This window comes from Cryptomeria japonica, chromosome 10 (genome assembly GCF_030272615.1).
Source record: "Cryptomeria japonica chromosome 10, Sugi_1.0, whole genome shotgun sequence".
In the NCBI taxonomy this organism is placed as follows: Eukaryota; Viridiplantae; Streptophyta; class Pinopsida; order Cupressales; family Cupressaceae; genus Cryptomeria; species Cryptomeria japonica.
Genome location: NC_081414.1, coordinates 90,418,113 through 90,706,470, shown reverse-complemented (window position 1 = coordinate 90,706,470; position 288,358 = coordinate 90,418,113). Strand labels below are relative to the sequence as shown.

At 35.9% G+C, this 288,358-nt stretch overlaps 2 protein-coding genes across 2 annotated transcripts; one reads left to right on the top strand and one right to left on the bottom strand.

Moving 5' to 3' along the window:
* The first annotated feature begins 51,539 nt into the window (after positions 1-51,539).
* On the top strand, positions 51,540-52,232 carry LOC131858781 (uncharacterized). The gene has a single exon (XM_059212231.1). It carries the CDS (start codon positions 51,540-51,542, stop codon positions 52,230-52,232), a length of 693 nt encoding a protein of 230 aa, XP_059068214.1.
* Positions 52,233-106,584: 54,352 nt separating this feature from the next.
* LOC131031542 (uncharacterized) lies at positions 106,585-109,746 on the bottom strand. The gene is made up of 10 exons (XM_057962679.2): positions 109,199-109,746; positions 108,911-109,097; positions 108,380-108,513; positions 108,195-108,307; positions 108,023-108,110; positions 107,802-107,933; positions 107,349-107,504; positions 107,113-107,192; positions 106,967-107,016; positions 106,585-106,883 (listed from the first exon to the last, which is right to left on the bottom strand). Exons 1-10 carry the CDS (start codon positions 109,589-109,591, stop codon positions 106,759-106,761), a joined length of 1,458 nt encoding a protein of 485 aa, XP_057818662.2. The 5' UTR covers positions 109,592-109,746; the 3' UTR covers positions 106,585-106,758.
* Between the last annotated feature and the right edge of the window lie 178,612 nt (positions 109,747-288,358).

Genomic DNA, 288,358 nt, shown 5'->3' with positions numbered 1-288,358 from the left:
CATTGCAGCCTTCTAGATCATTAAACTCTGAGTCGGTCAATGCAGATGTTATTTCAATCATTGCTTGAATATGTTCTTGCTTTGCCTTTATCTCTTCCATAGTCAATGGATAGGTGCTCGATGTAACAAAATCATTCTCCAGATAGTATACAACATATTCTCCTACTCCTGATAGATGTAGCTTCATTCTTTTCTGCCATGTAGAGAAACTTGACTTGTTCAACTTTGTTGCATCCCTCTTATACATCTTTGGATATTTAACTCAAGTGCCTTTAAACTTTTATTGTGGAGTCCAAAGCTCTGATACCAATTGATAGTTCTAATACTTAATATAAGTATAGATCCAATATCCAACAAGATGAGAGGGGAGGGGTGAATCATACAACCTTAATCTTCCATAAAAACATCAGATTCAACCTTGGTAACATATATTTTAGTAATATAACCAAAACTATTAAACATGCAAACTCAAAAGCATATAAACATCATAAACCTCATAACACCAGATTTAACGTGGAAACCCAAATAGGGAAAAACCACTGTGGGATTTCAAACCCACTAAGAAATATACTCTTCTAGAGTATGCTCGGTTAAAAGAAAATCCCGTTAAAGATTACAAACACATTGCTAGATGTGACACGGTTAAGGGATTTCCCTCAGATCTGTTAGGATCTTCACCTTGTTAGAAGTGACCTTGTTAAAGGATTTCAAACACTCAATCATAATATCACCTTGCTAGAGGGTTTTACAAATAAGACTGTTAAGTCCACATGGTTAAGAGATTTTCTTTCACTTTCACAAAATAACAATAATAAAATCTATCTACAACTTCACATCTAAAATGCTAAAGCAGATTCTTATTTGTTCAATACAATCTAGACATAGAACTAATCTTGTCCATCTGCTGGGCTTCTATACTCTGTTATTCAAACAGGTCTTCAAGCTTCTATGCTTTGTAATCACTATGTAGCATCCGTGTGCATACACTTGCCCACATACATTGTTTATCAACAGTTCCCTATTTATAAACAATAACTAACCACTTAATCTCCTTGATCACATTTCCCATGATCAATCATAGCCATCGGATCTTCAATCTTGTCCAGGTTCAATGCATCTTTCGATCTGAAAATGTTTTACCCTACCTTGGAACTTGCATACATTTCTTATAACTTATGCCAGGGTATTGCGGTTCAATCTGCGTTGTAGATCTTCATGTCGACTTTGCATTGCCTTAGATTCTTAACAAACTTCATGCACGACATACCAATCATTTAATCAGTTCCATCTCATCAGCTTCCTTCATTAAATAATGCATGTAACCATTTAATGCATTCTGTTATAGCTCGGTTACAACTCAGCAAATACTAAACTTTACTCGGTAGACATTCCGCCTTCATTAACCGATAGTGATAACCTTAGGGTTTACCAATTAGGTTCCTTAGGGTTTACCAACTAGGTTCTTTGCTTGATAACATAGTATAGTATTAACCTTTACAATTTACAACATATGTATGATGTTAAAACAATCTAAACATCATGATGTCATCATTGTCTGACTTGGTAATAGTTGCCCATTGAATACCTTATTCATCATAATATTTCCTGTGTCTTTTACCGACATCTTTATATTCTTCAAATCATACTTCTCAAGATATGGCAACATCATACTAAATTAGAAAATCAATTTCTTGTCATCAATGACAAAATAATAATATCATGACAGTAAACATCCTTAATCAGTTATATCCATAATCATCAACAACCTTCTCAATATCCTTATTCAAATGTCAACAATCTTTCATTGTCTGTTATAATGCTATATTGCCATAGAGGTTCCTTAAGGAGATCAATCCAGATCATGCAGCAAGAGTAACACAACAGAAGCTACAACATGAAATGTAGAAAATGCCAACAATGTTCGGTATACATAGAGGCTTACAGGCCTAGAATAACATACATTCCAGTTTACAATCCATCCAGACCTCAAGAAGTGTTTTGATTACAAATCAAGAACTTAAATCATCATATATCTTCTATATCTCCTAAGGATTAAATACAACAATATATATCATATCCGGGTCTGCCACAAAGAATTACATTCTCCAAGATAAGAAAATGAAATGTGTAAAATAGGTCAGACCCAAAACATGAACATCTCCTCCATAAAAGACAAGAATGAAATGTAGACCACCAAGGATGGTAAGCCAAAGGCTCATGAACATCGAATGAAGTTCCAATTAGATCTGCAAGCCAAAAAATCACTCCACAACAAGAGAAATCTATAACTAACCGTTAAGCTAAAAAACCGTTCTAGGAACCAAGAAATCGACAGTCCGGAAGTGACAACTTGCTAGAAAAGGATCCAAATGGACTAGAGAAATCTAGAATAAGGAACGAGAACAAGTTTAGAAGCCACAAATCTTATCTGCAATGAAAAATAAACAGCTACCAGAGAAAGACGGAAGAAACACAAAGGTTGCAACAAAAAACTGAACTAAAACAAATATTTTTGGTTGATGCAAGATTTATCATCAATTGGGATGCTCCTACATCATGTATGTAGGAGAAATTTCACCTTTTGTGGTCTTATCTTGTTGTTACATTCCACCTTCAGTGGGTGATCCACCTCTTGAGGAATATTTAATTATTTCTCCTACCTAATCCTACCTACCCCTACCTACCCTTGTATCTCATTGAGCCACATGTCATTCTTGTGTGCTCCCATAGCCATGGCTTTATAAGCACGCTCATTGACATTGTATGTAACGAACAATTCAAATTCAATCAACTTAGTCAGTTGGATATTTTGCATCATTGATAGGAATACAATTTACTCTTGTCACATATTTTGTTCTCTCTTGTTTGTGCTATCAATTGGACTATAGATCCTGGAGAATTATCACACTTTTCCTCTATTGTATTCCATAGAGTGAATATATTCATGAGTTGTCAAAGAAGCATCAAGTATTTGGCATCCTTTAATACCCATTGTAATTTGAAGAGATGAGATGATGTAGGACATGTTTTAATTGATTGACCAATACCTTAGAGAAGATCTTATAGGTGGTGTTACAAAGGCTAATAGGCCTATAGTCCTATATAGAAGAAGCTTTATAATTTTTAGAAATAAGGACTATAAAGGTGGAATTTAACTTATCATGCAGCCTTCTAGATCTGACAAAGTTCCTCACAACATTAAGGAGATTGTCTATAATAATTTCTTATAAATATTAAAAGAAATCTAGAGAAAAACCATATAGCCCTGGAGTTTTGGAGACTGCAAAGGAGAAAACAATAATTATTGCCTCTTCTAGGGAGGTAGGTTTTTGTAGTTTCCTTATATCATCATATTTCAAATAATGGGAAATAATCCAAAGATCATCAAGATAAGAAAAATCTAGAGTAGAGTCACCTAAAGTTTCTTTGGAAAAAGAAACAACATATCAAGCTATATCATCTTCTTCTGTTAGGACATTTTTATTTTTAGAAGATAAGCTTCATTACAAGATTTCTTTTTCTATGTTTCATAGTGGATTGGTGAATATTTTTTTGTATTGTGATATCTTTCTATAGACCATTGAATTCTAGAATTTCGTTTCCACTAGACTTCTTCAAGTTTAGAGAGTCACAACCATTCATCTCTAAAATATCTCTCTTTAGCATAAATTTTTGGATTAGTGCTTTTTGCTACCATATTATCTTGGATGTTTTGAGGATACATTTAAAGAATTCTCTTCTTTTTTTTCATAAAAAATATTTCCAAAAGATATTCTATTCCATATTTTTACTCTTTCTTGACATTATTAATTTGTTTAGACAGACAAAATATAGGGGTTCCAATGCATGGGATACTCCACCACTCTTTAACAAATTTTCTGAAATTTGGATGGAAAACCCACATTATCTCATATTTGAATGGGAAAATGACCTTTTGGAACTCTGTTAGTCCAATTCAAAAGAATAACATTATGGTCCAAACCAATTCTAGGAATACTAGTCAAGGCAATAGATGGTAGGATATTCTAGCCAATAGAGATTAATAATTTGTCAAGATTTATCTAAATATGATTATTTACTTGTCTTCTATTGCACTAGATAAACTACAAATCTTGAAGATCATTGTCCATTAGACTAACTAGTACTAGAAATGAAGTTAGCAATCCACCATATTATTAGAAAAGTTTTCAGCCAAACCTCATGATGTCTTTGAGGGAAATATAGGGGTTTTAAAATCCCTGCCAAGAATCCATTTATCCAAATGTCTACCATTCATTAAATTTAAAAAGCATTCCCATAGGTTTTTTTTTCTAGTAGGCCTTGAGTTAGGAGTATAAATGTTAACAAGATTCCATTTAATTGAGTTTTTGAGATCCTCCAAAATAATAATTAGACTATTTTTGGAGTTGCAATCTTTGACCCCTTTAACTCTAGTGGGGTTCCATATTATAGTTATACTCCCTAAAGCCCCTTCAACAGAGCTAACAAAAACTTTAGCCCCTCACCATATATTTTATAGGATCTAGACAAAGGTAGAATCTATAATCTTAACTTCTTGGATAAGGATTATGTCTAATGTTTGATGGACACAATACAATTCCTAATAAGATGTTTTTTAAAAGAAATATTAAGTCCTCTAATATTCCAAGAAACAATCTTCATAAATGCTAGGACAAAATACATCAACAAGACTTTTGTTGATAAAAAAAGTGTAGACCCCTTAACAAAATCTTTTAATTCTTCTATTTCTTGACCCAAAAGGATTTCTAGGGTTTGTTGTTAACTTGAGGCAATGTAATGGGCTCATGTGTATCTCTATGAGTGTCTACCTTGCTTATTATATCCTCCTACATCTACTTTTTTCTTCTTTTTTGATTTTCTAATTACTTGAGTCTGTTCTTCATCTTTATTTACATCCATTTGCTTCAAAATAGGGGAAGGCATAGCCTTAGCACTAAACCCTAGAAGTGATAGTGAATCTTCAAAATCCTTACTACCTTGAGATTTAGTAGCTCTAGTCGATTGATTTGGAACATTGTTTTATAAGTTTCAAGGCTAGAAATTTGTACTGAGAGTGGAAAATAGCAAAGGAACTAGTATTACCTATTTCTATTTCTTCGGACCATCCAAAGACTGGATAACATTTTTCTTAGCTTCTTCAAAAATAGGGCTTAGATTGATAATAAAATCAACCTTTGATGAGACATTTTATTCTCTTGATAGAATTGAAGTAGTTTGGTTTTGTAGAGTCTTTACCTCAATATCCTATTGTACCTTTCTCTCTAAGATTACATTGTTTCCTTCTTCTAACTATTGTGTTTTAATACTATTGTATGCTATTCATCTATTTGTAAGAGATTCATTTACTACCATAACAAGATTAGCACTATTAGTCCTTCAAATAATTGAGAGGAAGAGATTTATCTAATCCTTTATTAGAGCTAACATTGCTAGGATTTGAATTAGTAGTCTTTTGAATCTCTAATATCTCTTCCATTTTTCCTTTTGAATTTGAAGTCTTTTTTTTTCTCTTCCTTTTCATTTTTAAGGAATTTTTTGTAGGAACCACTTAGGAGACCATGTCAATGGCATAATTGATATTAAGCCATATCATTTTTTTATTCAATCAATTGATTCTATATTCCAAAAAGATATTATAGATTGATGGAGGATAAAAATGAGTTGACAACAACATTTACACAAATTTTAGTAAAACCCAAATGAGATTTCTATTATGTGATTTTATCCACAATTAACAGGTTATCAAAGGAGTTTGCAATACAATAAAAAATTTGATGACTCCAAAATCCTAAAGGAAAATCTTGGAGGGAAATCTATGTTAGTAAAATAAACCCTGGGTTTGTAGAAGGGTCAAAGATTGACTTCTGCTTAGATAAGGAGAGAATTCTTAAACCATTTATATAAAGCCCAAGGGCCCCTTTTTAAAACCTTGATGAGGTCATCTTTAGTCACGAAACTAAATAAAAATAAGCAATTAGCCATAGTAATGACATAGACACTTCCTTTCAATTTGTAAGCATCATTAGTGCATTTCCTAATTTGATCAATGTTAGGTCTATAAGCAAGGAATATACCAACAAGGGATAAATCCAAACATGCCATAGCATAATGTAGCAAATCATTTCGAATCAACACATCCAATCCTTTATCTAATTTGGACACCTTGAGGGCCTTTTTTGGTGGTTGAACATACTTCATAGGAGAAGATCTAAAGACAACCAATTTCTCTACATAAGAGGAAGGGTCTTCTTCACTGAAAAAGGAATATAGGTCAAAGGGTGGGGATGCAATGTTGTTGTCCTTTTTCTCACCACCCTTATCTTTATAGGATTAAGAGAAATTGACCCTCGAAGACATCCCAACATTGCTAACTTTCATCCAATGGTCCTGATGGGGCCCCCCATCTGTGAAGAACATTGACAACAAACCCTAGAATATTCAAGAATTTGAAAATTACAGTGTGCTCTATTCTTTTATATTATTGTTTATACTAGCCATTGATGTTACTTAAATGTCTTATAATTAATATTGTAAATACTATTAGATATAAAATATGTTAATAATAAATATATTTAATAATATATAATTATAATATTTAATAATATTATATAATCTATATAAAGTATATTAAGATGTTTTTAAAGTGTTTATTTTTAATCAAATCTCCAATATATATAAGTATAATAGTTGATTCATCTCTCACATATAGATTAGATATCTATATTATTTATATATTTATAATTAATTTATCTATACTACTTAAGATATATATACTATAGTAGTATTTAAGATATCTATACTAGTTATATTTTAGTTAGACAAATTATTTGATAAGTACAATAATATTAACTGCATCTTTATAATATCCTTCAAGAATGGCGAGTGCGAGGGGGAGTGGATGTAGGGGTGGAACTAGGGTTCCCGAGGAAGCTGCTGAGGACGTGAAAGATGGTGAAGACGATGGTGTCTTCGGGCCTCGCTTTCGTTTGGCCCACTCCTACGCTTCTTGTCGTTTGTTGGGTAGTTGGGAAAGCGAATGTGGGAGCGGTTGCAGAGGTGGAGACTGGTTTGTTGGAGAAGTTGTAGGTGCTTTGGAGGTCGGTTTTAGGGGTATCACAAGCTTTGGGTATCTTCCTCTGAGCGATAGGTGTGATAGTTGGGCTATGCTCTGTCCTGGCTGCTATCTATCGTTGGTCTTTAGCGGGAGGATCCTCTGCAGAGGGGTCGTTAGCTTGCAGACCCTTGATTCTCCTTGGCTTTAGTGCCCTCCTTGCTCTTGCTAGTCGGTATGTTGTCCATTCTTCCTGGTTGGATTTGGTGCCTTTTCTGGTACGGGAGGAGTTGAGGTGGGTGTGTGGGCTTCGGTGTCGGCTGTTGCTACAGAGGTTTGACTCTTTTGGGATCTGCACTTCTGCTTTGTGGGCCTGCATTTCTTTAGTGCCTCGGGTGAGTAATGTGGTGGCGATGTGGGGTTGTGGGCTGCTTTGGTCTCTACCAAGCCCTGTTTGCTGCACTCCTCTTCTCTCGTGTGAGTGTAAGGGGGGAGTATAGGATCCAGGTGGAGCGGTTGTCTGTTGGCTTCTCCTTGGGTTCTTGGGTTTCTCTTTATCCTTAGGTTGTGTTTTGTTTGGTTATCCTCAACTCTTGGTGGGGGTGTTGCTGCTGCAGGGGTGCCCTATTATGGGGGTTTTCATCTTTTTGTTCTACTCAACCTATCTTATACAGTGTTGGCAATATGATGGAATTGATTATGTGGTGCATTGATGTTTTGTCATTGATATCAACACTAGCTATTATGGTTGGTTACCAACACCAGCAGATAGACTTTAGCTATCGGTAGAAGAACTTGTGTTATTGGCAGAAGGGACTATCATTTGATGCTATTGACATGATTCATGTTTAGTTTGATGCTTATGGAGTATGTTTTGGTCAGCTTGTTTTGACTTGGTGATTGGATGCTATCATACATTCTGTAAACCCTTACCAACATGGTTTAAGGTTTTACCGAAGATATTTTGACATAATGCTTAAGTGGTGTTGGTGTGACTTTTAGATGGAATTCAGGATGCAGGAGATGATCTTTGTTTGTGCTTCAGCTGATTGGAGACGTTGCATTGGCATGGCGAATCTATTTGGGTCTTGTACCTATCTAGGTTATGGACTGGTATCATGTTACGTGTTCTCTACACATTACTAGGATAATTTGTGGATTGAATAATGTTGTTTTGGTCTTAAGCCAACATGGCATATCATTGTAATATGGGTTTATGTAATGATCTTATTGTAATATCTTTTAGGTGGCCGACCTAATTGGTTTAGGCCTTAGGGTTTGTATAAATAAGAGGTAGAAACTCTTTGTAGAGTATCATGGTTATTGGAAGAGGTCATGGTCAAGGAATTTAATGTGCAAATATTGTAATATCATTCAGGCATAGGAGTTGGTCGATCATTGGTGATCGAACTAGATTTGTAATAGGATTTAGTCCTCTGGCATTGAGCTTAACCGGGACTATAATCAGGCATGGTAGATGCTATCTCTGGTAGTTCATTCTTTTGGATTGTTGTCCAAACTTCTTGAGGTGGTTTTAACCTCTGTAGTCAATGAGACTCTTTTGTAATGAGTAGTACACTCTAGGTTGTTGGCCTCCCTACATGTGTAGACCCCTCATTGTATCACATACTTTCTACAGAAGTATTATCTGACTGTGGGTAGGCTTCCCACCATGGTTTTACCTTTCCAAGTTTTCCACGTACAAATCATGGTATTATGTGGTATGGTTGCATTGTGTTGATTGTCTTGTTCATTGTTAAGTTTTAATGCTTACTGGTATCTGTTTCTACTATTCTGGTATTTAAGTTTATGTGCTCCGGTTTAAGGTTATTAAGTGGTTGGATTTGTATAATCTGTTAACAACTGATTCACCCCCCCCTCTCAGTTGTTCACTGATTATCCTAACATAAAGGTTGTTCATTCTTCTACTGAGGGGAAGAGCGGTGGGCTGACTATTGAAGGATGAAACCTTTCAGGGGCCTTGGTTGACTTGTTGGGGGCTTTGGATGCCTTGTTTATCTAGGCTCGGTGGTTGATTTTTACTTTCTCCTATAAAGGTTGATATTTTGGTCAAGCTTATCTACTTGGAGTTGGACTAGTTCAGGCCTCTTCCTCAACATATATTTCTAGGAGCCTTCTTAAAACCCAGTTGTCCAGCAAAGCACTGGTGTCCCATATCTAGGTTGCTGGACTTTGGTTCGTGGTATGAAGCTTTGGCCTCTCGGATGATGGTTTCCATCTCTTCAACCCCTATTGAGGTGGGTCCCTATCCTATTGAGGTGGAAAGGTGCTTTGTTGTTAGAGGTTTGATTATCAGATGCTTTGAGGTTGTTGGCTTCATCCTAGTGGTTTTGGGAGCCACTTCAAAACCCAAAGCGAAGGTTATGGGAGCCTTTCAAAATCCCCATGTTTTTGATATGTTCTTAATGTTTATCTTGTGTCATCTTGTCTCGTTGGATGCTAACAGTTTTCAAGGGCTTGTTTTTTGTTAAGGTTTGGGCTTTAGCTACTTGGCGATTTTGTCATAGGTTAAGGGAGCCTTGTTGAGGGTGCCTATTAAACCCTCGTCCCTTTCTTTTATGTGTTATAGTTTGAGACTGTAGCTTTGTGGTGCTGGCAGCCTGATTCGTAATGACATTTTTTTTATTGTTTGGCTGGCACTATTTGTTTGTGGTTGTGTTGGTGTTTGGCTGGTGTTAGTCTAGTTAGTTGTGTTTGGGCTGTTGATTTTCCTTGTTTCTATCCTTTGGCAGCGTAGTGCTGTGGGTTCCAGATCCTGGTAAAATCTACAAATTTTGGGTTCATTCAAAACATGTTGTATGGGGTTTCAGGTCCCCTCAAAACCTTCTTTATCCTTAATAAAAAACAACATCTTTATAATTTGTGTTAATATGTATATGTATATGTATATGAATATCCATGTATGTATGTATCAGCTTATATGTATAATTTTGTATAAAAAATATTTAAAATAAAATATAAAAATATTAATTAATTATATTTAAATATATTTTTTCTTCTTTAACTATGGGCTTTACTTGTTTCATATACTAAAATATTAAATTATTTATTTATTATAAGATAATTCAATTCTAATATCACATTTAAATTTTATTTATTTTGATCATTTATTAGCCATTATATTCTTTAAAATAAATTGTTAAAATAAAATATTATTTTTCTTAGCTATTTTACATTATAATTGCCTATTTTTTTCAACATAATTTTATTAGAAAACGACAAAAGTAGCTCTTTGGAAATATAAATTATGGATTTTTCTTGAAAATGTTTATTTTACTCAGCTACATAACCATCAAATCATTTATATGTCACTCACATAAGTTTAGTGGAAAATTATAAAGTTAAGAAACTTTTGAGGATCCAAATTTTCCTACTCTCCTCTAAAATGGAATAAAAACATAAATTATATTTCCTTACCTACCTAACATAATCATTTAATCACTTGCTATCCATGTGGAATATTTTTAGTGCGAAATTATAGAAACAAATCCTAAAATTCTTAACCGTCTTATGTAACCATTGGATTACAAGATAGGCAAATCTATGATAATTACTTTTTTGTAATAGAAGTAATAAATGTAATAAGATAAGTATCTAAGATTTTTTTTTTTTTTAACTATTATAACCTTTTCATGGTAATAATAAGACTAGTTGTTTGAATTAGTTGATTATTAGTCTATTAATAAAGCTTTATGAAAGTAAAATCATAAGATTGAAGTTAGAAATAGAAATAGTGAATGTGATTTGAATTAACATGAAAATTATATATATTGTAGGTAAAAATTATACCTATCTAGTTTTGATTTTAAGAAATGAGGTTGTAATAAAAATAGTATGATATATTATAATATTATCTAATTCTATTCGACTAGTGAGATAACTCTAACCTAACTAAAATAAATAATTTTAATACTATACTAACTAATTTTAATACTATGCTATGAGTCTATTCAAAATTCTTGATAGATTGGAAAGAATTCAAAAAAAAAAATTGTGGACAGTGACTAAAATTAGGAATAGGTTGCATCTTGTGGCCTGGAAACAAGTTTGCCTTCCCAAGTCCATGGGGGTGTTGGACATTAGAAATATGAGAGATTTCAATGAAGCTTTGATGGCCAAGAAATTGTAGAGATGTCATAAAGAGAATAATGAATGGATTGACATTTTCAAACATAAATACCACATCCAGGGTATCCAAAACACGTTGGAATCTTATGACCTTCCCAGCTCTGTCTCTGATTTATGGAGCAATTTATTTGGTTCCACCAATATTATCTTGCATGGTTGTATATGGGTTTTGGGGAAAGGAACTAAAATCAGATTTTGGGAGGACTAGTGGACTGGTGATGGCCCCCTTTCGGATTTTGTTTGGGCTCCTCCTTTCAAAGAATTATGTCTCGGAAAAATTGGCTCCTGGGTGGCTAATTATATTAGAGATGGAGCCTGGTTAGATCTCAAATCTATGGATGATGCTTTGATACCTTCGCAACCTTGGTTAAACTATATTCATATCCCTCGCTCTCATGTCGAGGATGAAGTGTTCTAGAATTTCTCCTCTTCAAGGAAATTCATGGTTGTTGATGCCTACAAGTTCATCTCTAGAAGTTTCTCTCCCTCCCCCTTCTGGGCTGGTATTTGGAATAAGCTTTTGACTCTAAAAATTAACATCATTTTTTGGCTTTTCATGCAGAGTAAGATTTCTACCATTGAGAACCTTTGCAAAACATGCCTTCCTATTACTAACAGATGCTTCCTATGCAAAGAAGTGGTGGAAAATGTTGGACACCTATTGCTTTACTAATTTTTTGCCATGGATATTTGGAGTTTCTTCCTTGATATCTATCTAACACTAATTGGATCTTCCCCGACTCTGTTCAAAGGCTGTGGTTTGAATGGAAGTGCCCCTTTGACAATCAGGCTTTGGGAGTCCTCTGGAATATGTCTCTTCCTCATATTGCTTGGAGTATTTGGAAAGAGAGAAACAATAGAGTTTTTAGAGATTTAGAATCTCATGTGCTTGTTGTGGCTATTGGAATTAGAAATTATATCAAGGAGAATTTTCTTCACTACTGCCCTAGTAGAAGGAATGACCATCCCCTACCTACTCTCCAGGATGAGTGAGATATTATCAAATGGTGGCAAATTGGCTGGAATATCTCCATTTCTATGCACAAAATTAAACAGTGTAGACATAATGTTCTATGACATCCCCCCTATGGGATGGATCAAAATCAATATGGATGATGTGGCTAAAGGGAATCCTGGGCCGACTGTGTGTGGGGGAGTTGCTAGGAATCATATGGGTCTACTGGTTTCTGTAGTGGCACTCCCTCTGGGCACCTAGTCCAACCACTTTGCGGAGGCTAGCACTGCCCATTTAGGGATACACATGGCTAAAAGGGAAGGATATAGAAAGGTCTGTTTGGAAACTGACTCACTTAACATTATCAATTGTTTGAATGGGCGCACAGATCCTAGATGGAATATTTCCAACTTGATCAAAGACTATTGCGATTGACTAAAGAGTTCGATGAATTCAAAATCTCTCACCTATTTCCGAAAGGCAATAAAGCGGCAGATTTATTGGCCAATATAGCAGTGGGATACGTGGTGGCAAAATGGTGGAGCAATTGGGACTTATTCCCAAAAAAATTGTGCAACCTGGCATATGATGATACCATCCACTTGCACTAATTAATGAAGGAAAATCATGATTTGATTAATTTGTTTGGGAAATGGTTTCCTTTCGATTTCCCTATTTGAAGATCTAGAAACTTCCCTTGTGCCTGGATTTTTTGTCTTCTTGTGTGGTCCCTGTCCTACTTTTGTTTGGAGACTTGTCTTGTGTGGCCCATTTCATGCTTCTGTTTGGTGACCTAGACCATTATGGGTGGGGACAAGAATAGGCAAGAACAACACACTTCTGATAAATGGAAGAAAAATAAGGAGGTGTGGTAGGAAATTGTAGATGGGGGAATGGTTACCTTCTTGGAAAGACTCCATGGCCCCTCTCCTCTACTCATGGAAACGTTTGTCAATGGGTGGAAGAAAGGGGTTTTGATGGCTTATGATGCTGAATTTCAGGTCAATGAAACCCTGGTGGCTATGGTTACGGGTTTAGATATGCATGGCAGATGGTTTTAGAGAGACAAAAAAATAGGGGAGGAATACATGGCAAGATCTTTTGATAAAGATAAGGAGCATCTAAGAGTTAATAAAATGGCAGATGGTGGCTACAATACAAAGGATCTAATGGCTCACTAGGCAGATACGGTTGAATTCATTATGAGGTACATTACACTCGATGGCAGATATGCCAGTATCTTTTCTTATCATTTTACCATCTCAAATCACTTCAGGCATGGCAAAGTTATTTCGATTCCTTTCTATCTAGTTTCTTCTTTGGAGAATCGTCTAGAAAAATATGCTAAGAATCCGAATAATCCGGTCCTCCATGAAGGGCTTATTGTGCTCATTATGGAGTATGCCAAAACCCATGAATTTGTGCCCTCTCTCTCTAAGAAAAGCTAAATCCCTATTACTAATGTTCAAGATGTCTATGATACAGATTTGGAGATGGAGGATAGCGGGAGCACCAAACCTCTTATTGACCCTGATTACAAGCTGGTTGAAGAGGGTGAGATGTTGGTCACTCCTGGAACCCATAGCAACAACAACCCCCCCAGATGGGCTGCAAGTAAATATAAATCGACCAAAAAGATGGTCTCTCAAATTAAGCCTTATTCCAAAAAGAAGAAGTTGGTTTCTAAAGACTATGGTCCCAAGACCTTGGACTAGGAAATCAAATTGGGCATTCCTCTTGTCCTAAAGGAGAAGCAGGCGACTCAGCCTAAAGATGTGGATAGTGGCTTACAAAAGGAAACTACTCTGATGAATCTGGTGATGGAAGCGACTAGAAGCCATGAGAATTGCTGGAAGTGGGTGGGGAAAGAGATTGATACCCTCAAAGAGGGGATTAAGGAGATAATTGATATCTTCACTAATTCACCTGAGCCTAACAAAATGAAGAAGATCGTGATCATGAACCAGAAGCTTTCCCATGATGTGGAGGTTATGAAATGTAATCATGAGCAAAGAATTGAGAAGGTTGTGCAGTCTATGGAGGAGATCAAGAAAAACCTTAATAATCTGGTTGACATAAGAAAGGAGGCCATGAGAAATAGTATGGAGGGGCTGGAAAAGATCAATGCCATGGTCGCGGAGTACAGATCCAATCCTATTGATAGTGATTATCCTGGTGACAGTAACAGAAAGAAAGATCTAGGCGGCGTAGACTTTGTTGTGGGTGGCAATAAAACTAAGGGCCCTAGTTCCAGGACTAAAAGTGGAGTAGCAATAAGGGTACCTCTAGGTTCATTATGGAGGACTTGGAGGAAATCAACAAGATTAGCATCCAGAAGAACAAGGAGGCGGTGCACTCGCTTAATTGAGTGTTTGTTTGTGCTTTGTTTTGTTGCCTATTATTTCTTTTTGCTTTTGAGCTCGGTCTGGGGTGTTCCCCTGTTTTGCTGTTGGTTTTTTTTTGGTTGGCTGATGGCCAGTTTCAGTAAAACTCTTGGTTTCGGGTTCATGTAAAACTCGTTTATCTTTATCAAAAACTAAAATATTGCTATTTTAAATATTATATTAATTTTATTAACAATTTTTTTAATTATTAAATTTCATGAGGATAACTCTAACCTAACTAAATAATGTTATTAATTTATATTTTTTGCAATATATATATTTTAAAAATTTTAAAAGATATAAATTAAATTTAATCCTTAAAATTTATTTAATATATTATTATAATTAGGTTTATAATTCAATGAGAGATGGGATTATGGTTAAGTTAGGGTTATATTTAAAAGTGGTGTTAGGTTAGGTTTAAGTTAAATCTTGAGTTGATTGTTATGTTAAGGTTCAATTAGAGATATGGCTAGACTTTTTTAAGCTTAGTAGGGTTGGTGTAGTATAGATAAACATGAAAATTCTTATATTATTATATTTTAATTATTATATTATTTTTAATTAGAATACATATTAAATTATTATTATATTTTATTAATATATTAATAACATATTATATTTTTATTATATTAATAATATTATTTTATCATAAATTATTTATATTATAAATTACATGAGGATAATCCTAACCTAACTAGAATAAATTTTTTTAATATTATAATAATGAAAGTATTGTTATTCTAAATATTATAATATTTTTATTATTATATTAATAATATAATTTTATTATCAAATATTTATATAATTAAATTACATGACCATAACACTATTTAATTAAATTTAATATATTATTATATTATATTGATTTTAATCTAATGAAAAATTACAAGATATATAAGACATAAATATAGAGAGTACTTTAGTGAAAAATTAAACTATATTAATTTAAATCTTGTGAATGTTCCATTCCTAGGATAGTGAGTGGTTAATTTCGAGAGAAAATTTAGATAGTGGATTTGTGAAATCCATCCATAAGATCCAATTTTTTTAAGACAATTAATTATTTGCTTAAAGAGAAGACAATATTTATTTTACCTACCCTTGTTAACCATTGGATCACTTGTTTGCGAGGGTACATAATTTTAGTGGAAAATTGTAGAAACAAATCTTGGAAAATCTTAACTACCCTATAAAACCATTGGATGAGGAGATGTGCAAGTCATTGAAAATTTATACTTTTGGTCAGCTTTAAAAATAAAATAATATTCATTTTACCTATCCTTGTTAACCATTGCATCAGTTGTTTTCTACAGGACATAAATTTAGTGGGAAATTATATAAATAATTTTTTTGAAAATCTTAAATACCCTAAACAATTATTTGAAAATAACGTGCCTTAAAAATAAAACAATTATTCTCTTACCTACCCTTCTTAACTATTGGACAACTTGTTACAAACCATCATTTTCCCTACCTACCCACTATCTACTTTGAGTAATTTTCACTTACTTGTTCCATTTATAAGTTTCTCCAGTATATCCTGCTCTATCTCATAGGCTTCACTTGTTCGAAGGCCATTGTGGTTGTGAAGGCCATTGGAAATCCAAACTTAATGTGATGACAGGTAATGAAAGGCCTTGCAATGCAGGTGGACTTGACAGGGGTTAAAATGAGGCGGGAGACAATGTTAAATTTGGATCCCCAAATGGCTCCAAACTTTAGAATGTCCCCTGCGTCATGGTAACCTCCAGTCAGGTCCACTTGCATTGCAAGGCCTTCCATTATCACTCATCACTCATTTGCAGAAGAAGAAAAAGGAAAACGAAAAATAGGAAGCAAGAACAGGACACCAGAGTCTCTTCTCCACCCAATGCGTTTATTGTCAGGGAACTTCCCAGAGCGCAGACCTTCAAAGAAAAGAATGGTTTCTCTATACTTATGCAAACCAACAGGCCAAGCTCATTGATGAGCCAAATAGGGTTATTGTTGATCGTTGTGTAGTTTTCCTCTAATGTAGGGTTTCAGAGTCTTATTCCTGATTTTATTGTATGTGATGAGCTTCACTTTACGAAATACTGTTTCGTTCAATTATTCTTGATTTTGAAAGAGAAGAAGAACTTGAGTGAACCTTCGATTTATTTATTCTGCACCGTAATAGAGGAGGTTTTTAATATATCAAATACACTCATCTATTGATGAAGATATTTAAGAGAGGAAATACACTCATCTATTGATGAAGATATTTAAGAGAGGAGAACAATATGCATTATAATGATAAAGATTAGTAGTTGTGATATTGATCTCATTGAAAAAAGAATGAAATAGGTTTGTTCTACAACGAATTTTGAATTTCATTTTGGGAGCAGTAAAATGCATTTCTGATACCTCTAAATGATTTTTTTTTTTTTAAACTAGAGCTTTAAATTGGAATTTTCTATAAAAGAGAATGTTTTGATCTTTTGAAATACATTCCCAACCTTCGTTCAAGTTTAATTAAAAGTGAAACATTTCCGAAAACATCATGTTACATGAGATAATATTTATTATGGACAAAATTGTCATTTTGTGATTCATAAATATTTCATCCTCTATCTACTAAAGGGGATGCTAAATTTTGCCAATACTTTTGCATGAGCAACTGTGCAAATGAATCAATATAAATGACATATGTGAGCTCATTGAATAAATGGGGAAATACATAAATGTCAAAGATGCTGTATGTTATTTATAGAAACGTTATTATTAAACGATATAGTTTTCAAAAGCTGTGACAGGTTACATTTAAATGATCGCTGTTAGTGAGTATTGGGTAGGAGCCTGAAAACGTGACTGGTGGCTAGTTTTTTATTTTTTATTTTTAAATGATATAATGTTAATTTGTTAAGCTCGACATCAATGGCCATTCCCCATGCAATAGACAGGCTTGTTAATTTAATTTGTTAATTTGTTTCTTAATTAGAACTTTAAATTTGATTTTTCTCTAAGAGAGATTGTTTTGATCTTTTCACATCCATTTCCAGCCTTCATTGGTGTTTAATTAAAAGTGAAATGTTTCTGAAAACATTATGTTACATGAGATATCTTGTACCTCATTTAAAATTTTAGATTTATTGTGGTATATAGTTTATGGTGCATTCTAATGGTGGTGTTGCCATTCATAACATATTTTCAACCCCAACCTCTTATAGAAGTTAGAAGATGACAATAACTAACTCTTTGTGAATCTTTTTCCAAAAACCTTAACTTTAAGACAAGTCTTTAATTAAATGCGAGTTATGGATTCTAAAAGGCAAATCCCTTGTTGAAGGCATGGAAACCTCTTCATCAAATTCGAATTGTGGGCAACTCCACATCTAATTAAGGATGAGAAGATATCAGTTGATTTGTTTCTTCCATAAATTTTGTATCTAATCCGCATACAAGAGGCCAAGGAGGAGAATAAATCCTTTATGCAAACCCTACCTTTCTAGTGCATGTGGAAACCCTTATAGTCTTCACTGACTCAACTCCTTATGACTCCAAGGTTGAACACAATGACAAGAGAGGAAAGCAAAGGCTGCCTTGTGCACACTAAATTGCAAGCTTCCAATCAAAGATCCAATTGCTATTCTATTCATACTAAGCAAGAAAGTTATTTCCATATGTGTATTACTCATCTTTCTCCCCATCCATAGAAACCTACTTCTTCCCACTTCTCCATTGTATTGCATGTCTATGCTTGTGTTTAAATATGCGAATATGGTTTCTATATGGAATGGGTATTTTGCACTTTTAAAAAACGAATAGATGTGAATGCAATATCCAGGTATGACAATTTTTGGTTCATTTTGTGGAATACGAATTTAATTCCTCTAACTTCATTTTCGTTCAATATTTTGTGAGTCTTGTAGATAATCATAGGGAAACATATTCTCAATTTTACAATACCATGACTATTACATATTTATATTATTTTTTATTTATAAACAAATGTTATGGCTAATCCTTGGAATTGATTCTTTATAGTCGATGCCTTTATTAGTCCATAATAGCTATAATAAGAATCTCTCATTCCAAAAGCATTTTTACTTTTAATTGGCAAGTTTTTGTGTCTCCTAATGACTACATTTAATATATTACAAGTTTATAATTTAAAATGTTGCAGCCTCTAATATTATTCTTAGACTATTAGTTTCATCTTTAATGGGTTGGTTCAAATGATTTACACCTTCCTTCATAGACCGCGATCATTTTCAAGCTCTATTCCATAATAATTTTGAATATATGGTGGGCATCTAGTTGAGATTTAAATGAAAATCAAAGAAGACACTAGAAGTCTTATTGGATCCAATGAGCTAGACATTTAGGCACTACAAAATATTATTTTCTATTGTTTTGGTTTCATTTGAGTAATTGTCTAACTACTCGACTACACATTTGAAGGAGTATTGAACCTTGTTAAAATTGACATCTAACGAGGATCATTGAGGATGTTGAAGAATTATATATATTATTTCTCATGATAATTTGGAATCATTAGAGAAAGAAATGAAAAATTCAAGCTAAGGTTAGAAGTCTAAGCTTATGCATGACAAGGATGGTTTCAGATGGATTTTATAGTTAACGATGGCTTATATAACATTTCTTATTGCTCTACAACCTAAACAATATATTGTTGTGGTATATTATAGCTTATTTGAGAATTCAATATATGGCCCAAATAATATTTTAAATGTTGGTTATTCCCCTTCTTTAAGGGATTTCCTGCGGTATATCTCGTCTCATTTTATGTTGAGTTTTTATGTTTTAATAGTATTGGTAGCATACTTGGATATCGCTTATGTCTTCATGCTATGATTGTATCAGATATTTTCTCCAACTACTTCCTTATGCTTGCCATAGTAGGTGGGAATAAATTTGATTCTTGTGCCTACCCTTGAGAATGATGACATGAGAAGTTTACAATAATTTAGAATGATCATGAGGTTATGGTAAATGATCATTTTTTAGAATCGCCCTTGAATAATACGAGGAATCAATATCTTGAGTAATATTGTTATCTATTATTTTGCTTCTTTTTATAGGTTTAACCATTCTCCAACAATAAACTCTTTGTAGGTTAAGATCACAACCACTATTTGACCAAACTGGGACATAGAAAGCTAAATTTCTTGCAAAATCTTCATGGTCAACACCTTTAGCAATTGAATATTTATTTTTATTTTTTCAAATGATATGAAGTAGTGACTTTTTAGATTGTTTTTTTTTTTTTATATTATAATAATAGGATAAGAAAAATTATAAGAAAAATCAAGCAATAATTTGTGAGCTTTTCATGTAGCTTATATTAACTAATTTCTAATAGGTAACAAAAATGATACCTGGGATGCTGGTACCAATATTGCCAATGGTTTTTTTGTCACCTCTGACAAAACTGGGGACGTTGAGGGCCCCAATAATAAGATTCCCTTTGTGGAATGCAACAAGAAATGGGCCTCTCTTTTTTCCTCAAAGCTTAAAGGCAAGGCCATTTCGTTGGTACTGCATAAGGTTGACCGGGACTCTGGTGCTTGCTCCATCACCATTTTGGATTGTATTGTTGATCAGAATATGGCTCATATGCATCTGGTCTTGGTTGGAAAATTTATAGGCCCACGTCCTAATATTGAGGCTGTCCGTTCCTGGGTGGTGAGGAAATGGAAAGGTAAAGGTCAAACTGATGTTGTGGCTATGGCTGGTGGCTTCTTCTCCTTTTCTTTCTCTTCTGAAGAAGATTTTCGATCTATTCTGGCGGGAGGTCCCTAGATTCTAGGAAAAGCTTTAATGGGCCTCAACAAATGGGAACCAGGGTTCAATCCCAAAGACTGGGAATGCAATGAAGCCCCTATCTAGGTCAGACTGCCATGTTTACCCATGGAATTCTATAGAGAAGAAATTTTTGCAAGTATTGCTGCCTACTTAGGGGATCTGATCTCTATCGACCCAATGACTACAACAAAAAGACAACTAGTCTTTGCCAGACTATGTCTTAACATCAAACAATCCTCTAACCTACCTTATAAGGTAGATCTCCTCTCTAATCTTGACAGATGGGTGCAAAAAGTTGAGTAGGAATCCTTCCCCTTTGCATGTTTCCATTGCAAAAAATTTGGTCACTCGGCTAGACAGTGCCCATCTAAGCCTAAGAAGGAATGGAGAAAAAGGAATGAGTCGCCCCTAAAAAAGGTGGATGCCTAGCTGCAGTGCCTCCCTCGACTATTTCGGACTCAGTTCTGGTTGTCTCTTGTCCTGAGCTAGTCTTTTCTATTGACCTTGCTTGGACATCTCCGACCTTGGGGAGATTGTTGGTGTTCCCTCTTCCTCTGATGGGATTTCCTCAACCTCCCCTGGTTCTGCCCAGGATATTACCATTCAGTTGATTGTTGATATGGATAACTCTCTTGATTTTAATGCCTAGACCAACCCCTTGCAAGATCCTCCTCCTGAAGACGCTGCTCCTTTTATTGAGGTCAAGCCCAAAAACAGAAGAAGGAACTCCCCTATTGGCCAAATTACCGTGTCTCCTGGGGGGTTCCTAACCAAAAATAGACAAAGAGTGGATTGTGGATTGGATTCAAAGGGGGCGGGGAGATCTTCTAATGCAGTTAACAGAGAAAGATAGAGTCAGGTTGCCATTGCTGATGGAGCTTAGAGAACTTTACCAGAAATGGTGATGGGATCCCCCCCTCATGCTAAATAAAGGTCATCTCTTGAAATATAAGGGGATTAAACCACCCCCATAAGCATGACCTACTTTCTAATATGGTCAGAGATTACAAGCCTGATATTTGTCTTGTCCAAGAAACGAAAATGTCTGGTAGTAAAGTGGAAACACTCAAATTGGCAATTTTTGGAGATTGTGGTGTTCACTATGTGGATGTTGATGGTGCTTCTGGTTGTATCGCCACCCTTTGGAATCCAAAACTAGTTTGTGGTAAGGTGGTCCTCTCTTCTCCCAATCACATTTCCACTAGATTCTTTAATCTTATGGATGGATCCTCCTGGATCATTTCCAACATCTATGCTCCTAATGGGAGATCAGCTAGGAAATCTCTATGGTCTTCCATTTGCCTTGCTAGATCTCTCTTCCCCAATGAGAAATGGATATTTCTAGGTGATTCCAATACCCCTCTTTCTAATATGGAAAAATCTGGTGATTTGCCAATTTCTATTGATAGTAGATGAGACTTGGTTGGCATGATCAACTCATTGAGCCTTTTAGATCTTGATCTCATTGGGGCTAAATTCACTTGGTCCAATGGACACAGTGGGGAGGATCTTATTCAGGTCAAGCTTGTCAGGGGCCTTATTTCTCCAGATTGGCTTCAGTTGGCTTTCTGTAAACTCAACGCCTTAGCCTGTGTTGGATCAGATCACTTTCCCATTTGCCTCTCAGTGTCTCTATTGTTTGGCAGAAAGGTGAACCCCTTCAAATTTGAAAAAATGTGGCTCATGGCCCCGAAAATCCAAGATAAAATTTTGGAGTCGTGGAGTATTAATATCCAGGGAACAACAATGTTTAGAATAGTCAACAAGCTTTCCAATGTTAAGTCTAATATCCAATGCTAGAATAAATCCACTTTTGGCAACATCTTCAAAGCTAAAGAGAAGCCCAAACTGGAACTTGCAGAGGTTCAAGAGCATATCCAAGCTTATGGGTTTGATATTGATGTTTCGAATAAAGAAATTGATAGTTTGACCAAATTGCATGACATTATCTCCAAAGAAGAAGAATATTGGAAGTAGAGATCTAGAGCCTTATGGCTCAAAAGTGGTGACAAAAACAGTAAGTTCTTTCATATGACAACTTTTAAGAACAGGGCTACCAACAGAACAAACAAAATTCAGATTGGACAGAGATGGGTTGATAAGCATGATGAGATCTTTTAGGAAGCCATCAATGTTTTCTCGAATCTCCTTTCTGTGGAAGATCACCTGGATCCTTCAGCTTAGTTTGAAATCTTGCAGGAAATTCAATACATCATCTCTAGGGACATTAATTTGGAGCTTACCAGAATCCCCTCCCATGAAGAAGTTCGCAATGTTGTTGTCTCTTTTGAAGGTAACAAGGGCCCTGGACTTGATGGCTTCCCTCTTTTTTTTTCTCTCAAAACATTTGGCATATTATCTTCTCTGATGTGGTCGCTGCTGCTCAAGATTTTTTTGGATCCCGCTCTCTCTTGAAGGAGCTGAATTGGTTCTCACCCCTAAAAAACCCGACGCCTACTCTTCTCAGGATATTAGACCTATTAGCCTTTGCAACTCTATTTATTAAATTTTCACCAAGGTTCTTGTGCACAAACTTAAGCTTTTAATACCCTCTTTAATATCTAAGCATAAAAATGGGTTTGTGCCCATGAGGTAGATCCTGGATTCTGCTATTGTGGTTCATGAGAACATCCACTCCCTTTCTATTAACAAAAAACTGGGTTTTCTCTTGAAACTTAGCCTAGTGAAAGCTTTTGATAGATTTAATTGGTATTTTGTTCTCAAAATCCTCAGGGCCTTTGGATTTGGAGATATCTTCATCCAGATTATTGAGCAATTTATTTCCACCCCTAAATTCTTTGTGTTGATTAATAGATCTGCCTTCGGTTTTTTCTCTGGGCCTAGGGGCATTCGATAAGGGGATCTTCTATCCCCTTTAATTTTCATTCTCATGAGCAAGGCTCTTAGCAGAATAATTCAAAGGGAGGTCAAAAAGGGCAGTATTATGGGACATTGGCTCTCCTCTCAAGCCCCCACTTGCTCTCATCAACAATTTGTCGATGACACTCTCTTGATGGGCGAAGGTTGAATCAAAGAAGCCAAAAATTTATAAACAACTCTGAATATATATGAACATTGTTCGGGGCAAAAAATTAGCCTAGCTAAAAGCTCCATCTTCTTCTTTAACACCCCTGAGCACAAGAAAGCTAAAATTGCCTTGATTATTGGATGCAAAATTGGAACCTTGCCTGATTCCTATTTGGGCCTTCCCCTCTGCCAGGGCCCGAAACTTGACTCTTTTTGGGTGAATCTTATAGACAAATTCCAGAACAAACTGGCTGGATGGCAAGGCACCTTGATAAGCCAAGCGGACAAGCTCCAACTGCTCAAAGTCTCTCCTTAGAGCCTTCTAGTTTATGATATGAGTGTTTTGAAAATCCCAGCCAAAATTGAGGATAAATTGGAAAGAATTCAAAAAAAAAGGGACAAAAATTGAATCAAAAAATAGATTACACCTTGTGGCCTGGAATCAAGTCATCTTGCCCAAACTCATGGGAGGCCTGGATATTCAGAATTTCTGAGACTTTAATAAAGCTCTAATGTCTAAGCAGTTATGGAGATGTCTTAAGGAGACTAACGAATGGACTGATATATTCAAACTTAAGTACCACATCCCTAATATTCAAAACACTTTGGAAACTTATGAGCTCCCCAAAGGGTATTCAGATTTCTGGAGCAATTTCTTTGGCTCCTCCAAAGTTATCTTGCATGGTTGCAGATGGATGCTACGTAATGGTACCCAAATCAGGTTTTGGGATGACTAGTGGATCAGTCAGGACCCTCTATCGGACTCTGTTTGGGCTACCCCTACAAAGAATTATGCCTCACAAAAATTAGTGCCTGGGTGGCTGATTACATTACAAATGGAGAATGGTTGGACCTCTCTTCTATTGATATTGAACTGAGACCTATGCAACCTTGGTTAAATTGCATCCACATCCCCCACTCTCAAGGGGTGGATGAAGTGTTCTCGAATTTCTCCTCTTTTGGGAAGTTAAAAGTTGCTGATGCTTATAAGTTCACCTCTAGATCCTTCTCCCCTCTATTGGACAGGTATCTGGAACAAGCTCCTAATTCCTAAAATTAAAATATTTTTTTTATTGTTTATGCGGAGGAAGATCTATACCATCGATAATCTTTGCAGAAGAGGTATTCCTCTCTCTAATAGATGTTTTCTCTATAAAGAGGCAGAGGAAAATACTGGCCATCTTCTGCTGCTTTGCGCCTATACCAAAGATATCTAGAATCACTTCCTTAACATTTGGAATATTGCCTAGGTCTTCCCTATTTCTTCTGAGTGAATATTTTTTGAATAGAAATTCCCTTCTGATAATCAAACCTTAGATGTTCTTTGGAATCTTTCTCTTCCTCATATTGCCTGGGTTATCTAGATAGAAAAAATTAATAGAGTTTTTAGGGACTTGGATACTCCTCCTTCTATTGTGGCTTTTAGAATACACAATTCTATCAAAGAGAACTTTCTCCATGCTTGCCCCAACAGAAAGAATGACTCCCCCATTCCTACCCTCCAGGAGGATTGGGATACTATCAATCGTTGGTAAATTGATTGGAACATTACCAACCTTGTCCACAAAACAAAGCAGTGCACACAAATTGGTGTTTGGCATCCTCCCCCTATGGGTTGGATCAAAATCAATGTGGACGGGACGGCTAAAGGAAATCTTGGGTCAACCGGATGCGGGGGAGTGGCTAGGAATCACTCTGGTTTGCTGGTTTTCATAGTGGTGCTCCCCCTGGGCACCCAGACTAACCGTTACGCGGAAGCTAGTGCTAACCACATTCGGCTACACATGGCTAAAAAAGTGGGGTTTACTAAAGTTTGGCTGGAGTTCGACTTGCTAAACACTATCAACTACTTGAGTGGTCGCATGGATCTTAGCTAGACGATTGCCAGCCTGATCAAGGATTGCCAAAATATAATTAATGATCTGACAAATTTAAAAATATCGCACATATACCGGGAAGGAAATAAGGCAGCGGATCTACTGGCCAATCTAGCAGTGGAATATGTGGCAACCAACTGGTGGAGTAGCAAGGATTCTTTCCTCAAAAAATAGTGAGATTTGTCACGCAATGATTACTGCATCATCAATGATCCCTCTTCATGACATGACTGAGTTGATAGCAAAACAACTCTTTCTGGTTTTCCCTAAACAAAAATCTAGAAACCTCCTCGGCGACTGGTTTTCCTATCTCATTGTGTGGTTTTTTTGCTACTATTTTGATATCCTTTGGGCATGCTTCATTTTCTACGACTGGTTGGTGATAGCGACCTCCTATTATCTGGCGACTAGGAACATAATGGGAGGGTTTAAGAATAGAGAACAACCCTCTATTTACGAGAAGTGGAAAAAGAATAAAGATGTCTTGCATGAATTTGTTGATGGTGGTCTCATCCCCTACCTGGATAGGCTTGATGGCCCCTCTCCTCTAATTACGGAGGCCTTTGTTAACAGATGGAAAAAAGGGAGTCTTGGGGCTTATGGTGTTGAATATCAGATTAATCAAACTCTGGTGGGGATGGTCACTGGTCTGGCTATGATTGGAAGAAGGTTTTACAGGGAGAGAAAAACTAGGGAGGAGGACTTATCAAGCTTCTTTGACAAAGACAAGGAGCACTCCAGAGTCACCAGGATGGCCGATGGCGGCTACAATAGGAAAGACCTCATGGCCCCATGGGCTGATATGGCTAAGTTTATAATGAGATATATCACCCTTGATGGCAGGTATGCAAGCCTCTTCTCCTACCATTTCACTATTTTAAATCATTTCCGCCATGGTAAAATTATCTTTGTTCCCTACTATCTTCCCTCCTCCCTTGAGAATAGCCTACAAAAGCACCTAGAAACCCTATCAACGCTGTTCTTCATGAAGGACTTATCATCCTCATCATGGAACATGCCAAATCCCTTGAAATTTGCCCCTGGATGCACCGAGTTTGGTCTGCAAACAGATATCCAAGAGGTCTCTGACATGGAGATGGACAAGGATGATAGTGGGGTTCCTGTTGATGACCCTAAATATGAACCTGCAGATGAAAAGGAAAATATGGTCACTCCTGAGATGGTCAACAACAAGAACCCTCCCAGATGGGTAGCTAGTAAATACAAAACCAACAACAAGCTGATCTCCAAGGCCAAACCCCTCACCAAAAAGAAAAAGCTAGTGGCGAAGGATCACAGCCCGAAGATTACGGACCAAGGGATTAAACTGGACATCCCTATCAATGTCTAGAAAGATAAACATTGGAAAGATGGTATTCTGATGAATCTTGTCATGGAAGCCACCAGAATCTAGGAGCACGAGTGGGAGTGGGTTGAGCGTGAAATCGACTCCCTCAAGACAAGGGTAAATAAATTATTGACATTTTCATTGCTTCTCCTGAACCCAGCAAGCTAGAAAAACTCATGATCATGACTCAAAAACTCTTGCAGAATGTTGAGATAATAAAATGTAACAATGAATAGAGAATATATAAGGTGGAACAATCCATGGCTGAGATTAAGAAAAATCTCAAGAATCTGGTCGACATTAGTAAAGAAGCCATGAACAACAACAATAAGGGGCTTGAAAAGATTAACGAGATGGTTGTTGATTATAGATCCTTCTACAGTGACCCAGTGAAAGAACTTGAAGGAGATAATGTGGTTGCTAGAGACAGCAAAACCACTGGACCCAGTTCGAGAACCAGGAGTAGAAGCAACAACAAGGGTACCTCCAGATTCATCATGGAAGAACTTGAGGAAATCAACAGGTTTTCCATCCAAAAGAACAAGGATCTGGTGCTCTCGCTCCACTGATATTTTTTTGCTTTAGGTTGTTTTTTTGCATGTTTTGTCTTTATTTTTGTTCGGGGTTGATCCCTTATTTTGTTGTTTTTTCTTACCGGATTGGCTATTGGCTGGCTGTTGTAAAAATTTAGGTTTTGGGTCCTTGTAAAACCCGTTTATCCTTATCGAAAATAATAATTTGTAGAAATTCATGTTAGTAAAAGAGAAATGACAAATTTTATGGCCCTATTCAATGATACCAACAATATTTATACAATGTATAGTAATTTCTAACTACCTATAACATGGATAACTAACTAAACTAGTGGCAAAACTAAACATTGCAATATTGGGTTATGCTAGCATTCCATCCTTATTATGTTGTTCTTCTGAATGTACACCCCTAAAACATCAAATTTCACCTTTCCAAGGGACCCTAGGCTCTTAAGATTTACATCACACAAACAAAACATGTTGATTGCACATAATAGATACATAGTCTTGACAAGACATTTCTTTGATGAAATAAATATTGAATTAGGTGGAGCGCCATCTGCTTTGTCTTTTAACCCTTAAAAGGGTGTAGCATTGAGCTGGAATACTATCTCTTTGAATTCTTGAATCATAGATTCCCAAATTATTAGACAATAATCCAAACTAAGTTGAAATTCATAGATTATCAATGGAGCATTATTTTATTACATTGTTTAAATAGCTAGTTATTGTAGTTCTATTGCAAGTGATTGGTTATTACAATTATAGCCCACTAGATATATCAATAGTATTTTCTCTATTTGAAATATCTGTGTTTCATCAATGAATAAAAAATAAAACATTTTATCTTTCAAGGTGGTATTGGAGCCACTTATTCCTTATAACTGATTATGATCCCTACCATTTACCACCTTCGTTAAACTATTTCTAATGAATAAAACCAACCATTTTTCATGCATGTAGTTATGAACATCAATATTAAATAAAAATCAAGTTAAACTTGAACCTTCCCGAGCTTTCCCTAGTAGAAATTGTATGGTTACCTAATAGTGAATATTTTGTGTGAGTCTTGTTATCACCTAGAAATGCACCCTAACTATGTTACAGACTTATCTTTTCTAGTGAAACATGCAAACAATCCTAAGGTTGTGGGTATCATTCAAATTTGGAGTGAATCTCCTAAATATTGGAGTGAAAATATATATGATATATATTATCATTTTACCATCTTAAATCACTTCAGGCATGGCAAAGTTATTTCGATTCCTTTCTATCTAGTTTCTTCTTTGGAGAATAGTATAGAAAAATATGCTAAGAATCCGAATAATCTGGTCCTCCATGAAGGGCTTATTGTGCTCATTATGGAGTATGCCAAAGCCCATGAATTTGTGCCCTCTCTCTCTAAGAAAAGATAAATCCCTATTACTAATCTTCAAGATGTCTGTGATACGGATTTGGAGATGGAGGATAGCAGGAGCACCAAACCTCTTATTGACCCTAATTACAAGCTGGTTGAAGAGGGTGAGATGTTGGTCACTCCTGGAACCCATAGCAGCAACAACCCCCATAGATGGGCTGCAAGTAAATATAAATCGACCAGAAAGATGGTCTCTCAAACTGAGCCTTATTCCAAAAAGAAGAAGTTGGTTTCTAAAGACTATGGTCCCAAGACCTTGGACCAGGAAATCAAATTGGGCATTCCTCTTCATGTCCTCAAGGAGAAGCAGGGGACTCGGCCTAAAGATGTGGATAGTGGCTTACAGAAGGAAACTACTCTGATGAATTTGGTGATGGAAGCGACTAGAAGCCATGAGAATTGCTAGAAGTGGGTGGGGAAGGAGATTGATACCCTCAAAGAGGGGATTAAGGAGATAATTGATATCTTCACTGATTCCCCTAAGCCTAACAAAATGAAGAAGATCTTGATCATGAACTAGAAGCTTTCCCATGATGTGGAGGTTATGAAATGTAATCATGAGAAAAGAATTTTGAAGGTTGAGCAGTCTATGGAGGAGATCAAGAACAACCTTAATAATCTGGTTGACATAAGCATGGAGGCCATGAGAAATAGTATGGAGGGGCTGGAAAAGATCAATGCCATGGTGGCAGAGTACAAATCCAATCCTATTGACAGCGATTATCCTGGTGACAGTAACAGAAAGAAAGATCTAGGCGGCGAAGACTCTGTTGTGGGTGGCAATAAAACTAAGGGCCCTAGTTCCAGGACCAAAAGTGGAGTAGCAATAAGGGTACCTCCAGGTTCATTATGGAGGACTTGGAGGAAATCAACAAGATTAGCATCTAGAAGAACAAGGAGGTGGTGCACTTGCTTAATTGAGTGTTTGTTTGTGCTTTGTCTTGTTGCCTATTATTTCTTTTTGCTTTTGAGCTCGATCTGGGGTGTTCCCCTGTTTTGTTGTTGGTTTCTGTTTGGTTGGCTGATGGCCAGTTTCAGTAAAACTCTTGGTTTCGCGTTCATGTAAAACTCATTTATCTTTATCAAAAACTAAAATATTGTTATTTTAAATATTATATTAATTTTATTAAATTTTATTAATAATGTTATTTTATTAACAATTTTTTTAATTATTAAATTTCATGAGGATAACTCTAACCTAACTAAATAATGTTATTAATTTATATTTTTTGCAATATATATATTTTAAAAATTTTAAAAGATATAAATTAAATTTAATCCTTAAAATTTATTTAATATATTATTATAATTAGGTTTATAATTCAATGAGAGATGGGATTATGGTTAAGTTAGGGTTATATTTAAAAGTGGTGTTAGGTTAGGTTTAAGTTAAATCTTGAGTTGATTGTTATGTTAAGGTTCAATTAGAGCTATGGCTAGACTTTTTTTAGCTTAGTAGGGTTGGTGTAGTATAGATAAACATGAAAATTCTTATATTATTATATTTTAATTATTATATTATTTTTAATTAGAATACATATTAAATTATTATTATATTTTATTAATATATTAATAACATATTATATTTTTATTATATTAATAATATTATTTTATCATAAATTATTTATATTATAAATTACATGAGGATAATCCTAACCTAACTAGAATAAATTTTTTTAATATTATAATAATGAAAGTATTGTTATTCTAAATATTCTAATATTTTATTATTATATTAATAATATAATTTTATTATCAAACATTTATATAATTAAATTACATGACCATAACACTATTTAATTAAATTTAATATATTATTATATTATATTGATTTTAATCTAATGAAAAATTACAAGATATATAAGACATAAATATAGAGAGTACTTTAGTGAAAAATTAAACTATATTAATTTAAATCTTGTGAATGTTCCATTCCTAGGATAGTGAGTGGTTAATTTCGAGAGAAAATTTAGATAGTGGATTTGTGAAATCCATCCATAAGATCCAATTTTTTTAAGACAATTAATTATTTGCTTAAAGAGAAGACAATATTTATTTTACCTACCCTTGTTAACCATTGGATCACTTGTTTGCGAGGGTACATAATTTTAGTGGAAAATTGTAGAAACAAATCTTGGAAAATCTTAACTACCCTATAAAACCATTGGATGAGGAGATGTGCAAGTCATTGAAAATTTATACCTTTGGTCAGCTTTAAAAATAAAATAATATTCATTTTACCTATCCTTGTTAACCATTGCATCAGTTGTTTTCTACAGGACATAAATTTAGTGGGAAATTATATAAATAATTTTTTTGAAAATCTTAAATACCCTAAACAATTATTTGAAAATAACGTGCCTTAAAAATAAAACAATTATTCTCTTACCTACCCTTCTTAACTATTGGACAACTTGTTACAAACCATCATTTTCCCTACCTACCCACTATCTACTTTGAGTAATTTTCACTTACTTGTTCCATTTATAAGTTTCTCCAGTATAGCCTGCTCTATCTCATAGGCTTCACTTGTTCGAAGGCCATTGTGGTTGTGAAGGCCATTGGAAATCCAAACTTAATGTGATGACAGGTAATGAAAGGCCTTGCAATGCAGGTGGACTTGACAGGGGTTAAAATGAGGCGGGAGACAATGTTAAATTTGGATCCCCAAATGGCTCCAAACTTTAGAATGTCCCCTGCGTCATGGTAACCTCCAGTCAGGTCCACTTGCATTGCAAGGCCTTCCATTATCACTCATCACTCATTTGCAGAAGAAGAAAAAGGAAAACGAAAAATAGGAAGCAAGAACAGGACACCAGAGTCTCTTCTCCACCCAATGCGTTTATTGTCAGGGAACTTCCCAGAGCGCAGACCTTCAAAGAAAAGAATGGTTTCTCTATACTTATGCAAACCAACAGGCCAAGCTCATTGATGAGCCAAATAGGGTTATTGTTGATCGTTGTGTAGTTTTCCTCTAATGTAGGGTTTCAGAGTCTTATTCCTGATTTTATTGTATGTGATGAGCTTCACTTTACGAAATACTGTTTCGTTCAATTATTCTTGATTTTGAAAGAGAAGAAGAACTTGAGTGAACCTTCGATTTATTTATTCTGCACCGTAATAGAGGAGGTTTTTAATATATCAAATACACTCATCTATTGATGAAGATATTTAAGAGAGGAAATACACTCATCTATTGATGAAGATATTTAAGAGAGGAGAACAATATGCATTATAATGATAAAGATTAGTAGTTGTGATATTGATCTCATTGAAAAAAGAATGAAATAAGTATGTTCTACAACGAATTTTGAATTTCATTTTGGGAGCAGTAAAATGTATTTATGATACCTCTAAATGATTTTTTTTTTTTTAAACTAGAGCTTTAAATTGGAATTTTCTATAAAAGAGAATGTTTTGATCTTTTGACATCCATTTCCAACCTTCCTTCGAGTTTAATTAAAAGTGAAACATTTCCGAAAACATCATGTTACATGAGATAATATTTATTATGGACAAAATTGTCATTTTGTGATTCATAAATATTTCATCCTCTATCTACTAAAGGGGATGCTAAATTTTGCCAATACTTTTGCATGAGCAACTGTGCAAATGAATCAGTATAAATGAGATATGTGAGCTCATTGAATAAATGGGGAAATACCTAAATGTCAAAGGTGCTGTATGTTATTTATAGAAACGTTATTATTAAACGATATAGTTTTCAAAAGCTGTGACAGTTTACATTTAAATGATCGCTGTTAGTGAGTATTGGGTAGGAGCCTGAAAACGTGACTGGTGGCTAGTTTTTTATTTTTTATTTTTCAATGATATAATGTTAATTTGTTAAGCTCGACATCAATGGCCATTCCCCATGCAATAGACAGGCTTGTTAATTTAATTTGTTAATTTGTTTTTTAATTCGAACTTTAAATTTGATTTTTCTCTAAGAGAGATTGTTTTGATCTTTTCACATCCATTTCCAGCCTTCATTGGTGTTTAATTAAAAGTGAAATGTTTCTGAAAATATTATGTTACATGAGATATCTTGTACCTCATTTAAAATTTTAGATTTATTGTGGTATATAGTTTATGGTGCATTCTAATGGTGGTGTTGCCATTCATAACATATTTTCAACCCCAACCTCTTATAGAAGTTAGAGGATGACAATAACTAACTCTTTGTGAATCTTTTTCCAAAAACCTTAACATTAGGACAAGTCTTTAATTAAATGCGAGTTATGGATTCTAAAAGGCAAATCCCTTGTTGAAGGCATGGAAACCTCTTCATCAAATTCGAATTGTGGGCAACTCCACATCTAATTAAGGATGAGAAGATATCAGTTGATTTGTTTCTTCCATAAATTTTGTATCTAATCCGCATACAAGAGGCCAAGGAGGAGAATAAATCCTTTATGCAAACCCTACCTTTCTAGTGCATGTGGAAACCCTTATAGTCTTCACTGACTCAACTCCTTATGACTCTAAGGTTGAACACGATGACAAGAGAGGAAAGCAAAGGCTTCCTTGTGCACACTAAATTGCAAGCTTCCAATCAAAGATCCAATTGCTATTCTATTCATACTAAGCAAGAAAGTTATTTCCATATGTGTATTACTCATCTTTCTCCCCATCCATAGAAACCTACTTCTTCCCACTTCTCCATTGTATTGCATGTCCATGCTTGTGTTTAAATATGCGAATATGGTTTCTATATGGAATGGGTATTTAGCACTTTTAAAAAACGAATAGATGTGAATGCAATATCCAGGTATGACAATTTTTGGTTCATTTTGTGGAATACGAATTTAATTCCTCTAACTTCATTTTCGTTCAATATTTTGTGAGTCTTGTAGATAATCATAGGGAAACATATTCTCAATTTTACAATATCATGACTATTACATATTTATATTATTTTTGATTTATAAACAAATGTTATGGCTAATCCTTGGAATTGATCCTTTATAGTTGATGCCTTTATTAGTCCATAATAGCTATAATAAGAATCTCTCATTCCAAAAGCATTTTTACTTTTAATTGGCAAGTTTTTGTGTCTCCTAATGACTACATTTAATATATTACAAGTTTACAATTTAAAATGTTGCAGCCTCTAATATTATTCTTAGACTATTAGTTTCATCTTTAATGGGCTGGTTCAAATGATTTACACCTTCCTTCATAGGCCATGATCATTTTCAAGCTCTATTCCATAATAATTTTGAATATATGGTGGGCATCTAGTTGAGCTTTAAATGAAAATCAAAGAAGACACTAGAAGTCTTATTGGATCCAATGAGTTAGACATTTAGGCACTACAAAATATTTTTTAATTATTGTTTTGGTTTCATTTGAGTAATTGTCCAGCTACTCGACTACACATTTCAAGAAGTATTGAACCTTGTTAAAATTGACATCTAATGAGGATCATTGAGGATGTTGAAGAATTATATATATTATTTCTCATGATCATTTGGAATCATTAGAGAAAGAAATGAAAAATTCAAGCTAAGGTTAGAAGTGTAAGCTTATGCTTGAGAAGGATGGTTTGAGATGGAGTTTATAGTTAACGATGGCTTATATAACATTTCTTATTCCTCTACAACCTAAACAATATATTGTTGTGGTATATTATGGCTTATTTGAGAATTCAATATATGGCCCAAATAATATTTTAAATGTTGGTTATTCCCCTTCTTTAAGGGATTTCCTAGGGTATATGTTTTAATAGTATTGGTAGCATACTTGGATATCCCTTATGTCTTCATGCTATGATTGTATCTGATATTTTCTCCAACTACTTCCTTATCCTTGCCATAGTAGATGGGAATAAATTTGATTCTTGTGCCTACCCTTGAGAATGATGACATGAGAAGTTTACAATAATTTAGAATGATCATGAGGTTATGGTAAATGATTATTTTTTAGAATCACCCTTGAATAATACGAGGAATCAATATCTTGAGTAATATTGTTATCTATTATTTTGCTTCTTTTTATAGGTTTAACCATTCTCCAACAATAAACTCTTTGTAGGTTAAGATCACAACCACTTTTTGACCAAACTAGGACATAGAAATCTATATTTCTTGCAAAATCTTCATTGTCAACACCTTTAGCAATTGAATATTTATTTTTATTTTTTCAAATGATATGAAATAGTGATTTTTTAGATTGTTTTTTTTGTATATTATAGTAATAGGATAAGAAAAATTATAAGAAAAATTAAGCATTAATTTGTGAGCTTTTCATGTAACTTATATTAAATAATTTCTAATAGGTAACAAGAATGATACTTGGGATGGTGGTACCAATACTGCCAATGGTTTTTTTGTCACCTCCGACAAAACTGGGGACGTTGAGGGCCCCAATAATAAGATTCCCTTTGTGGAATGCAACAAGAAATGGGCCTCTCTTTTTTCCTCAAAGCTTAAAGGCAACGCCATTTCGTCGGTACCGCATAAGGTTGACTGGGACTCTGGTGCTTGCTCCATCACCATTTTGGATTGTATTGTTGATCAGAATATGGCTCATATGCATCTGGTCTTGGTTGGAAAATATATAGGCCCGCGTCCTAATATTGAGGTTCTCAATTCTTGGGTGGTGAGGAAATGGAAAGGTAAAGGTCAAACCGATGTTGTGGCTATGGCTGGTGGCTTTTTCTCCTTTTCTTTCTCTTCTGAAGAATATTTTTGATCTATTCTAGTGAGAGGTTCCTAGATTCTAGGAAAAGCTTCATTGGGCCTCAAAAAATGGGAACCAGGGTTCAATCCCAAAGACTGGGAATGCAATGAAGCCCCTATCTAGGTCAGACTGCCATGTTCACCCATGGAATTCTGGGGAGAAGAAATTTTTGTAGGTATTTCCGCCTGCTTCGGGGATCTGATCTCTATCGACCAAATGACTACAACAAAAAGACAACTAGTCTATGACAAACTGTGTGTTAACATCAAACAATCCTCTAACCTACCTTATAAGGTAGATCTCCTCTCTAATCTCGACAGATGGGTGCAAAAAGTTGAGAACGAATCCATCCCCTTTGCGGGTTTCCACTACAAAAAACTTGGTCACTGGGCTAGACAGTGCCCGTCTAAGCGTAAGAAGGAATGGAGAAAAAGGAATGAGTCACCCCTGGAAAAGGTGGATGCCCTAGCTGCAGTGCCTCCCTCGACTATTTCGGACTCAGTTCTGGTTGTCTCTTGTCCTGAGCCAGTCTTTCCAACTGACCTTGACCTGGACATCTCGGACCCTGGGGAGATTGTTGGGGTTCCCTCTTCCTCTGATGGGGTTTCCCCAACCTCCCCTGGTTCTGCCCAAGATATTCCCATTCAGTTGACTGTTGATATGGACAACTCTCTTGAGTTGAATGCAGAGACTAACCCCTTGCAAAATCCTCCTCCTAAAGACCCTACTCCTTTTATTGAGGTCAAGCCCAAAAACAGAAGAAGGAACTCCCCTATTGGCCAAATTACCGTGTCTCCTGGGGGGGGCTAACCATAAATAGACAAAGAGCGGATTGTGGATCGGATTCAAAGCGGGTGGGGAGACCTTCTAATGCAGTTAAAAGAGAAAGACAGAGTCGGGTTGCCATTGCTGTTGGAGCCCAGAGAACTTTACCAGAAATGGGGATGGGATCCACCCCTCATGCTAAATAAAGGTTATCTCTTGAAATATAAGGGGATTAAACCACCCCCATAAGCATGACCTACTTTCTAATTTGGTCAGAGATTACAAGCCTAATATTTGTCTTGTCCAAGAAATGAAAATGTCTGGTAGTAAAGTGGAAACACTCAAACTAGTGATTTTTGGAGATTGTGGTGTTCACTATGTGGATGTTGATGGTGCTTCTGGTGGTATTGCCACCCTTTGGAATCCAAGACTACTTTGTGGTAAGGTGGTCCTCTCTTCTCCCAATTACATTGCCACTAGATTCTTTAATCTTAAGGATGGATCCTCTTGGATCATTTCCAACATCTATGCTCCTAATGGGAGATTAGCTAGGAAATCTCTATGGTCTTCCATTTGCCTTTCTAGATCTCTCTTACCCAATGAGAAATGGATCCTTCTAGGTGATTCCAATACTCCTCTTTCTAATCTGGAAAAATCTGGTGATTTGCCGATTTCTATTGATAGTAGATAAGACTTGGTTGGCATGATCAACTCGTTGAGCCTTTTAGCTCTTGATCTCATTAGGGCTAAATTCACTTGGTCCAATGGACACAGTGGGGAGGATCTTATTCAGGTCAAGCTTGTCAGGAGCCTTATTTCTCCAGATTGGCTTCGGTTGGCTTTCTGCAAACTCAATGCCCTAGCCTGTGTTGGATCAGATCACTTTCCCATTTTCCTGTCAGTCTCTCTGTTGTCTGGCAGAAAGGCGTACCGCTTCAGATTTGAAAAAATGTGGCTCATGGCCCCGAAAATCCAAGATAAAATTTTGGAATTGTGGAGTATTAATATCCAAGGAACGACTATGTTTAGAATAGTCAACAAGCTTTCCAATGTTAAGTCTAATATCCAACACTGGAATAAATCCACTTTTGGCAACATCTTCAAAGCTAAAGAGAAGCCCAAACTAGAACTTGTGGAGGTTCAAGAGCATATCCAAGCTTATGGGTTTGATATTGATGTTTCGAATAATGAAATTGATATTTTGACCAAATTGCATGACATTATCTCCAAAGAAGAAGAATATTGGAAGCAAAGATCTAGAGCCTTATGGATCAAAAGCGGTGACAAAAAACTAAGTTCTTTCATATGATGACTCTTAAGAACAGGGCTACCAATAGAATAAACAAAATTCAGATTGGACAGAGATGGGTTGATAAGCATGATGAGATCTTTTAGGAAGACATCAATTTTTTCTCCAATCTCCTTTCTGTGGAAGATCACCTGGATCCTTCAGCTCAGTTTGAAATCTTGCAAGAAATTCCCTACATCATCTCGAGGGACATGAACTTGGAGCTTACGAGAATCCCCTCCCCTGAAGAAGTTCGCAATGTTGTTTTCTCTTTTGAAGGTAACAAGGGCCCTGGACTTGATGGCTTCCCTCTTTTTTTTTTTTCTTTCAAACCTTTTGGCATATTATCTTCTCTGATGTGGTCGCTGCTGCTCAAGATTTTTTTGGATCCTGCTCTCTCCTGAAGGAGGTGAATTGGTTCTCATCCCTAAAAAACCCGACGCCTGCTCTTCTCAGGATTTTAGACCTATTAGCCTTTAAAACTCTATTTATTAAATTTTCACCAAGATTCTTGTGCACAAGCTTAAGCTTTTAATTCCCTCTTTAATCTCTAAGCATAAAAATGGGTTTGTGCCCAGGAGGCAGATCCTGGATTCTGCTATTGTGGTTCATGAGAACATCCACTCCCTTTGTATTGATAAAAAACTGGGTTTTCTCCTGAAACTTAACCTAGTGAAAGCTTTTGATAGATTTAATTGGTATTTTCTTCTCAAAATCCTCAGGGCCTTTGGCTTCGGAGATATCTTCATCTAGATTATGGAGCAATTTGTTTCCACCCCTAAATTCTCTGTGTTGATTAATAGATCTGCCTTCGATTTTTTCTCTGGGCCTAGGGGCATTCGACAAGGGGATCCTCTATCCCGTTTAATTTTCATTCTCATGAGCGAGGCTTTTAGCAGAATAATTCAGAGGGAGGTCAAAAAGGGCAATATTATGGGACATTGGCTCTCCTCTCAGGCCCCCACTTGCTCTCATCAACAATTTGTCGATGACACTCTGTTGATGGGGGGAGGTTCAATCAAAGAAGCCAAAAATTTGAAAACAACTCTGAATATATATGAACATTGTTCGAGGCAAAAATTTAGCCTAGCTAAAAGCTCCATCTTCTTCATGAACACCCCCGAGCACAAGAAAGATAAAATTGCCTTGATTATTGGTTGCAAAATTGGAACCTTGCCTGATTCCTATCTGGGCCTTCCCCTCTGCCAGGGCCCGGAACCTGACTCTTTTTGGGTGAATCTTATAGACAAATTCCAGAACAAACTGGTTGGATGGAAAGGCACCTTGATAAGCCAAGCGGGCAAGCTCCAATTGCTCAAAGCCTCTCCTCGGAGCCTTCTAGTGTATGATATGAGTCTTTTCAAAATCCGAGCCAAAATTGTAGATAAATTGGAAAGAATTCAAAAAAAAAAGGACAGGAATTGAATCGAAAAATAGATTACACCTTGTGGCCTGGAATCAAGTCATCTTGCCCAAACTCATGGGAGCCTGGATATCCGGAATTTGAGAGACTTTAACAAAGCTCTTATGTATAAGCAGTTATGGAGATGTCTTAAGGAGACTAATGAATGGACTGATATATTCAAACTTAAGTACCACATCCCTGATATCCAAAACACTCTGGAAACTTATGAGCTCCCCAGCGGGGTTTCAGATTTCTAGAGCAATTTCTTTGGCTCCTCCAAAGTTATCTTGCATGGTTGCAGATGGATGCTACATAATGGTACCCAAATCAGGTTTTGGGATGACTAGTGGATCAGTCAGGTCCCTCTATCGGACTCTGTTTGGGCTACCCCTACAAAGAATTATGCCTCACAAAAAGTGGCACCTAGGTGGCTGATTACATTAGAAATGGAGAATGGTTGGACCTCTCTTCTATTGATATTGAACTGAGACCTATGCAACCTTGGTTAAATTGCATCCACATCCCCCACTCTCAAGGGGTGGATTAAGTGTTCTGGAATTTCTCCTCTTTTTGGAAGTTCAAAGTTGTTGATGCCTATAAGTTCACCTCTACATCCTTCTCCCCCCTATTCGACAGGTATCTGGAACAAGCTCCTAATTCCTAAAATTAACATATTCTTTTGATTGTTTATGTAGAGGAAGATCTATACCATCGATAATACTGGCCATCTTCTGCTGCATTGCGCCTATACCAAAGATATCTAGAATCACTTCCTTAACATTTGGAATATTGCCTAGGTCTTCCCTATTTCTACTCAGCGAATATGGTTTGAATTGAAATTCCCTTTTGATAATCAAACCTTAGATGTTCTTTGGAATCTTTCTCTTCCTCATATTGCATGGGGCATCTGGATAGAAAAAATTAATAGAGTTTTTAGGGACTTGGATTCTCCTCCTTCTATTGTGGCTGTTAGAATACACAATTCTATCAAAGAGAACTTTCGCCACACCTGCCCCAATAGAAAGAATGACTATCCCATTCCTACCCTCCAGGAGGATTGGGATACTATCAGTCGGTGGTAAATTGATTGTAACATTACCAACGTTGTCCACAAAACAAAGAAGTGCACACAAATTGTTGTTTTGCATCCTCCCCCTATGGGTTGGATCAAAATCAATGTGGATGGGGTGGCTAAAGGAAATCCTGGGTTGGCCGGATGCGGGGGAGTGGCTAGGAATCACTCTAGTTTGCTAGTTTCCGCAGTGGCGCTCCCCCTAGGCACCCAGACTAACCATTACGCGGAAGCCAGTGCTGCCCACATTGGGCCACACATGGCTAAAAAAGTGGGGTTTACTAAAGTTTGGCTGGAGTTTGACTTGCTAAACACTGTCAACTACTTGAGTGGTCGCACGGATCCTAGCTGGACGATTGCCAGCCTGATCAAGGATTGCCAAAATATAATTAATGATCTGACAGATTTAAAAATATCGCACATATCCTGGGAAGGAAATAAGGCAGCGGATCTACTAGCCAATCTAGCAGTGGAATACGTGGCAACCAACAGGTGGAGTAGCAGGGATTCTTTCCCCAATAATCAGTGAGATCTGGCACGCAACGATTACTGCATCATCAATGATCCCTCATCATGACATGACTGAGTTGATAGGAAATCAACTCTTTCTGGTTTTCCCTAATCAAAAATCGAGAAACCTCCTCGACGACTGGTTTTCCTATCTCATTGTGTTGCTTTTCTGCTACTGTTTTGATATCCTTTGGGCGTGGCTCATTTTCTACGACTGGTTGGTGATAGTGACCTCCTATTATCTGGCAACTAGGGGCATAATGGGAGGGGATAAGAATAGGCAACAACCCTCTATTTGCGAGAAGTGGAAAAAGAATAAAGATGTCTTACAGGAAGTTGTTGATGGTGGTCTCGTCCCCTACCTGGATAGGCTTGATGGCCCCTCTCCTCTAATTACGGAGGCCTTTGTTAACGGATGGAAAAAAGGGAGTCTTGGGACTTATGGTGTTGAATATCAGATTAATCAAACTCTCATGGGGACGGTCACTGGTCTGGCTACGATTGGAAGAAGGTTTTACAAGGATAGAAAAACTGGGGAGGAGGACTTATCGAGCTTCTTTGACAAAGACAAGGAGCACTCCAGAGTCACCAAGATGGTCGATGGCAGCTACAATAGGAAAGACCTCATGGCCCCATGGGCTGATATGGCTGAGTTTATAATGAGATATATCACCCTTGATGGCAGGTATGAAAGCCTCTTCTCCTACCATTTCACTATTTAAAATCATTTCCCCCATGGTAAAGTTATCTTTGTTCCCTACTATCTTCCCTCCTCCCTTGAGAATAGCCTATAAAAGCACCTAGAAACCCTATCAATGATGTTCTTCATGAAGGACTTATCGTCCTTATCATGGAACACGCCAAATCCCTTGAAATTTGCCACTGGATGCATTGAGTTTGGTCCGCAGATGGATGTCCAAGAGGTCTCTGACTTGGAGATGGACCAAGATGATAGTGGGGTTCTTGTTGATGACCCTGAATATGAACCTGCAGATGAAAAGGAAAATATGGTCACTCCTGAGATGGTCAACAACAAGAACCCTCCCAGATGGTTAGCTAGTAAATACAAAACCAACAACAAGCTGATCTCCAAGGCCGAACCCCTCACCAAAAAGAAAAAGCTAGTGGCGAAGGATCACAGCCCAAAGATTACGGACCAAGGGATTAAACTGGACATCCCTAGAAAGATAAACATTGGAAAGATGGTATTATGATGAATCTTGTCATGGAAGCCACCAAAATCTAGGAGCACGACTGGGAGTGGGTTGAGTGCGAAATCGACTCCCTCAAGACAAGGGTAAATAAATTATTGACATTTTCACTGCTTCCCCTGAACCCAGCAAGCTGGAAAAGCTCATGATCATGACTCAAAAATTCTCACAGAATGTTGAGATAATAAAATGTAACAATCAACAGAGAATTGATAAGGTGGAACAATCCATGGCTGAGATTAAGAAAAATCTTAAGAATCTGGTCGACATTAGTAAAGAAGCCACGAACAACAACATTGAGGGGCTTGAAAAGATTAACGAGATGGTTGTTGATTGTAGATCCTTCCATAGTGACCCAGTGAAAGAACTTGAAGGAGATAATGTGACTGCTAGAGACAACAAAACCACTGGACCCAGTTCGAGAACCAGGAGTAGAAGCAACAAAAAGGGTACCTCCAGATTCATCATGGAAGAACTTGAGGAAATCAACAGGTTTTCCATCCAAAAATACAAGGATCTGGAGCTCTCGCTCAACTGAGATTTTTTTTGCTTTAGCTTGTTTGTCTGCATTTTTTGTCTTTATTTTTGTTCGGGGTTGATCCCCTATTTTGTTGTTGTTTCTTGTCGGATTGGCTGTTGGCTGGCTGTTGTAAAAATTTAGGTTTCGAGTCCTTGTTAATCCCGTTTATCCTTAATGAAAACAATAATTTGGAAAAATTCATGTTAGTAAAAGAGAAATGACAAATTTTATGGTCCTATTGAATGATACCAACAATATTTATACAGTGTATAGTAATTTCTAACTACGTATAACATGGATAACTAACTAAACCAGTGACAAAACTAAACAACGCAATATTGGGTTATGCTAGCATTCCATCCTTATTATGTTGTTCTTGTTAATGTACACCCCTAAAACATCAAATTTCACCTTTCCAAGGGACCCTAGGCTCTTAAGATTTACATCACACAAACAAAACATGTTGATTGCACATAATAGATACATTGTCTTGACAAGACATTTCTTTGATGAAATAAATCTTGAATTAGGTGGAGTGCCATCTGCTTGTCTTTTAACCCTTAAAAGGGTGTAGCATTGAGTTAGAATACAATCTCTTTGAATTCTTGAATCATAGATTCCCAAATTATTAGACAATAATCCAAACTAAGTTGAAATTCATAGATTATCAATGGAGCATTATTTTATTACATTGTTTAAATAGCTGGTTATTGTAGTTCTATTGCAAGTGATTGATTATTACAATTATAGCCCATGATATATATCAATAGTATTTTCTCTATTTGAAATATTTGTGTTTCATCAATGAATAAAAAATCAAACATTTTATGTTTCAAGGTGGTATTGGAGCCACTTATCCCTTATAACTGATTATGATCCCTACCATTTACCACCTTCGTTAAACTATTTCTAATGAATAAAACCAATCATTTTTCATGCATGTAGATATGAACATCAATATTAAATAAAAATCAAGTTAAACTTGAACCTTCCCGAGCTTTCCCTAGTAGACATTGTATGGTTACCTAATAGTGGTTATTTTGTGTGAGTCTTGTTATCACATAGAAATGCACACTAACTATGTTACATACATATCTTTCCTAGTGAAACATGCAAACAATCCTAAGGTTGTGGGTATCATTCAAATTTGGAGTGAAAATATATATGATATATATTATCATTTTACCATCTTAAATCACTTTAGGCACGGCAAAGTTATTTCGATTCCTTTCTATATAGTTTCTTCTTTGGAGAATAGTATAGAAAAATATGCTGAGAATCCGAATAATCCGGTCCTCCATGAAGGGCTTATTGTGCTCATTATGGAGTATGCCAAAGCCCATGAATTTGTGCCCTCTCTCGCTAAGAAAAGCTAAATCCCTATTACTAATGTTCAAGATGTTTGTGATACGGATTTTGAGATGGAGGATAGCGGGAGCACCAAACCTCTTATTGACCCTGATTACAAGCCGGTTGAAGAGGGTGAGATGTTGGTCACTCCTGGAACCCATAGCAGCAATAACCCCCCCTGAAGGGCTGCAAGTAAATATAAATCGACTAGAAAGTTGGTCTCTCAAACTGAGCCTTATTCCAAAAAGAAGAAATTGGTTTCTAAAGACTATGGTCCCAAGACCTTGGACCAGGAAATCAAATTGGGCATTCCTCTTCATGTCCTGAAGGAGAAGCAGGGGACTCGGCCTAAAGATGTGGATAGTGGCTTACAGAAGTAAAGTACTCTGATGAATTTGGTGATGGAAGCGACTAGAAGCCATGAGAACTACTGGAAGTGGGTGGGGAAGGAGATTGATACCCTCAAAGAGGGGATTAAGGAGATAATTGATATCTTCACTGATTCGCCTGAGCCTAACAAAATGAAGAAGATCAAAGTCATGAACTAGAAGCTTTACCATGGTGTGGAGGTTATGAAATGTAATCATGAGCAAAGAATTGAGAAGGTTGAGCAGTCTATGGAGGAGATCAAGAACAACCTTAATGATTTGGTTGACATAAGCAAGGAGGCCATGAGAAATAGTATGGAGGGGCTGGAAAAGATCAATGCCATGGTGGTGGAGTACAGATCCAATCCTATTGACAGTGATTATCCTGGTGACAGTAACAGAAAGAAAGATCTAGGCGGCGAAGACTCTGTTGTGGGTGGCAATAAAACTAAGGGCCCTAGTTCCAAGACCAGAAGCAGGAGTAGCAATAAGGGTACCTCCAGGTTCATTATGGAGGACTTGAAGGAAATCAACAAGATTAGCATCCAGAAGAACAAGGAGGTGGTGCACTCGCTTAATTGAGTGTTTTTCTGTGCTTTGTTTTGTTGCCTATTATTTCTTTTTGCTTTTGAGCTCGGTCTGCGGTGTTCCCCTGTTTTGCTATTGGTTTCTGTTTGGTTGGCTGATGGCCAGTTTCAGTAAAACTCTTGGTTTCGGGTTCATGTAAAACTCGTTTATCTTTATCAAAAACTAAAATATTGTTATTTTAAATATTATATTAATTTTATTAAATTTTATTAATAATGTTATTTTATTAACAATTTTTTTAATTATTAAATTTCACGAGGATAACTCTAACCTAACTAAATAATGTTATTAATTTATCTTTTTTGCAATATATATATTTTAAAAATTTTACAAGATATAAATTAAATTTAATCCTTAAAATTTATTTAATATATTATTATAATTAAGTTTATAATTCAATGAGAGATGGGATTATGGTTAAGTTAGGGTTATATTTAAAAGTGGTGTTAGGTTAGGTTTAAGTTAAATCTTGAGTTGATTGTTATGTTAAGGTTCAATTAGAGATATGGCTAGACTTTTTAAGCTTAGTAGGGTTGGTGTAGTATAGATAAACATGAAAATTCTTATATTATTATATTATTTTTAATTAGAATACATATTAAATTATTATTATATTTTATTAACATATTCATAACATATTATTTTTTTATTATATTAATAATATTATTTTATCATAAATTATTTATATTATAAATTACATGAGGATAATCCTAACCTAACTAGAATAATTTTTTTAATATTATAATAATGAAAGTATTGTTATTCTAAATATTATAATATTTTTATTATTATATTAATAATGTAATTTTATTATCAAATATTTATATAGTTAAATTACATGACCATAACACTATTTAATTAAATTTAATATATTATTAATTATTATTATTATTATATTATATTGATTTTAATCTAATGAAAAATTACAAGATATATAAGACATAAATATAGAGAGTACTTTAGTGAAAAATAAAACTATATTAATTTAAATCTTGTCAATGTTCCATTCCTAGGATAGTGAGTGGTTAATTTCAAGAGAAAATTTAGATAGTGGATTTGTGAAATCCATCCATAAGATCCAATTTTTTTAAGACAATTAATTATTTGCTTAAAGAGAAGACAATATTTATTTTACCTACCCTTGTTAACCATTGGATCACTTGTTTGCGAGGGTACATAATTTTAGTGGAAAATTGTAGAAACAAATCTTGGAAAATCTTAACTACCCTATAAAACCATTCGATGAGGAGATGTGCAAGTCATTGAAAATTTATACTTTTGGTTCGCTTTAAAAATAAAATAATATTCATTTTACCTATCCTTGTTAACCATTGCATCACTTGTTTTCTACAGGACATAAATTTAGTGGGAAATTATATAAATAAGTTTTTTGAAAATCTTAAATACCCTAAACAATTATTTGAAAATAATGTGCCTTAAAAATAAAACAATTATTCTCTTACCTACCCTTCTTAACTATTGGACAACTTGTTAGAAACCATCATTTTCCCTACCTACCCACTATCTTCTACTTTGAGTAATTTTCACTTACTTGTTCCATTTATAAGTTTCTCCAGTATATCCTGCTCTATCTCATAGGCTTCACTTGTTCGAAGGCCATTGTGGTTGTGAAGGCCATTGGAAATCCAAACTTAATGTGATGACAGGTAATGAAAGGCCTTGCAATGCAGGTGGACTTGACAGGGGTTAAAATGAGGCAGGAGACAATGTTAAATTTGGATCCCCAAATGGCTCCAAACTTAACACTGTCCCCTGCGTCATGGTATCCTCCAGTCAGGTCCACTTGCATTGCAAGGCCTTCCATTATCACTCATCACTCATTTGCAGAAGAAGAAAAAAGAAAACGAAAAATAGGAAGCAAGAACAGGACACCAGAGTCTCTTCTCCACCCAATGCGTTTATTGGCAGGGAACTTCCCAGAGCGCAGGCCTTCAAAGAAAAGAATGGCTTCTCTATACTTATGCAAACCAACAGGCCAAGCTCATTGATGAGCCAAATAGGGTTATTGTTGATCGTTGTGTAGTTTCAGAGTCTTATTCCTGATTTTATTGTATGTGATGAGCTTCACTTTACGAAATACTGTTTCAAAGTGAACAAGTTTATCGTTCAATTATTCTTGATTTTGAAAGAGAAGAAGAACTGGAGTGAACCTTCGATTTATTTATTCTGCACCGTAATAGAGGAGGTTTTTAATATATCAAATACACTCATCTATTGATGAAGATATATCATCAAATACACTCATCTATTGATGAAGATATTTAAGAGAGGAGAACAATATGCATTATAATGATAAAGATTAGTAGTTGTGATATTGATCTCATTGAAAAAAGAATGAAATAAGTTTGTTCTACAACGAATTTTGAATTTCATTTTGGGAGCAGTAAAATGTATTTCTGATACCTCTAAATGATTTTTTTTTTTTTAAACTAGAGCTTTAAATTGGAATTTTCTATAAAAGAGAATGTTTTGATCTTTTGACATCCATTTCCAACCTTCCTTCGAGTTTAATTAAAAGTGAAACATTTCCGAAAACATCATGTTACATGAGATAATATTTATTATGGACAAAATTGTCATTTTGTGATTCATAAATATTTCATCCTCTATCTACTAAAGGGGATGCTAAATTTTGCCAATACTTTTGCATGAGCAACTGTGCAAATGAATCAGCATAAATGAGATATGTGAGCTCATTGAATAAATGGGGAAATACCTAAATGTCAAAGGTGCTGTATGTTATTTATAGAAACGTTATTATTAAACGATATAGTTTTCAAAAGCTGTGACAGGTTACATTTAAATGATCGCTGTTAGTGAGTATTGGGTAGGAGCCTGAAAACGTGACTGGTGGCTAGTTTTTTATTTTTTATTTTTCAATGATATAATGTTAATTTGTTAAGCTCGACATCAATGGCCATTCCCCATGCAATAGACAGGCTTGTTAATTTAATTTGTTAATTTGTTTTTTAATTAGAACTTTAAATTTGATTTTTCTCTAAGAGAGATTGTTTTGATCTTTTCACATCCATTTCCAGCCTTCATTGGTGTTTAATTAAAAGTGAAATGTTTCTGAAAACATTATGTTACATGAGATATCTTGTACCTCATTTAAAATTTTAGATTTATTGTGGTATATAGTTTATGGTGCATTCTAATGGTGGTGTTGCCATTCATAACATATTTTCAACCCCAACCTCTTATAGAAGTTAGAGGATGACAATAACTAACTCTTTGTGAATCTTTTTCCAAAAACCTTAACATTAGGACAAGTCTTTAATTAAATGCGAGTTATGGATTCTAAAAGGCAAATCCCTTGTTGAAGGCATGGAAACCTCTTCATCAAATTCGAATTGTGGGCAACTCCACATCTAATTAAGGATGAGAAGATATCAGTTGATTTGTTTCTTCCATAAATTTTGTATCTAATCCGCATACAAGAGGCCAAGGAGGAGAATAAATCCTTTATGCAAACCCTACCTTTCTAGTGCGTGTGGAAACCCTTATAGTCTTCACTGACTCAACTCCTTATGACTCCAAGGTTGAACACGATGACAAGAGAGGAAAGCAAAGGCTTCCTTGTGCACACTAAATTGCAAGCTTCCAATCAAAGATCCAATTGCTATTCTATTCATACTAAGCAAGAAAGTTATTTCCATATGTGTATTACTCATCTTTCTCCCCATCCATAGAAACCTACTTCTTCCCACTTCTCCATTGTATTGCATGTCCATGCTTGTGTTTAAATATGCGAATATGGTTTCTATATGGAATGGGTATTTAGCACTTTTAAAAAACGAATAGATGTGAATGCAATATCCAGGTATGACAATTTTTGGTTCATTTTGTGGAATACGAATTTAATTCCTCTAACTTCATTTTCGTTCAATATTTTGTGAGTCTTGTAGATAATCATAGGGAAACATATTCTCAATTTTACAATATCATGACTATTACATATTTATATTATTTTTGATTTATAAACAAATGTTATGGCTAATCCTTGGAATTGATCCTTTATAGTTGATGCCTTTATTAGTCCATAATAGCTATAATAAGAATCTCTCATTCCAAAAGCATTTTTACTTTTAATTGGCAAGTTTTTGTGTCTCCTAATGACTACATTTAATATATTACAAGTTTATAATTTAAAATGTTGCAGCCTCTAATATTATTCTTAGACTATTAGTTTCATCTTTAATGGGCTGGTTCAAATGATTTACACCTTCCTTCATAGGCCATGATCATTTTCAAGCTCTATTCCATAATAATTTTGAATATATGGTGGGCATCTAGTTGAGCTTTAAATGAAAATCAAAGAAGACACTAGAAGTCTTATTGGATCCAATGAGTTAGACATTTAGGCACTACAAAATATTTTTTAATTATTGTTTTGGTTTCATTTGAGTAATTGTCCAGCTACTCGACTACACATTTCAAGAAGTATTGAACCTTGTTAAAATTGACATCTAATGAGGATCATTGAGGATGTTGAAGAATTATATATATTATTTCTCATGATCATTTGGAATCATTAGAGAAAGAAATGAAAAATTCAAGCTAAGGTTAGAAGTCTAAGCTTATGCTTGAGAAGGATGGTTTGAGATGGAGTTTATAGTTAACGATGGCTTATATAACATTTCTTATTCCTCTACAACCCAAACAATATATTGTTGTGGTATATTATGGCTTATTTGAGAATTCAATATATGGCCCAAATAATATTTTAAATGTTGGTTATTCCCCTTCTTTAAGGGATTTCCTAGGGTATATGTTTTAATAGTATTGGTAGCATACTTGAATATCCCTTATGTCTTCATGCTATGATTGTATCTGATATTTTCTCCAACTACTTCCTTATCCTTGCCATAGTAGGTGGGAATAAATTTGATTCTTGTGCCTACCCTTGAGAATGATGACATGAGAAGTTTACAATAATTTAGAATGATCATGAGGTTATGGTAAATGATTATTTTTTAGAATCACCCTTGAATAATACGAGGAATCAATATCTTGAGTAATATTGTTATCTATTATTTTGCTTCTTTTTATACGTTTAACCATTCTCCAACAATAAACTCTTTGTAGGTTAAGATCACAACCACTTTTTGACCAAACTGGGACATAGAAAGCTATATTTCTTGCAAAATCTTCATTATCAACACCTTTAGCAATTGAATATTTATTTTTATTTTTTCAAATGATATGAAATAGTGATTTTTTAGATTGTTTCTTTTGTATATTATAGTAATAGGATAAGAAAAATTATAAGAAAAATTAAGCATTAATTTGTGAGCTTTTCATGTAACTTATATTAAATAATTTCTAATAGGTAACAAGAATGATACTTGGGATGGTGGTACCAATACTGCCAATGGTTTTTTTGTCACCTCCGACAAAACTAGGGACGTTGAGGGCCCCAATAATAAGATTCCCTTTGTGGAATGCAACAAGAAATGGGCCTCTCTTTTTTCCTCAAAGCTTAAAGGCAACGCCATTTCGTCGGTACCGCATAAGGTTGACTGGGACTCTGGTGCTTGCTCCATCACCATTTTGGATTGTATTGTTGATCAGAATATGGCTCATATGCATCTGGTCTTGGTTGGAAAATTTATAGGCCCGCGTCCTAATATTGAGGTTCTCAATTCTTGGGTGGTGAGGAAATGGAAAGGTAAAGGTCAAACCGATGTTGTGGCTATGGCTGGTGGCTTTTTCTCCTTTTCTTTCTCTTCTGAAGAATATTTTTGATCTATTCTGGCGAGAGGTTCCTAGATTCTAGGAAAAGCTTCATTGGGCCTCAAAAAATGGGAACCAGGGTTCAATCCCAAAGACTGGGAATGCAATGAAGCCCCTATCTAGGTCAGACTGCCATGTTCACCCATGGAATTCTGGGGAGAAGAAATTTTTGTAGGTATTGCCGCCTGCTTCGGGGATCTGATCTCTATCGACCAAATGACTACAACAAAAAGACAACTAGTCTATGACAGACTGTGTGTTAACATCAAAAAATCCTCTAACCTACCTTATAAGGTAGATCTCCTCTCTAATCTCGACAGATGGGTGCAAAAAGTTGAGAACGAATCCATCTCCTTTGCGTGTTTCCACTACAAAAAACTTGGTCACTGGGCTAGACAGTGCCCGTCTAAGCGTAAGAAGGAATGGAGAAATAGGAATGAGTCACCCCTGGAAAAGGTGGATGCCCTAGCTGCAGTGCCTCCCTCGACTATTTCGGACTCAGTTCTGGTTGTCTCTTGTCCTGAGCCAGTCTTTCCAACTGACCTTGACCTAGACATCTCGGACCCTGGGGAGATTGTTGGGGTTCCCTCTTCCTCTGATGGGGTTTCCCCAACCTCCCCTGGTTCTGCCCAGGATATTCCCATTCAGTTGACTGTTGATATGGATAACTCTCTTGAGTTGAATGCAGAGACTAACCCCTTGCAAAATCCTCCTCCTAAAGACCCCGCTCCTTTTATTGAGGTCAAGCCCAAAAACAGAAGAAGGAACTCCCCTATTGGCCAAATTACCGTGTCTCCTGGGGGGTTCCTAACCATAAATAGACAAAGAGAGGATTGTGGATCGGATTCAAAGCGGGTGGGGAGACCTTCTAATGCAGTTAACAGAGAAAGACAGAGTCGGGTTGCCATTGCTGTTGGAGCCCAGAGAACTTTACCAGAAATGGGGATGGGATCCACCCCTCATGCTAAATAAAGGTTATCTCTTGAAATATAAGGGGATTAAACCACCGCCATAAGCATGACCTACTTTCTAATTTGGTCAGAGATTACAAGCCTAATATTTGTCTTGTCCAAGAAATGAAAATGTCTGGTAGTAAAGTGGAAACACTCAAACTAGTGATTTTTGGAGATTGTGGTGTTCACTATGTTGATGTTGATGGTGCTTCTGGTGGTATTGCCACCCTTTGGAATCCAAGACTGCTTTGTGGTAAGGTGGTCCTCTCTTCTCCCAATTACATTGCCACTAGATTCTTTAATCTTAAGGATGGATCCTCCTGGATCATTTCCAACATCTATGCTCCTAATGGGAGATTAGCTAGGAAATCTCTATGGTCTTCCATTTGCCTTTCTAGATCTCTCTTACCCAATGAGAAATGGATCCTTCTAGGTGATTCCAATACTCCTCTTTCTAATCTGGAAAAATCTGGTGATTTGCCAATTTCTATTGATAGTAGATAAGACTTGGTTGGCATGATCAACTCATTGAGCCTTTTAGCTCTTGATCTCATTAGGGCTAAATTCACTTGGTCCAATGGACACAGTGGGGAGGATCTTATTCAGGTCAAGCTTGTCAGGGGCCTTATTTCTCCAGATTGGCTTCGGTTGGCTTTCTGCAAACTCAATGCCCTAGCCTGTGTTGGATCAGATCACTTTCCCATTTTCCTGTCAGTCTCTCCGTTGTTTGGCAGAAAGGCGTACCGCTTCAGATTTGAAAAAATGTGGCTCATGGCCCCGAAAATCCAAGATAAAATTTTGGAATCGTGGAGTATTAATAACCAGGGAACGACTATGTTTAGAATAGTCAACAAGCTTTCCAATGTTAAGTCTAATATCCAACACTGGAATAAATCCACTTTTGGCAACATCTTCAAAGCTAAAGAGAAGCCCAAACTAGAACTTGTGGAGGTTCAAGAGCATATCCAAGCTTATGGGTTTGAAATTGATGTTTCGAATAATGAAATTGATATTTTGACCAAATTGCATGACATTATCTCCAAAGAAGAAGAATATTGGAAGCAAAGATCTAGAGCCTTATGGATCAAAAGCGGTGAGAAAAACACTAAGTTCTTTCATATGATGACTCTTAAGAACAGGGCTACCAATAGAATAAACAAAATTCAGATTGGACAGAGATGGGTTGATAAGCATGATGAGATCTTTTAGGAAGACATCAATTTTTTCTCCAATCTCCTTTCTGTGGAAGATCACCTGGATCCTTCAGCTCAGTTTGAAATCTTGCAAGAAATTCCCTACATCATATCTAGGGACATGAACTTGGAGCTTACGAGAATCCCCTCCCCTGAAGAAGTTCGCAATGTTGTTTTCTCTTTTGAAGGTAACAAGGGCCCTGGACTTGATGGCTTCCCTCTTTTTTTTTTTCTTTCAAACCTTTTGGCATATTATCTTCTCTGATGTGGTCGCTGCTGCTCAAGATTTTTTTGGATCCTGCTCTCTCCTGAAGGAGGTGAATTGGTTCTCATCCCTAAAAAACCCGACGCCTGCTCTTCTCAGGATTTTAGACCTATTAGCCTTTAAAACTCTATTTATTAAATTTTCACCAAGATTCTTGTGCATAAGCTTAAGCTTTTAATTCCCTCTTTAATCTCTAAGCATAAAAATGGGTTTCTGCCCAGGAGGCAGATCCTGGATTCTGCTATTGTGGTTCATGAGAACATCCACTCCCTTTGTATTGATAAAAAACTGGGTTTTCTCCTGAAACTTAACGTAGTGAAAGCTTTTGATAGATTTAATTTGTATTTTCTTCTCAAAATCCTCAGGGCCTTTGGCTTCGGAGATATCTTCATCCAGATTATGGAGCAATTTGTTTCCACCCCTAAATTCTCTGTGTTGATTAATAGATCTACCTTCGATTTTTTCTCTGGGCCTAGGGGCATTCGACAAGGGGATCCTCTATCCCGTTTAATTTTCATTCTCATGAGCAAGGCTTTTAGCAGAATAATTCAGAGGGAGGTCAAAAAGGGCAATATTATGGGACATTGGCTCTCCTCTCAGGCCCCCACTTGCTCTCATCAACAATTTGTCGATGACACTCTGTTGATGGGGGGAGGTTCAATCAAAGAAGCCAAAAATTTGAAAACAACTCTGAATATATATGAACATTGTTCGAGGCAAAAAATTAGCCTAGCTAAAAGCTCCATCTTCTTCTTTAACACCCCCGAGCACAAGAAAGATAAAATTGCCTTGATTATTGGTTGCAAAATTGGAACCTTGCCTGATTCCTATCTGGGCCTTCCCCTCTGCCAGGGCCCGAAACCTGACTCTTTTTGGGTGAATCTTATAGACAAATTCCAGAACAAACTAGTTGGATGGAAAGGCACCTTGATAAGCCAAGCGGGCAAGCTCCAACTACTCAAAGCCTCTCCTCGGTGCCTTCTAGTGTATGATATGAGTCTTTTCAAAATCCCAGCCAAAATTGCAGATAAATTGGAAAGAATTCAAAAAAAAAAGGACAGGAATTGAATCGAAAAATAGATTACACCTTGTGGCCTGGAATCAAGTCATCTTGCCAAAACTCATGGGAGCCTGGATATCCGGAATTTGAGAGACTTTAACAAAGCTCTTATGTATAAGCAGTTATGGAGATGTCTTAAGGAGACTAATGAATGGACTGATATATTCAAACTTAAGTACCACATCCCTGATATCCAAAACACTCTGGAAACTTATGAGCTCCCCAACGGGGTTTCAGATTTCTGGAGCAATTTCTTTGGCTCCTCCAAAGTTATCTTGCATGGTTGCAGATGGATGCTACGTAATGGTACCCAAATCAGGTTTTGGGATGACTAGTGGATCAGTCAGGACCCTCTATCGGACTCTGTTTGGGCTACCCCTACAAAGAATTATGCCTCACAAAAATTGGCACCTGGGTGGCTGATTACATTAGAAATGGAGAATGGTTGGACCTCTCTTCTATTGATATTGAACTGAGACCTATGCAACCTTGGTTAAATTGCATCCACATCCCCCACTCTCAAGGGGTGGATTAAGTGTTCTGGAATTTCTCCTCTTTTTGGAAGTTCAAAGTTGTTGATGCCTATAAGTTCACCTCTAGATCCTTCTCCCCCCTTTTCGACAGGTATCTGGAACAAGCTCCTAATTCCTAAAATTAACATATTCTTTTGATTGTTTATGCAGAGGAAGATCTATACCATCGATAATATTTGCAGCAGAGGTATTCCTCCCTCTAACAGATGTTTTCTCTATAAAGAGGCAGAGGAAAATACTGGCCATCTTCTGCTGCATTGCGCCTATACCAAAGATATCTAGAATCACTTCCTTAACATTTGGAATATTGCCTAGGTCTTCCCTATTTCTACTCAGTGAATATGGTTTGAATTGAAATTCCCTTCTGATAATCAAACCTTAGATGTTCTTTGGAATCTTTCTCTTCCTCATATTGCATGGGGCATCTGGATAGAAAAAAGTAATAGAGTTTTTAGGGACTTGGATTCTCCTCCTTCTATTGTGGCTGTTAGAATACACAATTCTATCAAAGAGAACTTTCTCCACACCTGCCCCAATAGAAAGAATGAATCTCCCATTCCTACCCTCCAGGAGGATTGGGATACTATCAATCGGTGGTAAATTGAATGTAGCATTACCAACGTTGTCCACAAAACAAAGAAGTGCACACAAATTGTTGTTTTGCATCCTCCCCCTATGGGTTGGATCAAAATCAAAGTGGATGGGGTGGCTAAAGGAAATCCTGGGTTGGCCGGATGCGGGGGAGTGGCTAGGAATCACTCTGGTTTGCTGGTTTCCGTAGTGGCGCTCCCCCTAGGCACCCAGACTAACCATTACGCGGAAGCCAGTGCTGCCCACATTGGGCCACACATGGCTAAAAAAGTGGGGTTTACTAAAGTTTGGCTGGAGTTTGACTTGCTAAACACTGTCAACTACTTGAGTGGTCGCACGGATCCTAGCTGGACGATTGCCAGCCTGATCAAGGATTGCCAAAATATAATTAATGATCTGACAGATTTAAAAATATCGCACATATATTGGGAAGGAAATAAGGCAGCGGATCTACTAGCCAATCTAGCAGTGGAATACGTGGCAACCAACTGGTGGAGTAGCAGGGATTCTTTCCCCAATAATCAGTGAGATCTGGCACGCAACGATTACTGCATCATCAATGATCCCTCATCATGACATGACTGAGTTGATAGGAAAACAACTCTTTCTGGTTTTCCCTAATCAAAAATCGAGAAACCTCCTCGACGACTGGTTTTCCTATCTCATTGTGTTTCTTTTCTGCTACTGTTTTGATATCCTTTGGGCGTGGCTCATTTTCTACGACTGGTTGGTGATAGTGGCCTCCTATTATCTGGCGACTAGGGGCATAATGGGAGGGGATAAGAATAGGCAACAACCCTCTATTTGCGAGAAGTGGAAAAAGAATAAAGATGTCTTGCAGGAAGTTGTTGATGGTGGTCTCGTCCCCTACCTGGATAGGCTTGATGGCCCCTCTCCTCTAATTACGGAGGCCTTTGTTAACGGATGGGAAAAAGGGAGTCTTGGGGCTTATGTGTTCAATATCAGATTAATCAAGCTCTCATGGGGACGGTCACTGGTCTGGCTACGATTGGAAGAAGGTTTTACAAGGACAGAAAAACTGGGGAGGAGGACTTATCGAGCTTCTTTGACAAAGACAAGGAGCACTCCAGAGTCACCAAGATGGTCGATGGCAGCTACAATAGGAAAGACCTCATGGCCCCATGGGCTGATATGGCTGAGTTTATAATGAGATATATCACCCTTGATGGCAGGTATGAAAGCCTCTTCTCCTACCATTTCACTATTTAAAATCATTTCCCCCATGGTAAAGTTATCTTTGTTCCCTACTATCTTCCCTCCTCCCTTGAGAATAGCCTATAAAAGCACCTAGAAACCCTATCAATGATGTTCTTCATGAAGGACTTATCGTCCTTATCATGGAACACGCCAAATCCCTTGAAATTTGCCCCTGGAATCATTGAGTTTGGTCTGCAGACGGATGTCCAAGAGGTCTCTGACTTGGAGATGGACCAAGATGATAGTGGGGTTCCTGTTGATGACCCTGAATATGAACCTGCAGATGAAAAGGAAAAGATGGTCACTCCTGAGATGGTCAACAACAAGAACCCTCCCAGATGGGTAGCTAGTAAATACAAAACCAACAACAAGCTGATCTCCAAGGCCGAACCCCTCACCAAAAAGAAAAAGCTAGTGGCGAAGGATCACAGCCCAAAGATTACGGACCAAGGGATTAAACTGGACATCCCTATCAATGTCTAGAAAGATAAACATTGGAAAGATGGTATTATGATGAATCTTGTCATGGAAGCCACCAAAATCTAGGAGCACGACTGGGAGTGGGTTGAGTGCGAAATCGACTCCCTCAAGACAAGGGTAAATAAATTATTGACATTTTCACTGCTTCCCCTGAACCCAGCAAGCTAGAAAAGCTCATGATCATGACTCAAAAATTCTCACAGAATGTTGAGATAATAAAATGTAACAATGAACAGAGAATTGATAAGGTGGAACAATCCATGGCTGAGATTAAGAAAAATCTTAAGCATCTGGTCAACATTAGTAAAGAAGCCACGAACAACAACATTGAGGGGCTTGAAAAGATTAACGAGATGGTTGTTGATTGTAGATCCTTCCATAGTGACCCAGTGAAAGAACTTGAAGGAGATAATGTGACTGCTAGAGACAACAAAACCACTGGACCCAGTTCGAGAACCAGGAGCAGAAGCAACAAAAAGGGTACCTCCAGATTCATCATGGAAGAACTTGAGGAAATCAACAGGTTTTCCATCCAAAAATACAAGGATCTGGAGCTCTCGCTCAACTGAGATTTTTTTTGCTTTAGCTTGTTTGTCTGCATTTTTTGTCTTTATTTTTGTTCGGGGTTGATCCCCTATTTTGTTGTTGTTTCTTGCCGGATTGGCTGTTGGCTGGCTGTTGTAAAAATTTAGGTTTCGGGTCCTTGTAAAACCCGTTTATCCTTAATGAAAACAATAATTTGGAAAAATTCACGTTAGTAAAAGAGAAATGACAAATTTTATGGTCCTATTGAATGATACCAACAATATTTATACAGTGTATAGTAATTTCTAACTACCTATAACATGGATAACTAACTAAACCAGTGGCAAAACTAAACAACGCAATATTGGGTTATGCTAGCATTCCATCCTTATTATGTTGTTCTTGTTAATGTACACCCCTAAAACATCAAATTTCACCTTTCCAAGGGACCCTAGGCTCTTAAGATTTACATCACACAAACAAAACATGTTGATTGCACATAATAGATACATTGTCTTGACAAGACATTTCTTTGATGAAATAAATCTTGAATTAGGTGGAGTGCCATCTGCTTGTCGTTTAACCCTTAAAAGGGTGTAGCATTGAGTTAGAATACAATCTCTTTGAATTCTTGAATCATAGATTCCCAAATTATTAGACAATAATCCAAACTAAGTTGAAATTCATAGATTATCAATGGAGCATTATTTTATTACATTGTTTAAATAGCTGGTTATTGTAGTTCTATTGCAAGTGATTGATTATTACAATTATAGCCCATGATATATATCAATAGTATTTTCTCTATTTGAAATATTTGTGTTTCATCAATGAATAAAAAATCAAACATTTTATGTTTCAAGGTGGTATTGGAGCCACTTATCCCTTATAACTGATTATGATCCCTACCATTTACCACCTTCGTTAAACTATTTCTAATGAATAAAACCAATCATTTTTCATGCATGTAGATATGAACATCAATATTAAATAAAAATCAAGTTAAACTTGAACCTTCCCGAGCTTTCCCTAGTAGACATTGTATGGTTACCTAATAGTGGATATTTTGTGTGAGTCTTGTTATCACGTAGAAATGCACCCTAACTATGTTACAGACATATCTTTCCTAGTGAAACATGCAAACAATCCTAAGGTTGTGGGTATCATTCAAATTTGGAGTGAAAATATATATGATATATATTATCATTTTACCATCTTAAATCACTTTAGGCACGGCAAAGTTATTTCGATTCCTTTCTATATAGTTTCTTCTTTGGAGAATAGTATAGAAAAATATGCTGAGAATCCGAATAATCCGGTCCTCCATGAAGGGCTTATTGTGCTCATTATGGAGTATGCCAAAGCCCATGAATTTGTGCCCTCTCTCGCTAAGAAAAGCTAAATCCCTATTACTAATGTTCAAGATGTTTGTGATACGGATTTCGAGATGGAGGATAGCGGGAGCACCAAACCTCTTATTGACCCTGATTACAAGCCGGTTGAAGAGGGTGAGATGTTGGTCACTCCTGGAACCCATAGCAGCAATAACCCCCCCTGAAGGGCTGCAAGTAAGTATAAATCGACTAGAAAGTTGGTCTCTCAAACTGAGCCTTATTCCAAAAAGAAGAAATTGGTTTCTAAAGACTATGGTCCCAAGACCTTGGACCAGGAAATCAAATTGGGCATTCCTCTTCATGTCCTGAAGGAGAAGCAGGGGACTCGGCCTAAAGATGTGGATAGTGGCTTACAGAAGTAAAGTACTCTGATGAATTTGGTGATGGAAGCGACTAGAAGCCATGAGAACTACTGGAAGTGGGTGGGGAAGGAGATTGATACCCTCAAAGAGGGGATTAAGGAGATAATTGATATCTTCACTGATTCGCCTGAGCCTAACAAAATGAAGAAGATCAAAGTCATGAACTAGAAGCTTTACCATGGTGTGGAGGTTATGAAATGTAATCATGAGCAAAGAATTGAGAAGGTTGAGCAGTCTATGGAGGAGATCAAGAACAACCTTAATGATTTGGTTGACATAAGCAAGGAGGCCATGAGAAATAGTATGGAGGGGCTGGAAAAGATCAATGCCATGGTGGTGGAGTACAGATCCAATCCTATTGACAGTGATTATCCTGGTGATAGTAACAGAAAGAAAGATCTAGGCGGCGAAGACTCTGTTGTGGGTGGCAATAAAACTAAGGGCCCTAGTTCCAAGACCAGAAGTAGGAGTAGCAATAAGGGTACCTCCAGGTTCATTATGGAGGACTTGAAGGAAATCAACAAGATTAGCATCCAAAAGAACAAGGAGGTGGTGCACTCGCTTAATTGAGTGTTTTTCTGTGCTTTGTTTTGTTGCCTATTATTTCTTTTTGCTTTTGAGCTTGGTCTGCGGTGTTCCCCTGTTTTGCTATTGGTTTCTGTTTGGTTGGCTGATGGCCAGTTTCAGTAAAACTCTTGGTTTCGGGTTCATGTAAAACTCGTTTATCTTTATCAAAAACTAAAATATTGTTATTTTAAATATTATATTAATTTTATTAAATTTTATTAATAATGTTATTTTATTAACAATTTTTTTAATTATTAAATTTCACGAGGATAACTCTAACCTAACTAAATAATGTTATTAATTTATCTTTTTTGCAATATATATATTTTAAAAATTTTACAAGATATAAATTAAGTTTAATCCTTAAAATTTATTTAATATATTATTATAATTAAGTTTATAATTCAATGAGAGATGGGATTATGGTTAAGTTAGGGTTATATTTAAAAGTGGTGTTAGGTTAGGTTTAAGTTAAATCTTGAGTTGATTGTTATGTTAAGGTTCAATTAGAGATATGGCTAGACTTTTTAAGCTTAGTAGGGTTGGTGTAGTATAGATAAACATGAAAATTCTTATATTATTATATTATTTTTAATTAGAATACATATTAAATTATTATTATATTTTATTAACATATTCATAACATATTATTTTTTTATTATATTAATAATATTATTTTATCATAAATTATTTATATTATAAATTACATGAGGATAATCCTAACCTAACTAGAATAATTTTTTTAATATTATAATAATGAAAGTATTGTTATTCTAAATATTATAATATTTTTATTATTATATTAATAATGTAATTTTATTATCAAATATTTATATAGTTAAATTACATGACCATAACACTATTTAATTAAATTTAATATATTATTAATTATTATTATTATTATATTATATTGATTTTAATCTAATGAAAAATTACAAGATATATAAGACATAAATATAGAGAGTACTTTAGTGAAAAATAAAACTATATTAATTTAAATCTTGTCAATGTTCCATTCCTAGGATAGTGAGTGGTTAATTTCAAGAGAAAATTTAGATAGTGGATTTGTGAAATCCATCCATAAGATCCAATTTTTTTAAGACAATTAATTATTTGCTTAAAGAGAAGACAATATTTATTTTACCTACCCTTGTTAACCATTGGATCACTTGTTTGCGAGGGTACATAATTTTAGTGGAAAATTGTAGAAACAAATCTTGGAAAATCTTAACTACCCTATAAAACCATTGGATGAGGAGATGTGCAAGTCATTGAAAATTTATACTTTTGGTTCGCTTTAAAAATAAAATAATATTCATTTTACCTATCCTTGTTAACCATTGCATCACTTGTTTTCTACAGGACATAAATTTAGTGGGAAATTATATAAATAATTTTTTTGAAAATCTTAAATACCCTAAACAATTATTTGAAAATAATGTGCCTTAAAAATAAAACAATTATTCTCTTACCTACCCTTCTTAACTATTGGACAACTTGTTAGAAACCATCATTTTCCCTACCTACCCACTATCTTCTACTTTGAGTAATTTTCACTTACTTGTTCCATTTATAAGTTTCTCCAGTATATCCTGCTCTATCTCATAGGCTTCACTTGTTCGAAGGCCATTGTGGTTGTGAAGGCCATTGGAAATCCAAACTTAATGTGATGACAGGTAATGAAAGGCCTTGCAATGCAGGTGGACTTGACAGGGGTTAAAATGAGGCAGGAGACAATGTTAAATTTGGATCCCCAAATGGCTCCAAACTTAACACTGTCCCCTGCGTCATGGTAACCTCCAGTCAGGTCCACTTGCATTGCAAGGCCTTCCATTATCACTCATCACTCATTTGCAGAAGAAGAAAAAAGAAAACGAAAAATAGGAAGCAAGAACAGTACACCAGAGTCTCTTCTCCACCCAATGCGTTTATTGGCAGGGAACTTCCCAGAGCGCAGGCCTTCAAAGAAAAGAATGGCTTCTCTATACTTATGCAAACCAACAGGCCAAGCTCATTGATGAGCCAAATAGGGTTATTGTTGATCGTTGTGTAGTTTCAGAGTCTTATTCCTGATTTTATTGTATGTGATGAGCTTCACTTTACGAAATACTGTTTCAAAGTGAACAAGTTTATCGTTCAATTATTCTTGATTTTGAAAGAGAAGAAGAACTGGAGTGAACCTTCGATTTATTTATTCTGCACCGTAATAGAGGAGGTTTTTAATATATCAAATACACTCATCTATTGATGAAGATATTTAAGAGAGGAGAACAATATGCATTATAATGATAAAGATTAGTAGTTGTGATATTGATCTCATTGAAAAAAGAATGAAATAAGTTTGTTCTACAACGAATTTTGAATTTCATTTTGGGAGCAGTAAAATGTATTTCTGATACCTCTAAATGATTTTTTTTTTTTTAAACTAGAGCTTTAAATTGGAATTTTCTATAAAAGAGAATGTTTTGATCTTTTGACATCCATTTCCAACCTTCCTTCGAGTTTAATTAAAAGTGAAACATTTCCGAAAACATCATGTTACATGAGATAATATTTATTATGGACAAAATTGTCATTTTGTGATTCATAAATATTTCATCCTCTATCTACTAAAGGGGATGCTAAATTTTGCCAATACTTTTGCATGAGCAACTGTGCAAATGAATCAGTATAAATGAGATATGTGAGCTCATTGAATAAATGGGGAAATACCTAAATGTCAAAGGTGCTGTATGTTATTTATAGAAACGTTATTATTAAACGATATAGTTTTCAAAAGCTGTGACAGGTTACATTTAAATGATCGCTGTTAGTGAGTATTGGGTAGGAGCCTGAAAACGTGACTGGTGGCTAGTTTTTTATTTTTTATTTTTCAATGATATAATGTTAATTTGTTAAGCTCGACATCAATGGCCATTCCCCATGCAATAGACAGGCTTGTTAATTTAATTTGTTAATTTGTTTTTTAATTAGAACTTTAAATTTGATTTTTCTCTAAGAGAGATTGTTTTGATCTTTTCACATCCATTTCCAGCCTTCATTGGTGTTTAATTAAAAGTGAAATGTTTCTGAAAACATTATGTTACATGAGATATCTTGTACCTCATTTAAAATTTTAGATTTATTGTGGTATATAGTTTATGGTGCATTCTAATGGTGGTGTTGCCATTCATAACATATTTTCAACCCCAACCTCTTATAGAAGTTAGAGGATGACAATAACTAACTCTTTGTGAATCTTTTTCCAAAAACCTTAACATTAGGACAAGTCTTTAATTAAATGCGAGTTATGGATTCTAAAAGGCAAATCCCTTGTTGAAGGCATGGAAACCTCTTCATCAAATTCGAATTGTGGGCAACTCCACATCTAATTAAGGATGAGAAGATATCAGTTGATTTGTTTCTTCCATAAATTTTGTATCTAATCCGCATACAAGAGGCCAAGGAGGAGAATAAATCCTTTATGCAAACCCTACCTTTCTAGTGCATGTGGAAACCCTTATAGTCTTCACTGACTCAACTCCTTATGACTCCAAGGTTGAACACGATGACAAGAGAGGAAAGCAAAGGCTTCCTTGTGCACACTAAATTGCAAGCTTCCAATCAAAGATCCAATTGCTATTCTATTCATACTAAGCAAGAAAGTTATTTCCATATGTGTATTACTCATCTTTCTCCCCATCCATAGAAACCTACTTCTTCCCACTTCTCCATTGTATTGCATGTCCATGCTTGTGTTTAAATATGCGAATATGGTTTCTATATGGAATGGGTATTTAGCACTTTTAAAAAACGAATAGATGTGAATGCAATATCCAGGTATGACAATTTTTGGTTCATTTTGTGGAATACGAATTTAATTCCTCTAACTTCATTTTCGTTCAATATTTTGTGAGTCTTGTAGATAATCATAGGGAAACATATTCTCAATTTTACAATATCATGACTATTACATATTTATATTATTTTTGATTTATAAACAAATGTTATGGCTAATCCTTGGAATTGATCCTTTATAGTTGATGCCTTTATTAGTCCATAATAGCTATAATAAGAATCTCTCATTCCAAAAGCATTTTTACTTTTAATTGGCAAGTTTTTGTGTCTCCTAATGACTACATTTAATATATTACAAGTTTATAATTTAAAATGTTGCAGCCTCTAATATTATTCTTAGACTATTAGTTTCATCTTTAATGGGCTGGTTCAAATGATTTACACCTTCCTTCATAGGCCATGATCATTTTCAAGCTCTATTCCATAGTAATTTTGAATATATGGTGGGCATCTAGTTGAGCTTTAAATGAAAATCAAAGAAGACACTAGAAGTCTTATTGGATCCAATGAGTTAGACATTTAGGCACTACAAAATATTTTTTAATTATTGTTTTGGTTTCATTTGAGTAATTGTCCAGCTACTCAACTACACATTTCAAGAAGTATTGAACCTTGTTAAAATTGACATCTAATGAGGATCATTGAGGATGTTGAAGAATTATATATATTATTTCTCATGATCATTTGGAATCATTAGAGAAAGAAATGAAAAATTCAAGCTAAGGTTAGAAGTCTAAGCTTATGCTTGAGAAGGATGGTTTGAGATGGAGTTTATAGTTAACGATGGCTTATATAACATTTCTTATTCCTCTACAACCCAAACAATATATTGTTGTGGTATATTATGGCTTATTTGAGAATTCAATATATGGCCCAAATAATATTTTAAATGTTGGTTATTCCCCTTCTTTAAGGGATTTCCTAGGGTATATGTTTTAATAGTATTGGTAGCATACTTGGATATCCCTTATGTCTTCATGCTATGATTGTATCTGATATTTTCTCCAACTACTTCCTTATCCTTGCCATAGTAGGTGGGAATAAATTTGATTCTTGTGCCTACCCTTGAGAATGATGACATGAGAAGTTTACAATAATTTAGAATGATCATGAGGTTATGGTAAATGATTATTTTTTAGAATCACCCTTGAATAATACGAGGAATCAATATCTTGAGTAATATTGTTATCTATTATTTTGCTTCTTTTTATACGTTTAACCATTCTCCAACAATAAACTCTTTGTAGGTTAAGATCACAACCACTTTTTGACCAAACTGGGACATAGAAAGCTATATTTCTTGCAAAATATTCATTATCAACACCTTTAGCAATTGAATATTTATTTTTATTTTTTCAAATGATATGAAATAGTGATTTTTTAGATTGTTTCTTTTGTATATTATAGTAATAGGATAAGAAAAATTATAAGAAAAATTAAGCATTAATTTGTGAGCTTTTCATGTAACTTATATTAAATAATTTCTAATAGGTAACAAGAATGATACTTGGGATGGTGGTACCAATACTGCCAATGGTTTTTTTGTCACCTCCGACAAAACTAGGGACGTTGAGGGCCCCAATAATAAGATTCCCTTTGTGGAATGCAACAAGAAATGGGCCTCTCTTTTTTCCTCAAAGCTTAAAGGCAACGCCATTTCGTCGGTACCGCATAAGGTTGACTGGGACTCTGGTGCTTGCTCCATCACCATTTTGGATTGTATTGTTGATCAGAATATGGCTCATATGCATCTGGTCTTGGTTGGAAAATTTATAGGCCCGCGTCCTAATATTGAGGTTCTCAATTCTTGGGTGGTGAGGAAATGGAAAGGTAAAGGTCAAACCGATGTTGTGGCTATGGCTGGTGGCTTTTTCTCCTTTTCTTTCTCTTCTGAAGAATATTTTTGATCTATTCTGGTGAGAGGTTCCTAGATTCTAGGAAAAGCTTCATTGGGCCTCAAAAAATGGGAACCAGGGTTCAATCCCAAAGACTGGGAATGCAATGAAGCCCCTATCTAGGTCAGACTGCCATGTTCACCCATGGAATTCTGGGGAGAAGAAATTTTTGTAGGTATTGCCGCCTGCTTCGGGGATCTGATCTATATCGACCAAATGACTACAACAAAAAGACAACTAGTCTATGACAGACTGTGTGTTAACATCAAACAATCCTCTAACCTACCTTATAAGGTAGATCTCCTCTCTAATCTCGACAGATGGGTGCAAAAAGTTGAGAACGAATCCATCTCCTTTGCGTGTTTCCACTACAAAAAACTTGGTCACTGGGCTAGACAGTGCCCGTCTAAGCGTAAGAAGGAATGGAGAAATAGGAATGAGTCACCCCTGGAAAAGGTGGATGCCCTAGCTGCAGTGCCTCCCTCGACTATTTCGGACTCAGTTCTGGTTGTCTCTTGTCCTGAGCCAGTCTTTCCAACTGACCTTGACCTGGACATCTCGGACCCTGGGGAGATTGTTGGGGTTCCCTCTTCCTCTGATGGGGTTTCCCCAACCTCCCCTGGTTCTGCCCAGGATATTCCCATTCAGTTGACTGTTGATATGGATAACTCTCTTGAGTTGAATGCAGAGACTAACCCCTTGCAAAATCCTCCTCCTAAAGACCCCGCTCCTTTTATTGAGGTCAAGCCCAAAAACAGAAGAAGGAACTCCCCTATTGGCCAAATTACCGTGTCTCCTGGGGGGTTCCTAACCATAAATAGACAAAGAGCGGATTGTGGATCGGATTCAAAGCGGGTGGGGAGACCTTCTAATGCAGTTAACAGAGAAAGACAGAGTCGGGTTGCCATTGCTGTTGGAGCCCAGAGAACTTTACCAGAAATGGGGATGGGATCCACCCCTCATGCTAAATAAAGGTTATCTCTTGAAATATAAGGGGATTAAACCACCGCCATAAGCATGACCTACTTTCTAATTTGGTCAGAGATTACAAGCCTAATATTTGTCTTGTCCAAGAAATGAAAATGTCTGGTAGTAAAGTGGAAACACTCAAACTAGTGATTTTTGGAGATTGTGGTGTTCACTATGTTGATGTTGATGGTGCTTCTGGTGGTATTGCCACCCTTTGGAATCCAAGACTGCTTTGTGGTAAGGTGGTCCTCTCTTCTCCCAATTACATTGCCACTAGATTCTTTAATCTTAAGGATGGATCCTCCTGGATCATTTCCAACATCTATGCTCCTAATGGGAGATTAGCTAGGAAATCTCTATGGTCTTCCATTTGCCTTTCTAGATCTCTCTTACCCAATGAGAAATGGATCCTTCTAGGTGATTCCAATACTCCTCTTTCTAATCTGGAAAAATCTGGTGATTTGCCAATTTCTATTGATAGTAGATAAGACTTGGTTGGCATGATCAACTCATTGAGCCTTTTAGCTCTTGATCTCATTAGGGCTAAATTCACTTGGTCCAATGGACACAGTGGGGAGGATCTTATTCAGGTCAAGCTTGTCAGGGGCCTTATTTCTCCAGATTGGCTTCGGTTGGCTTTCTGCAAACTCAATGCCCTAGCCTGTGTTGGATCAGATCACTTTCCCATTTTCCTGTCAGTCTCTCCGTTGTTTGGCAGAAAGGCGTACCGCTTCAGATTTTAAAAAATGTGGCTCATGGCCCCGAAAATCCAAGATAAAATTTTGGAATCGTGGAGTATTAATAACCAGGGAACGACTATGTTTAGAATAGTCAACAAGCTTTCCAATGTTAAGTCTAATATCCAACACTGGAATAAATCCACTTTTGGCAACATCTTCAAAGCTAAAGAGAAGCCCAAACTAGAACTTGTGGAGGTTCAAGAGCATATCCAAGCTTATGGGTTTGAAATTGATGTTTCGAATAATGAAATTGATATTTTGACCAAATTGCATGACATTATCTCCAAAGAAGAAGAATATTGGAAGCAAAGATCTAGAGCCTTATGGATCAAAAGCGGTGACAAAAACACTAAGTTCTTTCATATGATGACTCTTAAGAACAGGGCTACCAATAGAATAAACAAAATTCAGATTGGACAGAGATGGGTTGATAAGCATGATGAGATCTTTTAGGAAGACATCAATTTTTTCTCCAATCTCCTTTCTGTGGAAGATCACCTGGATCCTTTAGCTCAGTTTGAAATCTTGCAAGAAATTCCCTACATCATATCTAGGGACATGAACTTGGAGCTTACGAGAATCCCCTCCCCTGAAGAATTTCGCAATGTTGTTTTCTCTTTTGAAGGTAACAAGGGCCCTGGACTTGATGGCTTCCCTCTTTTTTTTTTTCTTTCAAACCTTTTGGCATATTATGTTCTCTGATGTGGTCGCTGCTGCTCAAGATTTTTTTGGATCCTGCTCTCTCCTGAAGGAGGTGAATTGGTTCTCATCCCTAAAAAACCCGACGCCTGCTCTTCTCAGGATTTTAGACCTATTAGCCTTTAAAACTCTATTTATTAAATTTTCACCAAGATTCTTGTGCACAAGCTTAAGCTTTTAATTCCCTCTTTAATCTCTAAGCATAAAAATGGGTTTCTGCCCAGGAGGCAGATCCTGGATTCTGCTATTGTGGTTCATGAGAACATCCACTCCCTTTGTATTGATAAAAAACTGGGTTTTCTCCTGAAACTTAACGTAGTGAAAGCTTTTGATAGATTTAATTTGTATTTTCTTCTCAAAATCCTCAGGGCCTTTGGCTTCGGAGATATCTTCATCCAGATTATGGAGCAATTTGTTTCCACCCCTAAATTCTCTGTGTTGATTAATAGATCTGCCTTCGATTTTTTCTCTGGGCCTAGGGGCATTCGACAAGGGGATCCTCTATCCCATTTAATTTTCATTCTCATGAGCAAGGCTTTTAGTAGAATAATTCAGAGGGAGGTCAAAAAGGGCAATATTATGGGACATTGGCTCTCCTCTCAGGCCCCCACTTGCTCTCATCAACAATTTGTCGATGACACTCTGTTGATGGGGGGAGGTTCAATCAAAGAATCCAAAAATTTGAAAACAACTCTGAATATATATGAACATTGTTCGAGGCAAAAAATTAGCCTAGCTAAAAGCTCCATCTTCTTCTTTAACACCCCCGAGCACAAGAAAGATAAAATTGCCTTGATTATTGGTTGCAAAATTGGAACCTTGCCTGATTCCTATCTGGGCCTTCCCCTCTGCCAGGGCCCGAAACCTGACTCTTTTTGGGTGAATCTTATAGACAAATTCCAGAACAAACTGGTTGGATGGAAAGGCACCTTGATAAGCCAAGCGGGCAAGCTCCAACTACTCAAAGCCTCTCCTCGGTGCCTTCTAGTGTATGATATGAGTCTTTTCAAAATCCCAGCCAAAATTGCAGATAAATTGGAAAGAATTCAAAAAAAAAAGGACAGGAATTGAATCGAAAAATAGATTACACCTTGTGGCCTGGAATCAAGTCATCTTGCCAAAACTCATGGGAGCCTGGATATCCGGAATTTGAGAGACTTTAACAAAGCTCTTATGTATAAGCAGTTATGGAGATGTCTTAAGGAGACTAATGAATGGACTGATATATTCAAACTTAAGTACCACATCCCTGATATCCAAAACACTCTGGAAACTTATGAGCTCCCCAACGGGGTTTCAGATTTCTGGAGCAATTTCTTTGGCTCCTCCAAAGTTATCTTGCATGGTTGCAGATGGATGCTACGTAATGGTACCCAAATCAGGTTTTGGGATGACTAGTGGATCAGTCAGGACCCTCTATCGGACTCTGTTTGGGCTACCCCTACAAAGAATTATGCCTCACAAAAATTGGCACCTGGGTGGCTGATTACATTAGAAATGGAGAATGGTTGGACCTCTCTTCTATTGATATTGAACTGAGACCTATGCAACCTTGGTTAAATTGCATCCACATCCCCCACTCTCAAGGGGTGGATTAAGTGTTCTGGAACTTCTCCTCTTTTTGGAAGTTCAAAGTTGTTGATGCCTATAAGTTCTCCTCTAGATCCTTCTCCCCCCTTTTCGACAGGTATCTGGAACAAGCTCCTAATTCCTAAAATTAACATATTCTTTTGATTGTTTATGCAGAGGAAGATCTATACCATCGATAATATTTGCAGCAGAGGTATTCCTCCCTCTAACAGATGTTTTCTCTATAAAGAGGCAGAGGAAAATACTGGCCATCTTCTGCTGCATTGCGCCTATACCAAAGATATCTAGAATCACTTCCTTAACATTTGGAATATTGCCTAGGTCTTCCCTATTTCTACTCAGTGAATATGGTTTGAATTGAAATTCCCTTCTGATAATCAAACCTTAGATGTTCTTTGGAATCTTTCTCTTCCTCATATTGCATGGGGCATCTGGATAGAAAAAAGTAATAGAGTTTTTAGGGACTTGGATTCTCCTCCTTCTATTGTGGCTGTTAGAATACACAATTCTATCAAAGAGAACTTTCTCCACACCTGCCCCAATAGAAAGAATGAATCTCCCATTCCTACCCTCCAGGAGGATTGGGATACTATCAATCGGTGGTAAATTGAATGTAGCATTACCAACGTTGTCCACAAAACAAAGAAGTGCACACAAATTGTTGTTTTGCATCCTCCCCCTATGGGTTGGATCAAAATCAAAGTGGATGGGGTGGCTAAAGGAAATCCTGGGTTGGCCGGATGCGGGGGAGTGGCTAGGAATCACTCTGGTTTGCTGGTTTCCGCAGTGGCGCTCCCCCTAGGCACCCAGACTAACCATTACGCGGAAGCCAGTGCTGCCCACATTGGGCCACACATGGCTAAAAAAGTGGGGTTTACTAAAGTTTGGCTGGAGTTTGACTTGCTAAACACTGTCAACTACTTGAGTGGTCGCACGGATCCTAGCTGGACGATTGCCAGCCTGATCAAGGATTGCCAAAATATAATTAATGATCTGACAGATTTAAAAATATCGCACATATATTGGGAAGGAAATAAGGCAGCGGATCTACTAGCCAATCTAGCAGTGGAATACGTGGCAACCAACTGGTGGAGTAGCAGGGATTCTTTCCCCAATAATCAGTGAGATCTGGCACGCAACGATTACTGCATCATCAATGATCCCTCATCATGACATGACTGAGTTGATAGGAAAACAACTCTTTCTGGTTTTCCCTAATCAAAAATCGAGAAACCTCCTCGACGACTGGTTTTCCTATCTCATTGTGTTTCTTTTCTGCTACTGTTTTGATATCCTTTGGGCGTGGCTCATTTTCTACGACTGGTTGGTGATAGTGGCCTCCTATTATCTGGCGACTAGGGGCATAATGGGAGGGGATAAGAATAGGCAACAACCCTCTATTTGCGAGAAGTGGAAAAAGAATAAAGATGTCTTGCAGGAAGTTGTTGATGGTGGTCTCATCCCCTACCTGGATAGGCTTGATGGCCCCTCTCCTCTAATTACGGAGGCCTTTGTTAACGGATGGGAAAAAGGGAGTCTTGGGGCTTATGTGTTCAATATCAGATTAATCAAGCTCTCATGGGGACGGTCACTGGTCTGGCTACGATTGGAAGAAGGTTTTACAAGGACAGAAAAACTGGGGAGGAGGACTTATCGAGCTTCTTTGACAAAGACAAGGAGCACTCCAGAGTCACCAAGATGGTCGATGGCAGCTACAATAGGAAAGACCTCATGGCCCCATGGGCTGATATGGCTGAGTTTATAATGAGATATATCACCCTTGATGGCAGGTATGAAAGCCTCTTCTCCTACCATTTCACTATTTAAAATCATTTCCCCCATGGTAAAGTTATCTTTGTTCCCTACTATCTTCCCTCCTCCCTTGAGAATAGCCTATAAAAGCACCTAGAAACCCTATCAATGATGTTCTTCATGAAGGACTTATCGTCCTTATCATGGAACACGCCAAATCCCTTGAAATTTTCCCCTGGAATCATTGAGTTTGGTCTGCAGACGGATGTCCAAGAGGTCTCTGACTTGGAGATGGACCAAGATGATAGTGGGGTTCCTGTTGATGACCCTGAATATGAACCTGCAGATGAAAAGGAAAAGATGGTCACTCCTGAGATGGTCAACAACAAGAACCCTCCCAGATGGGTAGCTAGTAAATACAAAACCAACAACAAGCTGATCTCCAAGGCCGAACCCCTCACCAAAAAGAAAAAGCTAGTGGCGAAGGATCACAGCCCAAAGATTACGGACCAAGGGATTAAACTGGACATCCCTATCAATGTCTAGAAAGATAAACATTGGAAAGATGGTATTATGATGAATCTTGTCATGGAAGCCACCAAAATCTAGGAGCACGACTGGGAGTGGGTTGAGTGCGAAATCGACTCCCTCAAGACAAGGGTAAATAAATTATTGACATTTTCACTGCTTCCCCTGAACCCAGCAAGCTAGAAAAGCTCATGATCATGACTCAAAAATTCTCACAGAATGTTGAGATAATAAAATGTAACAATGAACAGAGAATTGATAAGGTGGAACAATCCATGGCTGAGATTAAGAAAAATCTTAAGCATCTGGTCAACATTAGTAAAGAAGCCACGAACAACAACATTGAGGGGCTTGAAAAGATTAACGAGATGGTTGTTGATTGTAGATCCTTCCATAGTGACCCAGTGAAAGAACTTGAAGGAGATAATGTGACTGCTAGAGACAACAAAACCACTGGACCCAGTTCGAGAACCAGGAGCAGAAGCAACAAAAAGGGTACCTCCAGATTCATCATGGAAGAACTTGAGGAAATCAACAGGTTTTCCATCCAAAAATACAAGGATCTGGAGCTCTCGCTCAACTGAGATTTTTTTTGCTTTAGCTTGTTTGTCTGCATTTTTTGTCTTTATTTTTGTTCGGGGTTGATCCCCTATTTTGTTGTTGTTTCTTGCCGGATTGGCTGTTGGCTGGCTGTTGTAAAAATTTAGGTTTCGGGTCCTTGTAAAACCCGTTTATCCTTAATGAAAACAATAATTTGGAAAAATTCACGTTAGTAAAAGAGAAATGACAAATTTTATGGTCCTATTGAATGATACCAACAATATTTATACAGTGTATATTAATTTCTAACTACCTATAACATGGATAACTAACTAAACCAGTGGCAAAACTAAACAACGCAATATTGGGTTATGCTAGCATTCCATCCTTATTATGTTGTTCTTGTTAATGTACACCCCTAAAACATCAAATTTCACCTTTCCAAGGGACCCTAGGCTCTTAAGATTTACATCACACAAACAAAACATGTTGATTGCACATAATAGATACATTGTCTTGACAAGACATTTCTTTGATGAAATAAATCTTGAATTAGGTGGAGTGTCATCTGCTTGTCTTTTAACCCTTAAAAGGGTGTAGCATTGAGTTAGAATACAATCTCTTTGAATTCTTGAATCATAGATTCCCAAATTATTAGACAATAATCCAAACTAAGTTGAAATTCATAGATTATCAATGGAGCATTATTTTATTACATTGTTTAAATAGCTGGTTATTGTAGTTCTATTGCAAGTGATTGATTATTACAATTATAGCCCATGATATATATCAATAGTATTTTCTCTATTTGAAATATTTGTGTTTCATCAATGAATAAAAAATCAAACATTTTATGTTTCAAGGTGGTATTGGAGCCACTTATCCCTTATAACTGATTATGATCCCTACCATTTACCACCTTCGTTAAACTATTTCTAATGAATAAAACCAATCATTTTTCATGCATGTAGATATGAACATCAATATTAAATAAAAATCAAGTTAAACTTGAACCTTCCCGAGCTTTCCCTAGTAGACATTGTATGGTTACCTAATAGTGGATATTTTGTGTGAGTCTTGTTATCACGTAGAAATGCACCCTAACTATGTTACAGACATATCTTTCCTAGTGAAACATGCAAACAATCCTAAGGTTGTGGGTATCATTCAAATTTGGAGTGAAAATATATATGATATATATTATCATTTTACCATCTTAAATCACTTTAGGCACGGCAAAGTTATTTCGATTCCTTTCTATATAGTTTCTTCTTTGGAGAATAGTATAGAAAAATATGCTGAGAATCCGAATAATCCGGTCCTCCATGAAGGGCTTATTGTGCTCATTATGGAGTATGCCAAAGCCCATGAATTTGTGCCCTCTCTCGCTAAGAAAAGCTAAATCCCTATTACTAATGTTCAAGATGTTTGTGATACGGATTTCGAGATGGAGGATAGCGGGAGCACCAAACCTCTTATTGACCCTGATTACAAGCCGGTTGAAGAGGGTGAGATGTTGGTCACTCCTGGAACCCATAGCAGCAATAACCCCCCCTGAAGGGCTGCAAGTAAGTATAAATCGACTAGAAAGTTGGTCTCTCAAACTGAGCCTTATTCCAAAAAGAAGAAATTGGTTTCTAAAGACTATGGTCCCAAGACCTTGGACCAGGAAATCAAATTGGGCATTCCTCTTCATGTCCTGAAGGAGAAGCAGGGGACTCGGCCTAAAGATGTGGATAGTGGCTTACAGAAGTAAAGTACTCTGATGAATTTGGTGATGGAAGCGACTAGAAGCCATGAGAACTACTGGAAGTGGGTGGGGAAGGAGATTGATACCCTCAAAGAGGGGATTAAGGAGATAATTGATATCTTCACTGATTCGCCTGAGCCTAACAAAATGAAGAAGATCAAAGTCATGAACTAGAAGCTTTACCATGGTGTGGAGGTTATGAAATGTAATCATGAGCAAAGAATTGAGAAGGTTGAGCAGTCTATGGAGGAGATCAAGAACAACCTTAATGATTTGGTTGACATAAGCAAGGAGGCCATGAGAAATAGTATGGAGGGGCTGGAAAAGATCAATGCCATGGTGGTGGAGTACAGATCCAATCCTATTGACAGTGATTATCCTGGTGATAGTAACAGAAAGAAAGATCTAGGCGGCGAAGACTCTGTTGTGGGTGGCAATAAAACTAAGGGCCCTAGTTCCAAGACCAGAAGTAGGAGTAGCAATAAGGGTACCTCCAGGTTCATTATGGAGGACTTGAAGGAAATCAACAAGATTAGCATCCAAAAGAACAAGGAGGTGGTGCACTCGCTTAATTGAGTGTTTTTCTGTGCTTTGTTTTGTTGCCTATTATTTCTTTTTGCTTTTGAGCTTGGTCTGCGGTGTTCCCCTGTTTTGCTATTGGTTTCTGTTTGGTTGGCTGATGGCCAGTTTCAGTAAAACTCTTGGTTTCGGGTTCATGTAAAACTCGTTTATCTTTATCAAAAACTAAAATATTGTTATTTTAAATATTATATTAATTTTATTAAATTTTATTAATAATGTTATTTTATTAACAATTTTTTTAATTATTAAATTTCACGAGGATAACTCTAACCTAACTAAATAATGTTATTAATTTATCTTTTTTGCAATATATATATTTTAAAAATTTTACAAGATATAAATTAAGTTTAATCCTTAAAATTTATTTAATATATTATTATAATTAAGTTTATAATTCAATGAGAGATGGGATTATGGTTAAGTTAGGGTTATATTTAAAAGTGGTGTTAGGTTAGGTTTAAGTTAAATCTTGAGTTGATTGTTATGTTAAGGTTCAATTAGAGATATGGCTAGACTTTTTAAGCTTAGTAGGGTTGGTGTAGTATAGATAAACATGAAAATTCTTATATTATTATATTATTTTTAATTAGAATACATATTAAATTATTATTATATTTTATTAACATATTCATAACATATTATTTTTTTATTATATTAATAATATTATTTTATCATAAATTATTTATATTATAAATTACATGAGGATAATCCTAACCTAACTAGAATAATTTTTTTAATATTATAATAATGAAAGTATTGTTATTCTAAATATTATAATATTTTTATTATTATATTAATAATGTAATTTTATTATCAAATATTTATATAGTTAAATTACATGACCATAACACTATTTAATTAAATTTAATATATTATTAATTATTATTATTATTATATTATATTGATTTTAATCTAATGAAAAATTACAAGATATATAAGACATAAATATAGAGAGTACTTTAGTGAAAAATAAAACTATATTAATTTAAATCTTGTCAATGTTCCATTCCTAGGATAGTGAGTGGTTAATTTCAAGAGAAAATTTAGATAGTGGATTTGTGAAATCCATCCATAAGATCCAATTTTTTTAAGACAATTAATTATTTGCTTAAAGAGAAGACAATATTTATTTTACCTACCCTTGTTAACCATTGGATCACTTGTTTGCGAGGGTACATAATTTTAGTGGAAAATTGTAGAAACAAATCTTGGAAAATCTTAACTACCCTATAAAACCATTGGATGAGGAGATGTGCAAGTCATTGAAAATTTATACTTTTGGTTCGCTTTAAAAATAAAATAATATTCATTTTACCTATCCTTGTTAACCATTGCATCACTTGTTTTCTACAGGACATAAATTTAGTGGGAAATTATATAAATAATTTTTTTGAAAATCTTAAATACCCTAAACAATTATTTGAAAATAATGTGCCTTAAAAATAAAACAATTATTCTCTTACCTACCCTTCTTAACTATTGGACAACTTGTTAGAAACCATCATTTTCCCTACCTACCCACTATCTTCTACTTTGAGTAATTTTCACTTACTTGTTCCATTTATAAGTTTCTCCAGTATATCCTGCTCTATCTCATAGGCTTCACTTGTTCGAAGGCCATTGTGGTTGTGAAGGCCATTGGAAATCCAAACTTAATGTGATGACAGGTAATGAAAGGCCTTGCAATGCAGGTGGACTTGACAGGGGTTAAAATGAGGCAGGAGACAATGTTAAATTTGGATCCCCAAATGGCTCCAAACTTAACACTGTCCCCTGCGTCATGGTAACCTCCAGTCAGGTCCACTTGCATTGCAAGGCCTTCCATTATCACTCATCACTCATTTGCAGAAGAAGAAAAAAGAAAACGAAAAATAGGAAGCAAGAACAGTACACCAGAGTCTCTTCTCCACCCAATGCGTTTATTGGCAGGGAACTTCCCAGAGCGCAGGCCTTCAAAGAAAAGAATGGCTTCTCTATACTTATGCAAACCAACAGGCCAAGCTCATTGATGAGCCAAATAGGGTTATTGTTGATCGTTGTGTAGTTTCAGAGTCTTATTCCTGATTTTATTGTATGTGATGAGCTTCACTTTACGAAATACTGTTTCAAAGTGAACAAGTTTATCGTTCAATTATTCTTGATTTTGAAAGAGAAGAAGAACTGGAGTGAACCTTCGATTTATTTATTCTGCACCGTAATAGAGGAGGTTTTTAATATATCAAATACACTCATCTATTGATGAAGATATATCATCAAATACACTCATCTATTGATGAAGATATTTAAGAGAGGAGAACAATATGCATTATAATGATAAAGATTAGTAGTTGTGATATTGATCTCATTGAAAAAAGAATGAAATAAGTTTGTTCTACAACGAATTTTGAATTTCATTTTGGGAGCAGTAAAATGTATTTCTGATACCTCTAAATGATTTTTTTTTTTTTAAACTAGAGCTTTAAATTGGAATTTTCTATAAAAGAGAATGTTTTGATCTTTTGACATCCATTTCCAACCTTCCTTCGAGTTTAATTAAAAGTGAAACATTTCCGAAAACATCATGTTACATGAGATAATATTTATTATGGACAAAATTGTCATTTTGTGATTCATAAATATTTCATCCTCTATCTACTAAAGGGGATGCTAAATTTTGCCAATACTTTTGCATGAGCAACTGTGCAAATGAATCAGTATAAATGAGATATGTGAGCTCATTGAATAAATGGGGAAATACCTAAATGTCAAAGGTGCTGTATGTTATTTATAGAAACGTTATTATTAAACGATATAGTTTTCAAAAGCTGTGACAGGTTACATTTAAATGATCGCTGTTAGTGAGTATTGGGTAGGAGCCTGAAAACGTGACTGGTGGCTAGTTTTTTATTTTTTATTTTTCAATGATATAATGTTAATTTGTTAAGCTCGACATCAATGGCCATTCCCCATGCAATAGACAGGCTTGTTAATTTAATTTGTTAATTTGTTTTTTAATTAGAACTTTAAATTTGATTTTTCTCTAAGAGAGATTGTTTTGATCTTTTCACATCCATTTCCAGCCTTCATTGGTGTTTAATTAAAAGTGAAATGTTTCTGAAAACATTATGTTACATGAGATATCTTGTACCTCATTTAAAATTTTAGATTTATTGTGGTATATAGTTTATGGTGCATTCTAATGGTGGTGTTGCCATTCATAACATATTTTCAACCCCAACCTCTTATAGAAGTTAGAGGATGACAATAACTAACTCTTTGTGAATCTTTTTCCAAAAACCTTAACATTAGGACAAGTCTTTAATTAAATGCGAGTTATGGATTCTAAAAGGCAAATCCCTTGTTGAAGGCATGGAAACCTCTTCATCAAATTCGAATTGTGGGCAACTCCACATCTAATTAAGGATGAGAAGATATCAGTTGATTTGTTTCTTCCATAAATTTTGTATCTAATCCGCATACAAGAGGCCAAGGAGGAGAATAAATCCTTTATGCAAACCCTACCTTTCTAGTGCATGTGGAAACCCTTATAATCTTCACTGACTCAACTCCTTATGACTCCAAGGTTGAACACGATGACAAGAGAGGAAAGCAAAGGCTTCCTTGTGCACACTAAATTGCAAGCTTCCAATCAAAGATCCAATTGCTATTCTATTCATACTAAGCAAGAAAGTTATTTCCATATGTGTATTACTCATCTTTCTCCCCATCCATAGAAACCTACTTCTTCCCACTTCTCCATTGTATTGCATGTCCATGCTTGTGTTTAAATATGCGAATATGGTTTCTATATGGAATGGGTATTTAGCACTTTTAAAAAACGAATAGATGTGAATGCAATATCCAGGTATGACAATTTTTGGTTCATTTTGTGGAATACAAATTTAATTCCTCTAACTTCATTTTCGTTCAATATTTTGTGAGTCTTGTAGATAATCATAGGGAAACATATTCTCAATTTTACAATATCATGACTATTACATATTTTTATTATTTTTGATTTATAAACAAATGTTATGGCTAATCCTTGGAATTGATCCTTTATAGTTGATGCCTTTATTAGTCCATAATAGCTATAATAAGAATCTCTCATTCCAAAAGCATTTTTACTTTTAATTGGCAAGTTTTTGTGTCTCCTAATGACTACATTTAATATATTACAAGTTTATAATTTAAAATGTTGCAGCCTCTAATATTATTCTTAGACTATTAGTTCCATCTTTAATGGGCTGGTTCAAATGATTTACACCTTCCTTCATAGGCCATGATCATTTTCAAGCTCTATTCCATAATAATTTTGAATATATGGTGGGCATCTAGTTGAGCTTTAAATGAAAATCAAAGAAGACACTAGAAGTCTTATTGGATCCAATGAGTTAGACATTTAGGCACTACAAAATATTTTTTAATTATTGTTTTGGTTTCATTTGAGTAATTGTCCAGCTACTCGACTACACATTTCAAGAAGTATTGAACCTTGTTAAAATTGACATCTAATGAGGATCATTGAGGATGTTGAAGAATTATATATATTATTTCTCATGACCATTTGGAATCATTAGAGAAAGAAATGAAAAATTCAAGCTAAGGTTAGAAGTCTAAGCTTATGCTTGAGAAGGATGGTTTGAGATGGAGTTTATAGTTAACGATGGCTTATATAACATTTCTTATTCCTCTACAACCTAAACAATATATTGTTGTGGTATATTATGGCTTATTTGAGAATTCAATATATGGCCCAAATAATATTTTAAATGTTGGTTATTCCCCTTCTTTAAGGGATTTCCTAGGGTATATGTTTTAATAGTATTGGTAGCATACTTGGATATCCCTTATGTCTTCATGCTATGATTGTATCTGATATTTTCTCCAACTACTTCCTTATCCTTGCCATAGTAGATGGGAATAAATTTGATTCTTGTGCCTACCCTTGAGAATGATGACATGAGAAGTTTACAATAATTTAGAATGATCATGAGGTTATGGTAAATGATTATTTTTTTAGAATCACCCTTGAATAATACGAGGAATCAATATCTTGAGTAATATTGTTATCTATTATTTTGCTTCTTTTTATAGGTTTAACCATTCTCCAACAATAAACTCTTTGTAGGTTAAGATCACAACCACTTTTTGACCAAACTAGGACATAGAAATCTATATTTCTTGCAAAATCTTCATTGTCAACACCTTTAGCAATTGAATATTTATTTTTATTTTTTCAAATGATATGAAATAGTGATTTTTTAGATTGTTTTTTTTTTATATTATAGTAATAGGATAAGAAAAATTATAAGAAAAATTAAGCATTAATTTGTGAGCTTTTCATGTAACTTATATTAAATAATTTCTAATAGGTAACAAGAATGATACTTGGGATGGTGGTACCAATACTGCCAATGGTTTTTTTGTCACCTCCGACAAAACTAGGGACGTTGAGGGCCCCAATAATAAGATTCCCTTTGTGGAATGCAACAAGAAATGGGCCTCTCTTTTTTCCTCAAAGCTTAAAGGCAACGTCATTTCGTCGGTACCACATAAGGTTGACTGGGACTCTGGTGCTTGCTCCATCACCATTTTGGATTGTATTGTTGATCAGAATATGGCTCATATGCATCTGGTCTTGGTTGGAAAATTTATAGGCCCGCGTCCTAATATTGAGGTTCTCAATTCTTGGGTGGTGAGGAAATGGAAAGGTAAAGGTCAAACCGATGTTGTGGCTATGGCTGGTGGCTTTTTCTCCTTTTCTTTCTCTTCTGAAGAATATTTTTGATCTATTCTGGCAAGAGGTTCCTAGATTCTAGGAAAAGCTTCATTGGGCCTCAAAAAATGGGAACCAGGGTTCAATCCCAAAGACTGGGAATGCAATGAAGCCCCTATCTAGGTCAGACTGCCATGTTCACCCATGGAATTCTGGGGAGAAGAAATTTTTGTAGGTATTGCCGCCTGCTTCGGGGATCTGATCTCTATCGACCAAATGACTACAACAAAAAGACAACTAGTCTATGACAGACTGTGTGTTAACATCAAACAATCCTCTAACCTACCTTATAAGGTAGATCTCCTCTCTAATCTCGACAGATGGGTGCAAAAAGTTGAGAACGAATCCATCTCCTTTGCGTGTTTCCACTACAAAAAACTTGGTCACTGGGCTAGACAGTGCCCGTCTAAGCGTAAGAAGGAATGGAGAAAAAGGAATGAGTCGCCCCTGGAAAAGGTGGATGCCCTAGCTGCAGTGCCTCCCTCGACTATTTCGGACTTAGTTCTGGTTGTCTCTTGTCCTGAGCTAGTCTTTCCAACTGACCTTGACCTGGACATCTCGGACCCTGGGGAGATTGTTGGGGTTCCCTCTTCCTCTGATGGGGTTTCCCCAACCTCCCCTGGTTCTGCCCAAGATATTCCCATTCAGTTGACTGTTGATATGGATAACTCTCTTGAGTTGAATGCAGAGACTAACCCCTTGCAAAATCCTCCTCCTAAAGACCCCGCTCCTTTTATTGAGGTCAAGCGAAAAACAGAAGAAGGAACTCCCCTATTGGCCAAATTACCGTGTCTCCTGGGGGGTTCCTAACCATAAATAGACAAAGAGCGGATTGTGGATCGGATTCAAAGCGGGTGGGGAGACCTTCTAATGCAGTTAACAGAGAAAGACAGAGTCGGGTTGCCATTGCTGTTGGAGCCCAGAGAACTTTACCAGAAATGGGGATGGGATCCACCCCTCATGCTAAATAAAGGTTATCTCTTGAAATATAAGGGGATTAAAACACCCCCATAAGCATGACCTACTTTCTAATTTGGTCAGAGATTACAAGCCTAATATTTGTCTTGTCCAAGAAATGAAAATGTCTGGTAGTAAAGTGGAAACACTCAAACTAGTGATTTTTGGAGATTGTGGTGTTCACTATGTTGATGTTGATGGTGCTTCTGGTGGTATTGCCACCCTTTGGAATCCAAGACTGCTTTGTGGTAAGGTGGTCCTCTCTTCTCCCAATTACATTGCCACTAGATTCTTTAATCTTAAGGATGGATCCTCCTGGATCATTTCCAACATCTATGCTCCTAATGGGAGATTAGCTAGGAAATCTCTATGGTCTTCCATTTGCCTTTCTAGATCTCTCTTACCCAATGAGAAATGGATCCTTCTAGGTGATTCCAATACTCCTCTTTCTAATCTGGAAAAATCTGGTGATTTGCCAATTTCTATTGATAGTAGATAAGACTTGGTTGGCATGATCAACTCATTGAGCCTTTTAGCTCTTGATCTCACTAGGGCTAAATTGACTTGGTCCAATGGACACAGTGGGGAGGATCTTATTCAGGTCAAGCTTGTCAGGGGCCTTATTTCTCCAGATTGGCTTCGGTTGGCTTTCTGCAAACCCAATGCCCTAGCCTGTGTTGGATCAGATCACTTTCCCATTTTCCTGTCAGTCTCTCCGTTGTTTGGCAGAAAGGCGTACTGCTTCAGATTTGAAAAAATGTGGCTCATGGCCCCGAAAATCCAAGATAAAATTTTGGAATCGTGGAGTATTAATATCCAGGGAATGACTATGTTTAGAATAGTCAACAAGCTTTCCAATGTTAAGTCTAATATCCAACACTGGAATAAATCCACTTTTGGCAACATCTTCAAAGCTAAAGAGAAGCCCAAACTAGAACTTGCGGAGGTTCAAGAGCATATCCAAGCTTATGGGTTTGATATTGATGTTTCGAATAAAGAAATTGATATTTTGACCAAATTGCATGACATTATCTCCAAAGAAGAAGAATATTGGAAGCAAAGATCTAGAGCCTTATGGATCAAAAGCGGTGACAAAAACACTAAGTTCTTTCATATGACGACTCTTAAGAACAGGGCTACCAATAGAATAAACAAAATTCAGATTGGACAGAGATGGGTTGATAAGCATGATGAGATCTTTTAGGAAGCCATCAATTTTTTCTCCAATCTCCTTTCTGTGGAAGATCCCCTGGATCCTTCAGCTCAGTTTGAAATCTTGCAGGAAATTCCCTACATCATCTCTAGGGACATGAACTTGGAGCTTACCAAAATCCCCTCCCCTGAAGAAGTTCACAATGTTGTTTTCTCTTTTGAAGGTAACAAGGGCCCTAGATTATACCTTGTGGCCTGGAATCAAGTCATCTTGCCCAAACTCATGGGAGCCTGGATATCCAGAATTTGAGAGACTTTAACAAAGCTCTTATGTCTAAGCAGTTATGGAGATGTCTTAAGGAGACTAATGAATGGACTGATATATTCAAACTTAAGTACCACATCCCTGATATCCAAAACACTCTGGAAACTTATGAGCTCCCCAACGGGGTTTCAGATTTCTGGAGCAATTTCTTTGGCTCCTCCAAAGTTATCTTGCATGGTTGTAGATGGATGCTACGTAATGGTACCCGAATCAGGTTTTGGGATGACTAGTGGATCAGTCAGGACCCTCTATCGGACTCTGTTTGGGCTACCCCTACAAAGAATTATGCCTCACAAAAATTGACAACTAGTCTATGACAGACTATGTGTTAACGTCAAACAATCCTCTAACCTACCTTATAAGGTAGATCTCCTCTCTAATCTCGACAGATGGGTGCAAAAAGTTGAGAACGAATCCATCACCTTTGCGTGTTTCCACTGCAAAAAACTTGGTCACTGGGCTAGACAGTGCCCATCTAAGCGTAAGAAGGAATGGAGAAAAAGGAATGAGTCGCCTCTGGAAAAGGTGGATGCCCTTGCTGCAGTGCCTCCCTCGACTATTTCGGACTCAGTTCTGGTTGTCTCTTGTCCTGAGCCAGTCTTTCCTACTGACCTTGACTTGGAAATCTCGGACCCTGGGGAGATTGTTGGGGTTCCCTCTTCCTCTGATGGGGTTTCCCCTACCTCCCTTGGCTCTGCCCAAGATATTCCCATTCAGTTGACTGTTGATATGGATAACTCTCTTGAGTTGAATGCCTAGACTAACCCCTTGCAAACTCCTCCTCCTCAAGACCCCGCTCCTTTTATTGAGGTCAAGCCCAAAAACAGAAGAAGGAACTCCCCTATTGGCCAAATTACCGTGTCTCCTGGGGGGTTCCTAACCATAAATAGACAAAGAGAAGATTGTGGATCGGATTCAAAGTGGGTGGGGAGACCTTCTAATGCAGTTAACAGAGAAAGACAGAGTCGGGTTGCCATTGCTGATGGAGCCCAGAGAACTTTACCAGAAATGGGGATGGGATCAACCCCTCATGCTAAATAAAGGCTATCTCTTGAAATATAAGGGGATTAAACCACCCCCATAAGCATGACCTACTTTCTAATTTGGTCAGAGATTACAAGCCTGATATTTGTCTTGTCCAAGAAATGAAAATGTCTGGTAGTAAAGTGGAAACACTCAAACTGGTGATTTTTGGAGATTGTGGTGTTCACTATGTGGATGTTGATGGTGCTTCTGGTGGTATTTCCACCCTTTGGAATCCAAGAATGCTTTGTGGTAAGGTGGTCCTCTCTTCTCCCAATTACATTGCCACTAGATTCTTTAATCTTAAGGATGGATCCTCCTGGATCATTTCCAACATCTATGCTCCTAATGGGAGATCAGCTAGGAAATCTCTATGGTCTTCCATTTGCCTTTCTAGATCTCTCTTACCCAATGAGAAATGGATCCTTCTAGGTGATTCCAATACCCCTCTTTCTAATCTGCAAAAATCTAGTGATTTGCCAATTTCTATTGATAGTAGATAAGACTTGGTTGGCATGATCAACTCATTGAGCCTTTTAGCTCTTGATCTCATTAGGGCTAAATTCACTTGGTCCAATGGACATAGTGGGGAGGATCTTATTCAAGTCAAGCTTGTCAGGGGCCTTATTTCTCCAGATTGGCTTCAGTTGGCTTTCTGCAAACTCAATGTCCTAGCTTGTGTTCGATCAGATCACTTTCCCATTTGCCTGTCAGTTTCTCCGTTGTCTGGCAAAAAGGCGTACCCCTTCTGATTTGAAAAAATGTGGCTCATGGCCTCGAAAATCCAAGATAAAATTTTGGAATCGTGGAGTACTAATATCCAGGGAACGACTATGTTTAGAATAGTCAACAAGCTTTCCAATGTTAATTCTAATATCCAACTGTGGAATAAATCCACTTTTGGCAACATCTTCAAAGCTAAAGAGAAGCCCAAACTAGAACTTGTGGAGTTTCAAGAGCATATCCAAGCTTATGGGTTTGATATTGATGTTTCGAATAATGAAATTGATATTTTGACCAAATTGCATGACATTATCTCGAAAGAAGAAGAATATTGGAAGCAAAGATCTAAAGCCTTATGGATCAAAAGCGGTGACAAAAACACTAAGTTCTTTCATATGATGACTCTTAAGAACAGGGCTACCAACAGAATAAACAAAATTCAAATTGGACAGAGATGGGTTGATAAGCATGATGAGATCTTTTAGGAAGACATCAATTTTTTCTCCAATCTCCTTTCTGTGGAAGATCACCTGGATCCTTCAGCTCAGTTTGAAATCTTGCAAGAAATTCCCTACATCATCTCTAGGGACATGAACTTGGAGCTTACCAGAATCCCCTCCCCTGAAGAAGTTCACAATGTTGTTTTCTCTTTTGAAGGTAACAAGGGCCCTGGACTTGATGGCTTCCCTCTTTTTTTTTTCTTTCAAACCTTTTGGCATATTATCTTCTCTGATGTGGTCGCTGCTGCTCAATATTTTTTTGGATCCTGCTCTCTCCTGAAGGAGGTGAATTGGTTCTCATCCCTAAAAAACCCGACGCCTGCTCTTCTCAGGATTCAAGGGCTATTGCGTGATGGGACAAGAGACTGGATATGACAATGTAAAGCAGGAACATGGCATGAGGGACATGTCAAGAGGTGTTTGAAACCATGTTTAAATTTTGCGTCCTTATGTCAGATCAAGATCAAAGAATGAAAAAGAGTGTATGGATAGTGATAAGATATGGATAGGATAAGCAAGACCAAGAATGGATAAGGGACATGGATTGAAGGTTGAGATTGGCTAAGGGACAGTGGCAGAAAGTTGCAATAAGCCAGGGAATATGGATGAAAGGTTGTAATAAGCAAATGGGTAAATGACCAAAAGCTATGATAGACTAAAAGCTGCAAACAAGATGCATGATGCTCATGATGATCCTCAGCCTTGTCAAGATCAAATGTGGAAAGGGAAAATGAACATGAGGGATGATAGGACAAGGAAGGGTAATGACATGGTATGATAGGATAATGAAGGGCAATAGGATATGAAGGAGGAAAACTGCCCCCAAGTGTGATTGTGCAAGAAGTTCATAAATTACGCATGATGCCTGTTTGCCAGGTTTTCATCACGGTACTTGCCCAAGGCGCCTGTTTGCCAGGTTTTCACCAGTGGACGAATTATTTTTGCTTTACTTATTTTTTTCTTGTCTTTTTTTTTTTTTTCACTTTTTTTGAGCTTTTTGATTTTTTTGAGTTTTTCAATAGAAGATGGACACATGATAGGGGATGGAAGAAGGACTCAAGCGTCTTTTTGTTTGGATAGTAGCCTTGAAAGAAAAAAAAAAAATGGACCATGACCTTTGAAAGTATGCTCAAAGACGTTGGTAGGACAAGGACATGGAAAACGAGATGAAACTAAGGCAAGGATTTATGCAAATGATTGGACCAAAGGGATCGAAGGATGGAAAATATGCATTGGATAATGGATAGGGTATTGGAAGAATTGGGCTTGAGTGGATGGAAATGTTGGCAAGATCGACATTGGCGCACACCTTGAGGGGTGATGGACTGATGGAGGAAAGACGTATTTTGGATATTGAGATTTGGATGGAGGAATAGCTTGGGATTTTGGGACATAAGGGCCCAAAATGGATGATGAAGGTGATGAAGGAATAGATTTGAGAGGTTTGGATGGAGGAATAGCAATTTTGGATGCCAATTTTGATGTTTCTTTAGGCTTTTGTGCTTCAAGAAGCCGCTTAGGGATCCACATGGTTTTTGATTTTTCATGCTTTTGTGGTTCCTTGGAGTGCATTGCTTGCACAAGGGATTTAGGAACCCATATATATTTTGACTTTGCTTTATTTTGCTCAGTGGGCCTTTGTGGCCTTTTGGATATTTCCTTTTCTTTATAGATCATATTGCTCTTTCTTTTGACATGTCGATTATATTGGACATGTTGATCCTTGAATACATGTGGATTGCTAGACTTATGACTTTTATACTTGGCATCCAAATTGCTTGGAAGAGGGAATGAATTTCGATGTGGATGGGAATGATATGGAGGCCTGTGGGATGGATGGAAGGTTCTCCAAGATGTGTGCCTTTGCTGATGTTGCATAGGAGATGGAGGGATATAGGGACCTAGAATGGATGGAAGCGATGATGGGGAAGGTGGACATTTGGATTTTGACTTTGAAGGGATACCAACGCCTTGAGTGTGAGCTCTGTAGCCATGACCATTAGTATACTCTTTGATATGAAGGGGTTCTTTCTTGTGAAGGTCTACCCCTTTGTCTTTATGAATATCTTGACTTGTAGGAGACTCTTTTCTTTGGGAAGAAGACACGAGTTCATTATGAGGTGGATGTGATATGAGAGAAATAATGAGATCTTGAAGTGGATTGGATTGCACCAAAGTGGAAGAACCCATTATGCATGTCGAGGGTTCATGAACATCTTGCACTGACACGTTAGAATCATGAGAGGTATCAGGATCATGAGGGGGATTAGGATTATGTGGTGGACATGGTTCAATGACAAGCTCTTCAAGAGATGAAATGGGAGAAATAATGGGATCATCAAAAGAAATGAGACCTTGGAGTGTATATGGAGCATTAAGACAAGGAGATGGAGGAACAAAAGGATCTTGTGGAAGATGTGAAGGAAGAATTTGATCTTGACAAGGAGGAAGATCATTGGAATCCTCTTTAAAGGTGCTTTGCACTAGACTTTCAATGGGATCATCGGAAAGGATGGAAGGGATATCTGGAATGTCAATGGGATCTGAAAAGACATTTTGTTCATGAAATGGAAGGGGATCATTTGGGATTGGATGGACTAGAATATCTTGATCTTGCTCAGGGAATGGAGTGTCAATGGGACTTTGGATAGGATGGACAAGAATAGGGGAATCATTGTGAGTGTCTGGGGAAATGGGATCCTGGTCAACAATTGGATGGGATGATAAGGTTTCAGGATCTTGATCTTGATCTGTTTCAACACGCGTTTCTCCATGCTCTAAATTATCCTCTTGACATGGGGTTGGACTTTGGATATGCATGGAGGATTCTGACAAGGAATCAATGTTTTGGCATGAAGGAAATGCACTTTGAACATTTGTGATGGATTCTGGCAAGGAATCAATGCTTGAACATGAGGAAGAGGGACTTCGAATGGGGTCCTCTAAAATAGGTAATGGCAATAAAGTGCATTGTGGCATTGGGTCTTGTATTTCTGAAACATGACAAGGATGTGCATCATGAATTGGATTATCTTGGCAATCAATTATGGATAGCTCTTGGATAATTGCATCCTTGGGTGCATTGTTTGATGAGGACAATATAGAAGGTTCTTGGGAAACTTCTAGAGGTGTAGGGATAGATGCCACTGGAGAGTCAATTTGTTTGTGAGGGGATGAGGCATTGCTAGACATAATTGTATTATCTTGATCTTCCTCAAAGAATTCACTTGGTCGTTTCCTTAAGATCATTGCAATAAAGCCACCTTTCTTTCGAGGTTTTGACATAGTTGTATTTGGAATTTGAACTTGTTTGGAAAGGAGTTGGTCTTGGTCTGATGTCATGTTTTGATGTTGAACTAGATGTTGATCAAATTGGTTTGACATGTTCAAAATTCAGCTTGGTGCATGTTGCAAGCTTTGTTTTTGAATGTTTGGTTGTGGTTGTTGACATTGATATGTTGATTGAACTTGTCGATATTCCACCATTGGTTGAACTATTTGTTGACATTGTATAGTTGGTTGGACATATTGTTGAAATTGAACCATTGGTTGCGTTTGTTGAATATGTTGGAGTTGTTGAACAATTGGTTGTATTGGTTGAAAATCTGATTGATAGTAAACACCTTCTTGTTCTTGTTGTGAAGGCACATAATGTTGTTGTCTCTTTTCTTGAAATTGTTTCATCATCTCTATTTGTGAGAGGAGAGCGGGTATGTCTGATCGTTCAAGAAGAGATCTTACATCAATTGGCTCAATATTTGGATTTCGACCTGGAAATTTTCGAAACACTTTAGACATTTGTGATCTATTCTTCGCAATGTTTTTCACTCTTTGTTCCAAAATCTCTTGTTCTTGAGCTAGTTTCTCCTCTAGTTTTTGTATTTGGAGACTTGTTTCATCATAAAAAGTTTGATCAATGTTGCTTTGTTGTTGGGTTGGATAGAATTGTGATTGCATTGTCGGTTGATATGTCAAACTTTGTTGCATCATTGGTGCTTGGAATCTTGTTTCAATAGACATGTCACTATGCAAATGCAATATTTTTGGAATTTTTCAAGGATAATATATGATATGCAACTAAATGCGAACTAAATGAATGAGAATGCAATCTATGTTTTTGGTTGTTTTTGAAGATTTTGACAAACTTTTGAAATGCAAATCTAAGGGAGGGACCCTTAGGAAATTGGAATGATATCTAGACCTCAAAGGACAAAAGGACTTAGGTGACAAAAGGACAAATGACAAAGTCTCCCCTATATGCTTGGATACTAAGCTAGGTTTGACCAAATGATATTGATGACAAAAGGACAAAAGATTTGATAAGGTCTAAACTTCTTAACAATGACTTAGGGTTTATCAAAGATTTGGATTACTCAAGTATGACAAGACCTAGCTTTGACACTATATGCGAAAGGACAATTAATATGCAAGTGACCTTAATATGATATGATAATGACTTAAGATTAATGAAGAGACTTAGGGTATGCAAAGTATGACAACGGTATGACTTTAATGCAAGAGGACACATGCAAATGGATGACCCTTATGGATATGCAAAATAATATGACTTAGGTGGAACCTAACCTTGGTACTTGACAAATGACTTTGCAAAATGCAACCTAGGATGAACCTAAATGTAAGTGACATGCATGTTGAGACAAGATTTTGAACAATATTGGATAACCATGGTTTAGGAAGATGATCTTTGAATCTTGTTGAATGTTTGTTGGATGAATGTCTCCTGTGTTTAATCTTATATTATATCAATGTGTTTGTTCTTGAAATGGGATTCAACTTTTGACAATCAAAGAATACAAGATATTGCAACTTAGACTCAAGACAATCATGCTCATTTCCACATTCCTTATGGTAGGCAAAGACATTAGGTACTTGAGAGGTAGACTCATTATGAGATTCAAGGAGAATACATAGATGCTTGACCCCACGGGCTCCCCTCCACGGCACTCACTTCTCAGGGCAGCCAAGCATCAGTCCCCATGGAATCTCCCCATGGAAAACTTAGTATCTCTTCCAAGTATCCGAATTTGTCCTTCTCAAGCAACTAGAAGGGTTTTTTGGCCTCTAAAAACAAGGTGTTTAGTAAGGATTTCTGTTAAGCATTACTCCTTGATGTCATGCAAGCGTGATTGAGACATTAAGCCCATCAAGATACCAAACAAATGTAGTCGCACAAGCACGATTTAGACCAAAAGGCCCTACTTAGATGTTGATATGAGAAAGAGTCCAAGGGTCATCACTTCCCAAGTAACTGCAATTCCCACGTAACACTTCCTTCAAAGCTTTCGCTCATCGGGCATTTTTTTATAGTGAGTTAGAATGCCAAGGAATTCTAGCCGTACTCACTTTGGGTCATTCCCTTCTCACGATTATCACTTGCTTGCAAAAGCAAAGTGGTCGGGAAGGCAGGCCCTCTAAAGGAGACACACAATCAACAACACAAGCATGGTATCGAAGATCTGGATTTCTGATCACCCTATGAAGGATGAGAGCATACTCTCCTACTCCAATGTCATACTTAACAATCAAAGAAAGCAAATGTTCATTCCCACCTATTTATAAATCACTAAGTGCCTAATTAAAAATCTCAAACACACAATTTGGTTGTTTCTCCAAGGCAACCTGCAAAACCCAAGCTAGAGGTTTGATTTGTTGTCTTTGACCATCAAATCTGCACAAAACATGTTAGTAATTTGATTTGTAGTCTTTTTCATGCATACGCCAAGATCCTGCACAAATAATTAGTACCAAAATCCAAAGCACAGAAAACAGAATGCAAAAACATCAAAAATTTCAAGTAAACACTGCATTTTTCACCTCTGTTCTGGACTTTACACAAGCGCAAGATGCATGACACAGGCGCAAGATGTATGACACAAGTACGGAATGTCACCTACACAAGCGCAAGATGCATGACACAAGCACAAGATGTCTGACACAAGCGCGGAAGTGTCCAGAATACCCTGCACGGCGCTGTTTTTGGGTTTTTGTCTGCAAAATCAACATGAAAGCACTCCAAATCACAGTTAAAGGGTTAGAAGGTTAGTATTTCACGTCGGGTTCACCAATTAATGTAGCATAGGAAATAGGAATCATCAAAGCAATATATAAAAAGACATATTATTCATTATTAGCTCAATCACAAACACACATTGCAATGATCTAATCCTAAGCACACTCAATAGAGATATGAAAACAAAGCATTCAAAATGAAAGATTATGCAAACCAAATGCAGAATTGAATGCTCCTTCCATGCGGCTCCATTGTTCTTCTTTCCTCTTCAATGGACTTGTGGATCTCACCTACAAGTGCACACACAATTGAAAGCAAGATTGACTTTGACACAAGAATACTCGAAGTGTAAATTCAATAGTCTGATTAAGGATTCAGATTAGCTTTGATTGAAAATCATCCAATTTATAGAAGAATTGGATAAATGACAAGATTAGCATGATGCAATTCAAATGGAAATTGCAAATCAATATGACAAATTAAGACAAATTATGCACTTTCCATGCACAATTTGATTGATTGATAATTGATGACAAATTATGACACATTCTATGTCAAAATTGATTGATTATCAATTATGACAATTTATGACAAATTGAAATGTCATTCCCATAGAATTAGGAGAGAAATAGGAGGAATTTGAAATTAGGAAATTAAGAAAATTAGAAAATTGAAATTGATGACAATTAGGAATTAGAAATTGATGGAAAAATAGGAAATTAGGAACTAGAAGAAATTAGGTAAATTAATTAACAATTTGTCATTTATTAATTAATTTACAAGAGGAAGAATAATTAGCCAATTAAATAAAGATTTAATTGTAATGAGAAGACTTAGGATTAATAAATAATTTAGTAATCCTAGAGGAAGAAATGACAAATTAGGTTAAATGAATAAATCATAAACCCCTAGAGGACGAATTAGAAATGCAAAAATGACAATTAGGTCTTGATTGAAGATAATTAATGTCATGATTTTGAATTGATAAATGACCAATGCGATAAACGATTTGATTGAGAAAATGCGCCAATTGATGAGGAACAATGACAAATTGATCCAAATTGACATAATTGAGATAGACAACAATTGATAGCGAAATGATCGCAAAATGACAAGATCGACAAGAGGACAAGAATCGATGACAAATAGATTGCAAAATGACAAGATTGAAAATGACCACGATCGATGACAAATCGATCGTTAAATGACAAAATTAAACATGACAACGATTGATGACAAATCGATCGTAAAACGACAAGATTGATAAACCGATCGCCAGATGACAAGATTGAAAAGAGGACAAAGCCCTAATTAGGATTGACGATGTCCAAAATGATAAGATTGATGATAAGATTGATAAGAGAGCCACGATTGATGACAAATTGATCGCAAGATTGACAGGAGGACAAAACCCTAATTAGGATTGACGATGTCCAAAATGATGACAAATTAGCATGCACATTGATGCAACAGGATAAAATCGATCAAAATCATGATTAGATAGTGTTGTTGACAAGACCAAATTTGAAAGCGAGATGACTGAAGAATGCAGAAGAATGACTCGATGCTTGCAAATGATAAAGATCAAGTGCGAATCATAGGAGAAATGTTAATGCGACGCAAAAACCTAAAATGAGGCAATGCGCAAATGTTAAAGTATGACCTCGCAAGCGTTTGACCATTTTTAGGTGTCTACAGTTCCTGCTAAAGTTTTTGAGAGGACGCAGAAAACCAAAACCAGCTCACCGGAGCCAGAGGATACTGAACCAGAAATTCAACCAAAGAAGACCAGACAATCAAGCAAGAAGGAAAAGTCTATCGGTAATGTTCCTGCAACTTCAGCACCAGTAAATATAGATATTTCCTCTTATAAGCCACTGACACATTGTCAGAGGACTCTAAAGAATATAAAGAGGAAAGTGATTGATGATTTAAAAGAATATTTTGATGATTTTACTGATAGTGAGAAAGAAGAAGTAGAACAAGAAATCATTAAATATTTATGTGTTAATGACTGGTTGCCATCAGAGATTAGATCGGTTACGTCAGATTCTTTGTATACCTCTTTAGATAATAAGTGGCGCATTGCCATTGAAAAAGAAGAGGAGACTAGGGAGAAATTTTTTGCACAATAGTTTCCTGATGCTTCTAATTCAGAATTATTTGAAATAATGGATAAGAACAAAGACCTTTTCTTCATGAGAAGGAGATGACTCAGACTACTAGAAGGTAAAACTTCTGAAGTGGAGAAGGATACTCATTTACATGCTAAAGTTGTTGTCAGGTTACATCAAGTATTTGAGGCCAATAAGAAGGTCGAACAAGAACCAGACCCTATCATCAGGCAAATCGGATGAAGCATTTGATAGTGAAGGGGAAAGAGTGACAAAGAAAAATGATCCCATTGATGTGGATGCATTAGATGTTGAGGATGTCACTCTGGACACAGAGAAAGAGAAATAGGATAAAGAAAAAGCAGAGAAAGAAGAACGGGACAAAGAAAAAGTAGAAATAGAGAAACAGGACAAGGAAAAGGCTGAGAAAGCAGAGAAAGAGCAAGCAGAAAAAGAAAAGAAAGAGGAAGACAAGAGAAAAGAGGAAGAGAAAAAGAAAGAGGAAGAGGTAGAGAAGAAGAAAGAGGAAGAGAAGAAGAAAGAGGAGGAGAAAAGAAAAGAGGAAGAGAAAAAGAAAGATGAAGAGAAAAGGAAAGAAGAGGAGAAGAGAAAAGAAGAGGAGAAGAGAAAAGAAGAAGAGAAGAGGAAAGAAGAAGAAAAGAAGAAGGATGAAGAGAAGAAAAAGTGGGAAGAGGAAAAGGAGAAGGAAGAAGAGAAGAAGAAGGAAGAACTGAAGAAGCAACAAGAAGAAGAGAAAAAGAAGAAAGAAGAGGATAAGAAAAGAACAGAAAAGGAGAAGGAAGCAGAGAAAAACAAACAAGCGGAGACTCCTAAGGCAACCGATAGTCAGACCAAACTGGTTGACACCACCAGCCCTATTGACCTTCAATCAACAGATGAGTCTGAGCTGTTGTGAGGTATCAAACTGGCACAGGAAATACTAGAAGAGTTACGGAGGAAAAGGGAAAGGGATGCCATACAAACTGCGGTTGACACCCTTACCAGTCTGATTCCTGGTACCAACCTCCCCAGTATCGATTCCTCTCTGTCCAAGCTTAAACTTTTGTGTACCGTTATGGAGGACGAGGTACAATGCTTGGAAGATGTTGCTGAACCAAATGCAAAGAAGAAGCATGAAAAGGCACTCAATGTTGCCTTATTCAATAAATTGAATGAGCTCTGGTCACAACTTCTAAAACAACAGAAGGATATCAGTGTTGCTATGGATGAGGGTAAGTTACTGTTAAGTAAAATCTGCCAACCCCATCTATTTTGTGATGATGTTCTCAAACAGAAAGATAAACTCCAATCAGAGTTACGGGAATATATAAGCAACTTCAAGATGCCTTATGATTCCTTCACTACATATGGGCAAACCATTCATCATTATCAGCTTCAGACTATCAAGGTGGAATCAGAAATCTGCAACCAGACTAGAGATTTGTAGGAGCTTCAACTGCTCTTATTGCCAAGACTGCAGATTCTTCAGAAATGTTTTCTCAATCTGGAAGATATCACAGTAACTCAAGAGATGAGTACCATTGATGCCATGGAAGAACTATTATTCCAGATGTAGACTGAAAGTGAGGTTGCTACCTTGTTACTTGAGTCATGGGCATTGGCCATGAAAACTTTTATGCAGGATTTAAATCTATTTTTGATAAGTTTCATTCCTTATTGTCATAAACATTTATTCTATTTTTATATATATAAGGAAATAGGGGTTATTATGCATTACTTTGTCATTGTTGGCAAAGGGGGAATAGCATACAAGTAAAATTTTGGTGAATATTACCATTTTATGTATACTTTCATGTTACCACTTTGGAGGAGTAGTGTACATTGTAATTTCTACAAAAGGGATATGTATATGCTTAGGGGGAGTAATTTTGATTATGGCAATTTTTTGTTGTAAAACACTTGGATGTCAAAATTTTCCTAAGTGTTGCCATCAATGCCAAAGGGGGAGATTATTGGCATTTTGATGATGTTTTGATTGTCATTGATGGACACACTTTCTTGATGATGGACACGCACTTTATTAATGTATGAGTTATGACTCAATCGGTAATTGTTCCAAACGGTATTGTGCATTATTCAATGTATAGTCTTTAGACTATTGGTATTCTGTAGAAGATGTTTACCGATCACAGATTGACTGAAGAGCTCAAGCAGTATGAAGACCCCAAGCGGTTTGAGGATTGCAAGTGGTACGAAAGAACAAAGCTATAGTTAACATTTTTCATTCTTCATTTTTGACAACTGGTAATTGGTATATTGTATTGACCGGTATTATTTTGTGATGAGCTACCAACTGGTATTACTCTATGATGAGTTACCAACTGGTATTTTTGTAATGTGTGATGATTTATCATCCACCAACACTTTGGTGGTGATTTTGTGTCGTGTTAACAAACGTGTCCAGATGCACTAAACCTAGGAACTTGTAATCTAATCCTATTGGACCGACATGAAATCAAATTCCTATATAAGGACATCATTTCTAGGGTTTGTATGTATGATAGAGATGTGTGTGATAGAAGAGGTTATGTGTGATCATTGTAGATCAGATTAGGTCCGTGTGAAGAGTTAGAGTGTGGAGATATTGAAGACTGAAGTAATGCTAAAATGCATTAACATTGAGCTATCAAGGATCTAATTAAGCAAACTGTGCTATTAGCTAGATCACTCACTTGTTGATTACTCACATCCTTGACAAGTCTGAAACCCTTAACCGGGTAGGCCCAGCAAAGCCTTTGTAAATCCTCTAACAAGGTGGTTCACAACTGTGGATCTGAAATCCTCTCACAAGGTAGTCTTTAATAGGACTTATCTCCTAACAAAGATCTAGATTCCTAACAGGATCTGTTCTGGTGAAGAACATTGTATGACCTTAACCGGTCTGGTTTCTATTTTACAGATAGTTACTTGTGAGTTTCTGCTCATCATGGTTTTTCCCATTTGAGTTTCCATGTCAAATATCTTGTGTTATTGTGATTGTGCTCTTGTGAGTGAATGCTTTGTTTGCTATTTGGTTTGCATTTATCTTAACCGGTTTATTAGTGAAACTGTTGTACCGGTTATCTGCTAAACTGTTTAAGAGTTTGTTTATAGTATTTTTTGGTATACTAATTCAGCCCCCCCCCTCTTAGTATTCATCATACATACTGGATTAAAGGAGAATGTGGATGAGGGATAATATGGAGATATGGAAGGGAAATAAGATGGATTTCCCTTGTCGAAGGTAGGGGAAGGATAAAATATATGGTATAGATTGGGATTGGGTGTAATGTGTTGAGATGGGATGGATGAAGGTTTGATAGGCGAGTGGCAGATTATGGGATTAACTTGGTAGGCAGGCTCATGAATTTCCATGAGCATCTTCTCATACCAAGCTTTGAAATTTTGGGTATTCATGTTGAGAGTAAAGGATTAGATTAGAATTGGATGAATATGTTTTTGAGGGGAAAGATTATGAAGATGATGTTAAATGAAGATGAGGATTAGGAATTGGCTTCAAATGATGGTGGATTATATTCTATTTGATTTGGATTGGCTTTTGATTGATTTGATTGGATTCTTCCTTGGATTAGGACTTGATTGGATTGGATGATTGATTGATTGCATTGGATTGAATTGGATAAAATTGGATTGGTCGTTGGATTAGGACTTGATTGGATTTGGATTGGATTTTATTTGGATTGGTCCTTGGATTAGGACTTGATTGGATTTGGATTTGATTTGATTTGGATTGGTCCTTTGATTAGGACTTGATTGGAATTGACGATGAATTGGATTAAAGGATTGGATGATTGCTTGATGGAGGATTGGATAACCGGATTAGGAAGATGGATGGATTTGATTGATTGGAATTTCGGAGATTTGACTAGATTAGAGGGAGAATGATTATGGAAGAACATATATATAAAAGGAAGAATAAAGGTGGAGGCTACCCAAAGTCAGATGAATGATTTGGACAAAAATATTGGTTGAGGAAGGATGATTATTTGAATGGATGAAAGTGGGTTGGGGATTCGAGAATTTGTTGGATAGATAGAAATGGATTAAATATTTGATGATGGCAAGATGGAATTCAGAAAGAGGGATGATTGATTGGTTGTGGGGGATGGACTTGGCAAGAGATATCATGTAAAGAAAACACAATGGTCAAAAGAAGTTAGACTCAAAAGACACTCATGCTCCTTCACAATATATCGTATGGCAAGTAAGGACAATAGTCAATGGATCACAATTGGTTTCCCAGCTACGCTTACCCAGAGCGGACACTTAGATGCTTGACCCCACTAGCTCTCCTCCATGGCACTCACTTCTTTGGGGCAGCCAAGCATCAATTCCGATGAAAACTCCTCATGGAGAACTTTGTGTCTCTACTAAGGGCCGTAAAAAATATGGGCGGCTTCAGAGGTCCGACCTCTTGCACCAAGGACTAGAAGGTTTTTGGCCACTATGCACAAGGTGTTTAATATGGCTTCCCATTAGGATCTACCCTTCGCAGTTGTGCAAGCGCAATTGAGGCATATATCCCAATGAAGCACCAATAACTTAGTAGTCACGCAAGCGTGATTGAGATCTCTAGGATCCTACTAAGCACCCAATGTGAGAGTGAACTCTCATATAGCCCCAACCATTGATTCTTTCAATCTTAATGGCCTATTCATTATAGTGAGTTGGGAACCCCAGGTGCGGGTGTACTCACTTGGGTAGTTCCCCTCTCACTGGCTCAAAGAACAACTCGGGAGGATAGGTTCGCTAAGGGTAAACATGCGACACACATGAAAAGCTTGGAGGGTCTGGATTTTTGATCATCTAGATAGACAAGAGCATACTCTCCTACCTTTAAGCTTTTCACAAACACAAAAGACAATGGTTTATTTACCCCCTAATTATATCTAGGTGCCTAGTTAAAAAAAAAAGACACAATGTTTGATTGAACCTCCTAGGCAACCTGCAAAACAATTGGATTAGTAGTTTTTGTATTTCTTAGGTCTTGGACAGTCGAAGAAGCTGCAACACTCATAAAAAAAATATCAATAGCTACTAGCCTGCACAAAAAGCACACACGCTAAAATGCAGTCAGTCGCGCTGAAGCGCCTGTGTACGCGTTGTAGTGGGCCGAAATCTAAACAAATAAAAGGAAATGAACACAAATTGAATTAATGATTTATACCTGTCTGTCACGTTGTTCAGGATCGATCACGCTAAAGTGCCTGCGTACGCGCTAAAGCGCCTGCGTACGCATTGAAATGCTTTCACTCATGCTGAAACATATGCACTTGCGCTAAAGACACAAAAACTTTCAAATTCAAAGAAGTTAGCGGTTAGATTTTTAAATTCAAAAAAATTCAAATTTCTTACATAGGGCAAGATTCCAAAAACAATCACGTTGATACAGTTTCTCACGCGCTAAAACATGGGCGTACGCACTGAAACACGTGCGCCTACATTGAAAAGACCAGAAAAGGTTAGCAGAATTCAAAATGGAAGCGGTAAATTAATTTAAATTTAGGTTGCCCGCGCTAGTGCGCCTATGCTCGCGCTGATGCGCCTACGCACACGCTAAAAGGTCTTTCCATTGTGTTGAACCCGAGTCGTTTGCGCTAATTTGCAAGTGGTCACACGGTTTCAATACCTGCGACTTGTACACTCACAAAAACTCACAAAAATGTTAGATTTAGGGACGTGGGTCCCACCAGGTGTGCCAAAATGAAGAGGATAAAAACTAGCAAGGTGATTTTAGATGGTTAGTATTCAAATGAAGCATTCAAACACATAAAACATAAAGAATAACAATTTATACCTTGCTATTTTACCTCTCCTTTAGGTTGAGCTTGATGAAGTGGATGATGAGGATGTGCCCTTGATGCTCCACTTGATGTGTTGCCTGCTTGATTTGGATGTGGATTGGTCTCCTTTGCTCAACAAGATTAATGGATTGATATTTGGATTGGATTGTGATAGAGAGATGAGGATTAAGACTAGAAGAGGATTGGATAGAGGATCATGAAGACATTATGATGGCTATGAAGAATATAATTTGGATCAAGGAGAAAAGAGTAGCATGACAATGCATGAGAAGTTGATCATTTGTGAGGAGAATAGGCTCCAATTTATAGATTGGAGAAGCCCAGTGGAGGGCCAAGATTGATTTGATCATGATGGGTTGAGACTCATTTTAGATAGAAGGCATGGATCAAGGGTGCCTTGGGAAAATAAATAGGAATATAAAATTCCTTGGGAAAAGGGGTGGGGAAGAAATTTGAATTTCAAACATGAGGAATTAAAAATTCCAAAATAAGGATGCATTGAGGGATTCAAAGAAATTTGAATTTATTTAAGAGACTCAATGTTGATGTGACATGAGTGGGAATTAAAAATTGAGGGATAATGATAATCATGATTATGAAAGATTCTAGAAGGATTAATTAGACTAAGTGGGATTAAGAAAAGTGATTAGTAGGAATCACATGACTAGGTTAATTAATTATAATTAATTAACTGAGTGGGTTTAGAGGAAATAATTATTGGAGGGGACTTTAGAATAATAGGGGAATAATTAATTTATTTGATAAATTAATTATTGGAAAATAGTGATAGAATTAATTAAATTAGATTTAATTGATTCTGAGAGGAACAACGAGAACACAATTAAATTAATTAATTATGTTGATAGGCTTAAATTAATTAAATTTTAATTTTAGGTGTCTATAGATTGGTTGTATTGGTTTATGATCTGATGTTGAGCGGTAATTATTGTGACATGTATGCATGTTTTATGAGAAGAGTTTCAAAGTGTTTTTGGTGCGTTGAGATAACAGTTTTTATCTAGGAAATGAGAAAGTATATTGCATGTAATGCAAACTGCGTGATGAGTTACTGAGTTCGAGGAAGCGGTGATCAAGGAGCGGTCGAGGCTATCTTGAATATATGAAGAGATTATTATGTAATCCAATGGTCATACTTGAAACGACTTGTTTGTAATCTCTATTAGAATTAGCTTTTTATTGTGTTATCTACCTGATGATTTGTTTATAAGGTCGATGAGTTATTTTGTTGAAATGTTAGAAAAAGTTGTAGTTGTGTGTGGTTGCCGAACCAGATGATGTATTTGTAGTTTGTGTAAAGGAAGATAGGAGCATGAAAAGGATTTGAACAATCAAGTGTAGTGCTATTCAAACAGATCAGCAAATCCCTCTTGTTTTCTAACAATTACAGTAGTAAAATCCCCTAACCGGGTAAGCTCTAACAAGTTTAGTGTAATTCAAATCCTCTAACAAGGTGGTCCATTAGCTTGGATTTCAAATCCTGTACTGAGGTTACTCCTCACAGGGTATTGCTTCTAATAGGGCATTATAGTCAATCCCTTAACCAGGTGGTCCCTAATAGGATCTATTCTTAATAGGACTTTTGTAAAGCTTTAATAGGCTTGGCTCCTAACAGGGCGAACTTCAGAAGAGTTCAAAATAGTTGTGGGTATTCATCCCCACCGTGGTTTTTCCCATTTGGGTTTCCACGTCAAAAATATTGTGTCAAGTGGTGAATTATTTTGTGGTTATGTTTTCTATGGTTGAATTTCTTAACTGCTTAATCCACTTTGATAAGTTATGATAACCGATAGCAATCTGAAATGAGGTTTTACTTATGTCAGTAAAGTATTTGGATGTTTGTGAGTTTCAAGTTGTTTATTGTTAATCTGTTATAACAATCAACCGGTTTAACTTGGTAGTGATATTGCATTTGTAGTTCAATGGTTTAACTTGCGAGTTTAAAGTTTACTTTGAGAGATTGATTCTGAGATTGGTGATAGTTTATATCAGTTTTTCTATCTACTGATTCATCCCCCCTCTCAATAGTTAATCGGATCCTTATTCTTTCATCATACCATCAGAATATTGTCTTTTGATTTTATGTCTCTCACAATAATCTTCAAACTCATTTGATGTGAACTTTGCACCCCAATCTGATCTTAGACATTTCAGCTTGCATCCACTTTCCTTCTCAACCATCTTCTGAAAAATCTTGAATCTTTCAAAGGCTTGTGATTTGTCCTGTAGGAAAGTGACCCATGTCATTGTTAAAAAATCATCAATAAGGAGAATGAAGTATCTTTCACCGGCTAGAGCTTGTGTTCTGGTCGGTCCACATAGATCAGTATGCACAAGTTCACGTGGCCTTGAAGTGTTATGCTCTTTAGTCTTGAAGTTAACCTTAGTCTTCTTTCCTCTTACACATTCATCACAAAATGTGCTTACCGATTTGATGATTGGTGGTATATGTCTGACCGAGCCCTTTTTGCTTACTTCAACCGAATTATCAAAATTTATGTGGCCTAATCTCCTGTGCCACAACAAGCTCTCATCCACTTGTCCCATCATGCATTGGGACTCAAAGCATTCCTTCATATTGTACACATTTCCATCTATCCTTTTTCCTTCTGCTACAATTTGAATGGTACTCTCTTCTATTATCTGGCAACTGGTAGAGTCAAAAGTGAATTTGTATCCTTTGTCACACATTTTACTCACACTAAGTAAGTTATGCTTTAAACCTTCCACATAATATATCATGTGCCTTCAATTTCCCATCAATATTCAGAGTACTTTTTCCTTTTATCTTGATGAAAGAATTGTCTCCAAATCTTACTGAACCTCCATTCCAATCTTCAAGCTTAATAAATTTCTTTTGGTCTTCGGTCATGTGATTGGAACATCCACTGTCTACAACCCATAAGTTTCTTCTTTCTGCATGCAGGGCAGTCTGCTCAATCAGACTCGATTCTTCTTTATTCTTGTCCTTCTCAACCCAAACCGGGTTGGCTTCTCTCTTCTTGCCTGCTGCAATTTCTTCCTTCGATTTTGTTACCGATTTTTTATCCGGTACTAACTTCTCTTTCTTGGTTGTCCTAAGTTTGCAATGTTTTGAAATGTGCCCAAACTTTTGACAATTATAACACTTCACATTGACATTAAATGAGGAATTTGAATACCTATTGTAGGATAGCGATAGACTTTTCCTACATTCATAACACCTATGACCTAAATCATTACACTGATAACACACAATATTCATCTCCAGGAGTGCAGAAAAATAATTTCTACTTTAAAAAATAATAGGGGGCTTATTCATCAGTCTACAATCAGCAATTCTATGTCCAAACTTATTGCATCGGTAGCAGTAACCATGGAATTTGGGTACATAGCAGTCTTGTTGCTTTGAACAAACAAACCTTTATCACACCAAATGTCTTCCTCTCATGTCGTTAACTCCGTTGAATCCTTCATTATCTACCTTGGGCTTACCTTTATGATTTGCATACCAGTTCAATGTGTGACCCTTCTAGTACTGAGAATTCAGGTTCATGGGATGATTTCTTGTAGCTTCAACATAGGTCTTTTTTCTAGTATCTTTGCTGACTATAAAGGTTTGTTTCTCTTTACTTTCACTTGAGGAAGTGAACAGTATCTCCTTACCGGATGTGTCTTTGTTGTTTGAAATTTTTCCTTCATCAAATCCTATACCACCGGTATCTTTTGAATGCTTCTATTTACTCAACATCTTGTCTAAGGCTTAAGTGTTGCCCTCATACTTGCTTCTCATCTTCAATTCATCTTTGCACTTTTCAACCTCCTTTCTGATCCTTACAATCTCTTCTTCTAGCTTCTGATGCTCCTTCTCCTTCTCTCATGCATCAGAGCATGTGACCTCATATATCCTTTTAGTTTCTTTCAACTAGAGTTTCAGATCAGATATTGTCTTCTTGGATTTCTCCAGGCATTTCTCTAGTTGTTCTTGTTCCTTTGCAGTGGCATGCTTAACCTTCTTGAGTTCTCTTCTTGTTTTATTTTACTCCTCAAGTGAACTTATGATTTCACCTTCCAATTCCACTTCAACTTCAATGTCTTTATCCTCCTCATCTTCATCAACCAGTTCATCTAGTGCCATAAAGGGATTAACTTCTTTTTCATCCTCATGGCAGTCATCTTCTGATGCACTTTCTTCATCTGTGGTGTCATCCTCAATGGTATATAGGTTGTTCTGCATCCAGTAGTTTCTTTCTTATCGATAGACTTTCTTTTCTTTGTTCTTTCCCAAGGGTTTGCTAGTGCTTTGTAATTCTTCTCCACCATTTCCACCATAGGGACATTTTTCTACAAAGTGTCCTATTTTACCACAACTAAAACATTTGAGAGCCAGTTTTCCTTTATACTTACTGGATCCTCTTTTAAGCTTCCTCACAAAGTTTTCCACCTCTATATCTGAGTCTTCACCGGATTCACCATGAGCAATTTTTTCCTTGCCCTTTTTGATGGAGTTGAAAGTGGCCTCTTTCTTTGAAGTTTCTTCAATGGTTGTCCTCATCTAATAAGTAGTTAGGGAGCCAAATAACTCATCCATTGAAATTTTTTTCAGATCCTTGGCTTCCTCTATAGGAGAGACCTTTGTATCATACTTAGATGTGAGTGATCTAAGTACCTTTTTGACAATAACTTCATCAGCTATTTCCTCTCCAAGTCCTCGGATGGTGTTCACAGTTTCATCTACTCTCTAAAGATAATCTGCAATCTTTTCTTCATCTTTCATCTTCAAGCCTTCAAGATGACCTCTTAGTGTTTGCAACTTGGTCTCCTTAACCTTGTCATCTCCTTAAAATAATCTATGTAGTTTATCCCAAGTCTCCTTGGCAGATGAGCAGTGCATAACCTTGACAAACTCATTATCAGATAACCCACTAAGAGTAGCATGTTTAGCCTTTGCATTATTTTCATACTGCTTCTTAGCATCCGGATCTATAGGAGGAACACTAGGGATAGTATACCCATTCTTTACAGACATCCAAACATCAAAACCTAGAGAGGACATATATGATTTCATTCTTCTACTCCAAAAGGCATAGTTGGTTCCATCAAATATTGGGGCTTTATAGGAGGAGAACTCATTTCTAGTCATTGTGTTCTTAGACCAGAATCTACCCAAGCTAGAGAAAGCTTTGACCAATGGGGATCCTAAATATCTAATACCAATTGTAGAGCACAAGATATCACTGACAGGGGGGTGAATCAGTGATTATAAACAATTTTCAACTATGTGTGTGCAACCACTAAAGTGATGAAAACACTAGTAATCAATCACACACAAAAATTGCATCAGTACACAACACCGGATATACGATGAAAATCCAATGTGGGAAAAACCTTGGTGAGAAATGCTGTTGGAATCTACTGCTCCAATCCAACCTCACAATAAAACATAGTTTTCCAAAGTTTAGGGCACCAACCTAAGGAGAACCAACCCCCAAAGATTTATGGGCACCAACCCAATGGAGCACCAACCCTTAATCTATTTTGAGCACCAACTCAAGAAGCACCAACTGAGTGAAATACAATAAGATAAATGTTATACAATAATCTGCACCTTGTTACACAGATTTTGTAGCACCTCTACTCAGTTCTCACTATTGGTTTATCTCTTCTCTGTCTCATAGTTTCTTTAACTACCAGTTATCTATTCACTCTCTCTAACCCCTTACCGATCAGCCTCTGCCTTTCCTGATTTCCTTCGATTCTCACTTTACATTCATTCACTCTCTAATGCCTTCCTACCAGTTCAAACACTACTGGTTCGCTTGAATGTTAACTCTACGATAGTCCACCAGTCACTCTGTCTCTTACCAGTTAAATCCCTCTTATCGGTTAAACCTTTCCTGGCGGTTCTGATTCAAATACTTAGTCGCTTGAATATTTTGATCTCACTCAATCTATTCACCTCTTTGATTGCTCAAACACACTCTTCTCCGTCTACTGGCATCCATCACTTTGATCTTATGTCTGCATATTTATATTCGAGATTTCTTGCCAAAACTGAAAAATAAAACCTTGCATCCTAGGGTTTTCTTCACCAATCCAATCCGTATAAAATCTAATCGACTCTCTTCTCCAAGATTGATAACCTGCAACAAAAAAAAACTGCACTACCAAATCTTTTCTTCCAATATAATTTTACTATTTTTAGCAAACACCGGCCCTGCTTTTGTCAATCGCATTAAATGGTCTACCAACTTCCTTCTCCAGGTCGACAAGATGATGAGATGTCCTGCTTCGATCAAGATGTCAAAGACTCAAATCTTTGTCCTTTGAATTTCTTTGACCCGCAATCCTCTGCAACTCCTCCATGATTTCTACGGTCGATATTTAATGCAGACTTAGTCGACAACCACCTCATCGACGCACTCTTCACCACTGCATGTTAGCCACCTGGATCCTATTTGTCATCTTTGTCGCCATCCATCTCAGTTGACTATGTCAGTTCAGAATCAGTCACCAACCAAAAACACCCTATCGGTATACACCCTATACTATTGATCTTCTTTCCCTACCGGTTATGTAATAATCGGATGACCTTTATATCAACTCTTCATTGATTTGTTGGTTAGGTCAAGCTAACTTTGATTGTTCTTGGTTCTTTGTTCACACTCTATATGAATCGGAAATCATTCACTCTATTAGTTTGTCTTTTGTTTGTTTATACATGCTCACCGGTGGACCTGTTTACCGGTTGATACTACACCTACCTGCATAACAGTTGACAATACAAACATGCTAATTATGCTATGTCGGTTGACATAACCAATCTTACCTTTAGTTTTCTCTCTTCTTTCTTATGCTTGCTTACTAGTGAACATCCATACTGGTAACATCTCCTACTTGCATCTTGCATACACCTTGCATACCGGTAGCCATCCATACCGGGATATGTTATACATACCTTTTGACATCAATTAGAACACAATGCCAACAAACCCTAGCTTAGTTGTTTCCTCCTCCTCCACTCTCCATTATGTTGATACTATATCACTTTGATATAAATGTAAATCACATGACTCTTCAAACACTAACTGTTAACAAGTGAAATAATGTTAGGAATAGGCTTGATACACATTGCATGACATGGATTAATTTAACTATGTAAAATAAATATTTACTTGTGGTGCATCTTAGGTGATGTTTTCAGCCCCTTTACATATTTATTTATGCCCTCTTGTAAAGTTGTATGTAATTTGAGTGATATACTTTACATATGGATTGCACACGAGAAAAATATTTAATGCTAGGAAACTTAGTATCAAAAATAAATGTGGATTTAATGGTCTCAAGGCACATGGTTTTATCTTGCCACTTGATTGTATTTGTGTGAGCCTGAGTCTATAAAAGAAAAAAAATGTTTTATGGTTGAGGATGACTATTAGAGGTTTTGGCTTTAATTGTCATAATATTGAGATTTTTTCTAAGTGCATATGTGATGCATGACATTGGATGTGAGGATACATGGTTGGACCCATAGAGAATGCATTGGAAAAGCTTGATGCTTCAAAATTACTCATGAATACTTTATAAGTGTATTATAATATATTTATTACTAACCAATACATTGAGTTTGGATTCTTTTGGAGGCTTGGTTAGTTTAGATTCTTGATTTTGTGGAATATCTTCCATTCAAGAATTACAAAATCTCATCAATCTATAAATATAATTGAGATCTCAAGTAGCAATTGGCCTCCAATTCTATTCCATCAATTAATTGGAAATTTTTTTCTTAAAAGTGTTATTTAAGATTTTGTGATTGATATTTCACTAGGTTGCCTTGAGCTACTACAACAAGCAAAAACAACTTGTTTAGGTGTACATGATGTGTACGACTTTGAAGTTCAATCAATAGAAACAACATTAAATGAATTCCATGCAACTTGTGAAGTTTTTTTGTTTTTTTACAATAAATACACATAAATACCCATTGATAAATGATATGGATGTGATAGCACTCCTTACATGAAAATTATATCTTAAAACTAAATAACTAATATGTAATAAAAAAAATTTCAAAACTATGTATCACAGACACAAAATGGTAATTAGTCTTCAAGGGTGCACTACATACGTTGATTGTTTACATTAACTACAAGGTTATAAGGTGTCATATTGCATATACTCTTACATTCACCATATAGAATTGTGGAATGATACCATAAACGAATTGGACTCTTTTGAATGTCTAGATGTTTGGCTCCCTTTATAAACTAAATTTGTAATCATTAATCCATTTTCGGATGATCATTATCTCTTTTAGTCTTTGTTCTTTCAGCCAGACTGGATGTTCACTAGCACTTAGATATACAACATCTTCGCAATGCGTTCCTGCATGACATTCAATTCTTATAAGATAAACTATTTCTACTTAGATATGGTATGTAAAAAGATAATATTCTGAACCAATTTACCTTCTTCGGTGACGAGGGCTACAATGCTTTCAGATATATTGAACAAGACACTGAAATTCCATTCACAAACATGCTCAGACAATTTAATTAATAACAAGATTTACAAAAATTAATGGGTATGAAATTTCAGAAGAATATTCACTCACCCTCCACTGCTATATGGATCTCTTAACCCGTTCGAGAAAATAATATTGCTTCCAAAATCTTTCAACACTCTTTTTATGTCCTGCATGTTAATTATAACCTGGCCCCATCTTAATAATAATAAAAAAAATCCCAAACCAAATTGCTATCTATTTGACGGAAGATAACAATTGTCTAAGATATAACTTGAATGTAAGATTTTTCGACAAAATTTGACAGTAGATTAAAATTTACATACGTGTCCTCCAAATTGAGTTGTTGCCCAGTGTTGGCGTGGCAAGACTCCGTATTGAAGGTAGCAATCCCTGGCGTAGGACTTGATGTCAAATAGGGAGGGCCGTAACATTGTCGTTCCAGGAGGATTGCTTATTGGAAACACCATTTCAGTACAACTCTGGGGATTAAGGAAAACTGTTAAAAAGGGGCAGTCTAATTACGATTTATAAGTTTAGATTTGTTTAGGTGTTTTATTTTAAGAGCCTATGTTTTTTTAATGTATGTTTGTCAAAAAAACACACTCACTTTTTCAAATAGATCCACCTCTATAAACAAATATGATTTCAGATAGCACCTAAACAAATCAAAAACTAGAATACCTTATTCACATCCAAAAATTAATCAATAATCATATGTAAAAATAATGATGCCCAATTTCATTTCATTGTATTGAGGGGGGAAAATTGACAGGGACCTGCCACTCCCATCCAGAATTACTGTGGATCGTCAAATTGAAACAGTCGACTTCGTTTACGTAATTTGCTGCAGCGGCTATTCTGCTAACAGTGTCTTTATCTCCCGGTAGGCTATTCATGGCGTTGCATATCTGCAGCGATCCCAGTTTCCACAGTACAACCAAGTTAAGGAAGCAATAAAATCAGTATGGCATTGAGAAGGTTTAGGTAGCGTATTTACTCCTTCGACTTGTGCGAAATCGTACTGTGCTGCGCCATCATACATTAATTCAAGCACATCGTAGAAGGCTTCCTTATCTGTAATATTTCTGTGGTAGTAATTCCCGGTCAAAGAGATTTTAATTACAAGTATGCTTACTATAAGTAATGAAGAGTACGTTAATGTTACTTACTCGCAAGTGTTGAATAGTTTGCTTAGGTTTAGCAAGCCTTGAGGGCTAGACGCAATTTTGTCCATCATGGCCCACGATTCATTAATTCTTCTGTAGCAAATCTCGCTTACATTCTGTGCAAACTTTCAAACGTCAAATTTACTGATAATGAAGGGAGATTAAGGTGAAAGAGATGAATAACATACTCTGAAATCTTTGGTGACAACACTGCCGTAACCAAAAGTGGGAGTTATGTCGTCGAAGTAAAGGATAGGAGCAGAAGATGCGAGGGCCCCAATTGTTAGGTGTGGATACTTGAGCCGAAACCATGCAGCAAGCACTGCAACAATACCATTTTGAATGATTTAATTCCAGACGTATTGGTTCCCCCCAGCTTGAATATGTAACAAAGTTTGATATTTCATAAAACAAACTGGGAGACGCCCAAAACTATTCTCCCATATTTGTACGTTTGGGTGAAAATCTGGCCCTAAATTGCATTTAGTGGAGGTCATCCAGTTAGATCAGATTCCTAATTTAAAAGCTCTTGTGGCCTACATAGAGGTAAATTTACAATTTCATAATGAGGCACCTAACTTCAAAGCTCCTATGAAAATATTGGTTCAATTAAAAATAACTGAGAGCAGAATTTTAGAAATAAAAATAAAACAGTTATTGGAACAACAGTTTAACATATAAGTAGAATATTGATTCTATGAGAAAGAAATCCTACTTACTCCCACCATAGGATCCACCAAAAACTACAACTGGACAATTCTCAGCGGTTAATGTTTTCTTCAAATCTACAATTATGGTTGCATAATCAGCTAAGGCCTGTGCGGATGTGAAATAACCCATTGTGCTCGAATTTGCATACGCCTTGTCCCTTCCCCCGAATGGCATTGATGTCCCATAATAACGGTGCTACATACCTCACTAAAATAAGCCCTCTTAAAACATACTTATTTATCAAAGCAAAAAGTACTGTAACACGCACAGAAAATGTAATGAAATTGTAAAATTACCTCTATGTAGACCACAAGAGCTTTGAAATTAGGAGCCTGATCTACCAGGATGCCCACGCCCAAGTCGGATGTAATGTCTCCTTCCGCACCCAACCATATAAATATGGGAGAATTGTTTTGAGCGCCCCCCCAGTTTGACTTCTTCATGAAATATCGCTGGGGAAAGGTTTGATAGCTCTCTGGTGTGTACCCAAAATGATCCAGAATTTGGGTATAGTTGTATGCCTGGTATGATCCAGAATTTGAAACATAGGATCTCGTTAATTCCTCCAGGGAAGTACCCCGCTGTCGGTTCTTCCTGAGCATTCCAGTGTGCCCACCAATTCCCAAAGCACAGCCTCCTTCCAAAATGCTACCCATCACAAGTAGAATTGTACACAGCTGAAATTCCATTTGTATGCCTCTGCACAACAGAATTCGAGTCGGCAAATCTTACACGACTCTTTTAAAATGTCCCTCCATTCGTATTCCCCTGCTATCCTCCTTACACGACTATTCTTCTAACATTATTGGGCCTTACACGGCTCATGAAGATGGAAGTTCAGAGACGACTAGTCTTTGACGACTTTTTTTTCAATCACATATTATTCTAGACATTATCTGGTTTAATGATTTTCTTATCATTTTATAATTAGATATAAAACAAAGCTGTCATATTCTGACGTTCTTAAAAGTCCAACAATTTCCTGTTACTCGCTGGTATGACAGGGATTTTATTATACTTGGTACAGTTTCTAAATAAAATCAATCTTTCAATTAAATGAATGTATTTTGTTATTGGAGAAAAATTTTAATAATATTTTGAAAAATAGTAATATGTATTATTTTTCTCACATTTTATTGGTCTATATTGACTTGAAGGAATAATTTAAGGTCTTTTTGGATCTATTTTTTACTCATTTTAATTATTTTCTTGTAAAAAGGTATTTTTTATTATTTTCGTGTTTAATAAAATCTAATTTTATGTAATAAATGTGTCTTTCAATGTTACATTTATTAATAATCTTGATGTCATTGAAATGACAGAATTTTAGTGAGATGGAGATATTTAACAAACATGTAACAAATTCAAAATTATTAAGAATTCACACTACCTTTTCAACTTTAATTTTTATGATCCTTATTGAGATCATTGAAATGACATAATTTTATTGAGATGGAGACATTCAACAAACACATGAGTAACAAATTCAAATTCATTAAAAATTCTTAACTATTTTTTCAAATTTATTTTTTATGATTCTTATAAATACATCTCCTTAATTTATAGTAACATTAAAAATTTACAAGTCATTAAGAACAACTTCTGTGCACTCCAGGATACTTTTGCCAAACGAATGGCGGAGGAAAATTTGAATGTGCAGCAAGCGGGAAAGCGCAGTGATGAAGGAAGCATAGGGAATGTCTTTGGGGAAGAGGATGCATACGGAAAACATGATGGGGATGGTAATGAGTCCTGGGATGGCGGTACTCTACGCTTTCCAATGTGCCACAATGATGATTTGTCTGGTCGTATCGATAGCTCACGTGTTTCTGAGGGTCCTAGTGTTTTTGTCAGTCGTCTGAACTCTTCTTCTGCATCTGACTGCAATAAGAAATAGTCATCTTTGTTTGGTTCTCGTCCAAAAGGTAAGTCAGTTTCTCCGGTTTCTCACAGCGCAAATCTTATTTCTGGTTTGTTTTCCATTTCCATTCCTAACTGTATTGTGGACAAAAACCTGGCCGATATGGCATCTGTCTTGGTGGATAAGTTTGTGGGGTCTAGGCCTAATACAGAAACTATTCGTGCCTAGGTTATTCGAAAAATGGAAAGGAAAGAGCCAAATTGCAGTTACTGCGATGGCAAATGGTTTTTTTCTTTCTCCTTTAACTTTGATGAGGATTTAAAATCAGTCTTAGTAGGAGGTCCATGGATGTTGGGTAAATCCTCTTTATCTCTGAAGAAGTGGGAACCAGGTTTCAATCCAAAGAACTGGTACTTCAATGAGGCCCCCATTTGGGTTCGCTTATCGGGTCTCCCTTTGGAATATTGGGATGCGGAAACCTTTTGTGGGTTGGCTGCTTGTTTTGGTGAGTTTCTATCTCTGGACCCAATGACGATATCCAAATGAAGACTAGTCTGTGCTCTCATTTGTGTGAATATTAAACATTTGGTAGAGCTTCCCCAGGAAATCACTTTCAACTCGAAGCTTGGGAAATGGTTACAAAAAGTGGAATATGAATCAATTCCTTTTTCTTCCTCCCATTGTAAGAAGGTTGGTCATTGGGCTAGGGACTGCCCTGTCAAGCTACAAACTAAAACATTTTGAAGTAAAAAGTCACCTGAGTCGGCTCCTTCAGTGGATACGCCCCCTGTGCCTGAGTTGTTGAGTTCGCAGCTTCAAGAGGCGGCCGCTCCTGGTATTCAAAGCCAGAAATCTCAGATTTAGCAAGGGGAGATGATGGTTAAAGATTTGAAGGTTGTTCCTTCTGGGGTCCCTCTCTTAGAATGTCCTTTTCTAGAGGAGATTTCTTGGCCTTCGGAGGAGAATAAGATGATTGTGGGATCCCCTGCTCCCATTATATCTACGTAGACAAATTTGAATTTGATTATGGACATGGGTCATCTTAGGAAAAGATGGGTCAATTGAATTCTTCCTCTGTTGAAGCTTCATGCCCAAACTCCCCTTCGGATATTGGCCCAAGGGCTAAGGATCCTAATCCTTTTATTGAAGTTAGATCTAAGAATCGACATCGTAGCTCTCCCCCTTCAAATGTTGGGGCAGTGTCAGGGTTTGTTGGTGTTAAGACTAGGAATAAGCATAGAGAAGATTGTAGCTCAGAATCAAGAGGGGTAGGAAGACCCCAAACCTCTTCAGTAGAGATAAAAAAAGTAAAGCAGATATTACTAATGGATCATAGAGGACTCTTAAGGACATGGGGATTGGCTCCCCTGACCATTCTAAATGAAGATTGTTTCATGGAATATAAGGGGGCTAAATCACCCCCATAAGCATGATCTCCTATCAAACCTGATTCGAGATCATAGACTGGGAGTTTGCCTTATTCAAGAAATAAAATTGATTTCCGAAAAACTTTTTGTAGCGTCCTAAAATTGCGACACTTGCAATTTTGACTGCATTTCGGTCTTCACGATGGCGACACAACACGCAACTTGAATGGAGACCCTAAAACCTAATTACGACACTGAAAACTGCATTTTTCAAGCACCCTGGCCTGAACCTCCTTTGCACCCTGCTGTCCCGGGAGGTGGGACCAGAGCGCCCAGCGCCCTGGTCCTTCAGGACCAGGGCGCCCAACGCCCTGGTCCCCAGGACCATGGCGCCCAGCGCCCTGGTCCCTGGGTCCTATTTTGGGCCCGGTCTCCTAAGGGGTCTCGGGTCTTTTTGTTTGCAATTTGGAAATTAACTTTCCTGGTCGGCCTAAGGTCGAGAAAATCAGTCTATCAGCCCTAAATGACAAGTATATAAACTACATTTTTCTCTCTCATTTGGCATGAAGAGGATATGTGTACAAAGCGTGGAAACTATACTCAAGCATTCAAGCATTCAAGCATTCCTTCAAGCAATTGATCATTTCAAGTCTCCATTCAAGGCTAAGTGTTGCATTCAAGTCAAGGATTCAACCATTGAAGAGGAGATCACATACTACATGCTACAACATACAACATACAACATCTATACCTTCGCACATAAGGATACAAACATCCTTAGAACAAGGTATTAGTACTTGTTTTACATACATTTACATTTACAACACTTGCTCATTTCTTGGTTAATTCCAAAACCGGGGTTTGACCTAAAGGCGAACCCCTAATCCCTAACCCCCCAATCATCTTCGCTTTTCTGTGTGTAGGTTGTAGGTATGCAGCTGAAATTGAAGATCTGGAATCCTCGCGAAGAGATGAACAGATCCCCCTTCGTTTCGCGGATTTTTCGGAGGACCGTGGCGCCGGGCGCCATTGTCCCGACAACTTTTGCTCAAATTTGCAGGACAGTGCCGTATCGACATTTCACTCCTAATTCCAGGTCTGTAACTTCATACTGTATTCCTATCTCAGTTTATAAGCGAATCTTCATCACTTTCTATGCATGCTTAGCTTAATTCTTCTATCAACATTCTTTACAAAAGAGGGTAGCCTTGCTTTCTTAACCCTTGAAACACATTTAGCATCCAATCTTGCATTGCGTGGGATTGGATCTTGTGGGTTTCAACCCCTCTTTTGAATGTAAAGTCTCTCCCCTAAGTGAAAACCATCAACCCTAGTGAACCTCCCTTCTCTCTCCTCGGAGTTGGAAGAGGGGAGGGCAACTAGGGTTCGATCGCGATTTTCCGCTTTACATTTTGGTGAACCCGACGTGAACATCCTTTCTGATTATTCATAGTCAGATCTGAAAATTGGATTCCTTGATTACATTTCCATGTTTGATCTTTGGCAAAATTTTAGAGGTGATTGCATAAAAACCCTAAAATTTCTTTTTGAAAATTAAGCTTGCGAAATGTTTAATTGTTAATGCTTGTTTCAGATCTGCCCTTCTATTACAAATTATCAATTTAGATTTGTGCTTTAATTTTGAAAATTAAGTGGTTAAGTGTCAAAACCCTAATTTTTGAAACCCTCTTGATTCAACCTTTGTCCGACAATTTCACTGATCAAAACATCTCCAAATCAGCTGTAACTTTGGATTCCGCAATAAAATCACAATATCTTTCATCCCTGAAAATTTGGAAAAAAGTTGCGAGGACTGTGTGCACTCCGAGTGCCATCGTCCCCGACATTTTTTCCGAAATTTCGGGAGCGAGATCTTACTATATTTTCCTGCTAAAATCCAGGATTTTGGCTGATTTTATCAATTATAACACTTTCAAAATTACAGTCAAAGTTGGTCTAGGGATTGCTTGGATTAATGCTTCTAATCATTCAAAAATCATTGAAATTGAAATTTTGTGTCAAAATTGTGTTCTTACTGTCCTAAATCTGAAAAGTGTGTTTGCATTCATTAAAAATTTCAGTGCTTTATTCAAATTCTTGCAATTTGTGACTTTTGAAATTAAATGCCTAATTACAACAACTTTAATTTCCGCTTTCAAAATTGAATTTTGCGTGAAATTGAGTCAATTTTCAAATTTCAAAACTTGCATTGCTCTTGGCATTCCCTCTAAAATCATAAAATTCAAAATTTCAGTTTCCCTCTCTTTTTCAAAATTCAAATTTTTGCATTTTTCGACAATCTTGGTAGGGTTCAATTTCGAGATTGCAACTTTAATTTGGCCTATCTACAGAACGTAAAATCACTCAATTTTTTCAGATTAGCTCTAAAATCATCATACCTTTCATCCCTGCAAATTTCGAAAAAAGTTGCAAGGACCGTGTTGCACTCCGAGCGCCACGGTCCCGGACATTTTTTCCGAAATTTCGGGAGACTGTCATGATTGCATTTAACAGCTTAAATCCAGAAGATTGCTGATTTTAATGAAAATTGCTACCTCTAAATTCAAAATATTCTCTCTCTTTCTAGTGCATGAGTTTGACAACAATAAGCCCTACTTACGCTATTCCCGTTAGACGAAGCCGTAGAATTAAGTCTTTCCGAGGTTTAACTACTGAGGAGATGGAACCTAATTTGAATAGCCTTTTTAACGAGGACATGGGTAATTCCTCTAATCCTCCTAATGATGAAGAAGCTCTCCATGAGGTTTCTGTAGAACAACTTTCGAAATTGGATAACCAATTTGACGATTTTCACCAATGGATGTCTCATGAGTATCCTGATAGTCAAGCTCTTCCTTTAATTGAGGGTCTAAAATGTATGCTTCAAAGTGATAAGAATGGAATTGATATTTTGCGTGGTATTTCACACATTGTGAATTCGAATGTGATGCCTATGAAGAGTTGTGCCGAATCTTTAGGTTATACACAACCTCCTACACAAGTCAATCATTCTATTCCTTTGATGACTTCTATTGCTAGCGTACCTACCTTTACATCAAACATAATGGCTACTTCTACAGAAGACATTCCTCCTGTGATCACCAGTCATGGGGGCAATCCTTCCTCTTCAATTAACCCTCTTCCTTCATTCAATCCGATTTCTTCATTCGTCCCTTCAATGAGTGTTCCTATTACATCTCCACAAATGAACATGACGCAAGGGGGCAATTCATTCAACCATTCCATTCCTCCTTGTAGTGTTCCTCCTGTCCAATCATCTCCTATGACTAATTATCATAGAGTCCCACCACCTTACTCTTTACCTTCTTTCAATAACATAACACCTCCATCACAATCCAACACGTCTAATATGAACTCTTCGACTGAAGTGACCATTAATAATCTTGCACAAACTGTCTCTTCTTTACAGCAACAAATTGCCTCTATGAATCAATCTAAGTTTAGTGTGCCCACATTTGATGTTGCGAGCCCACTTTCTCTTGACATTGTTCGAGCTATCCCTCCTAAACATGTTGAAATCCCGCATTTGGAGCTTTATAATGGTAAAGGTGATCCTCTAACACATGTTAAGACTTTTCAAACAATATATACTGATTTTGCTTATGACCAAAGGTTGCTTGCAAAATTGTTCACTAGAACATTAAGAGACAAAGCCCTACAATGGTATTGCTTGTTGCCTTCTTATTCTATTACTTCTTTCGAACAACTTGCAAATGCTTTCATTCAACAATTTCAAAACAATATAAGTCCTAAAGTTACTTTGATTGATTTAATGCATTGTAAACAAGGTGTTAAAGAAAAAGTGATTGATTTCATTGGTAGATATAAGCATTTGTATGCTCAAATTTCTTTTCCAATGCCTAACAATGATATTCAAAGAATCTTTATTTCTAATTTACAAAAAGATATTCGAGACAAACTTCTGTTTTCTGAGTTTACTTCTTTCCAACAGTTGTGTGCAACTCTTCACAATTATCAACTGACTGTGAGTCAAATGGAACAATCACATCCTATGGCTCCGAGTGATAAGGGTGATAGCAGTCAACAACCATTTGGGAAGTTTAAACCGAACAGAGATTCCATCAAATTCAATGAAAACATCATCAACAATAATGTGAATGCAGCATCAGGTGTGCCTCCTATTTCTAAATTTTTCAAGAAAGAAAGAAAGTTTACTCCTTTGAATGAATCATTGCATAGTATTATGAATAAGTTATTGGAACAAAATGTGCTTACCCTTCCTCCTATAAGACAAATTGATCCTGCAAAGATTACTTCACCTTATTTTGATAACAAATCTTTTTGTCACTTTCATCGTCAGCCTGGGCATGATACTGAAAAATGTTTTTCTTTAAAGGGTAAAATTCAAGATTTGATTGATAATAATACTATTTTTGTTTCTGGAGTGAATGATAAAGGCAATACATCTGTAGCTCCTCCTAACCAAAATCTTCAGATTTTCACTGATCCATTACCTTCTCATACCTCTAATGCAATTGAGGCTAATGATTCTTCTCTCTCATCTGATGGTCTTGTGTCTATGACTCCGAATGTGATTAACTTTGTAGAGCAGCAAGAAAACCCTAAAGAACCTTCCATCACATTTGATTCCAGTGAAACCATTAGGGCACCTGATGGTCCTTTATACATAGTTGCAAAAGTCAAGAATACACCTTGTCGTGGAGTGCTTATTGATCCTTCGTGCATGGTTAATGTTATTACTGAAGAATTTCTTTTTACTTTGCAATTGAATCAAGTGATTTATGACAAAACAGATGTGATTGTGAAACTATTTGATGCATTTTCTTCTCCTGCAATTGGTTCTATTACATTGCCTATTGAGGTCCATAACAAATCTCTTGATGTGAACTTTTCTATTATTCCTTCATCCGAACAATTTCGTGTGAAGCTTGGCTATCCTTGGCTATCTTCCATGAAAGCTATTGCTTCTCCTATACATAAGTGTTTGAAATTTCCCCATAATGGTGAAGTTGTTACTGTCAATCATAGTCTCTTTAAACCAGCTGAAAGAACTTCTAGTGTTCCTATTGATTACTTTTGGCCTAAACAATTCCAATCTCTTCCTCCGCGAAGTGATCATCTTTTCAAATCTTATCAAAAGTGGAAAACAGATATGATCCTATCTCTAAGTGAACCTAGAACACCTAAACTTGATATTCCTATCATTCTTGAGAAGGAAGTTCTTCCTTTGAAAGATAAAACTAATGTCTTTCCTCAAGAAGATTCCCAACCCATCCCTATGGATGTGACTATGTCTATGCCTAATAAACCTTCTAAAAGTAGACCTATCCCTCGTCATGATGGACTTGGTCTCCTTCCTAAACCGAATATTCCTCCCTTATATGGACAGTTCCTCCTCCTTCTTTTTATAGAGAGAAGAGACCTTCTTCTTCTCCTATTATCCAGCCTAAGAGACCACAACCTAAACACCCAAGTGATAAGGATGAGAACATTCCTCCTCCTCAATCTTCTCCACTTCCTACTAAGACTAGACGAAATCGTTCGGCACGTGAACGCCGGCGAAAGCGTCATCTTAGAGCTCAAACTTTGCAATCTCCAAAAACACCTTCAACAAACATTATTCCATTTTCTCCTCAGCCGGACATTGAGCCTAAATCTCCTAAACATAAGATGCATGATGGTCTTGATCCTGTGCGAGTTAAAGATCCTATTTTTATAAATCTTGATGATGATATAGATGAAAATGTTATTCATGATGCAAATGTTACTCCTCTTACTTCTGATAGTGAATATGAACTTGTTGATATTGATAACCATTTATCTAATGAATTTTCTAAAGCACTTATCCTAGCTCCTAGACAAGAACAACGTGGCTTGGAACATGAACATAGCCCTTGTTTGGATCTTGTGATAGCTCCATCTGCTGTGTTGGATGTTCCTCCTCTAGCGTGTTCCCTGCCTTCCCGAAACATTGATCAGCCAGATCGGGGGGTAGATGACGTGCTAGACTAGTTACATTAGCATAGCAGATTCTCTCCCCCTCTCTTTTGTTACTTCTTCTATATGTTATTCTCATTCTTCTATTTGTTGTCCTTAGTGTTGTCTACTTGAAGACGATGCAAAGCATTGAGATCTCTCAATCTCTCTCATGTTGACTCAAAAGACATATGTGTTCCCTTCTTCTAGGTGACCTTCCTTGATTGGGGAATGAAGAAAAATTATGCATACATACATATGATATATATACATGAATTATCATACAGCATACTGACCCCGAGGAAAGTGAGGTCACCTCGTGCTTTGTGTTTTGTGTCTATTATCCTTGGGTTTATCTCACACTTGGGGGCTAAATCCTTGCGATAACGTGCTCCTTTCTCATTTCTTATATGTATCACTACGTTAAAACAATCACCCCCGGTGAGGCGTGTGCGATCGCTTTAACGTAGGGGGGCATACATCCCGTCCATATCTTTTCAAGATACTTGAAAATTTCTTGACAAATCTAGCCTTGCCTTGAAAATTTCTTGATATCTTTCTTGCATGACTCATAGTGAGGGAACCTTACTACTGACAGTCATGGTTCTCCCTCGTGATCTTCCCTTTTACTTTGTCAATCGAAGTCGTAAGATCCTTAGTCCACTGGGGGCTTGGTGTGTCTTGCCTCCTTGATGTGGTGAAAGTCTTTCAATGTTGTTTCCTTGTACTTTACCGGAAGTATGAGCATACATACTCCCGCTAAAGTGGGGGCTAAATGTAGTGTCCTAAAATTGCGACACTTGCAATTTTGACTGCATTTCGGTCTTCACGATGGCGACGCAACACGCAACCTGAATGGAGACCCTAAAACCTGATTACGACACTGAAAACTGCATTTTTCAAGCACCCTGGCCTGAACCTCCTTTGCACCCTGCTGTCCCGGGAGGTGGGACCAGAGCGCCCAGCGCCCTGGTCCCTGGGTCCTATTTTGGGCCCGGTCTCCTAAGGGGTCTCGGGTCTTTTTGTTTGCAATTTGGAAATTAACTTTCCTGGTCGGCCTAAGGTCGGGAAAATCAGTCTATCAGCCCTAAATGACAAGTATATAAACTACATTTTTCTCTCTCATTTGGCATGAAGAGGATATGTGTACAAAGCGTGGAAACTATACTCAAGCATTCAAGCATTCAAGCATTCCTTCAAGCAATTGATCATTTCAAGTCTCCATTCAAGGCTAAGTGTTGCATTCAAGTCAAGGATTCAACCATTGAAGAGGAGATCACATACTACATGCTACAACATACAACATACAACATCTATACCTTCGCACATAAGGATACAAACATCCTTAGAACAAGGTATTAGTACTTGTTTTACATACATTTACATTTACAGCACTTGCTCATTTCTTGGTTAATTCCAAAACCGGGGTTTGACCTAAAGGCAAACCCCTAATCCCTAACCCCCCAATCATCTTCGCTTTTCTGTGTGTAGGTTGCAGGTACACGGCTGAAATTGAAGATCTAGAATCCTTGTGCAGAGACGAACAGATCCCCCTTCGTTTCACGGATTTTTCGGAGGACCGTGGCGCCGGGCGCCATCGTCCTGACAACTTTTGCTCAAATTTGCAGGACAGCGTCGTATCGACATTTCACTGCTAATTCCAGGTCCGCAACTTCATACTGTATTCCTATCTCAGTTTATAAGCGAATCTTCGTCACTTTCTATGCATGCTTAGCTTAATTCTTCTATCAACATTCTTTACAAAAGAGGGTAGCCTTGCTTTCTTAACCCTTGAAACACATTTAGCATCCAATCTTGCATTGGGTGGGATTGGATCTTGTGGGTTTCAACCCCTCTTTTGAATGTAAAGTCTCTCCCCTAAGTGAAAACCATCAACCCTAGTGAACCTCCCTTCTCTCTCCTCGGAGTTGGAAGAGGGGAGGGCAACTAGGGTTCGATCGCGATTTTCCACTTTACACTTTTAAAGATGAAACTGGTTGTCTTTAAGGATTGCGGTGTTCATTGTGTTGATGTGAATGGTGTGTCTGGAGGAACTACTAATTTTTGGAATCCAAGGGTTATTCAAGGGTTGGTAGTTGTTTCCAGTCCGAATCATATTACTACTAGAATCACTAATCTTCTGGATGGTCATCTTGTATCATTTCCAATATCTATGCTCCTAATAGTATAAATGCCAGGAAGAATCTTCAGAATTTTTTGTTTAGATCAAGTCAACTTTTCTGTAATGAGAAATGGATTTTGATAGGTGATTTTAATTGCCTTATTTCAAATCTGGAAAACAAAAGTGGGGTTCTAATTTCTGAAGATAAAAAGCAAGATCTTTTAGATCTTATTAATGCTTTGGGTTTGCTAGATTTGGAGCTAAGTGGATCTAAGTTCACGTGGTCCAATAGGCATAGTGGATCAGATCTTATTTAAGTTAGACTTGACAAGGGTCTCATTTCCCCTGATTGGCTGATGGATTTTTCTTGTAATTTATCTTCATTATACAGGATTGGATCTATTCACTTCCCAATTGTGTTGAGTATATCTTCCCTTAGTAGGATAAAGGCTTTTCCATTTAGATTTGAAAAAATATGGACCCATAATCCTGATTTTATTGATAAGATTGTGGAATGGTGGGATATTGAGGTCCATGAATTTGATATGTATAGAGTGGCCAAGAAATTGTCTAATGTTAAAGCTAATGTCCAGAAGTGGAATAAGTCCTCATTTGGCAACATCTTCTAGCTAAAAGATTGTTTCAAAAGGGAGCTTGATGATATTCAACTTCAAATTCTATCCCAAGGGTTTTGCCCTAATATTATGGACAAACAAGTGGAGCTCCTTTCCAAATTGCATGATATCATTTCTAAAGAGGAGGAGTTTTAGAAACAAAGATCCAAAGACATTTGGTTGAAAAATGGTGAAAAAAATACTAAATATTTCCATTTAATGACTCTTAAGCATAGAGCTACAAATAGAATAAAGAGGATCTTTGTTAATAACCATTGGATTGACAAGCAGGAGGAGATGAGCTCTGAAGTTGTTCGATACTTTTTTGATCTTTTGTCTGTTGACGATCCTCTTGACTTGGTGGCTCAGGAAGAGATCCTTAATGAAATTTAGGCTTGTATATCTCAAGACATGAATTATGAGTTGTCTAGAATCCCCTATTCCTATGAGGTTAGGAAAGAGGTTTCTTCCTTTGAGGGGAATAAAGTTTTGGGTCCTGATGGGTTTCCTATGTTCTTCTTCTAGCTTTTCTAGTCTATTGTGGGCGAAGATGTTGTGAATGCCGCTCAGGAATTCTATGGGTCTCGGTCCCTTCTTAAAGAGATAAATGCTACTTTCATTGTGTTGATTCCTACAAAACCTAATGCTTGTTGTTTTCAGGAAGTCAGGCCTATCAGTTTATGCAATTCTATTTATAAGATCTTTTCTAAAATTTTGGTTCTTAGACTAAAAGAGTTTCTTCCCCTTTTGATCTCAAAGCAATAGAATGGTTTTGTTTTAGGGTGACAAATTTTGGATTCCATTGTTTCAGTTCATGAAAATATCCATTCCCTTTCTGTGAATAAAAAACTAGGTTTTTTTTTCCTGAAATTTGATCTATTAAAGGCCTATAATAGGGTGGACTAGAGTTTTATGATTAGGATGCTTCATGTTTTTGGTTTTGGTGACCGTTTTATTCAACTGATTAATCAATGCATCTCTACTCCTAAATTTTTGGTTCTAATTAATGGATCTTCTTCTGGTTTCTTTTTGGCCTCCAGAGGTCTTAGTCAGAGGGATCCCATCTCATCATTTTTGTTCATCATTATGGGAGAATCTCTTAGCAAGATCATTTATAGGAAAGTCCAAACTGGTAGGCTTAAAGGTCTTCAACCTTCTTCAGAATCTCAAATATGTTCACACCAATAGTTTGTTGATGATACTTTGCTTATGGGAGAAAGCTCCATCTCGGAGGTTAAATCCTTGAAGCGACTTCTTTCTCTTTATGAAAAAGGTTTTGGTCAGAGGATTAGTCTCCCCAAAAGTTCTATCTTCTTCTTGAACACCCCTAATCATAGATAAATTAAGATTTCTAAGATGTCAGGCTGTAAGATGGCCTCCTTCCCGAATACTTATTTGGGGCTCCCTCTCTACATGGGTCCTGCTCCTGATGTTTTTTGGTCTAATTTGATTGATCATTTCCATAACAAACTTGTGATTTGGAAGGGTTCTTTGCTAAGCCAAGCTAGTAAGATCGAATTGATTAAAGCCTTATTGCACAATCTCCCAGTTTATGCCATGAGTCTCTTTAAAATCCTTGCCAAATTTGTTGACCTCAAGGATAAAATCGCCTTCATCTTGTTGCATGGGATCAAGTCTTCCTTCCGAAGAAGCTTGGTGGTCTTTCCATTAGATATATTCATGATTTCAATTTGGCTTTGCTAGCCAAATAGTTGTGGAGAGTGCTTAAGGAGTCTAATGAATGGACTTCTATCATCCACAATAAGTACCTTCATCCTGCCCATTCTCCTCAAGATATTCTTGAAGGTCTCTACCTACCCCAGAATACTTTAGAAGCCTTTGGTCAAACATTCTTAATACCAGATCCCTAATCTTTAAAGGATTGATGTGGTGCCTTGGTAATGGTTGGAATATTCAATTTTGGGAAGATTGGTGGGTTGGAAACTATCCTTTAAAAGACTATAGTTGGGTGGCTCTTATGATGGACAAGTGTAAAGATCAAATTGGCCACTGGGTTGCTGATTATATTTGGAATGGTAGATGGATCAACTTCTCTACCTTGGATCCATTGTTCCTCCCTCTCCAGAAATGGATCTTGAATGTTCACATTCCTTCCTTTCCTATTGAGGATTCCTTGGTTTGGGTGGCTCTCCCTCTGGAGGTTTCTCTATCTCCCAGGCGTTTTCTTTGCTTTCTAGAACCTTTGCATCGACCCCTTTTCTGGTCTTGTCTCTGGAACAAATTCTTAATCCCTAAAATTAACATTTTCTTTTCAATATTTATGTAGAATAAAGTGATCTTCATTGATAATCTGTGTAGAAGAGGGATGTCCTTGCCTAACCAATGCTTTCTTTGTAAGGAAGCGGTTGAAGATGCTTCTCACTTGTTACTGCATTACTCCTATGTCTAGGAGATTTGGGCTCACTTCTTTGATCTCTGGGGTGTTAGTTGGTGTTTCCCCTTGAACTTGTTGGATTGTTTGTCTCAATGGTCTTGCCCCTCAGATAACCAATCTCTTATGTTTTTAAGGAATTTTATGCTTCGTCATGTTGCCTGGAGAATTTGGAAGGAAAGGAATAACCGCATATTTAGAGACAAAGATTCTCTGACTGTGGTGGTTGCTCAACGTATTCAAACCTTTATTTAGGATAATCTCATTACTTCCTTCCCTTCCCATAAAGCTTGATCCTACCACCTAATACTCCAATTTGGACTAGGACGTTATCAATAGATGGCACATTGATTGAGATATTTCAAGACCTACTATGAAAACAAAGTGCATTAGAACCAAGATTGCTTGGATTTCTCCCTGAGGATGGATCAAGATTAATGTTGATGGGGCAGCAAAAGGAAATCCTAGTTTGGCAGGGGGAATTGCTCGTTATTACAATGGTAGGCTTGTCTCGGAAGTGGCACTCCGAAAAACCATTATGTTGAGGCAAATGCAGCCTACAATGGGCTTAAAATGGCTATCCATGGAGGATTCCAGAAAGTCTGGTTGGAAAGTGATTCGCTAAATATAATCAACTATTTGACTAAAAAGACTAACCCTAGTTGGACGATTAATCATTTAATCTAGGAGTGTTTCGATATGATTGCCAAATTTGAGGCAATTTAAATTTTGCACATTTTGAGGGAGGGTAGTAGGCCTACAGACCATGTGGCAAATCTCAACGTAGCTAGAGATGATAAAAAGTGGTGGTGGGAAGGGGAATCCATTCCATTTCATTTGTGTGAACTGGCGAGTGAGGACATCAAAAATCTCTCTCTGATAGAGCATTAATTATGACAGCTTTTTACATGTGTAAAGCTATTCATAGAAAGAAGCGGCGGCAACCTTCCATATTTTTCCTATGGGTCTCGTTTGTTATCATCTATCTGAAGCCTGGTTTTAGTTTTACTAGAAAAATTTACAGAGGCATCAATCTTATGGGGGGAGACAAGAATAGAATGGAGTTGTCATCGTGTGAGCTTTGGGAGAAAAATGAAGAGATCTGGAAGGAAGTCGTGGATGGGGGTATGGAACCATTTGTTAGAATACTCTATGGCCAGAACCACAAGCTCACAGATTTGTTTGTTAGAAAATGGAATAATGGGGTTCTATGCATGTATGGGACAGAGTTTAGGGTTGATGAACCCTTCATTGCTGAGATTACTGGGGTTAGCATGGAGGGTAAAAAATTCTACAGGGAGAGGAAAAATTCAGAAGAAGCCCTCTAAATTTTCTACGACAAAAAGAGTGAAAGAAGCATAGTCAAGAAGAACCCGGATGGACGCTACAATCGAAAGGATCTTCTAAAGCTTTGGGTGGACATGGAAAAATTTATTATGAGGTACATAACCCTCGATGGCTGCTATGCTAGTATTTTTTCCTATCATTTCACTATTCTGAATCACTTTAGGCATGATAAAAGAATTTCAATTATGTCTTATTTGCTGTCATCTCTCGAGCATTCCATTCATAAGCATTTTTAGAAAGAGGAAAACCTGGTTCTGCACGAGGGGTTAATCCTCTTAATTATGGAGTATGCTAACAATCATGAGGTTAAAGCCTCCCCTGTTTTGAGAAACCCTAAATCCTTAGCAAGCCAGGAGGTGCATGATGTTTCTGACATAGAGTTTGGTGAGGTGGAGGGCAGAATTTCTATGGAATGGAATGACATCCATGTTTCAAATGATTTAGAATATAAGCCCTCAGAGGATGAGGGTCCCTCGCAGAAACCCACACCCGAAACATCTAATAGCAGGAAAAATCCACCTAGATGGGCTGCGAAAAAAGTTGAAATCCCTTGTTTCTCATCCCCAAAACTTGGGTCTGCAAAATTTGAAAAAGTAGAAGATTGGAAAAGAGGTGGAGATTCAAGGAAAAGGGGAAAATAAAATTAAACTTTATATTCCCCTTAATGTGGACTCCAATGATGAAATGGATGTTGACAAGCTCCTGGGCAATTCTTTTCCTACTCAGGAGTAATGCTTCCAATAGGTTTTTCATGAAATTAATTTCCTAAAATAAGGGATCAAGGATATTGTTGACTCTTTCACTAAGAATCTGGCACCCGATAAAACTGATAAACTCCTGAAGTTGTCCCAAAAAATTGTGGAGGATATTAGGGTCATGAAGACAAAGCACGAGGCTAGGATTGACAGGCTAGATAATGAAATCCATTATTTAAAGTGTAAACTCAAGGGCTTGGTGGAAGTAAGTAAGGTGGCAATGTATAATAGTGTCGAAGGCCTCAAAAGAGTGAACGAGGAAATCGTCTTGTAGAAAGCTCATATGACCAGATCCAACATATCCTTAGACATTAACCTGGACAAGAAAAACCAAGATGTGCAGGCATCTACAAGGCCCTCTACCAGGATTAGGAGCAAAAAATAGGAAAGAGGTAGTTTGAGGTTCATCATGGAAGAACTCTAGGAGATCAATAACAAAGCAATCCAGAAGAATGTTGAGCTTGTGAAAGCTCTTACTTAGTTGTTTTTAGCTAGTGTTTTTTGTTTCTAGTTTGTTTTTTGTGGTTTGACTCTCTAGGGTGTGTCCCATGTTTTTGTTGTTGTTTAGCAGCTGGTTAACTCTATTTACTTTTTGGATGGATTTTGAATTCGGGTCCCTGTAAAACCCATTTATCTTAATCAAAAAAAAAAATACAATTTTTTTTTTTAAAAATTTAAAAGATAAATTTAGAGTTGACATGTGAAATATGAAAAATTACTAGTTTACATCATCTTCAAATTCTTAATCATCTAGTTGCTATAAGTGTTAGAAGGTGAAATTTTGGTTGAAAATCTATATTTTAATGTCCCATTTTGGCCAAAAAGTGGGATACACTATTGTGGGGTCAGCTCAAGGCCAAGTAAGAAGCATGCAGATAGTGTCTAAGGTTTTTGTGAAGGATTTCAAGGAATGACATATGAGAAATATAAAAAGGTTGATTGTATCTATATAGCATCATGCAAGCAATGTGAGCATGGAAAACTAGGTATAAGATGGGCATAATGATGATAAAGGGAAATCTTAAGTATGGGTATCACTAGCATGCTAAAAGGTTGTGATATTTGGACTCTTAGTATGATAGTTAAAGTTATTGCATAGATTTTAAAATCATGTCACGCCATTGGAGTAGGTTGGGGAAAGATAAAGCTATGGTGTGGAGGCATTTGAGATTAATGACATGAAGATGCAAGGCCTATCATATGAAAGATAATTAAGTAGAATTTAAGCTACTATCATGTAAAGTGAGAGGTTGGGGAGGAGGTCTAAAGACCCATTTTCTAATATTCGCATACTTGTTATTAGTAGAGAGGCAAAAAAATGGGTTGAATGATCCTTAAAAATTAGTAAGGTAATGGACACTAAAATGAGTGCATGAAAATAAGTTTAAGATTATGAACATGTAATTGTTGACCACATATAACCATTAGAGTCATCCTACCATAATTATTTCCCTAAAATAATACTATCATCATATAGTGTAATAAAGTGCAAAGTATAATCATAAATATATATTATATATTGTATATTTTATCACACTTTTAAAGAAAAGAGAGAAAATCACTCAAGGCTCAAGAGTAACTTATCATTATGTATATAAATGAAACTAAACATTGGAAAATAAGTGGCTACATTGCTTATTAACAAGTAGGGTGAGAGTATACAAGAGAGAACAATAAATAATCACAAACTCTATAAAAGATGAAATATTAATCACATGATAGAATAACATAACTAGCTAGAGAACATACCCCTCCATATCTAGAATAGGAAATGACGAAATAACCACTTGATATGAAGTAACTAATCACATCAAAACCAATGTGGTGTGTGTGCCTCCTATCAAGAGGTAAGGCCCTATGGGGATCCATAAGGAATGATCACAAAATATACCCTCATTAAAAGAAATGGGTGGGTGAGGTTAAAATAATACTTAACCAAAAGAAAGATATAACAATGAGATGCAATGAAGGGTATGTGTAAACTATAATTAGATATGTAATACATGAGGTATAATTAGAAAATTCAAATTTTGAAATTCTAATAGATAAGCTATAAACACTTGGAACCCTATGAGGCACATAAGAAACTTAAGTTCACCAACAATGTAATCAAATAAAATACTTCTTTACAAAAAGCTTCAAAGATAAATTAATTATTTGTCATTAATATTAAATATCCTAGCAATAAGAGCTAGGAATGATAAACATTCAAAAATTATAATTTTAAAATGCAAGTACTTAGCTTTATGCTTGATGAGAATATACCTTTACTAGATATCAAAAATTCATTTGTGAATGATGTAAAACAAATAGGGTTGTTAGCTTTATGCATCAAAATATATTCATAACTTTTAGTTTTTTATTTGGGTCTTTTTGGCAACTACAATATTGACCCTATAATTATAACCTAGACCAAAATTATTTTGATCTCTACTAAAATTTCATAAAGTCATTTTTAGCTTTCCTTAACTTTCTTAGTTTGATCTTTCCATAAATACTTAAGCTATGTATTTGGGGGTTTGCACATGACAAGGATAGTTGACTCTATTCTCTCCAACCTTCGTTAAGGGACAACAAGAAATCATGCCTAACTCCCAAGGATAATTATTCGATATCATTAGATGGATCTTTTAAGATTGATGATGTGTGCTAGGAGGATTTTAATTTAAGTATCTACTATATATATAAATGAATTAGGATTTTAATTTGCGTACAACACCCTAGAATGGAATTCAATTAATTTATACTTCATAGTAGCTCCCAATGGTCTCTTAGAGGGAAAATAGTTAGACCCTTTTTTTTACTTTTCTTTTAGAACTAAGAGATCATTTCTACAAATGTATAATTTATCTAGAGCACTTTCATAATTAATAATGTTACTCGAGATAGAAAATAGATAATCTATGTCAAATCCGTTAAAAGCAAAAGAAATCTAGAAATGTGTGAAATAGAAACAAATATATTATTAAATTGATTATTTAAATACCATCTATATACACTAATTATTAAACTAGAAACAAATATATTAAAATATATATTTGCAATTTAAAAATCATCTTTATACACTTGTTATTACACTAGAAGAAAAATAATTTACAATTTTCATTGTTACAAAAATGTGTTCACTGCAAGGTCACATTTATTGCCATACAAATGTGGCTATGATATTTTATCAACTCATTTTTTTTTAATATGTGTAATATTTTTTTTATCAATGATAATTTCGACATTTCGGAGAAGGGACCCAATTACTACCCATATTCCAATTACCATTCATTAAATTTCACTAATTAAAAGTCCACTTAAAAATCATCTAGTGGACAAATGTCTTCCCTCGCAAGCTAAACTGGTTTGTGCATAACATAGGTTTTGAAGAGGGAAAATAGACAGAACTCCAGATTAAGGCTCGCTGACTTCAATGGAAGGAAGATTGCAAATGGACTCTACTTTTGCAACATGTCACAGAGAGCACACGAAGTATTTGCCGTGCAACTACAAAGTCTTCTTAGCAGTGGATGAGTGGGAGAGACCCTTCACGGAGCACATTACAGACGTTTTTCTGGGACAAGTATTCCAAATTCAATCATACCAGATCAAGAGGAGCATTAAGAAGGTGATTGGTGAAGAAATTTTGTTTCCTCAAGCAAGACGGGCCATCTTCCCTTCACAACTTATATCTATTTTCTTTTCAAATGATTTTGACTTGCTCCAATCCCTTTCAATGCTTGAGTTAATTTCTACCAAAGTTGTCAAGCATGAATTTCTACCTGGTAATAAACTTCTCCTTGCAACTCAAAGATATGACTTGTGGGAGGGTAATGCCCACATTGAAGGTATTTTCCCGCGGCATTTCCTCCTTTCCAGACATGTCTTTGTGTCAATTTATGACAACATTAAACATACGTTGGAGATGCAGAACTTTTCTTATATCCAAAGTGCTATGGATAGACACTGTAGGGAAATACAGCAGGAATTGGTTACTTTGGTTAAGAAAAAGTCGAATGCCCTATTAATCTTGTTGAATGTTGAACCTCTCAAGGTGAATCCACCCCTGCAACCGGTAGTGCCGGATTTGAATGTCGCCTTAGGGCTTGTGCTATCGCAAGGCTCCAATGAAACTGTAGGGTCAGCTCAAATTCCACCCATAATCGACAGGGGCATGGTGCAAGAACATCAAGATGAAAATGTCCAGCCGATGGATGGGTAAAGCAAAGGGTGAATTCGATACCTATTTTGATAAGCATAATTATGGACGTCGGATGGCTCTCCATTTTCAAAACTATTGAGGATGGCCAGGTTACGAAATTATAAGCCTACGTGCAATATTAACTATCCCAGGTAACAAGTGTTGGTCAATTCGTTTATTTCCACCAATTCAACTGAACCAGTAGTAGAGACATTTTGTTATCCAACTGGGTTGAACCGGTAATGGAGGCTCCTTTTGAACCGATTAATACGACAAGCATTTTGGTATTAAGGTTATGGTATGATACATCCGGCAACCGGATGTAGCAGCTTTACTTCGTCTCTTCCTTTATTTCCACTGGTACAACAGAACTGGCAGTAGAGACATTTTGTTAACCAGCTGAGTAATACTTGTAATGGAGGCTCTTTAAACCAATTAATACGAAAGGAATACCTGTATTAAAAATTTCTGATATAATACAACCGGCAACCTGTTGTGGTAGCTTTACTATGTTCCGGTAACCGGAATCTTGCTCACCAAGTTTTCATGATATCCGGTTGTGGGGGTGGTTTTTTAAAGTTTCTTCTAGATTTGTCTTGTCCCGCTACTCTCAACTTTGGCCTCAATGAGGTTTGTACTATGGGCAGACCCTTTTTCCCTTTGGATCTTTGGGGGGTCCCTTCTTATAGCCTCGACTTCTCTTTCATTGTATCTGAGCAAGGACATAGGGTTATCTTCCTGATTCTTTCCCTACTGAACTCTTGAATCAGATGTCTTATTAATATATCAATGGCTTGCCACTCTTGCTTTAAAAAAAAAAACATTTCCTTGGTATACCCAATAGCTGGAAAAAAAAAGTTAGAAATTAGATCAATGGTGCTTTTTTTTTTGGTAACAATAATGCACAATTATTAGGCATTTGTGTGTAAGTATTGGATAAATTGTGCAAATTTTATGGTGGTCAAAGTGAATGATTAACGGGACAGTAGAAAATATTTATGGGGCATCAACTTGAAATGACCACTTTTTGGCCCTCACATGCATAACGAATCCCACAACTTTCATCATATCTACCTAAAAGCCAAAACAATAGCTATAAGCACTTAAATTGCATAGAAAAACAACAAAAACCTATCAAAATCCAATGCACCATTTCTAAACTTAAGATACACAAAATTAACTATAATGACTATTGATATCCTTTCTCTGTTCATCAAAATGTAATTTATTTTTCTAAATGATCACTTATGATGCTTCTCTGCCTACTTTTTCTAGATGCTCACTTATTTTGCTTTTCTGCCTACTTTACAGCATGCCAGTACCAAAGATGCTTTTTTGCCTTACTTGGCTTAAGCGTAGCAAAATGTCCAAAACGTTGTCATGTCACTTGTACGCATTCTGAGTAATCTGTTTTAAGTCATATCTTATTCAAGTTATCTTACTTGCTTCCCTAGTTCACCAGCTCCGTAAGAGAATAATGGGTACCACTTCCTGCTGTTGCTCATTATCTTCTTCCCAAGAAGATTATCAAAATATTATCAGTAATATGGTTGTTACATTATTCAATTAATTTCTTGCATTGATCAGTTCTTAAAAGATGCAAGCCTTAATTTGATCGCCCATACTTAAATTCAGTATTGTCCTACAGATTTGCATCAATAGTAAATCATTGAAAGCAGGAAAGAAAAGTTGACAAGACGGATAAGGTGGATTCTTCCATCAAGTCCGGTGCTGTTTTACTGAACAAGTTATTGATGCGATATAACGGACATCTATCCAAAGTATTCAAGCAAATTTTTCTTTTAAGTTAGTTGATGCAACTCTTTTACTTAATATTGAACGTTTGATCCACACATTTAAAGTATTATCAGTACGAAGGTATTAACGTGGAAACAATTTTTTGTCATAGGGGATAACAGTTCAACTCTGAAACTACCTCTCAATGTTTTTGTCTGCAGAGAGATTTTAAGCGAAAGCTCAACTATGAAACCCACAGATAAAGCAGCACAGATACAATGTGACTAGATCAAACACCCATCATAGACCTTATATATCATGATTAGCTCAAGCAAATATCACATATACATAATATGAAAATTTATCTTTGTATCTCACAACAAATAAGACGAATGTGAGTGCATCCCATACTACACCATGCGTCCCATCGTTTTACCAATCTATCACTATCTATCATATCAAGAAAGCATCACATATTTCATTTATCACTGACATGGTATTGGTGATAGTTGGTTAAAACCACTCCTATATCATATACATAGTTAGCTTCTAGGATCCTTCACCTCCATGCTACTAGTTAAAGATAATTATTAAGATATCCAATAGATAGCATTTTAGTGCATTCAACTACCAACACTTTTATTGGATTTAGTTCTAACATGTATGATCATCTTATAGCTAAGTATACATAATTGAGATATTCCAAATATTTACAAACATGAGACATATTGATTGTGTTACATACCAATTAAACTAATCCATAAACTTATACACATGGTCCTTTAAGTCTTGTTGTCAATTATCAATACATAAATAACACATTATACTCACGTGATATTGCCTCTATCTAAGTTCACATATACATAAATAAATACCAACTCATAAAGTAACTCATTCCAATCATGTATTAATTGTTACTTAAAAAAAGGTCATTTAATATATTAAAATTAAGCCCACATTAATAAATATTAAATAGTATTTTAGTTATGAGTATATAAAATTTCTTCATATTATCAACATTAAGGTTATCATATATCGATCTATTGGATTGATATAAAGGTAAAAAAATATTCAATGTCAAGTAATATTTACTATAATTAATCTCCCATAGTTCATTAAGATAGTTCTATGAACTGTTTCCTAAAATCAACAAAATTCTAGGTATATATTTAGAGTAAGTAGATCATCCATACATAGTAGAGTTATTTAGACCATCAAGCTAACCTATACATTCACCAAGTTATAGTGTTTTACACACAAAGATTTGATTATTTTAGTTTGAAAGAGTCTAAGGCATTATGATACATCCACATTAGAGACAAACCATGAAAGAAATGACTTTGAAAGTTCATCAAAGATTGGAGTAGAATTTTGAAAATCCAAACACAACCAAACCCCATATTAGATAAGATTGATGAGGATGGATTTCCTTTTGTCAACTCCTACCTATACAATAGGGATATATTGATTTTAGAAGGTGATTTAATAGTTATCTCGTGCTAGTTTTAACCTTATACTAAAGAATATTGAAGATGGAAGTTTAATCAAGTTTAGGAACACCCCAAATCTTTAAAAATAAATTTAAACCCCTCTCCTATAGATTCGTTTCATGGGGTTATAGTTCTCTAAAGGATTTCCTATATATCCACTTATAAATCGAACCAAATTTGATTTAGTTATTTTAACCTTAATCTCTCAAGCATCAAACACATAGATTTCCTCCACCTAGACTTTATAACCACTCAAAACTAATTATCACGCAAGTGAAATAAAAAGAATTCTTTAGAAGAAAAACCGTAGATATCCTTAAAGAAAAATAGTATAACATGACGCCGTTTACCAATACATATTCCAAAACAAAGCAATAGCTCATAGAGTTCCATTTATTATTATCGAATAACCCAACAATATGCCTTTTAATAACTTTCATCTGCAAATGATGCTTAACAATAGGAAAGGGAACCCAACTAAGTTCACAACATAGAAAACAAATACTAAAGAGTTTCCACCCAAAGACAACAACATCTCTAGTTTAGACGTCTCCACCATTATGATTTGACTCTAATAAATTGTTTCAATGCATTAAGATGGTAATTAAAAGAACAAGGTTCTTTGACTACTTCTACGTACAACAATCCTAATATCAACCATTAGTATACTTAGCTAAGTATTAAAGTATCACCCATATTAAATTGCATACTTTATTGCATACTTTAGACAATAGTTTGTCATAAGGACAAATTGTTTAAGTTAATTTCATACATGGAAACCCCCTTCAATCAATAAATAGAAGGAATATAATTTTCCAACAAAATAGAAAGTTAAATTTAATTACCAATATAATACTCCTATTTTTCATGTAAATTAAGGTTTTAAGTTGCTCGCAGGAGTAACCATTTATAAATATTTGCTAAAATTCGAAGTGACTTAAGCTTCTGGAAATATCATTCTTCTTGCTTCCAGAATTTTCTTTCTCCTAAGTTTTTGACATATCTCTTTGTAGTGTAAGGGTTCCATCTTTGGGACTTGTCTGCATGGTGATTTTGTGTTTGCAGGTGTTGGATAAGCAGAGACAATGGATTAGAATTTTCTTGCTCCTCTCAACAAGAAGGCAGATGGCATTTTCAAGTGCAATTAAAGAAAAAAGAACGAAGGAGGTGTTAAATGAATCTCATTTCGTTATTTCTAGAGCAGTACAAAAAATACTGGGTGAAGAATTTATCAGAACTATTCTTAAACATTCTGTGTGCCACCAATATGTGAAAAATTTGTGTCCATTCAAGTTATTGCACACCAATTCAATGTTGCTCTTTTTTTAAAACTCTCCCATGTCATATTTTCATGTGCCTATATTATACCGACTTTCAAGTTGTTCTTAACAATACCCTAAAATATTTCATATACATTTTATGACTACATATTATGAGAGGATGATTAATTGTATTTGCAATTACATGCTCTATGTACAATCAAACATCCTCTCTAAAGTAGTAACACATAATCCTAAAAACTACATGAAATATTTTAAATATTATTAAAAATCTAAAGAGTTAGTACATCATCAACACATAAAAAAGAAGATATGAATAAAAAAATATTGAAAAAGTGATTTTTTTAAAATCATATGAGAATAGTCACTTGATATACAATGATGTGAACGTATGGAACTTTATAATATATTATTAGAAAGTTTATTTTACAAACAAAATATTTTCACACTCTATAATTATAGTATGAGATGTTTGTGAATTTGACTATATGAGTTTTTCATCAAATCCAATGAAATCTATAAACATCTTATTCTAAGACTTACTAACATATACATCTTTAATAAATCTATATAAAATACACCAACAAATAGCCTTTTCACCTAAAAACCAACCATCATAACTTAAATATTGGTTCACATAAGAAGACCATTAAAAGGTTGCTTTAAGACATTTTTGTAATAAAAATTTATGATATCTACAACACTATCTATACAAACACTCTTGCCTACAAATATAAATATGTATGTGAGATCCTTATTGTGTATCTACTCAAAATGATATTTATAGTACGAAAGAAAAATATACATGGATTTGTGTTGTTAAGAGTGTTTTGTGATGTTTAAAAATATGACATATTGACAAATTCATTTAAGATTCAAATTTCCATTGAATTCTTGATTTTACCCAGTTAAAAATCTTTAGAAATAAAAAAACTTTAAAGATTCAAGTAACCACTAAGACATACTTATAAACATCTCATACTAAGATATACTAATATTTATAGAAAACTAAATCACCTCTAAGATTTAAATAAATTAATTAAAAAAAAATTACTGACTTTATCCTTAAAAAAATAATTTGATCCGTAACAGGTATTACATTTCAGCTACTCAGCAGTGTACCACTAACTTAAGACAATACAGGGTCTCTCCCCTCCAATATAGACGCTTTTTTGACTGGAGCTATGAACCAGTGGGGTCACAAAGGAGGACCCCATCCCCATGGTGAACAAGTTGAGGCATTAATGCATCCAATGTAAGTCTCATGCAACTTATCATTCCATCATATCCAAATTACTCCTTATAACTCCCATCTCCTTATCTCTCCACAATACTCCTTCTAACTCACATCTCCTTATCTCTCCACAATACTCCTTATATCTCCCTTCTCCTTATCTCTCCATACGCCTTATATCTCCCTCTCCTTATCTCTCCACACACCACCTTATCACTCCATATCAACTGCTTATCCCTCCACTAGAACACCTTATCACTCCATCTAGTAGTAGGTTCGCACAGGACGTGGTAGGGGCAGCTGCACCAAGGAAGAATCACACCGCACCAATAGTCACGGGGTCTTGGACAGCTTAGAAGACATCACCGAAGGCACCAGTGAGCATACAGGGGAAGCATCGATCGCAGGGGGGAGGAGGCAGAACGGCTATCCAAGCACGCACCAAGGCACGAACAGTGGGAAACTAGCATGGGGGGCATCGCTTGGGTAGAGATTCGAACCTATGACCCACTATCAATAGTGGGATGCAACTTGTCGTTGCACTGCGGGGATAACCCCGACTTTATCCTTAAAATTATTCAAAAGAAAGGAATTGAGAAATTTTCGTGTAAGTTGCCAAAAAAAAAAGCCAAAACATAGAATTTGATCAACTTTAAAAAAATACACTTTAGTAGTCCACTCTCTTCATCCAAAAGTTTTATAATAGTTATTTATATAATATTACTGCTCCATATTAAATTTTATTATTTTATTTCTCTTACTTATTATATTATTGTAATTTCAATGTGTTTTAAAAAGTATGTTCATTAATAAAATATAAGGGTTTCAAGGTAAGGTGAGATGGGCGTTGGGCTGGGTCGCGGGATACCTCTAGAGTAAATAAATAAATAAATAAAATAAAATATAAGGGCTTTTGTATATTATCTTGTAAGAGTTGAATTATGTTTTTTAAAGTGTAAATTTGTAATGTATATTTATTTTTTCATTTGATCTATTCGTCTAAAAAAATTTAAATTAATTTATACATTTCATCTAAATATTGTTTTTAAGATTTATTTTATTTATATTACCATTAAATGTTCACTAATGAGATCAATTAGATAAAGTGAAGAAAGGAAGTTTAACATAAACTTGTTAGGAATTAGTGTTTGCATGGATGTTTAAATTAGCATTATCAATTTGTAATAAATAGGTTGTTGAGAAACAACTTAATATTATTCTATGTGTAATTGTATATGTATGAGTTGTTAAGAAAACTCACAAAGAAATTTAAAAGTGAAAATAAGAGGGAGAGAATAAATGTGGTTGAACAAAACCCACCTATATTTAGTGTGAGAAGATAGTGGAATCATTATAGGAGTTAGAATAATCACCTATATATTTGCAATATCTTTTTCAACGAGGTGGTGGTGTGGAATAGAAAAAAAATATTATTGTATATAAAATTTATATTCTTCTATAAACTCTATCCAAATTTCTCTATAAAACTTGAACCTAATGACCACGATTATGTCATAACCCTCTTTTCAGACTTCGATAAAACTTGCTAATAAATTATTATTATTATTATTATTATTATTATTATTATTATTATTATTATTATTATTATTATTATTATTTTGATAAAAGTGGGTAAACCACTAAATTATATTAATATTTTTTTATTTTTTTTACAAGGTGTTTGGTTCAAAGAGCACTGAAGGGAAAGAACAAGTAAGAAAACCCTTAAGTATTTCTCAAAATACACAAGCCTATCTACCCATTACAAGGGGCCCCTAGGCACAGTCCACCAAAACCCTCCCCAATTACATAATAACTTCATTAGATATAAAGGAAGCTTCCATACGAGGCATACAAGAGAAAATTGTCATTGTGAAACATTAGGAAGAACAACATCCATCCAAAAAACTAAAGGATCAGCCAAAAAAAATTGAGCTCAAGCACCCCTGTCTATAAAGCACATTTCTCCAATCCACTGATTAATATGACACCAAGAACAAGAAGAGAAATCACTATAGGAGAACCTGCCAAGATAAACATCGTGAGAAAACACAAAATAATCCAAAGAAGAAGAAGGAGAGGATGTTGTAGACCCAGAGGAACCAAAATGAGGCCAAGCCAAAGAATAGCCCACAGGACAAGCCAAGAAAATAGTAGAAAGATGATAAACCATCTCATATACCAAACCATCTGCAATTTCCAAGATCTCGAAGACAACCACCAACTCCCAAATCTTACCAATACCTTTTGAATAAAATAGAACATCTTAACTCATAAGAAGAGTCGCTAGAGTAAAGTGAAAAACATGAGAAGAGAACAGGCATAGCTTGAATATAAGTCAATCCAAAAGAGTTATCATCATGAATGCGACCAAGGCAAGGAATGATACCACACAGAATGAGCAAAACCCAACATACCAAAATATGATAAGCAAGTCTACTTGCAAGAGGAGTGATCATAGCATGATCGATCATTATAACACAATCATGAAAGAAGAAAGCAAGCTAGGATAATGAAGGCTACCCAACAATGATTAACCAAAACCATCCTACAGAAGCTCATCCCCAAATAAATACCAAATCGAAATTAATCTGCAGATGAAATGATAAGACTATGCCAACTCATAGTAGCCATTATTACACAATCATGCAAATAGACGGTAAACTGGGAAAGCTACCAAACAATGATTAACTCAAACCCTCCTACACACACTCACCTTAGCATGAATACCAAATCGAAATAACCAACTTGCAGATCAAATGATAAGAATATGCCAATTCAAAATAGCGAACAAGCAAGGAAACAAGTAATGACCAGTTTAAGCCCGAGTATCTACACTATAATTAGCCAATATCAATCAGTAAAGAAAAATGGTTTTTGCTAACATGCAATGAGATTTAGGAAGCATCATTCCAAAACAACTAACTCAATGACTCAACCAGCCAAGCAAGGGTTAACTGACATAAACAAGTGACAATCCAATTCTATAGATAGGGTACAAACCAAATGGATGTAGCACCAAAACCTCCTTGCTCCATGAGGAAATACTTGTCGAGTACGCCATCAACAAAAATGTTGTCATAAGGCCAGACAACACCCTCCCTAATGCTATACACAAAATAAAATCCACACCCAGCAAGGAGTGTGATGAAGGCCACAGATCACAATCAATCAATCTTAATAAAGGATACTAATGCAAGAAGCGAGAATATCCCGAGGGGGGACTTCAAGATACTCAACACTTTCAACAACAGCCATGTTAGCCAAATAATCTGCAATAACATTTATTTCCCTATAATGGTGAGATATAGTAAAGGTAGACAAACACTTCAATTGTGCAAGAATTCGATCTAACAATTACTGTAAATGCCAGGAAACACGCTTCTTAGTAGAGACTGACTAAAAGACCAACATTGAATCCCCTTCAATGATAATATCCTTGATGCCCAAAGAGATGGCAAGATCAAGACCAAAAGATAATGCCTGAAATTCAGCAGAATTGTTAGAGTCGACTCCAATAAATTCACCCACAGCTTTAACAATCATAGCATTATGATTGAAGAGGACCAACCCAATCCCTGACTTGCCCGGATTACCCTTAGAAGCCCCATAAAAATTTAGTTTAAATGAGAATTGGGGGGGAGGAATCCATTTAGCTAGCCTACATTTGGCAAGAGAGGATAATCCAAATGCTAAAGCCCCATGAGATGGAATGACTCGAAGTGAACTCCATTTCCAAGTTACCCAATTGTCCCAATAAGAAAAGGACCTAAAATGATCCAATTTTTTGTAAGTGTAAGAAAGCACCACCTCAAAAATGGAGGATTGAATCTTGTCAAACACATCCCTTAATGAAGTTGATGTATGCTTAAAAATCTTAGGGTTCCTTTCCAGCCAGATGTTCCAAATGACAATATAAGGAGCCATAACCCGAAGAGAAGAATAAAAAGAAGATGAGTACAAAAAAGGCCAAGCCAAGAAATGAGACAATAAATTAGGACCAATGGCATAAGACCAACCAAGCATACCAAACAACCAATACCAACAATCCAGAGAAAACGAACAATGCAAAAACACATGATCCATGGATTCCATGCAGTAACCACAAAACACACAAGGAAAAACCGCAGTAATCCCAAGCCTGTCCAATCTCATCCCAGTGAGAACTCTATCTTGTACAACAATCCAAGCAAAAGAACTAGCTTTAGAAAGACAAGCCAAGTGCCAGAAGAGCTGAGAAGGCCAAGGGGAGGAAGAAGAGGAATGAGACAAGGACTTATATCCCTCCTTAATTGAATAAGAACCTGATGCACTCTTAGTCCAAACCAAAACATCATCCCTATCTTGAAACACAATAGATCTTTTCTCAACCTCTATTTCAAAAGAAACTCTGAGGTCATTAATAATGGGCAGGAAATCAATAGACTTCCATCGAGACACTGGGTAAGGACCCGAGGTATCAATGTCAACATAATCAACAAAAAATGCCCCTCAAAGACCAGAAAGGATATCAAACAAAGGAGACCAATCCCGAATGGAAGATAATGCAGCATGACCATTCCAAACTTCACCCCAAAAATGAGCCTTCTTCCCATTGTGAACAACCCAAGAAAGATGTGGAAGGATAACCGATCTACAACTAACAACAAAATTCCAAAAAGATGATCCTTTTGGGAGAGATGAGGCTATGAAAATCCTTTCTCTAGGAATCCCCCTCATATACTTAGCAAACATAATGGTAGCCCATTTACTCGAAGGATCCATATATAGTTTCCAGATGAGTTTAGCCCCCAAGGATTTATTCTGGGAAACTAAATCTTTGATACCCGCACCCCCAATTCCTTAGGAAGACAAACTTTATCCCAAGCTAAGAGGGGAAGCTTCTTTTTACCCCCAATGTTATCATTCCAAAGAAAGGATCTTAAAGACACCTTAAGATCCTGAACAACCTTGGAGGGATTTTTCAAAATAGACATCAAATAAGTAGGAATGACATTAAGAACTAACTTAATCAAAAGAATATTACCAACTAAAGTGAGCCATTTATGATTCCAGGAAGAAATTCTAGAAGATATTGCATGGACCACTTTATCCCAAAAAAAAGCCTTATCCAAACCAACAAAAAAAGGAATGCCTAAGTACTTACAAGGGAAGGAACCCACTTGAAAACCCCAGTGAGTTAGTCATTTCTTAACCAGAAGGGAAACGTTTAGAAAAAACACCTTTGATTTCAGACTATTAACTTTCTGTCCAGAAAAGGAAGAGTAATCATCAATGGTCTTTTTGATAACTCTAGCTTTTGCCAAAGAGGCTGAATCATAAATAAGAGTATCATCCACAAAAAGACAATGGGATTGCAAAGAAGGATATCCATCTATTTTAATACCATTCCACAAACCTGAGGATCTAGAATCAGAAATGGCTCTACTTAAAGCCTCAGCCAGAAGTATAAACAAAAAAGGGGAAAGAGGATCCCCTTGTCTAACCCCACGAGAGGAAGAAAAAACCCAGTAGGAGAACCATTAATCAAAACTAAAAAATGAGCAGAAGAAATGCATGAAAAGACCCATTTAATCCGACTATGAGCAAACCCAAAGCAATTTAGAACAGAGACTAGAGACTTCCAGTCAACCCGATCATAAGCTTTAAGCATGTAGTGTTTGAGAATCATAGTCAGAATCTTCTGATGTGAAATGGAATGCAGAATCTCATGAGCTACAATCGCACCCTCCGAAGTTTCCCTACCAGGAACAAAGCCACCCTGATCAAATGATACAATCCTAGGAAGGAGCTTAGCCAACCTAACCGAAATTGCCTTAGTTATGATTTTATATAAAGTATTGCAAAGAGTAATAGGATGAAAATCAGAAAAGGATCTAGGATTATCTACCTTAGGAATAATGGCAATAAGAGTAGTGTTGAGTTCTTTCAAAATAGTTATATTCTGCCTAGACTCTTCCAGGCTAATAAGACATCATTCCCCACAAAGTCCCAACACTTCTGAAAAAATAAAGTCATAAACCCATCCAGACCCGGAGCCTTTTCCAGATGCATGGAAAAGACCACTTCCCTTAATTCATCAATAGTAAAAGGAGCCATAAGCATCCTATTATCATCTTTACTAACAATTGGGGGGATTGAATTAACAAAGTTATTATCTAAGGAGATAGACTCATCCGAAAGCAGAGACTTAAAAAACTTCACAGCTTCAGAAGAAATATCATCCTCATCTGACAGACACCTCCCATTAGAATCATGAATACAAGATATTCTATTTTGCTGCCTCCTAAGTTTAGTTGAAGAGTGAAAAAATTTGGTATTCCTATCACCCTCTGATAACCAAAGATCCCTAGATTTCTGCCTCCAATAAGATTCTTCCCTAGCCAGGACTTCCTCCAATTGGGCTTTCAAATATTTAAGCCTATCAAAGGACAAAGGAGTCATACCCGAAACCAAAGTAACCTCATTAATCTTCTCTAATTCCTCCTGAATCCTATCCTTTTCCCCAAAAATATTCTTAAAATGTAAAGAATTCCAGATTATAATCTTACCTTTTAGAAAAGCCAGTTTCTTAACTATCTGAAACATCCTCGATCCATTAACATGTGGAGTAGACAGCCACCACCATTTTAATAGAGGCAAAAATGATTGGTCCCTAAACCAGAATGACTTGAATTTGAAAGGAAGCTTCCTAGGAGCCCTATCCTCAAGAATAGAAAATAAGATAGGAAAATGATCCAAACTAGTAAAAGACAGGACTGAGGAAAAGAAGTCCTGACCAGAATTATACCAATTTTCAGACACCAAAAACCGATCCAACCTTTCAGCAATTTGATAGAAATCGTTTCTCATATTAGTCTAGGTGAAAGGGCCATTTTGAGTTTTACAATCAACTAAATTCAAATTTCTCATAAAGTGACAAAAATCATCAATGATATGCTTATTTGGAATGATCCCCCCAACTTTCTCTTCAAGACAAGAAATTGCATTAAAGTCACCCCCAAGAATCATAAAGGCACCCAACAAAGGGGAAGCAATCAAAGATAAATTCTCCCACAATTTCCTTTTTTCCACCACACTAATAGGACCATAAATATTAAAAAGCAAGAATTTAATATTAGAAAGCCTACTCTTTACTAGTCCAAGCATCCAATTGGGTGAAGAGGCAATCAAAGAGAGATCCACACTAGAATCCTTCCAAAGAAAAGAAAGCCCACCCGAAGCCCCTAAATAGGAAGAAATGCAAAATTTCCAAGGCTTCAAAGAGGAAAACAACAGCTCTATAGAGGACAAATTTAACTTGGTTTATTGCACCATCACAATATCACACTTCATTAAGTCCAACTGGGACTTAATCAAGAGTCTTTTGTTAGGGGCATTTAAGCCCCTAACATTCCAAGATATGATCTCCATTGGTCCAGAGGGGAGGCACTGGCTCCCCTCTTTTCACAATAAGAAGTTTGAGAGACCTTTCTCTTAGAAAAATCCTTCTGAAGACTCCTTTTAGATGCCAAGGCTCTTGTAACTGGCGGACGAAAAGTCTTCTTTGTCCTCTTCTTTTTGGAAGAATCCAAAGGAGAAAGAAGAGTTGATTGGATACCAACATCAATTTTCGGCTGTGTCTTAACATGTTTAGGCTTACGGCCCCTCTTTGTAGGAATGTTAAAAGGAGAGACAGGAGAGAGTGGTGACTGAATCAAAGGTAATCCACCATTAGAACCTAGAGGTGCAGATCCAACAGGGGCCTTATCCTAACCTTGATCCAAAACCTCAAACCCAATAGAATTTCCAGGAACCTCAAGAACAGAAGGAATCATAGCCCTCTCTGGATTGAGTACTTCAAAAGGGTTATTAGTAGGGAAAGCATATAAATCATTATCCAGCTTACCTAAATCAACTACAATCAAGGTTATTACTTTGTCTGTCAGCTCAGAATTAATAATAATGTTATTACTATTAACAATATTTTGCACTTGGGCAATGAGGTGATCATCAGAGGCAATAAGAGGACTGTCAACATCCTGAAGAGGCTCAAATCTGCTAGTCTTATTAACTAGATTAGCAACAGGTTTACCTTTATCAAGACCCACAGATTTTGAAGACATATTAACAGCAGCATTAGACAACGAATTAACATTATCCACACAAATGCCCTTAGCAACAGGTTTACCTTTATCAAGACCCACAGATTTCGAAGACATATTAACAACATCATTAGACAATGAATTAACATTATCCACACAAATGCCCTTATCAAGACCCAAAGACTTTATAGGAATAGAACAATTAGCTAAATCTGAGTTAACCCCAACCGAAACACTCTTGTCCAAAGGAGGAATAAAATATTGAATATTAGAGTCCTTTAAAACAAGTTGCATTTTATTCCAAGAAAAAGACTCAGGATCTCTCTCAATAGAAGACTCAAGTGTTCTAGAGGAAAACTTAATCTTTTTCATACTAAAGAACAAAGTTGAATCCATAGCTACTGAGGAACGAGCAAAATCCAAAGAATCCCTAACAAGGGTTTGCCGCCAAATACCAGCAGAAGACCTAATGTTGCAAGTTCGAGGAGGGGAAATATTCGCAGCAACTAGCACGCAAATTTGAACCAAAAAGAAACCATCCTCAAATATAGAGTGAGAAAGTAAAAACTTGCCAAAAGAATCCTTGATTTTCCTAAAATATTAGACTCAATAAATTCAAAAGGTAGCTAAGGAAGTTTAAACCAGGAAGGAACCTGTTTGTTGGAGACCAAAGAAGGCTCGAAAAAAAGTTTCCAAATCTCTACATCAATTTTTTCCCCAACTAGAAAAACGGAACCCGTAAAGCCTTATCTCTAGGTTCAAATGAATCAAACACAACAATGAAAGAACTTGCAAATAAAACTTGAAAGTACGAGGTGCCATACCAGTGCGAATGAATCTTGCATTGTAATTTTGAAAGAGGAATGGTGTCACCCCAAACCTGAATTATAATGGCAAGTGCCTGGAGATCACATGCCTTCTTACCAAAAGAATTATCAAAGACATCAATCGAGGGTATCAAAAGCCACACAGACTATGACTTCAAAGAATCCTTCTCAAGATTAGCCAGAGGATGGGTGTTACCTATAGCACCACCTGAGATATCCTTCAGAGAAGAAGAATTAGGGCACACCACTAAATATACCTCACCCAACGCCTGCTTCACAGAGGCAACCCTAGTTCCCTCGTTTTCCATCTCATTTAAGCGAGGCCTTGCCTTATTTACATCTTTGGAAGCCCAAAAATTTACAACCCCTAAGCCTTATTCCCAGCCTTATGCCCACCATTCTGCCGAAAAAACCTACGGAAATAACCAGAAACTAGGAGAAAGTCTCGCCATTGATTATTTACTCGATGCAAACCCTCGCTACCATATCGAGCACCCTGCTGAGGAACATTGGAAGAAAACCCCTATGGAACGGCCATATCAACCTACTAACCTCCACGGAAAACCCATTGAGGCATGTGGCCCATTTGTCGGCCAAAAGGATCCATAGGTGGAAGCGAATCAGCAATCGCCTTGTCTCCCCAACCAAATTTTGGGATGCCCCCCTTCATAGAAAAAAATTGCACATGATGATTTGGTTTATCATTATTATTATTATTATTATTATTATTATTATTATTATTATTAATATTATTATTATTATTATTATTATTATTATTATTATTATTATTATTATTATTATTATTATTATTATTATTACTTTTATGAGTTAGAAATGATAAACTAAATAAGGTCAAACTTTTAAATAAAAATGAGTAATAAGTGGTGACTCACATGTGAGGTCATAATTTATTTGAAAATTGCTTATTTTCTCAATATACTAATTGAGCACATGGTGCGGGAGCAATAAGAAGATACTAGAAAAGAAATTTTAAATTCAAAATATTAAGGAATAAATATTATATTTAGCAAATATATGACATGGGAGTTACAAAATTATTATATGACAAGAATAATTCTATTCATGGCATTTTTATGACAAAGGAGTTACAAAATGCATTTTTATAAAATGGAGGAGAATTCAAATTTGAATTTTGAATGCATAGTCAAATGTAACCCCCACTATGACAACAATCATTTTTGCATGAAATTAATTTAGAAATTATTTATTTTCTCAATATGCTATTTAATTAATTTAGAAATTCTTTATTTTCTCAATATGCTATTTAGCACATGTTGTAGGAGGAAATGAGAAGGTTCTAGAAGAGAATTTCAAATTCAATTTTCGCATGTAACCCCCACTATGACAATTAATCATTTTGCATGAAATTATTTTGGGAAAAGAATATGGAAATCAATTAATATATTTTGTAGTGGGAAAATGACTATCTTTCCTATTTATTGAATACTAGATGTTCGAAAAATGGGAGTTGATTGTTTTATGTGATTAAGCAATCTTTTGAATTCTCAAGAAAGTTTTTTTTTCAAATCATGTTAGATGTAGGAGGAATTTTGTAGACATTTTCCATTGTGTGAGATAGGTTTTTTAGGGGTTTTGGAGAAGATCTTGCCAGGTTGCAAGATGAGGATTGAAGAAGGTTAGTTGGGAGAACAAGGGGCGATTCATCAACAAGATTTTGGTTCATCTTGCAGATCCAGGTTCCCTTTTTCCATACTTGTATATTTTTCTTCCAAAAATGAGTTTTTTATTAGCATGCATATTGTTTTTCTTTGAAAAATTAGGTAGTTTAAAGGAGAAAATTTTTGATATTGTTTAATTTGGGAAGAGGGGAAAGATTTTTATTTGCATAATATAGAGTTTTTGCATTCTTTTGTTTTCAGATTTTGATAAGGAAATATATATGCATGTACCATCTTATTTAAAATTTTGATAGAAGGATGTAAAGACGTCAATCTAGGATCTAACCCTAAACTACTCTTTATTCATAAATAAACTTAAATTTCAAACATTAAGCATATTTTATACAAGATATAAGAAAACATCGAATATGGATATAAAAACATTCATAGATATATCATTATAATGCAAATGAACAATACAATTTTCTCACTTAGAAGTCCTTATTTCGTACTTAGGCTTCCAAATTGCCTTAAAAATATACAAGAAGATGCATCCATCGATCTTTAATCTGAGTCTCTTCCTTCAGTTCTTTGAACGCAAACGAGAACAAGAATCAAGGGCTTTTTCTGCCCAACCTTGAAGCTTACGCTTCCCCGGAATTCTTGGTCATTCAAGAATACCCGACCTTGCATGAATTGTTTTAACCAAATAATTTGAAAGCAAGAGGGAATCTGGTGCATGCCTAGATAATATATGCATTTTCATTTTTCTACTTCATTCTAAGAAACAAGCATTTGCTATTATACTAGGATGTGGTAGAGAGCATAAAATAAGGAATTTCCATCATTTTCTATGGATAATTCAAATAATAACTCGGCCGAGTATAATGCCATGCACAACAAAATAATAGCTGGAAAAAGCAACTATTCTCCCTAAAAACATCCACATTCGGCACCCGTCCCGAAAGGTAATTTTCTAACTCAAGCTTAACCCTAGCTTGGTTCCCTCAAACACAAGTATAATTGAAAAATACAATCTTTCTTTCAAACAAAAATAGAAATATCACTTCCCTACTATCATTATTTTGTCTAGTGTATCTAATTGACGAATAATCTTTCATACTTTGGAAAATGGTAAAATTTTATAAGCAATAGTTTCATAATCAATCTTTCAGCTAAATAAGATACACGCAAAAGAAGGTGTTATACATGTATGAATTTAATCTCATATATAACCAAAAAGTACGCAAACACATTCTTAAATAGAATTAGAACTAATTATTTTGGACAAAATACGTTATTAACAATTAGTTGACATCTTTTTCTCTATATACTTTTCTTCTATTCTAAAATGACTTACAATGCATTCCAAATAAGATAATGATATATGAAACAAATTTGGATAATCATACCTAATATCTAAAGCTTCTAATTCTATACATTCTTATACCAAATAATAACAAATAACAACCATAAACAAAGGAATTCTGACCTCTTGTAAACTTGGTCCGGTTTGTACGACCTTGACGTTCTTTCGTCAAATAGTTCCTCGCCTTGTTCACCAGTCTCTCTCAAAACTATTCCTATCAAATCTATCGCTATTTCTCTCTTTGATATTATCAAAGTATCTTCTCCTCTCTTCTATTCTATTCTCCTCTTCTACTCTATCCTTCTCTTCTTGATTCTCTCGCCCTTCCTTGCTAGCGAAGAAAAGATGATCCTTTCTTCTATCTTCTCCCTCTATTTATCTAATTTTTCGCAAGATTACTCCTTTATTAAGGGCTCGGTGATTGCAATGGTTTAGAAATATTTTACCGTCATCTCCTCTTACTCTTCCACATCTAAGAGAGATGGCATCCTTTGTTATATTTCTGCTATTATTGTGCAAGATTAACACCACGATAGAAGTATATCTCCACGTGATCTCCATGATATGACTTCATCCCTAAGTTATCTGTTGCTTCTATTCTTCCTTGATCGTGATTACAGCAGTTCTTATCGGTCGAATAGGGAGGTTGGAAGATGTAATAAACACTTATGTGTTTGTGTTTCACAGTTTCCTTTCTATATCTGCCAGGTCTACGCCACATTGAAGCTCACTTTGCTTGGTTTATGTCACCACTACGGTTCTTTCTCTTGCTGCGTGGAATGGAGAAGTAAACTGGGGTTTCAAACATGTGCAATGGCAATTTTATCGCTCCATGCATGGCCATGTTCCCTATTTTTGCTGCTCTAAGTTCACTAAACTGTTTGCATGCTATTTACTTCACGTTAGAACTCAATATTCTGCATTAAAACCTCTATCTTCTACATGTTAGCTAATATTTTCCTACATTTTAGTCTTATGCCATATATATCGACTCATATTAGTCGTTATTTTAACTCCATGTTGTTTGGCCATATGAATTTGTTGACTACAGTCTAAGCGGCCACCTTTTGGTCATGCGACATAGTCGTTTTTTCCTCAAACTAAATCCACCACCTTTTATTAAGTCATCATTGAACATGCAACTTTATGTCATATTTAACTTAGAAATATTTAAAGTTTATAATATATGTTCCTAATTTAATATATATATTAATATTCATAATATGTTTTATGTAATCATTTTTATAGCATATGACCATTTCCGTAGTGATTAAATTTACAATTTCACCTAAATATATATATATGTAATCGATAAATTTCAAGTTTCCTACCATCTATATAACAATGACTAATCAATTTATAAACTAGGTCATATAATTCAATTTATTCAACGACTAATTAATCATACTAAAATATTCAATATAAATCATGAACTATATTCACTTTTGAATATACAAGTTTATAATCTATTCCTAATTCGTACGACTAATATGTAATTCCGAAAACCAAACATAATCGATAATTTCACACAAAGCAAATGAAATCATGGAATTGCAATATAATTCAATCATTAATAAATTTTTCATCCTATATAGTCGAATTTAACATAAAATTCTCATTCATAAATCCAAAGATAAATGTATATGCAAATGTGGTGTGTGTGTGAGATCCCCTTTTCCATCGAAGTCATTTAGTTAAAAACAAGTCTACCTGATTCGTGTTCTCACCTTTGACCTCATTCACCTGATCCTACATTACTTGCACTCGAAATTTTATCAGTATTGACAAACCCAAAAGAATATTAAATGTCGAATTTCATATCAATTGCAGGAGTAAAAATGCATACAATATTTTCTCACAACTGGATTATGAATGATTAAATCTATTTTAATTTCAATGCATACATCAAAATCACATTAAATATTTAAAATGCACTTTATTAAAATACGATTCGTGACAAAGGAATATGTGTGCATGTGTGAATAGATGTGCATATCTTACTTTTTTTATCAATAAACTAGTAGTTTTCTTTTTAAAACAAAATGTGCAAATGAATGTGAATATTAATTAATTTCACATCTTCCTTTATAAACCCTTCTATTTATTTAATCTCTTTATTTTCTAATTTCTTATAGAGAAAATAAAATAAAGAATTCATTATAAAATATTAGTGCCAAAAATAATCAATTTATAGAAAAACAAATTGAGGTTAAATGTAGTTTTAAAATATAGTTAGTTTTAAAAAACAAATTGATAAGGGATGGGTTAAACATGTTAGGATTCCCACAGATACTGAGAGGGGTGGGTGAATCGGTATCTAACCGATTAATAGATTTTCTTGACTTAAAACATGTAGAGCATATTAATACAGTGTACCGGTAAACAGAAAGTAATGCAATAAATAGAGATAAAAACAACCACATGAAAAACACACCATAACACAAGGATTTAATGAGGAAACCTGGTGTGGGGAAAACCTCGGTGGGATTTGTGACCCACAATATTCACTTACTAACCAATAAGAGAATATTACTGCTACAAGAGGGGCCTGCACATGCAGGAAGGCCAATTGCCTAGAGCTCACTGCTCAAATACAAAATAGGAAGTCTCACTGACTTACAAAATGGATCATATAAATCCAATGTCTTGTACTGCTTCAAAGTAGCATCTATAATGCCAGATCCAGTACCGGTTTCTGCTCTGCTTCTTACATAAACCCTTAACCTATAATTCGCATAATAGGTCTACCTTATTTCGCCTAATTACATTCTTCTTCCTTACACAAAATGTTCTACAATGATCTCTCTTATATAAGAGTCATTTTAATACTTGCCAAGTTGACTTACAATGATTTTACAAAAAATAATAAACAAAATATATTACAACAAAAATCATGTCGGCCTTTGTGCCGGTATGCTTCCTTTCACTACCGGTGCCGGTGATCTGAGTGCCGGTGTAGAGTCTGATCTTGCTAGTGCCGGTGGAATGCCTTGCCGGTGTCACAGGATTGTAAGGTTGCCATCAATGAAAAAACCTTCAATCACCTACAATGTCTCATTGGATTGTGCATATGCCAACAATCTCCCCCGTTGGCATTGATGGCAACACTAATGAAAAATTTTCAAAAGTGTATCCAAAACTCGTAATCCAAAAATTGTTTCCAAAAATGTGTACCAAAAATATATGAGCTCCCCCTGAGTAGATAAGTCTTTTGCAGATTATTTTCTCATACTACTACTCCCCCTTTGGCATCAATGACAAAGGTTGTCAAGGTGTCAATAGAGTTGTAGTTTTTTTGTCTCAACCTTGTAACTGGGTGGTTACAATTTGAAAAAGATCCGCCAAAACCAAATTTATGCTTTCCATAAAATTCTTACTGTCTTTTATTGTTGCCTCTGATCTTTGAACTGTACTGGTGAGGTGCTGCATATGCTCTGCCAATGTTTTATGTCCTTTTACTAATTCCTCAGATATTTCCTTCCTCAAGAATGCTAGATAGTCCAGTCTTGGATTGAGTCTTAGTCTCATATTTTTAGCCTTGTTTATTATTCTCTCCTTTTCTCTCTCTAGCTTCAGTAACTCTTCCTAAAAATCTGTTATCTTTTGCTCTAAAACTGATAATGTATCAGGTGAATTAACAAAATTGTCAGCAAGTTTATTTATTTCTTCTTGTACCTTGCTCATTTTCTTATCTATGTCAACTGTTAAAAATTTTGTCTTGCAAGTATCTTTGTATAGAGTTTTAAATTCCTTCAATGAGTTGCATAGTTCCAGTAGAAGTGTGTCAAATTCCCTAGTACACTTCTTTATTTGATCCTCAAAGAATTTTTGTTTTTCAATTTCCAACCTGTCTTTGAATGCCTGTTCCTTTATTTGTTCAACTGTCACTGTGTTGTCAGTAATATACTTCGACAAAGTGTCAAGTTGACTCAAAGAATCCTTATTATCTATGTTGCATTTTAGAGCTATCATCTTCAAAATTGGGATTGTGTCATCTATAGCTTTATAAGCTTGTGAACTGCAATCAGTTATTTTCTTCAAAGAATCTAAAAGAACTTTAGTTACATTGGTTGATTTGTAATCTGCTGAGGAGGAACCAACATTCTGAATTCCATCGGTGGAGGAAGTGACCATGCTTGTAGTGACCTCTGGTAGGTCAGTCTGTGTTTCCATTTCCTTAAGGAAGGGTTTTTGTTTCACTCCTGTTACCGATGGCACTGTTTCCACATGAACTTATTCCTATTCTGGAGCCTATTGCTTTGCTTGTCTCTCTATCTGTTGATATGTTTCAGTCTCTATCGGAGTCTCTGTCCGTTTCCCTGTGCTATCGTCTTCAACTTTTCCTTCAGTGTTATCAATGTTGTCAGTTGTCGGTGGCTCACTAGTCATGTCAGTATTACTGGTTGTGTCTTTATCTACCACAATGTTGACCTTTTCAGTATCAACATCAACTGTGTATAGTATCTCTGAATTAGGATTAGTATCCTCTTGTGATACATACATATTGTCATCTGTCGGTTGGTCTTCTGTTGTTGTTACCAATGAAGTAATCAGAGGTGGTGGGGATAAGTTATCTTTTATTTTGATACTAGGAGGTCCACCAACCTTTCCTTTACCCTTATATTTGTCCTTTTGATAGACTTTCATAGGCTTGGGGTTCATGTACTCTTCCTACTTTTCCTTTTCCACAAGGAATATATCCCATCCATTTTCTGTTTCTTTTGTTACCTCATTTACTCTTCCTACCATTAGTGCAATATGTCGGTGTGCAGTAGAGAATACTGACCAATTGGCCTTTGCAATTAGATCATCTATTTCTTTTGGAGAGTTCACTGGGTAGATAGTAAGTAATTTTTCAATTTTGATTTTCTTGTCAAGTTCTACAACAGATTGTCTTCTTGCTTCCAGTCTCTTGAATAATTCATCTGGTAGTTCATCTACAACTTGCATCAAAAACTTCTTATAGATATCCAAGTGTAAAATGACACTTTTTTCAACTTGCTCTTTCTCATCTGCTGATAGCGTATCATATAATTTTTCTATGTTCTTGAGTTTTCCTTCTTCTGTGATTTCATCCAACAGTCTATCAATCGGAGAAATATTTTGTTGAGTCCTTTTGTTCTTAGGTGTTAGCTTTTTCTTTGGGGTTGTCTTCTTTACCGGAGACCTCACTGCCTGTTGTTTTTGTCTAGTTCTTCTAGGCAAGGGTGTGGATACCAGTGAAGGTTGTCTTTTCCTTACGACTCTTTTAAATTCAACTGGCTTGTCACTCTCTGAAGAAGTTGCTACCGGTGATAGGTGAGTTTCTGGTTGTTGTGCCTATAACTCATCTTCAGTGATACCGGTTTGTTTTAGTACATCTTCTTTTATAGCCTTAGCCTACCTTAAACCTCTCCTCACTGTTGCTTCAACTTTCTTTACTCTCTTCTAAGATTGAATTTGGCTTTCAATGGTCTCAGCACTACCAAATACTTCTTCCTTACGTTCATTTGGTGCTTCCAGAAGGGCTTTAGCATATGTTTCAATGATGTGGTCATCAGTCTCATAGCCCATTTCAATAACCCAAATTGTTCTTGGGATAACTGCTTCCATCCAGATCTCATCCTTTTTAATCACAAAACATATATCATATTTGTATTTGTTTACAATTTCCTATGACAGTCTGACTCTTTTGTTCATTCTGGCCTTTAGTGCTTGAAAATACTCATCAATATTCTTTTGTTTGTTTTCACCCATGTTGTTGAACAAGTCTAATAATTGTTTCCCTACCGGTATGTCAAATCCAAGGTTCTTGATATCTATATCGGGCACCTATTTGGTTATGTGTAGCATTAAGCATACAAGTAAGTTTCAAAATCTATGTGTTCCTTTCTTATCCTTCTTGATCTTCCCTAAATTGTCAATCAATTCATACTTTAACCATTCACATACATCAATTTTTACATTATCCTTAACCATATCATGTGCACTTTTTATGCATAAACTGGAAACTGAGTTAAGTCGGTTTGCATGTGTTGCTTTGTAACCTAAAATCATGCTAACAAATCTCACATGTATGTCGGTCACATCATTAACCCTTAGAGACCTTCTATCGGATGTTGCACCAATTAGGTTCATTATCAAGTCATTTGAGACCTTCTTTGTCTTGTCTAGTCTGTTACTAGTGGAAGGTAACCCTGTTATAGCTTTCACAGCTTCCTTGGTAATTTTATGAAATGAATCTAGCCAAAAGAATTCTCCATGTACCCTGCTCAATACTATCCTTATCACTTCCTTGGGGAATTCTGGAATGCAGAGGATCTCTGTCAATCCTAGGGTTTCAACAATTTTGTGTTCAGGTTTTACATTTTCGGAGTCATCACATATGACAGTTTTGTACATGTTTTTGACTTCTTCATCTCCTAATTCTTCTATATGGCAATGTATATAAATTCTAGGGTCTTCTACAAAAACAACTCCTTTGGGAATTTGGGAAAAAGCACCTACATTGTCATCCTTTTTAGCTATCTCGGGAACTAACTGAAATATGGGCCTAGGGCATTTGATTACCTCGACCAAAGTAGGTTTTGCTATGAATTCAGGTATAGAAGAGGATGCCATGATTATAAATACCTTTTTCTGCCTTTGGAAGGATTGATTGCTGAAATGCTTTGCCTCTTTGCTCAAAATGCCTTAGCTCTGGAAATTTCATTCTCTTCAAATGTTTGAATGCTCGGTGAAGTGAAATGGAGCCAAAAACATTAATTTATAATGTCAATCTGCCAACTACCATATTTAATGCACGTCGGTTAAGTAATCACTTAACATAACTGTCGGTATAGAAGTAATTTCAACTTCTTACCACCAACCGAGGGAATAATAGCATATGTCTCATTGATTGCAAAACCCTCAAAGAAATTTCTTCAATTTGATGAAGAGACTCCTGTCGATGGAGTGCTACTTTGTTCTGCCGGTGGAGTGCTACTCTGTCCTGCTGGTGGAGTGTTTCTTGGTTCTACCAGTGGAGGAGTATTCCCAACACCATTTAGTTCTGATTTCCTGATCCATTATTTTGAGAATTCCTTCTTAACTTCTTCAACTTTTTCTTTTCCTTTCAAACTAGGACCTTTGTTGTCTACCGGTGAGGATTTGCTTCTACAAAATTTTGCAATATGCCCAATTTTGTTACATGCATAACAAGTCACATTATTTCTCTGAATAGCCTTTCCATAACCTATGCCGGTTTGTGTTCTGCACTGATTAGATAAGTGTCCAAATCTTCCACAAACATAACATCTCACATTCATTCTGCGATTCTCAGATTTATGACCAACTTTGTTGCATTTTGAACATTGACCGGTGGGTGCATTGGTATTCTGATAGTTTCTAGATCTACATTCATTTGCTCTATGACCATACTTATTACAGTTAGTTAAAGCATTTTCCATTAAATTTATAAGCAGTAGGTTGTCTTACTGGTTTGCTATGATCCTGTGTGTTTGCAGTACCGGAGCTTTCACCAACTTCAAAGCCAATTCCACAAGTGTCACCTTTAGGTTTTTAATTTTTCAGCAAGTTACCAAGTTCTTCTGAGCTTTTCTTGAATTTCTCTTTATGTTGATTTGCAGTATCTAGTTCTCTTTCTAAGACTTCTTTCTGCCTCATCAGTTCATTTGAGTCATTCTGAGTGTGCATCAGATTTGTCTTCAACAAATCATTTTCATAGCTAAGTCTTGTGTTCTCATTTGCAGCATCACTTAGTCTTCTAGTCAAATCATCTTCACTCTTCTTTCTATCTTCAATTTCTTTACAGAATCTCATAGTCATATCCTGCATCTCATTCTTTGTTGTCATGTTCTCTTGTTTCAACTTGTTTATCATATCATTAAGAGTTTCTTTTTCATCATTCTCATTTTGCATCTTTTCACAAAGTTCTCTTCTCTTGTTTCATGAAATAGTAAGATTTTCTTGAAGTGCTTGAATAATATCCTGAGCAACCTTTAGATCATCTTCAAGTTTGATATTTTTCAATTTTTTTGCATCATAGTCTGAGAGAGCTCCTTCAAGTTGCTTCATCAAGTTTTCCATCTCTACTGATGTCAAGATCTTCCTCAAGTTGTTAGACTTCTAAAAATAGAGGACCAGGCTCTGATACCAATTGTTAGGATTCCCACAGATACTGAGAGGGGGGGGTGAATCAGTATCTAACCGATTAATAGATTTTCTTGACTTAAAACATGTCGAGCATATTAATACAGTGTACTGATAAATAGAAAGTAATGCAATAAACAAAGATAAAAACAACCACATGAAAAAAACACCATAACACAAGGATTTAACAAGGAAACCCAATGTGGGAAAAACCTCGGTGGGATTTGTGACCCACAATATTCACTTACTGGCCAATAAGAGAATATTACTGCTACAAGAGGGGCCTGCACATGCAAGAAGGCCAATTGCCTAGAGCTCACTGCTCAAATACAAAATAGGAAGTCTCACTGACTTACAAAATGGATTATATAAATCCAGTGTCTTGTACTGCTTCAAAGTAACATCTATAATGCCAGATCAAATACCGGTTTCTGCTCTGCTTCTTACATAAACCCTTAACCTATAATTCGCATAATAGGTCTGCCTTATTTTACCTAATTACATTCTTCTTCCTTACACAAAATGTTATACAATGATCTCTCTTATATAAGAGTCATTTTACAACTTGCCAAGTCGGCTTACAATGATTTTACAAAAAATAATAAACAAAATATATTACAACAAAAATCCTGTCGGCCTCTGTGCTGGTGATCTGAGTGTCGGTGTAGAGTATGATCTTGCTAGTGCCGGTGGAATGCCTTGCCGGTGTCATAGGATTGTAAGGTTGCCATCAATGACAAAACCTTCAATCACCTACAATGTCTCATTGGAGTGTGTAAATGCCAACAAAATAATATAAGGGTTCCATTTCTCATCTTTCTTAAAAAAATAAGTTTTACATCTTATGTTTCTAATTTACATCCATAATAGTTTATATATTGCAATATTATTTGAAAGTGAAAAAGTCACTATGATTAGCTAATACCTTTTATTCCCTTAGATTAATTAATCTTTGACCCCCCAAAAAAAATTATATTTGAATGAAAGGGTGTTATCATAGTAAAATTGTATACATCTATTTTTATTTCATGTATTACATAAGCGTTTAAGTAATTATTTATTTATCCATGACAGACTATGTGTTAATGTCAAACAATCCTCTAACCTACCTTATAACGTAGATCTCCTCTCTAATCTCGATAGATGGGTGCAAAAAGTTGAGAACGAATCCATCCCCTTTGTGTGTTTCCACTGCAAAAAACTTGGTCACTGGGCTAGACAGTGCCCGTCTAAGCGTAAGAAGGAATGGAGAAAAAGGAATGAGTCGCCCCTGGAAAAGGTGGATGCCCTAGCTGCAGTGCCTCCCTCGACTATTTCGGACTCAGTTCTGGTTGTCTCTTGTCCTGAGCCAGTCTTTCCAACTGACCTTGACCTGGACATCTTGGACCCTGGGGAGATTGTTGGGGTTCCCTCTTCCTCTGATGGGGTTTCCCCAACCTCCCCTGGCTCTGCCCAAGATATTCCCATTTAGTTGACTGTTGATATGGATAACTCTCTTGAGTTGAATGCCTAGACTAACCCCTTGCAAAATCCTCCTCCTGAAGACCCCGCTCCTTTTATTGAGGTCAAGCCCAAAAACAGAAGAAGGAACTCCCCTATTGGCCAAATTACCGTGTCTCCTGGGGGGTTCCTAACCATAAATAGACAAAGAGCGGATTGTGGATCAGATTCAAAGTGGGTGGGGAGACCTTCTAATGCAGTTAATAGAGAAAGACAGAGTCGGGTTGCCATTGTTGATGGAGCCCAGAGAACTTTACCAGAAATGGGGATGGGATCCACCCCTCATGCTAAATAAAGGTTATCTCTTGAAATATAAGGGGATTAAACCACCCCCATAAGCATGACCTACTTTCTAATTTGGTCAGAGATTACAAGCCTGATATTTGTCTTGTCCAAGAAATGAAAATGTCTAGTAGTAAAGTGGAAACACTCAAACTGGTGATTTTTGGAGATTTTGGTGTTCACTATGTGGATGTTGATGGTTCTTCTGGTGGTATTGCCACCCTTTGGAATCCAAGACTGCTTTGTGGTAAGGTGGTCCTCTCTTCTCCCAATTACATTGCCACTAGATTCTTTAATCTTAAGGATGGATCCTCCTGGATCATTTCCAACATCTATGCTCCTAATGGGAGATCAGCTAGGAAATCTCTATGGTCTTCCATTTGCCTTTCTAGATCTCTCTTACCCAATGAGAAATGGATCCTTCTAGGTGATTCCAATACCCCTCTTTCTAATCTGCAAAAATCTGGTGATTTGCCAATTTCTATTGATAGTAAATAAGACTTGGTTGGCATGATCAACTCATGGAGCCTTTTAGCTCTTGATCTCATTAGGGCTAAATTCACTTGGTCCAATGGACACAGTGGGGAGGATCTTATTCAGGTCAAGCTTGTCAGGGGCCTTATTTCTCCAGATTAGCTTCCGTTGGCTTTCTGCAAACTCAATGCCCTAGCCTGTGTTGGATCAGATCACTTTCCCATTTTCCTGTGAGTCTCTCCGTTGTCTGGCAAAAAGGCGTAACCCTTCAGATTTGAAAAAATGTGGCTCATGGCCCCGAAAATCCAAGATAAAATTTTGGAATTGTGGAGTATTAATATCCAGGGAACGACTATGTTTAGAATAGTCAACAAGCTTTCCAATGTTAAGTCTAATATCCAACACTGGAATAAATCCACTTTTGGCAACATCTTCAAAGCTAAAGAGAAGCCCAAACTAGAACTTGTGGAGGTTCAAGAGCATATCCAAGCTTATGGGTTTGATATTGATGTTTCGAATAAAGAAATTGATATTTTGACCAAATTGCATGACATTATATCCAAAGAAGAAGAATATTGGAAGCAAAGATCTAGAGCCTTATGGATCAAAAGCGGTGACAAAAACACTAAGTTCTTTCATATGATGACTCTTAAGAACAAGGCTACCAATAGAATAAACAAAATTTAGATTGGACAGAGATGGGTTGATAAGCATGATGAGATCTTTTAGGAAGACATCAATTTTTTCTCCAATCTCCTTTCTGTGGAAGATCACCTGGATCCTTCAGCTCAGTTTGAAATCTTGCAAGAAATTCCCTACATCATCTCTAGGGACATGAACTTGGAGCTTACCAGAATCCCCTCCCCTGAAGAAGTTCGCAATGTTGTTTTCTCTTTTGAAGGTAACAAGGGCCCTGGACTTGATGGCTTCCCTCTTTTTTTTTTTTTTCTTTCAAACCTTTTGGCATATTATCTTCTCTGATGTGGTCACTGCTGCTCAAGATTTTTTTGGATCCTGCTCTCTCCTGAAGGAGGTGAATTGGTTCTCATCCCTAAAAAACCCGACGCCTGCTCTTCTCAGGATTTTAGACCTATTAGCCTTTGAAACTCTATTTATTAAATTTTCACCAAGATTCTTGTGCACAAGCTTAAGCGTTTAATTCCCTCTTTAATCTCTAAGCATAAAAATGGGTTTGTGCCCAGGAGGCAGATCTTGGATTCTGCTATTGTGGTTCATGAGAACATCCACTCCCTTTGTATTGATAAAAAACTGGGTTTTCTCCTGAAACTTAACCTAGTGAAAGCTTTTGATAGATTTAATTGGTATTTTCTTCTCAAAATCCTCAGGGCCTTTGGCTTCGGAGATATCTTCATCCAGATTATGGAGCAATTTGTTTCCACCCCTAGATTCTCTGTGTTGATTAATAGATCTGCCTTCGATTTTTTCTCTGGGCCTAGGGGCATTCGACAAGGGGATCCTCTATCCCATTTAATTTTCATTCTCATGAGCGAGGCTTTTAGCAGAATAATTCAGAGGGAGGTCAAAAAGGGCAATATTGTGGGACATTGGCTCTCCTCTCAGGCCCCCACTTGCTCTCATCAACAATTTGTCGATGACACTCTATTGATGGGGGGAGGTTCAATCAAAGAAGCCAAAAATTTGAAAACAACTCTGAATATATATGAACATTGTTCGAGGCAAAAAATTAGCCTAGCTAAAAGCTCCATCTTCTTCTTTAACACCCCCGAGCACAAGAAAGATAAAATTGCCTTGATTATTGGTTGCAAAATTGGAACCTTGCCTGATTCCTATCTGGGCCTTCCCCTCTGCCAGGGCCCGAAACCTGACTCTTTTTGGGTGAATCTTATAGAAAAATTCTAGAACAAACTGGTTGGATGGAAAGGCACCTTGATAAGCCAATCGGGCAAGCTCCAACTGCTCAAAGCCTCTCCTCGGAGCCTTCTAGTGTATGATATGAGTCTTTTCAAAATCCCAGCCAAAATTGCAGATAAATTGGAAAGAATTCAAAAAAAAAAGGACAGGAATTGAATCGAAAAATAGATTACACCTTGTGGCCTGGAATCAAGTCATCTTGCCCAAACTCATGGGAGCCTGGATATCCGGAATTTGAGAGACTTTAACAAAGCTCTTATGTCTAAGTAGTTATGGAGATGTCTTAAGGAGACTAATGAATGGACTGATATATTCAATCTTAAGTACCACATCCCTGATATCCAAAACACTCTGGAAACTTATGAGCTCCCCAACGGGGTTTCAGATTTCTGGAGCAATTTCTTTGGCTCCTCCAAAGTTATCTTGCATGGTTGCAGATGGATGCTAGGTAATGGTACCCGAATCAGGTTTTGGGATGACTAGTGGATCAGTCAGGACCCTCTATCGGACTCTATTTGGGCTACCCCTACAAAGAATTATGCCTCACAAAAATTGGCACCTGGGTGGCTGATTACATTAGAAATGGAGAATGGTTGGACCTCTCTTCTATTGATATTGAACTGAGACCTATGCAACCTTGGATAAATTGCATCCACATCCCCCACTCTCAAGGGGTGGATGAAGTGTTCTAGAATTTCTCCTCTTTTTGGAAGTTCAAAGTTGTTCATGCCTATAAGTTCACCTCTAGATCCTTCTCCCCCCTATTCGACAGGTATCTGGAACAAGCTCCTAATTCCTAAAATTAACATATTCTTTTGATTGTTTATGCAGAGGAAGATCTATACCATCGATAATCTTTGCAGCAGAGGTATTCCTCTCTCTAACAGATGTTTTCTCTATAAAGAGGTAGAGGAAAATACTGGCCATCTTTTGCTGCATTGCGCCTATACCAAAGATATCTAGAATCACTTCCTTAACATTTGGAATATTGCCTAGGTCTTCCCTATTTCTACTCAGTGAATATGGTTTGAATTGAAATTCCCTTCTGATAATCAAACCTTAGATGTTCTTTGGAATCTTTCTCTTCCACATATTGCATGGGGCATCTGGATAGAAAAAAATAATAGAGTTTTTAGGGACTTGGATTCTCCTCCTTCTATTGTGGCTGTTAGAATACACTATTCTATCAAAGAGAACTTTCTCCACGCCTGCCCCAATAGAAAGAATGACTCCCCCATTCCTACCCTCCAGGAGGATTGGGATACTATCAATCGGTGGTAAATTGATTGTAACATTACCAACGTTGTCCACAAAACAAAGAAGTGCACACAAATTGTTGTTTGGCATCCTCCTCCTATGGGTTGGATCAAAATCAATGTGGATGGGGTGGCTAAAGGAAATCCTGGATTGGCCGGATGCGGGGGAGTGGCTAGGAATCACTCTGGTTTGCTGGTTTCCGCAGTGGCGCTCCCCCTGGGCACCTAGACTAACCATTACGTGGAAGCTAGTGCTGCCCACATTGGGCTACACATGGCTAAAAAAGTGGAGTTTACTAAAGTTTGGCTAGAGTTTGACTTGCTAAACACTGTCAACTACTTGAGTGGTCGCACGGATCCTAGCTGGACGATTGCCAGCCTGATCAAGGATTGCCAAAATATAATTAATGATCTGACAGATTTAAAAATATCGCACATATACCGGGAAGGAAATAAGGCAGCGGATCTACTGGCCAATCTAGCAGTGGAATACATGGCAACCAACTGGTGGAGTAGAAGGGATTCTTTCCCCAATAATCAGGGAGATCTGGCACGCAACGATTACTGCATCATCAATGATCCCTCATCATGACATGACTGAGTTGATAGGAAAACAACTCTTTCTGGTTTTCCCTAATCAAAAATCGAGAAACCTCCTTGACGGCTGGTTTTCCTATCTCATTGTGTTGCTTTTCTGCTACTGTTTTGATATCCTTTGGGCATGTCTCATTTTCTGTGACTCGTTGGTGATAGTGACCTCCTATTATCTAGCGACTAGGGGCATAATGGGAGGGGATAAGAATAGACAACAACCCTCTATTTGCGAGAAGTGGAAAAAGAATAAAGATGTCTTGCAGGAAGTTGTTGATGGTGGTCTCATCCCCTACCTGGACAAGCTTGATGGCCCCTCTCCTCTATTTACGGAGGCCTTTGTTAACGGATGGAAAAAAGGGAGTCTTGGGGCTTATGATGTTGAATATCAGATTAATCAAGCTCTGGTGGGGACGCTCACTGGTCTGGCTACGATTTGAAGAAGGTTTTACAAGGATAGAAAAACTGGAGAGGAGGACTTATCGAGCTTCTTTGACAAAGACAAGGAGCGCTCCAGAGTCACCAAGATGGTCGATGGCAGCTACAATAGGAAAGACCTCATGGCCCCATGGGCTGATATGGCTGAGTTTATAATGAGATATATCACCCTTGATGGCGGGTATGAAAGCCTCTTCTCCTACCATTTCACTATTTTAAATCATTTCCCCCATGGTAAAGTTATCTTTGTTCCCTACTATCTTCCCTCCTCCCTTGAGAATAGCCTATAAAAGCACCTAGAAACCCTATCAATGATGTTCTTCATGAAGGACTTATCGTCCTTATCATGGAACACGCCAAATCCCTTGAAATTTGCCCCTGGATGCATTGAGTTTGGTCTGCAGACGGATGTCCAAGAGGTCTCTGACTTGGAGATGGACCAAGATGATAGTGGGGTTCCTGTTGATGACCCTGAATATGAACTTGCAGATGAAAAGGAAAAGATGGTCACTCCTGAGATGTTCAACAACAAGAACCCTCCCAGATGGGTAGCTAGTAAATACAAAACCAACAACAAGCTGATCTCCAAGGCCGAACCCCTCACCAAAAAGAAAAAGCTAGTGGCGAAGGATCACAGCCCAAAGATTACGGACCAAGGGATTAAACTGGACATCCCTATCAATGTCTAGAAAGATAAACATTGGAAAGATGGTATTATGATAAATCTTGCCATGGAAGCCACCAGAATCTAGGAGCACGACTGGGAGTGGGTTGAGCGTGAAATCGACTCCCTCAAGACAAGGGTAAATAAATTATTAACATTTTCACTGCTTCCCCTGAACCCAGCAAGCTGGAAAAGCTCATGATCATGACTCAAAAATTCTCACAGAATGTTGAGATAATAAAATGTAACAATGAACAGAGAATTGATAAGGTGGAACAATCCATGGCTGAGATTAAGAAAAATCTTAAGAATCTGGTCGACATTAGTAAAGAAGCCACGAACAACAACATTGAGGGGCTTGAAAAGATTAACGAGATGGTTCTTGATTGTAGATCCTTCCATAGTGACCCAGTGAAAGAACTTGAAGGAGATAATGTGACTGCTAGAGACAACAAAACCACTGGACCCAGTTCGAGAACCAGGAGCAGAAGCAACAAAAAGGGTACCTCCAGATTCATCATGGAAGAACTTGAGGAAATCAACAGGTTTTCCATCCAAAAATACAAGGATCTGGAGCTCTCGCTCAACTGAGATTTTTTTTGCTTTAGCTTGTTTGTCTGTATTTTTTTTCTTTATTTTTGTTCGGGCTTGATCCCCTATTTTGTTGTTGTTTCTTGCCGGATTGGCTGTTGGCTGGCTGTTGTAAAAATTTAGGTTTCGGGTCCTTGTAAAACCCGTTTATCCTTAATGAAAACAATAATTTGGAAAAATTCACGTTAGTAAAAGAGAAATGACAAATTTTATGGTCCTATTGAATGATACCAACAATATTTATACAGTGTATAATAATTTCTAACTACCTATAACATGGATAACTAACTAAACCAGTGGCAAAACTAAACAACGCAATATTGGGTTATGCTAGCATTCCATCCTTATTATGTTGTTCTTGTTAATGTACACCCCTAAAACATCAAATTTCACCTTTCCAAGGGACCCTAGGCTCTTAAGATTTACATCACACAAACAAAACACGTTGATTGCACATAATAGATACATTGTCTTGACAAGACATTTCTTTGATGAAATAAATCTTGAATTAGGTGGAGTGCCATCTTCTTGTCTTTTAACCCTTGAAAGGGTGTAGCATTGAGTTAGAATACAATCTCTTTGAATTCTTGAATCATAGATTCCCAAATTATTAGACAATAATCCAAACTAAGTTGAAATTCGTAGATTATCAATGGAGCATTATTTTATTAAATTGTTTAAATAGCTGGTTATTGTAGTTCTATTGCAAGTGATTGATTATTACAATTATAGCCCATGATATATATCAATAGTATTTTCTCTATTTGAAATATTTGTGTTTCATCAATGAATAAAAAATCAAACATTTTATCTTTCAAGGTGGTATTGGAGCCACTTATCCCTTATAACTGATTATGATCCCTACCATTTACCACCTTCGTTAAACTATTTCTAATGAATAAAACCAATCATTTTTCATGCATGTAGATATGAACATCAATATTAAATAAAAATCAAGTTAAACTTGAACCTTCCCGAGCTTTCCCTAGTAGACATTGTATGGTTACCTAATAGTGGATATTTTGTGTGAGTCTTGTTATCACGTAGAAATGCACCCTATCTATGTTACAGACATATCTTTCCTAGTGAAACATGCAAACAATCCTAAGGTTGTGGGTATCATTCAAATTTGGACTGAAAATATATATGATATATATTATCATTTTACCATCTTAAATCACTTTAGGCATGGCAAAGTTATTTCGATTCCTTTCTATATAGTTTCTTCTTTGGAGAATAGTATAGAAAAATATGCTGAGAATCCGAATAATCCGGTCCTCCATGAAGGGCTTATTGTGCTCATTATGGAGTATGCCAAAGCCCATGAATTTGTGCCCTCTCTCGCTAAGAAAAGCTAAATCCCTATTACTTATGTTCAAGATGTTTGTGATATGGATTTCGAGATGGAGGATAGCGGGAGCACCAAACCTCTTATTGACCCTGATTACAAGCCGGTTGAAGAGGGTGAGATGTTGGTCACTCCTGGAACCCATAGCAGCAATACCCCCCCTGAAGGGCTGCAAGTAAATATAAATCGACTAGAAAGTTGGTCTCTCAAACTGAGCCTTATTCCAAAAAGAAGAAATTGGTTTCTAAAGACTATGGTCCCAAGACCTTGGACCAGGAAATCAAATTGGGCATTCCTCTTCATGTCCTGAAGGAGAAGCAGGGGACTCGGCCTAAAGATGTGGATAGTGGCTTACAGAAGTAAAGTACTCTGATGAATTTGGTGATGGAAGCGACTAGAAGCCATGAGAACTACTGGAAGTGGGTGAGGAAGGAGATTGATACCCTCAAAGAGGGGATTAAGGAGATAATTGATATCTTCACTGATTCGCCTGAGCCTAACAAAATGAAGAAGATCAATGTCATGAACTAGAAGCTTTACCATGGTGTGGAGGTTATGAAATGTAATCATGAGCAAAGAATTGAGAAGGTTGAGCAGTCTATGGAGGAGATCAAGAACAACCTTAATAATTTGGTTCACATAAGCAAGGAGGCCATGAGAAATAGTATGGAGGGGCTGGAAAAGATCAATGCCATGGTGGTGGAGTACAGATCCAATCCTATTGACAGTGATTATCCTGGTGATAGTAACAGAAAGAAAGATCTAGGCGGCGAAGACTCTGTTGTGGGTGGCAATAAAACTAAGGGCCCTAGTTCCAGGACCAGAAGCAGGAGTAGCAATAAGGGTACCTCCAGGTTCATTATGGAGGACTTGAAGGAAATCAACAAGATTAGCATCCAGAAGAACAAGGAGGTGGTGCACTCGCTTAATTGAGTGTTTTTCTGTGCTTTGTTTTGTTGCCTATTATTTCTTTTTGCTTTTGAGCTCGGTCTGCGGTGTTCCCCTGTTTTGCTATTGGTTTCTGTTTGGTTGGCTGATGGCCAGTTTCAGTAAAACTCTTGGTTTCGGGTTCATGTAAAACTCGTTTATCTTTATCAAAAACTAAAATATTGTTATTTTAAATATTTTATTAATTTTATTAAATTTTATTAATAATGTTATTTTATTAACAATTTTTTTAATTATTAAATTTCACGAGGATAACTCTAACCTAACTAAATAATGTTATTAATTTATCTTTTTTGCAATATATATATTTTAAAAATTTTACAAGATATAAATTAAGTTTAATCCTTAAAATTTATTTAATATATTATTATAATTAAGTTTATAATTCAATGAGAGATGGGATTATGGTTAAGTTAGAGTTATATTTAAAAGTGGTGTTAGGTTAGGTTTAAGTTAAATCTTGAGTTGATTGTTATGTTTTAAATAAAAATCAAGTTAAACTTGAACCTTCCCGAGCTTTCCCTAGAAGACATTGTATGGTTACCTAATAGTGGATATTTTGTGTGAGTCTTGTTATCACGTAGAAATGCACCCTAACTATGTTACAGACATATCTTTCCTAGTGAAACATGCAAACAATCCTAAGGTTGTGGGTATCATTCAAATTTGGAGTGAAAATATATATGATACATATTATCATTTTACCATCTTAAATCACTTTAGGCATGGCAAAGTTATTTCGATTCCTTTCTATATAGTTTCTTCTTTGGAGAATAGTATAGAAAAATATGCTGAGAATCCGAATAATCCGGTCCTCCGTGAAGGGCTTATTGTGCTCATTATGGAGTATGCCAAAGCCCATGAATTTGTGCCCTCTCTCGCTAAGAAAAGCTAAATCCCTATTACTAATGTTCAAGATGTTTGTGATACGGATTTCGAGATGGAGTATAGCGGGAGCACCAAACCTCTTATTGACCCTGATTACAAGCCGGTTGAAGAGGGTGAGATGTTGGTCACTCCTGGAACCCATAGCAGCAATAACCCCCCCTGAAGGGCTGCAAGTAAATATAAATCGACTAGAAAGTTGGTCTCTCAAACTGAGCCTTATTCCAAAAAGAAGAAATTGGTTTCTAAAGACTATGGTCCCAAGACCTTGGACCAGGAAATCAAATTGGGCATTCCTCTTCATGTCCTGAAGGAGAAGCAGGGGACTCGGCCTAAAGATGTGGATAGTGGCTTACAGAAGTAAAGTACTCTGATGAATTTGGTGATGGAAGCGACTAGAAGCCATGAGAACTTCTGGAAGTGGGTGGGTAAGGAGATTGATACCCTCAAAGAGGGGATTAAGGAGATAATTGATATCTTCACTGATTCGCCTGAGCCTAACAAAATGAAGAAGATCAATGTCATGAACTAGAAGCTTTACCATGGTGTGGAGGTTATGAAATGTAATCATGAGCAAAGAATTTAGAAGGTTGAGCAGTCTATGGAGGAGATCAAGAACAACATTAATAATTTGGTTGACATAAGCAAGGAGGCCATGAGAAATAGTATGGAGGGGCTGGAAAAGATCAATGCCATGGTGGTGGAGAACAGATCCAATCCTATTGACAGTGATTATCCTGGTGACAGTAACAGAAAGAAAGATCTAGGCGGCGAAGACTCTGTTGTGGGTGGCAATAAAACTAAGGGCCCTAGTTCCAGGACCAGAAGCAGGAGTAGCAATAAGGGTACCTCCAGGTTCATTATGGAGGACTTGAAGGAAATCAACAAGATTAGCATCCAGAAGAACAAGGAGGTGGTGCACTCGCTTAATTGAGTGTTTTTCTGTGCTTTGTTTTGTTGCCTATTATTTCTTTTTGCTTTTGAGCTCGGTCTGCGGTGTTCCCCTGTTTTGCTATTGGTTTCTGTTTGGTTGGCTGATGGCCAGTTTCAGTAAAACTCTTGGTTTCGGGTTCATGTAAAACTCGTTTATCTTTATCAAAAACTAAAATATTGTTATTTTAAATATTATATTAATTTTATTAAATTTTATTAATAATGTTATTTTATTAACAATTTTTTTAATTATTAAATTTCACGAGGATAACTCTAACCTAACTAAATAATGTTATTAATTTATCTTTTTTGCAATATATATATTTTAAAAAATTTACAAGATATAAATTAAGTTTAATCCTTAAAATTTATTTAATATATTATTATAATTAAGTTTATAATTCAATGAGAGATGGGATTATGGTTAAGTTAGGGTTATATTTAAAAGTGGTGTTAGGTTAGGTTTAAGTTAAATCTTGAGTTGATTGTTATGTTAAGGTTCAATTAGAGATATGGCTAGACTTTTTAAGCTTAGTAGGGTTGGTGTAGTATAGATAAACATGAAAATTCTTATATTATTATATTATTTTTAATTAGAATACATATTAAATTATTATTATATTTTATTAACATATTCATAACATATTTTTTTTTATTATATTAATAGTATTATTTTATCATAAATTATTTATATTATAAATTACATGAGGATAATCCTAACCTAACTAGAATAATTTTTTTAATATTATAATAATGAAAGTATTGTTATTCTAAATATTATAATATTTTTATTATTATATTAATAATGTAATTTTATTATCAAATATTTATATAGTTAAATTACATGACCATAACACTATTTAATTAAATTTAATATATTATTAATTATTATTATTATTATATTATATTGATTTTAATCTAATGAAAAATTACAAGATATATAAGACATAAATATAGAGAGTACTTTAGTGAAAAATAAAACTATATTAATTTAAATCTTGTCAATGTTCCATTCCTAGGATAGTGAGTGGTTAATTTCAAGAGAAAATTTAGATAGTGGATTTGTGAAATCCATCCATAAGATCCAATTTTTTTAAGACAATTAATTATTTGCTTAAAGAGAAGACAATATTTATTTTACCTACCCTTGTTAACCATTGGATCACTTGTTTGCGAGGGTACATAATTTTAGTGGAAAATTGTAGAAACAAATCTTGGAAAATCTTAACTACCCTATAAAACCATTGGATGAGGAGATGTGCAAGTCATTGAAAATTTATACTTTTGGTTCGCTTTAAAAATAAAATAATATTCATTTTACCTATCCTTGTTAACCATTGCATCACTTGTTTTCTACAGGACATAAATTTAGTGGGAAATTATATAAATAATTTTTTTGAAAATCTTAAATACCCTAAACAATTATTTGAAAATAATGTGCCTTAAAAATAAAACAATTATTCTCTTACCTACCCTTCTTAACTATTGGACAACTTGTTAGAAACCATCATTTTCCCTACCTACCCACTATCTTCTACTTTGAGTAATTTTCACTTACTTATTCCATTTATAAGTTTCTCCAGTATATCCTGCTCTATCTCATAGGCTTCACTTGTTCGAAGGCCATTGTGGTTGTGAAGGCCATTGGAAATCCAAACTTAATGTGATGACAGGTAATGAAAGGCCTTGCAATGCAGGTGGACTTGACAGGGGTTAAAATGAGGCAGGAGACAATGTTAAATTTGGATCCCCAAATGGCTCCAAACTTAACACTGTCCCCTGCGTCATGGTAACCTCCAGTCAGGTCCACTTGCATTGCAAGGCCTTCCATTATCACTCATCACTCATTTGCAGAAGAAGAAAAAAGAAAACGAAAAATAGGAAGCAAGAACAGGACACCAGAGTCTCTTCTCCACCCAATGCGTTTATTGTCAGGGAACTTCCCAGAGCGCAGGCCTTCAAAGAAAAGAATGGCTTCTCTATACTTATGCAAACCAACAGGCCAAGCTCATTGATGAGCCAAATAGGGTTATTGTTGATCGTTGTGTAGTTTCAGAGTCTTATTCCTGATTTTATTGTATGTGATGAGCTTCACTTTACGAAATACTGTTTCAAAGTGAACAAGTTTATCGTTCAATTATTCTTGATTTTGAAAGAGAAGAAGAACTGGAGTGAACCTTCGATTTATTTATTCTGCACCGTAATAGAGGAGGTTTTTAATATATCAAATACACTCATCTATTGATGAAGATATATCATCAAATACACTCATCTATTGATGAAGATATTTAAGAGAGGAGAACAATATGCATTATAATGATAAAGATTAGTAGTTGTGATCTTGATCTCATTGAAAAAAGAATGAAATAAGTTTGTTCTACAACGAATTTTGAATTTCATTTTGGGAGCAGTAAAATGTATTTCTGATACCTCTAAAATTCTTAGCTTAAAATTCTTATACTGATTTTTTTTTTTTTAAACTAGAGCTTTAAATTGGAATTTTCTATAAAAGAGAATGTTTTGATGTTTTGACATCCATTTCCAACCTTCCTTCGAGTTTAATTAAAAGTGAAACATTTCCGAAAACATCATGTTACATGAGATAATATTTATTATGGACAAAATTGTCATTTTGTGATTCATAAATATTTCATCCTCTATCTACTAAAGGGGATGCTAAATTTTGCCAATACTTTTGCATGAGCAACTGTGCAAATGAATCAGTATAAATGAGATATGTGAGCTCATTGAATAAATGGGGAAATACCTAAATGTCAAAGGTGCTGTATGTTATTTATAGAAACGTTATTATTAAACGATATAGTTTTCAAAAGCTGTGACAGGTTACATTTAAATGATCGCTGTTAGTGAGTATTGGGTAGGAGCCTGAAAACGTGACTGGTGGCTAGTTTTTTATTTTTTATTTTTCAATGATATAATGTTAATTTGTTAAGCTCGACATCAATGGCCATTCCCCATGCAATAGACAGGCTTGTTAATTTAATTTGTTAATTTGTTTTTTAATTAGAACTTTAAATTTGATTTTTCTCTAAGAGAGATTGTTTTGATCTTTTCACATCCATTTCCAGCCTTCATTGGTGTTTAATTAAAAGTGAAATGTTTCTGAAAACATTATGTTACATGAGATATCTTGTACCTCATTTAAAATTTTAGATTTATTGTGGTATATAGTTTATGGTGCATTCTAATGGTGGTGTTGCCATTCATAACATATTTTCAACCCCAACCTCTTATAGAAGTTAGAGGATGACAATAACTAACTCTTTGTGAATCTTTTTCCAAAAACCTTAACATTAGGACAAGTCTTTAATTAAATGCGAGTTATGGATTCTAAAAGGCAAATCCCTTGTTGAAGGCATGGAAACCTCTTCATCAAATTCGAATTGTGGGCAACTCCACATCTAATTAAGGATGAGAAGATATCAGTTGATTTGTTTCTTCCATAAATTTTGTATCTAATCCGCATACAAGAGGCCAAGGAGGAGAATAAATCCTTTATGCAAACCCTACCTTTCTAGTGCATGTGGAAACCCTTATAGTCTTCACTGACTCAACTCCTTATGACTCCAAGGTTGAACACGATGACAAGAGAGGAAAGCAAAGGCTTCCTTGTGCACACTAAATTGCAAGCTTCCAATCAAAGATCCAATTGCTATTCTATTCATACTAAGCAAGAAAGTTATTTCCATATGTGTATTACTCATCTTTCTCCCCATCCATAGAAACCTACTTCTTCCCATTTCTCCATTGTATTGCATGTCCATGCTTGTGTTTAAATATGCGAATATGGTTTCTATATGCAATGGATTTAGCACTTTTAAAAAACGAATAGATGTGAATGCAATATCCAGGTATGACAATTTTTGGTTCATTTTGTGGAATACGAATTTAATTCCTCTAACTTCATTTTCGTTCAATATTTTGTGAGTCTTGTAGATAATCATAGGGAAACATATTCTCAATTTTACAATATCATGACTATTACATATTTATATTATTTTTGATTTATAAACAAATGTTATGGCTAATCCTTGGAATTGATCCTTTATAGTTGATGCCTTTATTAGTCCATAATAGCTATAATAAGAATCTCTCATTCCAAAAGCATTTTTACTTTTAATTGGCAAGTTTTTGTGTCTCCTAATGACTACATTTAATATATTACAAGTTTATAATTTAAAATGTTGCAGCCTCTAATATTATTCTTAGACTATTAGTTTCATCTTTAATGGGCTGGTTCAAATGATTTACACCTTCCTTCATAGGTCATGATCATTTTCAAGCTCTATTCCATAATAATTTTGAATATATGGTGGGCATCTAGTTGAGCTTTAAATGAAAATCAAAGAAGAGACTAGAAGTCTTATTGGATCCAATATGTTAGACATTTAGGCACTACAAAATATTTTTTAATTATTGTTTTGGTTTCATTTGAGTAATTGTCCAGCTACTCGACTACACATTTCAAGAAGTATTGAACCTTGTTAAAATTGACATCTAATGAGGATCATTGAGGATGTTGAAGAATTATATATATTATTTCTCATGATCATTTGGAATCATTAGAGAAAGAAATGAAAAAGTCAAGCTAAGGTTAGAAGTCTAAGCTTATGCTTGAGAAGGATGGTTTGAGATGGAGTTTATAGTTAACGATGGCTTATATAACATTTCTTATTCCTCTACAACCTAAACAATATATTGTTGTGGTATATTATGGCTTATTTGAGAATTCAATATATGGCCCAAATAATATTTTAAATGTTGGTTATTCCCCTTCTTTAAGGGATTTCCTAGGGTATATGTTTTAATAGTATTGGTAGCATACTTGGATATCCCTTATGTCTTCATGCTATGATTGTATCTGATATTTTCTCCAACTACTTCCTTATCCTTGCCATATTAGGTGGGAATAAATTTGATTCTTGTGCCTACCCTTGAGAATGATGACATGAGAAGTTTACAATAATTTAGAATGATCATGAGGTTATGGTAAATGATTATTTTTTAGAATCACCCTTGAATAATACGAGGAATCAATATCTTGAGTAATATTGTTATCTATTATTTTGCTTCTTTTTATATGTTTAACCATTCTCCAACAATAAACTCTTTGTAGGTTAAGATCACAACCACTTTTTGACCAAACTGGGACATAGAAAGCTATATTTCTTGCAAAATCTTCATTGTCAACAACTTTACCAATTGGATATTTATTTTTATTTTTTCAAATGATATGAAATAGTGATTTTTTAGATTGTTTTTTTTGTATATTATAATAATAGGATAAGAAAAATTATAACAAAAATTAAGCATTAATTTGTGAGCTTTCCATGTAACTTATATTAACTAATTTCTAATAGGTAACAAGAATGATACTTGGGATGGTGGTACCAATACTGCCAATGGTTTTTTTGTCACCTCCGCCAAAACTGGGGACGTTGAGGGCCCCAATAATAAGATTCCCTTTGTGGAATGCAACAAGAAATGGGCCTCTCTTTTTTCCTCAAAGCTTAAAGGCAACGCCATTTCGTCGGTACCGCATAAGGTTGACTGGGACTCTGGTGCTTGCTCCATCACCATTTTGGATAGTATTATTGATCAAAATATGGCTCATATGCATCTGGTCTTGGTTGGAAAATTTATAGGCCCGCGTCCTAATATTGAGGTTCTCAATTCCTGGGTGGTGAGGAAATGGAAAGGTAAAGGTCAAACCGATGTTGTGGCTATGGCTGGTGGCTTCTTCTCCTTTTCATTCTCTTCTAAAGAACATTTTTGATCTATTCTGGTGGGAGGTCCCTAGATTCTAGGAAAAGCTTCATTGGGCCTCAAAAAATGGGAACCAGGGTTCAATCCCAAAGACTGGGAATGCAATGAAGCCCCTATCTAGGTCAGACTGCCATGTTTACCCATGGAATTCTGGGGAGAAGAAATTTTTGCAGGTATTGCCTCCTGCTTCGGGGATCTGATCTCTATCAACCCAATGACTACAACAAAAAGACAACTAGTCTATGACACACTGTGTGTTAATGTCAAACAATCCTCTAACCTACCTTATAAGGTAGATCTCCTCTCTAATCTCGATAGATGGGTGCAAAAAGTTGAGAACAAATCCATCCCCTTTGTGTGTTTCCACTGCAAAAAACTTGGTCACTGGGCTAGACAGTGCCCATCTAGGCGTAAGAAGGAATGGAGAAAAAGGAATGAGTCACCCCTGGAAAAGGTGGATGCCCTAGCTGCAGTGCCTCCTTCGACTATTTCAGACTCAGTTCTGGTTGTCTCTTGTCCTGAGCCAGTCTTTCCTACTGACCTTGACTTGGACATCTCCGACCCTGGGGAGATTGTTGGGGTTCCCTCTTCCTCTGATGGGGTTTCCCCAACCTCCCCTGGTTTTGCCAAAGATATTCCCATTCAGTTGACTGTTGATATGGATAACTCTCTTGAGTTGAATGCCTAGACTAACCCATTGCAAAATCCTCCTCCTGAAGACCCCGCTCCTTTTATTGAGGTCAAGCCCAAAAACAGAAGAAGGAACTCCCCTATTGGCCAAATTACCGTGTCTCCTGGGGGATTCCTAACCATAAATAGACAAAGAGCGGATTGTGGATCGGATTCAAAGCGGGTGGGGAGACCTTCTAATGCAGTTAACAGAGAAAGACAGAGTCGGGTTGCCATTGCTGATGGAGCCCAGAGAACTTTACCAGAAATGGGGATGGGATCCCCCCCTCATGCTAAATAAAGGTTATCTCTTGAAATATAAGCGGATTAAACCACCCCCATAAGAATGACCTACTTTCTAATTTGGTCAGAGATTACAAGCCTGATATTTGTCTTGTCCAAGAAATGAAAATGTCTTGTAGTAAAGTGGAAACACTCAAACTGGTGATTTTTGGAGATTGTGGTGTTCACTATGTGGATGTTGATGGTGCTTTTGGTGGTATTACAACCCTTTGGAATCCAAGACTGCTTTGTGGTAAGGTGGTCCTCTCTTCTCCCAATTACATTGCCACTAGATTCTTTAATCTTAAGGATGGATCCTCCTGGATCATTTCCAACATCTATGTTCCTAATGGGAGATCAGCTAGGAAATCTCTATGGTCTTACATTTGCCTTTCTAGATCTCTCTTACCCAATGAGAAATGGATCCTTCGACATGATTGCAATACCCCTCTTTCTAATCTGGAAAAATCTGGTGATTTGCCAATTTCTATTGATAGTAGATAAGACTTGGTTGGCATGATCAACTCATTGAGCCTTTTAGCTCTTGATCTCATTAGGGCTAAATTCACTTGGTCCAATGGACACAGTGGGGAGGATCTTATTCAGGTCAAGCTTGTCAGGGGCCTTATTTCTCCAGATTCGCTTTGGTTGGCTTTCTACAAACTCAATGCCCTAGCCTGTGTTGGATCAGATCACTTTCCCATTTTCCTGTCAGTCTCTCCGTTGTCTGGAAGAAAGGCGTACCGCTTCAGATTTGAAAAAATGTGGCTCATGGCCCCAAAAATCCAAGATAAAATTTTGGAATCGTGGAGTATTAATATCCAGGGAACAACTATGTTTAGAATAGTCAACAAGCTTTCCAATGTTAAGTCTAATATCCAACACTGGAATAAATCCACTTTTGGCAACATCTTCAAAGCTAAAGAGAAGCCCAAACTAGAACTTGTGGAGGTTCAAGAGCATATCCAAGCTTATGGGTTTGATATTGATGTTTCGAATAGAGAAATTGATATTTTAACCAAATTGCATGAAATTATCTCCAAAGAAGAAGAATAATGGAAGCAAAGATCTAGAGCCTTATGGATCAAAAGCGGTGACAAAAACATTAAGTTCTTTCATATGACGACTCTTAAGAACAGGGCTACCAATAGAATAAACAAAATTCAGATTGGACAGAGATGGGTTGATAAGCATGATGAGATCTTTTAGGAAGCCATCAATTTTTTCTCCAATCTCCTTTCTGTGGAAGATCACCTGGATCCTTCAGCTCAGTTTGAAATCTTGCAGGAAATTCCCTACATCATCTCTAGGGACATGAACTTGGAGCTTACCAGAATCCCCTCCCCTGAAGAAGTTCGCAATGTTGTTTTCTCTTTTGAAGGTAACAAGGGCACTGGACTTGATGGCTTCCCTCTTTCTTTGTTTCTTCCAAATCTTTTGGCATATTATCTTCTCTGATGTGGTCACTGTAGCTCAAGATTTTTTTTGGATCCTGCTCTCTCCTGAAGGAGGTGAATTGGTTCTCATCACTAAAAAACCCAATGCCTGCTCTTCTCAGGATTTTAGACCTATTAGCCTTTGAAACTCTATTTATTAAATTTTCACCAAGATTCTTGTGCACAAGCTTAAGCTTTTAATTCCCTCTTTAATCTCTAAGCATAAAAATGGGTTTGTGCCCAGGAGGCAGATCCTGGATTCTGCTATTGTGGTTCATGAGAACATCCACTCCCTTTGTATTGACAAAAAACTGAGTTTTCTCCTGAAACTTAACCTAGTGAAAGCTTTTGATAGATTTAATTGGTATTTTCTTCTCAAAATCCTCAGGGCCTTTGGATTCGGAGATATCTTCATCCAGATTATGGAGCAATTTGTTTCCACCCCTAAATTCTCTATGTTGATTAATAGATCTGCCTTCGATTTTTTCTCTGGACCTAGGGGCATTCGACAAGGGGATCCTCTATCCCGTTTAATTTTCATTCTCATGAGCGAGGCTTTTAGCAGAATAATTCAGAGGGAGGTAAAAAAGGGCAATATTATGGGACATTGGCTCTCCTCTCAGGCCCCGACTTGCTCTCATCAACAATTTGTCGATGACACTCTGTTGATGGGGGAAGGTTCAATCAAAGAAGCCAAAAATTTGAAAACAACTCTGAATATATATGAACATTGTTTGAGGCAAAAACATAGCCTAGCTAAAAGCTCCATCTTCTTCTTTAACATCCTCGAGCACAAGAAAGCTAAAATTGCCCTGATTATTGGTTGCAAAATTGGAACCTTGCCTGATTTCTATCTGGGCCTTCCCCTCTGCTAGGGCCCGAAACCTGACTCTTTTTGGGTGAATCTTATAGATAAATTCCAGAACAAACTGGTTGGATGGAAAGGCACCTTGATAAGCCAAGCGGGCAAGCTCCAACTGCTCAAAGCCTCTCCTCGGAGCCTTCTAGTGTATGATATGAGTCTTTTCAAAATCCCAGCCAAAATTGTAGATAAATTGGAAAGAATTCAACTTAATTTGTTTTTTAATTAGAACTTTAAATTTGATTTTTCTCTAAGAGAGATTGTTTTGATCTTTTCACATCCATTTCCAGCCTTCATTGGTGTTTAATTAAAAGTGAAATGTTTCTAAAAACATTATGTTACATGAGATATCTTGTACCTCATTTAAAATTTTAGATTTATTGTGGTATATAGTTTATGGTGCATTCTAATGGTGGTGTTGCCATTCATAACATATTTTCTACCCCAACCTCTTATAGAAGTTAGAGGATGACAATAACTAACTCTTTGTGAATCTTTTTCCAAAAACCTTAACTTTAGGACAAGTCTTTAATTAAATGCGAGTTATGGATTCTAAAAGGCAAATCCCTTGTTGAAGGCATGGAAACCTCATCATCAAATTTGAATTGTGGGCAATTCCACATCCAATTAACGATGAGAAGATATCAGTTGATTTGTTTCTTCCATAAATTTTGTATCTAATCCGCATACAAGAGGCCAAGGAGGAGAATAAATCCTTTATGCAAACCCTACCTTTCTAGTGCATGTGGAAACCCTTATAGTCTTCACTGACTCAACTCCTTATGACTCCAAGGTTGAACACGATGACAAGAGAGGAAAGCAATGGCTACCTTGTGCACAATAAATTGCAAGCTTCCAATCCAAGATCCAATTGCTATTCTATTCATACTAAGCAAGAAAGTTATTTCCATATGTGTATTACTCATCTTTCTCCCCATCCCTAGAAACCTACTTCTTCCCACTTCTCCATTGTATTGCATGTCTATGCTTTTGTTTAAATATGTGAATATGGTTTCTATATGGAATGGGTATTTAGCACTTTTAAAAAATGAATAGATGTGAATGCAGTATCCAGGTATGACAATTTTTGGTTCATTTTGTGGAATACGAATTTAATTCCTCTAACTTCATTTTCGTTCAATATTTTGTGAGTCTTGTAGATAATCATAGGGAAACATACTCTCAATTTTACAATATTCGACTATTACATATTTATATTATTTTTTATTTATAAACAAATGTTATGGCTAATCCTTGGAATTGATCCTTTATAGTTGATGCTTTTATTAGTCCATAATAGCTATAATTAGAATCTCTCATTCCAAAAGCATTTTTACTTTTAATTGGCAAGATTTTATGTCTCCTAATGACTACATTTAATATATTACAAGTTTATAATTTAAAATGTTGCAGCCTCTAATATTATTCTTAGACTATTAGTTTCATGTTTAATGGCTTGGTTCAAATGATTTACACCTTCCTTCATAGGCCATGATCATTTTCAAGCTCTATTCCATAATAATTTTGAATATATGGTGGGCATCTAGTTGAGATTTAAATGAAAAAGAAAGAAGAAACTGGAAGTCTTATTGGATCCAATGAGTTAGACATTTAGGCACTACAAAATATTTTTTAATTATTGTTTTGGTTTCATTTGAGTAATTGTCCAGCTACTCGACTACACATTTCAAGAAGTATTGAACCTTGTTAAAATTGACATCTAATGAGGATCATTGAGGATGTTGAAGAATTATATATATTATGTCTCATGATCATTTGGAATCATTAGAGTTATTGAGTTATGGATTCTAAAAGGCAAATCCCTTGTTGAAGGCATGGAAACCTCATCATCAAATTTGAATTGTGGGCAATTCCACATCCAATTAAGGATGAGAAGATATCAGTTGATTTGTTTCTTCCATAAATTTTGTATCTAATCCGCATACAAGAGGCCAAGGAGGAGAATAAATCCTTTATGCAAACCCTACCTTTCTAGTGCATGTAGAAACCCTTATAGTCTTCACTGACTCAACTCCTTATGACTCCAAGGTTGAACACGATGACAAGAGAGGAAAGCAAAGGCTTCCTTGTGCACACTAAATTGCAAGCTTCCAATCAAAGATCCAATTGCTATTCTATTCATACTAAGCAAGAAAGTTATTTCCATATGTGTATTACTCATCTTTCTACCCATCCATAGAAACCTACTTCTTCCCACTTCTCCATTGTATTGCATGTCTATGCTTGTGTTTAAATATGCGAATATGGTTTCTATATGGAATGGGTATTTAGCACTTTTAAAAAACGAATAGATGTGAATGCAATATATAGGTATGACAATTTTTGGTTCATTTTGTGGAATACGAATTTAATTCCTCTAACTTCATTTCCGTTCAATATTTTGTGAGTCTTGTAGATAATCATAGGGAAACATATTCTCAATTTTACAATATCATGACTATTACATATTTATATTATTTTTGATTTATAAACAAATGTTATGGCTAATCCTTGGAATTGATCCTTTATAGTTGATGCCTTTATTAGTCCATAATAGCTATAATAAGAATCTCTCATTCCAAAAGCATTTTTACTTTTAATTGGCAAGTTTTTGTGTCTCCTAATGACTACATTTAATATATTACAAGTTTATAATTTAAAATGTTGTAGCCTCTAATATTATTCGTAGACTATTAGTTTCATATTTAATGGGTTGGTTCAAATGATTTACACCTTCCTTCATAGGCCATGATCATTTTCAAGCTCTATTCCATAATAATTTTGAATATATGGTGGGCATCTAGTTGAGATTTAAATGAAAAAGAAAGAAGAAACTGGAAGTCTTATTGGATCCAATGAGTTAGACATTTAGGCACTACAAAATATTTTTTAATTATTGTTTTGGTTTCATTTGAGTAATTGTCCAGCTACTCGACTACACATTTCAAGAAGTATTGAACCTTGTTAAAATTGACATCTAATGAGGATCATTGAGGATGTTGAAGAATTATATATATTATGTCTCATGATCATTTGGAATCATTAGAGAAAGAAATGAAAAATTCAAGCTAAGGTTCGAATTCTAAGCTTATGCTTGAGAAGGATGGTTTGAGATGGATTTTATAGTTAACGATGGCTTATATAATATTTCTTAATCCTCTACAACCTAAACAATATATTGTTGTGGTATATTATAGCTTATTTGAGAATTCAATATATGGCCCAAATAATATTTTAAATGTTGGTTATTCCCCTTCTTTAAGGGATTTCCTACGGTATATGTTTTAATAGTATTGGTAGCATACTTGGATATCCCTTATGTCTTCATGCTATGATTGTATCTGATATTTTCTCCAACTACTTCCTTATGCTTGCCATAGTAGGTGGGAATAAATTTGATTCTTGTGCCTACCCTTCAAAATGATGACATGAGAAGTTTACAATAATTTAGAATGATCATGAGGTTATGGTAAATGATTATTTTTTAGAATCACCCTTGAATAATACGAGGAATCAATATCTTGAGTAATATTGTTATCTATTATTTTGCTTCTTTTTATAGGTTTAACCATTCTCCAACAATAAACTCTTTGTAGGTTAATATCACAACCACTTTTTGACCAAACTGGGACATAGAAAGCTATATTTCTTGCAAAATCTTCATTGTGAACACCTTTACCAATTGAATATTTATTTTTATTTTTTCAAATGATATGAAATAGTGATTTTTTAGATTGTTTTTTTTGTATATTATAATAATAGGATAAGAAAAATTATAAGAAATATTAAGCATTAATTTGTTAGCTTTTCATGTAACTTATATTAACTAATTTCTAATAGGTAACAAGAATGATACCTGGGATGGTGGTACCAATACTGCCAATGGTTTTTTTGTCACCTCCACCAAAACTGGGGACGTTGAGGGCCCCAATAATAAGATTCCCTTTGTTGAATGCAACAAGAAATGGGCCTCTCTTTTTTCCTCAAAGCTTAAAGGCAAGGCCATTTCGTCGGTACCGCATAAGGTTGACTGGGACTCTAGTGCTTGCTCCATCACCATTTTGGATTGTATTGTTGATCAGAATATGGCTCATATGCATCTGGTCTTGGTTGGAAAATTTATAGGCCCGCGTCCTAATATTGAGGTTCTCAATTCCTGGGTGGTGAGGAAATGGAAAGGTAAAGGTCAAACCGATGTTGTGGCTATCGCTGGTGGCTTCTTCTCCTTTTCTTTCTCTTTTGAAGAATATTTTTGATCTATTCTGGCGGGTGGTCCCTAGATTCTAGGAAAAGCTTCATTGGGCCTCAAAAAATGGGAACCAGGGTTCAATCCCAAAGACTGGGAATGCAATGAAGCCCCTATCTAGGTCAGACTGCCATGTTTACCCATGGAGTTCTAGAGAGAAGAAATTTTTGCAGGTATTGCCGCCTACTTCGGGGATCTGATCTCTATCGACATAATGACTACAACAAAAAGACAACTAGTCTATGACAGACTGTGTGTTAACGTCAAACAATCCTCTAACCTACCTTATAAGGTAGATCTCCTCTCTAATCTCAATAGATGGGTGCAAAAAGTTGAGAACGAATCCATCCCCTTTGCGTGTTTCCACTGCAAAAAACTTGGTCACTGGGCTAGACAGTGCCCGTCTAAGCGTAAGAAGGAATGGAGAAAAAGGAATGAGTCACCCTTGGAAAAGGTGGATGCCCTAGCTGCAGTGCCTCCCTCAACTATTTCAGACTCAGTTCTTGTTGTCTCTTGTCCTGAGCCATTCTTTCCTACTGACCTTGACCTGGACATCTCGGACCCTGGGGAGATTGTTGGGGTTCCCTCTTCCTCTGATGGGGTTTCCCCAACCTCCCTCGGTTCTGCCCAAGATATTCCCATTCAGTTGACTATTGATATGGATAACTCTCTTGAGATGAATGCCTAGACTAACCCCTTGAAAAATCCTCCTCCTGAAGACCCAGCTCCTTTTATTGAGGTCAAGCCCAAAAATAGAAGAAGGAACTCCCCTATTGGCCAAATTACCGTGTCTCCTGGGGGGTTCCTAACCATAAATAGACAGAGAGCCGATTGTGGATCGGATTCAAAGCGGGTGGGGAGACCTTTTAATGTAGTTAACAAAGAAAGACAGAGTCGGGTTGCCATTGTTGATGGAGCCCAGAGAACTTTACCAAAAATGGGGATGGGATCCACCCCTCATGCTAAATAAAGGTTATCTCTTGAAATATAAGTGGATTAAACCACCCCCATAAGCATGACCTACTTTCTAATTTGGTCAGAGATTACAAGCTTGATATTTGTCTTGTCCAAGAAATGAAAATGTCTGGTAGTAAAGTGGAAACACTCAAACTGGTGATTTTTGGAGATTGTGGTGTTCACTAGGTGGATGTTGATGGTGCTTCTGGTGGTATTGCCACCCTTTGGAATCCAAGACTGCTTTGTGGTAAGGTGGTCCTCTCTTCTCCCAATTACATTGCCACTAGATTCTTTAATCTTAAGGATGGATCCTCCTGGATCATTTCCAACATCTATGCTCCTAATGGGAGATTAGCTAGGAAATCTCTATGGTCTTCCATTTGCCTTTCTAGATCTCTCTTACCCATTGAGAAATGGATCCTTCTAGATGATTCCAATACCCCTCTTTCTAATCTACAAAAATCTGGGCATTTGCCAATTTCTATTGATAGTAGATAAGACTTGGTTGGCATGATCAACTCATTGAGCCTTTTAGCTCTTGATCTCATTAGGGCTAAATTCACTTGGTCCAATGGACACAGTGGGGAGGATCTTATTCAGGTCAAGCTTGTCAAGGGCCTTATTCCTCCAGATTGGCTTCAGTTGGCTTTTTGCAAACTCAATGCCCTAGCCTGTGTTGGATCAGATCACTTTCCCATTTGCCTGTCAGTCTCTCCATTGTCTGGCAAAAAGGCGTACCCCTTCAGATTTGAAATAATGTGGCTCATGGCCTCGAAAATCCAAGATAAAATTTTGGAATCGTCAGGGAACGACTATGTTTAGAATAGTCAACAAGCTTTCCAATGTTAAGTCTAATATCCAACACTGGAATAAATCCACTTTTGGCAACATCTTCAAAGCTAAAGAGAAGCCCAAACTAGAACTTGTGGAGGTTCAAGAGCATATCCAAGCTTATGGGTTTGATATTGATGTTTCAAATAAAGAAATTGATATTTTGACCAAATTGCATGACATTATCTCCAAAGAAGAAGAATATTGGAAGCAAAGATCTAGAGCCTTATGGATCAAAAGCGGTGACAAAAACACTAAGTTCTTTCATATGATGACTCTTAAGAACAGGGCTACCAACAGAATAAACAAAATTCAGATTGGACAGAGATGGGTTGATAAGCATGATGAGATCTTTTAGGAAGACATCAATTTTTTCTCCAATCTCCTTTCTCTGGAAGATCACCTGGATCCTTCAGCTCAGTTTGAAATCTTGCAGGAAATTTCCTACATCATCTCTAGGGACATGAACTTGGAGCTTACCAGAATCCCCTCCCCTCAAGAAGTTCGCAATGTTGTTTTCTCTTTTGAAGGTAACAAGGGCCCTGGACTTGATGGCTTCCCTCTTTTTTTTTTCTTTCAAACCTTTTGGCATATTATCTTCTCTGATGTGGTCACTGCTGCTCAAGATTTTTTTGGATCCTGCTCTCTCCTGAAGGAGGTGAATTGGTTCTCATCCCTAAAAAACCCGATGCCTGCTCTTCTCAGGATTTTAGACCTATTAGCCTTTGAAACTCTATTTATTAAATTTTCACCAAGATTCTTGTGCACAAGCTTAAGCTTTTAATTCCCTCTTTAATCTCTAAGCATAAAAATGGGTTTGTGCCCAGGAGGCAGATCCTGGATTCTGCTATTGTGGTTCATGAGAACATCCACTCCCTTTGTATTGACAAAAAACTGGGTTTTCTCCTGAAACTTAACCTAGTGAAAGCTTTTGATAGATTTAATTGGTATTTTCTTCTCAAAATGCTCAGGGCCTTTGGATTCAGAGATATCTTCATCCAGATTATGGAGCAATTTGTTTCCACCCCTAAATTCTCTGTGTTGATTAATAGATCTGCCTTCGATTTTTTCTTTGGGCCTAGGGGCATTCGACAAGGGGATCCTCTATCCCGTTTAATTTTCATTCTCAAGAGCGAGGCTTTTAGAAGAATAATTCAGAGGGAGGTCAAAAAGGGCAATATTATGGGACATTGGCTCTCCTCTCAGGCCCCCACTTGCTCTCATCAACAATTTGTCGATGACACTCTGTTGATGGGGGAAGGTTCAATCAAAGAAGCCAAAAATTTGAAAACAACTCTGAATATATATGAACATTGTTCGAGGCAAAAAATTAGCCTAGCTAAATTCTCCATCTTCTTCTTTAACACCCCCGAGCACAAGAAAGCTAAAATTTCCTTGATTATTGGTTGCAAAATTGGAACCTTGCCTGATTCCTATCTGGGCCTTCCCCTCTACCAGGGCCCGCAACCTGACTCTTTTTGGGTGAATCTTATAGACAAATTCCAGAACAAACTGGTTGGATGGAAAGGCACCTTGATAAGCCAAGCGGGCAAGCTCCAACTACTCAAAGCCTCTCCTCGGAGCCTTCTAGTGTATGATATGAGTCTTTTCAAAATCCCAACCAAAATTGCAGATAAATTGGAAAGAATTCAAAAAAAAAAGGACAGGAATTGAATCGAAAAATAGATTACACCTTGTGGCCTGGAATCAAGTCATCTTGCCCAAACTCATGGGAGCCTGGATATCCGGAATTTGAGAGACTTTAACAAAGCTCTTATGTCTAAGAAGTTATGGAGATGTCTTAAGGAGACTAATGAATGGACTGATATATTCAAACCTAAGTACCACATCCCTAATATCCAAAACACTCTGGAAACTTATGAGCTCCCCAACGGGGTTTCAGATTTCTGGAGCAATTTCTTTGGCTCCTCCAAAGTTATCTTGCATGGTTGCAGATGGATGCTAGGTAATGGTACCCGAATCGGGTTTTGGGATGACTAGTGGATTAGTCAGGACCATCTATCGGACTCTGTTTGGGCTACCCCTATAAAGAATTATGCCTCACAAAAATTGGCACCTGGGTGGCTAATTACATTAGAAATGGAGAATGGTTGGAACTCTCTTCTATTGATATTGAACTGAGACCTATGCAACCTTGGTTAAATTGCATCCACATCCCCCACTCTCAAGGGGTGGATGAAGTGTTCTGGAATTTCTCCTCTTTTTGGAAGTTCAAAGTTGTTGATGCCTATAAGTTCACCTCTAGATCCTTCTCCCCCCTATTCGACAGGTATCTGGAACAAGCTCCTAATTCCCAAAATTAACATATTCTTTTGATTGTTTATGCAGAGGAAGATCTATACCATCGATAATCTTTGCAGCAGAGGTATTCCTCTCTCTAACAGATGTTTTCTCTATAAAGAGGCAGAGGAAAATACTGGCCATCTTCTGCTGCATTGCGCCTATACCAAAGATATCTAGAATCACTTCCTTAACATTTGGAATATTGCCTAGGTCTTCCTTATTTCTACTCAGTGAATATGGTTTGAATTGAAATTCCCTTCTGATAATCAAACCTTAGATGTTCTTTGGAATCTTTCTCTTCCTCATATTGCCTGGGGCATCTGGATAGAAAAAAATAATAGAGTTTTTAGGGACTTGGATTCTCCTCCTTCTATTGTGGCTGTTAGAATACACAATTCTATCAAAGAGAACTTTCTCCACGCCTGCCCCAATAGAAAGAATGACTCCCCCATTCCTACCCTCCAGGAGGATTGGGATACTATCAATCAGTGGTAAATTGATTGTAACATTACCAACGTTGTCCACAAAACAAAGAAGTGCACACAAATTATTGTTTGGCATCCTCCCCCTATGGGTTGGATCAAAATCAATGTGGATGGGGTGGCTAAAGGAAATCCTGGGTTGGCCGGATGCGGGGGAGTGGCTAGGAATCACTCTGGTTTGCTGGTTTCCGCAGTGGCTCTCCCCCTGGGCACCCAGACTAACCAATACGTGGAAGCCAGTGCTACCCACATAGGACTACACATGGCTAAAAAAGTGGGATTTACTAAAGTTTGGCTGGAGTTTGACTTGCTAAACACTGTCAACTACTTGAGTGGTCGCGTGGATCCTAGCTGGACGATTGCCAGCCTGATCAAGGATTGCCAAAATATAATTAATGATCTTACAGATTTAAACATATCGCACATATACCGAGAAGGAAATAAGGCAGCGGATCTACTGGCCAATCTAGCAGTGGAATACGTGGCAACCAACTTGTGGAGTAGCAGGGATTCTTTCCCCAATAATCAGTGAGATCTGGCATGCAACGATTACTGCATCATCAATGATCCCTCATCATGACATGACTAAGTTGATAGGAAAACAACTCTTTCTGGTTTTCCCTAATCAAAAATCGAGAAATCTCCTCGACGACTGGTTTTCCTATCTCATTGTGTTGCTTTTCTGTTACTGTTTTGATATCCTTTGGGTGTGGCTCATTTTCTGCAACTGGTTGGTGATAGTGACCTCCTATTATCTGGCGACTAGGGGCATAATGGGAGGGGATAAGAATAGACAACAACCCTCTATTTGTGAGAAGTAGAAAAAGAATAAAGATGTCTTGCAGGAAGTTGTTGATGGTGGTCTCATCCCCTACCTGGACAGGCTTGATGGCCCCTCTCCTCTAATTACACAGGCCTTTGTTAACGGATGGAAAAAAGGGAGTCTTGGGGCTTATGGTGTTGAATATCAGATTAATCAAGCTCTGGTGGGGACGGTCACTGGTCTGGCTACGATTGGAAGAAGGTTTTACAAGGACAAAAAAACTGGGGAGGAGGACTTATCGAGCTTCTTTGACAAAGACAAGGAGTGCTCCAGAGCCACCAAGATGGCCGATGGCAGCTACAATAGGAAAGACCTCATGGCCCCATGGGCTGATATGGCTGAGTTTATAATGAGATATATCACCCTTGATGGCGGGTATGAAAGCCTCTTCTCCTACCATTTCACTATTTTAAATCATTTCCCCCATGGTAAAGTTATCTTTGTTCCCTACTATCTTCCCTCCTCCCTTGAGAATAGCCTATAAAAGCACCTAGAAACCCTATCAATGATGTTCTTCATGAAGGACTTATCGTCCTTATCATGGAACACACCAAATCCCTTGAAATTTGCCCCTGGATGCATTGAGTTTGGTCTGGAGACGGATGTCCAAGAGGTCTCTGACTTGGAGATGGACCAAGATGATAGTGGGGTTCCTGTTGATGACCCTGAATATGAACCTGTAGATGAAAAGGAAAAGATGGTCACTCCTGAGATGGTCAACAACAAGAACCCTCCCAGATGGGTAGCTAGTAAATACAAAACCAACAACAAGCTGATCTCCAAGGCTGAACCCCTCACCAAAAAGAAAAAGCTAGTGGCGAAGGATCACAGCCCAAAGATTACGGACCAAGGGATTAAACTGGACATCCCTATCAATGTCTAGAAAGATAAACATTGGAAAGATGGTATTATGATGAATCTTGTCATGGAAGCCACCAGAATCTAGGAGCACGACTGGGAGTGGGTTGAGCGCGAAATCGACTCCCTCAAGACAAGGGTAAATAAATTATTGACATTTTCATTGCTTCCCCTGAACCCAGCAAGCTGGAAAAGCTCATGATCATGACTCGAAAATTCTCACAGAATGTTGAGATAATAAAATGTAACAATGAACAGAGAATTGATAAGGTGGAACAATCCATGGCTGAGATTAAGAAAAATCTTAAGAATCTGGTCGACATTAGTAAAGAAGCCACAAACAACAACATTGAGGGGCTTGAAAAGATTAACGAGATGGTTGGTGATTGTAGATCCTTCCACAGTGACCCAGTCAAAGAACTTGAAGGAGATAATGTGACTGCTAGAGATAACAAAACCATTGGACCCAATTCGAGAACCAGGAGCAGAAGCAACAAAAAGGGTACCTCCAGATTCATCATGGAAGAACTTGAGGAAATCAACAGGTTTTCCATCCAAAAATACAAGGATCTGGTGCTCTCGCTCAACTGAGATTTTTTTTGCTTTAGCTTGTTTGTCTGCATTTTTTGTCTTTATTTTTGTTCGGGGTTGATCCCCTATTTTGTTGTTGTTTCTTGCCAGATTGGTTGTGGGCTGGCTGTTGTAAAAATTTAGGTTTCGGGTCCTTGTAAAACCCATTTATCCTTAACGAAAACAATAATTTGGAAAAATTCACGTTAGTAAAAGAGAAATGACAAATTTTATGGTCCTATTGAATGATACCAACAATATTTATACACTGTATAGTAATTTCTAACTACCTATAACATGGATAACTAACTAAACCAGTGGCAAAACTAAACAATGCAATATTGGGTTATGCTAGCATTCCATCCTTATTATGTTGTTCTTGTTAATGTACGCCCCTAAAACATCAAATTTCACCTTTCCAAGGGACCCTAGGCTCTTAAGATTTACATCACACAAAAAAAACATGTTGATTGCACATAATAGATACATTGTCTTGACAAGACATTTCTTTGATGAAATAAATCTTGAATTAGGTGGAGCACCATCTGCTTGTCTTTTAACCCTTAAAAGGGTGTAGCATTGAGTTAGAATACAATCTCTTTGAATTCTTGTATCATAGATTCCCAAATTATTAGACAATAATCCAGACTAAGTTGAAATTCATAGATTATCAATGGAGCATTATTTTATTACATTGTTTAAATAGCTGGTTATTGTAGTTCTATTGCAAGTGATTGATTATTACAATTATAGCCCATGATATATATCAATAGTATTTTCTCTATTTGAAATATTTGTGTTTCATCAATGAATAAAAAATCAAACATTTTATCTTTCAAGGTGGTATTGGAGCCACTTATCCCTTATAACTGATTATGATCCCTACCATTTACCACCTTCGTTAAACTATTTCTAATGAATAAAACCAATCATTTTTCATGCATGTAGATATGAACATCAATATTAAATAAAAATCAAGTTAAACTTGAACCTTCCCGAGCTTTCCCTAGTAGACATTGTATGGTTACCTAATAGTGGATATTTTGTGTGAGTCTTGTTATCACCTAGAAATGCACCCTAACTATGTTACAGACATATCTTTCCTAGTGAAACATGCAAACAATACTAAGGTTGTGGGTATCATTCAAATTTGGAGTGAATCTCCTAAATATTGGAGTGAAAATATATATGATATATATTATCATTTTACCATCTTAAATCACTTTAGGCATGGCAAAGTTATTTCGATTCCTTTCTATATAGTTTCTTCTTTGGAGAATAGTATAGAAAAATATGCTGAGAATCCGAATAATCCGGTCCTCCATGAAGGGCTTATTGTGCTCATTATGGAGTATGCCAAAGCCCATGAATTTGTGCCCTCTCTCGCTAAGAAAAGCTAAATCCCTATTACTAATGTTCAAGATGTTTGTGATACGGATTTCGAGATGGAGGATAGCGGGAGCACCAAACCTCTTATTGACCCTGATTACAAGCCAGTTGAAGAGGGTGAGATGTTGGTCACTCCTGGAACCCATAGCAGCAATAACCCCCCCTGAAGGGCTGCAAGTAAATATAAATCGACTAGAAAGTTGGTCTCTCAAACTTAGCCTTATTCCAAAAAGAAGAAATTGGTTTCTAAAGACTATGATCCCAAGACCTTGGACCTAGAAATCAAATTGGGCATTCCTCTTCATGTCCTGAAGGAGAAGCAGGAGACTCGGCCTAAAGATGTGGATAGTGGCTTACAGAAGTAAAGTACTCTGATGAATTTGGTGATGGAAGCGACTAGAAGCCATGAGAACTGTTGGAAGTGGGTGGGGAAGGAGATTGATACCCTCAAAGAGGGGATTAAGGAGATAATTGATATCTTCACTGATTCGCCCGAGCCTAACAAAATGAAGAAGATCACGATCAGGAACCAGAAGCTTTACCATGATGTGGAGGTTATGAAATGTAATCATGAGCAAAGAATTGAGAAGGTTGAGCAGTCTATGGAGGAGATCAAGAACAACCTTAATAATCTGGTTGACATAAGCAAGGAGGCCATGAGAAATAGTATGGAGGGGCTGGAAAAGATCAATGCCATGGTGGCGGAGTACAGATCCAATCCTATTGACAGTGATTATCCTGGTGACAGTAACAGAAAGAAAGATCTAGGCGGCAAAGACTCTGTTGTGGGTGGCAATAAAACTAAGGGCCCTAGTTCGAGGACCAGAAGCAGGAGTACCAATAAGGGTACCTCCAGGTTCATTATGGAGGACTTGGAGGAAATCAACAAGATTAGCATCCAGAAGAACAAGGAGGTGGTGCACTCGCTTAATTGAGTGTTTGTCTGTGCTTTGTTTTGTTGCCTATTATTTCTTTTTGCTTTTGAGCTCGGTCTGCGGTGTTCCCCTGTTTTGCTATTGGTTTCTGTTTGGTTGGCTGATGGCCAGTTTCAGTAAAACTCTTGGTTTCGGGTTCATGTAAAACTCGTTTATCTTTATCAAAAACTAAAATATTGTTATTTTAAATATTATATTAATTTTATTAATAATGTTATTTTATTAACAATTTTTTTAATTATGAAATTTCACGAGGATAACTCTAACCTAACTAAATAATGTTATTAATTTATCTTTTTTGCGATATATATATTTTAAAAATTTTACAAGATATAAATTAAGTTTAATCCTTAAAATTTATTTAATATATTATTATAGTTAAGTTTATAATTCAATGAGAGATGGGATTATGGTTAAGTTAGGGTTATATTTAAAAGTGGTGTTAGGTTATGTTTAAGTTAAATCTTGAGTTGATTGTTATGTTAAGGTTCAATTAGAGATATGGCTAGACTTTTTAAGCTTAGTAGGGTTGGTGTAGTATAGATAAACATGAAAATTCTTATATTATTATATTTTAATTATTATATTATTTTTAATTAGAATACACATTAAATTATTATTATATTTTATTAACATATTAATAACATATTATTTTTTTATTATATTAATAATATTATTTTATCATAAATTATTTATATTATAAATTACATGAGGATAATCCTAACCTAACTAGAATAATTTTTTTAATATTATAATAATGAAAGTATTGTTATTCTAAATATTATAATATTTTTATTATTATATTAATAATGTAATTTTATTATCAAATATTTATATAGTTAAATTACATGACCATAACACTATTTAATTAAATTTAATATATTATTAATTATTATTATTATTATATTATATGGATTTTAATCTAATGAAAAATTACAAGATATATAAGACATAAATATAGAGAGTACTTTAGTGAAAAATAAAACTATATTAATTTAAATCTTGTGAATGTTCCATTCCTAGGATAGTGAGTGGTTAATTTCAAGAGAAAATTTAGATAGTGGATTTGTGAAATCCATCCATAAGATCCAATTTTTTTAAGACAATTAACTATTTGCTTAAAGAGAAGACAATATTTATTTTACCTACCCTTGTTAACCATTGGATCACTTGTTTGCAAGGGTACATAATTTTAGTGGAAAATTGTAGAAACAAATCTTGGAAAATCTTAACTACCCTATAAAACCATTGGATGAGGAGATGTGCAAGTCATTGAAAATTTATACTTTTGGTTCGCTTTAAAAATAAAATAATATTCATTTTACCTATCCTTGTTAACCATTGCATCACTTGTTTTCTACAGGACATAAATTTAGTGGGAAATTATATAAATAATTTTTTTGAAAATCTTAAATACCCTAAACAATTATTTGAAAATAATGTGCCTTAAAAATAAAAAAATTATTCTCTTACCTACCCTTCTTAACTATTGGACAACTTGTTAGAAACCATCATTTTCCCTACCTACCCACTATCTTCTACTTTGAGTAATTTTCACTTACTTGTTCCATTTATAAGTTTCTCCAGTATATCCTGCTCTATCTCATAGGCTTCACTTGTTCGAAGGCCATTGTGGTTGTGAAGGCCATTGGAAATCCAAACTTAATGTGATGACAGGTAATGAAAGGCCTTGCAATGCAGGTGGACTTGATAGGGGTTAAAATGAGGCAGGAGACAATGTTAAATTTGGATCCCCAAATGGCTCCAAACTTAACACTGTCCCCTGCGTCATGGTAACCTCCAGTCAGGTCCACTTGCATTGCAAGGCCTTCCATTATCACTCATCACTCATTTGCAGAAGAAGAAAAAGGAAAACGAAAAATAGGAAGCAAGAACAGGACACCAGAGTCTCTTCTCCACCCAATGCGTTTATTGTCAGGGAACTTCCCAGAGCGCAGACCTTCAAAGAAAAGAATGGTTTCTCTATACTTATGCAAACCAACAGGCCAAGCTCATTGATGAGCCAAATAGGGTTATTGTTGATCGTTGTGTAGTTTCAGAGTCTTATTCCTGATTTTATTGTATGTGATGAGCTTCACTTTACGAAATACTGTTTCAAAGTGAACAAGTTTATCGTTCAATTATTCTTGATTTTGAAAGAGAAGAAGAACTGGAGTGAACCTTCGATTTATTTATTCTGCACCGTAATAGAGGAGGTTTTTAATATATCAAATACACTCATCTATTGATGAAGATATATCATCAAATACACTCATCTATTGATGAAGATATTTAAGAGAGGAGAACAATATGCATTATAATGATAAAGATTAGTAGTTGTGATATTGATCTCATTGAAAAAAGAATGAAATAAGTTTGTTCTACAACAAATTTTGAATTTCATTTTGGGAGCAGTAAAATGTATTTCTGATACCTCTAAAAATTCTTAGCTTATACTGATTTTTTTTTTTTAAACTAGAGCTTTAAATTGGAATTTTCTATAAAAGAGAATGTTTTGATCTTTTGACATCCATTTCCAACCTTCCTTCGAGTTTAATTAAAAGTGAAACATTTCCGAAAACATCATGTTACATGAGATAATATTTATTATGGACAAAATTGTCATTTCGGGATTCATAAATATTTCATCCTCTATCTACTAAAGGGGATGCTAAATTTTGCCAATACTTTTGCATGAGCAACTGTGCAAATGAATCAGTATAAATGAGATATGTGAGCTCATTGAATAAATGGGGAAATGTTGGAAGTGGAAACACTCTGAGAGGGGGGGGTGAATCAGAGTGTGACAAATTTTTAACAAGTTATACTTTTATGAACCTGACAATTTTAATTCACAGTATGCACAAATGACTGAGACTTAACACCTTGATGAAATACATTAATGAAGCATGAAATATACCATTGAACCAACTAAAACACTTGACTAAGACCTTTAAAAAATGGTATTAAATTTTTACACAAACTTGAAACATCTAAATGAGTACTTCAAATATTGCATTACATAAACCCAACAAAATAGAGTATGAAATAAAGAGAGCTAAAATATGATGTATCAGAGCATAAACTAGTAGAACAAAATGAAACACAACAATGCACATAACACCATATTTTTCATGAGTGGAAAACCCTCTTGGGGTAGAAAAACCACTCGGACGATCCCTTATATTAATTCAAAAAGAGCACCAACTCAGTTCACAAGTTTTAGAAACCACAAGGCCTCAAGGAGCACCAACCCCTCTTCTTATCAATGAATATTTCAACTCGAGCTACAGCCACTGGTGATTTTATGCATGCAATTAAATCTTGCAGTCACAAAACCATCAGGGATTGGAGCGAGAATATTTTACCAGTCTGTACATATGAAAAATTTTGCAACAATATTCTTCAAGGATAAAATCAACACTATCCAATCTCTGAACAATATAGTTTCAAATGAATAAAGCCTCATATACTCTGTACAATATAGTTTCAAATCAATAAAGCCTCATATACTCTGTAACAAAAAACAAAGTATTGATTCTCAAGAAACCCCTCGGCTATCTCTGGTAAACTACGGCACTTTTTAAATGCTTATCACTTTGTTCACACTCTTCTCACTGTATTTCTCTGTTTTTCCTCTCCTTGACTGTTCTGAAAACAAACTGTTTTATACCCAAACAAAACACCACAATTTCTTTTCGAATAACCCTCGTACAGGATTTGAAAACTGAAAAATCAAATAACTGTTTTTAACTGTGCAACCGAAAGAGAAGAAACTGAAGATGTTTTATTTCCCAGTCATGAAAAACAAAAATAATGCACGAACATTTCCTTATTTTCATTTTGCATAACTGAAAAAAAACTCTTTCGAACAAAAAATCTGAATCTTTTAAATCATGTGATTCAAGAAACATACCTGTTAAACGCAAACTAATCAAACAAACTAACCAGTCAACCGTTAATCTCTCGATTAAAATCATTGTTTGCTTCATTCTCTGTAACTGAACAAACTGATTCGAGCTCTGTAGCTCCAGCGGCGCTGCGACTCTCATGGCGTTAGGGTTTGACGGACTCCAAGCAGGTTCAAAAACCAAATGAAACACAAAAACATCTTCCAAAAAAAACTTTTAACTTGTCTGATACAAGGAGTATCCTGAGGAATATGCCCTTTAGACCGTAGACATATTAAACCAAAGATGTCATTAAAATTAATGCAAAGTCAGAGCTATTCATTTATCCATGTCACCAGCATGGCTCGAAAGAAGATGTTTTAAACACATAACACGTCAGCCAAGTCAATATGTCTGTGTCACTAAACTTGCCCACGAGAAGGATATAACCACATGCTTAAAAAATATGTAACTTAACCAACACAACATCTTCTTTTTTTTACTTTCTTGTCATCGAGGACAAAAGTACCAAAGAGCAACAAACTCCCCCTTTGTCCTTGATGGCAAAAAAAGAAAAAAACTTAAACAATCATTGCCACGAAAAATGCCATCATCTGAAAGGACCAAAATCAATGCAAGAAATTCCACTATTAACAAATGCAATATACAATCAACACTGAACCTTGTCATATGCAAACCTGTAAAGAAAAACACCATTCTCTGAACCTGCAATTCTGTAAAGAATGAACTCCCAATCTGATCTGAATCAAACAAGAATACCAAACTGAAATACCCAAAATAAAAAATGCCTGTGCCACTGTAATGAAAATCCAATGCCTGAAAAGTCAATTGTCACTGTAATATCACTGTAATGCCAATGAAATGCCAATAAAATGCCAAGTCTGTAATGCCTAATCAAAAATGAATACCAATATGTGAAATGCCAATATCTGTGATGTGAAATGCCAATATCTGTGAAATGCCAATATCCAATGTCACTGTCAAAAATGAAATACCAAAGTCACAAATACCAATCTGTCACTGTAATCTGTCACTGTATACTAATGTTACTCACTGTTGCAAAAATGAAATACCAAAACCACAAATACCAATCCAATGTCACTGTCAAAAATGAAATACCAAAGTCACAAATACCAATCTGTCATTGTAATCTGTCACTGTATACTAATGTTACTCACTGTTGCAAAAATGAAATACCAAAACCACAAATACCAATTTCTCCCCCTTTTTTTCTTTTTTTTACAACACAAGGACAAAAGGAAAGAAGAGATCAACAGAGCAACACTCCCCCTCAAAGTATGCTTTAGGTGAAGACAAGAGTAGATTGAGAAAATACTCCCAATCTATCCCGTAACCGTTCAAAGACTTCTTTAGACAAGGCTTTTGTAAAAATGTCAGCAACTTGAGCTTGTGAAGGAACAAACACTAATTGAAACTCATTAGCCAACACCTGATCTCGTAAAAAATGGAGTTTAATGGCAACATGTTTAGTACGAGAGTGCATAATTGGATTTTTTGAAACATCAATTGCACTAGTATTGTCACAATAGATTGAAATGGGCTTAATAGTAGAAATGCCCATATCAGTAATTTGATGAGACATCCATATCAGTTGTGTGCAACATGCAGTGGCTGCTATATATTCTGACTCTGCGGTGGACAGAGTGACACAATCTTGCTTTTTACAGTGCCAAGCAACAAGACAATCACCAAGAAAGAAGGCAGCTCCACTGGTGCTTTTACGATCATCTAGACAACCGGCCCAATCAGAATCAGTGAAGCCAACAAGAGTGAAGTCATTATTACGGGGATACCAAAGACCATAATCTAGTGTGCCTTGAACATATCTAAAGATTCGTTTTACAGCATTCAAATGAGATTGTTTAGGTGCAGATTGAAAGCGAGAGACTAGACATACTGCAAACATTAAATCTGGTCGAGATGCAGTTAAATATAATAGACTTCCTATCATTGACCTGTACTCAGATTGATTTACTGCAGGTGAGTCATCAAATTTGGTCAATTTACAGCCTATTTCCATTGGAGTGCTGACTGGTTTACAATCTACCATATTAAATTTTCTAATCATCTCTTTAGCATATTTAGTTTGTGACAAGAAGATACCTTGCTGAAGTTGTAACACTTGAAGACCAAGAAAGAAATTCAGTTCCCCAAACATAGACATTTCGAACTCAGATTCCATGATTTTAGAGAACTTTTTGGATAAAGAGTCATTATTACAGCCAAAAATGATATCATCTACATATATCACAACCACTAGGACATCATTACCTTCGAGTTTAACATATAAGTTGCCATCTACAGCACCTCTAGTGAATCCATTTTCTTTAAGATGATTATCCAGTCTAGAGTACCAAGCTCTTGGAGCCTGTTTAAGGCCATAGAGTGCTTTCTTTAATCTGTATACACAATCAGATTTGCCTGCAACTTCAAAACCTTCCGGCTGTTCCATATAAACTTCTTCATCAAGATAACCATTCAGAAAGGCAGTTTTGACATCCATCTGATAAACTTTAAATTTTTTATAGCAAGAGTATGCAAGAAAAATTCTGATTGATTCTAATCTAGCTACTGGTGTGAATGTTTCTCCAAAATCTATTCCTTCCTACTAAGCATAATCTTTACAAACAAAACGAGCTTTATTTCTAACAACCTTCCCAGATTCATCAAGCTTATTTCTAAAGATCCATTTGCCTCCTATCACATTCTTATCATCTGGCCTAGGTACTAATTCCCAAGTTTGGTTTTTCTCTATTTGACTGATTTCATCTTTCATTGCATTTAACCAACATTCATCAGATAAAGCATCAGAAACATTTTTGGGTTCAAAATCAGTTACCAAACAAAAATGTTCAGCCAGTTGAGCTTGTTCAGTTGTTTTTGCCCTTCTTCTAGTCAAAATACCTGCATCTATATTTCCAATAACTTGACTTTGAGGATGTCTCTTTGTTATAATTTTTGAGGGTGTATAATGGAGAATACCTATCTCTGCATTTGAATTCTCTGTATTTTCTTCATCAGAACTTGATGAACATATTTCATTTTTCTTTTCTGTTTCTGCAGGTTTAGGAACTTGATCAACCTTTGTTAAAGTAATTTCCTCTTCCTCAATATCCTGCAAATCATTACTTAACAAAAATTGTTCATCAAACCTTACATTTATTGTTTCAACAATTTTATTCAGTCTATTATTGAAACATCTATAGGCTTTTCTATGAGTAGAGTATCCAAGAAAGATACCCTCATCAGTTTTAGCCTCAAAATTTCCTAGATTTTCTTCATCTCTTTTTAGATAACATTTGGCACCAAAAATTTTGAAATATTTGATAGAAGCAGCTTTTCCATACCAAAGTTCATAAGGAGTAAAGGTAGATTTTACCCTGATTTGTACACGATTCAAAATGTAAACAGCTGTGTGTACAGCTTCTTTCCAATACCTGTCTGGTAGATTTGCCTCATTAAGCATTGTGCGAGCCATTTCTTTGACTGTTCTATTTTTTCTCTCAACTACTCCATTCTGTTGAGGTGTACGAGTAGTAGCATATTGTCTCTTAATACCATGTCTTTCACAGTAATCAATGAATTCTTGTGAAGTGAATTCACCACCCTTGTCTGATCTCAAGCATTTTAATTTTAGATCAGATTCTCGTTCAACCATTTTTCTGAAAATCTTAAATCTATCAAATGCTTCGGATTTGTGTTTAAGAAAAGTGATCCATACCATTCTGGTATAGTCATCAACAAAAAGCATAAAATATTTTTCACCATTTATTGACTGTGTCCTTGTAGGACCACATAAGTCTGTGTGTACAAGCTATAATGGTCTAGTAGAAGAATGTTCTTTAGGTTTGAAAGACACTTTTGTTTGCTTTCCTTTCAAACATGCTTTACAAACTGAATTGAATGGTTTATTGAAAATAGGCAAACCTCTAACATTCTGATTTTTACTGATTCTAACCAGATTGTCAAAATTTATATGTCCTAGGCGTTTATGCCATAACCAATTTTCTTCTATTTGACCCATAAGACAAATGCCTTCATTATTCTCATAGTCAGTGGAATCAAGCAGACTGTAGACATTGCCAATTGTTCTCAAACCAGCAGCAACAGTTTTACCAGATTTATTTTTGATAGTACAATCTTGAGAGCTAAAAGATACACTGTAACCACTATCACAAATTTGACTGACACTCAATAAATTGTGCTTTAACCCTTCAACAAAGTACACATCATGAATAGGAGTATCATCATTTAGCAATAATGTACCTTTACCTCATACATAAGCTCCTGAATTATCCCCAAAGCGTACAAAGCCACCATTAAAGTCTTCAAGATGCAGAAATTTATTTTTATCTCCTGTCATATGGTGTGAACAGCCACTGTCCAACACCCATAAAGATTTCTTATTTGAGAAAAGTGCAGTTTGCACTATCATTGATTGCTCAATACCAGATACAAACTTAGGTTTCCATATTTTATTAGGACTTGCCTTTGTTTTGCACTGTATAGTAGTATGCCCAAAAGTGTTACACTTATTACACTTTACTATGTTTGGAAAGTCATATCCTTGATTGTAACCAAACATAGGAGATCTTTGTTGCAGAAATCTGCAAGTATTAACCTTATGACCAAACCTATTACAATAGAAACAGTATCCATGAAAGAAGGCAAACCTAAAAGGTTTTGTTCTGTTATAAGTCTGAAATGATTTTCTAATTGCAGGCTTAGTGTTCTGTCTTGATGATTCAGCTTTATCAAACCCCAAACCAGCCAAATCTTTATGCAACTTTTGCTTGCTCAAGATATCATTTAGATGTATTGTACTTTCATACTGTTCAATTTGTTTTTGAAGTTTTGTGGACTGTTGTTCTAATGTTTCAATTTTCTTTTCTCTTTCTTCAAGAAGGGACTTCAAGTTTGAAGTCACTAAATTTGCATCATTCAACTCGACTTGTAAAATCTGATTTGAATTTTCATGTGAAGCTACAAGTTTCTTTAACCTCTTTATTTCTTTTAAAGCACAAAGCAATTCTCCTTCAAGATCTATTTCTCCTTGATCTAGATCTTCAAATTCATTTTTTGTTTTGCTAGTTACATCTTCTAATTCTGCCATAAATAGAGTTTCATCACCTTCACAAGGTGAATCATCTGATTCATTTCTAGAGTCTTCTTTAGTAAAAAGACTCTTCTTTTTCTTGAAGGTATTAAATCTCCTTTTAGGATTCCACATTTTCTTTTTGTAGAATTTTTCTAGTTTTTCCTCTTCACTGTTTTGATCACTTAGAGGACATTGAGCAGCAAAGTGTCCAGCTTTGCCACAATTAAAGCACTTAAAAGGTAATTTGCCCTTATATTTCTTTTTTAGTTTTCTAACAAAAAGGGCTTCTATAGCATCTGAAAGTTCAGATTCACTATCAAGTTCTTCTTTCTTTTCTACTTTAAAAGTTGTTTCTTTTGAAGAAGAAGGATTATTACCTATCCTCATCTCATAGGCAGTAAGAATGCTTTGAAGGTTATCAAGTGTCATGGTAGAAAAACTTTTCTTTTCTTCTAAGGTTGAAACCTTAGTTTCAAACTTGGGTAACAAGGTTCTAATCACTTTATTGACAACTTCCTTTTCTTCAACCTCTTCACCAAGACCCTTTCTCGAATTTACTATTTCATCAACTCTAAGAAAATAGCTTGCTACTGTTTCATCTTCTTTCATTCTTAAAGATTCAAATTGATTTTTGAGTGTAAGGATTTTAGACTCCTTAACCTTAGCATCCCCTTGATAAATGGTTTCAAGTTTTTTCCAAATATCATAAGCAGAAGAACAATGCATGACTTTAACAAAAACATCTTTAGTGAGACCACATAAGAGAGCATGCTTAGCTCTGGCATTTAACTCATACTTGGTTTTATCATCAGGATCAGTAGGAATAATGGAAGGAACTATATATTTTGTGATCACAATATTCCACACATTAAGATCAACTGAAATGAGATAAGTTTCCATCCTAATCTTCCAGAACACATAATCAGTTCCATCAAAAAGAGGAGCTCTTGAAAGTGAAGCACCTTCCTGAGTTTGAGCCATAAAAAAAACTTCCAAGTGACCAGGAACAATCCCTAGGACAGACCTATATGAGGGACCCTATGCTCTGATACCACTTGTTGGAAGTGGAAACACTCTGAGAGGGGGGGGTGAATCAGAGTGTGACAAATTTTTAACAAGTTATACTTTTATGAACCTAACAATTTTAATTCACAGTATGCACAAATGACTGAGACTTAACACCTTGATGAAATACATTAATGAAGCATGAAATATACCATTGAACCAACTAAAACACTTGATTAAGACCTTTAAAAAATGGTATTAAATTTTTACACAAACTTGAAACATCTAAATGAGTACTTCAAATATTGCATTACATAAACCCAACAAAACAGAGTATGAAATAAAGAGAGCTAAAATATGATGTATCGGAGCATAAACTAGTAAAACAGAATGAAACACGACAATGCACATAACACCATATTTTTCATGAGTGGAAAACCCTCTTGGGGTAGAAAAACCACTCGGACGATCCCTTATATTAATTCAAAAAGAGCACCAACTCAATTCACAAGTTTTAGAAACCACAAGGCCTCAAGGAGCACCAACCCCTCTTCTTATCAATGAATATTTCAACTCGAGCTACAGCCACTGGTGATTTTATGCATGCAATTAAATCTTGCAGTCACAAAACCATCAGGGATTGGAGCGAGAATATTTTACCAGTCTGTACATATGAAAAATTTTGCAACAATATTCTTCAAGGATAAAATCAACACTATCCAATCTCTGAACAATATAGTTTCAAATGAATAAAGCCTCATATACTCTGTACAATATAGTTTCAAATCAATAAAGCCTCATATACTCTGTAACAAAAAATAGAGTATTGATTCTCAAGAAACCCCTCGGCTATCTCTGGTAAACTACGGCACTTTTTAAATGCTTATCACTTTGTTCACACTCTTCTCACTGTATTTCTCTGTTTTTCCTCTCCTTGACTGTTCTGAAAACAAACTGTTTTATACCCAAACAAAACACCACAATTTCTTTTCGAATAACCCTCGTACAGGATTTGAAAACTGAAAAATCAAATAACTGTTTTTAACTGTGCAACCGAAAGAGAAGAAACTGAAGATGTTTTATTTCCCAGTCATGAAAAACAAAAATAATGCACGAACATTTCCTTATTTTCATTTTGCATAACTGAAAAAAAACTCTTTCGAACAAAAAATCTGAATCTTTTAAATCATGTGATTCAAGAAACATACCTGTTAAACGCAAACTAATCAAACAAACTAACCAGTCAACCGTTAATCTCTCGATTAAAATCATTGTTTGCTTCATTCTCTGTAACTGAACAAACTGATTCGAGCTCTGTAGCTCCAGCGGCGCTGCGACTCTCATGGCGTTAGGGTTTGACGGACTCCAAGCAGGTTCAAAAACCAAATGAAACACAAAAACATCTTCCAAAAAAAACTTTTAACTTGTCCGATACAAGGAGTATCCTGAGGAATATGCCCTTTAGACCGTAGACATATTAAACCAAAGATGTCATTAAAATTAATGCAAAGTCAGAGCTATTCATTTATCCGTGTCACCAACATGGCTCGAAAGAAGATGTTTTAAACACATAACACGTCAGCCAAGTCAATATGTCCGTGTCACTAAACTGGCCCACGAGAAGGATATAACCACATGCTTAAAAAATATGTAACTTAACCAACACAACATCTTCTTTTTTTTACTTTCTTGTCATCGAGGACAAAAGTACCAAAGAGCAACAGGAAATACCTAAATGTCAAAGGTGCTGTATGTTATTTATAGAAACATTATTATTAAACGATATAGTTTTCAAAAGCTGTGACAGGTTACATTTAAATGATCACTGTTAGTGAGTATTGGGTAGGAGCCTGAAAACGTGACTGGTGGCTAGTTTTTTATTTTTTATTTTTCAATGATATAATGTTAATTTGTTAAGCTCGACATCAATGGCCATTCCCCATGCAATAGATAGGCTTGTTAATTTAATTTGTTAATTTGTTTTTTAATTAGAACTTTAAATTTCATTTTTCTCTAAGAGAGATTGTTTTGATCTTTTCACATCCATTTCCAGCCTTCATTGGTGTTTAATTAAAAGTGAAATGTTTCTGAAAACATTATGTTACATGAGATATCTTGTACCTCATTTAAAATTTTAGATTTATTGTGGTATATAGTTTATGGTGCATTCTAATGGTGGTGTTGCCATTCATAACATATTTTCAACCCCAACCTCTTATAAAAGTTAGAGGATGACAATAACTAACTCTTTGTGAATCTTTTTCCAAAAACCTTAACATTAGGACAAGTCTTTAATTAAATGGGAGTTATGGATTCTAAAAGGCAAATCCCTTGTTGAAGGCATGGAAACCTCTTCATCAAATTCGAATTGTGGGCAACTCCACATCTAATTGAGGATGAGAAGATATCAGTTGATTTGTTTCTTCCATAAATTTTGTATCTAATCCGCATACAAGAGGCCAAGGAGGAGAATAAATCCTTTATGCAAACCCTACCTTTCTAGTGCATGTGGAAACCCTTATAGTCTTCACTGACTCAACTCCTTATGACTCCAAGGTTGAACACGATGACAAGAGAGGAAAGCAAAGGCTTCCTTGTGCACACTAAATTGCAAGCTTCCAATCAAAGATCCAATTGCTATTCTATTCATACTAATCAAGAAAGTTATTTCCATATGTGTATTACTCATCTTTCTCCCCATCCATAGAAACCTACTTCTTCCCACTTCTCCATTGTATTGCATGTCTATGCTTGTGTTTAAATATGAAAATATGGTTTCTATATGGAATGGGTATTTAGCACTTTTAAAAAACGAATAGATGTGAATGCAATATCCAGGTATGACAATTTTTGGTTCATTTTGTGGAATACGAATTTAATTCCTCTAACTTCCTTTTCGTTCAATATTTTGTGAGTCTTGTAGATAATCATAGGGAAACATATTCTGAATTTTACAATATCATGACTATTACATATTTATATTATTTTTGATTTATAAACAAATGTTATGGCTAATCCTTGGAATTGATCCTTTACAGTTGATGCCTTTATTAGTCCATAATAGCTATAATAAGAATCTCTCATTCCAAAAGCATTTTTACTTTTAATTGGCAAGTTTTTGTGTCTCCTAATGACTACATTTAATATATTACAAGTTTATAATTTAAAATGTTGCAGCCTCTAATATTATTCTTAGACTATTAGTTTCATCTTTAATGGGTTGGTTCAAATGATTTACACCCTTCCTTCATAGGCCATGATCATTTTCAAGCTCTATTCCATAATAATTTTGAATATATGGTGGGCATCTAGTTGAGATTTAAATGAAAATCAAACAAGACACTGGAAGTCTTATTGGATCCAATGAGTTAGACATTTAGGCACTACAAAATATTTTTTAATTATTGTTTTGGTTTCATTTGAGTAATTGTCCAGCTACTCGACTACACATTTCAAGAAGTATTGAACCTTGTTAAAATTGACATCTAATGAGGATCATTGAGGATGTTGAAGAATTATATATATTATTTCTCATGATCATTTGGAATCATTAGAGAAAGAAATGAAAAATTCAAGCTAAGGTTAGAAGTCTAAGCTTATGCTTGAGAAGGATGGTTTGAGATGGATTTTATAGTTAACGATGGCTTATATAACATTTCTTATTCCTCTACAACCTAAGCAATATATTGTTGTGGTATATTATAGCTTATTTGAGAATTCAATAAATGGCCCAAATAATATTTTAAATGTTGGTTATTCCCCTTCTTTAAGGGATTTCCTAGGGTATATGTTTTAATAGTATTGGTAGCATACTTGGATATCCCTTATGTCTTCATGCTATGATTGTATCTGACATTTTCTCCAACTACTTCCTTATGCTTGCCATAGTAGGTGGGAATAAATTTGATTCTTGTGCCTACCCTTGAGAATGATGACATGAGAAGTTTACAATAATTTAGAATGATCATGAGGTTATGGTAAATGATTATTTTTTAGAATCACCCTTGAATAATACGAGGAATCAATATCTTGAGTAATATTGTTATCTATTATTTTGCTTCTTTTTATAGGTTTAACCATTCTCCAACAATAAACTCTTTGTAGGTTAAGATCACAACCACTTTTTGACCAAACTGGGACATAGAAAGCTATATTTCTTGCAAAATCTTCATTGTCAACACCTTTAGCAATTGAATATTTATTTTTATTTTTTCAAATGATATGAAATAGTGATTTTTTAGATTGTTTTTTTCGTATATTATAATAATAGGATAAGAAAAATTATAAGAAAATTTAAGCATTAATTTGTGAGCTTTTCATGTAACTTATATTAAATAATTTCTAATAGGTAACAAGAATGATACTTGGGATGGTGGTACCAATACTGCCAATGGTTTTTTTGTCACCTCCGACAAAACTGGGGACGTTGAGGGCCCCAATAATAAGATTCCCTTTGTGGAATGCAACAAGAAATGGGCCTCTCTTTTTTCCTCAAAGCTTAAAGGCAAGGCCATTTCGTCGGTACCGCATAAGGTTGACTGGGACTCTGGTGCTTGCTCCATCACCATTTTGGATTGTATTGTTGATCAGAATATGGCTCATATGCATCTGGTCTTGGTTGGAAAATTCATAGGCCCACATCCTAATATTGAGGTTCTCAATTCCTGGGTAGTGAGGAAATGGAAGGTAAAGGTCAAACCGATTTTGTGGCTATGGCTGGTGGCTTCTTCTCCTTTTCTTTCTCTTCTGAAGAATATTTTTGATCTATTCTGGCGAGAGGTCCCTAGATTCTAGGAAAAGCTTCATTGGGCCTCAAAAAATGGGAACCAGGGTTCAATCCCAAAGACTGGGAATGCAATGAAGCCCCTATCTAGGTCAGACTGCCATGTTCACCCATGGAATTCTGGGGAGAAGAAATTTTTACAGGTATTTGCCTTTCTAAATCTCTCTTACCCAATGAGAAATAGATCCTTCTAGGTGATTCCAATACCCCTCTTTCTAATCTGCAAAAATCTGGTGATTTGCCAATTTCTATTGATAGTAGACAAGACTTGGTTGGCATGATCAACTCATTGAGCCTTTTAGCTCTTGATCTCATTAGGGCTAAATTCACTTGGTCCAATGGACACAGTGGGGAGGATCTTATTCAGGTCAAGCTTGTCAGGGGCCTCATTTCTCCAGATTGGCTTCGATTGGCTTTCTACAAACTCAATGCCCTAGCCTGTGTTGGATCAGATCACTTTCCCATTTGCCTGTTTGTCTCTCCGTTGTCTGGCAAAAAGGCATACCCCTTCAGATTTGAAAAAATGTGGCTCAAGGCCCTGAAAATCCAAGATAAAATTTTGGAATCGTGGAGTATTAATATCCAGGGAACGACTATGTTTAGAATAGTCAACAAGCTTTCCAATGTTAAGTCTAATATCCAACACTGGAATAAATCCACTTTTGGCAACATCTTCAAAGCTAAAGAGAAGCCCAAACTAGAACTTGCGGAGGTTCAAGAGCATATCCAAGCTTATGGGTTTGATATTGATGTTTCGAATAAAGAAATTGATATTTTGACCAAATTGCATGATATTATCTCCAAAGAAGAAGAATATTGGAAGCAAAGATCTAGAGCCTTATGGATCAAAAGCGGTGACAAAAACACTAAGTTCTTTCATATGATGACTCTTAAGAATAGGGCTACCAACAGAATAAACAAAATTCAGATTGGACAGAGATGGGTTGATAAGCATGATGAGATCTTTTAGGAAGACATCAATTTTTTCTCCAATCTCCTTTCTGTGGAAGATCACCTGGATCCTTCAGCTCAGTCTGAAATCTTGCAAGAAATTCCCTACATCATCTTTGGGGACATGAACTTGGAGCTTACCAGAATCCCCTCCCCTGAAGAAGTTCGCAATATTGTTTTCTCTTTTGAAGGTAACAGGGGCCCTGGACTTGATGGCTTCCCTCTTTTTTTTTTTCTTTCAAACCTTTTGGCATATTATCTTCTCTGATGTGGTCGCTGCTGCTCAAGATTTTTTTGGATCCTGCTCTCTCCTGAAGGAGGTGAATTGGTTCTCATCCCTAAAAAACCCGACGCCTGCTCTTCTCAGGATTTTAGACCTATTAGCCTTTGAAACTCTATTTATTAAATTTTCACCAAGATTCTTGTGCACAAGCTTAAGCTTTTAATTCCCTCTTTAATCTCTAAGCATAAAAATGTGTTTGTGCCTAGGAGGCAGATCCTGGATTCTGCTATTGTGGTTCATGAGAACATCCAATCCCTTTCTATTGACAAAAAACTGGGTTTTCTCCTGAAACTTTACCTAGTGAAAGCTTTTGATAGATTTAATTGGTATTTTCTTCTCAAAATCCTCAGGGCCTTTGGATTCGGAGATATCTTCATCCAGATTATGGAGCAATTTGTTTCCACCCCTAAATTCTCTGTGTTGATTAATAGATCTGCCTTCGATTTTTTCTCTGGGCCTAGGGGCATTCGACAAGGGGATCCTCTATCCCGTTTAATTTTCATTCTCATGAGCGAGGCTTTTAGTAGAATAATTTAGAGGGAGGTCAAAAAGGGCAATATTATGGGACATTGGCTCTCCTCTCAGGCCCCCACTTGCTCTCATCAACAATTTGTCGATGACACTCTGTTGATGGGGGAAGGTTCAATCAAAGAAGCCAAAAATTTGAAAACAACTCTGAATATATTTGAACATTGTTCGAGGCAAAAAATTAGCCTAGCTAAAAGCTCCATCTTCTTCTTTAACACCCCCGAGCACAAGAAAGCTAAAATTGCCTTGATTATTGGTTGCAAAATTGGAACCTTGCCTGATTCCTATCTGGGCCTTCCCCTCTGCCAGGGCCCGAAACCTGACTCTTTTTGGGTGAATCTTATAGACAAATTCCAGAACAAACTGGTTGGATGGAAAGGCACCTTGATAAGCCAAATGGGCAAGCTCCAACTGCTCAAAGCCTCTCCTCGGAGCCTTCTAGTGTATGATATGAGTCTTTTCAAAATCCCAGCCAAAACTGCAGATAAATTGGAAACAATTCAACTTAATTTGTTTTTTAATTAGAACTTTAAATTTGATTTTTCTCTAAGAGAGATTGTTTTGATCTTTTCACATCCATTTCCAGCCTTCATTGGTGAAATGTTTCTGAAAACATTATGTTACATGAGATATCTTGTACCTCATTTAAAATTTTAGATTTATTGTGGTATATAGTTTATGGTGCATTCTACTGGTGTTGTTGTCATTCATAACATATTTTCAACCCCAACCTCTTATAGAAGTTAGAGGATGACAATAACTAACTCTTTGTGAATCTTTTTCCAAAAACCTTAACATCAGGACAAGTCTTTAATTAAATGCGAGCTATGGATTCTAAAAGGCAAATCCCTTGTTGAAGGCATGGAAACCTCTTCATCAAATTTGAATTGTGGGCAACTCCACATCTAATTAAGGATGAGAAGATATCAGTTGATTTGTTTCTTCCATAAATTATGTATCTAATCCGCATACAAGAGGCCAAGGAGGAGAATAAATTCTTTATGCAAACCCTACCTTTCTAGTGCATGTGGAAACCCTTATAGTCTTCACTGACTCAACTCCTTATGACTCCAAGGTTGAACACGATGACAAGAGAGGAAAGCAAAGGCTTCCTTGTGCACACTAAATTGCAAGCTTCCAATCAAAGATCCAATTGCTATTCTATTCATACTAAGCAAGAAAGTTATTTCCATATGTGTATTACTCATCTTTCTACCCATCCATAGAAACCTACTTCTTCCCACTTCTCCATTGTATTGCATGTCTATGCTTGTGTTTAAATATGCGAATATGGTTTCTATATGGAATGGGTATTTAGCACTTTTAAAAAACGAATAGATGTGAATGCAATATATAGGTATGACAATTTTTGGTTCATTTTGTGGAATACGAATTTAATTCCTCTAACTTCATTTCCATTCAATATTTTGTGAGTCTTGTAGATAATCATAGGGAAACATATTCTCAATTTTACAATATCATGACTATTACATATTTATATTATTTTTGATTTATAAACAAATGTTATGGCTAATCCTTGGAATTGATCCTTTATAGTTGATGCCTTTATTAGTCCATAATAGCTATAATAAGAATCTCTCATTCCAAAAGCATTTTTACTTTTAATTGGCAAGTTTTTGTGTCTCCTAATGACTACATTTAATATATTACAAGTTTATAATTTAAAATGTTGTAGCCTCTAATATTATTCTTAGACTATTAGTTTCATATTTAATGGGTTGGTTCAAATGATTTACACCTTCCTTCATAGGCCATGATCATTTTCAAGCTCTATTCCATAATAATTTTGAATATATGGTGGGCATATAGTTGAGATTTAAATGAAAATCAAACAAGACACTGGAAGTCTTATTGGATCCAATGAGTTAGACATTTAGGCACTACAAAATATTTTTTAATTATTGTTTTGGTTTCATTTGAGTAATTGTCCAGCTACTCGACTACACATTTCAAGAAGTATTGAACCTTGTTAAAATTGACATCTAATGAGGATCATTGAGGATGTTGAAGAATTATATATATTATTTCTCATGATCATTTGGAATCATTAGAGAAAGAAATGAAAAATTCAAGCTAAGGTTAGAAGTCTAATCTTATTCTTGGGAAGGATGGTTTGAGATGAATTTTATAGTTAACGATGGCTTATATAACAATTCTTATTGCTCTACAACCTCAACAATATATTATTGTGGTATATATTGTAACTTATTTGAGAATTCAATATATGGCCCAAATAATATTTTAAATGTTGGTGATTCCCCGTCTTTAAGGGATTACCTAGGGTATATCTCATCTCATATTATTTTGAATTTTTATGTTTTAATAGTATTGGTAGCATACTTGGATAGCCCTTAGGTCCTCATGCTATGATTGTATCAGATATTTTCTCCAACTGCTTCCTTATGCTTGCCATAGTAGGTGGGAATAAATTTTGATTCCTGTGCCTACCCTTGAGAATGATGACATGAGAAGTATACAATAATTTAGAATGATCATGAGGTTATGGTAAATGATTATTTTTTAGTATCACCCTTGAATAATACGAGGAATCAATATCTTGAGTAATATTGTTATCTATTAGGTTGCTTCTTTTTATAGGTTTAACCATTCTCCAACAATAAACTCTTTGTAGGTTAAGATCACAACCACTTTTTGACCAAACTGGGACATAGAAAGCTATATTTCTTGCCAAATCTTCATTGTCAACACCTTTAGCAATTAAATATTTATTATTATTTTTTTAAATGATATGAAATAGTGATTTTTTATATATTTTTTTTGTATATTATAATAATAGATTAAGAAAAATTAAGCAATAATTTGTGAGATTTTCATGTAACTTATATTAACTAATTTCTAATAGGTAACAAGAATGATAGCTGGGATGGTGGTACCAATACTGCCAATGGTTTTTTGTCACCTGCAACAAAACTGGGGAGGTTGAGGGCCCCAATAATAAGATTGCCTCTATGGAATGCAACAAGAAATGGGCCTCTCTTTTTTCCTCAAAACTTAAAGGCAAGGCCATTTCATCGGTACCGCATAAGGTTGACCAAGACTCTGGTGCTTGATCCATCACCATTCCGGACTGTATTGTTGATCAGAATATGGCTCATATTCATATGTTCTTGGTTGGAAAATTTATAGGCCCACGTCCTAATATTGAGGTTGTCTGTTCCTGGGTGGCGAGGAAATGGAAAGTTATTTAGGTCAAACCAATATTGTGGCTATGGCTGTTGGCTTCTTCTCCTTTTCTTTCTCTTGTGAAGAAGATTTTCGATTTGTTCTGGTGGGAGGTCCCTGGATGCTAGGAAAAGCTTCGTTGGCCCTCAAAAAATAGGAACCAAGGTTCAATCCCAAGGACTGGGAATGCAATGAAGCCCCTATCTGGGTCAGAATGCTAGGTTTACCCATGGAATTTTGGGGAGAATAAATTTTTGCAGGTATTGCTGCCTGCTTCGGGGATCTGATCTTTGTCGACTCAATGAGTACAACAAAATGACTACTAGTCTATGCTAGAGTGTGTGTTAACGTCAAACAGTCCTCTAACCGACCTTCTGAGGTAGATCTCTTCTCTAAGCTTGGCAGATGGGTGCAAAAATTTGAGTATGAATCCATCCCCTTTGCGTGTTGCCACTGCAAAAAAGTTGGTCACTGGGCTAGACAGTGCCCATCTAAGCCTACGAAGGAATGGAGAAAAAGGAATGAACCACCCCTAGAAAAGGTGGATGTCTTGGCTACAATGCCTCCCTCGACTGTTTCAGACTTAGTTCTAGTTGTCTCTTGTCCTGACCTAGTCTTTCCCACTGACATTGACCTGGCCATCTTGGACCCTGACGAGATTGTTGGGGTTCCCTCTTCCTCTGATGGGGTTTCCCCAAACTCTCCTTATTCTACCCAGGATATTCCCATTCAGTTGCTTGTTGATATGGATAACTCTCTTGAGTTGAATGCCCACACCAACCCCTTGCAAGATCCTCCTCCTGAAGACCCCGCTCCTTTTATTGAGGTCAAGCCCAAAAACAGAAGAAGGAACTCCCCTATTGGTCAAATCACCCCGTCTCCTGGGGGGTCCTAACCAGAAACAAAAAAGAGCAGATTGTGGATCAGACTCAAGTTGGGTGGGGAGACCTTCTAATGTAGTTAGCAGAGAAAGATAGAGTCGGATTGCCATTGCTGACGGAGCCCATAGAACTTTACCAGAAATGGGGATGGGATCCTCCCTCATGCTAAATGAAGGTCATCTCTTGGAATCTAAGGGGATTAAACCACCCCCATAAGAATGACCTACTTTATAATTTGGTTAGAGATCACAAGCCTAATATTTGTCTTGTCCAAGAAACAAAAAATGCCTAGTAGTAAAGTGAAAACACTCAAACTGGCAATTTTTGTACATTGTGGTGTTCACTGTGTGGATGTCAATGGTGCTTCTGGTGGTATCGCCACCCTTTGGAATCTAAGACTACTTTGTGGCAAGGTGGTCCTCTCTTCTCCCAGTCACATTGCCACTAGATTCTTTAATCTTAAGGATGGATCCTCCTGGATCATTTCCAACATCTATGCCCCTAATGGTAGGTCGGCTAGGAAATCTCTATGGTCTTCCATTTGCCTTGCTATATCTCTCTTCCCTAATGAGAAATGGATCCTTCTGGGTGATTTCAATACCCCTCTTTCTAATCTGGAAAAATCTAGTGGTATGCCAATTTCTATTGATAGTAGACAAGACTTGGCTGACATGATCAACTCATTGAGCCTTTTAGATCTTGATCTCATTGGGGATAAATTCACTTGGTCCAATAGATGCAGTGGGGAGGATCTTATTCAGGTCAAGCTTGAGAGGGGCCTTATTTCTCTAGATTGGCTCCAGCTGGCTTCCTGCAGACTTAATGCCTTAGCCTGTGTTGGATCAGATGACTTCCCCATTTGCCTCTCAGTCTCTCCATTGTCTGGCAGAAAGGCATACCCCTTCAGATTTGAAAAAATCTGGCTCATGGCCCCAAAAATCCAAGATAAAATTTTGGAGTGGTGGAGTATTAATATCTAGGGAGTGACTATGTTTCGAATAGTCAAGAAGCTTTCCAATATTAAGTCTAATATCCAACGCTGGAATAAATCCACTTTTGGCAACATCTTAAAAGCTAAAGAGAAGCCCAAACTGGAACTTGAAGAGGTTCAAGAGCATATCCAAGCTTACAAGTTTGATATTGATGTTTCGAATAAAGAAATTGATAGTTTGACCAAACTGCATGACATTATCTCCAAAGAAGAAGAATATTGGAAGCAAAGATCTAGAGCCTTATGGCTCAAAAGAGCTGACAAAAACACTAAGTTCTTTCATATAACAACTCTTAAGAACAAGGCTACCAATAGAAAAAACAAAATTCAGATTGGGTAGAGATAGGTTGATAAGCATAATGAGATTTGTCAGGAAGCCATCAATTTTTTCTCTAGTATCCTTTCTGTGGAAGATCCCCTAGATCCTTTAGGTGAGTTTGAAATCTTGTAGGAAATTCCCTCCATCATCTCTAGGGACATGAACTTGGAGCTTACCAGAATCCCCTCCCCTGAAGAAGTTCGCAATGTTGTTTTCTCTTTTAAAGGTAACATGGTCCCCGGATCTGATGGCTTCCCTCTTTTTTTTCTTTCAAAACTTTTGTCATATTATCTGGTCTAATGTGGTCACTGTTGCTCAAGAACTTTTTGGATCTCTCTCTCTCCTAAAGGAGTTGAATGCCACCTTCATGGCTCTCATCCCTAAGAAACCCGACGCCTACTCTTTTTCAAGATTTTAGACCTATTAGCCTTTGCAACTCTATTTATAAAATTTTCACCAAGATTCTTATGCACAAGCTTAAGCTTTTCATTCCCTCTTTAATCTCTAAGCATCAAAATGGGTTTGTGCTCGGGAGGCAAATCCCGGATTCTTCTATTGTGGTTCATGAGAGCATCCCCTCCCTTTCTATTAACAAAAAACTGGGTTTTCTCCTGAAACTTGACCTAGTGAATGATTTTGATAGAGTTAATTGGTGCTTCATTCTCAAAATCCTTAGGGCCTTTGGATTCAGAGATATCTTCATCTGGATTATTGAGCAATGTGTTTCCACCCCTAAATTCTTTGTGTTGATTAATGGATCTACCTCTGGTTTTTTATCTGGGTCTAGCAGCATTCGACAAGGGGATACTCTATCCCCTTTCATTTTCATTCTCATTAGCGAGGCTCTTAGCAGAATAATTCAGAGGGAGATCAGAAAGGGCAACATTATGGGAATTTGGCCTTCCTCTCAGGCCCCCACTTGCTCTCATCAACAATTTGTGGATGACACTCTCTTGATGGGGGAGGGTGAACTCACAAAGCTGGTTCCCACTTTTTGGTACATCCTGATTTTTGCTGAAATCATACATTTTTTAAAAAATATAATGATTTAAGCTTTAAGAGGTCCCATTTGAGGTAATTAATTGAAGAGAGTTAAATCAAAGGCTCTTAGATCAAAATTTCTTGGATAGAACCTCTCTACTTCTAAATCATACTTGCAATGGAGTCTCCTTTGCATCTATCAAATGCTGATAAAAAACCAATTTTACATTAGCTTTTGGGGGTTCAAATTAATTCATTTAAAAGTTTTTTTTAAGAAGTATTTAGTCCTTATTATAAGCTTTCCAAATAGTATAAATTTTAATATATTTAATTTCATTAATATATTTTTATTTTATTTCTTATGAATGTAGATTTCTCACCGAACATGAACTTCTTTGTTCAATGCATTGGGAAAAATAGTAAAAAAATTCAAAAAAATTCTGAAAAATATATATGCACTAGGTATTGGTGTTTTCTTTCTAACAAAAAAAAGAAAATTGAATTTTGGTATATATACAACAAGTTATGTGTTCAAACGTACACCTATATCCAAATTATAACTAGTCAAACTTCAAAAATTAATAAAATAAAAAATATTCAACATATCACTATCAAACCAAGTGCATGCCCTAGGTATTGATGTTCCAAACCAAAATTAAAAATAATTAAGTTTTTATCATTTATAGAAAAAAAATTATGCGTTTCGGGATACACATCACTCTTAAAAAATGTTGTTTGTTGTAAACAACTACTTTTTGAGGGAGATGGAAAAATCAACAAAATTTTATTCAAACAAATTTGCAAAAAATATATTTAGAATCTACAAACAAGATGTAAAAAATCACCAGTTTATATCATCTTCGAATTCTTAACGGTTTAAAAGTTATAGGTGTCAGAAAGTGAAGGTTTTTTTCAAAATATTCATATAAGTGTCAAAGTTGATCAAAAAGTGGGAACCAGTATTGTGAGTTCACTCGGGAAGGTTCGATCAAAGAAGCCAAGAATATAAAAATGACTCTGAATATATATGAACATGGTTCAGGGCAAAAAATTAGCCTAGCTAAAAGCTCCATCTTCTTCTTTAACACCCCCAAGCACAGGAAAGCTAAAATTGCCTTGATTATTGGATGCAAAATTGGAACCTTACCTGATTCCTATTTGGGCCTTCCCCTCTTCCATGGCCCGGCTCCTGACTCTTTTCGGGCGAATCTTATAGACAAATTCTAGAAAAACTAGCTAGATGGAAAGGCGCCTTGCTAAAACAAGCGGGCAAGCTCCAACTACTCAAAGCCTCTCTTCAGATCCTTTTGGTTTATGCTATGATTCTTTTCAAAATCCCATCCAAAATTATGGATAAATTGGAAAGAATTCAAAAAACAAATTATGGACTAGAACTAAATCCAAAAATAGATTACACCTTGTGGCCTGGAATCAAGTCTGCTTGCCCAAACTCATGGGAGGCCTGGATATCCAGAATTTGAGAGACTTCAATAAAGCTCTAATGTCCAAGCAACTATGGAGATGTCTTAAGGAGACTAATGAATGGACTGATATATTCAAACTTAAGTACCACATCCCTGATATCCAAAACACTCTGGAAACTTATGAGCTCCCCAATGTGGTTTCAAATTTATGGAGCAATTTCTTTGGATCCTCCAAAGTTATCTTGCATGGTTGCAGATGGATGCTAGGTAATGGTACCCAAATCAGGTTTTGGGATGACTAGTGAATTGGTGAGGGCCCCCTATCGGACTTTGTTTGGGCTCCCCCTACAAAGAATTATGCCTCACAAAAATTGGCGCCTGGATGGCTGATTACATTAGAAATGGAAATGGTTGGACCTCTCTTTTATTTATAATGAACTGAGACCTATGCAACCTTGGTTGAAGGGCATCCACATCCCCTACACTCAAGGGGTGGATGAAGTGTTTTGGAACTTCTCCTCTTTTGGGAAGTTCAAAGTTGTTGATGCCTATAATTTCATCTCTAGATCCTTCTCCCTCCACTATTGGGTGGGTATCTGGAACAAGCTCCTAATTCCTAAAATTAACATATTCTTCTAGTTATTTATGCAGAGCAAGATCTCTACCATTGATAATCTTTGTAGAAGAGGTATTCCTCTCTCTAACAGATATTTTCTCTGTAAAGAGGTGGAGGAAAATACTGGCCATCTTCTGTTGCATTGCGCCTATACCAAAGATATCTAGAATCACTTCCTTAACATTTGGAATATTGCCCAGGTCTTCCATGTTTCTACTCAATGAATGTGGTTTGAATGGAAATTCCCTTCTCATAATCAGACCTTAGATTTTCTTTGGAATCTTTCTCTTCCTCATATTGCCTAGGGCATCTAGAAAGAAAGAAATAATAGAGTTTTCAGAGACTTGGATACTCCTCCTTTTCTTGTGGCTGTATGAATACACAATGCTATCAAAGATAACTTTCTCCATGCCTGCCCTAGCAGAAATAATGACTCCCCCATTCCTACCCTCCAGGAGGATTGAGATACTATCAATTGGTGAAAAATTGATTGGAACATTGCCAACCCTATCCATAAAACAAAGCAATGTAGACAAATTGTTGTTTGGCATCCTCCCCCTATGGGCTAGATCAAAATCAATGTGGACGGGGTAGCTAAAGGAAATCCAAGGCGAGCCGAGTGTGGGGGAGTGGCTAGGAATCACTCTAGTTTGTTGGTTTCTGCGGTGGCACTCCCCCTGGGCATCCAGACTAACCATTATGCAGAAGCCAGTGCTTCCCACATTGGGCTATACATGGCTAAAAGAGAGGGGTTTACTAAAGTTTGGATGGAGTCCGACTCGCTAAACACTGTCAACTGCTTGAGTGGTCGCATGGATCCTAGCTAGACAATTGCCAGCCTGATCAAGGATTTCTGAAATATAATTAATGATCTTATAGATTTGAAAATCTTGCACATATACCGGGAAGGCAATAAGGCGGCTGATCTACTAGCCAATCTGGCTGTGGGATACATGGCAACTAGTTGGTGGAGTAGAAGGGATGCTTTCCCCAAAAATATGTGTGATCTAGCTCGTAACAATTACTGCGTAATCAATGATCCCTCATCATGACATGACTGAGTTGATAGGGAAATGACTCTTTCTGGTTTTCCCTAATAAAAAATATAGAAACCTCCTCGATGACTGGTTTTCCTATCTCATTGTGTGGCTTTTTTGCTACTGTTTTGATATCCTTTGGGCGTGGCTCATTTTCTGCGACTGGTTGGCGATAGTGACCTCTTATTATCTGGCAACCAGGAGCATAATGGGAGGGGATAAGAACAGACAAGAGCCCTCTTCTTGCGAGAAGTGGAAAAATAATAAATATGTCTTGTAGGAATTCGTTGATGGTGGTATCGTCCCCTACCTGGACAGAATTCATGGCCCCTCTCCTCTGATTAAAGAGGCCTTTGTTAACGGATGGAAAAAAGGGAGTCTTGAGGCTTATGGTGTCGAATATCAAATTAATGAAACTCTGGTGGCGACAGTGACTGGTCTGGCTATGACTCGAAGAATATTTTACAGGGATAAAAAAGTGGGGGAGGAGGACTTGTTGAGCTTCTTTGACAAAGACAAGGAGTGCTCTAGAGTCACCAAGATGGCTGATGGAAGCTACAATAGGAAATATCTCATGGCCCCATGGGCTGATATGGCTGAGTTTATAATGAGATATATCACCCTTCATAGCAAGTATGCAACCCTCTTCTCCTACCATTTCACTATTTTAAATCATTTCCGCCATGGTAAAATTATCTTTGTTCCATACTATCTTGCCTCCTTCATTGAGAATAGCCTGGAAAAGCACTTGGAAAACCCTAGCAACAATGTTCTTCATGAGGAACTTATCGTCCTAATCATGGAACACGCCAAATCCCTTGAAATTTGCCTCTGCATGCCGAGTTTGGTCTACAGACGGAGGTCCAAGATATTTCTGACTCAGAGATGGACCTGGATGATAGTGGGGTTCCTGTTGATGACCCTGAATATGAACCTGTAGATGAAAAGGAAAAGATGGTCACTCCTGAGATGCTCGCCAACAAGAACCCTCCTAGATGGGCAGCTAGTAAATACAAAACCAACAAGTTGATCTACGTGGCCGAACCCCTCACCAAAAAGAAAAAGCTTGCGGTGAAGGATCACAGCCTGAAGATTACGGATCAAGGGATTAAAATTGACATCCCTATCAATGTCCATAAAGATAAATGGGGGAAAGATGGTAGTCTGATGAATCTTGTCATGGAAGCCACCAGAAGCTAGGAGCACTGTTGGGAGTGGGTTGAGCACGAAATTGACACCCTCAAGATGAGGGTTAAAGAAATTATTGACATTTTCACTCCTTCTCCTGAACCCAACAAGCTGAAAAAGCTCATGATCATGACTCAAAAACTCTCTTAGAATGTTGAGATAATGAAATGTAACCATGAACAGAGGATTGATAAGGTGGAACAATCTATGGCTAAGATTAAGAAAAATCTTAAGAATCTAGTCGACATTAGTAAAGAAGCCATGAATAAGAGCATTGAGGGGCTTGAAAAGATTAACAAGATGGTTGTTGATTGTAGATCCTTCCATAGTGACCTAGTGAAATAAATTGAAGGAGATAATGTGGTTGTTGGAGACAGCAAAACCACTGGACCCAGTTCGAGAACCAGGAGCAGAAGCAGCAACAAGGGTACCTCCAGATTCATCATGGAGGAACTTGAGGAAATCAACAGGATTTCCATCCAAAAGAACAAGGATCTGATACTCTCGCTCAACTGAGAGCTTTTTTGCTTTGGCTTGTTTGTCTGCATTTTTTTGTCTCTATTTCCATTCAGAGTTGATCCCTTGTTTTGTTGTTGTTTCTTGCTAGATTGGTTGTTGGTCTGCTTTTGTAAAACTTTAGGTTTTGGGTCCTTGTAAAACCCATTTATCCTTATCGAAAACAATAATTTATAAAAAATCATGTTAGTAAAAGAGGAATGACAAATTTTATAGTCCTATTCAATGATACCAACAATATTTATACAATGCATAGTAATTTCTAACTACCAATAATATGGATAACTAACTAAACCAGTGGCAAAACTAAACAATGCAATATTGGGTTATGCTAGCATTCCATCCTTATTATGTTTTTCTTGTGAATGTACACCCCTAAAACATCAAATTTCACCTTTCCAAGGGACCCTGGGCTCTTAAGGTTTACATCACACAAACAAAACATGTTGATTGCACATAATAGATACATAGTCTTGACAAGACATTTCTTTGATGAAATAAATCTTCAATTAGGTGGAGCACCATCTTCTTGTCTTTTAACCCTTAAAAGGGTGTAGCATTGAGTTGGAATACAATCTCTTTGAATTCTTGAATCATAGATTCCCAAATTATTAGACAATAATCCAAACTAAGTCGCAATTCATAGATTATTAGTGGAGCATTATTTTATTACATTGTTAAATAGCTAGTTATTGTATTTCTCTTGCAAGTGATTGGTTATTACAATTTTAGCCCATGATATATATCAATAGTATTTTCTCTATTTGAAATATTTGTGTTTCATCAATGAATAAAAAATCAAACATTTTATCTTTCATGGTGGTATTGGAGCCACTTATCCCTTATAACTAATTATGATATCTATCATTTACCACCTTGGTTTAAACTATTTCTGATGAATAAAACCAATCATTTTTCATGCATGTAGATATGAACATCAATATTAAATAAAAATCAAGTTAAACTTGAACCTTCCCGAGCTTTCCCTAGTAGACATTGTATGGTTACCTAATAGTGGATATTTTGTGTGAGTCTTGTTATCACCTAGAAATGCACCCTAACTATGTTGCAGACATAGCTTTTCTGGTGAAACATGGAAACAATCCTAAGGTTGTGGGTATCATTCAAACTTGGAGTGAATCTCCTAATAAGGTTGGCTCCTAGTTGTTCAATATGGTTATCACCTATACTACTAACTTGAAAAGGTAAAGGGTAAGAAAATGCATGAAATAAAGAACTTGAAGTGATAAAATGAGTAGGTGATACACCAAAATATCAAAGAGGATTTCTAGAACAACTCATAAACACAAAGCAATCAACAACCAGTTGATATTCATAACCCAATAAAGATATGTATTTGCATCAATATTTTGCAAGAAGGATATTATGCATGTGAATTTTGAAAGAAAGAAACTTTCATAACTCAAAACACATGCAACATAACACAACTTACAACCTGCAATTGCATACACTTTTTTGTCTAGTGATGGTACAAAAGAGACAAACTAACCATTAATAAAAAAAAATTCACAAGTTAATGTATCAATCCCTCAAACACATACAATAGAAACAAAAATTTGAGATAGTAAAATAGCTTATCTTATTGATTTCCAAGGCTTCCACTGAAATACATGACATAAAAAGCTACATGAAAATGACAAAAATTGCAGAAGGACTTCAAGAGTCACTAAGCATGGATATCATAATCAGCACTAACTACAAATGAACTCAAAAATGACTATATCAGTAAACTTCATGACTTTCCTCCAAAATCCCACAAGGATAGTAGATCTCAACTGTCTCAGCTCGGATGTCCTAAAAAATACAAAAATAAAGGGCCTATATTCCCTCCAAAAGGTCTCCAAATGAGTCAAAAAGTCAAGCTTGACTTTATCAAACATAATGGCACCCAAACAATGCCTAAAAACCCTGAAAAGAAAACAAAAAACTCCTATATACCCTCCATATGTTGGCAACCGACTCTCAACAAGATCTATATGCCCTCCTTTTGCATTTAAACTTAACAAACTAATTAAAGGATTATAAAATGCCTACTATCTCATATGCTTTACAATGAGATTTCATACAAAATAAAAATCACTCTCAAGCTTGAGTGATAGTGCAGATAAAAGAAAACATAAGCTTGTTAAGGTATACATTTTCATGGCATGTATCCTATAGCATTTGCCAAAAATAAAAACCTAACGCATACAAAATGCCTAGGCTTCACACATCATTACAAGGGCGATGATGTCATTTGGTTTACACTTTGCATTTTAAATAAAATGCCACCAATATGTAAGAGGTGGGCATTTCTTTTAGGGAAAAATTTAACCCTAAAAGAAACACAACGAAAAAAAAGGAAGCATTTCACTCGTTGAAGCTTCATGAGGAAGTTGTCTCTATCGGCTAGGGTTTTGAAACCCTAGCCAACCACCTATGAACTCGATCGTTATGCTCCTACAAAATGAGGGCTTCTACACTCGGCTGCCTATGCTAAAGATGAGGGTTTAACCACCATGAAGGTTTTCAAACTTGTGTGCATTCTTCAGTTGTTATGATACCTCTATGAAGATTCAACAGGGAATGTGAAGTAAGTTTATTACATTCCAGATCTTCTCTCTATGCCATGAAATTTCTCTATGAATAATGTTGTAGATTTGCATTTTGGCAACTAGCTTTTCTGAAGAGACACTCATGGGCTGCCATTGCATCATAAAAAATCATTTTGTGCGATACTTGTGGCCCCTTTGTATGCATTTCTATTAAAACATTTCGAGCCACCATGACGGTTTTTTGTGTTTTCTTGTATCATCTCTCTAAAAACACCATGGTCGAACTATGATTTTGTGTTTAGGAAGATATCATCTTGAATATTTTCCAGATTTCATATAGCTGAAAGATACTTATGGCTGAAATTGTCATTATTTTTGTTAACAGTTTTACTCGATTAGTCTATACTCAACTTATTGTATTTATTGCTATAGGAACATTTATTGTCATTATTGACATCTTTTGCTTCAGGATTGTGAATACCTTATACACTGGTCTATTGTGTAACTTTGATTTAGGTTAGGGCTTCTGGTTCGACACTCACCCTAGGGTCTTTTCAATGTTACAAAACCTTACTTTATCTATGTTTACGGGGCCTTTTTCGTTCATACCCATTGTCAGTTATGGGCATCGTGACAACCATTTTCAGAGGATTTTCTATGTCATAAAGGCTGCAAGACATTGTGTCTGTATTAAAATCTTGGTATATGCAATCTTTTAACTATTTGAACTGTTGCATTGTAAGATTACTCCTTGAACCTGTATTGCTAACTCGATGTATTTTGTTTTAAAACCTCCCTCTGGACTAGGGCTCGCACCATTGACTAAATGCTATAGGTTATTTACCACCACCCTATAGCTGCTCTTGACTATACTCTACCTCTATACCTTTCCAGTAAGGGAACTTATGGATTGTGGACTATGTTTGGACAGTGGAGAAGAAATCAATGTATTCTTTGCTTTTAGATTGAGGTGCTTAACATCTCGGATTGTACTATCACACTTTCACAGAGTGCTCCTTAGGTCTATTGGGAATTAATCTCTATGCATGGGTTGTGATCTTATTGTATACTATTAAGGAATACCTTTTACTTCAAACTCTTGTAGGTAAAACCTTGCAATCTCTGGCTAATTACTATCTTTTGAGATTTTCTTAGTGCTTTCACTGTCTTGGGCTGCATTTATTGATAGCTAAGATTGGCATATTTTGAGACCTCTATGACTGCATTCTACCATTTTGACTACTCAAAAGAGATAGAACTGTGTGCTTTGATCTTGTTATTTCTTGGTATATATGTTGATGTGTAACTCTATTGGTTGGACATACTTAACAAACTTTACTATCACATGTCTTTTGACTATCCAATGTACCTGATTGTCTTAGCTTACTTTCTTTGTGTTATCACAGTCTTTAATCTATATACATGTGGTCCTAATGATATTTTTGATTGATTATGACAGTGTTAATGTATATCCATCTCTTAATGAGGCTTCACCATGTTGTCTTTCTTAACTTTGTATATCATTTATGCAAGATGCTTTGTCCATGTTGATTCTTTGTCCTTTATAGAACTGCAACATATCAAGCTCCCATGGTTAAATGAGTCACTATGGTATTTCTTGAAGTTCATTTCTGTATTCAATCGCCTTTGTTCCTTTGCATTCAAAAATCTTTTCTGATGTAGTACACAATGACTTCCAGGTTTATATTCTTTTCAAAATGGAACAACGCCAATGCCTTTTCTAGCAATGTTCTACCTTGTTTTGACATTGACCACCTTTTTCTCCCTAGTGAACTTTTAGGAAAAGAAAAAGGTGATCATGTCAAAATAAAAATAGAATGTTGAATATGCACTTGGTCTCTGCAAGGTACAATCATATCTTAAGTTATGAAGCCCGAATAATGATTTTGTAAGGAATCATACTTTGTAACTCTTTCTATTAGTTTGTCATTGCAGTGCTTAGTTTTCATATGCTAGCATGTTGGGCTCAATCCTTATGGAAGATACATTTTACCCCACATGCTGAAAATGAACATGATTATACCTACATCTGCACATGACACACACATGTTAGAACAATATATGCCTATTTGAGGTATGCATGATGATTCCTTATGGTTTTCCTATACAATTAAGATATGTATTGTTTTAAAATGCTCATAGAGTTGAATTTACACATGCATGGGTATAGTGTATATATGATGGTAGAGATATTTTCATTGCTTAGAGATTTTTATAGTTGTAACATCATTTATTACAATGGATGTAGGTACTAGGACAGCAATGAAGCATAAAAGGACACTAGCAGTTGAAGACAGACAATGAACAGGACAACATCAAACCACCAGTCATTTAGGTAATGACTAGTCCCTTTCTTCTTATGTACATTTTCTTTTTAGTATATCTATTCAGGTATAGATTTTTGTTTATGTGTATTAAACAAGTATTGGCTAGTCTCATGGCTTTTATGAGAAAAAATGTACATATTTTCAATAAATATTACTCTTTTAGAAATGATTTTCCAAATCTTTTTCATGTTTCATGCATTTGTATAAATAAAGGACTGTGATCTTTTATGAATTCATTCCTGCATATTCATGTAATATGGAAATTATTTGTAAATGCATCTTTCTTTTACTTTAGTTAGCTCCTAGGATAAAAATAGTCCACCAAAAGGAACTATGAGTAAATTTTGGTAACATTTCTTGTGACTTTTGCTAGATGTTTGCCTGCTAAATATGAAAATCAGTAGCCTTGTCCATACACCGGGCATAGATTCACTTAGCAAACATGACTGAAACACAAATTAATTTAGAAAATGACCCTTTCTAGTTTGCTGGGTAGAGGTTTATAATTTGTAATAGTGAAGTATGGGACTTCACTATCATGGGTTGTAGGTATGTACTTGATAGGCTTAGTGAGGGCTATTTCCTACCTTAGGTTAACTCAAAGCAACTTCTTGCATTGACTGCTATCATTTTTCCTAACTGATTGAGTATGGATGTATGATTTGTGATAATGAAACACAAGTCTTACTATCATAAACTATATATACATGCTCAATGAATTAGTAAGGATGACAATAATAAAACTTCTCAATCCTTGCAACTCAAACAGACTAAAAACTTGGAAACTTATTGAAAAAAAAAACTACAACCTAGACAACTAAGTGTGTTGGGACAACACTTAGAAAAATTCAAAACACAACTAGACTACAGTGCAGTAACACATTATTGAAAGCATAAAACTTGACTAGATATGTACAATGATACTCATACCTCAAAGCAACGCTTTAGGTGAATCCCATTAATTGGGATTGACCGTATTTATCCATTCATCTTCAACAACTAAAAAGCATTATGTTCCTTGCATTCTCTAATGATAAATGGACCACTTCAAAAGGCATCAAACTTGGAATTCTTGCTTGGTCTTCTCTTAAGCTCATCCCACTTGAGAACCATGTCACCTTCACTGAATATTCTGAGTGTGGCTTTCTTATCAAAGACCCTCTTAGTATGGAGTTGATGATACTCCATGGATCACATTTCTTTCTCTCTTTGCTCATCCAAATCCATGAGTTGAGCATATTGGAATTCCATTGAATCTTCTTCTTCAAACATTTCCATTTGATGCATGATATGCAAAGTTGGTAGCTCAACAGAAATAGTCAATCTTGCCTCTTTGCCATAAACTAACACATATGGAGAGCCTCCAATGGACAACTTGGGTGTTATCATTTCTTCCCATAGTGCATACCCCATACTTGTTTTCCAAACTCTCTAATTCTCCACCATGGTTCTCTTGATAATTCTTATCGGATTCTTGTTTCTACTTTCTACCAAACCATTATCCTGAGGGTAATAGTTTGAGGAGGTATTTAGATGAATTCCATTTTTAACAGCCCAATCAGTTACTCTAATGCATATTGAGATCCCATACCACTATGTGCGAGATATGGTAGATAGAAATGTAATTCAATTAGAATATGTTTGTATAGGAGATCAAACAACGGGTATTCTGACCAAACCTCTTTTCAGGGTGAAGGTTGATCACTTCAAAAAATGTTTAGGTATGATAGAAAGGTAATTTGCTTTGTAATCTGTATTTACATATCAATAAGATGTTTAATGTGTAAACTTCTTTGTCATTATAGGATATTTTGGATTGTTATCCCCTGAGTTCATATCTAAGAGGTGAGGATCTCTCAAGATAATGAACACTTGTATGGAGACATTATAAGGTGACGATCTTATAATGTCCAAACCAGTTATCATGTTGGATCTCTGGTGTATCATGGATGAACCATGATTGTATTGTGGTAAAAAAATTATATGAAATGTTAGTGTACCTACCACACCTTGGATAAGGATGAGAATTGAATATTTTCGCATATGATTATCCTTAAGTATTGCATGCTTAGGAAATACTGATATCACGTGCTAAGGTGATATCCTATCATCGCCAGATTGATGTGATGGACTTTTGTATCACATTTTTAGGTGATACTTCATATCATGTGATTAGGTGATATGATTTCCTAGAAAGTTAGATTGTGTAAAGAATGCTAACTATCATTTAAATTGTGATGCTTGATACACTGCTCTCTTTTATCTTACCTAGCTAAGAGGGAATGTTAATGCATGGTAGCTACGGTAAGATAAATTGTTGAATGAGAGATAAATGAAGTCTCTCATTCAATCATTTATCCTATCGATTATACTATTAAGAAAACTTCAAGCTATTTTATTTGATAATCATTCCTCATTTATATCAATATCGATAACCATATTATGGCATGGCACATTAGTGATAAATGATAGTTATCAGGTTAACCATCTATCCTGATCTATATTGGATGTGTTCCCAACAAATGAAATAATATTATCGAGTTGCTATCGGGTGGCATAGTATACACCGTTTAGTATATACAACCTTTAGTTAGTGATCGGTGTCGGTTAACATAGACACTGATTACTATCGGTTAATATCCTACGCCAAAAAAAATCGTTAATACTGATTGGCATATATATTATGTTACATGAACCTTGATTAATATCGGGATGGTAAATAATTAAAACACCAGTTGTTAACATATGCAAATGGGTGCGATCAAGTAGTATCTTGATCGGTCATGTCCATAAGACATGACCAGTCAAGTGATAGTTTTGATACTTAATATAAGTGTAGATCCAATAGCCAACAAGATGAGAGGGGGGGGCTGAATCATACAAACTTAATCTTCCATAAAAACATCAGATTCAACCTCGATAACATATATTTCAGTAATATAACCAAAGTTGTTAAACATGCAAACTCAAAAGCATAAAAACATCATAAACCTCATAACACCAGATTTAACGTGGAAACCCAAATAGGGAAAAACCACTGTGGGATTTCAGACCCACTAAGAAGTATACTCTTCTAGAGTATGCTCAGTTAAAAGCAAATCCTGTTTAAGATTACAAACACATTGCTAGATGTGACCCGGTTAAGGGATTTCCCTTAGATCTGTTAGGATCTTCACCTTGTTAGAAGTGACCTTGTTAAATAATTTTAAACACTCAATCAGAATGTCACCTTGCTAGAGGGTTTTACAAATAAGACTGTTAAGTCCACTCGGTTAAGAGATTTTCTGTCACTTTCACAAAATAACAATAATAAAATCTATCTACAACTTCACATCTAAAATGCTAAAGCAGATTCCTATTTGTTCAATACAATCTAGACATAGAACTAATATTGTCTATATGTTGGGCTTCTATACTCTGTTATTCAAATAGGTCTTCAAGCTTTTGTGCTCAGTAATCACTATGTAGCATCCTTGTGCATACACCTGCCCGCATATATTGTTTATCAATAGTTTCCTATTTATAAACAATTAGGTAACCGCTTAATCTCCTTGATCACATTTCCCATGAACAATCATAGCCATCAAATCTTTGATCTTGTCCAGGTTCAATGCATCTTTTGATCTGAAAACATTTTACCCCATGTAGGAACTTGCATAAATTTCTTGGAACTTGTGCCAAGGTATTGCGGTTCAGTCTGCGCTGTAGATCTTCATGTCGACTTTCCTTTGCCATAGATTCATTAACAAACTATATTAATGGCATACCAATCATTCAATCAGTTCCAGCTCATCCGCTTCCTTCATTAAATAACGCATGCAAACATTTAATGCATTCTGTTATAGCTCGGTTACAACTCAGTAACAACTCGGTGAATACTAAACTTTACTCGGTAGACATTTCTCCTTCATTAACCGATAGCGATAACCTTAGGGTTTACCAACTAGGTTCCTTAGGGTTTACCAACTAGGTTCTTTGCTTGATAAGATAGTATAGTATTAACCTTTACAATTTACAACATATCTATGATGTTAAAACAATCTAAAACATCATGATCTCATCATTGTCTGACTCGATAATAGTTTCCCATTGAATATCTTATTCATCCCCTTATTCATCATATTCTTTCCTGTGTCTTTTACTGACAACTTTATACTTCTTCAAATCATACTTCTCAAGATATGGCAACATCATACTAAATTAGAAAATCAATTTCTTGACATCAATGACAAAATAATAATATCAAGATAGTAAACATCCTTAATCAGTTATATCCATAATTATCAACAACCTTCTCAATATCCTTATTGAAATGCCAACAATCTTTCATTGTCTGTTGTAATTCTATATTGCCAATAATCTCCCCCTTTGGCATTGATGGAAAAATCAATTGATTTGACCTTAAAAGATTCGGATTGCTATGATTCTGAAATGCTGAAATGCTCTCCCCCATACATTAGACTTCTCCTATTTTCTTTAGTCTTCTTTCCAATCTGTAGTCTTCTCTGTTTTCTTTAAGTCTTCTCCCCCTTTGACAACAATGCCAAAAAGTAAAGAACTAAAACATAATTTCTTCCTGTATGAAGTGATTTCCTGCTATTGTGTATCAATTCAGTCTCGATCAGAGCATTTTGTCTTCAATTCCTATACACCTTTAGAAAACATCCTAAAGTGTATAAATCAGCATCAACTCCCAAAGGATATTCGATAGAGTCATTAGATTGATGCTTTCGCTGAACTCGGCCAGTGAGTAGAAGATAGGGGTAGGACCTCTAACTTAATTTTGAGATATTCAAAAGTGGCTCTTGGTAGTGGCTTGGTGAAGATATCTACTATTTGTTCCTTTGTGCTAACATATTCCAACACCACTTTCTTCTCTTGAGCTTCTTCTCTAAGATAATGATATTTGATAGAGATGTGCTTTGTCTTAGAGTGCATTACAGGATTCTTTGAAATATTAATGGCACTAGTATTGTCACAAAATATAGTTACTAGCTTGATGACTTTCTCATTTATACCTTCCAACAGTTGTTTGATCCATGCAATGTTGGTACAATTTAGTGCTGCAGCAACGTATTCAGCTTCTGTTGTTGACTGTGAAACACATCCTTGTTTCTTGCTAAGCCAACTCACTAGTCTTTCTCCTAAAAAGAAAGGTCCTCCACTTGTTCTTTTTTTGTCATCAATGTTGCCTGCCCAATCAGCATCAGTATAAACTTTTAAATCAAAATCATTTCCTTTCTGATAAACTAAGCCATAATCCTCAGTGCCTTTCAAGTATCTAAAGATTCTTTTGATTGATGTCATGTATGTTTCCTTAGGATCTGCAGAGAATCTTTCAACTATACCTACTGCATGTGCTATGTCTGGTCTGCTGTGAACAACATATTGTACCTTTCCAATCATGGATCGGTAAAGTGTCTCATCAATAGATGCAGATTCATCATTCTTTGATAATTTACAGTTGGTAGTCATAGGAGTACTTACTGGTTTTGAATCCTCCATTCCAAATTTCTTCAAGATTTCCTTTATGTACTTGGATTAAGTAATGAAAATCTCATTTTCCATTTGCAGTATCTGTAAACCTATAAAATACTTTATCTCACCAATTAATGACATCTCAAATTCTTTGCTCATTTCATTTCCAAAGTTCTTGCATAAAGAGTCATTTCCACAAAATATAATATCATCAACAAATATGGCTCAGATCAGTATTCCATTTTCATCATTTTTCATGTACATATTGTTGTTCTCACTTGTCCTTATAAAACCAATCTTACTCAAATAAGAGTACAATCTTTCATACCATGCTCTAGGTGCTTGTTTCAAACCATATAAAGCTTTGTTCAATTTACATACCTGATCTTTATTCTTGTCTTGAATAAATCCTTCAAGTTGTTCAATAAAAACTTCTTCTTCTAGTATTCCATTCAAAAATGCAGATTTGACATCCATTTGATATACCTTGAAGTTCTTGAAAGCAGCATATGCCAACAATGTTCTTACTCCTTCAAGTCTAGCAACAGGTGCAAAAGTTTCACCATAATCAATTCCTTCTTCTTGAGCATAACCTTTGCAAACTAGTCTTGCTTTGTTTCGAATGACCTCTCCTTTTTCATTTAGCTTGTTTCTGAAAATCCACTTTGTACCGATTACATTTTTGTCCTTTGGTCTTGGGATTAGTGTCCATGTGTCATTCTTCTTGATTTGATCAATCTCTTCTGTCATAGCATTTTTCCAATCTTTACTGTTAAATGCTTCTTTCGCTATTCTTGGTTCAAATTCAGATATCAAACATGTGTTCTAGTTCCTTGTCATCACTGGATCATCCTTATCTCCTATAATCTGACTTGGTGCATGATATCTTCTAACATACTTGGCTAATACAGGCTCGGTAGGCTCTGTATGATCTTCTTAATCACTCGGTAACTGCATATTCTCTTCATTTTATTCAACAGTCTTCTCGGTAAGACTTCTTGGTTGAACATAGACAAATTCATCATAGTCTTCTAGTTCCTTGGAATTTCCTTCATCATTTCTTTCTGCAAATTCATCAATTTTCACATTTGCACTTTCTACTATTTTGTTAGATGATTTGATCAGACATTTAAATGCTTTGCTTCTAGAAGAATAACCTAGAAATGTTCCTTCTTCACTCTTCTGATCAAACTTGCCATTTCTATCATCTTTGTGAACATAGCATCTACTTCCAAAGATTTTAAAATAACTTACATTAGGTTTCTTATCATACCAGATTTCATATGGTGTCTTCAAAGTACCTTTCTTCAATTGTACTCTATTCAAGGTGTAAACTGTTGTGCTTATTGCTTCTCTCCAAAATGTTTGTGGTACCTTTTTCAATCATCAGTGTTCTAGCACAATCAACAATAGATCTGTTTCTTCTCTCAACTATTCCATTATGTTGTGGAGTTCTCAATGCAGAGACTTGTCTTTTAATACCATGATCATTGCAAAATAAGTTGAACTCATCAGATCTGAACTCTCTTCCTCTATCTGATCTAAGACATTTCAGTTGTCTTCTTGTTTCATTTTCAACTCTTGCCTTGTACCATTTAAACATTTGAAAAGCTTCTAATTTTTCTTTTAAAAACATTGCTGACATCATCCTTGAATAGTAATCCACAAATAATATGAAATATTTATTACCATAATAACTTTGAACTTTCATAGGACCACAAAGATCAATGTGCACTAGATCTAAAATTCCCTTAGAAGTGTAAGACTTACTTGTAAAGCTTGATCTTGTCATCTTACCCATCTGGCATCCTCGGTACATAGCATTCTCAAGTTTTTCAAGACTTGGTAGACCTCTTACTCGGTGCTTCTTACTTATTTTGATCAGATTATCAAAATTTACATGACAAAACCTTTTATGCCATAACTAGGTATCATCTAACTTTGCATGCAAACACTTATTCTGAGTTGAGTCAAGGTGAAATGTGTTGCCTTTTGTTTGTGTCCCGGTAGTAGCTAACTTTCCATTCTTGTCATGAACTTTGACAATTCCTTTCTAAAATTATATTTGGTAACCTGTGTTGTTTAGCTATGCTACACTCAATAAATTGTATTTCAAACCTTCAACCCAATAAACATCATTGTATCTTGCATTATCAAGAAGTGTTATAGATCCTTTACCTCTTACCGGACATGGTGCATCATTACCAAATCTAACATAACCTCCATCATAATCTTCTAATATAACAAACTTGTGTTTATCTCCTATCATATGATGTGAGCATCCACTATCTATAATCCAAGAATCATTAGTGTTTATGTGAGATATTAGGGCTTTTTCTTCATACCTTTCTTCATCTGATCCATCTTTGATAACCACATAAACTACTTCCTCTATATCAGTCTCATCTGATTTATCATCGTTAGATTCCTCATCAGCTATTAAACATGTCTTTCTATCTCTTCTACTGAAGTCTCGGTGTCCTCTGTAATGATTATCTATCTGTCTGTCATCTCGGTAATCTCTCTTTTCAGTAGAATCTTTGTCAGGACAGTTAGAAGCCATATGTCCTATCTTATCACAATTGAAACATTTCAAAGGTAGCTTTCCTTTATTCTTACCTTTGCCTCTCGGTAACCTTTTGGCTAATAGTGCTTCAAACTCTTCTTGCTTTCTGATTTCCTCATACAGTTTGTGTACTACCTCCATGTTCTTACAAAATCTTTCACTTGCTCCACTGTGATCTCCTTCAGAGTACTTATACTTTCTTTCATTGAAATCATTAGATTCATCAAGATGAAAAGAACTAAATGCAGATTCAACTTTATTTACCAAAGATCCACTATTATCAAAGTTACTTAACTCAAATGCATGTAGCTTACCAATAGTAGCATCTAAAGAAACTGGCATATTAGGTACAGACCTTAATTCATTGATTGCAAAGACACAGATTGCATAAGCCAGTAGAAGGGTTCTTAACAACTTACTTGTTATATCCTTTTCTTCAATAGTTCCACCTGCTCCTTTGATTTGATTGACAATCTCCTTTAGTCTTGTACTATACTGAGTTATGTTCTCACCTTCATTCATCCTCATAGATTCAAGTTGTCCTCTTAGACTATCTACTTTTTCTCTTTGAACATGTTCATCTCCTCCATATACTGATATGAACTTATCCCACATTGCCTTTGCATCATTGCAGCCTTCTAGATCATTAAACTCTAAATCAATCAATGCAGATGTTATTTCAATCATTGCTTGAATATGTTCTTGCTTTGCCTTTATCTCTTCCATAGTCAATGGATAGGTGCTCGGTGTAACAAAATCATTATCTAGATAATATACAACATATTCTCCAACTCCTAATAGATGTAGCTTTATCCATTTCTGCCATGTAGAGAAACTTGACTTGTTCAGCTTCGGTGCATCCCTCTTATACATCTTTGGATCTTTAACTCAAGTGCCTTTAAACTTTCCTTCCAGAGTCCAAATCTCTAATACCAATTGATAGTTTTGATACTTAATATAAGTACAGATCCATAGCCAACAAGATGAGAGGGGGGGGTGAATCATACAAACTTAATCTTCCATAAAAACATCATATTCAACCTCGGTAACATATATTTTAGTAATACAACCAAAGCTATTAAACATGCAAACTCAAAAGCATAAAAACATCATAAACCTCATAACACCAGATTTAACGTGGAAAATCGAATAGGGAAAAACCACTGTGGGATTTCAGACCCACTAAGAAATATACTCTTCTAGAGTATGCTCGGTTAAAAGCAAATCCTATTAAAGATTACAAACACATTGCTAGATGTGACCCGGTTAAGGGATTTCCCTTAGATCTGTTAGGATCTTCACCTTGTTAGAAGTGACCTTGTTAAATAATTTTAAACACTCAATCAGAATGTCACCTTGCTAGAGGGTTTTACAAATAAGACTGTTAAGTCCACTCGGTTAAGAGATTTTCTGTCACTTTCACAAAATAACAGTAATAAAATCTATCTGCAACTTCACATCTAAAATGCTAAAGGAGATTCCTATTTGTTCAATACAATCTAGACATAGAACTAATATTGTCTATCTGTTGGGCTTCTATACTCTGTTATTCAAATAGGTCTTCAAGCTTCTGTGCTCAGTAATCACTATGTAGCATCCTTGTGCATACACCTGCCCGCATATATTGTTTATCAACAGTTTCCTATTTATAAACAATTAGGTAACCGCTTAATCTCCTTGATCACATTTCCCATGAACAATCATAGCCATCAAATCTTTGATCTTGTCCAGGTTCAATGCATCTTTTGATCTGAAAACATTTTACCCCATGTAGGAACTTGCATAAATTTCTTGGAACTTGTGCCAGGGTATTGCGGTTCAGTCTGCGCTGTAGATCTTCATGTCGACTTTCCTTTGCCATAGATTCATTAACAAACTATATTAATGGCATACCAATCATTCAATCAGTTCCAGCTCATCTGCTTCCTTCATTAAATAACGCATGCAAACATTTAATGCATTCTGTTATAGCTCGGTTACAACTCAGTAACAACTCAGTGAATACTAAACTTTAGTCGGTAGACATTCCACCTTCATTAACCGATAGCGATAACCTTAGGGTTTACCAACTAGGTTCTTTGCTTGATAACACAGTATAGTATTAACCTTTACAATTTACAACATATGTATAATGTTAAAACAATCTAAAACATCATGATCTCATCATTGTCTGACTCAATAATAGTTGCCCATTGAATATCTTATTCATCCCCTTATTCATCATATTCTTTCCTGTGTCTTTTATTGACAACTTTATACTTCTTCAAATCATACTTCTCAAGATATGGCAACATCATACTGAATTAGAAAATCAATTTCTTGACATCAATGACAAAATAATAATATCAAGATAGTAAACATCCTTAATCAGTTATATCCATAATCATCAACAACCTTCTGAATATCCTTATTGAAATGCCAACAATCTTTCATTGTCTATTGTAATGCTATATTGCCAACATCAAGGCACTGTTTGATCCTCCCCTCTCATACATATATCATTTGGTATTTGTGAAGAGGATATTGAAATCGATAAATACTCCTCTTACTTGCCAAACAAAGAAGATAGTCAGAATTATAATAGAGATAGATAATACATAGATATAAAGATTAAAATTAGAATACATCTTGCCTATTGAATTGTAAATTGAACAACATTTATACCTCTAACAAGTTTAGTTACCTGGATATCTATGTCATACTCCATAACCTTTGTGATCCATCCAACCCTCTTATCATTCAAATCCTTCCTTAATAAAAACTCTTTCACACCAGGGTGAGCAACCATTAAGTGAATCTTGTTACTAGAGACTAGATATTTGAATTTCTTCAAACTTCTGATAATAGCAAGTACATGTTTCTCAATGAAACTATACCTCTCTTCATATTCTTCCAAACCTTGACTAAAGAATGCAATTGGTTACTCAAAACCCTCATTGTTCTATTGTACAAGAATTGCAGAAATGGTATCCATACCTCCATATGCATAAAGGATAAAATCCTTTGAAAAATATGGATTCACCAAAGTTGGGGATGTTGCTAAAGCCTCCTTAATAGATTGAAAGCTTCTCCTTGCCTCTTTGGTCCAACTGTAAACAACATTTTTCTTCAACATGGAAGTAAGAGGTTTTGAAAGGCTAGATATATGTGGAATGAACCTCCTAACAAAATTAATTTTACCAATAAAGATTTATAGCCCCTTTTTATGGTTAGGAAAAGGCAGTTACAAAATTGCCTTAACGCTCTTAGGATCAATGGTTATACCTTGTTTTGAGACAACATGTCCCAACATCTTACCTTCATGAACAAAAAAGATGCACTTTTTCAGGTTAAAGGATATACCATACTCCCTAAATCTTTCAAAGACCTGTTTCAAATGTAACAAATGTGCATTAACATCCTTTGATAAAACAATGATATCATCAGGATAGACAAGCACAAGTTTATATATTAGGCCCTTAAAGGCCATATCCATGGCTTTCTAACAAGTTGATCAAGTATTTGAAAGTCCAAAATGAATTCTTTTATAGGCCAGTATTCCCTACTTTGTTGTGAATGCTATTTTATGCTAGTCATCTTCCTTGACCTGCACTTGATTGGAACCTGAATACCCATCAAGAAGTGAAAACCTCTCATAACCTGCCACTACATGTAATATCTGCTCCATTGATGGCAAAGGGTAATGGTGTTGGAATCAAGGAACACTGAGAGGGGGGTGAATAAATGTTCTACTGGTTATCTTATTTTCATATCTAACTTTAAACCATTGGAAGCAAATGCATGAAACTAAAATGCAGAAACTAAAAACAACAACCACAAAATCATAACATGAAGCTTTTTTACGTGGAAACCCAAATGGGAAAAACCACGGTGGGATTTGAACCCACAATATGATTCCACTATGGCTAGTAGTAAAATAATATTACATGAGGGGTAATGCATAAGCATTCAGGCATACTGCATAGAGCTCACTACTCAATTACAATAAGGGCTACAACCCTAGAAGGCTCATTTCCTTACTGGTCAATTTTAATAATAAAAGACAGTGAAAGAACTCCAAAATAGAATCTAACAATGTCGGGATGATTTTTAGTTAAGCACCAAATCTTTGACTATATTTTCTATGTTTCCTATCTTATTCAACTACCAGATCAAGAATGTGCACGTGAAACTGTGATAAAAAGGATTCTTCATCACCACTCATTCGCATATTAACCATACCACACACTAAAAATATCTTCTGCACCAGTCTTATATATCCGCAATCACAAAATAGATTATTCACCAAGTCGGCCTGCTAATGTAACGTGTATTCATATGTCGGCTTGACCGGATAACCAAAGATAAATGTGGATCACCAAATAGGTGATAAAATGATGTCTCTATGTCGACCCAATCATCCTACATGATTCATAGCACCACAATCATCAGAAATCTTCCAGACTAAAATTATTTTTCTCAACCTGAAATACTGGTTAACTGGCTATCAGTTCACATCCATTTCTAGATATCAAGATCCGTAATTACTAGACAAGAATATCATGAAGAGTTTCCATCAATGATAACCCTCAACCATTAATCAGGAATCAACAGCCACCAGATGAGTGTCAATTGCCAACAATCTCCCCCTTTGGCATTGATGGCAACACTCGAGAAAAAATGGCTAAGTGTTGAAAACCTATATATCGGATCAAAATTTGCTAAGGCTCCCCCTTAGACAAAGAGTTCTAAAACCTTTAATATTCTTTGTACATTACACTCTTCTACTGTACATTTTTCACCTTTACTCTCCCCCTTTGACATCAATGCCAAAGATGGGGTGCTATCCAAAACTTATATACAGAGATATCTACCAGAGATTTTAGGAGAATTCGAAAATATTAGCAAAAATGGTCTTCAAAAATCCTAGGTGAGTGTCCCACCCACTCTTCAAGTTATCCAAAACTGTGATGAATGCACTGAATGTATATGCATGAATCTCCACCTCCTTCTATTCCGATGGAATAGGTTGTCCTATAACCTTTTGAAAATCAACCTTATTACTCAACATGGTGTCCAACAGGGGGGCAATCAAATTTTGGATTTCACCAACTCTCCTCAAAATTCTATCCTTATCTACATTAAGGCTCAAGATTTGATCATTGAGAGCCATTATTTTCACTTCTACACTATTGGTTAGAGCTATGTTAGGATCAAAGGACTATGAAATACCAACAAGTTTACCCTAGAAAATGTGTATTTGCTTGTCTATGTCTACTATGATCTTTGGCAAAATTAGACAAGACTTACATATTTTACCACCTTCTGATAATGTATCTGAAATAGTCCACAAACTTCAATCTGACTCTTCCATTTTCTATATTTTTTAGAATGTCTGCATTCTTACCTCATTGAATCTTTCTAATAGCTTCTTATTAGTAGACTTCTCCAAAGAATCAAAATTGGTATTTACATTATTAATTAATTACAGTAATTTACCAGAGGGGCTGGAATTGGGATCTAGCTATAAACTCAAAACCACCTTCTGTAGCACATCAACAGATATCAAAACAACTTGTTTGTCCTTGAAATCTGATTTGACCAAATCCTAACTGGCCTGAGCTTGAACACCAACAGCAAGCATCAGCTTCTCAACAAGATACAAGTATCCAAGATCTAGAGTACCATCAAGATTGATATAAATTTGGGGTCAGGTCGTTGTGACTTTGACTGGAGGAGTGTCAATTATCGGATCAACAACTCCCTTCCCTTTATCTACCTCTACATCTCACACTTCAATCTTCTTAGGCTCCTTCACCTCAACACTATCCCCTTTATCCTATGCATCGGTGTTGCCACTTGGTCCAGTATCATCCTTTTGAATCTCAGGGATTGGTTTAGTACTATCAACCATCGAAGGATTAACATTGATCTTAGCATCAGTGGTTACATCCTTTTGATCACCAAAGACACCTTCCTTTACTTCTGGATGGGAAGTTTGAACTGCATCACGATAGAAGGGGTTGTTCTTCATGATTTTTATCTAGATATCCTTAGTCTCCTTCCTTACCTCTTCAACCCTTCCAATCATCAACCTATTCACCATGTTTCTTCTTCTGAATTCCTTTTTGTTAGCCTCCTCAATGAGCCATTTGGCTTCATCTTGGGATAGACAGGTGCAAACATTTATCAATTTTTCTAGCAGTTAGTCTCCTTGCAAAAATAATATTGTATAATGTTTAGGGATACTATGCTCCAACTCAATCAAAGTCTTACTAAAGTTATGCAAATACGTAACAACTTTTTTAACCTTTCTCTGATCCACCTCATCCATATTTTATAATATACTCCAATATTTTTTAAATTTCCATCAACAATTATCTCATCAATCAATTGATCTGACGTCAATGGAGGAACAAGTGTATATTTTTCTTGCTGGTCACTGAACTCGGGATCTTTGTCAAGTTGAGTTCTAATATTTCTTCCTCTCTTGGGTCTTTCGGTAAGAGAAAGTTCAGATTTTTCTTTCTTTCTCTTCTCTGATACCAATTATTGGAATCAAGGAACATTGAGAGGGGGGGTGAATATGTGTTCTACTCGTTATCTTATTTTTAGATCTAACTTTAAACCACCAGAAGAAAATGCATGAAACTAAAATGAAGAAACTCAAAACAACCAACCACAAAATCATAATAGCAATATTTTTTATGTGGAAACCTAAATGGGAGAAACCATGGTGAGATTTGAACCCATGATATTATTCCACTATGGCCAGTAGAAAAACAATATTACATAAGGGGGATGCACAAGCATTCATGCACACTTCCTAGAGCTCACTGCTCAATTACAAAAAGGGCTACAACCCCAGAAGGCTCACTACCTTACTGATCAATTTCAGTAATAAAATACAGTAAAAGAACTCCAAGATAACATCTAGCAATGCATGGATGAGTTCCGATTAAGCGTCAAATCTTTTACTTTATCTGCTATGTTTCTTGTCTCAGTTAGCTACCAAATCAAGAATGTGCAAATGAAACTACACTAGAAAAGATTCTTGATCACCATTCACTTGCATATTAACCATACCACACACCAAAAAGATCTTCTACACTAGTCTTATATATCTGCAATCACAAAATAGATCATTCATGAAGTCAGTCTGCTAATGTAACATGTAGTCATATGTCGACTTGACCAGATCGCCAAAGATAAATGTGGATCACCAAATAGGTGATAAAATAGTGTCTCTATGTTGACCCAATCACCTTACATACAATTCATAGCACCATAATCACTAGAAAGCTTCCAGACCAAAACTGCTCTCCTCAACCTGAAACACTAGTTAACTGGCTACAAATTCACATCCATTTACGAATATCAAGATCCATGATTTCCAGATAGGAATCTCATGAAGAGTTTCCATCAATGACAACCCTAAACCATTAATCAAGAATCAACAACCACCAGATGAGTGTCAATTGCCAACAAAAGGTCCTTCAAAGAGGCCCTATTTAAGTCTCTAAAATCAACGCACAACCTAATTTCTTCATTCTTCTTCCTCACATGGACCAGATTAGAGACCCAAAAGGTGTGTTTGATTGGGTAAATTATAATGCCTTCTATTAACTTGGTCAATTGTTTTACCATAAGGGGTTCTAACTTTGGATTTAAAGGCCTTTTCTTCCATCGGATAGGCTTAGCATTTGACTCCAACTCAATAGTGTGTTGGGATATCGAAGGATCAAAGCCCTTTAAATCCAAGTATCCACAAGAAAAAACATCTTGACACTCTTTACATAAATCAATAAAAGCTTGTCTATCTTTAGGGGATAAAATCTTACAAAGTTTAAGCACTTTCCCTTTCAAGATTTGAAGTTGTTCATAGTGCTCCTCATTGATCTACATCCTGGTTTTATTCTTCTTCAGCTGATCATCTATGTTGAATATGGATTCCAAAGTCACAAGACCCTTGGGAATGTTGTTAGTTCTCAGCTAAATGACCTGATCATCAAAATGTTGTTTTAACTTACCCTAATTAGTTACACAAAATTGATCCTCCTGCAGCAGAAAACTCAGAATCTACTCATCATTCTCAAATACTTGCCAATTAGTATCATTATCAGGTACCGAAGGTCTAACTACAATCTTAATATACTTAGACACATTATCATTTGTAACTATCAGGAATGTCAAACTATGCACCAATCACAACTAATCTGTCTGCATGTCGATTTCCCTTTCTACGAACATAAATAATGTTAAAAGCACTTAAATATTCAATCATGTCCCAAATTCTATGTTTATAGGACATCAACTTATCATTTTTAGTGACATTCAACCCTCTCACCCGATTCAAAACCAACTCACTATCCCCAAATACCTATAGGTAGATAACCTTCCTTTTTCGTGCCCACTCCAGGCCTTGAATCATACCTTCGTATTCAACAGTATTGTTAGTGCAGGAGAAAGAAAAATGGTAAGCTGAAAAGTAATGCTCACCTTGTGGGGTTATCAACATTGTGTTAAGGATGTAGCCTCATTCGGATTGAAGCAAGCAATATGTTATAAGTAAACACACACACACACACACACACACACACATATATGTTTTGAATGGAAATACATACATACATATATACATACATACATACATACATACATGCATACATACATACATATATATATATTGAATGAAAGTAACATTAACATATTGTTGACTGCCTTATGACAGATCAATGACTATTATCATTGTATTATCTGATGACTATAGAGACATGAAGTTGAAGTCATTTTCAATATTACTATCACTGAATTGTTATTATTAAGCATGATAGAATCGAGCATGATAAATGATTTGGTGCATAACTAATGATGAATGCTAATATATGTTGATGTGTTATGGTTACGTAGGGTCATGACCCTATGTGGCATAAAGCCATGTAGGGGTCATGCCCCTACATAGACATAACCCTTCACCAATATATATGCCCAATGATATCGATGCTAATAATATAATCAATGACCGTGGCAATTACATTATACAACAAGCGGTTGATAATTAATATATCCATTAGTTATTATTTGACAGAATCGAATATATATATATATCAGTGATCAATATATACATATCAGTGATCACCTTGAAAGTCTATTCTTACTATATAGCATTATTCTTATTGTATTCTCAGATCAAATCTAATATTATCCTTATGAAGGAATATCTGAAGGCTGTGATAAAATCTGAAAATAAATATCAGATATACATTGAGATTAAAAGACTATTGTTTTTCTCTATCACTAATCTATATTCCTTAACATGGTATCAGAGCCAAGTTGGTAGAGAATTAAATAAAGATAGTGACATTTTTAATTAAAAATCAGACTTGCATTGAGAATCAAAGGAAGAACAATCATGTTGAACGGTGTTAGAGTGGAGGATAGACTCGAAGGCACATCCAACTTTGTCTCATGGAAAAATCAAATAATAGAAATTCTTCAAAAACTTGAATTGGATGCATATATAGAAGAAGACACAAAGATGCCTGAAGATGAACTAGAGAAAACAACCTGGGAAAGACACAACAACAAGGCTAAGAAAATAATAATTGATGTTGTTAAAGATCACATTCTTCCAACCATATCAAAACTAACTACAACTTATGATATTTTCAAGACCATCTAAAATACATATGAAATAAATAATGCAAGCAGATTGCCTACTTTAAAATAGCAATTAATGCATATCAAGATGAACAAAGGAGAAACAATCACATCCTATTTCATGAGGATTTCAGAGTTGAAAGACCAAATGTCAACTATTGGAAATAAGGTAGATGATATGGAGCTATCTCTAATAGCACTTACGGGATTACCATCCAATTAGGAATCCTTTATTCAAGGCATTAGTGCTCGACCTACACTACCAAAATTTGATCAACTCAAGAAGAATCTTGACTTATTACAAGAGGGATGGTTCCAAACAAAGAGGGATAAATTCAAGCACTACATGCTAACACAAACAACAAAGGGAAGAAAAAGAAGTTCAAACGGAAGAGAGGAAATAATAATCAAAATCATAAAAACAAAGACTTCTCCAAGATTCAATGCTACAGGTGTGATAAATTTGGACACACTCACATATTCTACCTAGAAAGAAAGAAAGCCCAAGCAACCATAGATGAAGTTAAGGAAGTAGAGAATCCTTTATTCTTCTTAGCCTTATCAAGTGAGCTAAATTCAAATAAAAATATGTGGATAATAGATAGCGGAACATCACTACACATAACCGGATTTAGAGATCAATTCTAAAACTTTGAAGGGCACTCAACTGAAGAAATTACAATTGGAGACAATTCTACCTATCCCATGAAAGGAATTGGGACTTGCTCAATTCAATTAAGAACAGGAGTTACATTACAATTGAAAGATGTTCTTTTTGTATCAGGTATCAAAAGAAATTTGGTCTCTATTTAAGGACTAGCTGATCAACGATATCGCGTCACCTTCCATGAAGATAAAGTTCTACTCTGGCCTAAAAAATTTAACATTAAGAATGATATTCCTCTAGAGATCGTAGTTTATATAAACTATGTAATGCTCAAAAACATGCACTAAATCATGAAGTATCAAATCATAATGAAATTTGGCATAGAAGATTAGGACATCTTCAGTTTATTGCCCTACCTTCTATAGGAAAGATCACTATAGGATTACCTCATCTAAAATCTGATCATGTTGGAATTTGTAAAGGATGTTCTCTAGTGAAGAACTCAAAAGGGTCCTTTCCTCTAAGTGAAAACAAATCAAAAGTTTTACTAGAACTTGTCCACACTGATTTGTGTGGTCCAATGTCATTACCATCACTAGGGGGATTTTTGTATTATGTGATATTTGTTGATGACTACTCTAGGAAAACTTCGATCTATTTCATAAAACTTAAATAATTAAATGAAGTTTTATTCAAATTCAAAGAATTTAAAGCCTTAGTGGAAAATCAAACTGGGAAGAAAATAAAGACTTTAAGAGAAGATAATGGGGGTGAGTATATCTCTCAAAATTTTAAAGAATTCTACATTTATGTTGGGATTAAGAGGGAGTGTACAGTACCTTATAATCCTCAATAGAACAGAGTCACAAAAAGGAAAAATAGAACCATCATCGAAGCCACTGAAGCCATGATGCATGATCAAAAACTACATATCTCATTCTGGGTGGAAGACTCAAATACAACTATGTACATTCAAAATAGATGCCCTCATTCAATTTTAGAGAATGTAACACCTGAAGAAGCCTTTACAGGGAATAAACCAAATTTAAGCCATCCAAGAATCTTTGGTTGTCATGTTTATATTCATGTTCCTATAGAAAAGAGTACCAAACTAGAACCCTCCGGGAAGAAAGGCATATTTATTGGCTATAGTGAAACCACTAAAGGATGCACAGTCTATATTCCAGGATGAATATCTATTGAAATCAATAGAGATGTCAAATTTGAAAAAGATGTTTCTTATAAATTCTCTCTTAGTGAAGAAGATGATCAAATCATATAATTAGATGAAAATCATACAATTGAGAATCAAAGGGAGAATATCATAGAAGATCATGAGCCTCCATCATCTAATTTTGAGAATGCTGAAAATCCTAACAACAAGAAAAGGCCACTATGGGAAAGAAAGATGATTGAAGAAAATAATGTGGAACCTGATGAAATCTTCAAAGAGAGTAAGAAAATAAGAAGTCAATTAGGCTATGTTGCACTCATGACTGAGCTTACAAAATCTGAACCATCAAACATTGAAGAGGCTTTAACATGTCAAGATTGGAAAGATGCAATGATTGAGGAATACCAATCTATCTTAAAAAATGATGTCTGGAATATTATACCTAGACCAAAAGACAAATCAGTTATCTCTTCAAAGTGGTTATTCAAAATCAAATATGCACTAGATGGTAGTATTGAAAAACACAAAGCCAGATTTGTTGCCAGGGGGTTTTCTCAAAAGACTGGAATTGATTACGAAGAGACATTTGCTCCAATTGCCTGATATAGCTCTGTAAGAACCATTATTGCCATTGCAGTGTCTAAAGGGTGGAAGATACATCAAATGGACATAAAGACCACATTTTTTAATGGTGTTATTAAGGAGGAAGTATATATAAAACAACCTAAAGGCTTTGCTACACATGATAGAAACCTCTATGTGTGTAAACTAAAAAAATCTCTCTATGACCTTAAGCAAGCTCTCAAGGCATGGTATGAAAGGATAGATAGCTATCTCTCCAAGCTAGGATATTCCAAAAATGAAGCAGATCCTAACATATACTTCAAAATATCGGATGGTGACATGTTAATACTTGTTCTCTATGTTGATGACTTGTTGATAACAAGAGGCCATCTTATTGCAAAATGCAAACAAGATCTTGTGGCTGAATTTGATATGAAGGATCTAGGTCTTCTGCAATATTTTCTGGGTCTAGAAGTATGGCAAAAAGAAAATTATATTTTCCTAAATCAAGGAAAATATACCACTAATATCTTGACCAAATTTGGTATGATGGATTGTAAACCTCTATCCACTCCAATAGAAACAAATCTTCATAAGCTTAAAAGTGAAGTAGTAGATTCAAAACCTACAGATCCTACATACTATAGACAAATTATTGGATCTCTTATGTACTTGGTAAACTCTCACCCTGATATTTTTTATGCTACTAATGTGTTAAGTCATTTCATGTGCGAACCTAAGAAGATTCACCTAATTGCTACTAAGCATATTCTGAGATACTTGCATCATACTATTGGACTTGGCCTGAAGTATGAAAATGTTGAGATACAACTCGAAGGGTATTCTAATTCCGACTGGGCAGGTAGTTCCATTGATCATAAAAGTAATGCGGGTTGTTGTTTCTATCTTGGATCGGCTATGATATCCTGGTTTAGCAAGAAACAGTTAGTAGTTGCTCAGGGTTCCACTGAAGCCGAATATATGGTTGCCTCCATGGGAGCTTGTGAAGCATTGTGGTTAAGGAAATCGCTAGTTGGACTATTTGGGAAGCTCCTAAACCCCACTAATTTACTGTGATAATCAAAGTTGCATCAAAATTTCTGTAAATCTAATTTTTCATAATCAATCCAAGCATATAGAAATCCCTTACCATTACATAAGAGATATGGTAGACAGAGATGTTATCAAATTGGTCTACATCAGCACTGAAGAGAAAAGTGCCAACATATTCACCAAACCTCTTGCCAAGTTGAAAGTGGAGTACTTTAGAGGTAAAGTTGGTATGACTAAATTGTAATTGAAATTTCTAATATTGAATCTCAGTCATATGTAATTTGATATATTCATGAATATTTTGGATGTAATATTGCATTTGTGTGTTATGTCATGAAAGGTGATGATCTTTCATGTGATGTATGTGTAAGATCACTATTGTAAGGTGACGACCTCAACAATAGCATGATCTATTATCAATATTGACTACATTAAGTTGTTGTCCTGGAATGAGCTAGAAATCTTGATATTGAATTTGTTATGTTTGTGTTATTGAGTTATTGTCATTAAGTGTTTCCCAAAATGTGTCAGAGATTATGATAACAATCATATCATGATTGACTACATTAATTTTCTGTCCCGCAATGTGCCAGATGTCATGATACTAAAACTATTACTCCTATGATAATGACAACAATTAATATGTTGAAAACTTCATCAAGATTGTTATCTGATAAACTTCATGTAGTTGTTATTCCAGAGTGCTAGAGATCAAATAATCCATATCTCCTTGACATATGAAGTATTTCACTGGTAAGCATTACTGAGTGAATGTATATGCTCATGCCAAATGAGTATATATCTACAATGTTGTTCCTTAAACATAATTACGAAATTCAATCCTCTTTTGCTAACAGGGAGTGTTAAGGATGTAGCCTCATTCGGATTGAAGCAAGCAATATACTATAAGTAAACTAATACATATATATATATATATATATATATATATTTGAATAGAAATATAGATATAGATATATATATTTATCATTTCAATTAAAATCACATACATATATATATTGAATGAAAGTAACATTAACATATTGTTGACTGCCTTACGACAGATCAATGATTGTTATCATTTTATTATCCGATTACTATCGACACTAGTACATTCAGAGCTGATTTCCGATGACCGATTGTCAGAATTGCGACTAATTTTTGTCGGAGTGCCGAAAAAAGTAGTCATTGGATTGGCCAATGATGCCCTGCCATCAGAAATACAAGAATCCCATGGCCTCTGTCGATGGTGATGTTGTTTCTCCGACGCTTGTGTCATTGGTCCATTCGGAGACATTGATGACCATCCGACTATGAAGTGTCGTCGCACGTACAGAATCCTTGTCGGATGTTTGTGTGGTTTGAGTCAGAAGTGCGATGACTCTAGAACATTTCACTGACGAGAATGTTGTATGTTCATCTATTACATCATCGGTCAAAAGCTTGGTATTCGTCGTAATTCTGACAATGATAATTTTTATCAAAAAAAAAATTATTATTATCCAGTCATTGATATGTACAGCGAATGATATTCTATCCCCACCACCTACCAGTAGGGGCATAGGTTTGAGGCTAATATGAGGCACATGGTTTCAAGCTAATATGATCAGGTGCACCATGGTTGAGATGGTCCAACTCCCTAGTCTTACTCTACGACTAAGCTCATGCCATATCTAAATCAAAGACATCTCAAATACATCGTCGGTGGAAAGTTGTAAAATGCCATTTTTATACATAAGCAAGACATACACAATTGGGCACAATCACCAAGAGAACGGTAAAAAGTGTGTTTGAGATTATTTTCCTAATTGTGGTGTGGTCACAAAGAGATCACTTTATGTTGGAACTCAACATCAATTAGATTATTGGTAAAGTATTCAATTTGAAACAACTTCCATTTAGCATATTTACCTGTGTGACGGATGCACTCAAATGTTGTGTATGCCCACTCAATTCTCATAGCCAATCAACCATAGCTGAATAGCCTTGCTGGTAGGCAATTCTCTTGTCATCTTCTTTGGGCGCTCTATTGAATTCAGAGTCCTACATTTTTTCTTGGTACCGTGAATTTTGCTTGCATTGTTTGATAAAAAAAACCGTTTGCAATTTATTAATATTTTGATGCAATATTTTGTTGACATGAGATACTTACAATTCATGCAACAAGTTTCATGTAACCACCAGAGTTGTGTTTGTCTTTCCCATGCTTTTCTTGCCTTGCCTTGGTTGCCTTTGACGTGTCACTCAGTCTATAAAAAGTTTGAAATATGTTAGATTATATAAATATAAAGAGTAATTAATTAGTACATAATTACATTTGTAATAGTATCCCGTACCTTCTTCTGGCATTTAGTGGTGTATTTCCTTTTTTCCTCTCAATTCTCTCCTTGGCATCCAAAATCAGGTCCTTCCACTCCCTCTCTGGAATCATGGGGGGACACTCGTAGTTTAGGTTCCTCTCCAAATGGGTCCTGTATTGGTCCCTCACATATTTTAGATATGTGCCATCTTTTTCAAGGAGCGTGGTTTTGTCAAAGGTATCATTTCCAAACCACTCAACCATTTGGTTTATCAATTCATCTTTTAACCTTTTTTCTTGGTCATTCCACCTTTTAAAGAAAAAACAAACCTGTTAGATTTAGAAATGAATTGAAGCTACATTTATTACACTTCAAGAAATGGATCAAAGGAAAACTATTCTAGCAATGATATGAAATAAAAATAGTGGATTAGGGTTAGTTCACATATGATGTACCACCTTTTACGTATGGTGGGCCCAAATATTTGCAATGCAATGTCACTAAGATGTTTATAGAAAATATCACTGCCTGCAAAAAATTCATGGGATCATTAGTCCAAAATGAGTGATCATAAAGTAAATTACAATTAGAGTATATATAATAATAAATTTAAAGTACCTAGAACCTTTTGTATCTTTAAGGGAATCATTTCTTCATCGCTCACCACCAATGTGGCCTACAATGTTCCTGTACTAGCAATACAAGAAGATCTAGGAAATGATGGTATGTTATCAGTAGTAGTCACCTCTGGCACATCCTCATGTGCATCTCCTCCTGCAAAAAATGAATCCACTATGAAATGGCATTAGAATTCAAGAAAGAACGCTTGAAGGGAAATAAACACATGACAAAAGATAGAGCAAAAGAGGGATCTACCAACAGTGGGCGGGCCAATATGACATGCACTAGAGGATGTCTGCATGCTACGTGTTTTTGACATTGTAGTTAGAAATACAGGTGAGGGTAACCTCTGATGAGGCGGTGGCAACATTTGCACAGTAACATTGACAATACCTAAAGAATAATACATTAAATATATCAAACATTAAATATATGCAAAGTGCAAGAATTGTAAATAAGGATGAACCTGTATTTTGAAAATTGACAGTATCAAGTATGATGTGTTTTGGGTACTCAGAGTGATAAGCCAAGCAAGTGATAATACAAGAAAATCGTCATCACCTTAAGATCCTGCAACACCCTGATTGTGGGAACGACTTTGATGAGGGCATATAAATTGTTGTAAAAATAATACGTACATATTTTAGTTAATGACATAAAAGACAATAAACTATAAACCATTATTGAACTTTTGTTATAATTAAAGCTTTCATTACTACTTACTTGCAAGTTTTATGTTGTCTGAAGCAATAATTCCACCCTCTCTCATATCTCATCAGTAATAAGATACACGGCTGCCAAAGTAACAATCTCTTTTCTAATTTTTCTAATAGGCATTTTAAAGAATTTCATAAGGTGTGTGGGATCTTTAGGTTCATCATCGCTTAGCCCTAATGATTCCACATCCCTAGAAAGGTGCTCAGGTATTGCAACTCCCTTTCCCTTTCCCTGAACATCCATCTATGTCAACAATATCATTAACAATTACAAAATTAGTATAAATCACTAAAAAAAGAACATAATATTGTAACAGTTTGCTTCTATCTAATTTGTACAATTACAATGAGGTTTACCTACTCGGTAGAAGTGTCGCAAGCTACATCCCTGTCTGTGATATGTGATGGATCCATGTCGGCCTGTGACAAAGAAAAAATATAAAAAACGTTAGTGAAATTAAACCAATAGACTTAGCAAAAAAACTTCATAATAAAATGGTATATTGGATTCATTAATTGGAGGTTGGTGAATTTAAATGGTATATAGTACATACCACCCCCATGATATTAACTTTGTTTGTATCTATACGATTCAAACTGTAATCGATTAGAAGCTCTTCGCCTGCACTTATTGATTTTATCGCACATACAAATACATGATTTCCCTTGCACACCTCAAATATGCAATTGGGTTGTTTATTAGTTGACCCAAGTCACATACTATTTATAAAACCTCCAATATCTCCTGTTGCTTTTGGCCAACCATCAATGTATACAGCCACTGGTTTACTTTGATCATTATCTTTCTATTGTATATAATTTGCTGACAATGCATACCTACACACTTTTTTTATATTTAACAATCTGCAACCAATTATTGTAATTGTAACAAGGTCCAACAAACTCCATCAATTCAGCAACTCTATTGTAACAGACTTTTATGTCGTCCATGGAAAATAATCCTAAACCATGTAACGACGAAGGTGTTATGCAATATATCCTATCGTTAACACAAAAATCAGTGTTTATTGGAGGAAGTTCCTTGGGCACCGATTATTTCTGTAGATGTCTATACCTCAGTGGCACCTCAATGTCACCTTTGGTCTCATCATCATAAGACCATGACCCCCCTTGAGCAAGGAAAAATTTCATGCGTTTATTGAATTTTCTTCTAATCTTTTGACCTCTTGTTGATCTCTCTATTGTAGACCTACTACATGTATCACTTTCATTTTCTATTCCTGCATTTTCCTCACTCGACAAAGATAGATCTAACAAATACCTATTTGGGGGTACCTGCACTCCATGAAATGAGAGAGTTAATTTGCAATGAGAGATAAATTTTGCAAATGAGAGTAATGTTGATGAAGAAGTCAGCCCTAAAGTTGGTTTTGGGATGAAAATTGGAATAAGTTCAACCGGGGCCTCAAGTGTTGATAACTGTATTAGATTTTCTGCTAATGTCGAGGTTTGAAAAACTAAGGAAGTTTGTTTTCCAAGTAATTTTAAAAAAATAAACCGTTTCTATAGGGTGTATTGACTAGTTATACCTGTCCATCCATGAGACTATGCAGGATCCTCATCAAAGGGGTTCAGGGTCCTGGACAATGTAATTCAATTATCTTATGTTAGCTAAAAATTACATAGTACACAACATGAACAACATGAACTTTGTAGACAAAAAGAGTATTAAATAATAAAAAGATGTTGTCATCAAAATCATTGTAAATTTTTTAATTCCTTACCTTTACTTTATGTAGACTATGTAGGATCCTCAACTAAATGGTTGACGATGTTTGTAGTCAATGACCTGTTCCCACCAAGGGTGACAACATCACACAAGGACTATACCTAAAATCAACACCATCAATTGAGCATCATAAGAATTACTACATTTGTAAGTTGATGAACAATAAATACATGCGTATCATAAGAATAAAAAGCATCACATGATGTGTCATCATATATGTAATTGAGCATCATAATTAGCATCACATATCATGTGTCATCATAACCATGTAATCCATCACATATGTATCATAAATCACCATCCATCACATAGGTAATAAACAATCCACGTTCTATAAATAAACACAAATTTCAAAAAATGTCACATGCATCATCATAAACATGTGATCCATCACATATGTATTTTAAATCAGCATCCATCACATAGCTAATAAACAATCCAATTTCCATAAATAAACATAGTTCAAAAAATATCACATAAATAGTCACTCTCCCTATCTCCATCTCCATATTAAAAGGTGCATCATGAATTAATTATGTAATGGCATTAGAATTCAAAACCTAATGAATTACTTATGTAAACAAAATTCTATCAAGAAGTCAATATTAAATAGATAATATACTAATCGCATACCTCATACATTTCATTCTTCATCATCATGAACATCAAGGTCATCATCACCAACATCATCATCATCATCATCATCATCATAATCATCATCATCATTCATCATCATCATCATCATCATCATCATCATCATCATCATCATCTTCGCCATCACCATCACCATCATCACCATCACCATCACCATCACCATCACCATCACCATCACCATCACCATCACCATCACCATCATCATCATCATCATCATCATCATCTTCTTCTTCTTCTTCTTCTTCTTCTTCTTCTTCTTCTTCTTCTTCTTCTTCATCATTGAGAAACTATTGATCGTGATCATCATCCACTTCATCTTCTACTTCTTCGATATCTTCTTCTTCAGTGTCTTCTTCTTCCATCACATTATACTTTATCGGCCTTCCTCTTGGATCATGTCTAACAACAAGTGACCAACCCAATTTATGTGGAACCTCTGAGTAAAATACTTGTTCACATTGGCTTGGAAGAACATAGGGCTCATCCCCAACTGGTTCAAATGACCTTGTATTGAGCATTATAAAACCATTATCATGTTCAATAACAGTTCTATCAAGATCATTTTTATTCAATCGTAGCATGTACCATTTGACGATGAACAAAACTAAATTGAAGGAATTAAAGTCACACTCAAGTATATCATCCAAAATGCCATAGTATCGATTTTGAGACTGTTGAGGATGTATGTCATTTCTTGATGAAATATTTGTCACCTCAAAGGCTGCAGTGGTGCCAGAATCACAAGTTTTCTTTGTGTCATCCAACTTTTTTATGCAAAATTTATGACCATTGCAGCACATAGCGTTGTGGTGTTTGACTTGTGATATGTCAAACATGTAAAATTTATTGCATTGTGAGTTGATAAACATATGGGTGATTAATAAATTTATATGTACCTGTTTATCTCTTAAACCATATGCTAAATTAATTTCCCTTTGCATAACATTGGAATCTCCATTACAATGTGCTTCTTTAACCAATGAAGCCACACCTTCTCATGTTAACGTGCTTCCAGAATGTTGACAATGTTCAATCCATACTGTCATCCAGTCAAGATTGTTCGCAATATACAAATGTAGTGTATCCCACTCTCGACCAATTGTACAAAAAAAAAATAGACATCTTACAATTGATTTATTTTGAAGATTAAGAATTAATTAACTACAATAACATCTTATAATTACCTCTCACTTTTCTCAATCTATCTTTCCCTGTCAAGTACTCCCCTTTGAATTTGTTAATGGTGTTGGGATCCCAAATGCGATCCATGTGGATCTTTGCTGCAAACTTAGGAAGATATTCATAAATGTACACCATAGTCTGGTATACCATACATCCCTCCACCATATAACCCTCAGGATGTGCTCTTTGTCAAACCAATGCCTTCAAAAATTTCAAGTGCCTCTCAACCATCCATATTGACCTAGTGTGTACAGGTCCACACAATTCAATCTCCTCAACTTGGTGTATGAGGTAGTGTTCTTGTGTATTGAAAAAAGCTGGAGGTAGACACTTTTACATTTCACACATTAAATGAGGAATTTTTCTCTTCCAATATTTTATATCATCTTTATGGATTTTTTTACATGAAAACCGCCTACAAGGTATTCAAGACGCAAAAAAATATATTACATAACAAGTAAAACAAATTGCAAATATAATATCTATACAATGAACTGAACAAATATCACTACTTACCTCATGTATTTTCCAAGATCATATATGAATTTCTTGACATTATTGTCGAAGTTGTCTGGGAGAGATAGAGGTAGAATGTACCGCAATAATTTTTAAATTATCTTTTCATTTTTTTGTAACATAATACAATGAAAAGTACATGTACGCGCAGTACTTAAATACATACTAAAAACACAAGAACGTGAATTACCTTAATGAAGGTATGCCAATCATGCGTTTTCATCCTTGGCCCAAGGAAGCTCACTTATATTAATCTGGTCTCCATGGCTATTTGATTGAATGATATTTATCATTGCATGATTGGAATCCTGAATGTCACTACATATTTTGACATTTTTTTCTTTGTCACGCCTTCCATCCAATATTTTCCATACTGTCTCTGTTATATTCTTTCCAATATGCATACTATCAAACAAATGAACAATTTGTAACTACTTGTAGTAGGGCAACCTACTAAATTATCGGTGATAACTTTTTAATCCCTTAGGAAGGTGGTCATTTATGCCTTCACGACCTCCATGATCATCAATCACATCATCAGTTAAAAAAACAAAATAGAAAAGATGTTTTATGACAAACCAATAGATGGAATGACATTACCTTGATGATTAATTCTATTATATTTCAACTTCCACAGGTGAGGTGTCATTCTTCATGGATTTGATGTATTCTCTTCTTTCCCATTGAAAAGATGTTTTTTAGTATTTCGATACTTATGATTTTTGTGGAGAAAGTGCCTATACTCATCAAACACCTGCTTTCCTAAACTTTTTGAATGACAAGATTTCATCTTTGGACCATAAACAGGACATGCAAATTTTCCCTTTGTTTGAAGACCTACAAGATAATGTATAATTGGATTAAATATGACAATTTTTTGAGTTATAATGTTCATGAATAACTTAAACACTATAACATACCACAAAAATGTGTTAGCCCTGGGGCATCGTGTATTGTCCATAGAAGCATCTCATGGAATTGAAATTGTCTTTGTCCTATTGGTCTAGAGATGTCATACATAGTGACACCATTCCATAACTGCAACTCATCGATAATAGGCTCGATATATACATTCATATCTTTAACTTGGTACTTACCTAATCGAATGAACAAAAACATTACATAATTATTATGACCATTTTACTGCAATATTTATAATTAAATTTAGATGACTATATTTAAAAGATAAAATACCTGGAACAATCATTGCCGACATTATGTGCTCCCTCTTTATTGACATCCATGGAGGAATGTTATTGTTGATAACAAAAATAGGCCACATTGAGTAAACAGATCTCATCTCTCCAAATGGATTGACACTGTCCGCTGCCAATGAAAGCCTACGATTACGAGGTTCTTCTTTAAAGTGTGGCCACTTTTCCTCTATGTCCATAAATGTTGAACCATCCACAAGCATTCGAATAATGTCATGTCGACTTCTATTGCATGCATGGTCATCCATAAATTGTGCCAAGCTAGTGCACTTGAATAATTGTTGCATACGTGGAATAATGGGAATATAGCAAAGAACCTTGCGAGGAACCCTTTTTGTTATTTGATCTGTTTGATATCTACTGATATGACATTCAGGGCATTCAGTTCAAAATTCATGTTGTTTTTAATATATAATATGATCATTGGGACAAGCATCTATTTCTTGATACTCCATTCCAATATCTTTCATAACGGTAGATAATTCTCGATATGAGCGAGGTAGAATATTTGATGGTGGTAACAAAAACTCACCTATCAATCTACAACAAAAAAATATAATTTGTTAATATAAAGAATATTAATGGTACAACATGATTCACAGTTTATTATAACATATATGTCATACCTTAACATACGTGACATTGTTATGTTGGATAAACCATTCATAACCTTCAAGTTCACCAACAACAATACAACGGAGAGAAGAGTTGCCTGCGAGCCTTCATAAAGGGCCTCAGATGCCTTCTCAAGTAGAGGGACATCATGAACAACATCAAGGTCATCTTCATCATCATGATCAGCTACGCGAGTACTAAATGAGTCATGGATCAATGTATTTGTACCATCATCTTCAATTGTGTTTTTTGGCTCATGATCGTCATCTTCCATGGGATCATTATCTTCAGCTTCAATATTCACACCTCCATGTTCGTCCACTTCAAAAACTATATTCTCAGGGTTGTGTTGATCCATACCATGCGCTTTGGGGTGCTCGACCTATATAAAATTGTTAAACATAAATAAACCGTGATCATGATCTCATCATCACGTGATTTATTATGTATATAAATTGTTAAAACGATATAATGAAAAACTTACCAATGGATGATAATCATGTCCACCTTCAATGTGACCATGCAACCTACAATGTTTCTTCATTGTTCTGATTAGAATTCTTCTAGTCTTTAATCCCTTACAAATTTTGCATGGACAATAACATTTTCCATCACCTTTTCTTTTCAAGTTAGACCACAATCTAGCAATTGTCTCCTTATTTTGTTGTTCATTGATATTGTTTGACATGCTCTTTCTTCACAGGCAAGAAAATTGGGCTATAGAACTAGTTATATAGAAGTTGAAATGTTAGTTATGAAATCACATTTCAATATAATATATCGAATCAAATTACTTGAAAATAGAAATTATCATCATTGAATCAAAACCATCTAACTCTTCTTTTTCATCTCAAAACATATCTAATGGCTTTGTGGTATGCAATCCTTGTATAAGATATTAAGTTGACTGATGTCTAATTGGGGTAATCCATGAGTGTCTAATGTGAATTCAATATCCTAAACATTGGAGAGACCTTATCTGACTTGCCTAATCAATGTGGTTGATGTCCTAATATGAAATACTGAGTTCTACCCTTGCCTCTGCATCAAACTTCTCACATCATGTTTCTTCAACAAAACACACTAATATGAATTGAGCCACCACTATGAGGATAGGGTCAAGTATCAATATGGAAACTAATCATAATACATGAAGATGAGGTTCACACATAAGTGTTGGCTCTCAATAATGCCACACTTCCAAAATTGTCAGTCTCAAGACTTGTCCTATTGGGTGAGCACTCATTGATGGCCACAAGGCCAAATCAATGTATGTAGGCTTCAATCTCCTAACTCTAGGCTAGGAGGACCCTATAGAAGGTTTATGAACACTCACTTGGTCTAGGGGTTTCATTAGAGATATTGAATAGGAGGACCTAGAAGAACCATCACTAGAGATATTGAATAAGAGATAGACTTCTACTACTGCATTAAAAGCATTGGCATGTTCTTCACTTATTGAAAACTCTCTATGACGCCACCACAACCAACAAAGGTGTAAAAAGTTGTTTGCAATGCATGGATTTTTAGGATTGTCCTTTGAGAAAACAGAATTAAAGTATGGAAGAAGGATCTGCTAGCTCCTAAGGGAATCTTGATGAAAAATAATTGTAAAATATTTGGGTGAGCTTATATGCAAAAACTCATGCTTCCTAATGGGTTTATGTATAGAAATAAGCACGAATTAAGTGGTAAAGGGGCTTCTAGAAACAAGAGGGACAGAGAGGCAGTGGAAGTGAAAACTTCTGGTGTTGTGTCTACTCCATCTTAGAATGGGAATGGCGAAGGTGTTGTAAGAGGAGCTGAGAAGGGTGTTGGAAGAAGTGGGGGTGTTTACATTCCCCCATTTAAGCTGGCTCAAATGATGAAAGATGTGGAAGATAAGAGCAGTGTGGAATACCAGCGCATGACATGGAATGCCCTTTAGAAGAGTATCAATGGGTTAGTAAACAAGGTAAATGCATATAACATCAAGAACATCATTCCAGAGTTGTTTGCAGAGAATCTCATCCATCGGAGGGGTCTATTTTGTAGGTCTTGTATGAAATCCCAAATGGCATCCCCTAGATTTACAGATGTTTTTGCTGCGTTGGTTGCTGTGGTAAATACAAAATTTCCTAAAGTTGGCAATTTGCTTTTGCGAAGAATTATTTTGCAGCTTAAGAGGGCATACAAACGCAATGACAAGCACATGTTGATAGGAGGAACCAAATTCATATCTCATTTAGTGAATCAACAAGTTGCAAATGAGATCATTGCCTTCGAACTTCTCACCCTTTTACTAGAGAACCCCACAGATGATAGTGTAGAGGTTGTTGTTGGGTTCATGAAAGAATGTGGTTCTTTGTTGCAAGACCTTTCACCCAAAGGTCTCTATGGGATTTTTGAAAGATTTAGAGGTATTCTCCATGAGGGGGAGATTGACAAATGAGTGCAATTTTTAATTGAAGGCCTTTTTGCAATTGGCAAAGCTAAGTTCGAGGGTCATCTAGTTGTGCATCTAGAATTGGACATTGTAGAGAAAGAAGATCAGTTAACACATGAAGTTTTCCTAGAAGATGAACTTGATCAAGAAGCTGGTTTGGATGTTTTCAAGCCAGATCCTGATTTCTTAGAGTATGAGGCAACCTATGAAAAAATGAAGAAAGATATCCTTGGAGATGCTTCTTCAGATGAAGTAGAAGGGGAGAATGATTTAGGTTGATGATGATGATGATGATGATGATGATGATGATGATGATGATGATGATGATGATGATGATGATGATGATGATGATGATGATGATGATGATGATGATGATGATGACGACGATGATGATGATGATGATGATGATGATGATGATGATGATGATGATGATGATGATGATGATGATGATGATGATGATGATGATGATGATGATGATGATGATGATGATGATGATGATGATGATGATGATGATGATGATGATGATGATGATGATGATGATGATGATGATGATGATGATGATGATGATGATGATGATGATGATGATGATGATGATGATGATGATGATGATGATGATGATGATGAGACAAACTTGGTCAATTTTAGACGTACAATTTATTTGACAATTATGTCAAGTGTTGATTTTGAGCAAGCTGGTCATAAGCTTCTAAAGATCAAGCTTGAACCTGGTCAAGAGATAGAATTATGCATCATGTTGTTAGAATGCTGCAGTCAAGAGAGAACATACCTTCATTATTATGGTCTTCTTGGGCAAAGATTCTATATGCAATAAAATTTATCAGGAATTTTTTGATAAGTGTTTTGTACAACAGTATTCTATGATACATAGACTGGAAACAAATAAACTACGTAATGTTGCAAAGTTTTTTGCCCACTTACTTGGCACAGATGCTCTTCCATGGCATTGTCTTGCTTATATACATCTGACAGAGGAAGATACTACTTCCTCTTCCCGTATTTTTATAAAGATTCTCTTCTAGGAGCTAGCAGAGTAGCTTGGTATATTGTTGCTTAATGAAAGGTTGAACAATCCAACAATGTAAGAGTCTTTTGATTCAATTTTTCAAAAGGACAATCCCAAAAATTCATGGTTTGCTATCAATTTCTTTACTTCTATTGGTCTTGGTGGTATCACTGACAGTTTACGTGAGTATTTGAAGAATATGCCAAGGCTTATAATGCAACAGCAAAAGTCTATTCCTAAGTCAGATGAATCTACCTCTAATGACAATTCTTCTAGTTCATCAGGTTCGTCAGATTCTGATACATTAGACTCAGATTCTGAGAGTGAAATTGACAGTGAGAGCAGTAAGGAGTCACCAAGAAAGAAAAATAATTCAAAACATGACAATGAGTATGAAAAAACAAGAAGAAAGAAAAGTGCGAGGGCATCTAACTCGGAGGATGAAAGTGACAGTGAAAAAATCAAAAGGAAAAAGAAAAGGAATTAAAAATCTTTCTAGTCAGTTATTCAAGGCTCCAGTAGACACTGTTTTCCTGGACTGTGACAAACAAAAGAATCACTCCCAAGTGCTTTGGTTTTATAACAGATGATTATAAGATGCTTCAATGTTGTCTTATGTATTTTAATAGCCACGGGTTTTAGAGTTCTGTACTTGACAGGTAATGGAAAAACAGTGTTAGGAGGATAAAATATTGATGGCCAAGTGTAGATTGTGATAATACTAGATCAATGAATCCTGTTATTTATTGAGTATTTCTTGTTTTCCATGTTGTGTGATGCACCATAAGAAAACTATAAATCTAAATTCAATAAGATGCTTTGTGCTTAGATGTTACTTTGAAAATGTCTTCTGTATCTCCCCATGGATTTGGGTATATGCTACTGCCTGGATTTTGTCTCTTTAATGTCTCCTTGATGTCAAATGCTATCCATGAGCATACATATGACATACCCAATGTATGAAGACCTTGAGTAATCAGACAAACCTTATATTTCCCATCAATCAAACTATAATGCCTATTCCTTCTATAGATGGCCAGGTTTGCATTGAGACCAGTATAATCAGTACCATTTCAGCATTGACATTGTACCCAATATTGATTTGATACCCATGCCATGAATGAGTAAAGAAAACAATTGATCCTTGACAAAAATTCCTTAAAACTGATAGCTTTATTACCTTTCCAGTTACAATTGTTGAAAGCTAGATATACTCACTTCTGGATTATGATAAATAGCAAAATTATAATATTAATCTTGTAATGATATAAAATATTTTGGGATATAATCTTCTGTTTATAGGAAAGATACTGCACCTGCCTCCATACAAAAGAAACAATCAGACATAAACCCATCAGGAAGCATGAGTTTTTGCATATAAGCTCGCCCAAATATTTTACAGTTATTTTTCATCAAGATTCCCTCAGGAGCTGGCAGATCCTGCTTCCATACTTTAATTCTATTTTCTCAAAGGACAATCCTAAAAATCCATGCATTGCAAACAACTTTTTACACCTTTGTTGGTTGTGGTGGCATCACAGAGAGTTTACATCAATAAATGAAGAACATGCCAATGCTTTTAATGCAACAGTACAAGTCTATCTCTTATTCAATATCTTTATTGAAACCCCCATGATCTTTTGTTGGAGTATAATTTGTTATATTCTAGAAAGGGTCTTGTCCTTTGTTGATGGGATATTCATCTACCTCAAGAAATAACTATTCTTTTCTCCAATAAGAAGTGGAACTAAATGAAGATCTAGCACCATGAAATGAATCCTCAAAAGGATTACTATAGTTAGTTTTGGTAGATAATGATCTGGGTAAAATACTAATGTGGCTTTAGGAAACATTATGTACTAGCTTAGCATACTCTAACAACTTTGGTGCGACATGCTACATCCAATTAACTCTCCATCGGTATCTCTATTGTGTTTATGATCTCTAGATTTATGATCTCTATAATATAACTAATATGTGATATCTAGATTTATGATCTCTATAATATAACAATCCCATAATTATGTTTCCACGCATCTATACCACAACACAAACATCACGCTAGTGTTCAACCATAGCAATTGATATCCTAATTATAGAATGTGAAATATGCACATAACTATGAATAAAGATTAAGAAAAACAAAGAAAGATGCTTATTGCAAACATAAATGACTAATGGACAAGAATTGAATTTATTGTAGATAGTTTTGAATATCAAATTCACTTATTTGTATGCATTTAGTAACTCATGTACTTTTGGCCAACCATTTATCTCTTTCATAAATTAAACATTTATTAATAACATTAAATGGCTGAGTAATTATGTTTTAGTTGAAATTGAAAATAAAATATTTTATTTCAAGACAACACACAGTATTCCCTATCATATTTTAGACTCTCAGTTTTGTTAGTAGTGGTTTGATGTCTTTGGAGCTGATCATTGCATTTCTTTAGTTACTTTTTCCAACATACTCCCAGCCTGTGCCAAAATGGGAGCTTTGGAACAGGGTATGGACATCCATCAAAGCATAAAAGATAGAGGAATTTTGTTAGATGTAGTTGCAACTGCTCTGTTAGACATGTATGCAAAATGTGGAAGCATAGACAAGGCACAGGAACTATGTGATGGATTGCCTCAAAGAAATGTGGTTTCCTAGACTAAAATGATTGTCGGATATGCACAAAATGGATTTATTGAGAAGGCTTTAGAAACTTTCAATCAAATGCAATCGGCAAGTGTAAAGCAAAATTCCATGACCATTGCTACTATCCTCCCTGCCTGTGCCAAAATGGGAGATTTGGAATAGGGTATGGACATTCATTGAAGCATAAAGGATAGAGGAATTTTGTCAGATGTTGTAGTTGCAACTGCCCTGGTAGGCATGTATGCAAAATGTGGAAGCATAGACAAGGCACGTGAACTGTTTGATAGAATGCCTGAAAGAAATGTTGTCTCGTGGACTGCAATGATTGTTGGATATGCACAAAATGGATTTGTCGAAAAGGCTTTAGACACTTTCAAGCAAATGAAATTGGCAGGCATAAAGCCAAATTCCACAACCTTTGCCAGCATCCTCCTTGCCTATGCATAAATGGGAGCTTTGGAACACGGTATGGACATCCATCAAAGCATAACGGATTGAGGAATTTTGTTAGGTGTTGTACTTGCAAATACCCTGCTTGACATGTATGCAAAATGTGGAAACATGGACAAGGCTCATGAATTGTTTGATACGATGCCGCAAAGAGATGTGATCTCATGTGAACAATCAATACGCGCGTATACAGGAGGAAGGGATTGCTGCGACAAAATTGAACGCTCACTCCTCAATCACAGTTCTATGGTTTTACGATGGGTGGATTCCTACAGGGTATTACGCATTTAGGGAACCACACCTTTGACTAGAAGCCATCCATCCTGAGATTGGATAATCAATATGAATACGAGATTGACCAATTTGCATTAAAAACTAGGGCAATTTGCATAAAAAAGGAATCTCTTGAATGGTATATTTTTTGCAACATGAAATTAAGGTGAAGAATATACCTCCTGCACAGGATTGCAAGCAATGCCACAAATGTCTTCGATGCAGGTTTGATGTTGTTGGGGGTTGAATTCGCCATGGACCCCTACGCGGGATTGCAATGGATAAATGAATTGCCCTCTTCTTTTTTTTTAAGTAATGGCCATTGTCGTCAGAATTACAACGAACTCAAGCACTTTTTTGAAAAAAAGAAAATTTTCATTGCTAATGCCTTCTTCGTCAAAACCAAATGGCAAATTGTTGTCGAAATTACGACGAATTCAGACATTTTTTCAAAAAAAAATCAAATTTGGCCACAATATACCTTCTCCATCGGAAACCTCAGTCGGAAATCTAGTCCAAATGTATTAGTGCGAGACATGAAGTTAAAGTCATGTATATTGCTATCATTGAATTATTATTGTTAAGAACGATAGTATCAAGCATGATAAATGATTCGGTGAATAACTAATGATGATTGCTAATATATGTTGAAGTCTTATGGTTACGTAGGGTCATGACCTTATGTGGCATAAAGCCACATAGGGGTCATGCCCCTACATATACATAACCCTTTACCAATATATATGCTCAATGATATTGATGCTTGCTGATAATATAATCAATAATCATGGAAATTACATTATACAGCAAGCAGTCAATAATTAATATATTCATCAGTTATTAAATTTGACTGAATCAAATATATACATCAATGATCAATATATACATATCAGCGATCACCTTGAAAGTTTGTTCTTACTATATAGCATTATTCTTATTGTATTCTTAGATCAAATATGAGATTATCCTTATGAGAGAATATCTAAAGACTATGATAAAATTTCAAAATAAATATCAGATATACAAAGAGATTAAAAGACTATTTTTTTTTCTCTATCATTGATCTATATTCCTTAACACATTGCACCCCCACTAGCTCCATTCTTGCTACAGGAACCATCAAAAAACCTCTTCCACATCCCATCTTGTTGTTCAACCAGGTTCTCTTCCTGCTTCTCAACATTAGGCATATCTCCTTCAGGCTCATGTAGCACATAATTGCCCAAACCAACATCCTGAATGTATTCATTAGGATTATCAACTACATTCTCTACTGCCCAAGCATTTAAGAGAACCTTTGTCACACTCTCAGCTTGAAGCTCTTGAGCTACAACATGTTCACTATCCTCAAAAACAACACAATTTGCATTAATAACACTTGGAACATAGGGCTCAATGTGATCTTTAGCAAGGGATTCAGATTTTATGGTCACTTTGGTACCATACCTAGTCTTGAATAACATATGTGACCAATCAAATGAAAAATATCCCCCTATCTTGGCAATGAAGTCTCTAGATAAGTACATGGCAAATTGTGGGGTCAAATCTATCACAAATATATCTTGAGGGATTGAAAAATTTGGACAGGCATGCAGAGTTAATCTCAAGTCCTTAATCACCCCTAAAGTATTAATTGCAGTCCCATCTAACTGACACACTCCCTTTTCTAGTGGTTGGTATTCTAGACCTAAAAGGTCTACAATCTTCTTTGGCATGACTGAACTACTAGCACTACTATCTACCATGCAGTTATGTACCAATTTATCTCCAACTATCAAAGAAACATAGAATGGAGGAGCTTTAACATCTTTATCTTGCTGCTTGGAGCTATCCTAAGTGGCATTAGTCAAAACTACCTTAGTTTGACTCACAAGAATTTCATTTGGGGTACTCAAATCAACAGGTTTGGATAAGGCACACTGCAATAAGTACCTTTGGCCTGGGATAGCTAAAGAATCCCACATTGATATTGAAAAATTCATTTTTTTCATACTATCAATAATGTTGAAAGGTGTAGGAACATTCACCTTTTGCTATGTTTTTATAGTAGCATTGTCAACCTACAGTTGACTTGCAACATTGATATTCATTGGTGGCTCCTTACTAGCACCTTGATTGCACTGTATAATTTGTGGTGCTTATTGTCTTCATAGACCAACATCTTTGCCTTTCCAATTAAGGAAAGTAGTCTCACTTGCAGGTTGATCTTGTTGTTGTGGGGGTACATTATCAGGGAATGTTTGTACACTTGATACATTTTGAACCATTAAAGCCTTATTAATTACACCATTTAAACAAGTAGCTTGATTAAGTGGTCGATTTTAAGGGAAACACCATTCTTAATCAGCAACAAGGTTATTCTAGACAGGCACTATATCTTTTGTTGTACTAATTAGGGCAGGATTATATGCATGAAAAGACCTTGCATTTACATTTTGTCTAGGACCTTGATAATTACCTTGATAGTATTGTTGATATGGCTATCTATTCCCTTGATATTCTTGTTGTTGTCATTGATACTTCTTATTAGAAGCAAGGTTTTGTTGTTGGTACGGTCCGAAATGATTTTGTTGGTTCTCCAAAATCACCAACTTGTTACCAAAAGTCTGAAGTAGACTTTTAATCTCTTGAATCTCTTGACACTAATACATTTGGGGTCAAATTCCGATGGAGGTTTCCGACGGACAAGGAGCATTGTGTGAAAATTTGAATTTTTTTTTAAATATGCCCGTGTTCGACGGAATTCCGACGACATCGGGCATTTTATTAAAAAAAAAAAACAACACATTTTCATTTTGATTGAAGCAATTCAAAGCAAGCGGTGACCGTCTTGCCTCCCTGCCCCCCCTGCCAGAGCGATCTCTGGACAAGAAAGGTAAGGGAAACTAATTTTTTTCCACAATCATATTGAGACTAGTTTTTTTTGCGAATTAATCACATGCCGTGTGTATGCTACCCCATTTTGTGATTTTTGTTATTGGAGCATTTGCAACTAATTTTTGACAAAAAACCCCCTTCGATTATGCTTTGATGGATGTCCATACCTTGTTCCAAAGCTCCTATTTTGGCACACATAGGGAGGATGCTGGCAAACATTGCAGAGAAACTTAATTAACAAAATACAACAGTTATGGATCATGAAACCATTGACCCAATAGACACTACACATGCAAAGCTCGAAATGAGTTAATAAAATGTTTTTGAACCAAATGCTTAACAATATTTAGACACAATAGTAATGAGGATTTTTATAAAAACAACCCTTAATCATACAATAAATATACATACCAATTTGTATATTTATGAAACACGGGCTACCAGTTACATAGTTGAAAATATAACAATCAATGGGAAACAGGGTAACAAACTTTTACTTTTCAAACCTTGAAACAAAATGAGAATAATGAAAAGATACACATAAATATCCATTGTAACTGAAAACAATGCCTTTCATTCACTATTCAACAAGTCATCGACTTCCTTACCAAACTATCATGGAATGTCCAAATTTCTTCCTCATCCAAGAAGCAAGAACCCTAACTATCGTGTGTCATAGCCAGAGCTCGAGATATTGTAAATGAATTTCAATGGGATGATAAAAAAAAGTTAAGAATAATATATTCCCATTTTCTAGTGACATAAAGTGACCCATTCTTTTAATGCCTTTAGAAAGTGTTTCAAGCCCAAAGTCTTTTAGACACTATATTCAATGCCATTAGAAAACTACTAGGCAACAATTCTCTTAACCAATGATCAAAACCATATAACATATGCTCACATATTCAAATAGTATCACCAAATTTGATATTCTATGCAATATAAACATAGACTGGAGTAAACATATGAATGATGAGTCTTACTAATAAGACCCTTTTCCAAGTACATATTAAATTTTATCTTTGTCAGCCTATATCATATGGTAATGTATCCTTTTTCAAACCATGTAATTGTATTTGCATATGATCACTATATTTTTCTATAGCAACCAAAGTCAATGAAGATACATGCTAAGAGATGATTGTTCATTGATGTCACTATAATGTGAATCCTATTCATATTTCCACATGATCACTAAAACCCACCAAAAAAAATCAAATGCACTATCATATTGAGACCAAACATGCTATGGTCATGTATCAAGTCATCATCATGTATAGACCAAACACGCTCTAGTCATGTATCAAGTCAAATACCACATGGATACTTGAAAAGCATCCAATGCCAACTACAAACTACCTTTCTGACACCAATGACAAAATCTTATGACAAGGGTCAACACCTTTGTTATTATGAAGTGCTAATATAACTAAAATAACATCCCATGATATTTTCCCCTCATTATAGAATTGGGAGCATCAATGTTAGATGGTTCAAAATTAATAAAAAAGAGAGATACAAGAACAAGAATCCAATTTTTTGAAGAGGAAACTTCAGTAATTTGAACTCTTTTCTAATTCCATAGAATAGCTAAACGTCTAGAAGCTCCAATGATTTCATTTAGTGAATTGGTGTTCCTTTTCTAGCTCTAAATTTTTTGTTTCTTATAGGAGAATAATGTCAGGCCCACCAGACTCAGTTTGAGATATAATAAGTTGACTCCTGTTAGGGGCATTTAAGTCCCTAATGTTCCAGGATATTATTTTCATGGATACTTATGAGAGCAGAAAATTCTCTAAGACTGCATTTTGTCATTGAATGTAGTTTGAAGACCATGATGAATACTAAGAGGGGGGGTGAATTAGTATGCCAAAAATCTCTGCACTAAAACACTTACATAGTCTAAAGATAAACCGATAAAGCATTCTAACAGTCAAACTAGTTACCACACATGCAAACCAAAATGCGAATAAAGCATTCACCCACAAAAGCAATACAACCATAACACAAGATATTTGACGTGGAAACCCAACTGGGAAAAACCACGGTGAGATGGAGCTCACAAGTCACTATCTGCAGAATAGAAACCAAACTGGTTAAGGTCTTACAATGTTCTTCACCAGAACAGATCCTATTAGGAATCTCAATCTCTATTAGGAGATAAGTCCAATTAAAGACTACCTTGTTAGAGGATTTTAGATTCACATGTGTGAACCACCTTGTTAGAGGATTTTACAAAGGCTTTGAGGCCTGCCCAGTTAAGGGCTACAAACTTGTCAAAGATGTGAGTAATCAACAAGTGTTTGATCTATCTAATAGCACAAACTGCTTGGTTAGATCCAGTATTGCTCACAGCTAATGCATTACAACATTACTTCAGTCTTCTCTCTCTCTCACACAGTTACAAATTGATCTTCTCAGATAAGATCGTTCTCAACTTCCACCTTAAACCCTAGCTCAACATTAACCCTTTCATCAACAACTTAAAACCCTAGACATGATGTCCTTTTAAAGGAATCTAATTTCATGTCAGTCCAATAGGATTACATTACAATTTCCTAGGTTCAATGAATCTAGACATACTCAATAACATGACACAAGAAGCACCATCAATGTGTCGACACCGTCAAACAATCAGTGGATTGGTAACTCATCACAAAATGCCAGTTGGTAACTCATCACAGAGTGTTACCAATTCATACAAAATACCGATTGTCGGTTTGACAAAAATGAAGACTAGTAAGAATGTGTTTTGCCTCTTTGCTCCCTCATACCGCTTGTGATCTACGAACCACTTGGGGTCGACATGCCACTTCAGACCGGGAAACACATTCTGCAAAATCGCCACTAGTCTAAAGACTAGTATATAGCATACCGGTTGGAACAAATACCGGTTGAGCACAAGCTCATACATATAAAGGGGATCTCAATACAAGTGTGTGTCCATCAATAACAATAACAACATAAACAACAAAAATGCCAACAGACCATTTTTTATATCTTCAAGGGTTTTCTTTCTCTTAGGTGGTGCTCCAACTTTCCATTTAGTCCTCGTAATTGGGCTCTTTGTTATAGCAAGAGGTGTTTGTCAAATGGTGGATGAAGAGTGTTGGAAAAGGGACGTCTCTAGCTCTGCCAAAACCTAATCTCCAATTTCCTTAGCCATTATTGAACAAACCTGGTAGAGGACTTCCCCTATCATAATGTTTAGCTTACCTTCCAACAATGGTTTCTTCAAATGATATACGTCCACCAAAGGGGAGAATGAGCTCCAACGTTTCAAATTGACAGTAGCAATAGGAAAGGAAAGGGAGCAAGAATGAATAGTCAACCCAAAAAAGAGATTTTTAGGAAATGGATACCATTGATGACATAGATATATTGGCAATGAAGCTCTCCACACCCTTAGGACAGTTTTACAAAGATGAGGGTGGAAAACAACCAACCAAGGAAAAAAGAAATCCATCACACTAAAATCAAAGACTATACCCCATCTTGAAACATGTGACTATTTAGTAATCCTAGAAAAATTGTGAAGGGGGTAAGTCTTGATAATAGCATTTGGTACAGGTGGTGAAAGAGCCCTAGAATATTTGAATGAGCACAATTGGGGATTCGAAACTGGATCAAGACAAACTATTATTTCTTCAATAGAAAATTCACATGCATTTGAGAAATGCCTAGAAATTTTGTGTCTGGATGATACCTCCTCTCGTTTGTTTATCACAATATGTTGAGACCACAAACCATGTATACATTGGATCTTCAAAGTTGAAGGGACAAATTTGGTAACATCAAATAATATGGATAACTTAACTTAACTGAGAATGTTGCATTATCAACAATAAAAATTCCGATCTGGTTTATAGATGCAATTTTGTGGTTGAAATTTGGGTCTCAGGGCCGACATTGAGATAAACATGACTGTATTTCATGAGGATTTGAACTCAAAGCATTGGCACTATCACTTATGGTTCTATTATCTTTTTAAGGCACTTTCATAGTGCACTTCACCTGTCCTAATAATGGGCTATCATGAGATTCTTAAGAATGGAAATACTCCAAACATTCATGCCCTCTATGTTGTCATTGTGGTTTTCAATCATTGTGACTACATGCCTTTCAAGGACCAAGTAGTGTTCTTTTTTCGTTGTTCTACTATGCTTCTCAAGCTGCACCAACATAGTTTTATTTAATGGCTTTGTTTTGATAGTGATTTCTCCATGGCTTCCACTGTCTTTTTCTTGGCACATTCAATGCATTGTCATCTATCACTACTATTTATTGCCCTTTTACCTTTATTGAGGTTGTTCTCATACATGTCATTCACTTTGTCTATGAGTATATCTCAACCAATTCACTGTTGTAAGTAGAAATAAAATATTAGTCTCATCTCTTTTACTATTTTAGACCTTCATAGTAATCTTTGCAATATATCATTTCCTTCCAATTATATGGAATAATGATTTTCTTTTTATGGAATGTGATGAAGGCTTGAGTGTGTCTTCTTGAACAAAAAGAGGACTTAGAGAAAGTAGATTCACATAAGGATAGGTGGATTTTCCTAAAGATGAAGGGATAAGACTTAACAAAAAGAGGACTTAGGATGATGACAAGGAGGATTCATTTAAGGATATGGCATATTCACCTAAGGGATAGTGTATTCTCCCAAGAATATGGAAAAATTATTGATTGGTGGAATGACATACTAGATCAAGGAATGATACAAAGGTAGATTCACCTAAATATAGGGTAAATTCAGCTAAAAGGGTACCCATGAGATTGTGGTGCTGAGTACCTATCTATGGATGGTGTATTTGGATACAAGTATGATGAAACCATGCTTCTGTATGATGAAACAAAGTCCAGATCTCTATTATAGGTCCAACATAATCTCTATTATTTGAGACACCATTTTATTAGCATATCCAATTAGGGTAATTTATGGGTTTAATTATGGATCATGTTGTCTATTTCCATGCACTATTGAACTTATTTGGATGTATTGTGATTATTTTAATTTTGAAGTTATAAATAAATTATGTTTGTACCTTAGAAAGGGTAACTCCAATTGATTTTTGGGCAGTTTATTTGAAAACTTATGGTGATTATTACCCTATGTTATGTAATGGAGTTATTTTTACACTAAGTAATTAACTAGAAAAATGAATTTGTATTGTTGTACAAGTATGATACAATACAAGTATGATGAAACCATGCTTGTGTGTTTACATGTTTGTGCATCCTATTGAGAACCAACCTCATTGTTGAGGAACTCAATAAATGTGGTGTTAAGTAGAAGAATGGAAAACTCAAGAAGCTATGGTGACATATTGTGGCATTAGTAGGGATTATCTCTATTGACCACACCTTTCAAAGATAGTATCCTCTAGTTCTCCTCATAGAATAGACCATTGGATGGCTCATAGTGGTATCCTATCCTACATTTATCTTGATGGCATTGTTGATAGTTGGTATGTGGTTCTTGGTACGGGTTTCCTCTTACCCTATTATCTTATTTATATCTTTGTTCCAACATGTGGAGATTGATTTTTGTCATGCTATGATGATTTTCATGTTTGCATGTGTTTTGACATTATGCAAATAGATATGATGTTACACCATACTTATGTTTTGATATAGTGTAGGTGATGGTTACATGTTGTTGATGGTAGTGATTTGGTTTCAAAGACACAATTCCACACACACACACAAATATTTGAAGATGCATTTTATATTATTCCTTCTTAGTGGTGATTAGTGTTGGAAGATTTGCACACATGTAGAGAGGAACTCATGTTAGATACAATAGGTTGTGTTTGATAGCATATGAATGTGCCTCATGATGTATACATATAGCTTTGGTGTGTGACATGCATGCACATTTTTCCATAAGACACATTGCTATGTGGCATGTGCCCTATTCATGTCTACTTTGTGAGGCACGTTGCTATGTGCAATGTGGCCCTAGGTGTGTCTTCTCTATGAGGTGTATTGCCAAGATATGTTAGGATTTGTAGTGTGCAGGCCACAAATGCATGCATGAGGGACTATTATTATAGTCATGTTTTTTGGGCATGTATCCTAGGCATGTCTTGTCCATTAGGTACATGGCCATGCCATGTGGGAGATTTTGTGTTCATGCCACAAATGCAAACATGAGGGACTATTATTGGAGTCATGATGAATCTTCACTCTATTTAGCCAGAATTTCTAGTCATATAGTTATGTAATGTGCACTTTTAAGGATTGTGAAGTTTCCTTCAATTATTGATGATCTCTCATCTTTGTTGCATGGGCCAACAATTTTATTTTATCTTGTTTGAATTAGTTTAGCCACTATTGTGAGTTTTTTGTATTATGTAGTTATTGTGGCTATGTTTGATTTTCTATTGGAATTGAACACATTTATTTGACTTATTATTGGTACTATTTTTTCTTTCTTTCAATATTTATGATCTTTGGTAGTTTAGTGAAACTCTTGCTATTTTTAAATGTTGCCTTCTTTGTTGTGATGTGATTCCTCACCAAGATCGATGTAGATAACCTTGGATGAGTGTATATAAGGAATCAAACATTGGGAAAATTTGAGGATAGGGGTAAGTGTTTGTTGTATGGGTAGCTACGATCCACTTGTACATTCTTAGTGATTATTGATGGCTATGTCTTGGAGGCTAATCCTATTAAACAAACAAGGGGGAAGTCATACATAATCGTATGGATCCTCCCTAGTTGTGTGTGGATTCAAGACCATCATTTCATATGGTTCTTGGTTACTTTGTGAGACCATGGCATCCTCTTAGACCAATATGCGAGCCTTGTATTGTTATCCCTGCAATGTGGATGAATAAGTGTATGTTAAAATAAATGCTTTGCTTAGAATACTCAAAAATGTCTCTCAGAAATTCTGCAATAGGCAAACTTTTAGTAAGAATTTGCAGACACAATGCTCAGAAATTCACACAATCAGCTACATTAAATACGTTCTCTATTAAGTTCAATGTTTTAAGATGAAAATGAAGAGTTAAATGCTTTTGGTTTGATTTGCAATTTTTGTGAAGCTTTTGCACTGAAGTTTCCATAGCCTAATTTTTTTGCTTGTGAAGAAAGACCATGTCAAATAATATCAGCAAAGAACAAAATAAGGAGACAATTGCTAGATTATGGTCTAACTTGAAAAGAAAAGGTGATGGGAAATGTTATTGTCCCTGCAAAATTTGTAAAGGCTTAAAGACTAGAAGACTTCTAATCAAAACAGCTAAGAAATATTGTAGGCAGCATGGTCACATTGAAGGGGGACATGATTATCATCCACTGGTAAGTTGTTCACTATATCATTTTAACAATTTATATACATAAGAAATCACTTTATAATGAGATCATGATCACGGTTTATTTATGTATATCAATTTTATATAGGTGGAGCACCCCGGAGCACATGGTATGGATCAACAAAACCCTGAGAATATGGTTTTCAAAGTGGAGGAACATGGAGGTGTGAATATCGAAGCTGAAGATAATGATCCCATGGAAGATGACGATCATGCACTAGAAAACACATTGAAGATGATGGTACAAATACATTGATCCATGACACATTTAGTACTGGCACAGCTGATCATGATGATTAGGATGACCTTGATGTTCATGATTTACCTCTTCTTGAGAAGGCATATGAGCCCCTTTACAAAGTCTCCCAAACAACTCTTCTCTTTGTTGTATTGTTGTTGGTGAACTTGAAGGTTATGAATGGTTTATCCAACATAACAATCTCATGTATGTTAAGGTGTGTCATACATGTCATTATAGTTAATAAATGGTGAATCATGTACCATTAATATTCTTTATATTAACACCTCAAACTTTTTTTTTTGTTGTAGATTGATAGGTGAGTTTTTCTTACCACCATCAAATATTCTACCTCGCTCATACCGAGAATTATCTGCCATTATGAAAGATATTGGAATGGAGTATCAAACAATAGATGCTTGTCCCAATGATCATATTATATATCATAAACAACATGAATTTGGAACAGAATGCCCTAAATGTCATATTAGTAGATATCGAACAGATCAAATAACAAAAAAGGTGCCTCCGAAGGTTCTTCGTTATATTCCCATTATTCCACGTATGCAACAATTATTCAGGTGCACTAGCTTGGCACAATTTATGGATTACCATGCATGCAATAGAAGTTGAGATGACATTATTCGAATGCCTGGGGATGGTTCAGCATTTATGGACATAGAGGAAAAGTGGCCACACTTTAAAGAAGAACCTCGTAATCTTAGGCTTTCATTGGCAGCAGACGGTGTCAATCCATTTGGAGAGTTGAGATCTGTTTACTCGGTGTGGCCTATTTTTGTTATCAACAATAATATTCCTTCATGGATGTCAATAAAGAGGGAGCACATAATGTTGGCAATATTGTTCCAGGTATTTTATCATTTAATAGTCATCTACATTTAATTATAAATATTGCAGTAAAATGGTCATAATAATTATGTAATGTTTTTGTTCATTCCACTAGGCAAGTACCAAGTTAAAGATATGAATGTATATATTGAGCCTCTTATCGACGAGTTGTTGGAGTTATGGAATGGTGTGACCATGTATGACATCTCTAGACCAATAGGACAAAGACGATTTCAATTCCATGCAATGCTTGTATGGACAATACATGATGCCCCAGGGCTAACACATTTTTGTGGTACGTTATACTGTTCAAGTTGCACATGATAATTATAATTATAAAAATTAATAGATTTAATAGAATTATACATTATCTTGTAGGTCTTCAAACAAAGGGAAAATTTGCATGTCCAATTTGTGGTCCAAAGATGAAATCCCATCATTCAAAAAGTTTAGGAAAGCAGGTGTTTGATGAGTATAGGCACTTCCTTCACAAAAATCATAAGTACCGGAATACTGAAAAACATCTTTTCAATGGGAAAGAAGAGACTACATCATAGCTACAAAGAATGACTCCTCACTTATGGAAGTTGGAATATAATAGAATTAATCATCAAGGTAATGTCATTCCATCTAATGCTTTATGTTTGGAATTTGAATTTTTCTATCGTGTTTTGTTTACTGATGATGTAATTGATGATACTGAAGGTCATCAAGGCATGGATGGCCACCTTCCAAAGGGACTAAAAAGTTGTCCCAGACAATTCAGTAGGTTGCCTTACTACGAGTAGCTACAAATTGTGCATTTGTTTGATACAATGCATATTGGAAAGAATATAACAGAGACATTATGGGAAATATTGGATGGAAGGCATGGCAAAGAAAAAATTGTCAAAATTTGTAGTGACATTGTGGAATCCAATCATGCAATGAAAAATGTCATTCAATCAAATAGCAATGGAGATCAGATTAATATAAGTGCCCTTCCTTGGTTATTAACGGAGCAGCAAAGCAATTCTATAAAAGAAGTCATACGAAAAATTTGATTTCCCACAGGATTTGCTGCAAACATAAACAATCTCATATAGAAAAAGAGTGAATTTGGGCCAGGGATGAAAACGCATGATTGGCATACCTTCATTAAGGTAATTCACATTCTAGTGTATTTACTATATATTTGTATACTGTGCATGTACTTTTCATTGTATTATGTTAGAAAACAATGAAAAGATCATTTTATAATTGTTGTAGTACGTTCTACCTCTATCTCTCCCAGACCACTTTGACAATAATATCAAGCAAGTCATATATGATCTTGGAAAATACATGAGGTAAGTAGTGATGTTTGTTCAATTTGTTGTATATATATTATATTTTCCATTTGTTTTACTTGTTATGCAATATATTGTATATTATTTTGTAAAGTCTCATTTATATATTTTTGCGTCTTCAATCTCTTTTAGGTGGTTGTCATCTAAAGAAATCCACAAGGAAGATATAAAATATTGGAAGAGAAAAATCCCTCATCTAATGTGTGAAATGCAAAAGTGTCTACCTTCAACTTTTTTCAATGCACATGAACACTACCTCATACACCAAGTTGAGGAGATCGAATTGTGTGGACCTGTACACACTAGGTCAATGTGGATGGTTGAGAGGCACTTGAAATTTTTGAAGGCTTTGGTTCGACAAAGAGCACATCCTGAGGGTTCTATGGTGGAGGGATATATGGTATACCAAACTATGGTGTACATTACTGAATATCTTCCTAAGTTTGCAGCAAAATCCACGTAGATCGCATTTGGGGTCCCAACCCCATTAATAAATTCGAAGGGGAGCACTTGATGGGGAAAGGTAGATTGAAGAAAGTGAGAGGTAATTATAAGATGTTATTGTAGTAAATTAATTCTTCATCTTCTAAATAAATCAGTTGTAAGTGGTCTATTAATTATTTGTACAGTTGGTCGGGAGTGGGATGCGCTACATTTGTATATGGCAAACAATCTTGATTGGATGATGGTGTGGATTGAACGATTTCAACATTCTGGTCGCACATTAACATGGGATGGTGTCACTTCATTGGTTAAAGAACCTCATCATAATGGAGATTCCAATGTTACACAAAGGGAAATTGATTTAGCATATGGTTTAAGAGATCAACAGGTACGTATAATTTTATTAATCACCCGTATGTTTATCAACTCATGATGCAATAATTTTAATATGTTAGACATATTGAAGGTCAAACACCACAAGGCTATGTGCAGCAATGGTCATAAATTTTACATCAAACAGTTGGATGACACGAAGAAAACTTGTGATTCTGGGATAACTACAGTCTTTGAGGTGACCAATATTTCATCTAGAAATGACATACATCCTCAAGAGGCTCAAAATCGATACTATGGCATTTTGGATGATATACTTGAGTGTGATTTTAATTCCTTCAAATTAGTTTTGTTCATCGTCAAATGGTATAGGCTACGACTGAATAAAAATGATCCTGATAGAACTATTATTGAACATGATAATGGATTTACAATGGTTAATACAAGGTCGTTTGAACGAGTTGGGGATGAGCCCTATGTTCTTCCAAGTCAATGTGAGCAGGTATTTTACTCGGAGGTTCCACATAAACCGGGTTGGTCATTTGTTGTTAGACATGATCCAAGAGGAAGGCCGATAATGTATAATGTGATGGAAGAAGAAGATACCGAAGAAATAGAAGATGATATAGATGATGATCACGATCGACAGTTAGTCGATGATGTTCCTGACGAAAATGTACATGAAGAAGAAGCTGATGATGACGATGCTGTTATTGCTGATGATGATGGTGATGGTGATGGTGATGGTGATGGTGATGGTGATGGTGATGGTGATGGTGATGGTGATGGTGATGGTGATGGTGATGGTGATGGTGATGGTGGTGGTGATGGTGATGACGATGACGATGACAATGATGTTGATGATGATGATGATGATGATCATGATCATGATGGTCATGATGATGAGTTGGATGAAGAAGAAGATCAATGACATGAATGAAATGTATGAGATGCGATTATTATATTATCTATTTAATATTGATATCTTGATAGAAATTAATTTGACTTATATGGTTACATAAATAATTCATATGTTTTGAATTCTAATGCCATTACTTAATTAATTCATGATGCACCTCTAGCTATGTGATAGATGGTGATTTAAAATACATATGTGATGGATTACATGCTTATGATGATACATGTGACATTTTTTGAACTTTGTGTTTATTTATGGAATGTGGACTACTTATTAGCTATGTGATGGATGGTGATTTATGATACGTATGTGATGGATTACATGTTTATGATGATACATATGTGATTCTTATGATGCTCAATTACATATATGATGATACATATGTGATGCTTATGATGCTTATGATATTGCAGTATTTATTGTTTATCAAATTACAAATGTAATACTTATGATGCTCAATTGTTGGTGTAGGAACCTGAACCCCTTTGACGAGGATCCTGCACAGTCTCATGGGTCGATAGGTATAAGTCAATACACCTTATAGAAATAATATATTTTTAAAAAATTACAAGAAAAACAAACTTCCTCATTTTTTCAAACCTCAACATTAGCAGCAAATCTAATACAGTTATCAACACTTGAGGCCCCAGTTGGACTTACTCAAATTTTAATCTCAACATCAACTTTATGGCCGACTTCTTCATCAATATTACCCTCATTTGCAAAATATCTCTCTCATTACCAACTAACTCTCTCATTTGATGGTGCACAGGTATCACCAAATAGGTATTTGTCAGATGTGTCTTCCTCGAGTGAGGGAAATGCAGGAATAGAAGAGGAAAGTGAGACATGTAGTAGATCTCAAATAGGGAGATCAACTAGAGGTCAAAAGATTAGAAGAAAATTCAATAAAAGCATGGAATTTTTTCTTGCTCAAGGGGGGTCATGTTCTTATGATGATGAGACCAAAGGTGACATTGAGGTGCCCTTGAGGTACAAACATCTACTGAAACAATGTGTACCCAAGGAACTTCCTCCAATAAAAACTAATTTTTGTGTTAATGAGAGGATATATCGCATAGCACCTTCGTCATTACATGGTTTGGGCCTATTTTCCATGGACAGCATAAAGGTCTCTTACAACAAAGTTGCTGAATTGATGGAGTTTGTTGGACCTTGTTAAAATTATAATGATTGGATGCAGATTGTTCGATATAAAAAAAGTATGTGTAGGTATGCACTGTCAGCCAATTATATACAACAAAAAGATAATGATCAAAGTAAACAAGTGGCTATATACATTGATGGAAGGCCAAAAACAACAGGGAATATTGCACGTTTTATAAATAGTACACGACCTGGGTCAACTAATAAGCAACCCAATTGCATATTTGAGGCACGTGAGGGAAATTGTGTGTTTGTATGTGCGATAAAATCAATAAGTGCAGGGGAAGAGCTGCTAATCGATTACAATTTGAATCGTATAGATACAAGCAAAGTTACTATCATGGGGGTGGTACGTACTATATATATACCATTTAAGCCAACTTCCAATTAATGAATCCAATAAACCATTGTCTTATTAAGTTTTTTTGCTAGGTCTATTGGTTTCATTTCGCTAACGTTTTTATATTTTTTCTTTGTCATAGGGCCACATGGATCCACCACGTAGCACAGATAGGGGTGTAAGTCCCGACACTTCTACGGAGCAGGTAAACCTCATTGTAATTGTACAAATTAGATAGAAGAAAACTGTTACATTATGATCTTTTCTTGAGTGTTTTGAAGTAATTTTGATAGTGTTAATTATATTCTTGTCACAGACGGATGTTCGGGATAAGGGAAAGGAACCTGCAGTACCTCAGCACCTCCATAGGGATGTGGGGCACTCAACAGTGTTTTGCGTTGGTGACATCGCACTTAGCGCAAACCCTATACAATTGGTACAAAAGAATATTAGAAAAATTGGCCAAGAGATTGTTGATTTGGCAACCATAAGCCCTCAGACTGATGAGATAATAGAGAGGGTGCAACTATTGTTGCAGACAGTGGAAAACTTGCAAGTAAGCAGTAATGAAAGCTTTAATCATAACAAAAGTTCAATAATGGTTTATATTTTTTTCTCTTTTATGTCATTAACTAAAATATGTATGTGTTGTTTTTACAGAAATTTATAAGGCCTCATCATCCTGATGGTGATGATCAGGGTATTGCGGGTAGTTCAGGTGATGACCATGTTCTATATATTAAAACCACTCCTTTGGACTTGTGAACTTGCTTTTTTAATGTTTTACATATTTAATGTATTACTCTTTAGGTGCTGACATGGGTCCGAGGTTGACCCCAATCGTATGTCGGCAACACATAGCATGTAGACATCGTCTGTTGCACCGGCTCATGTTGACCCGCCCACTGGTGGTAGATCCCTCTTTTTCTCTCTCTTTTGTTATGTGTTTATTACCCTTGAAGTGTTCTTTCTTGGAGGCATTTCATAGTGGATTCATTTACTATGGCAGGAGATGCACATGAGGATGCACCAGAGGCGACTACTGGTGATAACATACCATCATTTCCTAGATCTTCCCATATTTCTAGTACGGGAACGTTGCAGGCCACATTGGTGGTGAGCGACAAAGAATTGATTCCCTTGAAGATACAGAAGGTTCCAGGTACTTTAAAATTATTATTATATATAGTCTAATTGTAATTTACTTACTAATCACTCATTTTGGACTAATGATCCCATGCTTTTTTTTCAGGAAATGATATTTTTTATAAAAATCTTAATGACATTACATTGCAGATATTTGGGCCCACCATACGTAAAAGGTGGAACATCATACGTGAACTAACCCTTATCCACTATTTTGATTTCATATCATTGCTAGAATAGTTTTCCTTTTATCCATTTCTTGAACTATATCAAAGGTAGCTTCAGTTTCTTTCTAAATCTAACAGGCTTGTTTTTGCTTTAAAGGTGGAATGACCAAGAAAAAAAGTTAAAAGATGAACTCACAAACCGTATGGTAGGGTTGTTTGGAAATGACACATTCGACAAGACTAAGCTCTTGGAAAAAGCTGGCACATATATAAAGTATGTGAGGGACCAATACAGGACACATTTAGAGAAGAACTTAAAGTATGAGTGTCCCCCCATGATTCCAGAGAGGGAGTGGAAGGACCTGATTTTGGATGCAAAGGAGAGAATTGAAAGGAAAAAAGGAAATACACCACCACATGCCAGAAGAAGGTATGTGATACTATTAAGAATGTGATTATGTACTAATTATTCATTATATTTATGTAATCTAACATATTTCAAACTTTTCATAGATTGAGTGACATGTCAAAGGCAACCAAGGAAAGACAAGAAAAGCATGGGCAACACAAACTCGGCTCTAGTGGTTATATGAAACTTGCCACACGAATTGTAAGAATCAGTAAATTAAGTATCACATCAAAATATTTATAAATTATAAACAATTTTTTTTGGATCAAACAATACAAGCAAAATTCACAATACTAAGCAAAAATGCAGGGCTCTGAATTCAATAGAGCGCCCACAGAAGATGACAAGAGAATTGGCTACCAACAAGGCTATATAGCTGTGGCTAAACGGCTACAAGAATTGAGTGGGCAAACATGAGATTCTGATGCATTTGTTACAACGGTAATTAAGCTAAATGAAAATTATTTCAAATTGAATACTTAACCAATAATCTATTTGATGTTAAGTTTCAACATAAAGTGACTATATTTTTTTTAAATAAGCAAGCAATGATAACACTGCATGTGACATTGGAATGCAGCATGATAATTGTGGAAAAGAACCTGTACATGAAGGTCCGGATGTGCATCCTAGTAGTGGAGGTATTCATTTGCTATTCAAATTTTTTTATGTAATTATTAATACAATTAAACATCTTAAATTGAAAATTAGTGTAGTAATTAATGTAACCTTTATTGTTAATATTTTAGAGCATGTAGTCGGTGGTGACCAAGTGGAGCATGATCTAAGTAGACAACATCAGGAACGTGATGTTCCCCAATCAGGTAAAGAGGACCACTGTTATTCCTTTAAAGAAATTTAATTGCAATTGGTGTATTGATTAATGTAACGTTTCATATTTCAACTCCAGAGGATCTAGAGGGTGTTTAGCATGTCGAGGTTGAGGCTAGACAAAATGATGTGGAAGATGATGTGGCCCCATCAGGTAAAGAGTGTAACCGTTGTGTTCTTTAAATTAATGAAATACTTGTAACAATAATAAAAAAATGTTTTGAATTTAACCCTAATCTTTGTTATTGCAGAGGACCCCCCTTTGGTTCAGCATCCTCGTCCTTTGTATAGGACTAGGCATACATCAAGAGCACGAGAAGAGGGCAGAACATCCCAAGATGGGGGAAATGATGAAGAAACCGATGTTCCACTTAGTCTTTTCATAGCTTCAAAGAAAAAACAAAGAAAGAAATGATTGTAATCTACCTTATTTGATAATGACTGATTTTTATGTGTTAATGAATGTAATTATGTGCTAATGAATGTTCATGAATGATATGTGTTGGTGATTATTGATGAATGTTGTGTTTTAATGAAAGTTAATGAATTTTATGTGTTAATGAACGTTATGTAATAATGAATGAATGTTATATTTTAATAATGGATGAAAGAATGAATGAATGTTAGATGTTAACGGGCAATTTAGAGTGATGTTGGGGGGGGGGGGGGGGGGCGGAGAGGGCAAATGAGCTTCCACCTTCACGTGGTTGGCCCTGTTAAGTAGAGAATATTAAACTATTCTCAAAACAAAGCGAAGCTCAATAAGATAACACACTTTTCAATATTTCATTATGTTGCACAGTTAAGTAGGCCTCCCAATGAAGTGGCTCTCATAGACACGAAGAATCCTATATAAAGAATCATTGAGAGCCCTTGACGAAGCAAATTTGAACTTCGATGAAGCAATACATGATGGAGGAATATCTTGCAAGAGGAAATCAAAGTCATTATGGTGTCATCTAGATCTAAAATGTGGTCTACTTTTCAAAAAAGTAAAGATGCTTGATATGAATGTGTCCTAGTGGGGTGAATCTAGAAGACATATAATCCTATTGCAAAGAATCATGGAAAGTTCTAGAAGAAGCAACTTTTAATTCTGAAGTAGCAACGTGTATAAGAGATGTTCTCATTTGTAGATGGAGTATCAAGAGGAGGATCAGTAGTCCATGGACCATGTCATTGTTGTTAAATACCTACGCTTTTGTTCATAGTCACTTGGTGTAGGAATGAATTCAATGAGATAGGGTAGGAGATCCTACATAATGTAATTTTTCACTATCCCTTGTTTTGAGTAGAAATGGTTCTCTGAATTTATCTTGACAATAGAATGTCGGAATTTAATACCATAATCCATGATGAAAACTGCCAAAAATGGAAATTTATCTTAGTTAGCAATTACAAAATGCTTTTGTATGGGCCTCTCGAAGATTAAGTACATCAAATTGAGACTTTATAAATTGAGTGTATGTATTAGCAATCTCCCAATTTGTTCAATGGTCTCCAAACCTTGTGAATTTTTTAATTTTTTTTTAACTCAAATATGTATGGTATAGGCATATCATTGGTTGTGTGATTTTTTTTTCCTCAAATGCTTCTACGACCAAAAGAGACAAGTTTTAGATGAAAATGGGGTCTTATGGGCCTTTTTGACACAATGGTAGGTTCTTTAGACCTGAAAATGCTCCAACAAGTAGTCGATTGCCTTAAGTTACAAACAAATCCTTGTTTGTGAGCATGCTTCTTGATCTCCAATTTTGGTGGAATGAAAGATAATATTGAATTTCTCAAGCCTTTTGGATGCTTCGAAACCACCAAAAAAAAGCTACTTTGATCATTGAAATGTTGTAGTGACTTGGATAAAAAAAGAAAACTAAGTCTAAACTTTAGAAGTTAGTTTTTTCTTGTCAAATTGTTTTCAATTTTCAAATCATCCAAGGATGCAAGAGGAGCATATTTTGTTATGACAAGATAAAAAAAAACTTAGAATCTTTTGAAACCATTGAAACATGGGGACCCCTTCACCCCCTCCAAAATCCCTATTTTTTTAGGATGCAATACTTAGGGGAAACATCCCCTTGCCGCACCACTTAGGGATGTCCTAGGGACTCCAAGGAGTCTCTTGACCATCTTGAGGATGCCTATGAGTCTCCCATGGCCCCCAATTAGAAACTCCAATTCTAAACAAAAATGGTGAAATTATTGTGAAAATGTCATTTGTATTAAAGGTTTGGCAATGCCCCCTAACCTTGATGGGGGCTCTGCCCCAAACCCCCCACAAGGGGCACTACCCATTGACCCCAAACCTCTACCCACCATTCTTATTGTTAATGCAATCGTTTCCATTTTTTTTATGTTGACTAGTTTAAACACTTAGTATGCCAAAGTTTCATCTACAATTCTTATACTTATTCTTAGTTTGTTCCCAAAGTTCCAAAACTCTACCACCATTGTTAATGTTCAAATTTCAATGGGCAGACATGTATGCAACATGTGGAAGTAGAGACAGGGTATGTGAACTGTTTGACAAAATTCCTCCAAGAAATGTGTCTCATGGACTGCGGTGGTCGTTGGATATGCAAAATTTGGACTTGCTGAAAAATTTTACAACCTTTGCCAGCATCCTCCCCACCTGTGCCAAAATGGGAACCTTTGGAACAAGGAATGGACATTCATTTAAGCATAAGGGAATATAGCTGAGATCACTGGGATCCACATCTTTTCTTGTGTTTTCATCTATTACATAAAGCCACTGGTTCTACGATTTTATTTATGTCTTCCTGGGCAACTATTATGTCTTTGACATTTAGTTTTTCTTAGCTTTCTTCAATTTAGAGAAAAAAAGAAAAAGAATAGGTTAGATGGAGGAAAATATAAATCCATGATTTGGGTTAAATCTAGGTTACTGTTATATAAAAAAAACAATGTATCTTTATGTGGAAAAGTTAAAAGTTAAATCATCTGCACATTCTGACTATTCATGTGGGAGGATTGCCCATGCTAAGCACCATACTTATCTACTTTAATGGTGTTCTTAAAGATACTTTGTCCCCATGTTCCAGCTTTCAGCTCTGATCTTTTTGTCTATGTTTCTCAGTTTTTAATTTTTTTGTGAGTGCTTTGTAAAATTGATTTCTATGGTTTGAAGATTTCACATTATTATCTTCGCGAATCTTCCAACTCGAGCTTGAAAACTCTGTTCCAGCTGGAAAATCTCTTGGTATTTTATTTTGTTTTAAGATAAAAAATTGAATTTGTAACTAACAAATATTATGGTTTCAATGTTCACAGGTTATCATTACTATTAAGTTAAGAATTCCCTCAAACTCTGGGATTTTATCAATATTTGAGGTAACACAATTGCTGCACTTTTTTAAACTTTGATGTTTTGTTTCTTAATTTCTGAGATTAAATTATGAATTTAAAGCACTACTGTGCAACATGATTGCACAAGATTGATGCTCATAAAAGTTTACATTGTACAGACTTCAGGCAAGGTACTAGAAATGTTTATATATTCATAACATGTCATGGAATTAAACTTCATAGTGCTGAGGTTGACTCACTTATTCTTTCTTATCAATAAGTTGATTATCTATTCTTTCTTATAATAAGTTTTATCTTACCAAAGCTATCATGCATTAACAGACAGGATATCAAGGATAATTACATCTACATCAAGGAAAGTAGTTCAATCAGCATCAGCACTCTTAAGAGCAGATCAACTCCTAATATATATATCAGCAATTAGGCAAACAGATCAGATATGAAATTATTGTTTACTGCAGGCAATAGTAATCTTACTCCATTTGTGGTATGCAGCATAACAGTGCTCTTATGATTAATTATTCTCATATAGACATAGATAATAATATGCAATGCAATATTATACTTGATACATAACCTCCCCTACATTGGATATGAAAAATAATATTGAATATCTGATTCTTAAATTGTTGCAATCAATCATGAGGGGGTTAATAGGGGAATACAAGTAGGGGAAACTATGACGAGGTCCTCTTCTAAGTACACTACCCCATGGTGGATGATTGATGTGTCTGCCACATGTGGGCCAAGGGGGGAAAAGGTGTATCCCACCCTTGGGCTTAGAAGGGAGGGATGCTCAGGACACCCTATTGTGGTTTCCCCATCAACCTCTACCATTGTGATTAAAGGGGTCTCAATCATAGAAGGGTGGATAAGGTAGCATGGATAGGGAGGGTAGGTACAAGTTTACCCACTAAGCACACCACCTCATATGGATGGCGGACTGCCACATGGGGCCAAGAGGGATGGTATATCCGCTCTTGGGCTTAGCATGTGGACAGCTTCGGGTGCCCTATCATGTTTCTCATCCAAGCCCTATTATGGTTTAACTCCAATTATGCATTATAGATATTGTGTAGTTCACATAAAATTGAAATAGTTATGAATATATGCTATCTAAACCTAGTTGAAATGGTTGCTCTATGAATTATACTTTCAATACTTGTCTAACATGATTGCAGGTTTTATCTTGATAAAAATGTTTTATTGATAAAAATCTGAACAAGGTGAAGCACACCAGCTAGAGGAATATGTGGACTGAAGAAACAAACTTGTGGATAAATCCAAACATGGTGAAATCCTTGTTGCAGCTTTTGTTCTCTGTAAGCATTCAGAAAAACGTTGAATTTGTGATCTATAATTTACATGTTTCTCAGTCTGGTTGACATCTTCAAAATAGACCCAAAAACTTATTTTTAGTACTGTGTGTTATTATACTTACCTTTTAATGTTCTTTAAATAAAGAATGGTTGCAGACAGCGAAGTTCCTTGCAAATAGAAGAAGCTCGGTTTTGCTTTTGTGACTTTGTCTATTATGTCTGATTGTCAACAAAATAAAGAGACATACTGAAGACAATTATGGTTCGTGGTTGTTTTTTTAGTTGAAACCATTATTATGAATTTTATGAATTTTTTTTTTAACATTGACATGGTCAAAGCCTTAACTATGCATACTATTCTCTTCAAATTATTATCTTACCCCACCTTTTCCATTTTAATTCATTTTAGTTTGATTCAATCTTTTAGTCAAGTTTAATGATAGTTTCTATTTTAATAACAAAGATTAGATGTAGACATTTGCTTGTCCTTCTATGTTAGTGTGTTCTTACAAGGTCAATTCTTTCTTATCTCAAGAAACCTCATTGACCTACAAATTCTTATACTACGCTACTTACTACCACTGATATCTTAACAAAAGCACACAAACATATAAGGTAAAACTCTCTCTAGAGAAGCCTGAGAAACACTATAACTAAAATGCCTTGACCTCTTGCCAAGCATTCAATAGTTAAAAGTCTTAAATCCTGTCCAAATCATAGGATAGACATTCAAATCCTGAGATCATTAATTCCCCTAATAAATGGATCCATGGTAGAAGCCTATAGAAAATGTGTTCCACAACAGAAAGGCAAATTCAAATTCAATTTTGACATTGCTCCAAAGGACAACCCAGGTATTGTAGGAAGTGGAGGACTCATTATGGATAGTGAATGTAAAGCCCTTCACATTATTAAGCTTTAGCCCTCCACTTTGGCATTAGGGGACTAGAGATAGAAGAATGCTCACTCCTTGTGATCAAAGGAATGCAAAAGAAGGGAGTAACCAGCAGGAGGTTATATAATATTAGAATAGTATCAGTGCTAAACACAAACATAACTTTTGCACATTGTTATGAATAGGCAAAGTTGGCAAACAAACCAGCAGAACTCCTTGTCTCCAGAGGTACCCTTCAAAGCAATCAAATAATTTACTAACATCATTACAGAACTATCCAAAAGCAAACACTGGATTTCACTTATAAGATGAATAATTTCAATAATTTGAGCGAACAACCGTCTGACATCCCATGTTTAAACCTTTCCCACTAGCATGCAAATATGTAAACTAAGCTCTAAGGACCAAGAAAATAAACAACTATAAGCAATTTGTTCTGTACAATAGAAAATTAGGATCATACAAAACCTATATTTTTGTTGTAATTAATCAGCCCTAAACAAATAAAAGAATGTGATAACATAGAACCTATTGTTTTATGCTCAGAAATGACAGTGGAATTCAACTTGCAATACCATTATTTCCAGAGTTTACAAAAATTCTTCTCGACTTGTTTAGATTCTGATGTTCATGAAATATGCAGGGTTGGGTGTTATTAACAGTACAAGCACATTTTTGTTCACTAAAGCCTCTAGCATGTGACATGAGAAGTGCATACAAAGCTAGGATTTGCAAGTAGGTGGAAGGTGGACAAACTATAATACTCTACACTGGTTTGTATGTCATGGCTCTTGGTGTTGGAGGCATTAAGGGCTCTTTGCCTGTTCATGGGGTAGAACAATTCAATGAGAATGATGGAAAAGAGAGAAAGCTGATATCAAATTTCTTCAACTGGTTTTTGTACAGCATAAGCATTGCACTTGTATTAGCTTTCTTTCTATCATATACACTATATGCAAAATTAACTCGTTGTCTTAGATCAAATAACAGTTTGTTTGCATGATGACATTTCATAATGTACAATAATGGATTTATGCTTTCATCAGGCTTTAATTATTAGCCACTTTTCTACAAAACCTTCTTTCTGCAATCATTGACATATTTTTAATGTTTATTGTAAAATTTACATAGTGTGGCAAAGTTTTATTTACAGTTGTTATACTTATTCTATACACATCCTTTTATAATTAATTTTTTAAGTTGTATATATAGTTGCATCCCACCCTGCCCCCTTCATCATCCCCCTGTCGTCCCCAAACTTAAGCCCTTGGTATGTTAAGATATGAAAGCTCACAATAGTTTCATTTGATATGTTAATCGAGGAAAAACCTACAATATATAGCTTCCAAGATTCCAAATCCATGAGGATCATGAAGAGGTAGAAAACCAAAAAAAGAAATTGCTTATCCAAGTTTCCAAATTTGTGACAAGGAAAAAGTAGAATCTCAATCAAAGAAGGAGAATGTGCAACTCATTATCTTATTCTACCTAAGTAAAAATATTACCTAATTAAGCTTTTTAATAGTGTAATATCACACTTAGGATAAAACATATCCAAGGTAAATAAAATATTACATTGATAGGCTTCTTTGGTTGCTCTAAAAGTGGTGCCTTATGAATTATGTTCTTGGATACTAAAGTTTCCAAATTCTGGGGCACTCTTGATAGCTTCTCGTAGAGATTGTGATTTGAAGGCTTTAACCAAACCTTTCAATGGTTTCTGTTGATGTGTTTTTTATGCACTATGCAACACAAAATAAAATAATAAGTATTCTATCCTCTCTTGAACAAAATCCTCCCAAGTGCTAAACTACGTGACCAAATGGGATGACTCCAAGATTCCAATAGTTAGGTCTTGACTTTATATTGCAGATAGACTCAATGATTGTGATGTGATATCTGCTGGAATCACAAGGGGGACTTACATTGCTTGGGTCAAGACCTATCCATTCTCATGTTTCATGATTGATTTACACTCCATGATTTAGGTCATCCTTGAGCAACATCTCAACTTAGCCAAATTTTGTTTTTTGTACCCTAATTCTTTAATTTTGACCCCTTACTAGCATTGCCTTAGCTTTTATTGGAATTCTTGCTTCTCTAGCATGGGCACATTTCTAGGGTTCATTCACACAAATTGCTCTTGATGAGCAAGCTAGTATCATGACCATGACTTAAACAAAATTTTAACTTAGTCAAATTATCTCCTCCAAACTTCTATGAGTTCATCGCCTTCATTCTTCATCATTTGGACATCTTTTGTCATTGGAAGGTGATTCTTGACCACCATACCTCAATCTTGACCTATGCTATACCCTAAAACCCTAGAACCTAGTCATGTTTACAATTGAGATCTTGGTGACTTGATCACTTATTACAGCTTAATCATGCAGGTCTCATCTAACTCCAACTCCAACACTTAAGCAAATCAACCCTAGCAACCAAGTACTTTGGGAAATATCTTGCAACTTGACAACATGGGTAATGATGGAGGAATGGAAGGTGAGACCTATAGAGGTGAGAGAGAGAGAGAGGGTGGGCTGAAGAGATAATGACCTGGAGAGGGTAGAGAAAGAGTAGAGAGGGATGGAGAAAGAGACCTAGAGAGGGGAGAGAGAAGAGAGATAGTAGAGAGGGATAGAGAAGAGAGATAGAAGAGAGATACCAATGTCAATCTTTCTCTATAAAAAAAAAATTTCCAAAAAATTGGCCTATCGTCGGAATTCCGACTCCAAAGGATAAAATTCCGACAAAGGATTGTCATCAGATGCATAGCATCCTCGTCGAAACTCTCCTACAAGTCATCGTAATGGCTTCCAGGAGAGTTCCGACGAGGATGTTGTGCATCCGACGACACTCCTCTCTTAGAATTTTATCCTTTGGAGTCAGAATTCTGACGATAGGCCGAGATCGCGACGGTATTCTTTTGAGGTATGAGAATCCATGGCAGCCGTTGGAAAGGTTGGAGGTGATGTCGTAATTGTGATGACCACAAGGATAATCGGAACTTCTGACACAAAGTTTTCGACGGCTTTTTTTGTCGGTAGTGCGACGAAATTGTGTCGGAATTACAACAATTTGCCATCAAAATTTTGACCCGAATGTACTAGTGTGAGATGGGCATTGAGCAATGACTATTTGATTGGTAGTATCTTGATTAGAAACTAGTAATGTTGGAATGACTGGCAAAGGTGATAATGTTGGGATTTATAGAGGCATGCTAGGCAAGATATCCAGAAAAATTAGCATTGGAGGTCTAGGTGCAATCTTTCCAACTTGTATCAAGTTGTTCTCTACCTTGATAGCTATCTCATATGCATCAGGGAGTAAAACTCCTCCTATTGACTAAATCATCACTAATATGTCACTACTAAGAGTCCTTAAATAGTATAAAAAGCATATTTAGGAGAAGGCCCAACTGTAGCAGGAATTCTGTCCCAGGTCTTTTGAAAATGAAAAATGAAAATCTGACATCTACTCTTGGGGGGCTCTTTTTATAGTGGTAATCTTCTTAACAAGGGACAGATTGTCAGGCTTATCCTTAAACTTATTATGCAACTTTTCTCCCAAATCATCCCAAGTTGCAACTAAACCAACTGGTAGGCCTCTATACCATTGAAGAGATTTTCCCTTAAAAGAGGCAACAAGTAATCTCAAGGAAACATTCTCTTGTGTGATGTGATGCACCCCACATAAGGAAGCTATATCTCTGATATGTTCTATGGGAGTAGTTTGATCTTCTCCTTGAAAAAGGGAAAGATTTTCAATGCACCTATAGGAATATCATCATGTTGGACCAAATTTAATGGGCTAACTCCATTAAATTGCATAAAAGGTTATTTTCTATCGATGGGAACAACGTGAGGTTGATTAACTTGAGCAGAGTATATAGATATAACAATTGACAACACAATAGGACTTGCTGGCTTGAAACTGGGTGGTGTTGATTGAAACCTTTTTCACTAAACAAGAGTCCTTTTTGTAGTCCTTCCTCTTCTTCTAGGAGGTGAAATTTGTAAATAATGAAAACACAAAGAGATGCTTCTTGTCTACACTCTTCTCATAAGTTGAAATGCACTAAACCTTATCACCAAAACCCAGAGTCGCCAGGTATGCTAAGAAAAATCTCTAAAAGACTAATAATGACTACTACACATACCAAAACAGAAGCAAAGTGGCCTTCTATGGAATATAAATACTCCAAAAGTCCCACTGGGTGTGCCAAAAATTGTTATCACCTAGAAATGCACCCTAACTAACTTGTGGACTTAGGTTTTCTGGTGAAACATAGAAATACTCCTAAGATCGTGGGTATCCTTGAAACTTGGAGTGAATCTATGGATGAGTCTGGCACCTAGTTGTTCAATGTGGTTATCACCTATACTACTAACTTACAGAGGTAAAGGGTAAGAAAATGCATGAAATAAAGAACTTGAAGTGATAAAATGAGAAGGTGATGCACCAAAATATCAAACATGACTTGTAGAACAACTCACAAACACAAGGAAATCAATAGCCAGTTGATATACACAACCCAATAAAGATATGTATTTGCATCAATATTTTGCAAAAAGGCTATTATGCATGTGAATTTTGAAAGAAAGTAACTTTCATAACTCAAAACACCTACAAATTAACACAACTTACAACCTGCAATTGCATACACTTTTTTGTCTAATGATGCTACAAAAAAGACACAATAACCAAAAATAAAAAAAATTAACAAGTTAATGTATCAATCCCTCAAACACATATAATAGAAACAAAAATTTGAGATGGTAAAATA

What these genes read in the sequence shown, in the direction of transcription:
- LOC131031542 (XM_057962679.2), bottom strand. Translation starts at nt 109,591, where the DNA reads ATGGAATTTCAGCTGTGTACAATTCTACTTGTGATGGGTAGCATTTTG. An exon ending in TTGTCACCAAAGATTTCAGA is followed by an intron (nt 108,308 to 108,379) that starts GTATGTTATTCA and finishes AAGTTTGCACAG; the next exon opens with AATGTAAGCGAGATTTGCTA. An exon ending in AAACTATTCAACACTTGCGA is followed by an intron (nt 108,111 to 108,194) that starts GTAAGTAACATT and finishes TTACTACCACAG; the next exon opens with AAATATTACAGATAAGGAAG.
- LOC131858781 (XM_059212231.1), top strand. Translation starts at nt 51,540, where the DNA reads ATGATCAACTCATTGAGCCTTTTAGCTCTTGATCTCATTAGGGCTAAA.